Source organism: Homo sapiens, chromosome X (assembly GCF_000001405.40).
Source record: "Homo sapiens chromosome X, GRCh38.p14 Primary Assembly".
Lineage (NCBI taxonomy): Eukaryota > Metazoa > Chordata > Mammalia > Primates > Hominidae > Homo > Homo sapiens.
The window spans coordinates 88,437,288-88,725,645 of record NC_000023.11 but is presented as its reverse complement, the minus strand read 5'-3'; the positions used below and the strand labels follow the sequence as shown (position 1 = coordinate 88,725,645).

Here is a 288,358-nt window from a genome sequence, read left to right as displayed (position 1 = left end):
CTCTTATTTAAATAAACTGACCAGTCTCAGATATTTGATTATAGCAATGTGAGAACAAACTAATAACGGTGGTTTTGTTTTTTTCTGTGTACTTACTATTTCAGTCAGTTTTATACCTTAAGGTGATTATTTACTGCCCATTAACATCCTTTTCTTTCTGATTGAAGTACTCCCTTTAGCATTTCTTGTAGGACAGATCTGGTGTTAATGAAATCTCTTAGATTTTTGTGTGTGTGTTGGAAAGTCTGTATTTCTCCCTCATGTTTGAAGTACATTTTCACCAGATATACTTTTTCAGGATAAATGATTATTTTTTCCTTCAGCACTTCAATATGTAATGTCAACCTCTCCTGACCTGTAAGGTTTCCAATGAAAATTCTTCTGCCAGATGTATTAGATCTTCATTGTACTTTATTAGTTTCTTTTCTCTTGCTGCTTTTGGAGTCCTTTCTTTACACTTGATTTTTGGGAATTTGATTATTACATGCCTTGAGGTAATATTCTTTGGGTTCAATCTCCTTGTTATTCTTCTTGTACTTGGATGCTGATATCTTTGTCTGTTTGGGAAGCTCTGTTATTATCATTTTGAATAAATTTTGCACCCCTATCTCTATCTCTACCTCCTACTTAATGCCAGTAACTCTTAGATTTGCCCTTTTGAAGCTATTTTCTATGTCCTGTAGGCGTGCTTATTTTTTTATTCTTTGTTCTTTTGTCTCCTCTGACTGTGTGTTTTTAAAAAGACTGTCTTTAAGCTTATTAATTCTTTCTTCAACTTGATCAAATTTTCTCTTAAAAGACTCTAATTCTTTAGTATGTCAAATGCATTTTTCGGCCCCCACATTTCTTCTTGATTCAATTATTTCAAGATCTATGTTTAATTTATCTGATAAAATTATGAATGTCTTCCGTGCTATCTTGAATTTCTTTGAATATTCTCAACACAGCTATTTCAAATTCTTGGTCTGAAAGGTCACATATGTGTGCTTGTTCATGATAGGTCAATGGTGACTTATTAAGTTGATTTTGTGAGGTCATGTTTTCCTTGATGGCGTTGATGCTAGTAGATGTTTTTCAGCATCTAGGCATTGAAGAATTCAGTATTTATTGTGGTCTTCACAGTCTGGGCTTGTTTGTACCTATCCTCCCTGGGAAGGCTTTCCAGATATTTTAAAAAACTTGGATATTGTGATCTAAGCTGTGTCTGCTTTAAGGTGCACCCCAAGCCCAGTAACAACGTAGTTCTTGCAGACTCCTAGAGATATTGTCTTGATGGTCATGGACAAGGTACAGGAGAAACCTCTGAAATACCGAGCAGAGACTCTTGTTCTCTTCTCTTCCTTTCTTCCAAACAAATGGAGTCTCTATGTTCTGAGCCACCTAAAGCTGGTGTCACAAGCAACCCTGACATTCTGTGGCTACAGCCAATTATTGCTCAAACCCTGCAGCTCTACAATCAGAAGGTGGCAAAGTCAGCTAGGCCCGTGTCCCTTCCTTCAGAGCAGCAAGTTCGCCCAAGCCGTGGGTGGGTCCAGAGGTGCTGTTTTGGGAGACAGAGACTATAGTCGGAAACCTTAGAAGTCTACCAGTTATTCTGTTGTACTGTGCTAAGCTGGCATTGAAACTACAAGATGCAGTCTTTCCCACTCTTTCCTTTTTCCAAAGGCAGAGGAACCTCACCAAGTAGCTACTGCCAGTACAGGCCATGGAGATTGCTGTCAGACTACCACCAGTGTTCCTTAAAGCCCAAAGGCTCTTAAGTCAGCTTGTGGTGAATGCTGCCTGGACTAGGACTCGCCCGTCAGGGCAGTAGGCTCCCCTCTGTCTCAGGGAAGGTCCAGAGATGACATCCAAGAGTCAAGTCCTGGAATTGGAGACTCAAGAGCCTTCTTGATGCTCTACCCCTCTGTGGCCTTGCTGGTACCCAAAGTCAGCAAGTTTCAGTGTTTCACTCATGGTCTTAGACATAGTACCTGAGTACTGCTGCTGGTTATTCAAGACCTAAGGGCTCTTCAGTTAGCAGGTAAGGAAGTCTGGAAAGATTGGGTTCCTTCCTTCAAGGCAGCAGATTCCCTTCTGACCCAGGCTGTGTCTAGAATTGTTTGGGATGGGGTCCAGATGACTCTGACTAATGTTCTATCCTGCTACTGCTGAGCTCATTTCCAAGATGCAAGCAAAAGTCTTCTCCACTCTTCCCTTTCCTTCATAAAGTGGATGGAAGGGGTATGTTTTGGAGGTGTGAGGCATGCAGCCTTGGGTTAGGGAGAGGGCTGATGCCAGCACTTCCTAAGCCTCCCCATCTGGTGTCTCAGCAGGTCATGTGTCCCCCTAGTTCACTGTCTGTGGGCCTATTTTAGCACGAGGACTTGCCTAAGAGTTGCAGTCCTTCTAATCCAGACTGCCTTTCAAGTTTACTTAAGAGATCGAGTACACTTTAGCCCTTGGTGGCAAGATTTATGGCAGCTCAAGTTACAACCACTGGGATCCATTATTCCCCGCTAGCTAGAGTTGGTTTAAATGCTACCTCTATGGGCAGCCATCAGGTTAGGTGAGTTCAGTTTTCCCTTCTGCTCTAATAGAAAAGCGCTGAGTTCAATGTTGCACAATTGCTCTGCTCTCCCTACTCCAGCACCCAGAGATGCCCTCAGTACCACACTGCTGCTTTTGGGGGTGGCAGAGGGGTGGCATTCATGATTCAAGACTGTTTTTTTCTATCTCTTCAGTGCCATTTTCAGTGATATGATGTTACAGTCAGGTACTATGAAGGTTCACTTGATTTTTGGTACTTATAAAGTTTTTGTTTCTGTTTTTGTTTTTGTTTTTCTGTGTAGATAGTTGTTAAATTGGTGTCCATGTGAGGGGGATGATCAGTGGAGCCTTCTATTCTGTCATTTTCCTCTATCTCTTCCTTGAAAACACAATAAAATCAACATCCCTTCATGATAGAAACCATCAACAAATGAAGCAAAAAAGGAACAAGCCTCAAAATATAAAAAGCCATTAATGACAAACCCACAGCCAACGTTATAGAAAATAGGAAAAAGCTGGAAGTTTTCCTCTTGAAAACTGAAACAAGACAAGGATGCTCACTCTCACTACTACTCTTCAACATTCTGGAAGTTCTTCTGAAAAAGATCTGGAAGTTCTAGTCAGAGAAATCTGGCAAGATAAATAAATAAAAGGAATTCACATAACAAATATGTCAAATTATTTCTCTTCGCTAATGATACTATTCTATACCTAGAAAACCCAAAAGACTCAGCCAAAAGGCTCCTGGAACTGATAAACGACTTCAGTAAAGTCCCCGCATTAAAAAAGTCAATGTACAAAGATTAGTAACATTTCTATACACCAGTAACATTCAAGCTGAGATCAAAATTAGGAAAGCTATCCCATTTACATTTTCCCTAAAAAGTAAAATACCTGGGAATACATCTAACCAAGGAGATGAATTAATTCCATAAAGAGAACTACAACATACTGCTGAAAAAATTCACAGATAACAGAAAGAAATGGAAAAACATTTCATGCTCATAGATTGGAAGAATAAATATCATTAAAATGGCCATACCACCCAAAGCAATCTACAGATTCGACGCTATTCCGATCAAACTACCAAAGTCATTACTTTTCAATGAACTACAAAAACTAATTCCAAAATTTATATGGAACCAGTCACCTGTATGGCCAAGGAAATATGAAGCAAAAACAAACAAACAGAAAGCTGGAGTCATCACGTTACCTGACTTCAAACTATATTATAAGGCTAGAGCAATAAAATGGTACTATTACATGTATGGTACTATTACCAAAACAGACACTTAGATCAATGGAAAAAAATAGAGAACCCAGAAATAAAGCCAGAGACCTATAGCCATGTGATCTTCGACAAAGTCAACAACAATCAGCAACTGAAAAGGGGCTGCTTATTCAATAAGTGGTGCTAGGATGACTGGCTAGCCATATACACAATGAAACTGGATTTCTATCTTTCAACACATACAAAAATTAACTCAAGTTGGATTAATGAATTAATCCAACTATGAGTCCTACGAGAAAATAAAGAAAAACTATTCTGGACATTGGCCTTAGAAAAGAATTTATAAGTAAGTCCTCAAAAGCAATTGCAACAAAAACAAATATTCACAAGTAGAACCTAATTAAACTAAAGAGCTTCTGCACAGCTAAAGAAACAATCAAGAGAGTAAACAACCTACAGAATGGAGAAATTATTCACAAACTATGTGTGATGGTTAACACTAGATGTCAACTTTACTGGATTGAGGGATGTCTAGATGGCTGGTAAAGTAGTGTTTCTGGGTGTGTCTGTGCAGGTGTTGCCAGAGGAGACTGACATTTGTGTCAGAGGACTGGGAGAGGATGACCTACCCTGAATGTGGGTGGGGACCATCCAGTTGGCTGCCAGTGTGGCTAGAACAAAGCAGGCAGAAGAGGTTATAAGCTGGCTTGCTGCATCTTCTGGCTCTGTCTTTCTTCCTGTGCCAGATTCTTGCTTCTACTCCTCCTGACCTTGGACATCAGACTTCAGGTTCTTTGGCCTTTGGACTCTGGGACTTGTACCAGTGATTTCCTGGAGGCTCTTGGGCTTTGGCCGCAAACTGCAAACTGCACTGTCAACTTTCCTGGCTTTGAGGCTTTTAGACTTGGACTGAGCTACTAACAGCTTTTCTCTTTCCTCAGCTTGCAGACTGCCTGTTGTGTGATTTCGCCTGGTAATCATGTGAGCCAAATCTCCCTAATAAACTCCTATTGGTTATTTCCCTCTGGCATATCCTGGCTAATACCCTATGCCTCTAACAAACATATAATATCCAGTATCTATAAGAAACTTAAAGAATTCAATAAACAAAATACAAATAACCCCATTAGAAAGTGGGCAAAAGACATGAACAGGCACTTTCAAAAGAAGATACACAAGTGGCCAACAAACATAAGAAAAAATGTTCAGCATCACTAATCATCAGAGAAATGCAAATCAAAACCAAATGGGATGCCATCCAATACTAGTCAGAACGACTATTGTTGAAAAGTCAAAAAGCAAAAGATGCTGATGAGGCTGCAGAGATAAGGACACACTTATACACTGTTGGTGGGAATGCCAATTAGCTTAGCCACTGTGAAAAGCAGTATGGAGATTTCTCAAAGAGCTTAAAATAGAATTACCATTCAGCCCAGCAATCTTATTACTGGGTATATATCCAAAAGAAAACGAATTGTTCTACCAAAAAGACACATGCACTTGCATGTTGACATGGTACTATTCACAATAGCAAAGACATGGAATCCACCTGGATGCACATCAATGGTGGTTTGGATAAAGATACTGTGATACATATACACCATAGAATACTAAGCACCCATTAAAGAGAAGAAAATTATATCCTTTGCAACAACATGGATGCATCTGGAGGCCATTATCTGAAATGAATTAACACAGGAACAAAACCTAATACCATATGTTCTGACTTATAAGTGGGGGCTAAACATTGGGTGCTCATGGATGTAAAGATGGCAAAAATAGACACTGAGGACTACCAGACAGGAGAGGGCAAGAGTGGAGCAAGGTTTGAAATACTAACTATTGGACACTGTGCTCTGTTTCTGGGTGATGGGAACAATCATACATTGAACATCAGCATCATGTGGTATACCTATGTAACAAACCCGCACATATACCCTCCGAATATAAAAAAAAACTTGGAATTAAAAAAATTATAATTGTAGAATTTAACAAGACTTTCTCCACAATTAATGGGACATTCTGAAAAATATCATCGATATTAAAAAAAATAGTATGAACAATTTTAACCCAATTGGTATCTATAGAACATGGCATTCTAAAATTGCATAATACACATTTTTGAAGTGTACCTTATATGTTAATTAAGATAGACCTTAGTTTGTTCCATAAAACAAATCTCTATTCATGTATAAGGACTTAAATTGGAGAGACCGTTCTCTGTTAAAAACAGGAATGATTAGAACTGTATAATGTTGAGAGACAGTTATTCATGGAATAATTGCCTTTATTCTTTTCTTCTGAGCAAAGAAATTAACCATTTTTATTATTCTCTATCTTACTAAGGATGCCTACTTGCAAACAGCCTGTGCAAAAAGATAGTCATTACCTTCATGGTAGATGGAAGATTTATTTTCTGACTAGCAGAATTTAAAAATAAAAAAAAGGTATCACTCCAGGGTGAAGACTGGGCATCTTTTCTAGCCTTCACCTTACAAGGTTAGGGTTTCCTACACTCTGAGTTCTTCAGCTGTGAACATAAATTCACTACCTGCACAGCATCCAACTGGGTCTGCCACCACATTTCCTCTGTATGGTAGGGAGAACAAGGGGTGACTCTTGCAAACATGAGGGTCATGCTGCCTGCTCTGCCATTAGTAATCTATTCTTTTCTCTGACCTGGGATTCTTGTCTTCTCTCAGCATCTATTTTCTCTCTCAGCATCTATGAAACAAATTAATATGTGTGATTTTAGGTAGAGTAAAATCTAAAATCCTTCACAGTTTTTGATAGTTTTGGTAATGAAGATGGTATCTAAATGGTGACATGACTTTCTGCAAGAGAAAAGAACAACAGCTCTACATGTGCTAGATTCGCAAACATGAGAAATCTTCCTGGGATCAAGTAGCAAATGTTCTTGACAAGAGGTGAGTAAGTTAAAGGTAAAGGTATCTTGGTGTTCTACCTTTTAATGAGGCTGAGTTTGGATGGGTAGGATAAAGACAGGCTGCCTAAATTTTGTTTTTCACTGTTCTCCAGGCAGGAAGAGAAAGCTTCCATGTGTCTCTAATGCTGATATAGAGCTTTAGATTGATCAATAAAACAGAAGTTCATTTGCTTGCATTGTTAAGAGGTGAACAGGCTCCTGGAAAAAGAAAGTAAATTTGTGTTAATTACTGGTGCAATGTTGTTCTCTTTGTTCACGCCCTCTAATCTCTCATTCTTCCTCTACCACAACCTCAGTTTAAGAAAAACAACACCACCACCACCAAAAAAAAAAAAAAAAAAAAAAAAAAAAAAAAACGAGTATCCTGGAAACTTCAGAGAATGTGTAGACGAAAACTTTTGTGATTATGTTAGATTCAGGTGCCTCAGTCACCATCCTATCTGTGTCCATGGAGGATAGAAACATCCTAATTCAACAAGTGATCTTTGTGCAGTATTTATAGTAGGGGGAGAAAACTAACATAAACTTGTGGCTGAAGCCTTTTGACTAATTCAATGTGTTTCCTTCAGTTTCTTCTAAATCTGAATACATAGTAGAAATGAATATGTTTTATTATTGCACTTCTCTATTCATAAATGCCATAGAGGATTAACTTTTGGGGGTAACAGCTACAAATAGAGGAGTGCTAGGAAGACAAACTCCCCTTCTATTTCTGCCAGTTGAGTTTGTCAGTATTTAACATAAGTGTCTCTCACTTCTAATGTCCAACATTTTCAATATATAGAGAATATCCTGCCAATTAAGAAGACACAGTCTTAATAGCACTGACTGTGATATTATTTTACCTCTGCCAAAAGAATAATCTGATAGACCTTGTCAAGGACCTACTTGCCTAATATATTTTCTTGGGACAATGTGAGTGAATTCACAATACTCAATCCTTATCACATGCCTTAAAAAGGCTTTCTCTTCACTTCCTCTACCCTTCTACCAAAACGAATCCTAGCATCTTATTAAGCTTTTTGAGTCTTAGAAGCTGTACCCAAAAAGTCAAGGTTCTCCAGAGAAACAGAACCAGTAGTGTTGAGACAACTGTATAGCTGCATGTGAAAGAATGAAGTTGGCCCCTTACTTCACGCCACATACAAAATAAATAAATAAATAAATAAAAACAGAAAAAAACTCAAAATGAATCAAAAACCTAACTTAAATGTAAAAGTTAAAACTAAAAAAGAAAATTCCTTGCAAAAAACAGGGGTAGCAATGTTAGTTCCATATAATGCAATTAGTTGAGATATATTATAAGTCACTTAATTTATGGATAACTCTTGCTACTTCTTCCTGCCTTCACTCTTTTTTCTTTTTCTTTTTATTTTTTTTCTGTAGATTATCCCACAGTCTGAATTTTTGTGGTCTCAATATTCTAGTGCTATTATATAATATCTTATCCTGTAAATGTTTCTGGCAAATTTATGTCCTACATGAATAATCAGACTCAGAGATGGTTTTTGACTCTTAATTACTTCATAGGTGGTGTTGCATTCTTTTATTATTAAACACGTGAAGTCTAGTTGCTTTTTTGTGAACTTAGCAACCATTTATGATCAATGTCCAAGTAAATTAATTCATTAAAGGTCACAAAATTGTGGTACTATAATTATTTCAACAATAAATATAAATGTATTCCAGTTTCCTCTTGCTGAAACTGATTCATATATCTTAATTGTTAAGTTTGGTCATTGCTTTGTGAAATTGATAATTTTGGTACCTTTAGAATCATGTCCATTAGTTATTTTTTCACTTGTATTTATTCACTTTTTATTAGTTTAAATCATAGAATGGTACAGCATCATATGTTAAAAGACCCAAGGCCAAATGCAGTGGCTCATGCCTGTAATCCCAACGCTTTGGAAGGCCTAGGTGGGAGGATCAGCTGAGGTCAGAAGTTCAAAACCAGCCTGGCCAACATGGTGAAATCCCATCTCTGCTAAAAATACAAAAATTAGCTGGGCGTGGTGGTTGGCACCTGTAATCCCAGCTCCTGGGGAGGCTGAGGCAGGAGACTCGCTTGAACCCAGGAGGCGGAGGTTTCAGTGAGCCAAGATCGTGCCATTGCACTCCAGCCTGGGCAACAGAGCAAGACTCCATCTCAAAAAAAAAAAAAAAAAAAGAACCCAAGGAAAGAAGATAGGCAAAATGAGGACTAATAAAATCTTTTGCAAACTTATATAATGAATAACTTAATATAGAATATATAAAGAACTTTTATAATTGGGGATGGTTAATATGTTAAAAATATGTAGTTATAAAGAATGAATAAGACCTAGTATTTTATATACAGCAGAGTGGCTACAGTTAATAATAATTGAATTATATATTTTAAAATAACTAAAACTATATATAATTAGATTGTTTCTAATAAAAAGGATAAATGCTTAGCGGATAAATAACCCTTTTTCATAATGTGATTATTTCTCATTGCATGACTGTATCAAATTATTTCATGTACCTTATGAATATGTATACCTACTATGTACTCACAAAAATCAAATATATAAATATATGTATTAATTTTAAAAATAAAATTATAAAATGAAAAATAATAAAAAAAAAAGCTGAGAATGGAGTGTAAAGCCTGCAAACACAATTTTGGAGTTGAGGGGAATTACATGATCCCTACTTCATGTCTTCTTTAAATTTTCTGGTTTGTTTTGTGACCACAATTCTATTTTATTTACACTTATACATATCAGGTATTGTAGGAGAGAGGAATTGAGAAGAAAAACTGACTTTTTGTTGCTTAAAATTTTTAAAAAGAAATGGATTCAGGAAGGAGGTAGAATTGACAAACTCTTCAAAGCAGTGTGGGTTTCTCTAGTCATAGATATCACATTACTAAAATGCCAGGAGAAGGCATTGCTTATCATGTTTTCTACATTTATGCTCCCCTGCTCCCCTAACATGTGGTGTTTGGTTTTCTGTTCCTGTGTTAGTTTGCTGAGAGTGATGGTTTCCAGCTTCATCCATGTCCCTGCAAAGGACATGAACCCATTCTTTTTTATGGCTGCATAGTATTCTATGGTATATATGTGCCACATTTTCTTTATCCACTCTAACAATCATGGGCATTGGGGTTGGTTCCAAGTCTTTGCTATTGTGAATAGTGCTGCAAAAAACATACGTGTGCATGTGTCTTTATAGTAAAATGATTTATAATCCTTTGGGTATATACCCAGTAATGGGATTGCTGGGTCAAATGGTATTTCTACTTCTGGATCCTTGAGGAATCATGCACTGTCTTCCACAATGGTTGAACTAATTTACACTCCCACGAACAGTGTAAAAGCGTTTCTATTTCCCCATATCTGTTGCGTGAAGTCGGGGACTCTGAACAGAGGGACCGGCTGAAGCCATGGCAGAAGAACATAAATTGTGAAGATTTCATAGACATTTATTAGTTCCCCAAATTAATACTTTTATGATTTCTTACACCTGTCTTTACTGCAATCTCTGAAAATAAATTGTGAAGATTTCATAGGCATTTATCACTTCCGCAATCAATACTCTTGTGATTTCCTATGCCTGTCTTTACTTTAATCTCTTAATCCCCTCATCTTTGTAAGCTGAGGATGTATGTTGCCTCAGGACCCTGTGATAATTGCATTAACTGCACAAATTGTTTGTAGAGCATGTGTGTTTGAACAATATCAAATCTGGGCACCTTAAGAACAGGATAACAGCAATGTTCAGGGAACAAGGGAGATAACCTTAAAGTCTGGCTGCCTGTGGGTTGGGCGGAGCAACTAATGAAGTAAGAGGGAAGTAAAAAAGAGGATGATGTTCTGGAAGGCAAGGGAAGAAAAATGTCAAGAAGCGGTGACAGATCAACTACGTCAAGTGTTGTGAGAATAGGTAAGATAAAAACTTAAAGGTGACTCTCGTGTTTTGCCTTCTGGAAGCTTACATAATTGTTAGGAGAAAAGCGTAATGAATATAGTTGTGCCTCACCTAGAGGAAATAAATCAAAACTATATCTAGGCAAATATACTGGTCCATAGATTGATATGTATGGGATTATTTCAAGAAATATTCAAGATTAGTATTAGTAACATTATTTCATATTAATATAGTAGTATTAATATTTACCATTGACACTTGAATAGGAGTATATCTTAGATAGGTGGAAAAGAATGAAGAGATTCTTTCATGAAGGAAGGTAAGAATTAAGAAACAATATATAGAGGGATTGAGCCACAAGTTTAACTTTCACATTCTTTCTATAAGAAACGAAACAAGAAAATTTCACTGTAATACTACGGACTATAAACTCTCCAATTTATAATTTCTTTCTCATCATAATGCACTTTTCTACAGCAGCTCTCTAGAAAAAAAAAGAAAAAAAAAACCGGAACATTACTCTTATTTTTCCCAAGGCTAATCAGAAAAAAAGGGTACATCTAGTTAACAACCCAAAAACCTGTTAGCTATCTTATGCTGTATAAAGCAGTGCATTGTTTTATAAACATACCCAAATATTTAGTTGCTGTATGCTCAAATTTTTCACTGTGCAGAATATAACTCATTCAATTCCAAGCATACAACTCATCTGTTACTATAATATATGTTTGATTAAAATGCAGGCCATTGCAGCTCCTTTATCTTCACGAAGTGCCAAAAGAATTTATAAGCATGGAATTGGTATTCAAAACAGATTAACATTTATATTGGTTCTCATTCACCTCCTAGGTTTAATATCTTCATTTAAAATTGCCTCTGGTTAAAGATTATGCAGGCTCACACACTTTAAGGATGTAGAGCTTAAAGCCATAATGACTACTTCAAATTAGTGCTATTCATTATCAGTTCCTTATATTTACAGTAGTGAATTGTTTGACATATAACAAGGACAGATAAGAGTATCTGATTAAAACTATCAGGCAATGTTGTAAAACTTCCAAATTGAAGCTTATAAGGCAATATTGATCTTTTTTTTCTCCACCAGTATTTAAGAATTTGCTGATGCTAAAGATCAAAAGGATATTTTTCCCATAGGCTTTAAAAAGCAACCAATCTAAAAATAGAATATTTTAGATTGTATACATCATTGATGCCATGTTCCCCCAACTACATATAAATTTAGAAGATTGTCTTTTTAAAAGATTGTGTAAGAATTAACTTTATTAAACTAACCCATTGACATTGATCCTGAGGAAGTGATTCCTAAGTTAATTCTTTACACAGCAAGTTAGAAAAAAATCTCCTCTAAACCTCATTCTTAAAACACTTGCTACAAACCATATTAGACATTCTGTTTACTATAAATTGGTTTTAATGTCAGATTTTACTCTTGCCTGTTTGTTTTGTATAAGAAAATATTTAAGATTATGATATATACTTTTTCAAAATGAAGCTTATTTTACATCATGACAGAGATCTATCACAATAACCATGAAATGTCAATATAATTTGGATATCTGACCTAAAGGACATGAAAAACTTATATTAGGATTGTTTTAAAATATATTATGAATACATAGCTTTTATAGTGTGCTAATATGAAAAGGAGAATCGGCAAACATGCACATGCTAATTTATTATTATTTAAATTTACCTTTATATCCATTTTTGTTGTTGTTGTTGTTGTTTTGTTGTTGTTGTTTTTTGGGTTTTTTTTTTTTTTTGAGACAGAGTTTCGTTGTTGTTGCCCAGGCTGGAGTGCAATGTCGCAATTTTGGCTCACCGCAACCTCCACCACCTGGGTTCAAGCGATTCTCCTGCCTCAGCCTCCCGAGTAGCTGGCATTACAGGCATGCGCCACCACCCTGGCTAATTTTGTATTTGTAGTAGAAACGGGGTTTCACCATGTTAGTCAGGCTGGTCTTGAACTCCCCACCTCAGGTGATCCGCCCACCTGGGCCTCCCAAAATGTTGGGATTACTGGCGTGAGCCACCATGCCCAGCCCATTTGTTTTAATATTAAATAAACTTATATCATAGGAGTATATGTAGTAAACCCTGATTTGATAGTACTCTTAGTGACCTACTAATAAAAGTGAAAAACAAAAACATTGGCTACAGAAATCAATGACTTGAACATTGTTCTACAATATTTTCTTAGACGTTCAATGGTGGTTGAGGGAAAACATTTCACCATAAATGAAGGCAAGTGAGCAGTCTAAAACAGAGGTCATATTTTTACCTTTAAGAGAAAAGAAATTAACTGAAATAATGCATTGAATAAACCTGATGAGATGTCAAAATGTTCACTCATGCTGAAGTAGTATGAGAAAAAGTTATATACAACTATCGAGTATCAGTAATTACATTCTGAGTTTCAAGGAGCAATAATGAACCTAAGAAAGTGGTAAATATATAGTTATATGTAAACAAATATTTACATCTTGAAACACTAATAAATTTGCTTTTGAAGGATAAATTAAAAAATTCAGCAAATAAAACCTAAAATTTATTAATGAAGAGAGTAATTATTGTTCAAATGTTCTTAGGAACTTGTATTGGTTTTGCATTGAAGTTCACTATTTTGATTCTATATGCATGTTAAACTGTCAAGGACAACCATCAAAAGAGAAGAAAGAAAGATTATAACTTCCAAACAAGCAGAGAGACAAAAAATAAAATGAGAAAAAAGTGGGGAAAAAGGAGATTAAAAGAGATATAAATGGCAGGAAATTAAAATACAAAATTAAATGATTGAAATAAATAAAAATACTTCAGTAATTTAACTCACCTAAGTATGAAGACTTCAAGGCTAATTACAAAATAAAATCTCACTATAAGCTTTCTATAAGAAACTTTTTTTTTTTTTTTTTTGAGATGGTGTCTCTCTCTGTCACCCAGGCTGGAAGGCAGTGGTGTCATTTCGGCTCACTGCAACCTTCCTCTCACAGGTTCCAGAGATCCTCCTGCCTCACCCTCCCAAATAGCTGGGATGACTGGCATGTGCCACCACACCTGGCTAATTTTTATATTTTTTGTAGCGACAGAATTTCGCCATGTTGCCCAGGCTGTTCTCTAACTCCTGGACTCAAGTGATCTGCGCACCTCAGCCTTCCAGAGTGCTGGGATAAAAGGCATGAACCATCCCACTAGCCTTCCAGAAACATATCTAAATATAGGGTATATAAAAGTAAAGCATGAAAAAGTAAAAAAGAAAGCTTAGATACAACTCTTAATAGCACAGTGAAAAACAAATTAAACTCTTCAAGGAAGAATACACTGATAGAGATAAAGAGGGGCTCCACAACACACACACACACAAATTTTCAATTAATCAAGAATACATAGAGGATATATAATGCACACACATGTATCTGTATAGCTGGTGTACTGGAGTCTCCTGTTGTTGGCTTATAAGAGCTGATTGTTATCTTTTTCTCAGCTCAGCCTTAGTGACTTCAGCTTATATCTTGGGGAGATTATTTGTGCCACAGAAATGGATAAACACGATAAATCAGGGCATCTTTTTCCTTGAAGAGAGCTGAATTTCAAACATTTACCAGTACGCTCCTCATTTTATGCATCTAAAAATATACAGAGTGGAAATTGACACAACTAGAGCTACAAGGAAAAAATAAAGACATCAATGTAGTAGGGGATTCTAACACTTCTTCCTATAATTGATGTTTTAAACAAATAGAAAATCAGTAAGTATAAAAAGGATTTTAATGACACAACAATCTCACTGTAATAGATACATTCAAAACACTGCAGCAATAGTTGAAAATACATAATATTTAAAGCATATACTGTACATTTATGAAACCAACCACATACAAAACCACAGACTGAGTTCCAATAAATATCAAAGGCCTAGTATCATACATCCCACATTCTTGGATCATTATGCAATTAAGTTAGAAATCTAAAAAATAAAGATGACTTTAAAAATGTACATATATATGAAACTAATAAATGTACTTCTAAGTAACTTACTACGAAAGAAGAAATTATACTGTACATCAGAAAATATTTACAGCTGAAAACAGAAATACTACTTATAAAAATATGTCCAAAGCAAGTTTACCTTAGGAGGCAGGCTGAAAATCAATGAGTTTCAAAACACAAAAGGATCAAAACTATTAAGAAATAAGAAAGCCCAGGCATGGTGGCTCACGTCTGTAATCCCAGCACTTTGGGAGGCCGAGGCATGCAGATGACGAGATCAGGAGATTGAGACCATCCTGGCTAACACAGTGAAACCCTGTCTCTACTAAAAATACAAAAAAATTAGCCAGGCGTGGTAGTGGGCGCTTGTAGTCCCAGCTTCTCCGGAGGCTGAGGCAGGAGAATTGCGGGAACCCAAGAGACGGAGCTTGCAGTGAGCCGAGATCGCACCACTGCACTCCAGCCTGGGTGACAGAGCGAGACTCCATCTCAAAAATAAATAAATAAAATAAATAATAATAATAAATATTAGAAAATAAATTTATAAAACAGGAAACTAATATATAATAGAGAATATAACTTAATCCAAATATCTTCCATTTTAAAAGATAGATTGACAAATTTCTGCCAAGATGGATGCAGAATAAAAGAGAAAAAGAAAAAATAAGTATTTGTAGAAACAAGAACTAGAAAATAAAACTTATTCTGCATAAATATAAAAGAAGATGCAATGAAGAATATGGTAATAAATCTGAAAATCTATACGGACTACATTTCTAAAAAATATTTTCTCAGAAGAAAACACTCTCTATCATGTAAAGAGACTAGAATATCCTTGATATGAAATGATATAAATAGAACAAAAATTAAGCCATTACCAATATTTTATTAGGTATTATACAAGTTAGGGTAGTGATAGACTAAACCTTCAAGAGCAATGGGAACTGACTGCTTGACATGAAATGTCAAGGTATCAAGATCATTAAATATGAGTAGAATTACTTTAGAATCGTTTCATTACAATTATGACTTTATTCATTTTTAAAATTTTTGAATTAATTTAATTATTTTGTAATACATAAAATATTGCCTATAATCTCCAACTTAACATTTTATACTTGCTGAATTACATTTTGAAAATCATGTTCAAAATTACACTTTATTGAAATGCCTAAAGCAAGACCATTGTAGGACTAATGTAGTTAACTATAATTTATTGTATGTTTTTAAAAAGCTTGAAGAGAGGATTTTGAATGTTCACAAAACAAATAAATGATAAATGAGGTGATGGGTATGCTACTTATCCTGATTTGACTATTACACCTTGTATACACATATCAAAATATCACTATGTATCCCAAGAATACTTAAAATTATTACATGTCAACTAAAAATAAAATAAAATAATAGGTCTTGTTAAAATCATATACAATTTCATGATATATATGCATATGTATAAAATCATATATAAAGATATATAAAAATCATATAGAAATTATATATATAAAGAAAGAAATAAAGGGCATCCAAATAGGAAGAGAGGAAGTCAAACTATTTCTGTTTGCAGATGACATGATCCTATATTTAGAAAACCCCATAGTCTTGGCCCAAAAGTTCCTTAAGCTGATGAAGAACTTCAGTAAAGTCTCCAGACACAAAATTTATGTACAAAAATCAATAGCACTCCTATCCAACAACAAGAGTCAAGTTGAGTACCAAATCAAGAATGCAATTCCATTCACAATTGCCACAAAAAGAATAAAACACCTAGGAATAAAACTAACCAGGAAGGTAAAAAAAATCTCAGCAAGAATAACTGCAAAACATTGCTCAAATAAATCAGAGATGACACAAACAAATGGAAAAATGTGCCATGATCTTGGATAGGAAGAATCAATATGGTTAAAACGGCCATAATGCCCAAGGCCATTTATAAATTTAATGCTATTCCTATCAAACTACCAATTACATTCTTCACAAAACTAGAAAAAAAACACTATTTTAAAATTCATATGAAACTGGAAAAGAGCCTGAATAGTAAAGGCAATTCTAAGTGAAAGAATAGAGCTAGAGGCATCATGCTGCCTTACTTCAAAATATACTACAGGGCTACAGTAACCAAAACAACATGGTACTCGTACAGAAACAGACACATAGACCAATGTAACAGAATAGAAAGCCCAGAAATAAGACAGCACACATACAAGTATCTGATCTTTGACAAAGTCAACAAAAGCAAGTAATGGAGAAAGGATTCCTTATTCAACAAATGATGCTGAGATAATTGGCTAGCTATATGAAGAGAATTAAAACTGGCCTTTTTCCTTACACCAGATAAAAAAATTAACTCAGGTTGGATTAAAGACTTAAATGTAAAACCAAAAATTATAAAAACCCTGGAAGACAACCTAGGCAATACCATTCAGGACACAGGCAGGGGCAAAGATTTCATGATGAAGATGCTAAAAACAATTGTAACAAAAGTAAAAGTTAATACATGGAATCTAATTTAAGTAAAGAGCTTCTGCACAGCAAAATAGACTATCAACAGAGTAAACAGCCTACAGAATGGGAGAAAAAATTTGCAAACCATATATCCGACAAAGGTCGGTCTAATATCCAGCATCTGTAAGAAACTTAAAGAGACTTACAACAAAAAACCAAATAACTCCATTAAAATTGGGCAAAGGACATGAACACTTTACAAAAAAAAAAACATACATGTGGCCAACAATCATAAGAAAAGCTCAACATCACTGACTATTGAAGAAATGCAAATCAAAACCACAATGAGATATCATCTCACAGCAGTCAGGATGGTGATTATTAAAAAGTCAAAAAACAACAGATACTGACAAGGTTGTGGAGAAAAAGGAACACTTATACATTGTTGGTGGGAGTGTAAATTAGTTCAACCATCGTAGAAGAAAGTGTGGTGATTCTCCAAACACCTAAAGACAGAAATACCATTAGACCCATCAATCCCATTACTGAGTACATACCCAAAGGAATATAAATTATTCTTTTATAAAGACACATGCACATATATGTTGATTGTAGCACTACTGACAATAGTAAAGACATGGAATCAACCTAAATGCCTATCAATGATAGACTGGATAAATATCATACATATACACCATGGATTACTATGCAGGCATCAAAAAGAAAAAGATCATATCCTTTGCAGGGACATGGATACAATTGGAGGCCACTATCCTTAGCAAACTAACACAGGAACAGAAAACCAAATACAACATGTTCTCACTTATAAGTGGGAGTTAAATGATATGAACACATGGACACATAGAGGGGAACAACACACACTAGGGCCTATAAGAGGGTAGAAAGTGAGAGGAGGGAGAGGATCAGAAAAAATAACGAATGGATGGTAGTCTTAATAACTGGGTGATAAAATAATCTGTAAAGCAAACCCCCATGACACAAATTTACCTATGTAACAAACTCTATGTTCAAGTTTACCTATGTAACAAACCTATATACCCCTGAACTTAAAATAAGAGTTAACTTAAAATAAAATATTCATGATACAAAATCTTCAATTTTAATTTCATTTTGCCACTTTAATCTATATTTTATTTATTATTTATTTTTATTACTTTTTAATTTTTAACTTATATTTTAGGTTCAAGGGTACATGTGAAGTTTTGTTACATAGGTAAACTTGTGTCACAGAGGTTTGTTGTACAGATATTTCCTCACCCAGGTATTTAGCAGAGTACTCAATAGTTATCTTTTCCATTCTCCCTTCTTCTTCTCTTGACTCTGAAGTAGAGACAATGTCTGTTTCTTCTTCTTGTTCATGAGTTCTCATCATTTAGCATAAATCATTGCAACAAAAGTAAACTTATTAGTGAAGAAATGCAGTATTTGGTTTTCTGTTGCTGCATTAGTTTGCTAAGGATAATAGCCTCCATCTCCATCCATGTTCCTGAAAAACACGCCATCTTGTTCTTTCTTATGGCCACAAAGTGTTCCATGGTGTATATGCACCATTTTCTTCATACAGTCTGTCATAGATGGGCATGTAGGTTGATTCTATGTCTTTGCTATTGTGAATAGTGCTGCAATGAACATCCACGTGCATGTGTCTTTGTGGTAGAATGATTTATTGCATCTATTTTTCAATAAAATAATTTTAAATTATTGATAATCTAAACGAGATTCATCAGTTCATATAGTCACTCAAGGCAAAAATAGCCTAAGTATGATCAAATAATTTAGCATAAAAATAAATTTTTAAGAACAGTTTTCAATAGATGTTTATCTTAATAAAGTACTGATGTTTTCAGAAACCTGGCAATAATAATTTCCTTAAATTAAGTTCCCCATACTATGAGAAGTAAAACCTACAGTGAGGCTGATTAGATGAAAATCTGTTTCTCTCTTAAGAAGAAATCTGATAATCAGAAGAAATTGATTAGTTTTCAGATTAATAAAGGAACAAGAGTTACATACATGCAAAAATAACACAATAGAAAAGTTCTAATGATAAGCAGAGACATACATAAATTGGTATTTTGTATATTTTATTGGTATTTTGTATGGTTTGTTCATAGTTTTTGATATTTTATAAAGCACTTTAGAAATTGTGGCTAAATTGGATCATATTTAATTAATATTATTTCCTGAGGGTACTCTATACTCCTGTAGAAATTAACAATTATACTTTATGATCATTATGGTCATCTTCTTTTTCATCTTATTGTAGTGTTACAAACTGGAAGAAAACCTCCCAAAGTGAAGGTTTTCGTGTAGACAAAATTTCAATTTTTCCCTGGCAAATATTTAGGAGTGGACTGACGGGGCCATATTTTAGGTTATGTTTGAAATTGTTTTTTAAATTTCCATTTTTCAGAGTGGTTGCAACATTTTACATTTCTGCTAATAATGTATGAGAGTTTCAGTTGCTGTGCATTATTGTCAGCACTTTGTGTTGTCATTTATTTTTAATTTTAGCCATTTTAATAGATGTATGGTGGTATTACATTGTGTTTTCATTTTGCATTTTGCTGACAGTGGTATGTAACATCTTTTCACGTTTATTTTCCATCTATATATCAACTTGGGTTAAATGTCTGCTCAAGTCTTTTGCCCATTTTTATATAAACTTTTTATTTTGAGATTACAGACACACATGCAGTTGTAGGAAATAATACAGAGACATGCTCTATACCAAACATTCACTTTTCCCAGTGGTAACTTCTGGTATACTTATAGAATAATAACACAACCAGAAAAACAACATTGGTAAAATCAATTGACCTTATTCAGAGTTCTCATTTTATATGAACTCCTGTGTGTGTGCACACATGAGTGTGCACATGCACGTGCATTTAGATCCATGCACTTTTATTGAAAAACAATTTCAATAATTTTATTACAATGATTCCTCATGACACTCTATTGTAGCTTCAGACACCTCGCTTTCTTCCTCAAGACATCCTTGTGACCACTCGTCTCTTCTTCATCTCAGTAATTTTGTCATTTTGAGGATGTTATAAAATTGAACAATAAGTATGGAAACTTTTGAGATAGGCTTTTTCTCACTGAGGGTATTTCATTAAGATTTTTCTAAGTTATTGGGTAGGTCAATAGTTTGTTGTTTTATTGCTGAATATTGTTTTATGGTATGCATATATCACAGTTTGTGTATTTATTCACTCACCAAAGGGTAGGGCATGTGGCTTGCTTCCACTTTTTGGCTATTATGAATTAGTCTGCTATAAATATTCATGTAAAGGTTTTGCATCAACATAAATTTTCATTTCTTGGGTAATGCTCAGAACTATAATTGATGGGCATATGGGAAGCACATGCTTAATTTCTAAGAAACATGACATACAATTTGACATACAATTCTCCAGATTGGTGGCTTCACTTTACATTCCCACAGCAATGCATGAATGATGCAGTTTCTCTCCATCTCCACCAAGATATGGTATTGTCACTATGTTGTTTTTAAGCCATCTGATAGGAGTGTAAGGACATCTCATTGAGGTTCTAATTTTAATTTTCTTGTAACTAGTAATGCTGAATATCTTTCAAGAGTTTATTTGCCATTGCATATTTCTTTCAATAAAATGTCTGTTCATATGTTTTGCCTTTCTTATTAGAGGTTTTTTTAAGTTTCTTTTTTTTAACTCTTGAATTTTGAGAGCTCTTTAAAATTCTACTCACAAGTACTTTGTCATGTATGTAATTTGCAAAAAAAAATTTGTGTCAATCAGGAGCTTGTCTGTTCATCCTTTTAATAGGACCACTTCACAGCAAAAGCTTTTTAATTTGATGTAGTCTAATTTACAGATTTTTCCTTTTATGGCCCATGTCTTTAGTGCCAAGTGTAAGAATGATTTGCCCTGCTCCAGATTTTAAGCATTTTCTCAAATTATTTTTTCGAAATCTTTTGTTGTTTACACACTATGTTTAATCTGTGGTCTATTTTGAGTTAATTTTTATAAAAAGAGTAAGATTTATTGAATTATTTTCCCACATTGACAAAAGAAAATTGGCATCACTGTGTGGCTTTCTCATTTTTCTTTCTTTATTTCTTCTTCTAAAAAATAATGGGATACACATGCAGAATGTGCAAGTTTGTTACATATGTATACATGTGCCATGGTGGTTTGCTGCACCTATTGACCCATCCACTAAGTTCCCTCCCCTCAGCCCCCATCCCCTAACAGGTCCTGGTGTGTGTTGTTCCCCTCTCTGTGTCCATGTGCTCTCAATGTTCAACTCCCACTTATGAGTGAGAACATGCGGTGTTTGGTTTTCTGTTCCTATGTTAGTTTGCTGAGGATGATAGCTTCCAGATTCATCCATGTCCCTGTGAAGGACATGATCTCATTCCTTTTTATGGCTGCATAGTGTTCCATGGTGTATATGTACCATATTTGCTTTATCCAGTCTATCATTGATGGGCATTTGAGTTGGTTCCATGTCTTTGCTATTGTGAATAGTGCTGCAATAAACATACGTGTACATATGTCTTTATAGTAGAATGATGTATATTCCTTTGGGTATATACCCAGTAATGGGATTGCTGGATCACATGGTATTTCTGGCACTAGATCCTTGAGGAATGGCCACACTATCTTCCACGATGGTTGAACTAATTTACTTTCCTACCAACAGTGTAAGTGTCTCTATTTCTCCACAGCCTCACCAGTATCCATAATTAGCTAACTTTTTTATAACCGCCATTCTGACTGGCATGAGATGGTATCTCATTGTGGTTTTCATTGGCATTTCTCTGATGATCAGTGATGTTGAGCTTTTTTACATATGTTTGTTGGCCACGTAAATGTCTTCTTTTGAGAAGACATTTGCCCACTTTTTGATCCGGTTTTTTTTTTTTTTTTCTCGTAAATATGTTTAAGTTCCTTGTAAGTACTGGATATTAGACCTTTGTCAGATGGGTAGATTGCAAACATTTTCTCCCATTCTGTAGATTGCTTCTTCACTCTAATGATAGTATCTTTTGCTGTGCAGAAGCTTTTCAGTTTAATTAGATCCCATTTGTCAATTTTGGCTTTTGTTGCCATTGCTTTTGGTGTTTTAGTCATCAAGTCTTTGCCCATACCTATGTCCTGAATGGTATTGCATAAGTTTTCTTCTAGGATTTTTATCATTTTTGGTTTTACATTTAAGTATTTAATCCAACTTGAGTTAATTTTTATAAGGTGTAAGGAAGGGTCCAGTTTCAGTTTTCTGCATATGGCTAGCAAGTTTTCCCAGCACCATTTACTGAAGAGGAGATCCTTTCCCCATTGCTTGTTTTTATGGGGTTTGTCGAAGAACAGATTGTTGTAGATGTATGGTGTTATTTCTGAGTTCTCTGTTCTGCTCCATTGGTCTATATGTCTGTTTTGGTATCAGTACCATGATGTTTTGGTTACTGTAGCCTTGTAGTGTAGTTTTATGTCAGGTAGCATGATGCCTCCAGCTTTGTTCCTTTTGCTTAGGATTGTCTTCACTATACAGGCTCTTTTTTGATTCCATATGAAATGTAAAGTAGTTTTTTCTAATTCTAGGAAGAATGTCAATGGTAGTTTGATGGGAATACCATTGAATCTATAAATTACTTTGGACAGTATGTCCATTTTCACAATATTGATTTTTCCTATTCATGAGGACGAAATGTTTCTCCATTTGTTTGTGTTCTCTCTAATTTCCTTGAGCAGTAGTTTGTGGTTCTCCTTGAAGAGGTCCTTCACATCTCTTGTTAGTTTTATTCCTAGGTATTTTATTCTCTTTGTAGTTATTGTGAATGGGAGTTCATTCATGATTTGCTTCTCTGCTTCCCTATTGTGGGTGTAAAGGAATGCTTGTGATTTTTGCACATTGATTTTGTATCCTTAGATTTTGCTGAAGTTGCTTGTCAGTTCCAGAAATTTTTGGGCTGAGATAATGGGTTTTCTAAATATAAAATCATGTCATCTGCAAACAGAGACAACATGACTTCTTGCCTTCATATTTGAATACCCCTGGGCCTGAGCCCCTAGTGAGAGAGGTGGCCACAGTCTCTGTGGAGCACCAGACTGGTAATTCTGTGGAATCTGGGCAGCCAAGACAAATGAGTTTCCCCCCAACAAGGCACACCCTTTCTGCCAAGGGACCAAGTGCTTTGTTAAATGGGTTCTGTTCCCAATGCCATCCTACTGGGTGAGACTTTCCAACAGGTGTTGTCAGACACCCTATACAGGAGCGATCCTACTGGCTTCAGGTTGGTGCCCCTCAAGGTCAGAGGTCCCAGAAGAGGTAGCAGGCACCCATCTTTGCTGTTTTCCAGCCTCCTTGAGTGACATCTCCAGGCACATGAGAGAATCAGATGAATAGGGCCTGAAGTGAACCCCCAGAAAACTGCAGAAGCCCTACTGAAGAGAGACCTGACTATTGAAAGAAAAACAAACAAGCAGAAAGCAACAACGACAAAAAAGGCCCCCACAAAAACCCCATCCAAGAGTCAGCAGCCTCAAAGACCATAACTAGACAAACTCATGAAGATGAGAAGGAATCAATGAGAAAGTGCTGAAAATCGAAAAGGCCAGAATGCCTCTTCTCCTCCAAATGATCACAACGTCTCTCCATCAAGTGCACAGAACTGGACAGAGGATCAGATGGGTGAATTGACAGAAATAGGCTTCAGAAGATGGGTGAGAAAAACCTACGCTGAGCTAAAGGAGCATGTTCTAACCCAATGCAAAGAAGCTAAGAATCGTGATAAAAAGTTGGAGGAATTGCTAACTAGAATAATCAGTTTATAGAGGAACGTAAATGACCTGATAGAGCTGAAAAGCACAGCACAAGAACTTTGTGAAGCATACAAAAATATCAACAGCTGGCCAGGCGCTGTGGCTCACACCTGTAATCACAGCACTTTGGGAGGCCGAGGCCGGCGGATCACGAGGTCAGGAGATCGAGACCATCCTGGCTAACACGGTGAAACCCCGTCTCTACTAAAAATACAAAAAAAAAAATAGCCAGGTATGGTGGCAGGTGTCTATAGTCCCAGCTACACAGGAGGCTGAGGCAGGACAATGGCATGAACCCGGGAGGCGGAGCTTGCAGTGAGCCAAGATCGCGCCACTGCACTCCAGCCTGGGCAACAGAGCGAGACTCCGTCTCAAAAAAAAAAAAAAAAAAATCAACAGCTGAATCAACCAAGTGGAAGAAAGGATATCAGAGTTTGAAGACCACCTTATTGAAATAAGACATGCAGACAAGAATAGAGAAAAGAGAATGACAAGGAATAAACAAAGCCTCCAAGAAATATGGAACTTCATAAAAAGACTGAACCTGTGATTGATTGGAGTACCAGAAGGAGCTGGGGACAATGGAAACAAGCTCAAAAAACACACTTCAGGATATTATTCAGGAGAACTTCCCCAACCTAGCAAGACAGGCCAACATGCAAATTCAGGAAATACAGAGAACACCATGAAGATACTCCATGAGGAGGTCAATCTGAAGACACATAGTCATCAGATTCTCCAAGGTTGAAATGAAGGAAAAATTGTGAAGGGTAGCCAGAGAGGAAGGCCAGGTCACCTACAAAAGGAAGCCCATCAGACTAACAGCAGACCTCTCAGAAGAAACTCTACAAGCCAGAAGGGAGTGGGGGCCAATATTCAAAATTCTTAAAGAATTTTAAACCCAAAATTTCATATCCAGCCAAACTAAACTTCATAGTGAATGAGAAATAAAATCCTTTACAGACAAGCAAATGCTGAGGGATTTCATTACAATCAGGCCTTCTCTTTAAGTGCTCCTGAAAGAAGCACTAAATATGGAAAGGAAAAACCAGTACCAGCCACTGCAAAAACACACCAAAACATAAAAACCAATGACACTATGAAGAAACTGCATCAACTAGTGTGCAAAATAACCAAAATAGCATCATGATGACAGGATGAAAATTTACACATAACAATACCAACCTTAAATCTAAATGGGCTAAATACCCCAATTAGAAGACATAGACTGGCAAATTGGATAAGGAGTCAAGACCCATTGGTGTGCTGTATTCAGGAGACCCATCTTATGTGCAAAGACACACACAGGCTCAAAATAAAGAGATGGAGGAAAATTTACCAAGCAAATGGAATCCTAAAATAAAAGCAGGGGTTGCAATTCTAGTCTCTGAATAAAGACTTTAAACCAACAAAGATAAAAAAAGACAAAAAAAAAGGCATTATATAATGGTAAAGAGAACCACTCAACAAGAAGAGCTAACTATTCTAAATATATATGCGCCCAATACGGCAGCACCCAGATTCATAAAACAAGTTCTTAGAGTCCTACAAAGAGACTTAGATTCCCACACAATAATAGTGAGAGACTTTAACACCCCACTGTCATTTTTAGACAGATCAACAAGACAGAAATTAACAAGAATATTTAGGACTTGAACTCAGTTCGGGATCAAGTGGACCTAGTAGATGTCTACAGAACTCTCTACCCCAAATCAACAGTATATACATTTTTCTCAGTGCCACATGGCACTTATTCTAAAATCGACCACATAATTTTAAGTAAAACACTCCTCAGCAAGTGCAAAACAATGGAAATCATAAAAAACAGTCTCTCAGACCACAGTGCAATCAAATTAAAACTCAGGATTAAGAAACTCACCTAAAACCACACAATTTCATGGAAATTGTAGGACCTGCTCCTGAATGGCTCCTGGGTAAATAATGAAATTAAGGGAGAAATGAAGATGTTCTCTGAAACCAGTGAGAACAAAGAGAGAACATATCAGAATCTCTGGGACACAGCTAAAGCAGTGTTAAGATGGAAATTTATAGCACTAAATGCTGACATCAGAAATCTAGAAAGATCTCAAATTGACACCCTAACATCACAATTAAAAAAACTAGAGAGACAACCTAATCCAAAAGCTAGTAGAAGACAAGAAATAACTAAGATCAGAGAAGAATTGAAGGAGATAGAGACACAAAACCCCTCCAAAAAATCAACAAATCCAGGAGCTGTTGTTTCTGAAAAAATTAACAAAATAGACTACTGGCTAAACTAATGAAGAAGAAAGAGAAGACTCAAATAGACACAATAAAAAATGATAAAGGGGATATCACCACTGACCCCACAGAAATACAAACTACCATCAGAGAACACTATAAACACCTCTACACAAATAAACTAGAAAATCTAGAAGAAATGGATAAATTGCTTGATGCGTACACCCTCCCAAGACTAAACCAGGAAGAAGTCTGATCCCTGAACAGATCAATAACAAGTTCTGAAATTGAGGCAGTAATTAATAGCCTACCAACAAAAAAAGGGCCCAGGACCAGACAGATTCACAGCTGAATCCTACCAGAAATACAAAGAGGAACTGGAGCCATCCCTTCTGAAACTATTTCAAACAATTGAAAAGGAGGGACTCCTCCTTAACTCATTTTATGAAGCCAGCATCATCCTGATACTCACACCAAAAAGAGACAACAACAACAAAAACAAAACTTCAAGGCAATATCCCTGATGAACATCGATGCAAAAATCCTCAATAAAATACTGGCAAACTGAATCCAGCAGCACATCAAAAAACTTATCCACCATGATCAAATCACCTTCATTCCTGGGATGCAAAGCTGGTTCAACATACGTGAATCAATAAACATAATTCATCACATAAAAAGAACCAAAGACAAAAACCACATGGTTATCTCAATAGATGCAGAAAAGGCCTTTGATAAAATTTTTTTGCTTTGCTCTTATAGTTTCCAGTGGGAAATCTGTGATTATTCTTACATTTGTTTATATGTCAGGGGTCTCATAGCCATCCCCACACTTTCTGTTTCACTAGAATGACTCAGAGGAATCAGAGGCAGTTGTATTCATGAAACAATTTATTACAATGGTCAGCAAGAGAGAAATTTGGAGTCTAAATGTATCCAGACTCTACATGTATTTTTTTTTTTCCTCTTCTGAGGGGCCACACATAAGTGTGAGTTTTCTCCAGCAACAAAAATGCAGTAATATATGTGCAATGTTTCTGCCCTGGGAAGTCCTTCAGAAACTCAATGTCCCCAAATTTGAAAAGAAGCCAGTCATGAAGGCATTCTATACCAGCCACAGTTATCAAAACTTCAGACTCCAAAAAGTAAAATAAGTTTTTAGTGTTCGAGGAAGGCAAAACAAACTTATCAGTGTAAGGAACCTTCTGGCATTCAGGTTCACAGATTACAGCCAAAGTATAGCCATATAAGTAAACTCTTCAAAAGATCAACCCTGCTATGTTAATTCCTATTTGCACTTTGTCCAATATGTCCTTACTTGAAAACTATTATTAGAAGTGTTTCAGGTGGCAAGATAAGGCCAATCTGCAGTATTCATAATGGCCCTGAGTTTCACCAGATAAAACAGATCCTATTAATGATATGGATCTTTATTAGGAAACAGGTGGCCTTCTCATGTTTCTATATTAACATTTTCCCCTGTCCTAAAGCATTAATTTAGATACAGATAATATGCTAATAATTTATACAGATGTCAACTCAGCATGCAAGGCACATGTCTATGGCAAATTGTAATATCTATAACAATTCTGGTGAGTGAATTGATGTTGATTTGAAGACTTTTCAGAGCTAAGGTAATGGCATGGCCACTTAACGAAAGCCAGGGAACACACGCAGACTCATAATTCTGGAAGACACACATGATACCTCCAGCACAGGTATCCTTTGTAAATACTTTTTTATTGATATGTAAAACTTTTAAATATTTTTGGAAAGCATGTGATATTTTGATACCTTTATACAATGTGTAATGTTCAAATCAGGCTAGTTGGGATACTTATCACCTCAAATATTTATCTTTCTTTGTGTTGGGAGCATTGAAAATCTTCTCTTCTAGCTATTTTGAAAACTACAATACCACATTTTTTTTAATCCATTTATCCATTGACTAATTCTTAGGTTACTTTCATATCTTGGCTATTGTGAATAATGCTGGAATAAATACGAAAGTGCAAATATGTCTTGAATGTACTCATTTCCTTCTTTTGAATATATACCCAGCAGTAGGATTATTAGATAATTTATTATTAGATTATCCTACTGCTGGTAGTTCTTTTTTAAATTATACTTTAAGTTCTGGGATACTTGTGCAGAACCTGCATGTTTGTTACATAGGTATACACATGCCATGGTGGTTTGCAGCACTCATCAACCCATCATCTACATTAGGTATTTCTCCTAATGCTATCCCTCCCCTAGCCCCCAACCTGCCAACAGGCTCCAGTGTGTGATGTTCCCCTCCCTGTGTCCAGTTGTTCTCATTGGTCAACTCCCAATTATAAGTGAGAACATGTGGTGTTTGGTTTTCTGTTCTTGTGTTAGTTTGCTGAGAATCATGGTTTGCAGCTTCATCCATGTCCCTGCTTAGGATTGTCTTGGTTATGCGGGCCCATTATTGATTCCATATGAAATTTAAAGTAGTTTTTTCTAATTCTGTGAAGAAAGTCACTGGTAGCTTGATGGGGATAGCATTCAATCTATAAATTACTTTGGGCAGTATGGCCATTTTCATGATATTGACTCTTCCTATCCATGAGCATGGAATGTTTTTCCATTTGTTTGTGTCCTCTTTTATTTCCTTGAGCAGTGATTTGTAGTTCTCCTTGAAGAGGTCCTTCGCATCTCTTGTAAATTTTATTCGTAGGTATTTTATTCTCTTTGTAGCAATTGTGAATGGGAGTTCACTCATGATTTGGCTCTCTGTTTGTCTATTACTGATGTGTAGGAATGCTTGTGATTTTTGCACATTGATTTTGTATCCTGAGACTTTGCTGAAGTTGCTTATCAGCTTAAGGAGATTTGGGGCTGAGATGACGGGGTTTTCTAAATATACAATCATGTCATCTGCAAACAGAGACAATTTGACTTCCTCTCTTCCTATTTGAATACCCTTTATTTCTTTCTCTTGCCTGATTAGCCTGGCCAGAACTTCCAATATTTGTTGAATAGGAGTGGTGAGAGAGGGCATCCTTGTCTTGTGCCAGTTTTCTCTCAACATTTGCTTGACTGTAAAGGATTTTATATCTCCTTCACTTATGAAGCTTAATTTGGCTGAATATGAAATCCTGGGTTAAAAATTCTTTTCTTTAAGAATGTTGAATATTGGCCCCCACTCTCTTCTGGCTTGTAGGGTTTCCGCAGAGAGATCCACTGTTAGTCTGGTGGGCTTCCCTTTGTGGGTAACCCGACCTTTCTTTCTGGTTGCTCTTAACATTTTTTCTTCATTTCAACCTTGGTGAAGCTGACGATTGTGTGTCTTGGGGTTGCTCTTCTCAAGGAATATGTTTGTGGTGTTCTCTGTATTTCCTGATTTACATGTTGCCCTGTCTTGCTAGGTTGGGGAAGTTCTCCTAGATAATATCCTGAAAAGTGTTTCCCAACTTAGTTCCATTCTCCCCGTCACTTTCAGGTGCACCAATCAAACATAGGTTTGGTCTTTTCACATAGTCCCGTATTTCTTGGAGGCTTTGTTCATTCCTTTTCATTCTTTTTGTCTCTAATCTTGTCTTCACACTTTATTTCATCAAGTTGATCTTCAATCTCTGATATCCTTTCTTCTGCTTGGTCGATTCGGCTATTGATACTTGAGTATGCTTCACAAAGTTCTTGTACTGTGTTTTTCAGCTCCATCAGGTCATTTATGTTCTTCTCTAAACTGGTTATTCTAGTTAGCAATTCCTCCAACCTTCTTTCAAGGTTCTTAGCTTCATTGCATTGGGCTAGAATATGTTCCTTTAGCTTGGAGGAGTTTGTTATTACCCACCTTCTGAAGCCTACTACTGTCAATTTGTCAAACTCATTCTCCGTCCAGCTTTGTTCCCTTGCTGGTGAAGAGTTGTGATCCTTTGGAGGAGAAGAGGCATTCTGCTTTTTAGGATTTTCAGCCTTTTTGCGCTGGTTTTTCCTCATCTTCATGGATTTATCTACCTTTGGCCTTTGACGTTGGTGACCTTCAGATGTGGTTTTTGTGTGAACTTTTTTTGGTTGATGTTGATGGTATTCCTTTCTGTTTGTTAGTTTTCCTCCTAACTGTCAGGCCCCTCTGCTGCAGGTCTGCTGCAGGTCTGCTGCAGTTTGCTGGAGGTCCACTCCAGACCCTGTATGCCTGGGTATCACCAGCTGAGGCTGCAGAACAGCAAAGATTGCTGCCTGTTTCTTGCTCTGGAAGCTTCGTCCCAGAGGAGCACCTGCCAGATGCCACCAGGAGCTCTCCTGTATGAGGTGTCTGTTGACCCCTGCTGGGAGGTGTCTCCCAGTCAGGAGGCACAGGGGTCAGGGACCCACTTGAGGAGGCAGTCTGTCCCTTAGCAGAGCTCAAGCACTGTGCTGGGAGACCTGCTGCTCTCTTCAGAGCCAGCAGGCAGGAACATTTAAATCTGCTCAAGCTGCACCCACAGCTGCCCCTTCCCCTAGGTGCTCTGTCCCAGGGAGATGGGAGTTTTATCTATAAGCCCCTGACTGGAGCTGCTGCCTTTCTTTCACTGATGCCCTGCCCAGAGAGGAGGAATCTAGAGAGGCAGCCTGGCTACAGTGGCTTTGCTGAGTTGTGGTGGGCTCGGCCCAGTCTGAGCTTCCCAGAGACTTTGTTTACAGTGTGAAGGAAAAACTGCCTACTCAGGCCTCAGTAATGGTGAACACTCCTCCCCCAACAAAGCTTGGGCATCCCAGGTCGACTTCAGACTGCTGTGCTGGCAGTGAGAATTTCAAGCCAGTGGATCTTAGTTTGCTGGGTTCTGTTGGGGTGAGATCCACTGAGCTAGACTACTTGACTCCCTGGCTTCAGCCCCCTGTCTAGGGGATTTAACTATTCTGTCTCACTGGCATTCCAGGCGCCACTGGGGTATGAAAACAAACAAACAAACAAAAAAACTCCTGCAGCTAGCTCAGTGTTTACCCAAAAGGCCTCCCAGTTTTGCGCTGGAAACCCAGGGCCCTGGTGGTGTAGGCACCTGAGGGAATGTCCTGGTCTGCGGGTTGTGAAGACCATGGGAAAAACATATTATCTGGGCCAGAGTGCACCATTTTTCATGGCACAGTCTCTCACAGCTTCCCTTGGCTAGGGGAAGGAGTTCCCTGACCCCTTGTGCTTCCCAAGTGAGGTGATGCCCCACCCTGCTTTGGCTCACCCTCCGTGAGCTGCACCCACTGTCTAACCAGTCCCAATGAGATGAGCCAGGTACCTCAGTTGGAAATGCAGAAATCACATGCCTTCTGCTTTGATCTCACTGGGAGCTGCAGACCCGAGCTATTCCTATTTGGCCATCTTCTGGCTTTACTCTTACACTTTACCTTCCCACTAACAGTGTATGAATGTTTCCCTATTTAGGCATCCTCATCAGCACTTGTTATATTTTTGTCTTTCTAATAATAACCATTCTAAATTCTGTTAGACAATATCTCATTGTGGTTTTTGATTTGCATTTCCTTGATGATTAGTGATGTAGAGCTTTTTTTAATAAACCTGTTAGGTATTTGTGTGTCTTCTTCTGAGAAATGTCTATTTAGGCTTTTTGCACATTTTGTGAATTGGATTATTTCTTTTATGTTACTGAGTTGTGTGAGTTATTTTTATATTATAGTTATTAATCCCTTGTGGAATAGATCATTTATAATATTTTCTTCCATTCTGAAGGTTTTCCCTCACTTTGTTGACAGCTTCCTTTACTTTGCAGAAACTTTCAAGCTTGATGCAATCTCATTTGTCTATTTCTGATTTTGGATTTTGTTGTCTGTCCTTGTAGGCCTCACCCAAAACCTTTTGCCCAGCTCGATGTCCTGAAGTGTTTTCCCAAAATTTTCCTTAAGCAGTTTCTTAGTTCCAGGTGTTCCATTTAAGTTTTTGTTTGTTTGTTTGTTTGTTTTGAGATGGAGCCTTGCTCTGTGGCCCAGGCTGGAGTGCAGTGGCGCAATCTTGGCTCACTGCAACCTCCCCCTCCTGGGTTCAAGCAGTTCTGCCTCAACCTCTCAAGTAGCTGGGACTACAGGTGCAGGCCACCCTGCCTGGCTAAACATTTAAGTTGTTAATCCATTTTGACTTGATGTTTGTATATGGTAACAGATGAGAAATCCAGTTTTATTATTATGTATATGAATATCCAATCTTCCCAGCACTGTTTATTAAAGAGACTATCTTTTCCACAACGCACAGTTTTGGCACCTCTATTGAAAATTAGATAGTTGTAAAGGCATGGATCTGTATCTGTGTTACCTGTTCTATTACATCGTCCAATTCTATTCCATTGCTCATGCTTTTTCTTATGCTAGCACCATGCTGTTTCAGTTAACATAACTTTATTGTATAATATGAAATCAGGTTGTGTGATTCCTCTAGCTTTTGTCTCTAACCACTTTTGCTTTTTGGTCTCTGTGGTCACATACAAGTTTTACTATTTTTTTTTATGTGAAGAATGCCGTTGGCATTTTCATATGAATTGTATTGATTTTTTTTTTATTTCAAATTCAGGGGTACATGTACAAGTTTGTTACATTGATATATTCTGCAATGCTGAGGTTTGGGCTTCTCTTCAACCTGTCAAATAGTGAACATAGTAGCCAATAGGGACTTTTTCAACCCGGGCATCCCCTCCCTGTCTCCCATCTTTGAAGTCCCCAGTGTCTATTGTTTTCATCTTTATGTCCATGTGCACCCATTGTTTAGCTCCCACATCTAAGTAAGAACACGTGGTATTTAATTTTCTGTTTCTGTTTTAGTTCCCTTAAGATAATGAGCTCCAGCTGCATCTAAGTTGCTGCAAAGAACATGCTTTCATTATTATTTTTTGGCTGCATAGTATTCCATGGTGTACATGTACCACATTTTGTTAATTTGATTGAATGTTGATGGAACCTAGGTTGATTCCATGGCTTTGTTATTGTGAGCAGTGCTACAATAAACATACAAGTGCAGGTGTATTTTTGATAGAATATCTATTTTCTTGGATCTAAACCTAGTGATGGGACTGCTGGGTGGAATTGTGGTTCTATTTTTCGTTTATTGAGGAATCTCCAAACTGCTTTTCATAGGGGCAGAACTAATCTACCTTCCCACAAGTATTATTATTGAGAGGTGAAGCCGGCTGGGCTTCTGGGCAGGGTGGGGACTTGGAGAACTTTTCTGTCTAGCTAAAGGATTGTAAATGCACCAATCAGCACACCAATCAGTGATCTGTGTCTAGCTAAAGGTTTGTAAACGCACCAATCAGCACTCCGTAAAAATGCACCAATCAGCGCTCTGTGTCTAGCTAAAGGTTTGTAAATGCACCAATCAGCACTCTGTAAAAATGCACCAATCAGCGCTCTGTGTCTAGCTAAAGGTTTGTAAATGCACCAATCAGCACTCTGTAAAAACACACCAATCAGTGCTCTGTGTCTAGCTAAAGGTTTGTAAACACACCAATCAGCACTCTGTAAAAACGGGCCAATCAACACTCTGTAATATGGGCCAATCGGCAGGATATGGGTGGGGCCAAATAAGGGAATAAAAGCTGGCCACCTAAGCCAGCAGTGGCAACTTCCTGCTGTGGAAGCTTTGTTCTTTCAGTCTTCACAATAAATCTTGGTGCTGCTCACTCTGTGGGTCCACACTACCTTTATGAGCTGTAACGCTCACTGCGAAGGTCTGCGGCTTCACTCCTAAAGTCAGCAAGACCATGAACCCACCAGAAGGAAGAAACTCTGGACACATCTGAACATCTGAAGGAACACACTCTGGACACACCATCTTTAAGAACTGTAACACTCACTGCGAGGGTCCGCAGCTTCGTTCTTGTCAGCGAGACCAAGAACCAACCAGAAGGAATCAATTCCAGACACATTATGTGTTCCCTGCACCCTTGACAATATCTATTATTTTTTGACTTTTTAATAATCATTATTCTGACTGGCATGAGTTGGTATCTCATTGTGAGTTCAATTTCCATTTCTTTGATTATTAGTGATGTTGAACTTTTTTTTCAATATACTTATTAGCCACTTGTATGTTTTTTTTTTTTGAGAAGCATCTGCTCATATCCTTTGCTCACTTTTTGATGGGGCTACCTGTTTTGTTTCTTGTTATGTTTAAGATTCTTGTGAATTTAGGACATTAGTCCTTTGTTAAATGCATAGTTTGCAAATATTTTCTACCATTCTGTAGGCTATGTGTTGACTGTGTAGATAGTTTATTTTGCTATGCAGAAACTCTTTAGTTTAATTAGATACCATTTGTCAATTTTTGCTTTTATAGCAAAATATGGATCCAGTTTAATTTTCCTGCATGAAGCTAGCCAATTTCCCAGTACCACTTATTGAACGAGGTCTCCTATCCCCAGTGTTTATTTTTGTCATTCTTTTTGAAGATCAGTTGGGTGTAGGTATGTGGCTTTGTTTCTGGGTTCTCTATTCTGTTCCATTGGTCTATATGTCCATTTTGTAATAGTGCCATGCTTCATTTTGTTTTTGTTTTTGCTTTTGGTTCTCTGTAGGCTTATGATATGATTTGGCTGTGTCCCCACGGAAATCTCATCTTGAATTGTAGTTCCCATAATCCCCACATGGCTGTGTGTCATGGGAGGGACCTGGTGGGAGGTAATTGAATCATGGGGTGGTTACCTCCATGCTATTCTCGTGATAATGAGTGAGTTCTCACAAGAGCTGATGGTTTTATAAGTGGCTTTCGTCTTTTGCTTGGCAATTCACCTTCCTGCCACCATGTGAAGAATGGCATGTTTGCTTCCCTTTACTCCATGATGGTAAGTTTCCTAAGGCCTCCCCAGCCCTGCAGAACTGTGAGTCAACTAAACCTCTTTTCTTTATAAACTACCCAGTCTCAGGCAATTCTTTACAGCAGCATGAGAACAAACTAATACACATTTTAATAAAGTTTGAAGTCAGATTACATGATGTGTCTTGCTTTATTCTTTTGTGTAAGATTGCTTTGGCTATTTAGGCTCTTTTATTTGGTATCTTTTAAATTATATAATTATTTTTTAATTCTGTAAACATTATGTTGGTAATTTCATAGGAATAGTGTTGAATTTGTATATGTCTTTGGGTAGTATATGGATTTTGATGATATTGATTCTTTCAATTTATGAGCATAGAATTGTCTTCCTTCTGTTTGTGTCATCTGTAATTTCTTTCGTCTTTCTTTTGTAGTTGTCTTTATAGAAATCTATCAACTACTGGCCAGGTGGGGTGGCTCACGCCTGTAATCCCAGCACTTTGGGAGGCCGAGGCAGGTGGATCACAAGGTCAGGAGATCGAGACCATCCTGGCTAACATGGTGAAACCCTGTCTCTACTAAAAATACAAAACAAAAAAATTAGCTGGGTGTGGGGGCAGGCACCTGTAGTCCCAGCTACTCAGGAGGCTGAGGCAGGAGAATGGCGTGAACCCGAGAGGTGGAGCTTGCAGTGAGCCAAGATTGCGCCACAGCACCCCAGCCTGGGCAACAGAGCGAGACTCCACCTCAAAAAAAAAAAAAAAAAAAGAAAGAAAGAAAAAGAAATCTATCAACTACTTGGTTAGATATATTGGTAGGTTTTTTTGTCGTTTTTGTAAATGAAACTGCATTCTTGATATGGTTCTCACCTTGAATGTTATTAGTGTATAGAAATGCTACTGACTTGTGTACATTGATTTTGTATCCTGAAACTTTACTAAATTCATGTTTCTAATCTACGAGTCTTTTGGAGGAATCTTCAGGATTTTCTAGGTATAGAATCATAACCTTAGTGAACAGAGATAATTTACCTTTCTTTTTTCCGATTTAGATGCATTTTATTTCTTTATCTTGCCTTATTGTTCTGACTAGGACTTCCAGTACTATGTTGAATAGGAGTGGTGAGAGTGAATATCCTAGTCTTGTTCCAGTTTTTAGGGGCAATGCTTTCAACTTTTGCCTCCTCAGGATGATGTTGACATTGGATTTTCTCATAAATGGCTCTTAATATTTTGAGTTGTACTACTTCAACGCGTAGTTTTTTTTAGGGATTTTGTCATGAAGAGATATTTGATTTTATCAAATGCTTTTTCTGCATCTATTTAGGTTTTATACAGTTTTTTTATTAATTCAGTTTATTTGGTAAATCATGTTCATTGATTTGTGTATATTGAGTCATCTTTGTATTTCAGAAATAAAGCCCCCTCATTTTTTATGAATTATCTTTTTGATCTGCTGCTGGATGCTGTTTGTTAATTTTTTTAGGGGACTTTCATTTCTTTGTTCAGACAACAGCAAAGAAATAAAACGAGAAGATTATTGTCTTTGGTTTTAATTCCTTTATTGTGTCATTGACAGATTTTGTTATCAGGATGATACTGTTTTCATCAATTAGTCAGGGAGAAATGCTTCCTTGTCAATCTTTTGGAATAATTTCTGTATGATTGCTACCACCTCTTCTTTGTACATCTGGCAGAGATTGATTATTAATCCGTCTGGCCCAGGGCTTTTGTTGGTGGGTAGTTTTCTTATTACAAATTCTATTTCATAACTCATTATTGGTCTGTTTAGTGTTTCAATTTTTTCCTGGTTCAATATTGCAGGTTATGTGTTTCTAGGAATTTACCCATTTCATTTGGATTTTCTATTTTGCACATATAGAAGTGTTCATGAAAGTGTCTGAAAATCTGTTCTATTTCTGTAAGATGATGTATAATGCCATCTTTGTCATTTCTCATTTTACATATCTGGATTCTCTTTTATTTCTTTTACAATCTACCTGGTGGTCTATCAATGTTGTTTATTCTTTCGAAAAACTAGTTTTTGTTTTATTTATAATTTGTATGGCTTCTTTGGTCTGAATTTCATGTAGTTCTCCTCTGATCTTAACTCTTTTTTATGATAGTTTTGAATTTTGTTCATCTTTGATTTTCTAGTTCCTTTATGTGTGACATTGGTTTGTTAATTTGAGAATGTTCTAACTTCTTCATGTAGGCATTTAGCACTATAGATGTTCCTCTTAACTTTGTTTTGGCCATATCTCAGAGATTTTAGTTTATTGTGTGTCTATTTTTATTTGTTTCAAATAATTTTTTGATCTATGACTTAATTTCATTCTTTACCCAGAAACAATTAAGAGGCAAGTTGCTTAGTTTTCATGTATCTAAATATTCAGGTACTGGAATGTCAAAGGTCACCATTCATATTCAACCCAAATAACAATACCCCAATATATATTATAATAAACTCTCAAAGGTCAAAGACAATGCAATCCTGCAAGAAGTGAGAGAAAAGGAGAAAAAAACACATAAGGGAGATTCAATACTCCTAGAAGAAGACTTCTTAGCAGAAAACGTACAGGCCAGGAGGGAGAGGGGCAATATATTCATAGTACTGAAGAAAAAATATTGTAATAAAAAAATACTGAATCCAGACAAGCTGTCCTTTAGAAATGAAGGAGATATGACAACTTTCCCAGACAAACAAAAGCTGAGGGAATTTATTAATGCCAGACATGTCTCATCAGAAATGCTAAAGAAAGTTCTTCAAACGTAGAAGTATGTTAAAGTGATTGTTACCCAAATATTGTCATCATAGTGTGTAACCCATTTATATCTTCAGTAAGAAAATTAAAGAAAAAAACTATTAAAATAACAACTACAACAATTTATTTAGAGATAGACAATATAAAAATGTAAATTTTGACATCAAAAATTCAAAATGTGGGGGGCAAAGGAAGTTAATGTTTACAGGGTTTTTTGTTGGTTCATTTATTTTATTGTAATAAAAGTTAAGTTGCTATTAAGTTATAAATAACTTTTTATAGCTCTAGGATTTTTATAAGCTTCATGTAACCACAAGCGGAAAACCTGTAGCAGACACACTACAAATAAAAAATAAACAATGAATCAAAACATTCTACCAGACAAAATTACATAACCTCAAAGAAAGTTAGTAGAAAAGGAGTAATAAAAGAGAGGAGTTACAAAACAACTAAAAAACAAGTAACTAAATGACAGTAGTAATTGTTAACATTTAATAATAATATTGACTGTAAATGTACTAAATTATTGAATTAAAGACATAATGTGGCTGATTTTGATTAAAAAACAAGACCCGACAAGTTGCTTTCTACAAGAAAATCACTCCACCTATAAAGACACACATAAAATAAAAGTTAAGGGATGGAAAAGGATATGCCATCCAAATAGAAACCATTTAGGAGCAGGAGTAGCTTTGCTTGTGTAACATAAAATGGACTTGGTCTAAAACTGTAGCAAGAGACAAAGAAAGTCATTATATAATGATAAAGGTGTCAATTGAGAAAGAGAACATAACAATAGTAAATATATATGTACTCAACACTGGAGCACTAGAATATATAAAGGAAATATTGTTAGATCTAAATGAAGAGATACTGCAATGCAATAATAACAGAAGACTTCAACACCTTACTTTTAGCAATGGACAGATCATTTAGGCCGAAAATCAACAAAGAAACATCACAGTTAAACTACTCTATGATCTAGAGCAAATTGACCTAACAGAACACTTCAGAACACTTGATTCAACAGCTATAGCATACACATGTTTTTTTCGCATCGGCACATGAAATATTTCCCAGGATAGACCTTATGTTCAGTCACAAAAAAGTCTCAAAAATTCAAAAAATAAAAATCATATCAAGTAAGTTTTCTAACCACAACAGAATAAAACTATGAAATCTATAGCAAGTAGAGCTCCAGAAACTGTACAAATACATGGAACTTAATGTACTCCTGAATGACCAATGGGACAATGAAGAAATTAAAAATAAAAATTTAAAAGATTTTTAAACAAGTAAAATAGAAGCTCAACATACCAAAAGCTATGAGTTAAGTAAAAGCAGTACTAAAAGTGAAGTTTACAGCAAAAACAAAACCAAACAAACAAACAAACAAAAAACACCCACATCGAAACAATGGAAAGAAGTCAAATAAATAACCTGATTATGTACTTCAAGGAAATAGAAAGGCAAAAACAATCCAAACCCAACATTAGTGTAAACAAGTTTTTACAAAATTTTTGTATACCTTGTAGCAAATTTTTTTTGTAACTAGAGCATTGATTCATTTATATTTATTATTAAGATTATATATTATGACTTATTTTTGTCTTTTCTGTTTGTGCTATTTTTCTAATTTATTTATCTTTCTTAAATGTTTCTGGATCTACAGTTTTTCTATGCCTTATTACACATTTGTTTTTGGTAGTGTTCTTTTGGTGACTATTGGTATTATTTTAAAATGCATACTTAATATAGCAACATGAAAAATTAATGTACATCTTCAACATTTTCCAGTTCATATATGAAATGACTTCTTGAGTTTCAATCACTTATTTTAGGATGTATTGATAACCTTGTCCTCTACCCTGGGCAATACTGCCTCAACTACCATGGGGTTCCTTAGCCGTTGGGTTTGTAACCTGTAAAACTGTTTAAGATGTGCCTTTGGTTAGTTGACAAGCAGTTGATTATATACAGGAAAAATCATTGTAAAGAAAAAGTAATACATTAGTTATTATCTTTGATTAAGCTTTTTCTGTTTTGTTTTTATTCTCAGCATCCTAGTCCTTAATATCCTCTGATAACAGTATAAAAGAAGTATGAAATAATAATTGCAAATGCACCAATTACTTCCAAACCAGGATGAAAGTTGCTCAAAAGAACTTATTTTTAGCTACATTTCTTCTGGGAAAAAATGTATTCTGCAATTAGCATTTCTAAATGTATCTTTATATCGTGCCATGGTTACTAAAACATTTTACATAAAACATAATTTGAAGAAATAAAGAATGCCCTTTAAGATGGGAGGCTGAGAAAGGAGAATCGCTTGAACCTGGGAGGCCGAGGTTGCAGTGAGCCGAGATCTTGCCACTGCACTCCAGCCTAGGTGACAGAGTGAGACTATCTCAAAAAAAAAAGATATAGATTATTAAGTGCAGTCTTCTTGTTGTACAATAGATCTCTTGAATTTATTCCTCCTATATGATGACATTTTGTATTATTTGACCAATATTTTTCCACCTCATTCCCCTGGCCCCAGTTAACTACCATTCTACTCTCTACTTCTAGGAGTTTAACTATTTAAAATGCACGTGTAAGTGAGGTCCTATAGTATTAGTCTTTCTTTTCCTGGTTTATTTCACTTAATACAATGTCCTCTAGCTTCATTCATGTTGTCATAAATGGCAGAATTGTATTCTTTTTAAAGGCTAAATAATATTCCATTGTGTATATATGCCTCATTTTCTGTATTCTTCTGTTGATGGACAGTTAGGTTAGTTCTATATCCTTGAAATTGTGAACAATGCTGCAGTAACCATAGGCCTGCAGATATCTCTTCAGCATACTTATTTATGTGTTTTTGGAAAATCACTAAAAGAGTGATTTTAAGTGTTCTCACCACAAAAAAGTGTTCAACCTGTGAACTAATGCATAGGTTAATTAGCTTAATTTAGCCATTCCACAATGTATACATATTTCAAGCCATCTTATTGCACACGACAAATTTATACAAGTTTTGTCAACCAAAAAATTATTTTTTAAAAGAAAATAAAACATAAAATAGTCACACATATAGCAAAATTTGAGACATAAATCTAATCACATCAATAACTGCAACACATTCTAATGGACTATATCCACCAGTCAAAGAGGAGAGATGTTCCAACCAGATAAATAAATCAATGCAAAATACTATATTTTATATGATTCTATTAAAATTAAATATCCAGAAAAGACTTCTTTATAGAGACATAATGCAGATTGGTTGTGTGCGGCTGGAAGGATTAGTGACAATAGACTGCAAATGAGCATAGGGCAACTTTTTGAAGTGATGGAAATGTTCTAAAACTGATTTATGGTCATGGATGGCAGCATAACTCATTGATTTACTAAAAAAAATCATTGAACTGTACGCTCATAATTCTGTGGCATGTAAATTGTAATGAATAAAGCTATTAAAATATAATTCATTAAAGCATTACATGCAGTAATCAAAGAACATCACTGAAAATCAAGAGGGCAATTTTTAAATGGTCTCCCAGTCTGCCTTCCTCCCATCGGCAGGATTAACATTTAGGCCACAGATTACACATGAAATTCTTTGTATTATCAATTACTTCATTATTTTTAATTGAAAACTCATTCAAGGTACACATTTACCTTGATAATTATGTTGCCAGTAAAACTGATGATATACAAATGTGCTATAGTGGATCTAGTTCTGCAGTTGATAAGAGCATACAGCCTTTTGACTAATAGATAACTCTGCTCACTTACATATAAAATATAGTACTACGGGATAAATGTGTCTTTCAAAATTCATATGTTGAAACGTAACCACCAATGTGATAAGTTTGAAGTGGGGCCTTTAGGATGTTTTAAGTCACGAGGGCAGATGTTTATGAAATGACATGACGGAGTGGATTGATCCTTTTTGTTCCTTCTTCCATGTGAGATTGCAGTGTTTTTCCCTTCTGGAAGATACAACAAAATGATGCCATCTTTGAAGTAGGGACTCAAATGGAAACTCAATATACCAAGTTATGGGCTAAGCAAAAGCAGTATTAAGATTGCTGCTTTTGGCAGATACCCAATCTGCCAGCACATTCACCTTGGATTTCCAGAACTGTGAGAAATAAATTACCATTCTTTATAAATTACCCAGCCCTGGGTACTTTGCTACAGCAATACAAATGGACTAAGATGGAAAATTTTCTATATATGAACTCTAGTAAAAACATCACTTGGATATAAATATATTAAAACATTATTGCAAAAAGACTATAAAACTATTTCCCCCACATGTAGAAGAAAATGTGCCAGAAGGTCATGTTTAAAATTATATTCTTAATGGAAATTAATTACCCAGACACAGTTGCCTAGTTACCAACAATCCTAGTAGATAACCTGTTCATTAACTTGTAAAATTTTTATGACTTGTAAAACCTTCAGAAATATTCCATTCATATCTAATATAAGCCTTAATTTTACAAACAATCATAACTTTTGCAGGGTACCTTCAAATCCATATTTATGTAACCCACTTTGAATTATAACTTTGTAATGCTGAACTGTCCATATATCTTTATAATCAATTTATACCTAACAAGATACTAGATACTCTGCAAAACTTTGCTACTGCTGCTACTACTGCCATTACTGCTGCTACTACTATTATTACTGCTACTACTGTTATACTACCACTATTAATACTAATGGCTAATATTTGTTTTGCTCTTATTATATTCCAGACATTATGCTAAATGGCATAAAATATTATTCAATTTAATCCCTATCATGACTCATCTATGTAAGTGCAAAGTTACAACTACTATTTTATTTTATCCATATTGTGACTCATCTATCTAAGTAATCTTATTTCACCATTTTATAAATAATAAATCTGGGGCTTAGAGTAAATAAAGTGGATAAATAAAGTTTGCTACACCCAGATGATGGACTATTATTTAGAGCTAAAAATAAATGATGTATTAAGCCATGAAGGACATGGAAGTTAAAATGCCCACATATCACTCAGTAAAATAAGCCAATTTGAAAAAGTTACATACTATATGATTCTAGCTAGATGACATTCTAGAAAAGGCACAACAATGTTGGAATATTGGAGCCAATTAAAAATTCAGTTTGCCCAGGATTAGGGAAATGGAAAAGATGAGTAGGTGGAGGCAGAAGGATTTTCAGAGTAGTGAAGCTACACTGTATGATACTATAATGGTGGACATATGTCATTATGCATTTGTCCAAAACTCATAGAACGTACACAAAAAGTGAATCCTAGTGTAAACTATGGACTCTGAGTAATAATGATGTGTCAATTTAGGTTCATCAATTATAACAAATGTACCACTCTGATGGGGAATTTTGAGAATGGGGGAGGTTATGCATGTGTGGGAGTAGTGGGTATATGGAAAATCTCAATACCTTCAGCTCAATTTTGGTGTGATCCTAAAATTGCTCTAAATATTAAAGTCTATTAAAAATATCTGAAGAGAGCTAGAAAAAAATTGAAAATAATGATCAATGAAAGAAGACTAATTCTAACTGGTTATAAACAAATTTTGATTATTTTTATCACACACCACATTCAACATATCAGGAATTCTATCCACAATATAGTTAGAATCAGTCCTCTCTTTAGCTTTTCCACCTCTATCTTTTAATATGTTATTATATTAAGTGGAATACTGTAAAAATCCTTTAGATAGAATTCTTGATTCTGCTTTCGCCCTCTGAAAATTAGTTCTGCAATCATTAGCCACAGGAATTTTCCTGAAATAAACATGTCTTGTGATTTCTCATTTTCCAAACCCCAATGTCTTCCCATTGTGCTCAGAAAAAATACAGAGTTTCTTATTATTTTATCAGGTTCTATTCGCTGCCAACCTCTAAGACCTCACTGGTATTCACTCACCTTCATATGCATTATATTTTATTTACAGTGGTCTTTTATTTTTATTTTTCTTTGTTTTTCTTATTTATCAAACATACCAATATAACTCATGCCTTACCTTTATTCTTTCTGCCTGGAGCTCTCTGTCCCCATATCTTCAACAGGCTGGTCATTTCTTGTTATTCGAGTCTCAGCACAAATGTCACCTAATCTAACTTCCCCTGTCCCCTTACCGTGCTCTATCAGCTCACCCTGTCTTATTTGCTTTTCTACCTAAAATCTTTTGATTTATTGGATAATTTGTTGGCTTGTGCCCCTTACTATAATAAACGCACTCTAAGAGCAGACAGTCACCTTTCTTGTTATGTCTACTGCTGTATTCTTAGCTCATTTTATGGCTCTGTTACCTAAAACAGTTTAAACATACACAAAGATAAATAAACACACAATTTAGTTGTAAACTAGTTCAATTATTTTAAGGAACATTTTATGCTATATATGAAAACTTAAAATGAGCTCATTTTTTCACCAAGAAATCTGAGTGCTACATTTTTTTAGAAATATTCTTTTATATACGTACAAACAAATGTATAGAATGATGTTAATCACATAAATGTCTGTAATAGTAAAAACAAAACTGGAAACTATGTAACTAACAAAATACTAACAAAATAGTACTAGTACTAACATTAGCACTAACAAAATAATATTATTTTTACACAAGGGGGCATTATGCAGCTGTTTAAAAAACATGTCGCAATTCAATGGTATTGTATAGCTTCATATGATTCATCTATGTTGTTGCATGTATCAACACTTCATTCCTTTTTTATTACTGAGTTATATTTTATTTTATGGGTAAACCACCTGTTCATAAACATTTCAGTTTGTTCTACTTTTCAGCTACCACAAATAAAAATGTGTACCACTCTGCATGGATGCTTGCATAAATTTTGGACATATATATATATATATATCCTGGAATAATATACAAGAAAATGCTGAAAATGTTTATCTCTTTTCTACAGGGCTAGAAGCTGGAGTTGGAAAGAGAAATGCACACACATTTCCTTGTTTATATATGTTTATATTTTTGAACATACATGTATTTTATAGTCATAACCATTAAAATAACAAATCTATTACCTTGGGATATAAGCACTCAACTTTCAAAATTGAATGGATTGCTGATCATTTGGTTTTTGTTAGCTTTGGCTTTTTTTTATTATACTTTAAGTTTTAGGGTACATGTGCACCACGTGCAGGTTAGTTATATATGTATACATGTGCCATGTTGGTGTGCTGCACCCATTAACTCGTCATTTAACATTAGGTATATCTCCTAATGCTATCCCTCCCCCCTCCCCCTACCCCACAACAGGTCCCGGTGTGTGATGTTCCCCTTCCTGTGTCCATGTGTTCTCATTGTTCAATTCCCACCTATGAGTGAAAACATGCGGCGTTTGGTTGTTTTAATAACTTTTCTACTTTTCTTGAAACGCTCGAGGTTGTAAACAGGGCAGATGCTCTGAAATTAAACTATGATCAACATTTATCTTGATTTATAAGATTTATATTCTTTTGAATATCATCTCTTACCTGGTATGAATAAAAGTTGTTTCACTTTTTAAAATTATAAATGAAATTCAATGTAACCTACATATATGGTAATTAAAAAGCAAACATTTCCTCTATATATTGTGTAAAGACAAGTATGCATCTATGGTTACTGGTTAATTAATAATAAAATTGTGAGAAGTAAATTTATTCAATTAAGACTATGTTATATTAAAATCAAATTTCATGTATTTAGCATTATTAATAGTTTTTGTTAATAATAGGCTGTATATCATAAATTATATTAAAACATATTATTTATTAGTCAAGTACTCAATCTTTGCAACCTTTTTCATTTATTTATTTCAGATGATTTGAACCAAGGATAGATGAAGAAAATATTGCAGAGCAATCTTGTATGTGCTTCAGTACTTATAAGATATGATTAATGAGATTCCAAAATGTGATTTTAACTGGTTCAGGGTCCTTCTTATTCACAAAATTTAAAAGCATTAAGATATATTTTTTCTTTACAAGTTAGAATCACACCATTACAAATAATATAGAAATCTAATTGGCATTTTTGTTACAATACTTCAAGTTGAGTATTTGCTATATATGCATATTTATGTGATAAAAATTCTCTAATGTTCATTATACTATAGAAATGTATGACAGTAGGAGAAAAGCATAATAATGATTTTTATTTCATACAGTAGTAAAGATGCAGTAAACTTAAATTTACATGAAAATAAAAACTAAAGAGAGAAGCTATGTTAAGCTACAAAACAAAAGTTTTGGCATCTTTCACTGCTTATTTTAAAGTAGTTGTGCTGTTTTAAAGACTGTCTTTCTCATGTTTTTGAATTGTCAAAGTCACATTACTGAATCACTTTGCTTTAGGCCCATTGAAAAAGGACTTGGGTTAGATGAGTAGTGAATAATGTAATGTGACATTTTAATACTGATTAGACTTTTATAAAGATTTTCTCCTTTCTATGGAAGAAGATGTGCATGGGATAAATTTCAAAACTATTTTATCCATACTAAACTACTTAGTCCTAATATTTTCTAAGTTATACCTAAGGACTTATATTTTTGGAGAGCTATACTTAGTTGACAAAATAATTACAATTAAATACTTTGTTAACTGAGCTTTAAGTTGATTTGCTTGATCAAATCTATTATTATTTTACCTAATTAAGACACTTTAAACTCTTAATTAGAATGTTTATCCACATTTTGATATTCTCTTTCTCAACCCTTGAATAACCCCAATGCTTTCTACATAAAAATCTTAGGATGTCATATTTCTAAATAAATTTCATCATTGACCTCAATAGAAATATAACTGAAACATTATTTAATCACATTGATATATAAAGCAAGACGTTAGAGGTATGGCCTTACTAGGCTTTCTGATCACACTTTGCTCATCTGCAAATTGGAATGCAAAATAAAAATTGAATGACTAGTCAAGGGACTTGTATTTGTTTTCCATTGCTTTTGTGGCAAATCACCATGCAGTTAATGGTTTACAACAACATGGCTGTTTCCATGGATCAAGAATCCATGCCTCATATGGCTAGGTCCTTTGCTCAGGTTTCACCAGGCTGAAAACAAGGTATTGGCTGGGGCTGTGTTCTTACCTGAAGATTAGGGTTCTTTCCCAGTGGTTGTTGGCCCACATTAGTTGATTGTGGCTATTTTTTTTTTTTTTTTTTGGTAACTATTGGTCTTTTAGCTCTTAGAGGCCACTGCATTTTCTTGTCACATAATCCCTATAAGCCATGCTATTTACAACAATGCTGTTTACTTTCTTACTGGCTAGCAGAACAACATCTCTCTAACATTTTTTTCCTCTCTGATCTGCCAGAAAAGAGCCTCATATAATTGTAACCTACTTACAGGAGTGATCTTCAACCACCATTGACCACATAATTTAATCTAATCAAAAGACAGACTATCTTATCATAGTCACAGGTTTCACCCACATTCAAGTATAGGGAATTATACCTGGTGTGTACACCAGTGAGTGGAATTTTGAGAGCAATCTTAGAATTCTGCCTACCACAGGTTTAAATTAGTTTAGTTTCAATTAACTGGTTTGATTCTCTCCCTACTATGTGAATGCATTAACATGATATAATTACTTCTGTCATACTTCTAAATTTGCTAGGACACCTCATTTTAAGTAGGATTACCCCTAGATACACTTGTGAAGAATACATTGTCTTAAATATCTATTCTTTCAAACTTTTATAGGAAGTTCAACAACCACTCAAAACTTAAACTTTTAATGGTTTTTATTTTTAATTGACAAAATTTACGTCGGTCATGTATTCACTTTACATTTAAAGATGCAGTAGAATGATCATGGGCTATGGAGCCACATATACCCCAAGTACAGTTCTGGCTTGATCATTTAGTAAATTACCTTCTCCACAAGCTTCATTAATTTCCTATGAGACTCAGTTTCCTTACCAAAAACATGAAGAAATAATACTTTACTCTCAGATTTATTGTGAGAATAAAATGACAATGAGTGTGGATGTGTTTGGTAAACCCTTTTGCTTATCATAATATATGCACTCAATATATACATTCGGCAAGCCAGTATTTAATATCTTACTACTACTCTCAACTACCTAGAGGTTGGGTTGTTGATTGCTACTTATGGAGATTGCCTTTAAGCAATTATTTCCCATTTGCTCGACTTTATATGATGGCTGTACAGAGTAGATTTTTGCAGGAAGCTTCATCTGCTAATATGAAACCAAATTTCTATTAGTTTAGATTAGACTGTATCATCATTGCAATTTAACGTTTCAATTTAATGGTTTAATGTAAAGTAAATGGTGTGCATATATATTTATGCATCAGAAAACCATTAAGTGAATTCATATGATTTACAAAAATAATTAATTTGCTCTTCTGAAGAGAAAGGTTATATTGCATATCAGAGTGAAATAACTATAATTTTTCTATTCCTTTCCATTATTATCCAAATTATAGAACAAAGAAGTAAAAGCCATTTTATAGTAGGTCCCCAAGAAAAAGTAAACACACCTATAAAAATTATGCTGCTTTCCCTTAAAGATGCTTTGTTCTGAATTATGAAATACTGTTAATAATTTAAAAGAATAGAGATATTACTTTAATTTTTAATTATCTAAAAAATAAAAATCTCATTCCATTTTGCACTGTGTGCCATTGAGTATTGTAATAATTCGGTAGGTCAAATTATCACGTATTAAATGTAATTTTAATTTGGTTTCTTTTGTACTACAAATCTTCATGAGATTTGATTTCATTTTTTTATAATCTAATATTGGCATGTTATGACAAAAAAAACCTAAATAATATGTATTTTGAAAGTAAGATGATTCCTTAGGCCCACTGTTAATGGTTTATCTAGTGATAAGAGAAATGTTAACAATTTTACTTTGCCATTCTGTCTTGAATAAATAACGGAAATTCTACATATATCCATGTTTACATTAAAATATCTCATGTGATTTTCAATTCTATGTAACTTTTGTGGAGTGCAATAGGGTGTTTCTAGGTCACTGCAGCCTCAAACGCCTGGGATCAAGTGATCGTCCTACCTCAGCCTCCAGAGTAGCTAGGGCTACAGACACACACCACTAAACCCAGCATTAATTTCTTTTTAAGAGACGGGGTCTCGCTACATCCTGCCTCAGCATCCCAAAGCACTGAGATTTACAGGTACAAGCCACCGTGCCCAGCAATTTTCTGTAACATTTGATATGTATATCTTACCCATCTTTTTAATCTATTTCTTTAGAAATTTTTTGTGGCTTCTGTTCTCTCTCCATTGAATATGTCAATTCCACATTTGAAGTTGTAATATATAGGAGAAATATTGCAATAAAGCACGTGAAAAATTAACTTTCAGCATCTTTTCTCTGCACTGGCAAAAATGATTATGGAATTATGCTGCAGAAAATTTCAGTCTTTTGTCAGCTGATTGCAATATAGTCTCTTAAAATTTTGTTTGCTTTTCTTAATACAAATGATGATCACAGTACCTGTTTTATTTTCCAACTTTTTAAGTTATTTTAGTAGGATATTGTGGGCATTCTTCTATGTTAGTAGATCCGGTTTTTAATCATAATGATTCATAGCTGCTTTTTGTCGTATAGTTTGACTTTACCATAGTTTATTCTATTATAAATTCTTAGTGGTAGCTGTTTCAATCACTATAAGCAATATTGTGATGAACATTTTAGTACATATATCCTTGACTACTGTTTGTTCAAATTTTGTTTTGTTTTAAGCTGAACTGCAATGAAACTGCTTGGTCAAATGTATATGTATTTTTAATTTTACTAGATGTTTCCAAATTACTTTCTAGAGTGGGTCTAAAGGTGTACATTCCAAGCAGTACTCCATGAAAAACATGTTCCCTTGGTATTCATTATTATGAGCTCTTATTTCTTAAATGTTTTGCGATCTTTTTAGTGAAAAAGCATGGTATATGAATGTTTAAAATTACTTTTTTATACCATGGTAAGAGTACTTTTTGTTGCAAGAGATGTATATATCTAATTTAAATAGCCTGAAGAAATAAATGAGAATCAACTGAATCATATTATTGAAAAGTCCAGGAACAGATATTAAAGCAAGACAGGATGAAATAATATGACAAGAACCTGACTTCTTTTTTGCTCTCGGTTATATAGTTTTGTGAGTTAATCAGTGTCATGCAGGTTTTAAAATTATGCTTTACTGGTGCATTAACTTTCAAGAATAATGATTTCTATTTCTACATGTTTTATATCTACATTTTCAACAGTTATTTAGACCATTCTATATTTAACTGGTCTTAGTTCCCAGTGCCTGTTCCATTATGTCATGAGTGTGTCATTGTTTAAATTTTCAACTTTTATTTTAGATATAGGTGGTACATGCGCAGGTTTGTTACAGGGGTATATTTCATGATGCTAAGGTTTGGGGAACAGACTCCATCACCTAGGTAGTGAGCATAATACCCAGCAGGTGGTTTTTCAACTCACACCTTTCTACCTAACTCCATTTTCTAGTAATCCACAGTGTTTATTTTCCCCATATTTATGTCCATGTGTGCCCGATGTTTAGCCCTCAGTTATAAATGAGAAGACGTAGTACTTTGTTTTCTGTTCCTGAATTGATCTATTTATGATTATGGCCTGCAAATGCATCCAGATGGCTTTAAAGGAAATGATTTTATTCTTTTTATAGGTACATAGTATTCTATGGTGTGTATATGTCACATTTTCTTTATCCTGTTCACATTTGATGAGCACCCAGGTTGATTTTGTGTCTTTGCTGTTGTGATTAGCATGGCAATGAACATGTGAGTGCATGTGTCTTTTTGATAGACTGCTTTATTTTCCTATAGGTATATACCTAGTAATAGGGTTGTTGGGTCAAATGGTGGCTCTATTTTATTATTTATTGCATTTGTTTTCTTATTTAAAAATAATCTTCACTGACATTTGTCTAAATTTATTACATAAACTGTACTATGATCTACTTTTATTTTTAAAATTTAAACATGTTTGCCCTTATTATTGCTAATGGTATTTCTAGGTAGAGATATCTTCTCAGTAATTGTGCCTAGGATGTGATTAGTGCCCTACAAAACAAGCACTTTTCTCAACTCAAGAAATTATTATACTATTTATTTTTGTTAATTTTGCATCCTTTTAGAAGCAATATCTTTTTCAAAGCATATCGTATATCTGTAAATTAGCTATCTTCTCTCTGATCTTACCTATCTTTTCTTACATTATTTTCATCTCCATTTTCTTTCTCTCATTATTTTTATTTATTGGTCCTTTTTTAATTTGGAGAGTGTTCCTATATACATTTTAAACTATTACTTCAATTTTTGTTCTGATTTGTAGATGTTAATTCTGCTATTACAGTTTTGCTTTTTTTATAGCTTCTTTATAATGCCCTGTTACTTTTTATCTCAACTTATTCTCTTTTACATTCCTATGCTCTACTTTCAAATTCTATTTTTCTCTTAAATATTTTGAAAGAGAAAATATTTTTCTTAAAATTTTCTTTTGTATTCTACATAGATAATTATTTAAAGTATGCATTCCTGATCTTAAGTAATTTTCTTTATGTTGTGTTGTCATCTTATTTTCTCATTTATTTATTTGCATATACTCAAGATGACATCTTTCCAGGTTAAAATTTTTTGACAGAAAGTGTGGGTAAACCTTAGGTGGGTTCCCTCTTGTATTAGTTCATTTTCACAATGCTACAAAGACATATCCAAGTCTGGGTAATTTATAAAGGAGAGAGGTTTAATCACCTCACAGTTCTGCATGGCTGGGGAGATCTCAGGAAACTTACAATCATGGGGAAAGGCAAGAGAGAAGCAAAAGCATGTCCTACATGGTGGCCGGAGAGACAGAGCAAACAAACGAAGGGGAAGAGTATAAAACCATCAGATCTCATCAGAACTCACTCACTGTCATCATTATCATGAGAACAGTATTGGGGAACCACCCCCATGATCTAGTCACCCCCCCACCAGGTCCCACCCTTGACACGTGGGGATTATAGGGATTACAATTCCAGATGTGATTTGGGTGGAGACACCAAGCCAAACCATATCACCTCTCCAGTTGTTATGGGTAAACTTCATTCTTTTATCTAATGCTGTGGGTCAAGTTTTTGTGTAAAATTTTCAGTCAAGTTCCTAGAGTACATGTACAATACACTTCTCTGATATTTGAACTATAAAAATGTTTAATTCAAAGGAAGAGATAGCAAAGTAGCAAAGAGATCTCTTTTATTTATTTATTTTTTTTTTGAGACAGAGTTTCGCTCTTGTTGCCCAGACTGGCATGCAATGGCACAATCTCATCTCACCGCAACCTCCACCTCCTGGGTTCAAACGATTCTCCTGCCTCAGCCTCCTGAGTAGCTGAGATTGCAGGCATGTGACACCACACCCAGCTAATTTTGTATTTTTGGTAGAGACAGGGTTTCTCCATGTTGGTCAGGCTGGTCTCGAACTCCAGACCTCAGGTGATCCGCCTGCCTCGGCTTCCCAAAGTGCTGGGGTTACAGGTGTGAGCCACAGTGCCTGGCCTCTTTCTTTTTTTATTTGTACAAGAGCATTAATATGACTGCATCGAAAATTATCACCTATTAAGTACCCAATTTACTGCTAAGTACAAGTTTTGGGCCTCTAATTTAAGGAATAGAGAGTAACGTGTTACAAAGTGGCTTGCTGACTACATTCAGTTTGTGTTTCATTGCCAGAGAATATTAGATCATTCTTGGCATATTGTTTTGCTTGCTTTGCATTTGTTTTCTTATTTAAAAATAATCTTCATTGACATTTGTCTTTTTCTATGAGAAGAAATGCATTTTTTTAATTAATTTTAAACAAGCCTTAATTATCTATCTAGTTGTAAGTTTTTCTTTTCCCTAAGTCTTCATAGCAATTTTACTTGGAAGAAAACAGAGTCTGTGAAGAGGATTGTTCCTGTATGTCATAAAACTTATATGCTATTCTATGTCAAATAAAATTAATTATAGTCATGAGAGAAAAATTTAAAATACACCTTCTCAATAAATGGAGTTGAAAAATACTCACTATAAAGAGTTATTGTAAGTCAATTTTTGAAAAATAATTGGCAGGAATTTAACTCAATATGCATAACTCAAAAGGAACAATCTTTTCCTTGTTTGTATAGGGAATAATCTATCTTTGCCAATTGAATTATATTTATAGCAAGCATCTAGAAATAATAAAATAACCACAGTGAAATTAAAATTATTGATAGTTTAAAAATGACACTATTTTGAAGATGTGGCACTTGCATTGAATAAATGTCTACAACATATAAAAGTATAATTATTCCATTTTATATTTAATTGCTATATTAATTCTGAACTGTAGCATATGTTCATTACAAAAGTGTAATATATTTTGATAAGTATATTGTCAAAACCCTTTAATAATTCATTTTTATTAGCAGCATAGGACTATGCTGACATTTCCCCAGGGTACATTGGGTGAGGTTAAGCAGTCTAAATGTCACAGTTAGTAACGTCGTTAAGACAAAGCCCTTGTAGTAAAACTGCATGTTAGTTCCCTGTTTTATGGCCCTTAACAGTAACATTACAAATCGGCCTATGTTTGAAATCATGCATTGCATTTATAAGAATGAAATAATAGGGTACAAAACTGTGACTCTTAGATACACATACTCACTGTCGGATGAGAATATTTGAAAGAAGTAGTAATAATCAGTCATTGGAGGGCAGATATGCAAAAAAAAGAAGTAGCAATGATGGATATAAAATCAAATGATAAATTTCATTTACACTGTGCTTTCAGGAGAGAGAAAAGCACACATCACGGACATCTAATGCTATCTAGTTCAGACTAAGCAAATAAATTAGAAGATGGAGAACTTTTACATTTGAAATGTTCATTTCCTAAATTTCTGTGTGAAAGGGTCTTATGCTATAGCATGCACTTTCCTCACTCTTTACCTGTATGTGAATGTCTGTAAATAATACATTAATAATTTATCGTTTTAGCAAGTGAAATAACATTTTAAAAATAAAAATGTTAATATTAATTTTGCTTATTACTAAAATAATATCCTAGATCTGAGGTAGAGGTATCAAAGATTCACATCAGAACATATCAGTGCATCTAGTGGAATTAATGCAAAATTTGCATTAATTTGTTATAACTCAATACAATCATCGTGTTCTGAATTCATAAACAATAAGAGTAAATAAATACTATGTACAATTTTGAAACAATTTCAAGTTATATGATATTTTAATTTACTATTTTTACTCAGCCTACTTTGGATCTTCTCTCTTTTTTCTCTATTAGTCTAGCTTGTGGTCTATCAGTGTTATGAATTCCATCAAATAATTAAATTTGTTTGTGCTGATATTTTGTATGAAATTTGCCTGTCAGTTGCATTAGTTCAGCTTGATTTTGATTATTCATTTTCTTCTGCTGGCTTTGGGGGTGGTTTGCTCTTGTTTCTCTAGTTCCTCTAGGTATAATGTAAGTTGCTAATTTGAGATCTTTCCAAGTTTTGTATGTAGGTATTTAGCACTAAAATTTACCTCTTATTACTACTTTAGATGTGTCTCAGAAATTCTGGTATGTTGTATTTTTGTTTTTATTAGTTTCAAATAATTTATTGCATTCTGCCTTAATTTTATTCTTTACCCAAAGTCATTCAGGAGCAGGTTCTTTAATTTCCATGTAATTGTATGGCCTAGAAAGATCTTTTTGAAGTTGATTTCCACTTTTATATTGCTGTGGTCCAAGAGTGTGGTTGGTATAATTTTGGCATTTCTGACTTTGTTGAGAATTGTTTTATAGCCAACCATGGGGTTGATCTTAGAGTATGCGCAACGCGCAGATGTACAGAATGTATATCTTGCTGTTGTTGGGTGAAGTGTTATGTAAATGTCTGCTGGATCCATTTAATAAAATTTTGAGTTTAGGCCCTGAATATTTTTGTTAATTTCCTGCCTTAGAGACTGATAATGGGGTGTTAAAATCTCCTGCTAGTCTTGTATGGAAATAAAAGCGACTCCATAGGTCCCTAAGATTTTTTTTTTTAAATAAATCTGAGTTCTGTAGTGTTGGGGGTGCAGATATATTTAGAATATTAAAATGTTCTTGTTTAATTGAACTTATTATTATTATTTAATGCTCTTCTTTTTTGATCATTGTTGGTTTACATTCTGTTTGGTCTGAAATAAGAATAACTTCCCCTGCTAAATTTTGTTTTCCATTTGCTTGATCAATTTTTTATTTATCGCTTTACTTTGCACCAATGGGTTTTTTCTTGCATGTGAGATGGATCTTTTGAAGACAGCATATGGTTGGGTCCTGCTTACTTATTCATTTTGCCATGTGGTGCCTTTAAGTGGATGGTATAGTTTGGATATATGTCCTCACCAAATCTGATGTTCAAATATAATTCCCAATGTTGGAGATGGAACCTGATGGCTGGTGTTTCGGTCTTGGTAGTGTATCCCTCATGAATGGTTCAGCACCATACCCATGGTGCTATTCTTGTGGCATTGTGTTCTTGTGAGATATGGTTGTTTGAAGGTATGTGGCACCTCCCTCACTCTTGCTTCTGCTTTTGCCATATGACATGCCTGCTCCCACTTTACCTTCCACTATGAGTAATATTTCCCTGAGGCTTCTCCAGAACCTGAGCAGATGTCAGTGCCTTGCTTCTACAACCTGAAGAAACGTGAGCCAATTAAATTTCTTCTCTGTATAATTTACAAAGTCTCAGGTATCCCTTAATAGCAGTGCATACATGGCCTAATCCAGAAAATTGGTATTTTGGAGTAGGGCATTGCAATAATGATATCTGAATATGTGGAAATGACTTTGAAAGTGGGTAATGAGAAGACTTTAGAAGAGTTTGGAGGACTCAGAAGAAGACAGAAAGCTGAAGGAAAGTTTGGAAGTTCTTAGAGACTGCTTAAATGGTTGTGGCCAAAATGATAATAGTGATATGGAGAGTGAAGGCCAAGCATAGGAAGTCTCAGATGGAAATGAGTAACTTATTAGTAACTGGAGCAAAAGCCACCCTTGCTATGCTTCAGCAAAGAGCTTTGATGCCTTGTTTCTGTGCTCTAGGGATCTGTCTCAGTACGAACTTAAGAGCAACAACATAGGTTAGCTTATTGACAAATTTCTTAGCAACAAATTGCTCAAGAAGTAGCATGGCTGCTTCTCAAAGCATACACTTAGATTTGGGAACAAATAATGTACTTAAAGTTAAAACTTATATTTAAAAAGGAAGTAGAGCAGATACATTGGAAAAAATTGTAGGCTGACTTTGTAGCAGAGACGAAAAAAAGCATTATTAGTAGAGACATCCAAGTGGGTTGCAGAGCAACCACTTGCTAGAGATATTTGCATGACTAAAAAGAGTCATATGCTTATAGCTGAGGCAATACAAAAAAGGCCTCCAAGGCAATTCAGAAGACTTCCAGCTCACCCTTACTATCCAGCTCTCCTTTACTTCCAGCTCATCCTTACTATCATAGGCCGAGAGGTCTAGGAGAAAAGAATGGTTTCATGGGCCATGAACAGGAAACCACTGCCCTGTGCCACACCAGAAGATTGCTTCTCATATCTTGGCCTCCCTGGTTCTAACTACATCTCAGAAAGCCCTAGGGATGACTCAAGCTTCTGCTTCAGAGGGTGTAAGCTCTACGCTTTTGTGGCTTCCATGTTTTCTTAAGCCTGTAGGCATGCTGAGTGCAAGAGTAAAGGAGGTTTGACAGCTTCCACATAGATTTTAGAGGATGTATGAGAAAGCCTGCATTCCTAGTCAGAAGCCTACTACAGGGGCAGAGTTTTCATAGAGATACTTTACTAGGGCAGTGCCAAGTGGAAATGTGAGGTTGGAGCCCAAACACAAATTCTTAAATGGGGCACTCACTAGAGGAGCTGTGTGAAGAAAGCCACCGTCATCAACAATCCGGAATGGTACATCCACCTGCAGCTTGCACCTTGAACCTGGAAAGGCCACAGGCACTCAACTCTAACCTTTGAGAGAAGCTGCAGGTGCTGTACCCTGCAATGCCACAGAGGCAGAGCTTCCTAAGGCCTTGGGAACCCACTTCTTGCACCAGTGTGCCCTGGATGTGGATATAGAGACAAATAAGATTATTATGGAACTTTAAGGTTTGATGACTTCCCCACCGCATTTCAGACTTGTGTGTGGCCTGTAGCCATTTTTTTTTTTGTGGCTGATTTCTCCCTTTTGCTGTAGGAATGTATAGCCAGTGCCTATACCCCATTGTACCCTGGAAGTGAATACCTGTTTTTTCTTTTACAGGCTCATAAGTGGAAAGGACTTAGCTTGTCTCAGATGAGACTTTGGAGTTGGACTTAGGACTTTTGAGTTAAATGTGGAATGAGTTAAGACTTTTGGGATTATTGCAAAAGCATAATTGTATTTTGCAACATGATAAAGACATGAAATTTGTGGGGCCAGAGGTGGAATGATATAGTTTGGATGTATGTCCCCACCAAATCTCTTAATGAAATATAATCTCCAATACTGAAAGTATAATCTGATAGGAGATGTTTGCAACATTAAGGTATATCCCTCATAAATGGTTTAGTGCCATCCCCTTGGTGATTTCCTCAGGATAGTAAGTGAGTTCTCATGAGATCTGATTATTTGAAGATTTGTGGCACCTCCGCTCCCCCGACAACTTGCTGCTGTTTTTGCCATGTGATGTACCTGCTCCCACTTTGCCTTATTCCATGACTAAAAGCACCCTGAGGTCTCCCCATAAACCAAACAGATGCTGAAGCCATGGTTGTACATCCTGCAGAACCATAAGCCAATCATACCTCCTTTCTCTATAAACTACCCAGTCTCAGGCTTTCTTCTATAGCAATTCCAGAACAGTCTAACATATGCATTTAGCCCATTTATGTTCAAGGTTATTTTTTATATATGAGAACTTGGTTATATCATGATGTTGTTAGCTGGTTGTTATGTAGACTTGATTGCATAGTTTCTTTATGGTGTTAATGGTCTATGTACTTAAGTTTGTTTATGTGTTATCTGGTAATGGTCTTTCATTTTCATGTTTAGCACTCCCTTAAGTAGCTCTTTTAGGGCAGGTCTGGTAATAGCAAATCCCTTAGCATTTGCTTGTCTAAGAGGTGTTTTCTTCTCCTTTGCTTATGAAGCTTAGTTTGACTGAATACACAATTGTCATTTGGAATTTTGTTTTTTTGTTAAGGATGCTGAGTATGAGCCTGCAATATCTTCTGTCTTATAGGATGTCTGCTGAAAAGTCCACTGTTAGCCTGATGTGGTTCCCTTTGTAGGTGACCTGCCCCTTCTCTCTAGCTTCCTTTAATATTTTTTCTTTCACATCGACTTTAGAGAATCTGATGACTGTGTATCTTGGGGACTACCATCTTGTATAGTATCTCATAGAGGTTCTCTTAATGTCTGGAATTTAAATTGTTGATCTCTCCAATGAGGTTGGGGATATTTTAATGAACAATATCCTCAAATATATTTTCCAATTTGCTTTCTTTTCCTCCCTCTCTTTCAGGGAGGCTGAGTTATAGATTTGTTGTTTTTACATAATACCATATTTCTTAAGGTATTTTGTACATTCTTTTTATTTTTTTTCTTTATTTTATCTGACTGAGTTGATTTGAAGAACCTGTCTTCAAACTCTAAGATTTTTTTCTCAAGTTGTCTTTCGATTCTACCGTTAATACTTCTGATTGTATTATGAAACCTTGTGGTGATTTTTTTAGTTCTAGAAGATTAGGTTGGTTCTTTCTTAAAATATGTATTTCAACTGTCAGCTCTTATATTGTTTTACTGAATTACTTAGATTCCATGGATTGAATTTTAACTTTCCATTGAATCTCAATGAGCTTCATTGCCATCCAGATACTGAATTCTATGTCTGTTGTTTCAGCCATTCCAGCATTATTGAGAACTATTGGTGCAGAACTAGTGTGGAACTTTGGAAGTAAGAAGACCCTCTGGCTTTGTGAGTTGCCAGACATTTTGTGCTGGTTCTTTCCATCTGTGTGAGCTAATATTCCTTAAATCATTAAAGTTGTTATCCTTTGAATGGTGCTTTTGGCTTTTATATTCTTTGATGTTCTGGAGGGTTTGATTGTAGTGTTAGGTTCAGTCAACTGACATTATTTGTGGACAACTTCAGTGGACCAAGGTTCAGCTCAGCAGTCATGGGCTGCATGTTCTAACCCTATTTGGCTAGATCCAAGCCTGTGGCTTTGTTCTATGGCACCTCAGGGTTAAGCAACTCCTGTGCTGGAGGGAATAACGTGTTTCTTGTTTGCTGGGAACAAGACACCCATGTGGTGTGTTGTCAAATGTGCTTCATCAGGTCAGGGGAGGCAGAATCTGCATGTGTGTACTGGTGGTGTTGTGGCAACACAGTGGGGTATGTGTGTGTATGCTCACACCAGCAGTGGTGAGGTAGTGGAGTCTACATTTGCTATCATGCTGGCAGTGGCAGAGCAGTGATATCTGCTCATGAATGTGCTCTGGTGAGGGCAGGGTGGTGAGGTTCACATGTGTGCTTACCACAGCAAAGCAGTTGTAGGAGGCTACAGGTGAGTGTGCACCAGCAACGTCATGGGGGTAGGCTGTGAATGAGTGTGTGCCTGCAAAACAGTGGCAGGCAGCTGCAAGTAGGTGTGTGCCAGTGGGAACCCACCTGCAGAAACTCTTGTCTGTTAGTTGGAATCTGCCAGCCAAGGAGTTATGGTGGCAGCTACCAGGAAGCACCTATGTTGGGAATCCAAGGCTGTGTTGTAATTGGGCATGGCCAATCCGGGACCCCAGGAGTGGCTGGTAGACTGAGGGATACACAGATATGAGTGGCCCCATCCCACCGTTAAGAAAGTCCCTCTCTGTCCAAGTTCTACAGTCAAAAAAGGTCATAGCCACCTGGAGGAGTGTGGTGAGTCTTGGGGAATGGAAATCCCTGGTTTTGCTTCAGTGAAACCATTTTCAGACCAAGCCGTCTGGACTCCACACAGGCTGGATTCCTGTCCCTGTCAACTTTGCAGGCAGCTGTCCCTGACAGTTCAAATGTTCATGGGGGGCCTGGGTTCTCTTGCACCTGGGATTCCAGAGGTCCAAGGAGAGAGTGGGCCACACTATGCCAATTTACTTCACCACTTCCCCAGGAGCCACTCATCTCCAGGAGCAAGTCCTGGCACTCAGCAACTCTATACAGGGTTTCCAGATTCCTCCCCCTTCAGCCCAAGGTCTGTGTCTTCTCTCTGTCCACTCTCAATGCCTTCCTTCTGAAGATCTGCTCAGAATGTGCTGGTCTTCTTAATGGCCTTGTCTCTTAATGGGGCAAAACTCTTCCTGGCTGCATCTGGTTGGCCATCTTGGCTCTTATATGATAAAAACACTTAAGCAACTGGGAATATAAAAAAGTGCCTCAAAACAATAAAAGCCCTATATAAAAAATTCAAGTAAACATCATATACTCAATGATGATGGGCTAAATCTTTTAATTTAAATTTAGAAACAGAACATGCCACCTGATTTTGCCAATACTATTCCACATAGTATTAGAAGTTATATCCCGAGTAATTAGGAAGAAAAAAAAATTAAAGGCATCCAAACTAGAAAGGATGAAGTCAAATTGTTTCTGTTTGCACATGACAGGTACTTATACAAAGCAAATCCTAAATACTCCACCACAGCCTTAGAAATAATAGACAAATATTGTAGGATGCAAAATCAATGCACAAGAATTAGTTGCATTCCTTTACAATAACAATAAAAATTCTGAAAAGGAAATTCAGAAAACAGTTCAATTTGCAATACCATCGAAATGTATAAAATACTTAAGGATCACTTTAACTGTGTAGGTGAATGACCTATATACTAAAAACTACAAAGCATTGCTGAAGGAAATTAAGAAAGACACAATAAATGGAGAAACATCCTGAGTTAAGAAATTGAAACATTTAATATTATCAAGATGTCAATACTACCCAAAGAAATTTACAAATTCAATGCAATCAATATCAACATACAAGCAATGATTTTGAAGACATGCAAAAATTCAATCCCAAATTTATATGGACTCTCAAGGGACCTCAACTAGCAAAAAAAAAAAAAAAAAAAAAAAAAAAACCCTGGAAAATGAAGAAAAAAGTCAGAGGACTTACACTTCTTGATTTTACATCTTTTTACAATGTAACACTAAGCAAAGCATTGTGCTGGCATAAAGAGGCATATATACCAATGTAATAAAATAAAAACTCCATAGAAAAGCTTTTAAGTATATTGTCAAATGCTTTCCAACAAGTGTACCGAGATCTTTCAATGGGGAAGAGTGTTTTCAAGCAGTGCTTTTTGTAAAACTGAATATCCACATGCAAAAGAAAAAATTTGGACCTTTACCCTATAACATATAAAAATTAACTAAAAATAGGTCAAGGATCTAAATGTAATAGCTAAAATTATAAAATGCTTAGAAAAAAATATAAGAGGACTGCTTCATGACATTAGATTTGGAAATACTTCCTTGGACAAGACAGCAAATGCTCAGTTAACCAAAGAAAAAAAAATGAATAAATGGTTTCTTACCAAGTTAAAAACATCACTGCATCAAAGAACACTATGAAAACAATGCAAAAGCAACCAAAGAATGGGAGAAAATATTTGCAAATCATCTACCATGTAAATATAAAATATCCCTACAACTCAACAACAACAAATCAAACAACTCAATTTAAAAATGGGCTAAAGACTTGAATAGATTTTTTTCCCAAAGAAAGTATGCAAATTGCCAAGAAGCACATAGAAATATAATTATCATCACTAATCATTAGTAAACATAAAACATCAATGAGATTAAATGGCACATAAAGTAAAATTTGTTTTATAAAAAACAATCAACCAAAAACAGAAAATAACAAAATGTTGGTGAGGATGTGGAGAAATTTTTACTTTAGGCACCGCTGGTGGGATGAAAAATGCTGCAGCTACTGAGGAACTCAGTCTGGCCCTTCCTCATAAAGTTTAAAATTTAGCAATTTTACTCCTAGGTTTATACCCAAAACTATTGAAAGCAAACATTTGAACAGATATTTTTACACCCATTAACATAGTGGCATTTTTCATAAAGGCCAAAAAATGAAAACAACCCAAATTTCCATTTAAAGATAAATAGATAAGCAAAATGTGGTATACATTTTTGGTATACACAAAATAGAATATTATTGAATATTGTTCAGACTTAAAAAGATTGAAATTCTGATACATGCTTCGGCATGGGTGAATCTTACAGATGTTACACTAAGTAAAATTAACAGACACACAAAACAATAAATAGTGTATGATACTTCTTTTATAAGATGCATAGAGTGATCAAATTCATAGAAACATAATAGTATGGTGTTTGAAGAAACTGCAGTGATGTTAATTGGAGAGTTATTGTTTAATGGGTTACAAGTTTGTTTGTAAAAACAAAAAAATTATAGAGATGAATGGTGTTGATATTTTCTCAATAATGTTAATGTACTACATACCACTGACTGTACACCTAAAAATTGCTAAAATGGTAAATGTATGTTATATATATTTTACCACAATAAAAAAATCTACTTCAACGGATTTCAAATGTAGATTTTATATTTGCCTTATGTTTTCTGTGTGTATTAACATTTGCATGAATTCCTATTATTTACTTTCTGTTATCTACATTTCTTAATAGCATAATTTTTTCTGTTTTTAATTTTAATTCACTGTCTGTTTGGATTACTTAAGCAATGTGTTAGTGGATGGCTGCTTTACTAATTCATTGCATCTATGAAAATAGTTTCATTATCTTTGAACATGATTGATGCTTTCAGTAGACAATAGAGTATTACTGAGTAAAAAGTTATCGTCCTAAATATTACTCTCATTCTATTGATTGAATATATATGTATGTGTGTACATGTGTGCATGTGTGCATAATGGAAAGAAAAGGGTGTATACATTTTTAAAGAACAAGTAGTATTAATTTATTTATATGCATCTTATATATACCTCATAGACATAAATATAAACATAAAGGTAAATAAATACATAGAAAATAGAAGCTGTTAAGATACACGGAAAAGGTAAATATGATATTTCATTCATAATGATGTTTAGGTCTTCTGCATGTCCATTCTATGCTCAATAAATTGTAAACTGAACATGCAGAAACTATTTTATTTGATACATATTTTATAATTTCTATATATTTTTATATATACTTATGTAAACATAAGGATATATACTTTATAGTGTGCTATCTGCAAAAGTGGCACACCTGAAGAAAACTAAAGACGTATTTTCTCAATTATGAAATAATTTGGGAAACATTTAAACATGGATGCCAGAAGGATCATGAGACAAACCATGAGAAGGCTGGATTCTACTCTAGGTAGAAATTTTATAAAGTTTTTTTTTTATTATTTTTTAAAAATTTGTACCTTGTAGATAATGATCATCATCCCAGGTTTGTAATAATCAAATTAAATAAAGGGTATAAAAATACTTTGAAAATTATAAAAGAGTTCAGATATTTTATTGAACTTTAGCACTTCCAGAGACAAAACTGGCAAACTATGAACTTTATTTCACCTTTTGTCCCAAAATGTTCATATTTGGAAAAGTAGTATTTTAGCAGGTGCTTTTATTTTTTTATTAAATGTTTTTAAATTAACCATAATGATCTTTCTAGTCTTTGTTCTATCAATATGTCTTCTCAAAAAGGAACATTCTTTTAAAAATAACTCTTTTATTCCATGATTGCTAATATCTGTTAGCATCTGGGAATAAAAAATAGGACATTTAACTTACAGTATTACTTCTTCACATGTTAAAATTAGTGAAATTGTTTCCTGATTATCATGATTTAAGTTCTACATTCTTAAGAAGTTAGAATATAATTACATATATTATTACTGTGGCATGAAAAGCACAAATTGTTTACAAAATGTGAAAATAAGTATACATTAAAAAGGACAGAATAATTAACAGATAAACAATGGAAAATCCTTGAAGAGGAAATAAACAGTTACAAAACAACATAAGTAAGATATATGAGATACTCTATATGGAATCTTTATTACATTCTTACATTCATGAAAAATTCAAATGACAAATTAGGGTATTTAACTATTATTAAAGAATAGCGAAATTATGTATTTATATTTCCATCTAAATGGCCGCCATGAGGATTTTTAATACAATATAATGAGAAACATCATTTGGGAAAACAGACTTTACTCAAGATTACCATCCATAATATACATAGCTCTTCTTTTATAATGCAAAACAACCAGAGAAGAAAATTAAAATCAATAGTAATCAATGCTGATCAGCAGTCAGGACCCAAATTTGGACGCGAGCTTTTAAGATGTGAGCTAAAAGGAAGTGTCCCTGGAACCCTAGAAATAGATCAGAACATATAAGAATCTTGAATAAACAAGGTAACTTCAGAAAATCATTGGTAAAATACAAGCATGGGTTGAGGAGATATTATATCAACACATTATTAATTTAGATTAATATTAATTAAGACTCATTACTTAGAGGAAAACAGTGTATTTGAAACTTCTTCAAAGTAGTGTGAATTAGGTTTTTTTAGTCTGAGGAGCAATTTATGCCCTAGAATATTATTGAATAACACAGACCAATCAGCCAGTATTTTGGGGAGCTAAGCAGCTGGGTGTGATCTAAGAAAGAAACAGTTAAAGAGCCCAGCTGAAATCACTATTTTCCCAGACAGAATATGGGCCTACACAAGGCTGTGACCCTGAGGAGTAACATCAGACACAACACTATAGTTTTGGTGGGTGGGTTGATAAAGAGGGTATGTCAAGAGCTCAGCTGAGCCAGGAGAGAGTGAGACTGTTGAGTTGCCAGGTGTCCAAGTAGCAGATTAAAATAAACCAAAAATGAAACTAATAATTAAGCCTTTAATCACTTACTGTATGATAAGTAGGAGGCTAAAAGTAGAAAATATGCTGACTTCCCCTTCGTTCAGTTTTTTCACATAGAATGGCAAGCTAGTTCAGGGACCAGTCATTTCACTGTTAAGGAAGTTGAAAATAAAAGGATCTTGCATTTTTATGGATTCTGTGCCAGAAACGGGGATGATTGGAGTGGAAATTAATGACCACTGAGTCAGATTAGAGAAAAGTATCTTTAAGGTTTCTGTCTTTCCTCCCTGCCTCTAATATGGAGGCCTTGGTTGACACATCTGAAAACCTTAGCAGTAGGCTCCAGATAAAGAAACTCCTGGATAAATGGGCTTGAGCTAGCATGCAAATATGTGTAGAAGCAACGCTGCCCAGAAGGGTTTGAGTTGAGTATACGTCCTTCAGAGACTGCAATGCGCTGGCTGTGCACTGTTTGGTATGACATGGAAGGCACCTTTCTCCAGTGAGGCTTCCCAGTTAAACAATTCATGATTGCCTTTCATAGGGCTCAGAAAATTACACATAGGTTTTAACCAGCAACTGGACTCCTCAGACTTTACTAAAATAATCCAGAGTATCACTAAACAAATTAAGAAGCAAATAACAAAAACAAGCCCTGCTGTGGTAGGGACTGGTACCCAAAATTGCTACAATACATTCTCCAAAGTGTCCAGTTTCCAACAACAATAAAAAATTACAAGCCATGCAAGAAAAAGAAAAGTGTGACTCATTTCAAATGGAGGAGAGTAAATAGGAGAAACTTCCTGTAATTAGAAGCAAATGTCAGATTAAAGAAGCCTTATAGGTTGTCATTATAAATACTTTCAAATGAATAAAGAAAACTGTGATTATTGAAGTAAGGTTTTGATGACCATGTCATTCCAAATAGACAATATAAAAAAATTTTAAATTTTTTTATGTCTTTATTTTTCTGTTTTTCTTCCAAATTTTATTTTAGATGTGAGGGTACATGTGCCACCTTGTTATGTGAGTAATTGTGGTTTCTTTTGCTGGGTTGTTTTTTTTTTTTTTTTTTTTTGAGACGGAGTCTCGCTCTGTTGACCAGGCTGGAGTGCAGTGGCAAGATCTCTGCTCACTGCAAGCTCCGCCTCCCGGGTTCACGCCATTCTCCTGTCTCAGCCTCCCGAGTAGCTGGGACTACAGGTGCCCGCCACCACCCCCGGCTAATTTTTTGTATTTTTAGCAGAGACGGGGTTTCACCGTGTTAGCCAGGATGGTCTCAATCTCCTGACCTCGTGATCCGCCCGCCTCTGCCTCCCAAAGTGCTGAGATTACAGGAGTGAGCCACCGTGCCTGGCCGTTGCTGGGGTTTAGTGCACAAATGATTCCATCACCCAGGTAGTGAGCATAATACTGGATAGATAGTTTTCAATGCTCACTCTCCTACCACCTTCCACCAGTCAAGTAAGTCCCAGTGTCTATTATTCCCATCTTTGCTTCCAGGTATAATTAATGTTGCACTCCCACTTAAAAGTGAAAACGTGATATTTGGTTTATTGTTTTTGTGTGCATTTGCTTAGGACAATGGCCTCTAACTCCATTCATGTGGCTGCAAAGGACATTATTTCATCCTTTTATATAGCTGCTTATAACATGGTGTATATGTACCACATTTTCTTTATCCATTCTGCCATTGGTGGGCAACCAGGTCGATTCCTTGTCTTTGTTCTTGTGAAAAGTGCTTCAGTGACCATACACAAACATGCGTCTTTATGGAAGAATGATTTATATTCCTTTGGGTATATAGTCAGTTATGGGATTGATTGATTGAATTTTAATTCTGCTGTAATTTATTTGAGAAATTTCCAACCTGCTCTCCACAGTGGCTGGACTAATTGACATTCCAACCAGCAGTATATAAGTTAAGTCTTGCTTATTTATCCAACTTGCTACTCTGAGCCTTTTAAGTGAGACCTTTAGCCCATTTACGTTCAAGGTAATACTGATATGTGAGGATTTGATCCTAGCATCATGTTGTTTGTTGGTTGTTATGTAAACTTTGTTGTATAGTTGCTTTATGGAGTCAGTGGTCTACGTACTTGAATGTGTTTTTTTGGTGGCAGGTAATGATCTTTTGTTTCTATGTTTAGTACTCCCTTAAGGACCTCTTGTAAGGCATATATTGTGGTAATAAATTCCTTTAACTCTGCTGTTTTTCCGAAAAGCATTTTATTTCTCTTTATCTTATGAAGATTAGTTTGGTTGGATATGAAATTCTTTGTTGGAATTTCTTTCTTATAAGCATGCTAAATATAAATCTCTAATTCCTTTTGGCTTGGAATATTTTTGCTGAAAGCTCTGCTATTAGCCTGATGGGATTCCCCTTGTAAATGACCTTCCTCTTTTCTCTAGCCCCTTTATCATGTTTTCTTTTGCATTGACCTTGGAGAATCTGATGCCTATGTGTCTTGGAGATAGTTGTGTTGTGTAGTATCTCACAGGAGCTCTATTAATTTCTTAAATGTAAATGTCAACCTCTGTAGTGAGGTTGGGGAAAGTTTTGTGGACAATATCCTCTAATATGTTTTTCTAGTTGCTTGTTCCCTCTCCCCCTCTTTCTGGGATTCCAATTAGTCATAAGTTTGGTCTCTTTATATAATCCGATATATCTTGGAGGTTTTGTTCATATTTTAAAATCATATTTTCTTTATTTTTGTCTAAGTTGATTCAAAGAAAGAGTCTTTGAGCTTTGAGAATGCTTCCTCATCTTGGTCTGTCCTGCTGTTAATATTTCTGATTGTATTATGAAATTCTTGTAGTGAGTTTTTTAGTTCTAGAAGAACAGTTTGTTTCTTTCTTAAAATGGCTATTTCATCTTTTGTATTATTTCACTGGATCCTTAGATTCCTTAGGTTGGGTTTTAACCTTCTCCTAAATCTTGGTGGTCTTTGCTGCTATCCAAATTCTAAATTCTATATCTATCATTTTAGCCATTTCAGTCTGGTTAAGAATCATTGCTGAGAAACTAGTGCAGTTTTTGGATGTAAGAAGACACTCTAGTTTTTGAATTGCCAGATTTCTTGTACTGGTCCTTTCTTATCTCTGTGGGCTAATGTTTCTTTTCTCTTTAAGTGGCTGTCCTTTGGATAGGGCTCTTTGCTTTTATAATCTTTGATGCCTTAGGATTTGACTGTAGTGTGAGTTGGGTTTAGTTGATTGGCTCCAATTCTGGATAATTTCAGCAGGTCAATGCTCAACTCAGCACTCCTGGGATGCATTCTTTAATTCTAGTGGGCTCAGATAAGATGTATGCCTTTTTTTTTTCTGGATCCTTGAGGTTAAGCACCTGCTGCACCAGTAGGGCTGAGTTGTTCCCGGTCCAATAGCAACAATGCTCTGATGGGAGTTACCAGTAAATGCATTTTGGCAGGATGGTAGCAGGTCCTGTGCATGTGTTCACCAGTGGCAGTGTGGCAGTGGGATTAGCGCACACATGTGTCAGTGAAGCAACGAGGTGAGTCTGTGGTTGAGTTCAGCAGCAAAACAGCATGGAAGATTGTGGGCAGGTTCCCATCAGTAGAATTCTGCCTGCAGAAGCTTTCTACTTGTTAGGTGGACATGATGACCACTGGCAAGTGCCTAGGCTGGGTAGCTGAAGTCATGCTGCAATCAGGTGCAGCCAGGTAGGAAACCCTGGACAGGCCAGCAGACATGGGCATGGTCAGATAAGACTGGACTTTTCCCACAGTCAATATAGCCCTGCTCTGTCCAGGCATGATAGCCAACAAAGGCCCAAACCACCTAGAAGAGTATGGCAAGCCTTAGGGGATCGGTACCCATGGCCGTACTTCACTGCAGCCCTCCCTGCATCAAACCTTTGGGCTCCATGCATGCTTGAGTTCTGTCTCTATCAACTCTCTGGGCAGGTCTCCCTTGCAGCTTAAATGTCTGTGGGAGTCATGGGGTCTCCTGCAGCTAGCATTCTGGAGATCTATGGTGAGAATGGGCCACTCCATACCTCTTTCACTTCCCCAGGAGCTTCTCAGGGCCATAAAAACATCTCGGTGCTTGGCAACTCTATGGAAGCTTCCCAGCTTCCTCCCATTTCAGCGTGGGTTCTGTGTCCTCCTTCTATACACTCTCAATGCCTTCTTTCCAAAGTGTTTTTCAAAGCATGCCAGTCTTCTGGATGGTCTGGTCTCAGTGGGAGAAGCTCTTCCTGTCCAAGTATATTTGGCCATCTTGACACCACGTTTCCCAGATTCCAGCATGTCCTGGCATCATATTTATGAATATTTCCATACCCACGGGTCACAGGGTTATGTGACTATAGTCTCATACTTTATAGTTTGTCTCAAAGCCAGGTATTGTCGGTTGATTGTTGGTTCTACTGAAGTTTAAATATGTTCTTACTAACTGATTCTCTGCCTGCTGGATCTGTCAATTATTGAGAGAAGCGGTGAAGTATTTAAGTGTAAGAGTGGATTCATCTATTTCTCCGTGCATTTCTGTCTGATTTTGTGCTGTGTATTTCAACCCGTTGTTAGGCAGATTTCCATTAAAGCCTGTTATGTCTTTTTGAAGAATTTACCGTTGCATTATTATGTAATGCCCCCATTTGTCCCTGATACATTTCCTTGCTCTGAAATCTGCTCTGTCTATAGGACACAGCTCCTGCACATTTCTTTATTTTTTTTAACTGATAAACTATTTTTTAGAGCAGTTTTAGGTTCAAAGCAAAATTTTGTTAAAGTATAGTATGTTTCCATATACTCCTAGTCTAAAAACACATACAACCTCACCTACAACTGACATCCCATACTACCATGATACACGTTGGCACATCATTATCTCCCAAAGTCTGTAGTTTACTTTAGTGTTCACACTTGGTTTTGTATATTCTATGAATTTTAACAAATGTATGATGACATGTATTCAGAACTGTTGTATCGTACATATTTTCAGTGTCCTGAAAAATCTCTCTGCCCTGTCTATTCTTTCCTTCTTCCCAGCAAATTTGACTGTCTCCATGGTTTTGGCATTTCCAGAATAAATGTCCTATAGTTGGGAAAAATAAAGTAAGGAGAATTTTCAGATTGGCTTGTTTCATTTAGTAATATATATTTAAGTTTCCTCTATGTTTTCTTATGGCTTTATAGCTTATTTCTTTTTAGCACTGAATAATACTTTATTATCTGAATAATAGTTTACTTATCCAGTCACCTATTGAAAGACATCCTGGTCATTTCCAAGTGTTAACACTTATGAGTGAAGCTGCTATAAATATTGTTGTGCAATATTTATAGCATGAATAAATCTATAAATAAATAAATACTAAATTATTTATTATTAGTATTTATTAAAATTATAGATTTATTAAATAATAAATTTATTATTATTTAATAATAAATATTAAATCTATAAATAAATAAAAACATGAAAAAATCTCATGTTTTTTCATGAACATAAGATTTCAATTCATTTTTGTAAATAATAGGAAATAAGAGTGCTGCATGGTGTGGTAAGAGTATGTTTCTTCAGTTTTGTAAGAAACTACCAAAATGTGTTCTGAGGTGGTTGTACTGTATTACACTAGTAATAAATGATAGTTTCTTTTTATTCACATCCTCATCAACATTTGCAGTTATTAGTACTTTGAATTTTGGGTATTGTAGTAACTATACTGGTATCTCATTGTGGTAATAATTTGCAATTGCCTAATGACGTATGATGTTGATCACCATTTCATATGCTTATTTACCATCTCATCTGTTTTTGTGAGGTATTTGTTCAGGCCTTTAACCCATTTTTAATCAAGTTCTTTAATTTATTACTATTTAATTTTAAGTGTTCTTTGTATATTTTGCAGTTTTTTATCAGCTATGTCTTTTGGAAATATTTTCTCCTATTTAGTATCTTGTCTTCTCATCCTCTTGATATTGTCTTTCACAGAGCAGAGGTTTTTACTTTTAATAAAACACACTTTATCAACTATTTCTTTCATGGGCCATGCATTTTGAACTGCATCTAAAAAATCATTGCTATAACCAGGGTCACCTAGATTTTGTGTGTGTGTTATGTTCTAGGAGTTTTATAGTTTTGCACTTTGCATGTAAGACTATGATTCGTTTTTGAGTTAATTTTTTAGAAGTTAACTGTGTCTAGATTGATTTTTTTGCATATGGATGTCAATCTGTTTCCACATAATTTGTTTAAAAATATTTTCTCTATTGTATTGCTTTTGCTCCTTTGTCCAAGATCAATTTATATATTTATGCAGATCTATTTCTGGGTTCTCTACTCTCCTCCATTGGTATGTTTGTCTATTCTTTCACCCATATCATGCCATCTTGATTACTGTAGCTTTATAATATGTCTTAAAGTCAGGTAGTGTTAGTCGTCTGATTTTGTTCTTCTTCACTATTGACTTGACAATTCTGGGTCTTTTCCAGTTAATACCAATTAGCTGATACCCGCAAGATAATTTGTTGGCATTTGGTTGGGATTGTATTGAATCTGTAAATCAAATTGCATTGAATCTATAGAATCTATCGATAAGAACATTTCGGCATTGTTGAGTCTTTTTATTTATGAATATGTCATAGCTCTCCATTTTATTTTTAATATATTTCATCTAAACTTTTTAGTTCTCCTCATACAGATTTTGTACATATTTTGTTAGATTTTACCCAAGTATTTCATTTTAAGAAATTCGAATGCAAATGGTAATTTTTTTAAATTTTTACTTCCACTTCTTCCAGCTGGTGTTCAAAAGCAGTGGGAAAGGGGGCCAGCTATCTTTTGATTAGTGTTAACAGAATAATTCTTTCTCCATACATTTAAACTGTATGTGTCTTTATACTTAAAGTGAATTTCTTGTAGACAACATATAGTTGGGTACTGTTTCTTGGTCTACTTTGGCAATGACTGTGCCTTAATTGTTTAAAAACTTTATTAATATGGTTGGATAAATATCTACCATATTTGTTAATTATTCTATTTTTTGCCCTTGTTCTTTCTCTTGGTTTTTGTTTTGTCTTTCGCTGTTTCTTTTTTTTTTAATTTTTATTTTATTTGGTTTTAATTGAGCATTTTATATATATCCATTTTCTCTCCTTTCTTAGCATATTAATTATACTTCCAATTTTACTTAGCTAGCAAGTGATCTAGAGTGTGAAAGATACAATTATAATTAATTCATTTTCAAATAACACTCTACCACTTTATGGGCAGTGCAATGACCTTATAACTAAGTATTTCCAAAGTATTTTGGGTAAGATGTACCTTTGTATTTCCTTCCTTTTATTCTTTATATCATGCATTGCCATCATATGTTTTACTTATCCATAAACTATAAACATTAAATGTTGTTGCTATTATTAAACACACTATTATCTATTAGATTTAAAAATAAGAGTTTTATTATTCCTTCATTTACCTTCTGTAATGGTCTTTTTTCTTTATGTAGATGAGTTTCTAATCTATATCATTTTCTTTTCTCCTGAATAACTTCTTATAACATTTCTTGTATACAAGTCAAATGGCAGCAAATTTCTTCAATTTTTATTTGTTTGAGAGCATCTTTATTTCTTCTTCACTGTTGAATGATAATTTTTCAGGATACAGTATTCTAGATTGGTGGATTTTTTCTCTCAACACTTTAAATATTTCACTACCTTCTCTACTTCTTTACATGGTTGCTAAGGAGAATTCTGATGTAATTCTTATCTTTTCTTATTCTGATGTAATTTCTTATCCTTGTTCCTCTATAAGCAAGTTATTGCCCCCAAATCTGGTTTGTTTCAATATTTTATATTTGTCTTTTATTTTTTGAAGTTTAGGTATAATACACCTTAGTGTAGATTTCTTGTCATTCATATTGCTTAGTGTTGTCTGAGCCTCCTGAATTTGTGTTTTTATATCTGACATCAATTTTGGAGACTTCTCAGTTATTATTGCTTCAAATATTTCTCCTGTTCTCTTTTCTTCTGGTATTTCTATTCCATATGGTACTTTTTTCAGTTGTCCCACAGTTCTGGATATTCTGTTATTCTGTTAGTCTTTTTTCCTTTTCTTTTCAGCTTTGAAAGTTTTTACTGACATATCAGCAAGTTTTCTAATTCTTTTCTCAGCCATGCCAATTCTGCTAATGAGCTTTTCAAAGGAATCACACATTAATGTTATGGGTTTTTTTTTAAATTTCTGGCATTTGTGTTTTATTCTTTTTTAGAATTTCCATCTCTATGCTTATGTTACTCATCTGTTCTTACTTATCTACTTCTTCATTAGAACCTTTCACATGAAGGTTCCTAATTTAAGTTTGGAATTGAAATTGAATTTTAAATTGAATTTAAATTTCCAATGATAACTCTGACATTCTTGCTATATCTGAGTCTGCTGTTGATATGATTTGGCTCTGTCTCCCCACATAAATCTCACCTTGAATTGTAATAATTCCTACATGTCAGGGGCAGGACCAGGTAGAGAGAATTGAATCATGGCGGAAGTTTTCCCGTGCTGTTCTCATGATAGTGAGTGGGTTCTCATGAGATCTGATGGTTTTCAAGGGGGCCGCTCTCTTCACTCGGCACTCATTCTCTCTCCTGCCCTGTGAAGAGGTGCCTTCTGCCATGATTGTATGCTTCCTGAGGCCTCCCCAGCCATACAGAACAGTGAGTCAATTAAACCTCTTTACTTTATAAATTACCCAGTCTCGAGCTATTTCTTCATAGCAATGTGAGAATGGACTAATGCAGCTGTGATGTCTGGTCTCTCTTCAAATTGTGATTTGTTTCTTTGAATATGCCTTATAGATTATTGTTGACAGCTGACATGATGTACTGGGAAAAACAAGCAAACAAACGAACAAACAAAAAACTACAGTAAATAGGCTTTTAGTTATGTTATAGCAAGGAATGTGGGAAAGAAAAGTGTTCTAAAATCATATGATTAGGTGTAGGCTTTTTAGTGAGACTTTGTCCCTGATTTTTGTCGCTTACTAGTGCTTCTCAGGTTCCCCTTCCCATCCTTAGGAAAGGAAACCGATGGCTAGAGGGACACGTATGTGGGTTTTTCTCTGCCCCCATGTGGAGGGCTAGAGTGGGTCAGAGTTAGGTATTTTCCTTTCCCTAGTTCGGTTACGCTCTGATAAATCCCAGTAGGTTAGGGTCTGGTAAAATAGTTTATTTTCAGAAAAAGCCTTTAAAGATAAATTAAATGCACTGGGTCCATTTCAAAATGGCTTATTTTCCCTGCCTCCTACTGAAATCAAGAGGGGATTTTTCTTCAATAATCCCTTTAAGAATCTGGTAGGACTCAAGGAGATAATACTCACAAAAGTATGACCTTCTAAGTATGATGTTCTCTCTCTTCCCCTTACAAGTGGTCCTCCTGGGTTTTCTGATTATCAGACTTTTCCACAATTAGCCTCTAACAATTTGCCAATTATAAAATCACAGTTTAGAGTTGTCCTACCCTGCTTCTGGTTCCCCAGGTAAAATGCTAGTAATATGGAAAACTGAATGTCAGATATAAGGGATATTTTCTTTCTCTGTACTATCCTTGCATTTTCTCTGTGGATCTAAACTATTTTACAATTTTAAAAATTATTTAAAAAATACGTACTTTGAAATAGTAATTAAGTTTTTGGAAAAATGTCGGAAGATGAAATGTTTTAGGTTGACTGTTTCTCTTTGCCCAAAACAGTTCCAGATTTAACACTGAAAATTATCTTAGTAAACGCCAGTCCCAGGCAAACCATTGCAGTTGTTCACCTTAAATGTGCCCAGGAACTAATAATATTCCAGATAGCTAGGCCTCTGAGGGATTTTCTTGCCTAAGCTGAATTAATTTATAATTTCCATATGTGATTATTAGCCCTTGTATGTCTTGACACGTTGATGGTTTCTAGGCTTTTTCTAATAAAATATTTTATATGATTACCCTATAGCTCATGTTAGCAACTTACCACTATATCTACCATATTTAACGCTCACCGAAGTCAGTCAAAGGTTTGAAGTACATTTGCAGAGAGGTAGTTAGAAATTTATTACTAATATACTAAAAATCTTATGGTTTGTTACTACCATCTTCCAAAACTGTCCAGGTTTGGGTGCTTGTTCAGCATCCACGAAGGCACATGAACTATTGGCATATGTCAACATCTGACGCCACTATGAACAACAAAAAACATTCATCCTTTTAGTTTGTGTTTTATAATTTTTAATTATTCTTTCTTATAAACCACCACTTCTTAATGTGACTATTTTTTAAATAACATATTTTTATTCTAGAATAGAATGAGCCTCATGTAGCTTTGGAAACAGCAAATTATTCTTGAATTTATTTGTGTCATTGAATACAGTAGCCCACTATATACATATGGTAAAATAAATTAAGGAGGTTATTTCTCTGTTTACAAAAGGTTATTCAGAAATTGTGTGTGTATGTACATGTATGTGTTTCCCATTGACATCTAAAAATAGTAGCTATACCTAATAGGTGCTCTTAATCAATTGGCAAGTATATCATTACTGCTTATTTCTCCAATTTTGAAACTGTAACAATGAATATGGCTTTGAGTAATTACTTCTGTTTACATTAGATTTTCCTAAATGTGTCTGCACATTTAAACTAGTTGTACATCTTTCAAAAATTCCAAAGTCCAGGCCACATTCCAGACCTTCCTCTTTTGAGGTGTCACACACATATAAGTATTTTTTGAAGCTACTTGTGTGACTCCAGGGTGCAGGTAAATTTGAGAACCACTGAGTCACATGCTGAAATAGTTTTTAGGACAATTTAAATAATCAAATGTGTATAGATAAAGTGTGTGGAGGTAAGTTTCATACCTTTAAAATAACTTTTATTGACAGTCAAACATATCTTAACATTATTAGCTTGTGAAATATCATCTTATTAATCATCAAATGTCAGAATATGGATTTCCTACTATGGACAGTTTTCTATAATAAAGTAAAAAATATTGTATTTTAATGAACGCTAATATCCTCTTTACATTCTTATTCTCGGTTTTGTGAACATAGGCTAGAATTGTGTGCATATTCATAAGGCAATAATTTCCTAAAGCTAGTTCTTATGAGTTGAGAAATGATCTATATAACCAGTCTACATCCATTTACTATCTCAGAGATCAAAAACCATATCAGAGAAGCATCTATGAAATGATTGATAGTATATAATTTTGTGTTCTACAGTGTGGGAACCTGTTAGTTACAGGAAAAGAAATTAACCATTGAGTCATTTAGAAGTTTTTTACAATTAAAAGTTTTATTCCTGCAGGAACTACAAGACAATTAAATGAAATGCTAACAACAAATTAAATGCTTTATAGGTCAGTCATCCCATTAGGTCTCTTTAGGGAAGCTGTTCTCATATAAAGCATGCCATAACCTATTTGCATAATGATTCCATCTTAACTATGCCTTCTGCTTTTTTATGCCATGTTGTTTATCCTGATGCATGGCTGATATAGGAGAGATGTAAAAGTTGCTATTTACGGCAAATAAAATTTGCAGAATCTAAGCATAGTAAACTAAGCATATTAAACCTGATAGTGAGTCTTTAAAAACCATAGATGTGATCTGGTATAAAATACATTAAAGCTATGCCTTCACAGTCAAAGAAAATCAGATAATTGAAGTAATACTATAAGGTAGTTTGGGCCAAACAAACAAAACTTTCTATGAAAGAAAATAACATGTGAGTGCCTTACTCTTAAACATTGTTCATCTACACAGCCTGAACCAATTTTGGATTGTTCAACCCTTCATTTCACATTGCTTATGTGCACACAAGCAAAATGTAACACATAGATTTAGCAATATTTTGGTCCTGTAATTATAATGTATTTTATGGTGAAAAAAATATATATATATACATATTATATTTACTTATATAATTGACCTCTCTTGTTAAATTTATTTTAAAATGGGAGAAGAAATAATTAACTGAATATCGGCCCTGCTAACTTCACCGGCTTTCATTTTTTTTTGTTTCTAATCCTTATTTACTGAATGACGTGGGATGTACTGATCAGAAGAGAGATTAATCAAAATGGAAATCTCTTTTGTTGACATTTACAAACTTTTATATTTATTATGTATTTTTCATAGAAGAAATCATTTTAATTGAGATATATTTTGCTTTGTATTTCAGGTTTTATAATTTTATAGCACTTGGTGAAATTATGTTGCCTGGTGTACTTTTTTTGCAATAAACTCCATTGTTAGTTTTGCTAGTGAGCCAAGGTGATTTTCCAAACCAAAGAGATAAACTTCAGTATATATGTTTCATGCAAACTTTTAAATTTTAAGCAACAGAACCCCAATTCTTAAAAACACACATTTATTGCAGTCAGAATTTAAGTAATCTTTCCCTGGTAGATATACAGACATTGCCTTTGGCCAAAACACATGGGGCGGGGGGCATATGGCTAGCAAAAGGATTGTGATGGCTAATTTTATATGTCAACTTGACTACTCATGGGGTACCCTGATAATCGATGAAACATTATTCTGGGTGTCTTTGAGTATGTTTTTGAATAAGATGACCTCTGAGTTGGTAGATTGAGTGAAACAGATTGCCAACTCTACTATGAGTGGCCCTTATCTAATCAGTTGAAGTCATGAATAGAGCTAAAAGGCTGATTCTCCAAGATTAAAGGACAATTCCTCCTGCCTTACCATTTGAGCTGGGAAATAGGTCTTTTGTTTCTGTCTGTAGACTCAAACTGATACATCAGCTCTTCTTTGATCTTGAACCTGCTAGTTTTCAGATTGGAACTTACACCATCAGCTCTCCTGGGTCTCCAGCTGGCCAACTGCAGATCTTGGGACTTCTCAGTGCCCCTAACCATGTGAGACAATTCCTTATAATAAATCTGTCTCCTTCTCTCTCTCCATACACATGCACACACACACACACACACACACACCACACACACACACACACACACACACACACACACACACATTCTAACAGTTCTATTTCTCTGGAGAGCCCTGACTAATACAAAGAAAAAAAAACATTTTTGTGTGTAACATAGTTATAGAGTAAAATCTTTCTCTGGTTCACTTCCTCCGTGCTGCCACCTATATACCGTGAGTAGTAAAAAATATGATAGGTGTGATTGGATTACTTATACAATTTTCTTCCTGAAAAGAATGCCTATTTGTAAAATATTTTTGCCTTGTCCTGTTGTTCCTGTTTATCATCTACTTTCCTCTTCCACATTTTTTTTGTAGAAGAAACTGTTTTTTTAGTTACAAAAATGACCTTTGATCACTCCAACCGTATTCTAATAAGATTGCTAATAATAGTCCATTGCTTAGTTTCCATGTAATCCGGATCTTTCTTACCATAGTTTCCTATCTACCTGATCACAAAGCTTCATTTTCTTGTTTTATTGGTTAATCTAAAGGGCTGTGATGGAACTGAACATGGACCAATCAGATTCTTAGCTTATGATTTATATAATACAAATCTGAGAAAAAGGTTCTCGTTCCTCTTTACTCTCTGAGACCATTAATGTAGGAATGATGTGATCCTAGAGCAGATTGAGGTCATACCACACTTTACCAACATAACCTGCTACCTAAATTCCCTCGATTCTGTGAGCTATATCAGTATTCTCTTGATGAATGTCTTGCTTTATTTATAACAATATGAGTTAGATTTTGTTACTTGTAATCGAAATGTTTCTTACCAACACATCATCACTGATAAATTGGGAACATGTTGATCTCATAGATTATAGCAGGTGCCACAAATTAGTACTCCCTAATCCAAACCCAATCTATAGCAGTGTTGTACTGTAAACCATGTCTCTGGAAAATAAAGAATAAGAATTAAAAAAACAAGAAGAGTTGTATCATTTGCTTATTTCCATGGTGTAAATACTTTCACCATGGTTAATCTACAGCTACCCATGTAATGTCACTAAAGGTAGAGTTGGAAAAATGTGCACCATTAGTCATTAGTTCTCATAAGCAGACGTGCGTGTGTGTTTGTGTGTGTGTGTGTGTGTGTATGTGTGTAATCATTCTGGCTTCACTGATGCAGAGATATATTTAGGAGAATAGGGGAGTGATTTTGATCAAAATAGTGTTTGTTCACATTATCATCCACATGTACATTCACTGTTATTATGTTTAAAAAATTAGAAAAAAGGTTAACTTTCAAATTTTTTTCTCAAAATTACATTTGGCTGCATTCACAAATAAAGCATTTGCTGGAACTGCATGTCCTCCCCAGGGTTCTCACTAGCCCTATTAATGCCATAACAATAACACTAAGTGTCAGTTGCAATTTATATTCATATACATAATCCATATTTGCACTACATATTTAGCTTATAAAAGCATTTGAGCTTAGATTACTGCCCTACACGTATTGGTTGCATTAACAGTTTCTTAGATCAGGATCCAGAATTTCAAATGTTATTGGGTTTTCCAGTTTTGCTATTTATACATAGTTTAAAAATTAGTGAAATGTCTATTGAATTTCCTTTTTAGTTTTATTTAAAAAAATTCCTATAAAATGTGTAATAAATGTGTTAGGGCATAGAAGTTAAAATCTACATTATCTGTTCCTAACTGGCTTTGATCCCTAACAATGAATTTTAGATAGCAAAAAAAGTCTCTGGTATATGTCTAACATAATATTGCATCTTCTCTTTGGCCCATTGCTTTGTTCTTAGGTAAAGGTAGTAGTAATGTGATATTCCTATTGGTATCAGCTGTCTTGGAAAATATATTTAAATTCTAAATAGTATTAAATGATATGAAAGATTCTTCCATGTGAACAAAGTTTATCTGGGTATTTGCAGATAAACCCAACTATAAGAAAGTAAATTATTACATATTTGTTAACATTTAGTTTTGTTAAATTAAAATTTGGTGAGCTTACAATGTAATTGTTTTTCTCTGTAATACAATACACAGTAACATAATACCCTGAATTTGTTGTATTTTTTGTGTCAACCTCTAAATGACTTGAAAAGACTTGCAGTATACAATCATAAAGAAAAATGATCTCAAATAATTGCTGCTGGTATACTAAATCCCATTGAATATATATTTGCTCTGTTACATAAATGTTAAACCTGACATGAAGGTATAGTGTACACTTCTGGGGATTAGCAGAATTAGAGAATTCTGAATCCTAATTCTATAGCTCCTAATTACTAGTTAAGAAGTTTTGGACAAGCAGTAACTTATGCTCTTTACCTTAGTTGTTTCTTTTGCAAAAAGAATAACATGATAGAACCCAAACTGTTAGCTTTATATGAGGATTTCAAGATATAATATATTCAAACTTTGTATGATAGAACTTGGTTATAGTTATATCTCAACAATATTAACTATTATCAGTGTACACCATTATAACAACATTTATCAGATCAGCAGATGAATGCTTAATCACTTCTATGGCAACAACTTTACTTTTTCTACAGGAGGCTTCCTTTGTATTCTATGATAGTGGCCCTTCACCATGACTGTACATAGGAATCAAGTGAGAAGCTTAAGTATAAGCCCCACACCTCTTCTTGAGGGATCTTGATTTAATTTGTCTGAGGATGAGGCGAGACTCTAGTATTTTTTTCAATTCCCCAGGTAATTATAATATGCAGCTGATATTCAAAACCACTGCTCTAAGGAAACCAGAAGCCCCATATGTTATGAAACATCTGCTTATAAAAATTATTGATCATGAGACTTCAAGTGCATTTTGTTGATGAAATGTACAATCTCAATTTCATACGTATGGAATTATTAGAGCGGACTTTTCACAGTCACCAATTTAACATCACAGTTACACCTGCTTGCATTTAACTCTGAAAGCTCCATGACTGCCTCTAATGTGTTCAGGTGTTGGAGCATTAGTTGGATGGACTGGAAGGGAAAGCTTGTACGAAGAACTGAGACAATTACTGAGCTTAGCAATAGCATAGTATCTCCAATATGTCTGTGACAATAAGGCATTATTTTTCAACTTATATTTCTATATGTATAACCCTCAAGAAGATACACACACACACACACACACACGAGAGAGAGAGAGAGAGAGAGAGAGAGAGAAACCACACATAGTAAGCTTTTTGTGAGCTGTCACTTTATGTCATACTGTCCTTTAGATTTTAGATACGGTTACTCAAACATTTTTCTACATCTCAATGAAAAGCCTAGTGTTCTACCAAAAATTTTTGTGAATTCCTACTAATCTTACAGTCTCAGAATCACTTCAACTCTAACTTCTGGCCTCAAAATCTAACTCCCCGTTACATATCTTGGGGAAGAACCCATTACTTTGCTCTGGTGTTGACAGAAATGTGGAACTCATTCCTTCAATTTGAGGATTGAATTCTGTATTTTTTTATTTAAGGAAACAAAATATGATTTTTAAATCCTTTTCCTCAAAACAAAGAACAGTATCCAAAGATAAGTCCAAAAACTGCTGACAACTTTAAAATTAAAGGTTGTTCCAACTTCTAACCATTAATTTCCTAAAATTCTGAAAGTTCCAATATCAGGAAACTCTATTGGCATTCAAACCTCCATAGAACTTTTGTGGTCCTTTGAAAAGCACAATCATTTCTCAGAAGGTGTCTTTCTAGGCTCAAAGATGAGAAGACAGATTTTTCTATGAGTTCTCCCATTAGGAATAAATTATACTGATGAATCTGCTATTCTATTTTTTTCCATTTTAAATGAAAACATTATATAATCTTTTCCCATAATTAGATAAGAAAAAGTTTTCAACCAGTAACCCTTTTTTTTTTTAACTTAACAGGCTTTTTCAAATTCTAGAACAAGACTCAATCTCATTCTTGTAGCTCCTGTTATCACACTTAACTATCAAAACTTATATCTATCAGTGGTAATACAAGTTCTAGCGGTGGCAAACGAGTTACTTTTTTCCTTCAGTGTATCATACTTTGGTTACACATTGAGAGGAAATCTGCAAATCTTTAATCCACATACCAACCTCAAAGAAAATATCAGTGTAGAGTCAGTGTCCCCACCCAAACTAAAAATATGAGAGATAATTACTTAGTTAAGTATTAGACATGCACAAGTAATGCTACATGCTGCTTATACTGATTATTTAGGGACATAGAAACCTAAATGAAATGGTTAGTATTATCAGCATGTAGCGGTTATTACTGTCAGTGAGTAAATTCCCTGGATGTGGGAAAAGGAACATTTTCATTCTCTATAACTTGAACGTGCCATGTAGTTGACAAATCTCAGAGCATTTCCCTAGATTTGAGTGACAAAGAGAGAAATTCACTTACTGAGAAGTGTTTCTTCCATTACACTTGTGTAAACGTGTAATTCCTTCTGGTTTCTATGGAACAACCTTGGTCATAGCAATTAAAGTGATTATTACCATAAGTTTTTCCATTATCCCTTTTCAAAGGCAAGAAGTTTGTGTATAATACAGAGATGTGCTGTTTCAAACGGTTTCCAAGTGGATTGTCCAGATTAGCAATATTTTCCATTAACTGTGGTAGCAATACACTTCATATTTGATTTTCAAGATTGCTGATATCTTAGACAAAAAATAGATCTAGTATTTATTTCAGAACTATTCCCCATATTCTGTGGCCAGAGCCACATAAGGATATCAAAATCAGAAAATGGCCCTCTTGGGAAAAATCATTTGTATCTTTTGTCTTCACAAGGAGTCTTCACGTATATTTTTAAATCAGGTTTTGGTTTTGTGCATCTCTAGTCAAAATTCTGTGTTCCCTACAAAAGGCTCTTGTTCTTTCCTCAATTTTTTTTTTCATTTCCTTTGACTCCTTTGACTCCTCTACTCTCTGCTTGGTTATAGTGATTTAACCATGGGTAAGTACTTGACTACAACTATCTATGGTGGAAATATTATTAATTCCTACTATTATTTCTACAGAAGAATGTCCACAACTTGATTTTTCCAAATAGATTGACTGGTGATAGCTTATTGGATAAGCCTAAAAGAGAGAACATCAGAATCTTTATTGTTCATGAACTTGTAGCAAACATTCTTATTTCTGCTACTATCTTACCCACCATGACCCACTATGAGTGTAAACACACAGACGTGTGAATTGTTCTTAGTCCATATTTGAAAAGACAAACCTTACTTGATTTTATCTTTACTTTCCTACTTTCTAACCAAGAACTGTGAAATAGAGTAGATAACCTCAGTAACATACTTTCACTTACATAACCTGTAATTATCAGCTCCCATTTTAAAACCCTCTCATAGAATGTTTCCTAAACTTATTCAAGTTTAAATGGCTAGAAGGGGATTGGGATTGCTTTTTTATCTGCAAGTCATTCATCTGTCCCTTCTGTATTAAAATTCTTTCACTAAGAGGTTTTCAATCCCCAAATTTATTCATTTATTCATTTATTTGTAGTACCTATGCAATTGTATACTGTAAAATGAATCTTTCATGAACCAATGGAGAAATTTCATCTTGTAAAAAAATTTCTTTCACCAATATTTTCTTTCTAGTTTTCAGCATGTAAATATTGCACAAATGTTCCATTTCTCTAGGTATTTCATGTTAATACAATTTATATGATATTTTTATTTGAATTTTAAATGTTCATAATAATATATAAAAGTACTATTAAAATATGAATATTGACATTGTTCCCTGTGAAATTATTAAACTTAATAGGTTAAATAACTTTTGAATATTTAATTTTCTACACACTTGATAATATTGTCTAACTATAAAGACAGTTTTGTTTCTTCCTTTAAATTTTTTTTTAATCATTGTATAGGGAGGTATTGAATATAATGGTGCACATGAACAACCCTGCCTCATATCCATTCTCAGCAGGAAAGCATTTATTATTTTGCCAATAAGTATGATATTAAGTGTTTTGTGGAATCCTATCATCAAATATAGGAAGTTCCCTATAAGATTGTTGAGTTTTTATCATGAAATGATGTTTAATTTTGTCAACTACTTTTTCTTTATCTATTGAGATTGTTACATTATTTTTTAAATAGGTTGATGTTTGGTTCATTTAGGCTGCTATAACAGAATACCATAGCCTGGGTGACTTATAAGAAACAGAAATATATTTATCACAGTTCTGGAGACTTGGAAGTCCAAGATCAAAATGCCAAAAGATTCTACGTCTAGTATGAGCCTACTTCTTAGTTCAGAGACTGCATTTTTAACATACAAATTTTGGGAGGACAAAAAATGTTTAGTCTATAGCAGACAGGGAAAAAGAGAGAGACAGAGACAGTAATATAGAACTATCATGTGTTCATGATATAATGAATCAAAATGATTTCCAAATGTTTAACTGATGTTAAATTTGGGCGATAAGTTTCACTTGGCTATGATGTGTATCCTTTTCCAATATTGCTGAATTTAATTTGCTATAGTTATGTTAAAGATTTCTAGACTTTTTCATGAGGCATATTAGATTATAGGTATCTTTTCTTGTGTTATTTTTGTGTGGTTTTGGTGTCAAAGTGATGCTGGCCTTATAAAATGACTTGGAGAGGTTTTCTCCTGTTCTTTGTCCCAGCAGCAGCAGATCAATAAAGAAATGGAAAATCTGAACAAAATTATAAATCAACTAGCTCTAATAGACATATAAACACTTCATCCAGCAGCTTGCAGAATATACATTCTTCCTAAGTGCATATGGAACATTCTCTAAGATAGACTATATGTTAGACCATAAAATAAGCTTCAATTAATGTTAAAGTATTAATGTACAAAGAACATTCACCCTTCGCAATGGAGTAGAATTACAAATTAATAACAGAATAAATTTGGAAAATTCACAGAGTTTAATGGAATTAAACAATATACTATGAAACAAACAATGTTAAAAAACAAAGGGGAAATTATTATAAAACACTTTGAGATGAATGAAAATGAAGACAAAATATGCTAAAATTTATGGAATGCAGGGAAAGCAATTCTGATAGAGAAATGTATATCTGTAAATGCCCTTAGTTAAAAAGGAAGAAAGATTTCAAATCAACAACCGAACTTTCCAGATTAAAACACTGAAAAAATGGTAAACTAAGCCTAAATAAAGCAGAAGGGAAGAAATAATTAAATTAAGAATAGGAAAACAGTAAAAAAAATCAATAAAATCAAAAGTTTGATCTTTGAAAAGATTAATAAAATTGATAAGAGTTTTTCCTATATTGACAAAGACAGTAAGAGTAGGCTCAAGTTACTAAAAACAAAAATCCCAAAGGGGACATTATTGCCAACCTCAAAGAAATAAAAAGAATTGTATTTGAATACTATAAACAGCAATGTATGCAAACAAATTGAATAACTTAGGTGAAATGGACAAATTGCAGAGAGATACAAAATCAAGGTGACCCTAGAAATGCTTCTTTCTGGAGGCTCTGAGGGGAGAAACTGTCTCATTACTCTCTCTGAGTTTCTGGTGATTGACAGTAATCATGTCATTTCTTGCCCTGTAGATTCATCACTTCATTCTCTGCCTCCATCTTACATTGTCTTCTCCTTGTTTCTCTGTGTACTCTTCTGTTCTTATAAGAATACCAGTCATTGAATATAGGGTCCACCCTAAATCCAGTATGTTATCAGGTTGAAATCCTTAACTAATTACATTTATGAAGATATTACTTAGAAATAAGGTGACATTCTGAGGTTGCAGGTGAATAAATTGTCTTAATTTTTATTGTCTGAAAGAGTTTTAGATCTGGTTTCATATTTGGAAACATTTTCACTGGATACCAAATTTTAGGTTAATAATTGTTTTTCTTTCATTTCTTTAAAGATGGGCTATTGTCAGCAAAGACTTGGAACCAACCCAAATGTCCATCAATGATAGACTGGATTAAGAAAATGTGGCACATGTACACCATGGAATACTATACAGCAATAAAAAAGGATGAGTTCATGTCCTTTGTAGGGACGTGGATGAAGCTGGAAACCATCATTCTGAGCAAACTGTTGCAAGGACAGAAAACCAAACACCGCATGTTCTCACTCATAGGTGGGAATTGGACAATGAGAACACTTGGACACAGGGTGGGGAACATTACACACTGGGGCCTGTCGTGGGGTGGGGGGAGGGGGGAGGGATAGCACTAGGAGAAATACCTAATGTAAATGACGAGTTAATGGGTGCAGCACACCAACATGGCACATGTATACATATGTAAGAAACCTGCACGTTGTGCACATGTACCCTAGAACTTAAAGTATAGTAATAATAATAATAATAATTCAAACTTCTTTATCCAGAAAAAAAAATGGGCCATTGCCTTCTGGCTTTTGTAGTTTCTGACAAAAAGCCTGAGTTCATTCTTGTATTTGTTCTTTTATGCCTTTTATATCTTTCTATTTTGCTTGCTTTTCAACTTCTAAATGTTTAAATATATTGTTTATAGGCTTTTAATTTTACCCTTGACCCCAGCCTACAAATGTCAGGCATGGGTCTCCTTCATCAAATTATTGGATGGAGGCTGAAAGTTTTGTACTACATTCATCTTTTTAGTTCTGTATTTTATTCAGTAAGAATGCAAATAATTAGAATGAATAAGTTTTAAGCTCACTTTCATCTCTGTGACGATAAATATATGAGAGCAGAAGGAAAGTTTGGGGAGAGCAGGTAGTAACTACAAAATCCTGGGACACCTATAGAAAATAATCATGAAAAGGAAGAAGGGCAATAAAGACAAAAAAGATGTGTGATAATTGGACAAATTCATTCATTCTATGTATTTGCTTATTTCACTTATATTTTTAATATATGTACTAAGGTACTGCAGAAATAAGGCAAAATTGAAATGAATGAATAAAGCCAAACCTTTACTATCCCCAAATGTCATTTCTAAGGCCAGTTATAGAATAAACCACTAAGTATAAAATATTATTATGGATTAGCTTTCAATTATAATGGTGATACTTACAAAATGACCAAGATTGATTTATAGTCACATGGAGTGTGTGCTTTTTTGTAAGCAATACTGATCTATGTGCAAAAAAATAATGCCTGGTTTATTTCTGTAACATTTTTAAATAATCAAGAGCTAAGTATAAAAGTTTTGCCTAAGCACAGCATTCCCACATCAGTTCAAAAGTTAATTCTTTTACATATCAGAAGGGTGCCCTTTGAGGCACAGCTCAGAGCAGAGGATTTATTTTATAAAGCCCACATTCACTGGGCATGCATAGCAAATATTGTCATTAAGAATTTAGTGTTAAAGGAGCTACACTACTGTTCAAAAGGGGCACCGAGGTGAACATGATAATGAAAACAGGCAGTTAAGAGGTAGTCACTTCCAGCAATTTTTGGATTGTGCTTTTCCTCTTTTGTGCCTTAAAAAAAAAAAAAAATCAACTTGAGAAGGTTGCAGATAAGACTGGAAGAAAAGAAAGAACTGATATACAGGTCAAGAGCTCAGAGTTTAGAGGAGCCTGACCCAGAAAGCACAAGTTAATATTGCTACAGCTAACAAAGAAGTAGAGTGCTTGTTAAATAAAGCCAATGACAAAATCTAGAATGTAGCACTTTGGGGAAAGCTGATAATTAACCCTCCATAACCTCTATTATTTTTCTGTGTGTGGTTAGACTAAGTTGCCAATAACAGATGGAAAATTGATCAAAGCAATTGATCAAAATTATTGAGATGTAAATTGCAAACCAGATGTGGTATCTGAACGTGTGAAGGGGGAAATAAATCACCATCAAAAAATGTTAAAAGTAACAAAAATTGTAGAACATTTTAGCAACATATTTCCTGTGGTGGAGTGGCGTTAACCATTTCCTTTCTCCACATCCTGACCCAGCAGTATGAGAAAATTCCAACCAGCCTTAAGGAAAACTAATCCCGTCTTTATCCACTTGTAGCAAACTATGTACCAGGGAAAATAAATTTGCTAAAATAATTAAATGTCATGTATTGATTCTGTAGCAAGAGCTATTTAAAGTAAGTCTGGATTAAGTAGCATTGGAATGGGCACTGAAAATAATAAAAATAGCATATAGTTCTTGCACAAATAGGTTAGCTATGAAAAAGACTAAAGAAATATTTTGATTTAAATCCTGCCTATCTAACACACAACAAATATATTCTGAGCCTCTTTTCCTCATCCCTTGCCTAACTCTGACAAGCCATAATATATGCAGTTGGATTTTGTGCCAGTTTGTGTGTGCGTGTGTGTGTGCGTGCATATGGTTACATTAAGTGATGCACTTACGGATCAAATTTGTGATTATAAATATAAGTAAAAACTGTCTAAAACTCTGTTCACATGAGCTAGGAGCTGCATATCCATCTAGAGAGCTCCAAAAATTATTTAACTCATCAGGCTGTCCCTATTGACTTTATTTGGCTTAGGGTCAAACTGGCCTGGAAACATAGCCCCTGAAAGTGTCACTCTTACAATAACTCAGTAGGTTGACAGAATATTCGAGTCATCTGAGGGGTCTCTTGGTCATTTCCGTCAGTAAGATGTTCCCTTACCAGTCTTTCCTATCCTTTCTGTCCTTGAGAAACACAATTCTCACTTTTATTTTGCTAAGCAATTTGACTCTCCACATTTTATTTAGCTTTAGAATCAACTTTGCATATGAAAATAGTCATTATGGTGCAGCTAACCAGTGAGAGGAAGCTTAAAACATCCATTTCTTTCTCCCCAAACAGGAAAAATAATTATAGAAATATATTTCCTTTCCAAGGTGAAATATGCCAGTTTCCTTAGAATGCAGGCACAGTTACACCAACTCTAGTTTTGATGTCATTTTTGCTATTACGAATGCACATAGTTATATTCTATCATGTATTCATATGATATGCATAAGAAACAGTACAGTATGGCACATGAGAGCATGAACTCCCTTTGAACCTTGGCTCAGCCACTTCCTTGCTTTATGACCTTGGCAAACTATTTAATCTCTCTGAAGTACAGTCTCAGGTTCCTCATCTATAAGAAAAGAAAAATAATTCTGAGCTCATAGTGTTATGTTGAGGGGGTGCCTGGCATTCATAGTAAGCACTCAGTAACTGTTATTATCATTGTTTAATTTTTAATTTTTGTGATTACATAGTAGGTGTATATATTATGGGTAACATGAAATATTTTGATACTGGCATGCAATGTGTAACAATCACATCAGGGGAAAAGGGTATCTGTCACCTCAAGGACTTAACCTTTATATTTCACAGAATCCAATTATACTCTGTTACCTATTCTAAAGTATACAATTAAATTATTTTTTACTGTAGTCACCCTGTTGTGCTAGCAAATACTAGATCTTACTTATTATTTCAAAATATATTTTGTACACATTAATTATTCCTCTTTCCCCCCAACCCCTGAACTACTCTTCTCAGCCTCTGGTAAACATCTTTCTACTCATTAACTCCATGAATTTTATCGTTTTGATTTTTCGTTCCCAGAAATAAGTGAGAACATACAATGTTTGTCTTTGCATGCCTGGCTTATTTCACTTAATGTCCCCAAGTTCAATCCATGTGATTGCAAATGAGAGAATCTCATTTTTTTTTAATGGCTGAATAGTACGTCATTGTGTAAATGTACCACATTTCCTTTACCCATTGTATTAGTTCATTCTCACATTGCTATTAAGAAATGCCTGAGACTGGGTAATTTATAAATAAAAGAGGTTTAATAGGTCCACAATTCTGTAGGCTGCATGGGAAGGTTAGTGGCTTTGGCTTTTGGAGAAACCTCAAGAGGCTTCCAGTCATGGTAGACAGTGAACGGGGAGCAGGCATCTTACATGGCAGGAGCAGGAACAAGAGGGTGAGAGGGGAGGTGCCACACACTTTTAAATGACCAGATTTTGTGATAGCTCACTCACTTTGACAAGGACAGTACCAATGGGATGGCACTAAACCATTCATGAGAAAATTGAACACGATTCAATCACCTCCCACCAGGCCCCACCTCCAACCTTGCAAATTACAATTTGACATGAGATTTGGTGAAGACACAGATGCAAACGACGCCATCCATTTTTTTGTTGATAGACATTTAGGTTGCTTCTAAATCTTTTATTTTTTATTTTCCATTTCAAATGTATTTTGAGATTATAGCATATAAATTTACATTTAACTGTTGTGGATAGTGCTGCGATAAACATGCGAGTGCAGAGATGTATTCGATATACTAATTTCCTTCCTTTTTGGTATGTAGCCAGCAGTGGGATTGCTGGATCATATGGTACCTGTATATTTAGTTTTTTGATGAAACTCCAACTTTTCCATAGTGATTGTACTAGATTACATTCCCACCAACAGTACATGTATGAGGGTTCTCTTGTATCCAAATCCTCTCCAGCATTTGATTGCCTCTTTTTTGGATATAAGCTATTTTAACTGGGATGATATATTATCTCATTGTAGTTTTGATTCATATTTCTCTGATGATCAGTGATGTTGAGGACATTTTCATATGTCTATTGGCCATTTGTATGTCTTCTCTTAGGAAATGTCTCTTCAGATCTTTTAACTATTTTTTTATTGGATTAGCATAATTTTTTCTATAGAATTATTTGAGCTCCTTATGTATTCTGGTCATTAATCCTTGTCAGATGGGCAGCTTGCAAATATTTTCTCCCACTCTGTGTGTTGTCTCTTTGCTTTGCTGATTGTATCTTTTGCTGTGTAGAAGCTTTTTAACTTGAGGTGATCCCATTTGTCCATTTTTCCTTTGGTTGCCTGTGTCCGTGACACATTGCTCAAGAAGTCTTTGCCCATTCAGATGGCTTGGAGAGTTTCTCCAAAGTTTTCTTTTAGTAGTTTCACAGTTTGAAGTCTTAGATTTAGGTCTTTAATTCATTTTGATTTGATTTTTGTATATGGCAAGAGATAGGGGTCTAGGTTTTTTCTCAGGCTTATGGATATCCAGTTTTCCCAGCACTATTTATTGAAGAGACTGTCTTTCCCCAGTGTTTGTTCTTGGCACCTTTGGCAAAAATGAGTTCACCATAGGTGTGTGGATTTGCTTCTGGGTTCTCTATTCTGTTCCATTGGTCTATATGTCTGTTTTTATGCAATTACTATGTTGTTTTGGTTGCTATGACTCTGTAGTATAATTTGAAGTCAGGTAATGTGATTCCTTCAGTTTTGTTCTTTTGCTTAGGATAGTTTTTGTTCTTCTGTGTTTTTTGTGTTTCCATATAAATTTGAGGATTTTTTTTCTTTTCCTGTGAAAACTATCATTGATATTTTTATAGGGATTGCATTGAATCTGTATATTGCTTTGGTTGGTATGAACATTTTAACAATATTGATTCTTCCAATCCATGAATATGGAATAACTTTTCATTTTTGGGGTCCTTTTTAATTGCCGGCATCAATGTGTTACAGTCTTCATTGTATAGATCTTTCACTTTTTTGATTAAATTTATTCCTAGGTATTTTATTTTTTTGTAGTGATTGCTAATGGCATTACCTGCTTGATTTCCTTTTTTTGTTGTTTGCTGTTGGCATATAGAAATTCTACTAATTTTTGTATGGTGATATTTTTATCCTGCAACTTTACTGAATGTATTTATCACTTCTCATCAGTTTTTGGTGGAGCCATTAGGTTTCTCCAAATGTAAGATTATATCCTTTGCAAACAATGATAATTTGACACCCTCCATTCCAATTTGGAGGCCATTTATTTATTTCTCATGTCTGATTGCTCTAGATAGGATTTCCAGTACAATGTTAAAGAGCAGTGGTGACAGTGGGCATGCATGTTGTGTTCCAGATCTTAGAGAAAAGGCTTTCACATGATTTTCCCTATCTAGCATGATAGTAGCTGTGGTTATTTTGTATATGGCTTTCACTTTATTGAGGTATACGCTCCTTCTATGGCCAGTTTTTGAGGGTTTCTATTATAAAAAGATATAGAATTGTATCAAATGCCTTTTTAATATCAATTGAAATGATTATATTGATTTTGTCCTTCATTCTGCGGATATGATGTTCCACATTTATTGATTTGCATATGTTGAACCATCCACGCATCCCTGGGATAAATCCCAGTTGGTCATGATGAATGACCTTTTTAACATGTTGTTAAATTTGGTTTGCTAGTATTTGGCTATTTTCACATCAATATTCCTCAATGATATTGGACTGTAGTTTTCTTTTTTTGATATGTCTTTGTATGATTTTAGTATCAGGATAATAATGGCTTTGTAGAATATGTTTGAAAGTATTCTGCCTTCCTCCATTTTTTTGGAATAGTTTGAGTAAGATTGGTACAATTTGTTCTTAAATGTTTGGTAGAATTCAGCAGGGAAGCCATTGCTTCCTGGGCTTCTCTTTGCTGGAAGCTTTTTTATTATGGCTTTGATCTTGTTACTTGTTATTGATCTGTTCAGGTTTTGAATTTCTTCATGGTTCAATCTTGGTAGATTGTATGTGTCTAGGAATTTGTCCATTTCTTCTAGATTTTCCAATTTATTGTCATGTAGTTGCACATAGTAACCACTAATGATCCTTTAAATTTCTGTGGTATCAGTTATAATGTCTCTGTTTTATCTCTGATTTTATTTATTTGGATACTGTCTGCTTTTCTTCATCTCTCTAAAGGTTTGCTAATTTTGTTTAACATTTTTTAGAAAAAAAAGTTTCACTGATTTTTTTCTATTGTTTTCTTTATTTCAATTTTATTTTTCTCTGATCTTTATTAGTTTTTTCTTCTATTACTTTTTGGGTATGGTTTGTTCTCACTTTTCTAGTTCTTTAAGATGTTGGGTTGTTTATTTGAAGTTCTTCGTTTGTAGTGTAGTCACTTAGAGCTATAAATTTCTCTCAATACTGCTTTCACTTTATCCCATAGGTTTGGGTATGTTATACTGCCATTATCATTTGTTTCAAGAAAAGTTTCAGTTTCCTCCTTAATTTCTTTATTGAACCACTGTTCATTCAGGAACATATTTTTTAATTTCCATGTATTTGTATAGTTTTGAAATTCCTCTTTTATTGACTTTTAGTTTCATCTCATTGTGGTGAAAGAAGATATTTGATTCTTTTATTGTTTTAATACTTGTTTTGTGACCTCACAAATGGTCTCTTCTTGAGAATCATCCGTATGCTGAGCAAAAAAAAAAAAAAAAAAGTGTATTCTGCAGCCATTGGTTAAAATGTTATGTAACTATCTATTTGTTCTATAGTGCAGATTAAGTCTGACATTTCTTTGCTGATTTTCTATCTGGAAGATCTTTGTTGATTTTCTGTCTGGAAGATCTTTCCAAAGCTGAAAGTGGAGTGTTGAAGTTTTAAGCTATTATTGTATTTGGTTTATCTCTCTCTTTAGCTCTAACAATATTTGTTTTGTATATCTAGTTGCTTCAATGTTAGGTGCATATATATTTAAAATCATTATATGTCCTTGCTAAATTGTCCCCTTTATCATTATATAGTGGCCTTCTTAGTGTCTTCCTATAGTTTGTCTTGAAATCTACTTTTTCTGATATAAGTAGAGCTACTCTTGCTCTATTTTGGTTTTCCTTGAAATGGAATATCTCTTTCCATACCTTTATTTTAATCTGTATGTGTCTTTATAGGTGAAATGTGTTTCTTGTAGGCAACAAATTGTTGGGTCTTGTTATTTAATTCATTATGCCCCTGTATGTATTCTGATTGAAGAGCTTAGTCAATTTACATTTAATGTTGCTGTCGATTACTAAGTACTTAATCCTGCCATTTTGTTATTTGTTTTCTGGTCTTTTGTGATCATCTCTGAGGCTTGCACATACTATTTTATAACCCATTGTCAGCTGATAACATCTTAACACTGTTTGTATAAACAAATGAACAAGCAAAAATAAAAATAAAAAAATAAAAACTCTGGATCTTAAATTTATCCCCTGACTCTTTAACTCTTTTTTGTTTTTATTTATGTCTTATTGTATTGTCTATGTCTTGGAAAGTTGTTGTAGTTTTTATTTTTGATTGGTTCATTGTTTAGTCTTTCTACTCTAAGATATGAGTAATTTACATTACACAGTTGCAGTGTTATAATATTCTGTGTTTTTCTGTGTACTTACTAAGACCAGTGAGTTTTTCACCTTCCGATGATATCTTGTTGGGTATAGTTTGCTCTCAATTTTACAGTTCTTTAAGATGCATTGTTAGGTTGTTTATTTGAAGTTCTTCTTTTATAGTGTAGGCACATAGAGCTATAAACTTCCCTCAGTACTGCTTTCACTTTATCCCATAAGTTTAGGTATGTTATACTTTCATTATCATTTGTTTCAAGAAAATATGTTTCTTGAATTTGCTGATTGTTAACTCCCTTTTCTTTCTAGTTGACGTACTTTCTTTTAGGACAGGTCTAGTGTTGATAAAATCCCTCAGCTTTTGTTTGCTGGGAAAGTCTTTATTTCTCATTCATGTTTGAAGTATAGTTTTGCCAGATATACTATTCTAATGTAAACTTTTTTTTTTTCCTTCAGCACTTTAAATACGTCATGCCACTCTCTCCTGGTCTGTAAGGTTTCCAGTGAAAAGTCTGCTGCCAGACATATTGGAGCATCACTGTATGTTTTTCCTTCCTTTTTTCTAGCTACTTTTAGGATTCTTTATTTTTGACCTATGGGAGTTTCATTTGTAAATGCCTTGACATGGTATTTTTTTTTTTGCTAAATCATTTTGATGTTCTATAATTTACTTGTATTTGGATATTGATATATTTGCCTAGGTTTGGGAAGTTCTCTGTTATTATCACTTTGAATAATCTTTCTACTCCTATCTCTTCTACCTCCTCTTTCAGGCCAAAAACTCTTAGATTTGCACCTTTAGTGCTATCTTCCTAGATTCTGTTGGCATGCTTCACATTTTTATTCTTTTTTCTTTTGTGTCCTCCAACTATGAATTTTCTAAATAGCTTTCTTCAGGCTCACTTTTTTTTCTACATGATCAATTCTGCACATTAAAAGACTCTGGTACATTCTTTAGTATGTCAATTGCAATTTTCAGTTCAAGAATTTCTGCTTTATTTCTTTCAATCTTTTGTTAAATACACCTGATAGAATTTTGAATACCTTCTCTCTGTTATTTTGAATTTCCTTGTGTTTCCTCAACCGAACTATTTTGAATTACCTGTCATATATCTTTGTTTCTCCAGGATTGGTCCTTTTGCCTTATTTGGTTCATTTGGTGAGGTAATGCGTTCCTGCATGGTCTTTTTTTTTTCTTCAACTTTTAAGTTCAGGGGTACATGTGCATAATGTGCAGGTTTGTTATGTAGGTAAATGTATGCCATGGTCATTTGCTGGACAAATCATTCCATCACCTAGGTAGTAAAGCTAGCATCCATAAGCTATTCTTCCTTATGCTCTACCTCCCTCTACCCAACCCTGACAGACCCCAGTGTATGTCATTCCCCCCAGTGTGTCCACATGTTCTTTTCATTCAGCTCCCACTTATAAGCAAGAACATGCAGTGTTTGGTTTTCTGTTCCTGTATTAGTTTACTGAGAATAATGTCTTTCAACTCCATCCATGTTGCTGCAAAGGACATGATCACATTTCTTTTTATGGCTACATAGTATTCCATCATGGATATGTACCACATTTTCTTTGTCCAGTCTATCATTGATGAGCATTTAGGTTGATTCCATGTCTTTACGATTGTGAATAGTGCTGCAATGAACATACATGTGCATGTATCTTTATAATAGAATGATTTATATTCCCTCGGGTATATACCAAGTAATAGGATTGCTGGTCAAATCATATTTTTGCCTCTAGGTCTTCCAGGAATTGCCACAGTCTTCCACAATGGTTGAACAAATTTATACTTCCACCAACAGTATAAAAGCATTTCTTTTTTTTCCCCACAACTTCACTAACATCTGCTGTTTTTTGACTTTTTATTAATAGCCATTCTGACAGGCATGAGATAATATCCCATTGTGGTTTTGATTTGCATTTCTGTAATGATCAGTGATGTTGACCTTTTTTCCATATTCTTGTTGGCCTCATGTGTGTCTTCTTTTGAGAAGTGTCTGTTCATGGCGTTTGCTCATATTTTAATGGGGTTGTTTTTTGCTTGTAAATTTGCTTAAGTTTCTTGTAGACTCTGGATAATAGACCTTTGTCAGATGGATCAATTGTGAAATATTTCTTCCATTCTGTCAGTTGTCTGTTCACTCAGATGATAGTTTCTTTTGCTGTGCAGAAAGTCTTTTGTTTAATTAGATCCCACTTGTCAATTTTGGCTTTTGTTGCAATTGCTTTTGGCATTTTTGTCATAAAATCTTTGCCATGCCTATGCCCTGAATGGTATTGCCTAGATTTTCTTCTAGAGTTTTTATAGTTTTGGGTTTTACATTTGTCTTTACTCTATCTTGAGTTAATTTTTGTATATGGTGTAAGGAAGGGGCCCAGTTTCAATTTTCTGCATACGGCTGGCAAGTTCTCTTAACATTGTTTATTAAATAGAGAATCCTGTCCTCATTGCTTGTTTTTTTTTTCAGGTTTGTCAAAAAATAGATAGTTGTAGGGGTGTGGTCTCATTCCTGAGTTCTCTATTCTGTTCTATTAGTCTATGCATCTGTTCTTGTACCAGTACCATGCTGTTTTAGTTATTGTAGCCTTGTAGTATAGTTTGAAGCCAGGTAGTGTGATACTTCCAGTTTTGTTCTTTTTGTTTAGAACTACCTTGGCTATTGGGGCTCTCTTTTGGTTCCATGGGAATTTTAAAATAGTTTTTTTTCTAATTCTGTGAAGAATGTCAATGGTAGCTTAATGGGAATAGCATTGAATCTATAAATTTCTTTGGACAGTATGGCCATTTTCACTATATTGATTTTTTTCTATCCATGAGCATGAAATGTTTTTCCACTTGTTTGTGTCTTCTCTGATTTCTTTGAGCAGTGGTTTGTAGTTCTCCTTGAAGATGTCCCCCACTTCCCTTGTAAGCTGTATTTCTAGGTATTTTATCCTTTTTGTAGCAGTTGTGAATGGGGAGTTCATTAATGATTTTGCTCTCAGCTTGCCTGTTGTTGATGTGTAGGAATGCTAGAAAACTTGCACATTGATTTTGCATCCTGATACTTTGCTGAATTTGCTGATTATCTTTAGAAGCTTTGGGGCTGAGACAATGGGGTTTTCTAGGTATAGGATTATGTTATCTGCAAACAAAGATAATTTCTCTTCTGTTTTTCCTATTTGAACACCATTTATTTCTTTCTCTTGCCTGATTGCCCTGGCCAGAACTTCCAATACTATGTTGAATAGGAGTGGTGAGAGACGGCATCCTTGTCTTTTGATGGTTTTCAATGGAATGCTTTCAGCTTTTGCCCATTCAGTATTATATTGGTTGTGGGTTTGTCATAAATGGCTCTTATTATTTTGAGGTATGTGCCTTCAATTCCTAGTTTATTGAGAGTTTCTAACATGATGGCATGTTGAATTTTATTTAAGGTCTTCTTTGTATCTATTGAGATAATCATGTGGTTTTTGGTTTTGGTTCTGTTTATTTGATGAATCATGTTTATTTATTTGCATATGTTGAACCCATCTTGCCTCCTGAGGATGAAGCCAATTTAATTATTGTGGATAAGCTTTTGGATGTGCTGCTGGATTTGGTTTGCCATTATTTTGTTGAGGATTTTTGCATCAATGTTCATCAAGGTTACTGGTCTGCAGTTTTCTTTTTTTGTTATATCTTTGACAGGTTTTGGTATCAGGATGATCCTGGCCTCATAGAACAGGTTAGGAAGGAGTCTCTCCTTTTCAATTTTTTGGAATAGTTTCAGTAGAAATTGTACCTGATCTTTTTTGTACCTCTGGTAGAATTCAGCTGTTAATCCATCTGGTCCTGGATTTTTTCTTCTTGGTAGGCTACTTATTACTGTCTCAATTTCAGAACTCATTATTGGTTTACCCAAGAATTCAATTTCTTCTTGGTTCAACCTTAGGAGGGTATATGTGTCCTGGAATTTATTCATTTCTTCTGTATTTTTTAGTTTATGTGCATAGAGGTGTACATAATATTCTTTGATGGTTGTTTGTAATTCTGTGGTGTCAATGGTGGTATTCCCCTTATCATTTCGGATCACATTTATTTGATTCTTCTGTCTTTCTTTCTCTATGAGTCTAGCTAGCAGTCTATCTATGTTTTTTAATTTCTCCAAAAGACCAGATCATGGATTCATTGACTTTTTCAAAGGTTTTTCATGTTTTCTATCTCTTTCAGTTCAGCTCTAATTTTGGTCATTTTTTTGTCTTCTGCTAGCCCTGGGGTTCATTTGCTCTTAGTTCTCTAGTTCTTTTAATTGTGATGTTAGTTTATTAACTTTTGATCTTTCTAGCTTTTTGGTGTGGACATTTTTGTGCTATAAATTTCCCTGTTAACACTGCTTTAGCTGCATCTCAGAGATTCTGGTACAATGTCTCTTTGTTCTCATTTGTTTCAAAAAACTTCTTGATTTTTGCTTTAATTTCATCATTTACCCAAAAGTCATTCAGGAGAAGGTTACTCAATTTCCATGTAATTGTTTGGCTTTGAGTGAATTTCTTAATCTTGATTTCTTAGTCTTGAATTTGATTGTGCTGTGGTCCAAGAGACTCTTTGTTATGATTTTAGTTATTTTACATTTGTTAAGGAGTGTTTTACTTCTGATTATTTGATCAATTTTAGAGTAAGTGCCATGTAGTGATGAGAAGAATGTACATTCTGTTGTTTCAAGGTGGAGAGTTATGTAGATTCCTATCAGGTTCATTTGATCCTGTGCTGAGTTCAGGTTCTAAATATCTTTGTTAATTTTCTGCCTTGATGATCTGTCTAATGTTGTCAGTGGGGTGTTAAAGTTTCCCCCTCTTATTTTGTGGGAGTATAAGTCTCTTCGAAGATCTCTAAAAACTTGCTTTATAAATCTGGGTGCTCCCGTGTTGGGTGAATATATATTTAGGATAGTTTGTTCTTCTTGTTGAACATTTTACCATTATGTTACTATAATGCCCTTATTTGTCTTTTTTTGATCTTTGCTGGTTTGAAGTCTGTTTTATGAGAACCTAGGATTGAAACCCCTGCTTTTTTTTTCTGTTTTCCATTTCCTTGAGAGATTTTTGTTCATCCCTTTATTTTGAGTCTATGTGTGTCTTTGCTTGTGAGATAGGTCTCTTAAAGACAGCATAAAAATAGATCTTGGTTCTTTATCCATCTTGCCACTCTGTTTTTTGACCAGGGCATTTAGCTCATTTACATTTAAGGTTAGCATTGTTATATGTGAATTTGATCCTGTCATCATAATGCTAGCTGGTTATTTTGCAGACTTGTTTATGTGGTTGCCTCATAGTGTAACTTGTCTGTGTACTTCAGTGTGTTTTTGTTGTGGCTGGTAATAGTTTTTTCTTTCCATATTTAGCACTTCCTTCAAAGGCTCTTGCAAAGTAGGCCTGGTTGTGATGAATTTCCTCATCATTTGCTTGTCTGAAAAGGGTCTTATTTCTCATTCGCTTTTGAAGTTTAGTTTGGCCAGATATGAAATTAAGGGTTGGAAATTCATTTCTTTAATAATGTCAAATATTGGCCCCCAGTTTCTTCTGGCCTGTAGGGTTTCTGCTGAGAGGTCCACTGTTAGTCTGATGGAATTCCCTTTGTAGATGACCTGACCTTTCTCTCTGGTTGCCCTTAACATTTTTTCTTTCATTTTGACCTTGGATAATCTGATTATTACGTGTTTTGGGGTTGATCTTCTTGTTTAGTATATTACTGGTGTTCTCTGCAGTTTCTGAATTTGAATGTTGGCCCACTTTTCTAGGTTGAGGAAGTTTTCCTGGATGATAGCCTGAAGTATGTTTTCTAACTTGGTTCCATTCTCCCCATCTCTTTCAGGTACCCCAATCAGTCATAGGTTCAATCTCTTTACATAATCCCATATTTCTCAGAGGTTTTGCTCATTCCTTTTTATTTGTTTTTCTCTATTTTTGTATGCCTGTCTCATTTCAAATAGTTTTCAAGCTCTGAGAGTCTTTTCCCTGCTTGTTCTATTCTGCTACTGATACTTGTGATTGCATTGTGAAGTTCTCGTGTTATGTTTTTCAGCTTCTTCTGGTTAGTTATGTTCCTCTCCAAACTGGAAAATGCTATGGTTCTGGCAGGCTTGTAAAGGTGCTGTGCTGATGGTCTTAGACAAGATCTGGAATAATTATTTGGATTATCAGACAGAGATTCTCATTCTTTTTCTGTTACTTTCTCTCAAACAAATGGAGTCTCTCTCTCTCTGTGTTCTTAGCTGCCTGGAGTTGGCAGTGGAGTGACACAAGCACCCCTATGGCTACTGCCACTAGGGCGGCACTACATCAGATCTGAAGACAGCACAGTGCTGGGTCTCACCCATGGCCTGCTGCAACCACTCCTGGCTACTGCCTATATTTGCTCGAGGCACTGGTGTTCTGCAATCCACAGATGGTGAAGCCAGTCAGGACTGTGTCATTCCCTTCAGAGCGGCAAGTTTCCCCTGGCCTGAAGGGTCCAGAGGTGCTGTCTTGGTCCAGGGACTATAATCAAACAAACAAACAAACAAACAAAACCCTTAGAATTTGACATAGTGTTTTATAGTACTGCAGCTGAGCTGGCACTGAAATCACAAGACAGTTTTTTTTCCATTCTTTTCTCACCTTTTCAAGGGCAGAAGAACCTCACCCAATGGCCACCTCCACCACAGGCACACAGGGAGTATTACCAGGCTACCAGCAACGTCCATTTAAGGCCCAAGGTCTCTTCTATAAGCTCATGATGAATTATACAAGCCTTGGAACTTACCCTTCTGTGTGGTGAAATCCCTTCTCACCCAGGGCATGTCCAGAAATTCCACTCAAGTGGCAAAGCCTGAAATTGGGGACCCCGAGAACCCACCCACTGTGGCAGAGCTGGTACCTAAAGTGCAAGACAAAGTCCCCTTTACTTTTCCCTCTTCTTTTCTCAAGCAGAAGGAATCTCTCTTCATAGCCATGACAGCTGGGAATATGCTAATTCCCACCTGAAGCCAGAAAGTTTCAAAGTGTCACCTGAGGCCTACTATGTACTACCTGAGTATTGCCACTGGTTATTCAGGGACTAACGGCTCTTCAGATAGAAGATAATACATTCTGACAAGACTGACTCCTTCCCTTCAAGTTAAGGGGTTCCCATCTGGCCCAATGTGTGTCTAGAAATGTCATCTGAGCGCTAGGGCCTGAAATAGCATCCTTGTAACTCTGACTGGTGCCTTATCCTACTGTGGCTGAGCTGGTATCCAAGATGCTAGACAAATGTCATTGTTACACTTTCCTCTCCTCCCCTCGAGAGGAAGAAAGGGGTCTTTTTGAAGCCATGAGCTATTCAGCCTGGTGTTATTGGGGTGATGAAACCTGCACTCCTCTAGCCACACTGGCTTGTGTCTCAGTAGGTCATGTGCCCCACTTCCCACCCCAGTTTACTGGCTCTGGGCCCATTTCAGCACTAGGACTCTTCTAGGAGTAGTAATCCTTGTGGCCTGAACTGCCTTTCAAATTTATTTAGGGCCCAGGAGCACTCTAGCTCGAGGTGGCAAGGCTTGCAGGAACTCCAGTTTCGACTGCTGGGATGGGTGACTCCTCCCTGGCTGGGGCTGCTTTAAATACTCCCTCCGTGGGTGGGTGACAGCTGAGTTCAGTCCGGTTTTGTTTTCTGCTATAACAGGGCAGCACTAAGTTCGACGTACTATCTCTCAGTTGCTGCACTCTAATTTCCCACGTGCACAGATTCTCTTTGCATGCTGCATGAAAATTGGGAAGGAGTGGCATTGACAAATCAAGACTGTTTTCTCTACTTCTTCAGTGCTTTTTTCAGTGATATGAACTTCAAACCAGGTACTCTGAGTGCTCACCTAATATTTGGTTCTTCTGAAAGTCCTTTTTTGTGTAGACAGTTGTTAAATTGTTGCCCTTGCCAGGGGGACAATTGATGGAACGTTCTATTCTGCCATCTTTCTTGACCTGTCTCCTATTATTATTTTTGACATTGCAGTCTGTGTTCTTCAAGAACTCTAGGTTTGGGTGCCAGGCTGACAGATTAAAATATTGTTTCTTCCTTGAAGTTTATGTATGACTTTGGTTGATTTCTTAACCCCTTTGTCCCTGAGTCTCCTGTAAATAGGAATAACTGTAAATAGGAATAATAAATTGTTTTGTTTTCATCTAATAGATGTTGTGTATAACATATCAAATTGTTTTTCTAATTTTATATTTACTATTATAAACTTTATAACAAGATATGAGGTTCATTTCTAATGCATTTATGAACATTAATGATGAAATGTTTTAAAATGTCTGATTAATGGGTTTACTTTCCATCCTTACCCTTGATTTTATCTGAGTTTATTATTTAACTGCTACATATTATTATTTTTGTTTTTTGTTTTATTTTATGCATTTTTTTAAATACCATAATTCTACTTTTGAACACACAGAGGTATATATAAAGTTCAAATAAACCAAAAAATAAAAGATGGGTAGGCTTTAACAGGATATCTTTAAATAAAAGTTTGCTTTCTACTTTCTCTTGGAAATGACATAATGTATTTTTAATGAACAGGTGAGAACAAGGAGAAGAATAATTTTGGAGTGAAATCTAGTCTTTTCTTGTTTTCTCACAATGAAAATTAGTGAGTTGTACCCTCTTTTCACAAACCATGTTTTATTTTTACAAGAGTAGAGAAGCAACATAAAAGCAAGATAAATTCTAATTTATTAGACATATATTTAGTAATTTTTTCATATGTAATTTATTTCCACTATTTATGAGATAATTTAAACCATACCTGTTGTGTGTGGCTGACGTATGGCTCACTGGGGAGGTTATTTCTTCTTTTTTTATTTGAAACGGAGTCTTACTCTGTAGCCCAGGCTGGCTCCGGCTTCAAGCAATTCTCCTGTCTCAGCCTTCCGTGTAGTTGGGACTACAGGTGCACACCACCACGCCCTGCTAATTTTTATATTTTTAGTAGAAACGGGGTTTCACCATATTGGTTAGGCTGGTCTCGAACTCCTGACCTCAGGTGATCCACCCGCCTCGGCCTCCCGAAGTGCTGGGATTATAGGCATGAACCACGGCGCCCAGCCCTATTTCTTCTTAAAGATTACCTCGAGGTAATTAGAGATCTATTTAGAATAAGTAAAACTTATTTTTGCTGCATTTAAAACATTTTTTTCTAGAGTAGTGTTTCTTCTTTTTCCTTCTAACTCTCCTAGCAATGTTTAAGTTTAAATGGTGTTCGAAAATAACTCTTCGAAGATTAATTTTTTAAAAAGTGACTGAAAATATTATGGCATTTAAAAATTACTACTATAATAGACTCATTATATAAGTAGAACATGGCTGGGTGTAGTGGCTTATGTCTGTAATCCTAGCACTTTGGGAGGCCAACATGGGTAGATCATCTGAGATCAGGAGTTCAAGACCAGCCTGGCCAACATTGTGATACCCCGACTCTACTAAAAATACAAGAATTAGCTAGGCATGGTTGTGGGCGCCTGTAATCCCAGCTACTCGGGAGGCTGAGGCAGGAGAATCGCTTGAACCCAGGAGGTGGAGGTTGCAGTGAGCCTAGATTGTGCCACTGCACTCCAGCCTGGGCGACAAGAGTGAAACTGTCTCATAAATAAATAAATAAATAAAAGGTAGAACATTTCCAGGTGATTTTCCTCCTAATATTTTCCTATCTATAATTTTTTCTGAAATACATTAAAGGTTGAGCTGCCACTTGCTGGGGTAAAAGTCTTTAGTGCTCTGTCTCTAAGATCAATTCCTATATGTTACCACTTTTTATTTTAATATTTCTGTGCTGAATAATAGTAAATAATTTGTTTCTATATTATGGAATTTATGTACTAATGATGCTTTTCATTTTCCTAAGGTATAATTTAAAAACAATTCACTGATTTTTCTCTATAGTGTTATTTCATTCCTAATAATAATTGTTTTGAAAGCTATTTTCACATCTTTATTTCATACTGAATATGAATAATGAATAAAGCAATAAGAGGAAAATTAGAAGTGATTGATATTAACTTAGTGCAGAAATAAAGGCATAGCTTTTTTAAATAAAATTTTAAATTGAAATAAAATGTATGCAGCAAAAAGTACCATTTTAAAATTAAAATTTAGTAGTTTTTTAGTATACTCAAAATGTTGTGGAAACAGCCCCATTATCAGATCCCAAAACATTACCATCACTCCATAAAGAAACTCCACACATGTTAGAAATCAATCTCAATATGCATATTTCCCCTGTGTGCTGTCCTTATAGATTTGTCTATTCTGGACTTTTCATAAAAACAAAAGCATACAATACATGAAACTTTGTTTCTGACTCCTTTTATTTACCATAATGGTTAAAAGCTTCATTCACATTATAGAATAGATAAGTATTTAATAGATTTATTTTCATTGTGATAAAATACATATAACATAAAAGTTGCCATTTTAATCATTTTTAACTGTGAAATGGAGAGGCATTATTAACACTCACAATGCTGAGCAGCTGTCACCACTATCTATTTTCAGTCCTTAGTTTCATATCTCATTTTAGACGTTTGAGTCTACTCTCTTTTTGTAAGTCACTTTCCTAAAGGTTTATCAACTTTGCTGACGCTTTTGAAGAGCTCTTAGTTTCATTGATTTTTTCTATTGTTTTTCTATTCTCCATTTTATTTATCTACATTCTAATCTTTATTATTTTCTTACTTCTGTTAATGTTGGGTTTGGTTTGTTTGTTTTTTTTCTAATTGCTTAAGGTATATAATCAGATTACTAATTTAAGGATTTTTCTCTTTTTGTCTTTTTCTATAATTGGCACCTAATAATTGGTTGTATTTATGGGATATAGAGTGATAATTTAATAGATATATACAATGTGGAATAACCGAATCAGGATAATTAGTATATCTATCACCCACAACATTTATCATTTATCTGTGCTGTAAACATTCAAAATAATTTTTTAGCTCTTCGAAAAACTACAATTAATTATAATTAACTGTTGTCACTCTGCAGTGCCACCTAACATTAAAACTTATTCCTTCCATGTAGCTGTAATTTTCTATCTGTTAACTAAATATTCCCTATCCTCCCCTCCACTTCCCCTTCCTAGCCTGTAACAACCACAATTTTATACTCTCTATGAGAGTAAAATTGTACTTTCTCTCAACTTGTTTATTAGCTCCCGCATATGAGGAACGATATGTGGTATTTATCTTTATGTACCTGACTTATTTCACTTAACATAGTATACTCAAGGCTCATCTATGTTTCTGTGAATGACAGCATTTTATTCTTTTTTAACCCTGAACAAAAATGGATTGTGTATGTGTACTACCTTTATTTTATCTATTTATCTGTTGATTAATATTGAAGATAATTTTATATCTTGGCTATTGTGAATAATGCTGCAATAAACATGAGAGTGCACATATCTTTTTGATATACTGATTACCTTTTCTCTAGATAAACATCCACTAGTGGAATTGCTGGATTATATGGTAGTTGTATTTTTACAGTTTTGAGATACCTTCATACTGTTTTCCATAATGGCTATACTAATTTCTGATTATAACAACAATGTATAAAAGATCCATTTTCTCCACATAATCACCAGCATGTTATCTTTTCTCTGATTGAAAATAGGCATTTTAACTCTAGTGAAATATCTCATCATGGTTTTGAATTGTATTTTCATGATGATTAGTGATGTTGAGCATTTTTAAAACAATTTCATTTATTATTGTTACATAGTAGATGTGAATATTTTCAACATATATAATAATTTAATATTTATATAATTTATAGCGAGCAATGTAATTAGAATATTCATCAACTTAAATATTTGTCTTTTATTTATGCGAGAAACATTTAAATTATTATTTTCTAGCTATTTTTGAAATATACAATAGATTATTATAAACTATAATTACCTTACTGATTTATCAAACACTACGTATTATTTTTTCTATCAAACTATATAATTGTGCCCATTAATCAACCTCTTTTTGTTGTCCCATTCCTTTCCTTTCTCAGTCTCTGATAACCACAATCTACTCTGTGAGATTCACTTTTTTAGCTCCCACATGAGTGAGAACATGCAGTATTTGTCTTTCTGTGCCTGACTTATGTCACTTAACGTAATGACCTCTAGTTCCATCTATGTTCCTTCAAATGACAAAAATTCATTCTTTTCATGACTGAATAATATTTCACTGTGTATATCTATCCCATTTTTGTTCTCCATTCTGGACATTTAGGTTGATTCTATATTTTGGCTATTGTGCTGCAATAAACATGGAAATGCATATATCTATTTTCTATATTGATTTTTTTCTCTTGTATATACACCCAGTGGTGGAATTGCTGGATCATGTGGTAGTTCTATTTTTAGTTATTTTGGGGGGAAGCTCCATATGGTTTTCCATAGTGGATATGCTATTTTATATTTTCACCAACAGGGTGTAAGTGTTCCTCTTTCTTCACACCCTTGCCACCATCTTTAATTGCCTGTGGTTTTGACAACAGGCATTTTAACTGGGATGAGATGCCAGCTCACTGACTGTGATTTTGGTTAACATTTATATGATGATTACTGATGTTGAGCATTGTTTCATGTACTTATTGGCTATTCGTGTGTCTTCTTTTGAGAAATGTATATTCAGATCCTTTGTTCCGTTTTTTTTTTTGTTTTTTTTTTGAGATGGAGTCTAGCTCTATTGCCCAGGCTGGTGCGATCTTGGCTCACTGCAACCTCCTCCTCCAGGGTTCAAGCGATTATCCTGCCTCAGACTCCCGAGGAGCTGGGACTACAGGTGCGTGCCACCACGCCCAGCTAATGTTTTGTATTTTTAGTAGAGATGGGGTTTCATCGTGTTGGCCTGGATTGTCTCTATCTCCTGACCTCATGATCCACCTGCCTAGGCCTCCCAAAGTGCTGAGATTACAGGAGTGAGCCACCACACCCAGCCCCTTTGTTCATTTTTAATCCAATTATTTGGGTTTTAATTTTTGCTGTTGAGTTGTTTAAGCTCCTTATATGCTCTGATTATTAATCCGTTGTCAGATGAATAGTTTGCAAATATTTTCTCCTCTTCTCTTGGTCCTCTTTTCACTTTATTGATTATTTCTTTTGTTGTACAGTTTCTTTTTTAGCTTTATGTGATCCCCTTTGTCTATTTTAGCTTTGCTTGCCTGAGGTTTTGAAATCTTATAGTAAAAAATTTTGCCCAGAGCAATGTCCTATATTGTTTTCCTAATGTTTCCTTCTAGTAGTTTCATAGTTTCAGGTCTTACATGCAAGTCATTAATCCATATTAATTTGATTTTTGTGTATGATGAGAGATAGGGATCTAGTTTCATATTTTGCATATGAATATCCAATTTTCCCAGAACCATTTATTGAAGAGCCTGTTCTTTCACTATTGTATGTTTGTGGCACGTTTATCAAAAATGAGTTGGCTGTAAATACGTGGATTTATATGTGTGTCCTTTATTCAGTTTTATTGGTCTGTGTGTCTGTTTTTATGTGAGTACTATGCTGATTTGGTTATTATAGCTTTGAAGTGTGTTTTGAAGTCAGGTAGCATGATGTCTCCAGCTTTGTTCTTTTTGCTCATGATTGCTTTGGCTATCAGGGTCTTTTGTGGTCCCATATAAATTTTATGATTTTTTGTCTATTTCTGTGAAGAATGTCATGTAGATTATGTATCTATGTGATATACATAGGAAACAGGATGGTGTGGTACCTGAGAGCATGAACTCTCTTTGAGCCTCAGCTCAGCCACTTTCTTGCTTTATAACCTTGGCAAACTATTTAATCTCTCTGAGGTACATTCTCAATTTCCTCATCTATAAGAAAGAGAAAATAATTCAGATTATTTTTGTGGGACTATATATTTTGTGGTACCACATAAATTTTAATATTTTTTCTATTTCTATGAAGAATGTCATTAGTATTTTGATAGAGATTGCATTAGATCTGCAAATTGCTTTAAATAAAATTATAATTTTAACAATATGAATTCTTCAATTTCAAAATATGAAGTGTCTTTTTATGTTTTTATATCATTTTAAATTTCTTTCATTAGTGTTGTATAGTATTCCTGGTACACATATTTTACTTCTTTGGTTAAATGGATGCCTAGACATTTTATATTTCTTGTAGCTGTTGGAAATTGGATTGCTTTCTTGATATTTTTTTCAGATTTTTTGCTCTTGGCTCATATAAATGCTACTGATTTTGCATACTTTTGTATTCTTTAATTTTATTGATTTTATTTATCTACTTTAATAGTTATTTTGGTAGGCCGTGCATGGTGGCTCACGCTTGTAATCCTAGCACTTTGGGAGGCTGAGATGGGTGATCACTTGAGGCCAGAAGTTTGAGAACAGTCTGGCCATAATGGTGAAACTCCGTCTCTACTAAAAATACAAAAATTAACTGGGCATGGTGGCACATGCCTGTAGTCCCAGCTACACCTGGAAAGCTGAGGCATGAGAATCACTTGAACCCAGGATGTGTATGTTGCAGTGAGCCAAGATTGTGCCACTGGACTCCAGCCTGGGTGACAGAGACCCTTTCTCCAAAAAAAAAAAAAAAAAAGAAAAGAAAAAAAGAAAAAAAAGTTATTTTGTTGCAGTCTACAGGTTTTTCCAAGTGTTAGGATCCTGGCATCTGCAAACAAGACTAATTTGGCTTCTTTCTTTCCAATTTGAATGTCTTTCTTTATCTTGCCTTATTGCTCTAACCTGAATTTTCAGTTATAATGTTGAATGAAAGTGAGAGAAGTGGGCATATTTGACTTGTTCAAGATCTTAGAAAAATCTCTTTCAATTTTTTTCTGTTTTGTATGATGTTGGGTGTGGGTTTGCCATATCTGATTCTTGTTATTTTGAGGTTTTTTTTTTTTTTTAAGACTTAGTTCATTGAGGGTTTTAATCATAATAGAATGCTGAATTTCATTGAATAATTTTTGAGCATGTATTGAAATAATCATAGGGTTTTTTTCTTTAGTTCTATTAACATAATATATCCCATTTACTAATTTGCATGTGTTGAATCATCCTGAAGTCACTAGGATGAATCCTACTGGATCTTGGCAAATTATCTTTTTAATTTGTTGAATTTGGTTTGCTAGTATTTTGTTGAGGAATTATGCATATGTTCATCTCTTATGTCTTTCTCTGGTTATTGTATCAAGATAATGGTAGCCTTTTGGAATGAGTTTAGACCTTTTCCTTCTTCAAATTTTTGATGAGCTAGAGTAGAATTGTGACTATTTCTTCTTCAAAAGTTTTGGAGAATGTAAGAGTATAGCTGTCAATTCTTGGATCTTTAAACATTTTTGATGGGAGAATCTTTATTATGGCATCAACCCCATTACTCATTATTGGTTTGTTGAGGTTTTCATGGTTCAATCTTGGTAGGCTATAGGAGTCCAGGAATTTATCCATTCCTTCTAGGATTTTCAATTTGTTGGCATATAATTGTTTGTAATTGTCTCTAAAGTTTCTTTGTATTTCTGCGCTCCCAAATGTCATAGCTTCTTTTTTATTGGTGATTTTTATATGTTAGGTAGGGTCTTCCCTCTTTTTTCTAAGTCTAGCTAAAGGTTCATAGATTTTATCCTTAGAAAGCAACTTTTCATATCATTGATCTGTATTTTTTGTCAAAATTTTATTTCTGCTCTAATATTTATTATCTTTTTTTCTATTAATTTTGAGTTTGTTCTTACTTTTCTACTTCCTTGAGGTGCATCATTTGGTTGTTTATTTGAAGTCCTTCCACTTTTGTATATAAGCATTTATTGCCATAATCTTCCCTCTTCGTACTGCTTTTTCCATATCCCATAGATTTTGGTATGTGGTAGGCTTTTTTTTTTTCATTTCTTTCAAAAGATTTTCTTAAATTTCCTTCTTCATTTTTTTTTTTTTTACTGGCTCATTCATAAAGAGCATGTTGTTTAATTTTCATGTGTTTATGTATTTCTGAGTTTCCTCATTATTGATTTCTAGTTTTCTTCCACTATGATCAGAAAATACACTTGATTTAATTTCTACTTTTTTGAATTTGTCGAGACTTGTTTTGTGGCCTAAGATATGGTCTATTTTAGAGAATGTTCCATGTGCTGATGAAAACAATGTGTGTAATGCAGCAGCGAGGTGAAATGTTCTGAAACTATCTATGTCTATTTGGTTTAGTGTGTAGTTTAACTGATGTTTCTTTGTTAACTTTCTGTCTGGATAATTTGTCCATTCCTGAGATTGAGTTGTTGATGTCCCCTGCCATTATTGTATTGCAGACTATCTTTCCCTTTAAATCTATTAACGTTTGCTTTATATGCTTAAGTGTATAGATATTTACAATTGTTATATCCTCTCACTGAATTGGCTTCTTTATTATGTGGTGACCTTCTTTGTCTCTTTTTACAGTCTCGGATTTGTATCCTATTTTGTCTAAAATAAGTGTAGCTACTCCTGCTCTTTTTAAGTTTCTAGTTGCATAGAATATCTTTTAACACTCCATCACTTTCGGTCTATGTGCCTTTATAGATGAGGTGGATATTGGGTCTGATTTATCCATTCAGCCACTTTGTGCCTTTTAATTGAAAAATTGATTCAATTTACATTCAGTGACAGTATTGATAAGTAAGGACTTACTACTGCCATTTTGTTGCTTTATTTCTCTTTCTTTCATTCTTTTATTTTTAAAAGATGACAACTTGTCTTAGCTCACAAATAAAAAAAAGAAACAAACCAAGAAAACAACAACAAAAAAACAACTCTACACTTTAATTCCATTTTTCACATTTAGACTTAAGTTGTCTCAATTTTCATATTTTTATATTGCCTGTCTCTTAACAGGTTGCTGAGGTTATTATTGTTTTTGATAAATTTGTCCTTTGGGCTTTATAATAAAGTTATGAGTGGATCACACACCAAAATTACAGTATTAGAGTAGTCTGGGTTTATCCGTATACTTAGAATTGCCAGTGGGTTTTATACTTTCAAATGTTTTGTTTTTGCACATTAGTATCTTTTTCTTTCAGGATGAAAAACTCCTTTTAGCATTTCTTATAATACATGACAGGTGGTGGTGAATTATCTCAGCTTTTATCTGGGAAATACTTTATCTCTTCTTCATATTTGAAGACTAGCTGGCTGGGCGCTGTGGCTCACATCTGTAATCCCAGCATTTTGGGAGGCCAAGATGGGTAGATCACGAGGTCAGGAATTCAAGACCAGCCTGGCCAAGATGGTGAAACCCCATCTCTACTAAAAATATAAAAATTAGCTGGGCGTGATGGTGGAGGCCTGTAATCCCAGCTACTCGGGAGGCTGAGGCAGGGAATTGCTTGAATCCGGGAGGCAGAGGTTGCAGTGAGCTGAGATCGCGCCACTGCACTCCAGCCTGCTCACCAGAGCGAGACTCCATCTCAGAAAAAAAAAAAGAAAAGAAAAGAAAGAAAAAAAAGAAGAATAGCTTTCCTGGGTACAATATTGTTGGATGACAGTGGTTTTGTTTGTTTGTTTGTTGCAGTTTGAAAATGTCATCATACACCCTTCTGGCCTGAATGGTTTTTGTTAAGTCTGTTAGATGAATCGAAGCTCTTTTATATGTTATTTTCTTATTTTATATTGATGCTTATAGGATCCTCTCTTTGTGCTTGACATTTGAGAATTTGATTATTATATGCCTTGGAGTACTCTTATTTGACTTTAATTATTTTGGTGTTCTCTGACCTTCCCGTACCTAGATATTTATCTCTTTCTTAAGTTTTGGAAAATTTTATGCTATTATTTCTTCTGATAAGCTTTGTACCTTGCTCTTGCTTAGCTCCCCTTTGAACACCAATAATTCTTAGAGCTGGTTTTTTGAGATATTTTTCTATATTTTACTTTATCTTCATTTATTTTTATTTTTCTCCTGACTGTATTTTCAAATAGCCTGTCTTTGATCTCCCTGATTATTTTCTATGTTTGATCTATTCTGCTGTTGAAGGCCTCTAATAAATTTTTCAGTTAAGTGAATGTATATCTCAGTTCCACAGTTTATGCTTGATATTGTCTTATTATTTCATTTGCAAAGTTTCTATGATTAATTCCTGATTGATTTTTTATGTTATCTTGGAAAACACTATTTCTTTAAATTGCTATTTTAAATTCTTAGAGAGTTAACAAATCACCATCTCATTAGGGTCAGTCACTAGTTTCTTGCTTTGTACATATGAGAATGTCATAATTCCCTTTGCTGTTGTTTGTGTGGCAGTATGTCTATTTCTTTGCATTGAAATATTAATTATTTATTCCAGTTTTCTCTGCTTGGCTTGTTTTTGTTGTTGTTGTTAGATATGTTTGCTTAGAGATTTTTTATAATTTGCCTATTGATTTTTCTTCTTTTCTTTTCCTTTCTTTACTTTTCTTTTTTTTTTTTTTTCTGCTAGGTTGATGCCTTCATTAGGGCACTAGATGGAGCCTTAAGCCCAGGTTTGCTGCAGTTCTAGTAAACAGAATGTCTTTCATCCAGAATGAGGGATGTAACAGGAGAAATATCCCAGTAGTGTGGGAAAGCTAATTAGGGGTTTGTACCCATGGGAACTATGGGATAAAACTTCTAAAATGTGGTGATACTGAACAGTTGCTCTGAATTGATGTCTCCTTTGGGTGAGTTACAAAGCAGAGTTTTCAGGGCTAGGAATGGTTGTCCTTCCTTCTCCATTTGTCTCTCACTGTCTTCAGGAATATTTCTCCCTTCAGGCACTCCCAATGCTTCCCGTGGGTTGAGGCAGGAATGTGTTTTTTTGTCAGTGAAGCTGAGATCGTCAGGATGGTGGTGCCCCCTCTTGATCCCACTTTTTCCAGTGTAGAGACCATTAGTCCTAAGGAAGATTTTTATGTGTTTGGTGGTGGGAAGATTGGAGGAACGGTCATCACAGATGTGGAAGTCTGAATCTCTTACATATGCTCTAAGGTTTCTTGACTTTCCTGCCGTCCTGGGAACTGTCACATCTTCCTGTGTGAGGTCTGGGCTATTGCTGGAGAGAATCTTGGCACTATATGTTTGTTTTTAGTTTTCTATGGGGGTGGTGAGGCCAGCTTTCTGCTATGCTGCCATTTTGAAACTGAAAGTCAGTGTTGAAAATTTTTTTATGTACTTGGTCATTTGTATTTATTCTTTGAAAAATGTCTATTTGCCAAAATTTTGTAATAGATTTTTTTTTCTGTTCAGTTGTTTGAGTTCCTTATATATTCTGGACATTAACGCCTTGTGAATGAATAGTTTGCAAATATTTTCTCCTATTCTTCAGGTTGTCTCTTTCCACTGCTGATTGTTTCCTTTGCTGTTCAGGAGCTTTTTTGTTTGACATAATCTCATTTCTCTATTTTTCTTAATGCCTTCACTTTTGAAGTATTACTCATAAAATCTGTACCTAGAACAATGTTCTAAGGCATTTCCCCTATGTTTTATTCTTTTATAATTTGTGTCTTACATCTAAGTTTTTAATGCATTTTGAGTTGTTTATTATATATGGTAAAAGATGGAAATTTAGATTTATTCTTCTACATGTCGATATCCAGTTTGTCTAAAACTATTTACTGAAAAGAGTGGCATTTTCCTAATGTATGTTCTTGACTCCTTTTTTGAAAATCAGTTAGCTATAAATATGTGAATTTATAATTGGTTTCTCAATTCTGTTTCATTGACATATGTGTGTTTTATTACAATTCCATGCTTTTTACATTTTTGTTTCTTTTTTTATTGAAGTGAAAAATACATATATAATTTATTATTTTGCTGTTTTGAAATGCGAAGTTTAGTGGTAATATATGCTTATGTACTTATTATAAATATAAAATCTTCTTTGTTTCTTTCATTTCCGCCTTTGATAACCATTAATCTACTCTTCATTTTCATGAGATTCACTATTTTAGCTCCATCATATGAGTGAGAAAATGTGATATTTGTCTTTCTGTGCCTGACTTATTTCACTTAATATAGTGATCTCCAGTTCCATCTGTGTTCCTTAAAATGACAGGATTTCATTCTTTTTATGGCTGAATAATATTTTGTTATGCATATATGCCATATTGTCTTTATCCACTTATTCATTGGTGAGCATTTATGTTGATTCCATATTTTGAACTATTCTAAATAATGCAGCAATAACATGGAAATGCAGACATCTCTTTGATGTACTGATTTCCTTTCTTTTGAATATATACCCAGTAGTAGAATTGCTTAATATATGGTAGCACTTTTTTTTTTTCAGTGTCTTGCTCTGTTACCTGGGTTGGAGTACACTGGGGTGATCTTGACTCACTGCGACCTCTACCTTCTGGGCTCCAGTGATCCTCCCACCTCAGCCTCCCTAGTAGCTGGGACTATAGGTGCATGCCACCATGCTGGGCTAATTTTTTTAATTTTTTTGTGGAGATGGAGTTTCACCATATTGCCCAGGCTGATCTTGACATTGGGCTCAAACAATTCACCTATCTTGGCCTCTCAAAGTGTTGGGATTACAGGTGTCAACCACCATGCCTAGTGGTAGATCTATTTTTTCTTCTTTGAGAAACCTCCATAATGTTCTCCATAGTCACAGTATTAATTTATATTCTCAGCAACAATGTACAAGAGTTTTCCTTTCTCAATACTCTTGTGAGTTATTGCCTGTGTTTTTGATAAAAGCTATTTTAACTGGAGTGAGATGATGTCTCACTGTGATTTTGATTTGCATTTCTCTGATGATTTGTTATTTTTAGCATTTCTCATACACATGTTTGTCATTTATGTACTTCTGAGAAAAGTCTATTCAGATCTTTTGCTTTTTTTTTTTTTTGAGATGAAGTTTTGCTCTTGTCACCCGGGTTCAAGAGATTCTCATGCCTTAGCCTCCTGAGTAGCCGGGATTACAGGCCCCTGCCACCATGCCCAGTTAATTTTTGTATTTTCAGTAGAGATGGGGTTTCACCATGTTGGCCAGACTGGTCTTGAACTCCTGACCTCAGGTTATCCACCCGCCTCAGCCTCCCAAAGTACTGGGATTACAGGCATGAGCCACCAGACACGGCCTTTTGCTTATCTTTTAATTGAATTATTATTATTATTTTGCTCTTGAACTGTTTAAGCCACTTATATATTCTGGTTATTAATCCTTTGTCAGATCAATGGTTTGCAACTGTTTTCTTCAATTCTGTGGATTGTCTTCATTTTTTTGATTGTTTCATTTGTTGCGTGAAAGCTTTTTAGCTTGAGGTAATCTTATTTGTCTATTTTTGCTTTGGTACCCTGTGCCTTTCAGGTCTTACACACAAAAAAATTTGCCCAGACCAATTTCCTACAGTGTTTCCCCAATGTTTTCTTCTAGTAGTTTCCTAGTTTCAGGTAGTAGATTATAGTTTCTAATTTATTTTTATTTTATTTTTGTGTGTGGTGAAAGATGGCAGTCTAATTTTTTTTTTGGCATAGTTAATCGATTTTTCCAACACATTTATTGAAACAACTGTCCTTTTCCCATTGTGTGTGCTTGGCACCTGTGTCGAAGATGAGATTTTTTGCAGCTGGGGTAGTATATATCTGTGTTCTCTATTCTCTTCTTTTGCTCTGTGGGTCTGTTTTTATGCCAATATCATGGTGTCTTGGTTGCTATAGCTTTGATATATATATATATATATATGTATATCAATGATACTTCAAGTTCTGGGATACATGTGCAGAACAGGCAGGCTTGTTACATAAGTATAAATGTACCATGGTGGTTTGCTGGACCCATCAAACTGTCATCTACATTTGGTATTTCTCCTAATGCTATCCCTCCTCATGCCCCCCACCCCCCAACAGGCCCCAGTGTGAGATGTTCCCCTCCCTGTGCCCATATGTTTTTATTGTTCAACTCCCACTTATGAGTGAGAATATGTGGTATTTGATTTTCTGTTCCTGTGTTAGTTTGTTGAGAATGATGGTTTCCAGCTTCATCCATGTCCCTGCAAAGGACATGAACTCATCCTTTTTTATGGCTGCATAGTATCCCACAGTGTATATGTGCCACATTTTCTTTATCCAGTCTAACATTGATGGGCATTTGGGTTGGTTCCAAGTCTTTGCTATTGTGAATAGTGCTGCAATAAACATACGTGTGCATGTGTCTTTATAGTAGAATGATTTATAATCATTTGGGTATATACCCAGTAATGGGATTGGTGGGTCAAATGGCATTTCCAGTTCTGGATCTTTGAGGAATTGCCACACTGTCATCCACAATGATTGAACTAAGTTACACTCCCACCAACAGTGTAAAAGTGTTCCTATTTCTCTGCACCCTTTCCAGCATCGGTTGTTTCCTGACTTTTTAATGATTGCCATTGTAACTGGCCTGAGATGGTATCTCATTGTGGTTTTGACTTGCATTTCTCTAATGACCAGTGATGAGCTTTTTTTCATATGTTTGTTGGCCACATAAATGTCGTGTTTTGAAAAGTGTCTGTTCATATCCTTTGCCCACTTTTTGATGAGTTTTTTTTTTCTTGTACATTTCTTTAGGTTCCTTGTAGATTCTGGATATTAGCCCTTTGTCAGATGGATAGATTGTAAAAATTTTCTCCCATTCTGTAGGTTGCCTGTTCACTCTGATGATAGTTTCTTTTGATGTGCAGAAGCTCTTTAGTTTAATTAGATCCCATTTGTCAATTTTGGCTTTTGTTGCCATTGCTTTTAGTGTTTTAGTCATGAAGTCTTTGTCCATGACTGTGTCATGAATGGTATTGCCTAGGTTTTCTTATAGGGTTTTTATGGTTTCAGGTCTTACTTTTAAGTCTTTAATCCATTTTGAGTTAATTTTTGTATAAGGTATAAGGAAGGGGTCCAGTTTCAGTTTTCTGCATATGGCTAGCCAGTTTTCCCAACACCATTTATTAAATAGGGAATCTTTTCCCCACTGCTTGTTTTTGTCAGATTTGTCAAAGATAAGATGGTTGTAGATGTGCGGTGTTATTTCTGAGGCCTCTGTTCTTTTCCATTGGTCTATATATCTGTTTTGGTACCAGTAGCATGCTGTTTTGGTTACTGTAGCCTTGTAGTATAGCTTGAAGTCAGGTAGCATGATGCATTTGACTTTTGTATTGTTTGCTTCAAAAATTATTGTTTTGTCCAAGGTGGCAGTGGGTTCTTAAATTACCTGTAATTTTTTCCAAGTGGTGTCCTTTGCATAGACATTATTTTTTTTAAAAAAAGTCTGAGTTAAATGAGACAAAGGCAAACTCCTCATTTTAGTCCACCAAGAAACTTCCAGTTAGATCAAAACAGGCAAACACTATTTTCAAGAAACCAAATATGATCTGCTCCATAAACCAAAAATAAAATTTAAAGACCTCTAAGCAGGTGTTGGACCCTCCCCTCAGGTAAGGGAATTCCAAAGTTAACCTGTAAAGCTAGTTCAGGCCATGATGGAAAGAGTAGATTGCACATGGTTCATTATTTCCTCCTCCCTTTTGAAATTCAGGCACAGCTGTCCAGCATTAACGTTAAAACAGAACTTTAGACTGACAAAGCAGGCATTTTTTGTAGTGATAAGACATCTAATTCCAGCTTGACTCTAGTACGGCATCACATGACACATAGCTGGGCTTGAAAGAAGTTAAGGTATTTTACCCCAAATTAGATTTATTTGACATATTTTAAGATGGGCATGCAAAGCTGTCTCTTGTGAGGAAAATCTACATTATGTAGAGAATCCCTGTTCTTTTGCGGGTCTTTTCCCTGATTCAGGAGAGAATTAACAAATGTCTTGGAACTTTTCTTAGTCTGATAAGAATTCTGAAGCCTGCAACATAGAAGCTTCATCTGCATGATAAGCCCTTGGTCTCCACAACCTTTTATCTTAACCCAGATATACTCGTTGCTATTGATTCCAGGTCTTTAGATAGTAACTATTTCAACCAATTGCCAATTAGAAAATCTTTTAATCTGTCTATGACCTTGAAGCCTCCACTTACAGTTGTCTCACCTTTCTGGACTAAATTAACGTATATTTTACATGTATTTATCAATGTCTTTTATCTCCCTAAAATTTATAAAACCAAGCTGGAGCCTGACCAACTCAGGCCCATACTCTCAGGATTTCCTGATGGCTGTGTCATAGACCATCGTTCATGCATATTTGGCTCAGAATAAATCTCTTCAAATGTTTTACAGAGTTTGACTTTTTTATGAACAGCTCTCTCCTGCCTCTGGTGTGAAACCATACCAGAAACACAGTCAGTCATCTTTATACTGTCACCATATCTGTAAGAAGATTGGGGTAAGATTATATTAAATTGCCACAAAGCTCTAATGTGTTTCAGTAATATTTTTCTGTTTAAGCATTTGCTTGGCTGTTGTAAACCTCTGACTGTTAACCAGAGTTCTTATAATGTTGATTCCAACAATTTTTGATAGCTTTTTATTTTATTTTTTGGCGTTTCTGGTGACTGGTGAGTAAAGGTACGTAAAGTTTATTATTTTGCCAATTTTGCCTATGTCATTTCTTTTTACCTTTACTTTTCAGATATAGTTTTGCTTTATATAATATTCCAAATTGACTTTTTTCTTTTAGAACTTCGTAGATTTTATCCTACTGTCTTCTATTCTCCACTGTCATTGAGTGGAAAATCAGCTGTTACTTTCATGGGATTCCTTTGTATGATAATTTTTTTTCTCTTGCTGCTTTCAAGATTTTGTCTTAATCTTTCAGGATTTTTAATTAGATGCCTTTAGGTATGAATCTCTTTGTATTTATTCTACCTGGATTTCAATGAGTTTTTATGTGTACATTTGTTTTTCATAAAATATGGGAAGATTTCAGCAATTATTTCTTGAATGTGTTTTGTTTCTTTCCCTACAATTTCTCTCCTGACATTTCCATTAGATGTGTGCTAATATATGTACCAGTGTTCTGCAATAGTGAGATTCTGTTCAGTTTTCCCACACTTTTTTTCTCTTTGTATTTGAATTACATAATGTTTATCAATCCATCTTTGATTTCACAGATTCTTTCTTCTGTGTATTAAAACCAATTGTTGAATAACTTCAGTGAGTTTATCACTTCAATTATTGTACTTTCACCTACAAAATTTCATTTTTAAAAAATTTTTGTTTCTTTACTGATTTTTTTCTATTTGAGGAGTGTCAACAAAGAGTGTCAAACTCTGTAAAATATTTGAAAAGATCTCTTCTGAGCCAAATATGAATGACCATGGCCTATGACACAGCCCTCAGGAGATCCTGAGACCATGTGCCCAAGGTTATCAGGGTGCAGTTTGGTTTTATACATTTTAGGGACACATGCAACTTCAATCAAATACATTTAATAAATACATTGATTTGGTCCAGAAAGGCAGGACAACTTGAAGTGGGGGCTTCCAGTTGATTGGTACATTTGAAATTTTTCCAATTAGCAATTGGTTGAAAGAACTATCAATAGAAAGAATGTCTGGGTTGTGATAAGAGGTTGTGAAGACCAAAGTTTTATCATGCAGATGAAGCCTCTGGATAGCAGGCTTCAGAGAGAATAGACTATAAATGTTTCTTAACAGACCTAAGGTCTGTGTTGTTGTAAATTCCGGAGAGGTATAATGAGACATGTCAGATTCCCACTTCTCATCATGGCCTGAACCAGTCTTTCAGGTTAAATTTTAAAGCCCTGGCTTAAGAGGAGGTCCATTCAGATCGGTGAAGGGTATTAGAATTTTATTTTTAGTTTACAGGAGGCATTGCCATCATACCTTCCTAAAACATGGTTTCTCTTGGTTCTCTGAATGCATAAATATTTTTTGCTTTGAAATTTTTGTTAATTGCAACATCTGGACTCTCTTTCAAGTGGTCTTGTTACCTGTCTTTAAAAATTCTGTGTTTGTGTAAAAGTTACCTGTCTCTTTGTGTTTTGTGATTGTTTGTTAAAAATTTTGGACAATATTTTTGTAATAAATGTAGCAAATTTGAAAAATAATCCCCTCACCAACAAAACTTAAAAGGATTTTCTTAAAGAGCGCGCAGTGGAGGAGGCTAAACAAAGCATGGCCACGTGGTTACAGGTCATGCTTCAAAGGAGGTAAAACAAGATGGAGACCTGCAGCAAAGTTTGCTACTGACCATCCAGAAAGACACGCAAAGTACACCAGATTGGCTACAGCTTAACACCAACCTCACAAATCCTTTTTCATAATTAAAACTTTACAAAGACTATTAGCAATGATCCTTATTATTCCTGGGCTAGTAAAACATCTTTTAAAAAGAAAAAAAGCATCCCTTAAAAGTTAACTCCTGACCTGGTAGAGAAAAGAGAAAAAAAAAAGCTTAAAATTCAGGACTGTGTTAACTCCTGACAGGGTAGAGAAAAGGAAAAAAAAGTTTAAAGTGCAGGGTTGAGCCTGGGGGAAGAACCAATTATTCTTCCCCCCAAAATAAGAAAAAGGCCAACAACATTCTTGACCCCTGGGAGTAACAGGGTGGGGTAGGCGGCATAATTTCCTCTACCCTCAGAAGAAATCTGAGACCACAAAGGCTTAAAAGTGACAGGGAAAAAGATTTTTGGTTTGCGTGTTACTCACGCTTTCTCATGTCCCAATGTTTGGGCACCAAAATGTTGCAGAACTTTGATCTTTAGTTCAGCTAAAAGCAAGTTCTTGTCACACAACCAGAAAAAGACACACAGACACATTGAAAGGTTAGGGGAATTTATTGGATGAAAAGGAAAAAAAGGAAAAATAAAAACTCTCAGCAAAGCAAGAGGGGTTCGTGCTAACAGGCCCCCATCTCACAGATTGATTGCAGGCCACGCACACAGGAACTGAATAGGCCAGGCTTCTCCCGGCTGCAAACAGCGTGAACTTCCCATGGCTCCACTCCTTCCTCCAAGTGTGCAGGCTGGTCAGAGGTTCTCTGGGGACCTGCCCCCTTAACTTCCTCCTGCATATATCACAAGCTCTGGCCTTCCTGGCGTACTTGTTGACATTTCATCTACAAGCAAGCAAGCTGGAATGAGAATAATCACATGTCTTGTATTTACCTGCCACAGCTGATGACCCTTTGGCCATGCCTTCCTGGAATTTAGCTCCTGCAACACAGCTTGGGAGTGATGAGAAATGCAAGCACCCTATCCTGGGAAAGTAGCATAACACATAACTGGAGGCTGGAGGAAATAAAGCCCTGTATTTTTGGCCACAACCACCTTTATTAAAGTTTCTATCATGTTAACCATGTGGCAAGATAGTAGAAGGTAGATCTCTAACTCTACAAACTATAGACATTTTTTAAAACCCTCAACAAACAAGACATTGCACAAATATGCTTCAAAATAATAAGAGCTGTCTATGACAAACCCATAGTCAACATTGTACTGAATGAGCAAAAGCTGGAGTCATTCCCCTGGAATTCCAGAAGATAAGGATGCCCTCTCTCACCACTTTTATTCAACAGAGTACTGGAAGTCCTGGCCAGAGCGATCAGGCAATTGAAATAAAATAAAAGGCATCCAAAAAGGAATAGAGGAAGTCAAACTATTCCTGTTTTCAGAGCATGTAATTCTATACATAGAAATCCCATAGTCTCTGCCCAAAACCTACTTGATCTGATAAACAACTTGAACAAAGTTTCATCATACCAAACAATATGCAAAAATCAGTAAGACTCCTATACCCCAACAACATCTAAGCTGAGAGCCAAATCAAGAATGCAATCCCATTCACGATGGCCATAAAAAGAATAAAATACCTAAAAGTACTGCTAACCATGGAGGTGAAAGATCTCTACCAAAAGAATTACAAAACGCTGCTCAAAGAAATCAGAGATAACACAATCAAATGGAAAAGCATTTAAGGAAGAATCAATATTGTTAGGATGGGCATACTACCCAAAGCAATTTAGAGATTTAAAGTGATTCCTATCAAACTATCAATGACATTCTTCAGAGAATTAGTAAAAACTATTTCAAAATTCATATGGAACAACAACAACAAAAAATAGCCTGAATAGCTAAAGCAATTCTACACAAAAAGAATAGCGCTGAAGGCATCACTTTACCTGACCTCAAACTATACTTCAAAGGTACAGTAACCAAAAAAGGATACTGGTACAAAACAGGCACATAGACCAATTGAATAGAATAGAGAGCTCAGAAATGATACCACATACCTACAATCATCTGGAATTCATGGAGGTGGACAAAATCAAGCAATGGGGAAAGGACTCATTTAATAAATAGTGCTGGGATAACTGGCTAGCCATATGCAGAAGATTGAAACAGGACTGCTCCAATACATTACCCCAGTAGCCTGAGAACTGCTTCACAAACCCCACAGGGCATGCAGCTTGCCCTACACATGGAGAGTCAGAGTACAGAACTGCCTGATTCAGCCCCCACCTGACTGTGCCCCTCTACCTGCCCTGGTATATTAACACAAATGATAAAAACTTTGGGGAGCTTTATGGCTCTGTCCATCACCCAAGAAACCAGAATACCTTCCCTGGGCAACATAAAAACACGCTCAAATCCTACTGCTACTACTGCAGATGGTGCTCTTTTGCACGCGCCACCTTCTGGCTGGGGTCAAACTGACTCAGTCTGTTACAGCATCACTAGGTAGAATAACACTGCTCCCAGAAAGGAGAAAACCAGGGTGTGAACTCAGATATCACCATTGCCTCTAACACCCTGGCTAAGTAGAAGGTTCTGAGTCTGTCTACTTGGCCAGTTCACCATTATTATAATCAGCTTTTGAGAAAGCCAGCACACTAAGGCTACCTATAACTAAGAAAATACACAGAGTCTGTATCACTCTCCTATTATCCCCATCAGAGCTCATGCTGGTACCCACTGCTGGGAGATTTGAGAACAGGTCACATCACCAGATCCCTTGCATATTCCATAGCACCAGCTGGGTCGTGGCAGCCCTACTCGTGGCTAGATCCAGAAGAACAATAACAATCAGACAGAATGTCATCAAAGAAACAATGGACTTAAACTACACTCTAGAATAAACAGACTTAACAGCTATTTACAGAACATTCTACCCAACAACTGCAGAATATACGTTCTTCTCATCAGCACATGGAACATTCTCCAAGATAGACTATATGATAGGACAAAAACACAAGTCTCAATACATTTAAGAAAACTGAAACCATATTAAATATCTCCTCAGAACACAGTGGATTAAAACTAGAAATAAACATAAAAGGGAACCCTCAAAATTATGCAAATACATGGAAAATAAATAATCTACTTTGGAATGATTTCTGGGTTAGCAAGGAAATCAAGATGGAAATATAAATTTTTTAAAATGAATGATAATAGTGACACAAGTTATCAAAACCTCTGGAATACAGAAAAAGCTATGCAAAAAGGAAAGTTAATAGTTAAATGCCTATATCAAAAAGTCTGAAAAAGCACAAATTGACAACATAATGTACCACCTCAAGGAACCATAGAAACAGGAACAAACTAAACCCAAAGACAGCAGAAGAAAAGAAATAACAAATATCAGACAACTAAATAAAGTTGAAACAAAGAAAATACCAAATATAAATGAAACAAAAAGCTAGTTCTTTGAAAAGATTAGCAAAATTGTGAGACCATTAGTAAGACTGACCAAAAATGAAGAGAGAAGATAGATCCATCTAAGCTCAATTTGAAATGAAACTGGAGACATTACAACATATTCCCCAGAAATACAAAAGATCATTTGAGACTACTATGAACACCTTTATGCACACAAAATAGAAAACCTAGAGGGAATGAATAAATTCCTGAAAACATACAATCCTCCTAGACTCAATCAGAAAAATAAATAGAAATCCTGAAGAGACCAATAACAAGCAGCAAAATTGAATCAATAATTTAAAAAAGCCAACAAAAATCCCAAAACCAGATGAATTCATAGCTAAATTCTACCAGAAATTCAAAGAACGATTGTTGCAAATCTTACTGAAACTATTCCAAAAGATTGAGAAACACGGAATCCTTGTGAAATTATTCTTTGAAGCCAGTATCACCCTGACACCAAAAGCAGGAAAGAAAATAATAAAAAAAAACCATAGACCAATATCCCTGATAAACTTTGATGCAAAAATCCTCAACAAAATACTAGCTAACTGAATCCAACATCACATCAAAAATATAACACATCATGGCCAAGTGGGTTTTGTCCCAGGAGTGCAGAGATGGCTTAACATATTCAAGTCAATAAATGTTATAGATCACATACACAGAATTAGACTAAAGTATAGGATCATCTCAATAGATGCAAAGCATTTGATAAAATCCAGCATCTGTTTATGATAAAAATCCTCAATAAACTAGGCATAGAAGAGACTTACCTCAAAATAATAAAAGCCATATATGACATACCCACAGCAAACATCATACTAAAAGGAAAAAAGTTGAAAAATTTCACCCTGAAAACTTTAAGGAGAGAAGGATGCCCATTTTCACCACTTCTATTTAACATAGTACTAGAAGTCCTAGTCAGAGCAATCAGGCAAGAGAAAGAAATAAAGGACATCCAAATATAAAAAGAAAAAGTCATACTAGTACTGTTCACTGATAAGATTCTATACCTAGAAAACTCTAAAGGCTGTTTCAGAAGACTCCTAGATATGATAAATGAATTTAGTAAAATCTCAGGATGCAAAATCAATGTACACAAACCAGTAAAAATGATAAATACTAAAAATGTCCAAGCTGAGAATTAAATCAAGAACTCAATCTTGTTTACAGGAGCTAAAAAAAAATCTAGGAATATACTTAGACAAAGAGGTAAAGTATATTTACAAAGAAAACTACAAGACACTGCTGAAATAAATCATAGATGACACAAACAAATGGAAACTTATCCCATGCCTATGGGTGGGAAAAATTCGTATTGTAAAAATGATCATACTGCCCAAAGCAATCTACAGATTCAAAGCAATTTCCATAAGAACACCACCACCAGCCAGGCGCGGTGGCTCACGCCTGTAATCCCAACACTTTGGGAGGCTGAGGCAGGTGGATCATGAGGTCAGGAGATCGAGACCATCCTGGTTAGCACGGTGAAACCCAGTCTCTACTAAAAGTACAAAAAAATTAGCTGGGCATGGTGGCGGGCGCCTGTAGTCCCAGCTACTTAGGAGGCTGAGGCAGGAGAATGGCATGAACCCAGGAGGCAGAGCTTGCAGTGAGCCGAGATTGTGCCACTGCACTCCAGCTTGGGCGGCAGAGGGAGACTGCATCTCCAAAAAAAAAAAAAAAAAAAAAAAAAAAAAAAAACCACCACCACCATTTTTCACAGAAGTAGAAACAACAATTCTAAAATTCATATGGAACCAGAAAAGAGCCTGAATAGCCAAAGCACTACTAAGCAATAAGAAGAAATCTGGAAGCATTACATTACCAGAGTTCAAAATATACTACAAGGCTATAGTTACCAAAGCAGCATGGTACTGGTATAAAAATAGGCACTTAGACCAACAGAAAAGAATAGAGAACAGAGAATTAAAGCCAAATACTCACAGCCAACTGATCTTTGACAGAGCTTACAAAAATATAAATTGAGCAAAAAACTCCTGATGTATTTGGCTCTGTGTCCCCACTCAAATCTCATCTCAAACTGTAATCCCCATGTGTCAGGAGAGGAGCCTGGTGGAAGGTGATTGGATCATGGGGGCAGATTTCTCACTTGCTGTTCTCATGATAGTGAATGAGTTTTCATGAGTTCTCATTGTTTAAAAGTGTATGGCACCTCCCCATTCTCTCTCTGTCTCTCCTGCCACCATGGTAAGATGTGCTTTCTTCTCTTTTCTCTTCTGCCATGATTGTAAGTTTCCTTAGGCCTCCCAGTCATGCTTCCTGTTAAGCCTGCAAAACTGTGAGTCAATTAAACCTTTTTTCTTTACAGATTACCCAGTCTTGGGTAGTTCTTTATAGCACTGTGAGAATGGACTAATATGGAAAAATGGTACTAGGAGTGGGATACTGATATAAAGATACCTGAGAATGTGGAAGCAACTTTAAATCTGGGTAATGGGCATTGATTAGAACAGTTTTGAGTGCTCAGAAGATAGGAAGATGTGGGAAAGTTTGGAACTTCCTAGAGACTTGTTGAATGGTTTTGTTAAAAATGCTAATTGTGATATGGACAATGAAGTACAAGCTGAGGTGTTCTCAGATGGAGATGAGAACTGGTGTAAAGGACACTTTTGCTTTGCTCTAGCAAAGAGACTGGTAACATTCTGTCCCTGTCCTAGAGATATGTAGAACTTTTATCTTGAGAGACGTGATTTATGGTATCTGATGGAAGAAATGTCTAAGCATCAAAGCATTCAAGATGTGACCTGGTTGTTTCTAAAAGTGTATGCTCATATGTGTCAGAAAATAGATGGTCTAAAATTGGAACTTATATTAAAAAGAAAAGCAGAACATAAAAGTTTGGAAAACTTGCAGCCTGACCATGTGGTAGAAAAGAAAAACTCATTTTCTAGGGAGAAATTTAAGCCTGCTGCAGAAATTTGCATAAGTAAAGAGGAGCGGAATGTTAATAGCCAAGACATATCTCCAGAGCATGTCAGAGACCTTCACTTCAGTCCCTCCCATCACAAGCCTGGAGGCCTAGAAGGGAAAAATGGTTTCGTGGGCCAGGCCCAGGGCCCAGATGCTTTGTGCAGTCGTGGGACAAGGTGCCCTGTGTCCCAGCTGCTCAAGCTCCAGTCCTGGCTAAAAGGGCCAAGATACAGCTTAGGCCATTGCTTCAGAGTGAGCAAGCCCCAAGACTGGGCAGCTTCCATGTGGTGTCGTGCCTGCAGGTACACAGAAGGCAAGAGTTGTGGCTTTGGCAATTCCACCTAGATTATAGAGGATGTATGGAAATGCTTGGATGGCCAGGAGGAAGTCTGCTGCAGGAGCAGAGCCCTCATGGAGTACCTCTACTACAGAAGTGCAGAGGGGAAATGTGGGGTTGGAGCCCCCACACAGAATCCCCACTGGGCCACTGCCTAGTGGAGCTGCAAGAAGAGGGCCACCATCCTCCATAGTGCAAAATGGTAGATCCACTGACAGCTTGCACTATGTGCCTAGAAAAGCCACAGTCACTCAATGCAAGCCTATGAAAGCAGCTGTGGTGCTGTACCCTGCAGAGCCACAAAGGCAGAGCTGCTTAACGCCTTGGAAGCCCACCCCTTGCATCAGTGTGCTTTGGTTTTGAGACTTGGAGTCAAAGGAGATTATTTTATAGCTTTGAAATTTAATGACTGCCCTGTTCTATTTCAGACTTTCATGAGGCCTGTAGCTCCTTTGATTTGGCCAATTTCTCCCTTTTGGATTGGGAGCATTTACCCAATTCCTGTATCTTCATTTTATCTTGGAAGTAACTTGTTTTTTATTTTACAGTCTCATAGGTGGAAGGGACTTGCCTTGTCTCAGATGAGACTTTGAATGTGAACTTTTGAGTTAATGCTGGAATGAGTTAAGACTTTGGGTGGCTGTTGGGAAGGCATGATTGTCTTTTGAGATGTGAAAGCAACATGACATTTGAGAGGGGCCACAGCCAGAAAGATATGGTTTGGCCCTGTGTCCCCACCCAAATCTCATCTTGAATTTTAATGTCCACATGTTGGGGGAACAGCCTGTAGAAGGTTATTGGATCATGGGGGTGAATTTTCCCCTTGCTGTTCTCATAATATTGAATGAGTTCTTACAAGATCTGATTATCTAAAAGTATGAGGCACCTCCTCCTTCTCTCTCTGTCTCTCCTGCTGCCATGGTAAGATGTGCTTGCTTCCCCTTCACTTTCCCCCATGATTGTAAGTTTCTAGAGGCCTCCAATTCATGCTTCCTGTTAAGCCTGCAGAACTATGAGTCAATTAAACCTCTTTTCTTCATAAATTACCCAGTCTCAGCTCGTTCATTATAGCACTGTGAGAACACACTAATACAACACCTTATTCAATAAATGGTGCTGGGAAAACTGGCAAGCCATGGGTAGAAGCATGAAACTGGATCCTCATCTCACGTCTTATACAAAAATCAACTCCAGGTGAATCAAAGACCTAAATCTCAGATCTGAAACCACAAAATTCTAGATGAGCATAGATAAAACTATGGACATTGCCTAGGTAATGATTTTATGATAAAGACCCCCAAAACAATGAAAAAATAAATGAATAAGTTGGATATAATTAAACTAAAAAGTTTCTGCACAACAAAACAAATAATTGGCAGAGTAAACAGACAACCCACAGAATGGGAGAAAATATTTGCAAACTATGCATCTCACAAAGGACTAGTGTCCACAATCTACAAGAAACTCAAATCAGTCGGAAAAAAACCACAAATAATTCCATCACAAACTGTGCAAAGGACATGAATAGACATTTCTCAAGATATACAAATGGCCAACAAACATATGAAAAAATGCTCAACATCAGTAATAATCAGGAAAATGCAAAGTAAAAAGGGAACACTTTTACACTGTTGGTGTGAATGTAAATTAGTACAACCTCTATGGAAAACAATATGGAGATTCCTTAAAGGACTAAAATTTGATCTAGTATTTGATCCTGCAGTCCCACTATTGGGTATCTACTCGAGGAGAAGAAGTCTTGTATGAAAAAGCCATTTTCACATGCATGTTTGTAGCAGCACAATTCACAATTGCAAAGCTATGAACCCAAAGTGTCCATCAATTAACAAGTGGATAAAGAAATGTGGTATATATACACCATGGAATACTATTCAGTCATAAAAAGGAACAAAATAATGCTGTTTGCAGCAACTTGAAAGGTGTAGGAGGTTATTATTCTAAGTGAAGTAACTCAGGAATGGAAAACCAAATATTTTATGTTCTCACTTATAAGTGGGAACTAAGCTATTTAGATGCAAAGGCATAAGAATGATATAATAGACTTTGGAGACTCAGGGCAAAGGTTGGGAGGAGGATGAGGGATAAAAGACTATATATTGGGTAAAGTGTACAATATTTGGGTAACAGGTGCACCAAAATCTCAGAATTTACCAGTATAGAATTCATCCATGTAACCAAAAACTACCTGTTTCCCAAAATCTATTTAAAAAAAAATCAGACTACACAGCAAGCAAATGGAGGAAACTGAGACTATGCAGAGAATATGAAATAATTTTCATGTTGATAGCAATATTTTAAATTTGAATAAAACTTTATCTGTGGCCGGGTGTGGTGGCTCACACCTGTAATCCCAGCACTTTGAGAGGCCGAGGTGGTTGGATCAGGAGGTCAAGAGATGAAGACCATCCTGGCCAAAATGGTGAAACCCCGTCTCTACTAAAAATACAAAAATTAACTGGGTGTGGTGCTGTGTGCCTGTAGTCCCACCTACTCAGGAGGTTGAGACAGGAGAATCGTTTGAACCAGGGAGGCAGAGGTTGCAGTGAGCCAAGATCGTGCCACGGCCCTCCAGCCTGGTGACAGAGTGAGACTGCGTTTAAAAAAAAAAATTTATCTTTGCCAAAATAAATTTTGACATACACCAAAATTCTCAAAAATTATCAATTTACTTTTTAATAATTTGTTTTTTCTTATTTAAGTTTCATGAGAACAAGAACATTGCCTGCTTTTTCCTCACTGCTCAATCCCTAGTTTCTACAACAATGTGTAACACAGTAATTGATCAAATATGTATTTGTTGAAAAAAAGTTTAAATATCAAATTTATTTCTTATTTTATTCTGTGATACAGGAAAGTAGACATGATAAATATTATGATTTTTATTTTATGGATAAGTAAGTAATTAAAGTTCAGTGAGTAAACTTGTTTCCATGGAAAAATAGAATCGGATTAATCTCATCTTAAAAATATTATCTGATAATTGTTAAACATAATATTGTTGCATATAACTTTTAAATAAAAAAATGCCTTTTGTATAACCTCAAATTGCTTTACATATGCTTCTGACAACCTAGACCTCTTCTATATTTTAATTATTCTAATATAATGTGTTTTATTTATTTATTTATTTATTTTAGATTTATGGGTTATATGTGCCGGTTAGTTACATAAATATATTGTGTGATGTTGAGGTTTGGGCTTCTATAGAAACCATCACCCAAATAGTAAACATAGTATCCAATATGTAATTTTTAACCGTTCTCCCCATATCCCTCCAGTTTTTTGGAATCTTTAGTGTCTTTTGGTCCCATATTTATGTCCATGTGTATGCAATACTTAGCTCTGACTTATAAGTGAGAATGTGTGGTATTTGGTTTTCTGTTTCTGTGTTAATTCCTTTAGAATAATGATCTGCAACTGCATCGATATTGCTGCAAAGGACATGATTTTATTCTGTTTGTGGCTGCATAGTATTTCATGGTGTATATGTACAACATTCTTTATCCTATCCACCATTGATAGGCACCTAGGTTGATACAGTATCTTCACTATTATGAATACTGCTGCAATGAACATATAAGTGCAGATTATTTTTTGGTAAAACTATTTTCCTTTGTAAAAGGAAATTCAAAGAAAGAGATTGCTGGATCGGGTGACAGTTCTATTTTTAGATCTTTGAGAAATTTCCAAATTGCTTTCCCCAGAAGTTTAACTAAATTACATTCCTACCAACAGTGTATAAGCATTTCCTTTTCTCCGCAACCTCACCAATATCTTTGTCAATATGTTTGACATTTTAGCCGTAGCCACTCTGACTGGTGTGAGACATTATCTTATGTGTTCTCAATTTGCATTTCTTTGATGATTAATAATAGTGGGCATTTTTTTCATATGTTCGTTGGCTGTTTGTATGTCTTTAGAGAAGTGTCTGTCCATGACTTTTGCCCACTTTTTAATAAGATTTTTTTTCTCATTGTTTTGTTTAATTTCCTTATGGATTCTGGATATTAGTCCTTTGTTAGATGCATAGTTTGCAAATATTTTCTCACTTTCTGTAGCTTGTCTATTTACTGTGTGGATGGTTTATTTTGCTATACAGAAGCTGTTTAATTATGTCCCACTTGTATATTTTTTGGTTTTGTCATGTTTGCTTTTAAGAACTTAGTCAGAAATTCTTTTCTTAGACCAATGTGCACAAAAACTTTTCGTAGGTTTTCTTGTAGGATTTCAATAGCTTGAGGTTTTACATTTAAATATTAATCCATTATGAGTTAACTTTTATATGTGGTATGAGATAGTGGTCCAGTTTCATTCTTTTGTATATGGTTAGTCAGATATCTCAGCTCCATTTATTAAATAGGGTCTCCTTCCCCCATTTATTTTTCCAACTTTGTCAAAGCTTAGTTAACTGGTTGTAAGTGTGTGGCTTTATTTTGGTGTTCTGTCTTCTGTTCCACTCATCTCTGAGTCTGTTTTTTTACAAGTACTATGATCTTTTGGTTACTATAGTCTTGTAGTGTAGCTTGAAGTCAGGTAATGTGACACATTCAGCTTTGTTTTCCTCCTAGGATTGCCTTGGCTATTCAGGATGACTTTTGTTTTAATACAGATTTAAGAATTTTTTTTAATTCTGTAAAAAATGACATTGGCGGTTTGACAGAAATTGTGTTGAATCTATAGATTCCTTAGGGCTGTGTGGCCATTTTAGTGATGTTGATTCTTCCAATTTATGGACATAAAATATTTTTTCATTTGTCTGTGCTGTCTGTGATTTCTTTCCCACAGCAAACATTATATTGAATGGGCAAAAGCTGAAAACATTACCCTTAAGAACTAAAACAAGAAAAGGATGTCCAATCTCACTACTCCTATTCAAAATAACACTGGAAGTCCTAGTCAGATAAATCAGGCAAGAGAAAGAAACAAAAGGCATCCAAATAGGAAAATAGGAAGTCAATTTATTTCTCTTCACTGATGATGTTTCTATATCTAGAAAACTTAAGATTCCATCAAAAGACTCCTAGACCTAATAAACAACTTCACTACAGTTTCAGGATACAAAACCTATGTACAAAACTCAGTAGCATTTCTATACACCAATAATATTCAAGCTGAGAATCAAATCAATAACACAATTTCATTTATAGTAGTCACACAAAGAATGAAGTACCTAGAAATACTTCTAACCAGGGAGGTGAAAGATCTCTAAAATAGAACTACAAAACACTGATGAAACAAATAATAAAGTGTGTTTAGATCATGTTATCAATTTCAGATAACTTTTGGAAGTATACAGAAGAATAATATAAATCTTGTACTTACATTCAATCCCAGGAAACTTCCTGGTGTATTACTTCTCTAAGTGCAGGATAAACCTTAATTATTCTTGGACCCTTGATTGAGCCTTTGTGTCTAGTTTCTTTTCTCAGTATTAGCATGTGTTTGTATGTGGGGGTGGTACTGGGTGTTTATTTTATTTAAATGTGATCCTATGGTCATTTCAAACTTTTTACTGAGCAAACAAGGTGTCAGTAACATCATCCTACATTTGTGTTAATAAATATTAAATTGTAGAAGAGCATTAGATTTACAGAAAAATTACAAAATTACTACAGAAAGTTCTCATATGCTCCACACCTAGTTTCCCCTATTATTAATACCTAACATGAGTATGATACATTGTTAAAATTTACAAATCAATAAATCCAATTTGACACACTATTATTAATTAAACTCCATATTTTTTTTTATTTTTTAGTTTTAACCTAATGTCTTTTTTTCTATTTCAGTATCCTATCTAGGATATGTCTTTGAAATTAATCATTACGTTTTCTTATGCATCATATACTCTTTTGGCTGTGGCAATTTCTCAGATTCTCTTGGTGTTTGATGACCTTGACAGTTTTTGAGAGGTTCTGCTCAGGTATTTTGTAGAATGACCCTCTATTCCCTCTATTGGTATATGTCTGAGAGTTTTTTATGGTTAGACTCAGTTTACAAGTTTTGAGGAGGAAGACCACAAATCTAAACTGCCACTCTTATCCCATCATAACAAGAGTATGATGTAGATCTTAGTCATCAGTCTGAAGTAGTGTGTGCTAGTTTTATCCACTGTAAAGTTATTCCTCTTTCCTTTTTCATGTTGTGCACTTTGGAAGAAAGGCACAGGTAAAGCCCGGATGTAACAAGTTGTGGTTATGCTCTTGTTACTTCCTATATAAATTATTTGAAATTCTTTTCCACCAGAGATGTATCTATTCTCCTTTATTTATTTCCTTTTCAGCCATTTATTTTTATATCAGTATGGATTCTTGAAACTCTCAGTTAGTCACTATCCTTTACTGATTAAGGGTTCTTATTCTACTGAGAGGTATTTTCTTTTAAAAAGAGAGAGGATATTTGTTAACTAAAATCTCAAATTGGTGAATTTTTACACAGAAAGCTACATGTAGTAAATAAATTCTGATGTAGTGAGAAGAAATTTTTGGTGCATAGGGTCTACTCTTCCTGAGAATCTGCCGGTAGGACAAGTTCCTCTGATTCTCAGCATCTCTCCCTAGGAATTTTTATGTTCTTGACAAACTTACATTACACAGTACTTCTTTTCTTTATTTTTGTTATTTCAATAGCTTTAGTGGTACAAGTAGTTTTTGGTTACATGGCTGAAGTCTAGGATTTTACAGCATCACCTGAGCAGTGTATATTGTACCCAATAAGTAGTTTTTTGTCCCTCACTCCTCTCTCATTCTTCCCTCTTCTGAGTTTCCAGTGTCCATCCTACCACTATGTATACCTTTGTGTACTCACAGTTTTGCTCCAATTTGTAAATGAGAACATGTGGTATTTGGTTTTTAATTCCTGAATTACTTCATTTAGAATAATAGCCTCCAGTTCCTTCCAAGTTGCTGCAAAATACTTTATTTCATTTTTTATGACTGAGTAGTATTCCACTGTGTGTGTGTGTGTCTGTGTGTGTGTGTGTGTATGTGTGTGTGTCACATTTTCTTATCCACTCATCAGTTGGTGGGCACTTAATTTGATTACATATCTTTGCAGTTGTGAACTGTGCTGCAGTAAACATACGTTTGCGTGTGTCTTTTTGATATAGTGACTTTTTTTTTCCTTTGGGTAGATACCCAGTGGTGGGAATGCTGGATTAAATGATAGATCAATTTTTTGTTCTGTGAGAAACTTCCCTACTGTTTTCCATAAAAGTTGTACTAATTTGTATTGCCACCAGCAATGTATAAGGGTCCCTTTTTCACTACATCTATTCCACCTTCTTTTTTTTTTTTTAACTTTTTAATAATGGCCATTCTGGCTGAGGTAAGGTAATATGTCACTGTGGTTTTAATTTGCATTTCCCCGATGATTAGTGATGTTGAGCATTTTTCGTATGTGTATTGGTACTTTCTTAGTCTTAATTGATCTGAGAAATGATCATTTGTTCAAAACTATAATGGGAACAATGTATTTGATTATATGTGTTTATGTATATAACTCTCATAAAAATAAAATAATGAAATTTTATATCATTCAGTTTTTATATATAAGCTGTAGGAAGATGCCATAATTATATTCTCTCAGTTTCCCAGAAAATAAACCCCTCAAAATGAGAGAAAAGGTAAAAACTTATATCAATATTAAAATTAAAAATAATATTCTAGATACTGCCAGCATCTGGAATAAATGTTCACTCTCTACATTTACTATGAAGCTTGCAAAAGACAATTTTTGGGAGTGCTACCAGGCTTCCAAATTCTCTTTGTTTGGGTTTCTTGCACCTTTCATTCAGACAGTAGGTTACATAGGTTATGGTTGTACAATGCGACTCTGTTTCCTGGGCCGCAATTAATATTGATCCATAGTGGCCATTTGGTTTTTTCACTGTTTTATGGCCCTTTTAGCCATAAAGATATTTTACTTATATAACAGTATACAACTGTAAAATAAACAAATATTTCCATATTTTTCTTTTTATATATTTGTTTCTATGGTTAGAAAACCATTACCAAAACCCCAAATTTATGGCCTATTATTATTATTATTATTTTATTTTATTTTATTTATTTATTTATTTTTTTGAGACGGAGTCTCGCTCTGTCGCCCAGGCTGGAGTGCAGTGGCGCGATCTCGGCTCACCGCAAGCTCCGCCTCCCGAGTTCACGCCATTCTCCTGCCTCAGCCTCCTCAGTAGCTGGGACTACAGGCGCACACTGCCACACCCGGCTAATTTTTTGTATTTTTAGTAGAGACGGGGTTTCACCATGTTAGCCAGGATGGGCTTGATATCCTGACCTCGTGATCCACCCGCCTCTGCCTCCCAAAGTGCTGGGTTTGCAGGAGTGAGCCACGGCACCCGGCCTATTTTTTTTAATTTTTATTTAATCTCAGGGGTGCATGTGCACATTTGTTATATAGGCAAATTGTGTGTTCTGGTAGTTTTGTGTACACATTATTTCATCGCCCAGGTAATAAGCATGGTACTTGATAGGTAATTTTTTTTTTATTCTCACCTTTCTCCTACCCTCAGGCCTTGAGTAGGCCCTTGTGTCTATTGCTGTCTTCTTTGTGTCCATATGTATTCTACGTTTAGCTCCCACTTATAAGTAAGATATACGGTATTTGGTTTTCTGTTTCTGCATTAGTTTGTTTAAGATAATGGGCTCCATCTCCATCCATGTTTCTGCAAAGGACATGATCTTGTATTTTTATGGCTTTATATTATTCCCTCATGTATATGTACCACATTTTCTTTATACAGTATACCATTGATGAGCATCTTGACTGATTCCATGTCTTTGCTATTTTGAATAGTGCTGCAATTAAAATACACAGGCAGATGTCTTTATGGTACAACAATTTATATTCCTTTGAGTATATACCCAATAATGGGATTGCTGTGTTAAATAAGTTGTGTTTTAGTTCTTTGAGAAATTGCTAAACTGCTTTCTACAGTGGCTGAGCTAAGTCACATTTCCACCAGCACTGTACAAGCATTCCCTTCTCTCTGTCACTTTGTCAGCATCTGTTATTTTTTAAATTTGTAATAGCCTTTCTGGCTGGTGTGAGATTATATCTCATTGTTATTTTGATTTGTATTTCTCTAATAATTAGTGATACTGAGCATTTTTTTATATGCTTATTGGCCGCCTGTATGTCTTCTTTTGAAAAGTGTCTGTTTGTGCCAGGCGTGGACCACGCCTGTAATCCCATCACTTTGGGAGGCCAAAGTGGGAGGATCACGAGGTGAGGAGATGGAGACCATCCTGGCTAACATGGTGAAACCCCATCTCTACTAAAAATACAAAAATTAGCCAGGCATGGTGGCGGGCACCTGTAGTCCCAGCTACTCAGGAGGCTGATGCAGGAGAATGGTGTGAACCCGGGAGGTGGAGCTTGCAGTGAACCAAGATCACACCACTGCATTCCAGCCTGGGTGACAGAGTGAGACTCTGTTTCAAAAAAACAACACCAAAAAAAGGAGAACAGTGTCTGTTCATGTCTTTTGCCCACTTTTTCACAGAGTTGTTTTTTGCTTGTTGATTTAAGTTTCTTCTAGAGTCTGCATATTAGACCTTTGTCAGAAGCATAGTTTGCAAATATTTTCTCTGATTTTGTGTTTTCTGTTTACTCCATTGATAGTTTTTTGTTTCTTTCTTTGTTTTGCTGTGTTTGTTTTGCTGTGCAGAAGCACTGTAGTTTAATTAGGTTCCATTTGTCAATTTTTATTTTGTTTCAGTTGATTTTGGCATCTTCATCATAAAGTCTTTGCCAAGGTCTATAACCAGAATGGTATTTCCTAAGTTTTTATCAAAGATTTTTATAGTTTTATGTTTTATATTTAAGTCTTTAATCCATCGTGAATTGATTTTTGTATATGGTGAAAGAAAGGTCCCTGTTTCAATCTTCTGCATATTGCTAGCCAGTTACCTCAGCAACATTTATCAAATAGAGAGTATTTCCCCAATTGCTTATTTTGGTCAACTTTGTGGGGAATCAGATAGTTTTAAGTGTGCGGTTTTATTTCTAGGATCTCTAGTCTGTTAAATTGGTCTGTGTGTCTGTTTTTGTACTAGTACCATGCTCTTTGGGTTACTGTAGCCTCATAGTATATTTTGAAGTTAAATAATGTGATGCCTTCAGCTTTGCTCTTTTTGCTCAAGATTTTTTTTTTTGATATATTGGCAATTTTTATTTCAAATGAATTTTAGAAAAGTTTGTACTAATTTTGTGAAGAATGTCATTAGTAGTTTGATAGGAATCACATTTAATTTATAAATTGCTTTGGGCAGTATGTCCATTTTAACAATATTTATTCTTCCTATCCATGAGCATGGAATGTTTTTCCATTTGTTTATGTCATGTCTGATTTCTTTGTGCTGTGTTTTATAATTGTTGTAGAGATCTTCCACCTCTGTTGTTAACTGTATTTCTAGGTGTTTTATTTGTGTGTGTATGGCTATTGTGAATAGAACTGCATCCTTGATTTGGCACTCAGCTTGGACATTATTGTTGTATATATATGCTACTCATTTTTGTATATATATATTTTTTTTTTTGAAACAGAGTCTCACTCTGTCGCCCAGGCTGGAGTGCAGTGGCACAATTTTGGCTCACTGCAACTTCCACCTCTCGGGTTCAAGCGATTCTCCTGCCTCAGCCTCCAAAGTACCTGGGATTACAGGCACCTACCACCACACCTGGCTAATTTTTGTATTTTTAGTAGGAACAGGGTTTCATCATGTTGGCCAGGGTGGTCTCAAACTCCTGGCCTCAAGTGATCCACCCACCTTAGCCTCCCAAAGTGCTGGGACTACAGGCATGAGCCACAGCACCTGGCCCAAGTATGTTAGTTTCTGTATCTTGGAACTCTGCTGAAGTTGTCTATCAGATCAAGAAGATTTTGGTGGGAGATTTTGGGGTTTTCTAGGTATAGAATCATATAGTCTGCCAATAGTGATAGTTTTACTTCCTCTCTTCCTGTTTGGATGCCTTTTATTTCTTTCTTTTGCCTGACTGCTCTGGCAAAGGCCTTCAGTACTATGTTGAATACGAGTGGTGAGAATATGCATCCTTGTCATGTTCCTATTTTCAAGAAAAATTCTAGCTTTTGCCCATTCAGTATGATGTCTACTGTGTATTTTTTATAGATGATTCTTATTATTTTGAGATACATTAAATGCCTCATTTGTTGAGAGTTTTTAACATGAAGCAATGTTGAATTTTGTTGATATCCTTTTCTGCATTTATTCAGATCATCTTGTGGTTTTTAGTTTTAGTTCTCTTTATTTGAGGAATCAAATTTGTTAATTTGCATATGTTGAACCAACCTTGCATTCCAGTGATAAATCTGACATGACCATGGTGAATTAGCTCTTTGATATGCTGGATTCAGTTTAATAGTATTTTCTTGGGGATTTTAGCATCTATGGTCATCAAGGATTTTGGCCTGAAGTTTTGTGTTTGTGTTTCTGCCAGGTGTTGGTATCAGAATGATGCTGGTCACATAGAATAAGTTAGGAAGGAGCCCCTTCTTCTCAATTTCTTGGAATAGTTTTAGAATGAATGGTACCAGCTCTTCTTTATGCATCTGGTAAAATTTGGCCGTGAATGTATCTGCTCCTGGGAGTTTTGTTGGCAGCCTTTTTATTACTGATTTGATTTCTGAACTCATTATTGGTCTCTGTTCAGGATTTCCCTTTCTTCATAGGATATTACCACTGACCCAACAGAACTACAAAAAACTGCAGAGGCTATTATGAACACCTCTATGCAAACAAACCAGAAAACCTAAAAGAAATAGATAAGTTCCTGGAAGCATACGATCTTCTAAGATTGAAGCATGAAGAAGTCATTTTGGAGTAGGTTGTTTAATTTCCTTGTAATGGTATGGTTTTCAGTGATCTTTTTAGTATTTGTTTCTATTTTTATTACGCTGTGCCTCATGAGCATGGTTGGTATGTTTTGGCTTTTTATAATTTATTGAGAATTGTTTTACAGCTGATTGTGTGGTTGGTTTTAGAGTATGTGTTATGTGAAGATGAGAAGAACATATATTCTGATTTTTGGGGTAGAGAGTTTTGTAGGTGTTTGTTAGGTCCACTAGCTCAAGTGTCAAATTTCGGTCTTGAATATCTTTGCTAATTTTCTGCCTCAATAATCTAATATGGTCAGTAAGGTGTTGATGTCCCTGGCTATTATTGTGTGGTTATCTAAATCTCTTCAAAGGTCTCTAAGAACTTGTTTTATCAATCTTGATGCTCCTGCATTTGGAGCATATATATTTAGGATAGTTAGGTCTTCTTGTTTAATTGAGCCCTTTACCATTATGCAGTATTACTCGTTTCTTTTGTGATTATTGTTGGTTTAAAGTCTGTTAGGTCTGAAATTAGAATAATGGTCCCTGCTTTGTTGTTGTTGTTTTCCAATTGCATGGTAGATTTTTCTTCATCCCTTTTCTATGAGCCCAAGAGTGTCACTGCATGTGAGATTGGTCTCTTGAAGGCAGCATGGATATTGTTTCTTTATTCAACTTGCCATTCTGTGCCTTTTAATTGGGACATTTTAGCTTGTTTACACTCAAGGTTAATCTTGACATGTGGCAGATTTGATGATGTCATCATGTTGTTAGCTGGTTGTTATGCATAGTTGATTGTGTGCTTGCTTTCAGAGGGTCAATTGTCTATGCATTTAAGTTCATTTTTGTTGTGGGCAGTAATGGTCTTTTGTTTCCATATTTAGTACTACCTTAAGGACTTTTTGTTAGGCAGGTCTGGTGATAATGAATTCCCTTAACATTTGCTTGTCTGAATGGTACCTTATTTCTTCTTCATTTATGAATATTAGTTTTATAGGATATGGAATTCTTGATGGGAGATTGTTTTCTTTAAGAGTACTGAGTATTGGCTCTCAATCTCTTCTGTCTTGAAAAGTTCACTATTAGCCTAATAGGGTTCCCTTTGTAGATGATCTGCCCCTTCTTCCTAGCTGCCATTAGTATTTTTCTTTCATTTTGACCTTCTACAATCTGATGACTGTGTGTCTTGGGAATGGTCATCCTGTGTAGTATCTCAAAGAGGTTCTCTGCATTTTCTGAATTAGAATGTTGGCCTCTGTGGCGAGATAGGGAAAATTTTGGTAGACAATATCTTCAAATATGTTTTGCAACTTGTGTGCTTTCTCGCACTCTCTTTCAATGAATTATATGCTTGTCATTTCGACTAATTCAGCCTGGTTTAAGAAACATCACTGGGGAAGTAGTGCAGTCATTTGAAGGTTAGAAGACACTCTGGCTTTTTGAGTTGCCCAAGTTCTTGTGCTGATTCTTTCTCATCTTTGTGGGCTGATATTTCTTTTATCTTTGAAGGCACGGTCCTTTGGATGATTTTTTTTCTTTTTTGCTTTTATTTTCTTTGCTGTTCTTGGGGTTTTGATTGTGAAATAAGGTGTGTTCTGTGAACTGGCTTTCATTCTCAAAAGATCTCACAGGGCCAAGCCTGAGATCATCACTCTTGGGCTGCATGCTCAAACTCTGGAGGGATGGTGCCAAGTCTTGGCTTTGCTCTTTGGTCCTGTGATGTTAGAAGCCTATTGTTCTGGAGGGGCCAAGGTGTTCCTGGTTCTTTGGCCTCAACACCCTAATGACACATGTCAGCCAAGGCACTTCGTAAGGGTAGTGGCAGTGGGATTTTTGCTCACTTGTGTGTGCCAGCAGCCATGGCAGCACAACGGGGTACACATGTGTTGGCTGGGACAGGCCACTGGTGGGAGCCTTTGCCTTAATTTTCATAGTTGCTGTATGCTAGAAAAATATTTTGGTGTTGTATTTTGGGCTGTGATCCTGTAGGAGGGGCTTATGAATATTACCCAGCAGATCAGCTCTCACTCTACTGCACAGCTTTTTTGGGTTTTGGTGCAGTTGGCAGTAGTGCTCTGTGGTAGAGGGGGAAAGAGATGACTCCCTCACCTAGACCACTTCTTAGCCTTGGAGGAGCCCCCTCTGATTAGTGGCTTTGGGCCCACATTTCTTTTTTGGGGTGTTCTGTTCCACGAGGCTCCATCAGGCAGGGACAACTGTTTGCAGACCAGCCGTATCCTTGCAGTTGTCAGCCCTGTGGAGGCTGGCACTCCTCTCTCTACCACTGGCCTGTGAACCTGGGGATCTCAAGTCTCTCAGTGATCCAAGAGTGTGGGCCCATCCTTGCTTAAGCACCACACAAGACAGCAAGTCCCACTTGGCTAGGAGATTTGGGTGTGGCTGCGGTCACCTAATCTGTCCACATGCTTCCCAGGGGAACATGGGGTTGTGCCTGCCCACAGAGTTCAGGCAGAAACAGTACCACTGGACTGGAAGCTCTAGTGGATGTGGCCCGTCTGGTTATGAGAGGCAGACGTGAGTGTATAGTTTCTCACCCAGCCATCCAGGTGTTTCCAAGGATAACAGGGTGCTGTGACCCTTACAGAATTCAGGCAGAAGTAGGACTGCTGGGCTAGAAGCTCTATCAAGTATTGCCCACCTGGCTACAAGAGGCAGGGGTGGGTGGAGTTGCTCACGGTGACATCTGGGTGTTTCCCAGGATAGCAGGAGGATGTACTCACTGGCTGAGTTGAAACAGTAGCGGGACTACTGGGCTGAAAGCTGTAGCAGGTGTTACCCTCCTGGCTAACAGCAGCTGAGTGAGTGAGGTCACCTGCCCTTTTGTCTGTTTCCCAGAACAACAGGGTGGAGCTACTGGCTGAGTTTAGGCAGAAGTGGGACCACTGGGCTGGAAGCTAGTGCGGAGCCTTGTTTGGCAAGGGAGGGTGGAGTAATCTTACTGTCCCCAGGTGTCATGACTGTTGTGTCTATTGGGGCTATGGCACTGGTGCAGGTCTATTTCATGGTGCAAGACTTGTAGAGGTCTCCAAGGACTTGAGAGTTGCCTCTGCAAAACACCTGGGTGGCTCTCTGTACAGTTTGTAAGTGTGGAGGGGTTTGGGAAGGCGGGGGGATTCTCCAGTTCTCAGTCTTGCACAGGTCCCTGTGGAGAATGTGAATCTGCCAGCGGGGCTCTCACTTACTCACCCTTTCCCATGTTGGGGAGTTTCTCCTAGCTCCACATTGATTCCAAATAGGCTGTGCCCAGCTTTACTCCTTTCTGCTCCCTGTATCCCCTTGCTGCCTTTATTGATCCTGATTTGAATTCTTAGATGACTGGCATATAGGGTCAGTGTTCAGTAGCTTAAGTATTATATTTTTTCTATGAGAGTGGCACACATGAACTGCTTTTAGTCTGCCATCTTGACCCAACCCACCACACAGTAGTTCTTAGGACAATTATAATGGCTGTCATCATTGTGGGATACAGAGCAGTTTGGAAAAAGGTAATATGTTTCAAAGATTTATGTTTTATTTTATTCAGTTTTGCATCTCTAGCAAATGTCACACTGGTGTTCTGCAAGAAATAATGTTTGCTTTTTTTCCTATCACCTGCACGCCTACATACTGTGCTATGATTAACATGTCTACAAATTACTTCTGCTTAGAGAGGAAGCTTAGAATATTGGAAAATTCAATGATTTGAAACTAGAGAACTTAAACTGAAATCCTTGCTCTGTCACATTCAGTTAATTATTTAACCTCTCAGAACCTTAACTGTTTAAATAATAAAACAAGCAAAAATAAAACCGAGTTTTTAGTCTTCACGATGGCTGACTAGGGACATTACATGCCAGTTCTCCCTTGAAGAAAGATAAATATTAACAGTGAATGGACAAGTTTAGAGTGGAAAATGAGTAGAGGAGAGCCAGGATCTGTTGGAGCACCCATCTGAAGAAGCTTGGGCGCACAGAAAGGAAAAGCAGTAAAATTCTGGCTGGGATCAAACCCCAAGGAGCTCAGAGCTCAGCAGAAAGGGTAGATGGGAGTTCTTCTCTCCTCCTCTCATCCCTCTGTCAATCTGACTGCTGAGCTGTTGAGGACCCCCTCTTCCCCCATGACCCAGGCAACACTATCAGTTGTGAACAGAGATCTTTCAGGGAACAAAGAATCAGGGGGCCACCTTGCACAGACATGCCACACTTCCCCCTCAGACCCAGGTTGAGACAGTAGGTGCCATACCACAGTGCACACTTAGTGCCACTGCCCTGCTCAGGATCTTCCATCCTTCGGCTTCTGCCCTACCAAACCACGTGCAGACACACCCCACTCTGACTTTGGCAAACAGGGCACTCAAGGTTCCCCAGATAGTTGTGAGTTCCCTGGAGATATAACTCTTGGCCTGGAGTGTTCATGGGGAGGAGGAGCGAACAGCTCAACAAAGCCCACCACGGGTCAAAGACTTCAATTTCTTTTTCTTTTTCTTTTTTTTTTTTTTTTTTTTTTGAGACAGAATCTTGCTCTGTCGCCCAGGCTGGAGTGCAGTGGCATGATCTCGGCTCACTGCAAGCTCCGCCTCCCGGGTCCACACCATTCTTCTGCCTCAGCCTCCCGAGTAGCTGGGACTACAGGCGCCTGCCACCACGCCCGGCTAATTTTTTGTATTTTTAGTAGAGACGGGGTTTCACCGTGTTAGCCAGGATGGTCTCGATCTCCTGACCTTGTGATCCGCCCACCTCGGCCTCCCAAAGTGCTGGGATTACAGGGGTAAGCCACTGCGCCTGGCCAAAGGCTTCAATTTCTAAAGGAGGACACACCATAGCCCAGGGATGGTTGTGGAGATGGGGTCATTTTTCACCCACCCCTGCTCCTTAGGGAACTGTTGCAAATGCTGCAATGTCTCTTCCCATTGGAGCCCTACGAGCATGCACAGAAAGAGGCTACTTTTCATGCTTCTCTGGTTGCCTCATCCCCAATGAAGGCAAGCTCATATTGGGAGAGGGCATGTTTTGTGAGTCTCTGGTGTCTTCATTCATGCAGAGGATGAGTACATGCCGTGTAATAGCCTACCTGCCAGCTTTTACTCTTAAGCACCATATACTGGACTGCAGCCTGAATTACACCATAATAGAAAAATGCATTGCTACAACAAACAGCATCTGAGAAAGCCACTGCATGAACCTGTCTGCAACCAACAAACATATGGTTTGCCCTGTGAAAGCAACCAGAAATGAAGACAATCAGTTATACAAGACATTCGCCACAGTCACAACCTCAATGGAAAAATTGATAAAAAAATTAAAAAGCTCCATCTAAACAGCAAATTCAAAAAAAGAAACATCAGTTCCCTCAGATGAAAAGGAATCAGCACCATAGCTATGGCAATACAAAAAGCCACAATGTTTTGTTACCTCCAAATTATCACGTTAACTCTATGACAGGATGACATATCTCAAATGACAAATATACAATTAAGAATATGGATGGCAAGGAAACCCAATGATATCCAAGAGAAGGTTGAAATCCAATAGAAAGAAGGCAGAAAAGCAATCCAAGATATGAAAGATAGTATAGCCACATTAAAAAAGAACACAACAGAATTTCTGGAATTGAGAAATTAACTACAGAAATTTCGAAACACAATTTGAATACTTGAAAATAGACAACACCAAGTAGAAGAAAGAATTTAACAGCTCAAAAATTAGCTCTTCAACATAGATAAAAATAATAAAAATCTGAACAAAGACTTTGAGAAATACTGGATTATGTAAAGTGACCAAACCTATGACGTATTGGCATTCCTGAGAGAGAAAAGAAATTAAGAAAAGTGAAAAACATAGTTGATGACATAATTCCAGGAAATTTTCCCAATCTTGCTAGAGAGGCCAACATCCAGATACAAGAAATTCAGAGAAATCCTGTGAGATGCTATACAAGAAGATGATGCCCAAAGCACAGTCATCAGACTATCCACGGTTGACGCTAAAGGAAGAATGTGAAAGCAGCTAGAGAAAAGGGCCAAATTATCTATAAAATAACTCCCATTAGAGTAACAGGGGACTTCTGTGCAGAAACCTTAGAAATCAGAAGAATTGTGGGCCTACTTTTAGCCTTCTTAAAGAAAAGGAATGGCAGCCAATAATTTCGTATCCTGACAAAATGAGCTTCATAAACAAAGGAGAAAAAAAGACTCTCAGAAAAACAACTGCTAATGGAATTCATCAACACCAGATCAGTCCTACGAGAGACGCTTAGGGAGTAATTTTTTAAATATAATTTAAACTTTTATTTTATATTCAGAGGATACAGGTGCAGGTTTTTTACGTGAGTATATTATGTGAGATTGAGATTTGGGCTACAAATGATTCTGTCACACAGGTAGTGAGCATAGTACCCAATAGGTAGTTTTTCAGCCCCAGCCCCCTTACCCTCTCCCTCTTCTAGTAGTCCTCAGTGTTTTTTCTTTCCATTTTTCTTTCCATACATACACAATGTTTAGCTCCCATTCATAAGTAAAAAATGCAGTATTTGATTTTATGTGTTGGCATTATTTTTTATCAGAATGATGGCCTCCAAATGCATGCATGTTTCTGCAAATAGCATTTTTCAATTCTTTTTTATGGCTGCATAGTATTCCATGATGAATATGTAGTACATTTTCTTTATGCAAACCACCATTGATGGGCACCTAAGTTGATTCTGTATCTTTCCTATTGTGAATACTGCTGCAATGAGCATACAAGTGCAGGTGTCTCTTTGGTAGAACAATTTAATTTCTTTTGGGCATATACTGAATAATGAAATTACTGAGTTTAATGGTAATTGTGCTTTTACTTTTTTTGAGAAATTTCCAAACTGCTTTCCAAAGTGCTTTTCAAACTGCTTTCCAAAATTTACATTCCTACTAACAGTCCATAAATGTTCTCTTTTATCTGCAGCCTCACCAGCATCTGTTATTTTCTATAATTTTAATAATAGCCATTCTGGCTGGTGACAGATAGTATCTCATTTTTGTTTTGATTTGAATTTCTCTGATGACTAGTGATGTTGAGCATTTTTTATGTTTGTTGGCCACTTGTATGCCTTCTTTTGGGATATGTCTGTTCATGCCTTTGGCCTACTTTTCAATGGAGATATTTTTTCTTATTTTTGAGTTAAGTTCCATAGGGATTCCTGGATATTAGACTTTTGTCAGATGTGTGGTTTGCAAATAATTTCTCTAAGTCTGTGTGTTGTCTGTTTACTCTGTTGATAGTTTGTTTGGCTGTGCAAAATATCTGTAGTTTAATTAGATCACACTGGTCAATTTTTATTTTTGTTGTGTTTGGTTTTGAAGACTTAGTCAAAATTATTTGCCAAAGCCAATATTCAGAATGATATTTTCAAGGTTTCTTCTAGGACTTTTATACTTTGAAGTCTTTCATTTAAATATTTTATCCATCTGGAGTTAATTTTGTATATGGAGAAAGGTAGGGGGCCAGTTGTATTCTTCTCCATATAGCTAGCCAGTTATCCCAGCACCATTTATTAAACAGCGAGTCCTTTCCTCATTGCTTGTTTGTGTCAACTTTGTCAAAGATGAGATGTATGTATGTGTGCAGCTTCATTTATTTCTGGGTTTTATATTCTGTTCCATTGGTCTCTATGTCTGTTTTTGTACCAGTGCAATTCTGTTTTGGTTGCCATAGCCTTATAATAGAGTTTGAAGCTGGTTAACGTGATGTCTGCAGCTTGGTTCTTTTTGCTTAGGATTGATTTGGCTATTCAGGCTCTTCGTTGGTCCTATATGAATTTTAGAATATTTTTATCTACTTCTGTGAAAAATGATGTTGGTAGTTTGACAGGAGTAGTATTAAGTCTTTAGATTGCTTTAGGCAGAATGACCATTTTAATGATATTAATTATTCCAGTTTGTGATTATGGAAGGATTTTTCATTTGTTTGTGTCATTTCTGATTTCTTTCAGCAGTGTTTTGTAGTTCTCCATTTAGAGATCCTTCATTTCCTTTGTTAGATGTATTCTTACTATTTTATTCTTTTTGTGGCTATTTTAAATGGGATTGTGTTATTTGTTCCTCAGCTTGAACATTATTGGTGTATAGAAATGCTACTGATATTTTACATTGGAATTCTACCCTGAAATTCACTGTAGTTGTTTATCAGGTCTAGGGGATTTTGTCAGTCTTCAAGGTTTTCTAAGTATAGGATCATATCATCAGTGAAGATACATAATTTGGCTTCTTTTATTCCTATTTGAATGCCATTTATTTCTTTCTCTGGCCCGCTCTCTGACTAGGACTTCCAGTACTATGTTGGATAGGAGTGATGAGCGTCATCATCCTTGTCTTGTTCTGCTTCTCAAGGGGAATCCTTCTAGCTTTTGTCTATTCAGTATAATACAGGCTCTGGGTTTGTCACAGATGGCTCTTATTATTTTAAGATATGTTTCCTCAATACCTTGTATGTTTAGGGTGTTTATCATGAAGGAATGATGAATTTTATTGAAAACTTTCTCTGCACTTAATGAGATAATCATTTATTTTTTGTTTTTAATTATGTTTATGTAGGTGAATGACATTTATTGACTTGATTACTTTAAAAAAATTGTTTTATTTCCACAGGTGTTTTGAGGAACCAGTGGTATTTGGTTACATGAGTAAGTTCTTTAATGGTGATTTGTGAGATTTTGGTACACCCATCACCCAAGCATTACATACCGAATGCAATTTATAGTCTTTTATCCCTCATCTCCCTCCCGCCCTTTCCCCCGGGTCCCCAAAGTCCATTATATCATTGTTATGCCTTTGCATCCTCATAGCTTAGCTCCCATTTATGAGTGAAAACATATGACATTTGTGTTTCCATTCCTGAGTTACTTCACTTAGAATAATAGTCTCCAGTTCCATCCAGGTTGCTGTGAAAGCCAATAATTTGTTTCTTTTTATGGTTGAGTAGTATTCCATCATATATATATACATATATACACATATACATATCACATATATACACATATATATATCACATATATAATACACACACACACATACCACAATTTCTTTATCCACTCATTGATTGATGGACATTTGGACGGGTTCCATGTTTTTGCAATTGTGGATTGTGTTGCTATAAACATGTGTATACAGGTATCTTTTTCATATAATGACTTCTTTTCCTCTGGGTAGATACCAGTAGTGGGATTACTGGACCAAAAGGACTTCTAGTTCTTTAAGGAATCTCCACACTGTTTTTCATAGTGGCTGCACTGGTTTACATTCCCACCAGCAGTATAGACATGTTCCGTTTTCACTGCATTCTCGCTAACATCTATTATTATTTTTTGACTTTTTGATCATGGAAATTCTTGCAGGTGTAAGGTGGTATCACATTGTGATTTTGATTTGCATTTCCCTGATCATTACTGATCTTGAGCATTTTTTTTCGTCTGTTTGTTGGCCATTTGTATATCTTCTTTTGAGAACTGTCTATTTGAGAATTGTCTATTTATGTCCTTAGTCCATTTTTTGATGGGATTGTTTGTTTTTTCTTGCTAATTTGTTTGAATTCCTTGTAGATTCTGGATATTAGTCCTTTGTCAGATGTATAGACTGTAAAGATTTTCTCCCACTCTGTACATTGCCTGTTTACTCTACTGACTGTTCCTCTTGCTGTGCAGAAACGCCTTAGTTTAATTACGTCCCACCTATTTATCTTTGTTTTTGTTGCATTTGCTTTCCAAACCTAAACCCAGGAGAAGAAAAGAAATAACAAAGATCAGACCAGAACTAAATGAATTTGAAGTAAACAAACTAAACAATGCAAAAGATAAAGGAAACAAAAAGCTAGTTCTTTGAACCAAGAAAAGAAGATAGAAGATCCAAATAAGCTCAATTAAAAACGAAATGGGAGATATTACAACTAGCAACACAGAAATACAAAAGTTCATTCAAGGCTACTATGGACACCTTTATGCACATAAAATAGAAAACCTAGAGGAGATGGATAAATTCCTGGATATATACCCTTCTAGCTTAAATCAGAAAGAGTTAGAAATCCTGAACAGACTAATAACAAGCAGCGAGATTGAAATGGTAATAAAAAAATTACCAACAAAAAAAGTCCAGGGCTAGCCAGATTCTCAGCTGATTTCTATCAGACACTCAAAGAAGTATTGGTACCAATCCTATTGACACTATTCCACAAGATAGAGAAAGAGGGAATCTTCCCTAAATCATTCTATGAAGCCAGTATCATCCTAATACCAAAACCAGTAAAGGACACAGCAGCAACAACAAAAAAACTACAGACCAATATCCGTGATCAACATAGATGCAAAAATCCTTAGCAAAATACTAGCTAACCGAATTCAACAGATATCAAAAAAATAATTCACCATGATCAAGTGGGTTTCATACCAGGGATTCAGGGATGGTTTAACATATGCAAGTCAATAAATGTGATACCCGACATAAACAGAATTAGAAACAAAAATCACATGATCATCCCAAAAGATCCAGAAAAAGCATTGGACAAAATCCAGCATCCCTTTATGATTAAAACCCTCAGCAAAATCGGCATACAAGGCCTCAGTGTAATAAAAGCCATCTATTACAAACCCTCAGCCAATGTAATACTGAACAGGGAAAAGTTCTCTCTCAGAGAACTGAAACAAGACAAGGATGCCAGCTCTCACGACTTCTACTCACCATAATACTGGAAGTCCTAGCAAGAGCAATCAGAGAAGAGAAATAAAGACATCCAAATCAGTAAAGAGGAGGTCAAACTGTCGCTGTTTGCTGATGATATATGATCGTATACCTAGAAAACCCTAAAGACTCATCCAAAAAGCTCCTAGAACTGATAAATGAATTCAGCAAAGTTTCAGGATATAAAATTTACACAAATCAGTAGTTCTGCTATATACCAACGGCAACCAAGCTGAGAATCAAATCAAGAACTCAACCCCTTTTACAATAACTGCAAAAAATAAAAAAGAAAATACTTAGGAATATACCTAACCAGGGAGATGAAAACTTCTACAAGGAAAACTACAAAACACTGCTGAACGAAATCATAGATGACACAAACAAATGGAAATATGTCCCATGCTCATGGATGGGTAGAATCAATATTGTGAAAATGACCATATTGCCAAAAGCAATCTACACATTCAATCCAATTCCCATCAAAATACCATCATCATTCTTCACAGAACTAGCAAAAACAATCCTAAAATTCATATGGAACTAAAAAAGAGCCCGCAAGAGCCCACATAGCCAAAGCGAGACTAAGCAAAAAGAACAAATCTGGAGGCAACATATTACCTGACTTCAAACTATACTATAATGCCATAGTCACCAAAACAGCATGGTACTGATATGAAAATAGGCACATAGACCTATAGAACAGAATAGAGAACCCAGAAATAAACCTAAGTACTTACAACCAACTAATCTTCAACACAGCAAACGAAAACATAAAGTGGGGGAAACGACACCTTATTCAACAAATGGTGCTGGGATAATTGGCAAGCCACGTGTAGGAGAATGAAACTGGATCCTCATCTATTGACTTGATTCTTATGGGAGTTCTGAACACAGAAACAATACCTGTTGCCACAAAATCACATGTAAGTACATAGCCCAGGCACTCTATGAAGCAACTACACAGTTGACATTAAAATGCAACTCTGTGACAACATTATGATGGGAACAAAACCTCATATATCAGTATTAATCTTGAATATAAATGTCCTAAGTGCTTCCCCTAAAAGACCGGGAGAGGCAAATTGAATTAGGCAGTATGAACATATTAACAATATTGATTCTTCAAATCCATGAGCATGGACTATTTTTCCATTTGTTTGTGTCATTCTATGATTTCTTTCAGCAGTGTTTTGCAGTTATCCTTGTAGCTATTTTTCACTTCCTTGATTATAAGTGGTCTCCTAGGTGTTTTAATTGTTGTGGCTATTGTAAATGGAATTGCATTATTGATTTGGTTCTCAACTGAAATGCTATCAGTGTATAGAAATTCTGCTGGTTTTGCATGTTGATTTTGTACCATAAAACTTTACTGAAGTTATTAGGTCTAGGAGTCTTTTGGTAGAATCTTTATGTGTTTCTAGGTATAGAGTTATATCATCAGTGAAGAGAGAGATAAATTGACCTCCTGGTTTCCTATTTAAATGCCTTTTCTTTCTTCCCGTTGCCTTATTGCTCTGGCTAGAACTCCCAATACTTTGTTAAATAGTAGAGAGCGTGGAAACTCTTGTCTTGTCCACAGTTATAGAGGGAATACTTCCACCTTTTTCCTGTTCAGTATGATGTTGGTTTGGGGTTTATCATAGGTGGCTCTTACTACTTTGAAATATGTCCCTTCATTGCTTAGTTTGTAGAGGGTTTTTATCATCAAAGGCTGTTGGGTTTTATTGAATTTTGTTGCATCAACTGAGATAATTTTATATTTTTTGTTTTTGATTCTATTGAATAAATGTGTGAATCACATTTATTGATTTGTGTACATTGTACAATGCCTGCATCCCAGGAAGATATCCCAGTTGATCATGGTGAATTATCTTTTGGATGTGCTGACTTATGTTGTCTCTTTGTTTTCATTTCTTTCAAGCTTTTTTAAAATTTCTGCTTTAATTTTGTTGTTTACCCCAAAGTCGCTCAGGAGCAAGTTGTTTACTTTTCATTTTCTGTGTTGTTTTCTTTTCATTTTTTGTGTTGTTTTAAGAGTTCCAATTGGTATTGCTTTATAATTTTATTTCCCAGTACTCTGAGATGATGCTTGGTATGACTTTGATTTTTTTAATTTATTGAGACTACTTTTATGGCCAACCATGTGGCCAATCTTTGAGTATGTTCTGTCTGCAGATGATAATGTGTATTCTTTAGCTGTTGAGTGCAGTATTCTGTAGGTATCTATTAAGCCCAATTTGTCAGGTGTCCATCTAAATCTGGAATTTCTTTATTAGTGTTCTGCCTTGATGATCTGTCTAAGGCTGTCAGTGGGGTGTTGAAGTCCCTCATTATTTTTGTGTGGCTGTATCTCTTTGCTTAGCTCTAGTAGTAATTCCTTTATTAGTCTTGGTGTTCTGATATTGGGTGCACATACACATATTTGCAAACTGTGCATTTGTCAAGGGACAAATATCCAGAATCTATAAGAAACTTAAATCAACAGAAAAAAAATAACCCAATTCAAAGTGAGCAATGGTCAGGAACAGACATTCCTCAAAAGAAGATATACAAGTGGCCAGCAAACAGATTTTTAAAATGCTTAACATCATTAATCAAGAGAGAAATGTGAATCAAAACCACAATGAAATACCATCTCACACTAATCAGAGTGGCCATTATTAAAAAGTCAAAAAATAACAGATGTTGGCAAAATTGCAGAGAAAAGGGAATGCTTATATACTGTTGGTGAGAATGTAAATTAGTTCAACCCCTGTGAAATGCAGTTTGAGTGATTCTCAAAAAGTAAAAATAGAAGTACCATTTGACCCTGCAATTTCATTACTTGGTATACAAGCAAAGGAAAATTAAGTGCTCTACCAAAAAGACACCTACACTTGTATTTTTAGTGCAGCAGTATTCACAATAGCAAAGGCATGGAATCAGCCTAGGTGCCCATCAGTGGTGGTTTGGATAAAGAAAATGTGGTACATATACATCATGGAATACTATGCAGCCATAAAAAATAGCAAAATTATATCCATCAGAGCAACATGGATGTAGCTGGAGGCCATTATCATAAGTGAATTAACACAGAAACAGAACAATCAATGCTGCATTGTTTTCATTTATGAGTGAGAGGTAAACATTGATATGTATGAACTAAGCATCTTTATGTATAGACATAAAGATAAAAACAACAGACACTGGAGACACCAAAGCTGTGGAAGGAGGGCTGGAGTCAAGGGTTGGAAACTACCTATTGGGTACTATATTCACTATTTGGGTGACAGATTCAATAAAAGCCCATACATCACCATCTTGCAATAGATCTATTTAACTAACCTGCACATGTACCCCCAAATCAGAAAAAGGAAGCAAAACAAGCAGACAAAACAAAGCAAATAGTTTTTACCTTAAATGGATAAAATAATCCATTGAGAAAATATGTAATGTTTAGGACATTTTTGGACACATGTAAAATGCTCAATAAATTACAAAAGTTATTCATATAATTGTCATTATCACCATCACCATCGTCATCAAAAGATTCACTGTGCGTCCTTGGGCAAGTTGCTTTGTTTTATGTGCCTCAGTTATGTTTCTTCCAAAATGAGGAAAATCCTAATACCTACGCTATAGGATTGTTGTGTAAATTGAACCAAATAATAAATGCAAAATGTTTAGTATATGTTTAGCATTTATGGATGATACAAAATGAAGGCTCACTAAATGTTAACAATAGTAATAGTACAGTTGTTTTTTTTTTTTTTTTTTTTTTTTTGAGACGGAGTCTTGATCTGTCGCCATGGCTGGAGTGCAGTAGCGAGATCTCAGCTCACTGCAAGCTCCGCCTCCCGGGTTCACGCCATTCTCCTGCCTCAGCCTCCGGAGTAGCTGGGACTACAGGCGCCTGCCACTATGCCCGGCTAATCTTTTGTATTTTTTAGTAGAGACGGGGTTTCACTGTGTTAACCAGGATGGTCTCTATTTCCTGACCTCATGATCCACCCGCCTCATCCTCCCAAAGTGCTGGGATTACAGGCGTGAGCCACCGCGCCCGGCCAGTTGTAGTTATAACCATTATGAAGCTATGGAATGATAAAATTCAGTCAAGTTTCAATGCCAGAGTGAATGTGATCAGAGTAGTGACCTAGAGCTGGTTTGCGGTGTATTGTTTGATGAAAGAAAACTCAGGTAAGAAGAAACATTGGTAACATCTGGCACTGAGAATTATAGAACAAGGGCAGTTAAATGCAGTAGAGGTAACTGGGTGTGGGAAAACTGTTAACTATTAAGAGAGAGACTTGTCTAAGGCATGGGAAGGACCTCAGACCCTAGGAGCATGGTGGAACTTACCTTTCCAAAATACAATGAAGTAATTACTTCTCTGTTCATTTTTTAATTATCTGACATCTGTGTTTTTATGTTTATCTAGATTCTCCCTAAAGATAAGCATGAAGCTTAGAGCCCAGCCACCCTCAAAAAATTGATTAAATTGGACAGAACTCTGCTTTAAAATCAAACAGAGGTGAATCCAAATCTTGCATACTCCATCTATCATCTTTATATGCTTCGTAAGTTAATTAAATATACTTAGCTTCAGTTTCCTGTTCTTTCAAATGGACATGCAACTTAATTCACAGCAGTTTTAAGTATTATATAAGATTTGTTCATGAAGTCTCAGGTGACTGGCACACAGTTCAAGTCTTTTAAATGTCTATCTCTACAATACTATATATATGGTAAAATAATTGGTACCATGATACCCAAAGATGGACTGGTAATTTGTTTTAAAAAAGACTTGTTTGCAAATTTATCTAAATAATTTCATAGAACTGATGTATGTGTTGTCATATTATTACTTCAATGTATTTTCATTTTCAGACAGTCAGTTATTACAAGGCATGTATGTAATTATATTTTGAATCACAATTGATCTTTTCGATTTTTTTTCCTTCAATGTGTGTTTTCCTTCCGTCTGGGGAGCATTTGAAAATTAATTAGGTCAGGCAATACATATCACTGGTATAATTTTATAAAATCCAGTAAATAGCTTTATAAAACATTGTTATTTTTCTCATAAACATAATGTTCTGTTTGTACCCTCAGATTAATTTATTCATTCAGAATGACCTATAATGACTTTAATAATTTTAAAATCTCACTTGTCTTATACACCATGCATCTTCACTTTTCAAGTTTCCAGTCCTAGAAATGGAAATTGTTGAATATTAAAGTAGATATTTTGAGCTCATCTAAACATTTATAACCTTAAGATAACAGTTTCCTTTGTTTTTCTGATTTAATTATATTTACTTCAGTGATTCTCAAAGTGTGGTCTTCGGAGTAGCAGCATTAGCAACAAATGAGAAATTGTTAGAAATGTAAATTGGTGGGCTCCACCCCAGACTTGCTGAATCAGAAACTCTTGGAATTGGGACCAATAATCAGGATTTAGCAAACTTTTAAAGTGATTCTTATGCACACAAAAGTTGGAGAATGATGGTCCAGAGTATGTTTTTGACATATATTAGAGAGAGGGTGTGTGTGTGTGTGTGTGTGTGTGTGTGTGTGTGTGTGAAAGAGAGAGAGAAAGACAGAGACAAAGACAGATATGGTTACATGCAAAATACACATCTTGGTAATATGAAAGCTCACATCTATAATTTGAATTAGAGTATGAGAGCTTACATTTATAATTCTTACTCTCTTAATAGTATGTGTTACACAAATTGCAGTTTTTTAAACTCATTTTCTAAAATTTTTATGGTAGTGTAACATCTAAACAGAAAAATATACAAATCATAAATTTTTACAATATGAACATACCCATATAACAAATGACTTAGTTGCTTGAATAATTTTATGGACTGACAGTATAATAAGACCCATTGGGTCCAGGGCCAGGTGAAGTACAGTTGTTCTGGCTGATGGAGGAACTACCTGGGAAGGGAGACTCCCACTGGGTTGGAGGAACATAAACTGGCATAAGCAATGAAACTCACAGCTAGGCCTTTGGGGCCCTATGAGTGTCAAAGTTGTAAAGGCTGCATATGAAATTCTGTATTTTACAGTACAATTGACCCTTGATGCCTTGGCATCCATTTAGACCTCAGTGATGACTAAAACTAGACTAGAAAGAGGAGAAATGCCTCCCTAGGAAGTAAAGTAGGCATTTCACCAGAAGGAGATGGCCATGTGGTGAAGTGGTCACCAAAAACATGAACCTTAGAGGTGTTCCCAACTTTATGGCCAATGAAGGCAAATGAGGGAACTTTATGGCATTGGTGTAGGGATTGTATGTTCCCAGAAGGCTTGAACTCGGACTAATCGGTCACTGTGGAAATAGCGACACTAAACAGAGGATCTATTTATCCCTTTATAACTTAAATAAAAATTCCTTTAGGAGCCCATTATGCCTCTCAATTTAATGGGTTCTCTGGGTCCTATCAAGGAGATGAAAGTTCCATTGAATGTTTTTTTTCAAGAGCTAAGGACTATGTATTGTGAGAAGTGAAGCATGTGTCTTGGTCACTATCAGTAACATCTGCAACTCCAAATGAGGTAAGGAGAGACCTGATGAGGCATTTTATTATGGCCTTACCATATGTAGATACACCTGTACCTTTGGTTTACATTTTGGGCATCTGTGAGTCAAGATATTCCCCAGACTTATCTACTACAAAGGGAGTAAATCTTGGGAAATAGTCCAAGAGTTTGTAAAAATGCTTGGACGGATCTATTTGTTGGTCAGGGTATCCAGTGCTGAGATGAATGACTTAAGTTTGACCAATTGTGTTGATGCTAGGACCCTGCTCTTTATCAGGAACATCCTGATTAAGGGGATGGAAATGGCCACATTCTACTGGGCAACATCACTTATGATGGTGCTATTAATATAGTGCATGCCATCCATAAAGTGTATACCCTCCCTTGTTATCTACCCAGTTAATCCTAAGGGGCTCCCTGGGTAGCCAAGGGGTCTCGGGGAGGAATAAGCTCCTCTAGCACCATAGCACCTATCAAGGCACTTGAGGACAGGGGAGGCTACCCCGTACTGCAAGTAGAATATGTCAGAGGGCCCATATTTGCCTCCATATTGTAGCAAGCAGTCCTTGGTAGCAGTGTCAAGCTTGTGGGACACTACTTCATGACCCAGTGAATAATGGGTAGGAGGATATGTAGGGTAAGAGGTTCAAGGTCTATGAGAACCTCTATTTCCAGAAGAATATGTGGACAGCAGTTGCCACTCTAATGGTGTATAGTGCTGAGAAGGGCAGGTTCTTGTATCAGAAGCTCATGGGCCAACTGATGGCCTTGATAAGTGGTGCAAAGACTCCATGAGGCATAATAAAGGTTGCTGAAGCCACTGCAGTGACGTAGTCTCTGGTACCTGCTGATCTCAGTCTGGACTGATCATAGAGCCTTTTGTTGGAGGAAGATTTCTTTAAGGAGGGCCCATTTGTAAATAACAACATCAGTGAGATTAAGTAAAATTTTAAGTGAGGAAAATGTTGCCTCCAGAACCCAAAATGACTAAAGATGGTGGACTTATATATCCTTAGTGAGTGTGTCAAATAAATTTCTCCAGAGGGGGGTATCATTAATGTCATGCCATACCTCTGTTCCTGGAGAAAATTAGATGCAATGAAAAAGCTGCTGAAGTATCCCATGAGTAGTCTGGTAAAGTTGTACTTTGTCCCCTTAAAGGGGAAAGCAAACTGCAGCTAAAAGGGTACTGAATCAAACATATTAGCCAAATTTATAATTTTAAAATATTTATTAGTTGCTGATTGGATAGATTTAGTAATTTTAATAATATTGGATGTTGTTATGTGGATTTATTGGATTAGAGCAATAAATTTGAATTAATCTACTGTGAGGCACCACTCATTCTTTCTTTTGTCAGTTTAACAACAGTCAAAATTGGCCTGCTAAATGAAAAGAGCAGTAACGATAATTACTACTCCACTAATTAAAGTTTCATAGAATAAATTCCAATTATTGAAGGGTCTGTTTTAACTTATATTGGGGTCATATTAACAATTTTACCTGTGGGGTCCATTGGGTCTCATTATTTCAAGCCAATTTGTAAGTGCAAAATAATTAAGTCTAATATATTTATCATTCTATCAGAACATCTCTGTCCACCATAGGGTATTTTAGGGCAATGGATGCAATGACTATGGGAAATTTAGTCGAGTTAGTAGTTCTGATTGTTAAGGTAGGGCATATGTATTTAATTTCTATTTTATATTTAGTTAATCCTCTAAGACTATAGAGAGTATGAATATCATGCTTAAATTTAGTGGGACCAATTATGTTGATCTTTGGACCCTGCCCTTTATTGGGCACATCCTGATTAAGGGGATGGAAATGGCCACATTCTACTAAGCAAAATCACTCATGATGTTGCCATTAATGTAGTCTCTGGGTCTAACTAATTTTAGCCCCAACATTGATTAAGTTCATGAAGGTTTTCTATTTGGTGCATTTTGGCAAATTTTAAAGTTAATTCACACCTATGTGAAGATGCACAAAAGCTGATCAACACCCTTTCATATTATTTTGCTGTATAAGTTATTTTAGCAAGTTTTGGATTTCCAGTTGGGTCAAACTATAGACCTTTCATTCTAATTCTGTTGATTTCTTCTCCCTATGTTCTGGTTTCTTTCTTATCTTTATTTTTCTTCTTTCCTTTCTTTTTTTCTCACAGATATATCTGGGGGGAGGAGGTTTTTTTTTTTCCCTCTGCTTCTATTCATAAGTTTCTTCCACTAGAGAGCCTCAAATCAGTATCATCAGGACTAGAGACCTTTCCCATGACAATGGTTATATGGTTTAAGAATGCCTAACTAGTCAGTTTTGAATGAACCCTTTAACTGTGCTACAAGGATACCATAGGTGTTTTCCACAATGATCTTGAAAATTAGGACTTTTATTGCAAAAGAGCCATAAGTAGGGGACCGGTGCAGTTGAAGAGTTATAGGCCCACAATCCAGAGGCTGACAGATTAAAACCACCTTCTATTATGACTCCTGCCATTTTCTGCTGCACAGTCTTTCATCTTTTGGGTACCTAGCCATGTAGTTTCTGTCTCTATCTGATTATTCAAAAATCAGGTCTTCATTTGATCACTTATCATGCGTCTCTCTGAGTAGTTATAAGAAAAGAGGTGAGGGGGCAATAGAAAATTCTCCTACTCCTCTGAGAATGCCCCAGTCGATCTCTTCAGAAATCGGGTCCAGAGATAATAAAGCTATTTTGTCTATGGCTTAGATGAGGGCCACAAAGCCTTGTGATCACAAGATTAGCATTTTGTTTGCTGTTTTGCAGCAACATTGATCAAAGCCCAGGTGCACTGACCAGGAGTTTTACATTGGAGAACAGCTGAATAGCAAACTCTCCTCTACATGTTTTTTCTGATCAGTGTTGGAAAACACGATATTATGAATGTGTAACTTGATACCTTTGATGTTCAGGAGTGCACTCGTGAAAGCATCAAGGAAAGCAACAACAACACAGGAGGTGGGAAAGGACCCAACCTTTGCCTGAACAACAGTCACTCTTACAAGGAAATCAGAAAATCGTTCTTAATTCTTTTCTCATTGGTAACCAGGATTTTGCCTTTCTCAAGCACTTAGGAGGTAAGCACTGGGCTATGTGCATGTTTTGGGGAGGTATTTTCTCTACTAATGGATGGCCAGGTGATCACCCCAAATAATTTCTCATCAACAGCCTACATGCAATACACTGGAATCTTTATCCTTCAGGGCCTTGGCTTGATAGTCCACCAAGGGGGCAGCCAGTTCCAGACATGGTGTTCTTGTGGTCCCTACTACTAATGGCATATCAGCTTGCCATTGTCCATTATACAACCTTGTTGGTAGTCCCTCTGCCTTAGAATGAGTGGTGGAAGTCCCAGAGACCATCTGCCAGACACAGGCCCCACATGTTGTCATTTCATGCCAGCATACAACTAACAATAGCTATCTCCTCAGTAGTGAGAATGACGCTTTAGGTGGAAGGAGGTGCCAGTACTTGAGAGAAACCATAGAACACAATGCAAATCCAAAGTGCAAGCTGGCAGTTCCATCCCAGACAACCTTCACGGTATTAGGAACTTATTCTTTGGAAAAGAGCAGTTAATTAAATCTGTCCACATGTTCTTGGTCCTGACTGAGCCATTTGGTTTGTGAAATAAATTGTTCTGATCACCTACTGTTCACCCCATTGGTGAAAGAGGGATCCCATTCCCTAACAGTACAAGACTGTTGAACACAGACACCTGACACTAGACAGATGAGATAAACACCTGTTTATTAGTTACATCTGTTTACAATCTGTGGCAGTAGAAGACCACACACCATACAGAGCCACAAGGAGGGTGACACTGGGTAACAGAGTAAAAGAGAAGGCCTACAGAAAGCCTTCTTTCTAATAACAGGAGGACGGGGTGCTCCTTAGTCCCTGTGTAAAGATGTGATTGGCTTCTTTGAATAATTTTGCCGTTTGTCAAATAACTGAAACCTGTTAGGTCAAGGACTGAGTAGGGTGCAGCTGATTTGGCCAATGAGGAAACATTCCTGGTGGGAAACTTTCCCACTGTGTGGGGAGCCATATCAGGTTGGGAAAACACATGGCTAGGACTTTGGGACCCTGTGAAACTCAAAGATGTCAAAGTAGCACTTGAAATTATAGGACTGACAAAACAGAATGTCCTAATAAATTACCACGGACTTGGTGCTTAAAACAACAGAAATGTATTCTCTAACAGTTCCGGTGGCTTCATGTTCAACATCAGTATCACTGGGCAAAAATCAAGGTGTGGGCAGGATCACACTCTGGAGGCTCTAGAGGAGAATATTCCCTGTCCTGTCTACGTCTCGTGGCTGCCTGCATTCCTTTGCTTGTGGCTGCACTGCTCCAATTTCTGCCTTCACATTGCTTTCACCTATTCTGTGTGTGTGGTGGTTTAATCTCTCTCTGCATCTCTCTTATAAGGAAAGTTGTGATTGAATTAAAGGCCACACTGATAAACTAGGATAATCTCCCCTACTTCAAGATTCTTAACCTAATTACATCTGCAAAGGACCTTTCTCTTATAAAGTAACATTTAGAGATTCCAAGGATTCAAACCTGATATCTTTGGGTGGTCATTACTTATACTGCAAAAAATTTGGGTCATTTAAAAAATCTGTTCTAACAATCTCTGACTTTAAATTCCTGTGTGTAAACATTTACACTAATGTAATAATTGGTATGTTCAGATTTAGATATACCATTTTATTATTTGTTTTCTATTTGTTTCTTGTGATTTTTGTTGCAATATTTCCTTGTACTCTGTTTTTGGGGGTTATTTAAACATTTGTTCTTATTCCACTATAATTTATCTAATCTAATATAATTTTAACTGTATCACTTTGTATAATTTTCAGTGGTTCCTCTAAGGATTAAAAAATAAATACACACTTTTTACAGTATATTTAAAATCAATATTTTAAAACTGGAATTGGAACATTGATACTTTGTCATATTTAGGTCTTCTTAACCGTCCCCACTTTATGGTAAAATTTTTTGTAAACTTAGTTATCTTCTCTGATTGGCGTCATTAAAATAATAAGATTTTGAAACTTCTAATCTATAGATGATAAGCCCCTTACCATGGTCTTCTTTGATTTATCTCAAAAATGTTTTGTAGTTTTCAATGTAGCAAGCTTGCATATATTTCTTTAAATTTATTCAGAAATGTTTGATGTTTTATGATGCTATTATAAAAGGTGTCATATTCTTTTAAAATGTATGCTTTATTTAATTGTTACTCATATATTAAAAAACAATTTATTTATATTCACTTCTATGGAGCAAGCTTGCTAAATTTACCTGTGAATGCAAATAGTTTTCCTATAGAATCTCATGAATTATCTATGCACAGAAGTACATAATCTTCTAATAAAACCATTTAAAAGTCTTTGCCCTATTGTATTTTTATTCATTTTACTTATGTTTTCTCCTTGTTTTACTATGAATGATACAGTGGGCAAGTTTGTCCTTTTCTGGATCTCAAGAGATAATCTTTCAATATGTCTTCAACATATTACCTACTATTTTGTTTGTAGTAGTGCTTTACTGGGTTAAGAAAGCTTTCTTCCATTTCTTGTTCCCATAAAGTCATATATCATAAATGAGTGTTTCCTTTTATCTAATATTTTTGCATCTATTGAGATATGTATTTGGTTTTTCTGTTGTGGTTGTTGATGATGTAGTAAGGCATCCTTTTTTTAAATGTTAGACAACTTTATTATTTCTGAAAAAAATTATATTCATCATGATGCATGACCCAATTTATATATAACAAGTTTATATAGGTATTAGAGGAGCTAAATTTTATTTAGAATTTTGGCAACTATTTGAATAAAAAAGCTGATTTTCATACTTTGCTATATTCTAGTTGAGTTTTGTTATCAAACTTATTTTGACTTTATAAAAAGAGCTGATAAGCTTACCCTGAATTTTTTGGAAGAATTTATTTAAGATTGACATTTTTTTTAATATTTGGAAGTTGGAAGAATTCTCTGGTGAGTTCACTCTAGTCTATTTTGTTTATTGAAATTTTTTTGTAGTAGATTCAATTTCTTTCATGGGCATATGACCCTTCGCATTAATTTTTTTCTTGTATTAGCTACTGGAAGTTTTCTCTTGCCAGGTGTAGACTTTGTGAAATTAAATAATTCAAACTTAATGCTGTTAGAACTTTAAATTATCTGAGCTTTGAAGGAATGTGACTTAGTGGCCTGAGTCACCTAGCATGTAGTTGCAATTTCTGCTTCTCCGATTATGCATTAATTCCTCTCTTTATTCTTGTACTGTAGATGATTACAAAAAGCCAGAGCTAGATAGATCCACTTCAAGTCTATTACCCCTCTTTATGGAATGTTAAAGCAATCTTCCTTAGAATGCAGCAAACTGTAATCAATCAAATTTCTGTAATATATGTATTGGACTCCTGTGGATACTGTTGCAACCTTGTTAAATTCTTATATGTCTGCCTATATACGTAAAACCTTAACTTCTTCACTGACCCCATTTATTTGGATTCTGTGTTACCTGGGTTTTTATCCTCAAGCTTTGTGCTCAAATAAACTCTATCATATATATATACATAGCACAAGTGCAGATTTCTTACATGTATATGCTGCATAGTAGTGAAGCTTCTGGTGTACACATCATCGGAATAGTGAACATTGTATGCTACAGATAATTTTTCAACCCTCACCCACCTCTCATGCTCCCATCTTTTGTAGACTCCAGTGTCTATTTTTCTATTCCATATGTCCATGTATACAAATTGTTTGGCTCCCACTTATAAGTGAGAGCATACTGTGTTTAATTTTCTTTTTCTGGGTTTTTTCACTTAGGATAATGGTCTCCAATTCCATCCATGTTGCTGCAAAAGACACGATTTCATTTTTTTAATGGCTAAGTAGTATTCCATGGTATACATGTATAACGCATTTTCTTTTTCCGATCTTCCACTGATGGGCACTTAGGTTGGTTTTATATCTTCGCTATTGTGAATAGTGCTGCAATAAACCTAAGAGTGTGGGTGTCTTTTGATATAATGATTTATTTCGCTTTGGGTATAACCCCAGAACTGGGATTACTGAATCAAATGGCAGTTCTATTTTTATTTTGAGAAAACTCCATACTGTTTTCCATTAAGGTTATACTAATTTACCTTCCCACCAGCAGTGTATAAGCATTCCCTTTTATCTAAACTCTTGCCAACATTTGTTGTTTTCGGACATTTTAATTATTGCCATCTGAGTGATGGTATAAGATTGTATCTTATTATGGTTTTAATGTGCATTTCCTCAAGTTTTGTGCTCGAATAAACTCTGTACGTAATCATATTTTCTGAATCTAATTACGTTTGACAATTTCAACTAAATTTTTAAGTTTATTCACATAAATGTGTGAACAAATGAGTTTATAGTATCCTTTTAATATTTTTTTCTGTGTCTGTTGGATGCGTAGTGAGGTATATACATTTCTTTCTTCTCCATCAGTGTTGCTCAAAGTTTACCAATTTTATCCTCCTTAAAAAAAGCAGAGGCTCTGTTACTTATTTTATGTTTTAGGTTTTTTAAAAATTGTAGTTTTTGGACTTCAGGTGCAGATACATTTTTCTTTTCATTAATGCCTTTTCAGGCAGTCTCTTATTCAATTACTATTCCTTCCATAATTCAGTTGATTTAATCAAATATGCAAAGGACTTTAAAGGGAAACCTATCTTTTTTTCCTGCTGATAATTAACTTCTTAAATTACGTTTTAGTAGGTGTTATATGAATGTTGGTTTTATCGTGGTTATTAAAACTTATTATACCAAATGGTATAAAGTTTATAGTATAAGTTAAAGAAATATTAAATGTGTAACCTATTTTACAAGTATTATTGTTTTGTAATAATTAATTAATACCTTTATAGCACTGTTATTAGCTTACTTAAGAGTTTTCTTATGACTGAAATCACCACAGAGAAAAATCATAAATTTCTGATATTGAAATGTCAAAAATCTCTGTCAAATAGGATTTTTTCAGACCTCATGATTAAGAATCAAGGTTTGTAAATGAGACGTATGTCTGAAGTTAATATGCTATTTGCTTACAAAAGAAAATAAGTAGCAAATACTAACATTTAAACTTCAAAAGATAGAATATTAGGTTGTTTATGTGATAGCACTATATATTGGGATTCTATAACTCAATATCTTCTAGAAGCTGTTTTGTTCTATACTTAAGTAAAAGTAAATTTTAAAGCAATTTCAGTTTAATGAATGTAAGTGACAATACATAGAAAAATAATTTAACAATTTTTTTATTTAGAAATTAAGAATTTTTGAGATAATCTCATGCAATACAGTCACCTCAGAACATTAAGAAGCTAAAGGAGGCACTGTTCTTCAAGTTGCCCACTTGGATGTCTTCCAAGTGCACTTTCCTTTCTTTCCTGCTCTAAAGCTTTTTAATAAACTTCCACACCTGCTCTGAAAAAAAAAAAAAAAGCTAAGGGAGACAACTAGTCCAATTTCATTCATATAGTATACTTCTCATCAGCAAGTAGTCATTTATTCAACCACTATTTATTGGTTTTTTAATATGTGCCTGGCACTATGCTCAGCATTTTTATATATGGCATTTTATTTAATTTATTCCTCACATAAAATAGATTATAATGATTTGTGATGAAGAAAATGAGGCCAGAGGAGTTAACCAAATAGGATCACACCTTTGTTAAATCTCATAATTATTTCTACCAGCAAATATATTTTACTTTGCATTTTATCATACTCTGTGTGAATGTGTATAGATGATGATAATTAAATAGTATAAAACATTAATTAAATATTATTATTTAAGTCAATTGCATTGGTCAATCAATAATAAAACAGTAAATCTAAGCTGAGTTTCTGATGTTTCAAGACCACTTTTCTTAAGGACTGTGGTTTACAAATTGTAGACTGCTAAATGTAATTTAATTGACCGTTTCCTTCAAAGTGACCAAGTATTTACAATTGCCTGCTTTTTACCCTGTGCTTTGTCACCAACCTTTGATTAGGCTTCTCTTTCATCTTTAGGACCCTGAACTCTGCTAACTTGCAAGCCGGAACAAGCACAAAAACAAACAAACACAGTGGAATGTAACCTCTTTCCCTGGTTTTCCTGAGCATAGCAGGACAGTTTTTGTCAGAACGCATTGGTTATTTTCCCTTGTTTGTCCAACTTCTCCTCTAATGGTCGTGCTTATCTCTGCTTGTCTCCTTTTTACCCTATTAAGGAAAATCACTTTTCTGCTTGATTTTGAAATGTTCACAGAGTTTTTGAGATCTGGAGCAGTCTCCCATTGGAATAGTCTTTCTTTTTAACTGAAGTGTCCTCCTATCTAAGTACCTGTTTGTCTTTATCTGACAGAAGTGTAAAGAAGCCCTTGAAATTGTAAAGGGATTTTAAATGGCTTTAGTTTTGCTGTATTTATACTGTCTAGGGAATACAAACTATATTTTTCTAGGATAAACCGGAAGGGCAGATAGGAAAGAAATACTGGTACCAAAGTTGAAAAACAAAATTACAGCAAATGTAGTTATAGATCTAATTGGCTTTTGTTTGTGATTCACGAATAAAGGCAGCCTTTATTCTAAAAAAATAGAATGAGAGCTCTCAATGGACAATAGCAGAACACTGGATTCTTTAAATTGGGAGCAAGGAAACAGAACAAAGAAAAAGAAATCTAATTTGTTAACATCAGGTTACTTTTTTGTAATGAATAAAGCAGAGGAAATTTTCTTATTATTGACTGAGGTAAACTGGAATCTCTTTTCTTCAAGAAAAAAAAAAGGTCACTTTTGATATCCATTTGTTAGAGTAGGTAGCTAGTAAGGCATGAGCAGGGCAGGAGAGGGCCTATCCACAACCAAGAATGTCAGCAGACAATAAGGCGATGGTCAGGTGGTTGTTAATTGTCTCTCTGAAATAATAATTTGTCACAGCCAGTTCCAGGGAAAGGCAGTCACCCTATAGAAAAAAAAAAAAACTGAAATTGGTGATCAGCAGCTTCTGGATAAGATCTCAGGAGGTGAGCGAGTGGACTCAGACATGCGCATTAAGAGACAAAATGGCAGAGTTTAATGGTATATGATGTTTCAGGGGCATTCCACCAGCAAAGGGAAGAATGCCTTGGGAGAGCATGTGTACAAGTCCAGTAAACACACTGCACATACTCACCTCCCAAGTGCTAGCAGGCCACTACACATGCAGGTAGCTCACTTCAAGGGAAGAATGAAGGGAAAAGGGATGCAAGATGCTGGAAGTAAGCCAGCATATAAAACCCTAAGTCCAAAGTGAAATGGAGCACTTGTCCTCCAAGATGCCCACTTGGCCCTCTTCCAATAATACTTTATTTTAATTCCTGTTCTAAACCTTTTTCATAAACGTTCACTCCTGCTCTAAAACTTGCCTCAGTCTCTTTTATCTGCTGTATGCCCCTCAGTCAAAATCTTTTTTCTGAGGAGGCAAGAATTGAGGTTGCTGCATACCCATACAGATTCACCACCCGTAACTTGGATACCCTTCCCTGATAATACATCTGCTTCCTTAAAGTTTCAGTTTGACTAGTTTGCACTTAGCATGGGTCACTCCATTTTGGTTTGGTCTGGAATGTTGGTGCCTAGTGCAAGAGCTCAGCTCAAAACAATGGCCTCTCATAAGTTTTGTTTTACCTCAAATAGATAATTTCGAAGCTATGTGCTCATTTATTGAAGGTTTATGAGGTAAGAAATAGAAGATTCTCTTTTCTGAAAACAGCAAATGCTAATTTTATTTGCAGTTTCAGAAACACTTTTTTTTTTTTCTTTTGAGATGGGGTTTCGCTCTTGTTGCCCAGGCTGGAGTACAATGGCGCGATCTCAGCTCACGGCAACCTCCGCCTCCCGTGTTCAAGCAATCCTCCTGCCTCAGCCTCCCGAGTAGCTGGGATTACAGGCATGCGCCACCACACCCAGCTAATTTTGTATTTTTAGTAGAGACGGGGTTTCTCCATGTTGGTCAGGCTGGTCTCAATCTCCTGACCTCGTGATCCGCCTGCCTTGGCCTCCCAAAGTACTGGGATTACAGGAGTGAGCCACTGCGCCCGGCCCAGAAACACATTTTTAAAATCATTATAAATAACAATTATATGTGGCTACATAAAAATATGTCTACTATCAACCAAGAAATAAAATTAATTTCAAAACTTCATGTTACATGGGAGATTAGAATTTAAATTTTTTAAAAAAGCGAATATCTCCTTAATTACCTTTAACTATTGTTGTCCTGTATGTCAGTAAAAAGTAACTTTCTGAAAATATTTGAACAGATTTATTCTGAGCCAAATATGAGTGAGCGATGGCCTGTGACACTGCCCTCAGGAGATCCTGAGAACATGTGCTCAAAGTGGTCAGAGTACAACTTGGTTTTATACCTTTTAGGGAGACTGTGAGACATCAATCCATACATGTAAAACGTACATTGGTTTGGTCCAGAAAGGCAGGATAACTGGAAGTGGGGGCTTCCAAATCAAAGGCAGATTCACAGATTCTTGTCTTCTTGGAAGAAATAATTAAGTCAAGAGACATGCAGTAATAGATAAGCAGCAGCAAACTTACTTATTTAAAGGGACGGTACACTCTGAAAGCCAAGTCAGAGCAGGCTGCTCGAGAATGAGTGTCAACTGACACTGGGGAACCCTCTTTATATGAATCTTAAATAATTATTCATAGAAGTGGCATGACGTGGTGTTGCTAGCATGCATGTTTTGCGTGGCCCCCTGGGTGTGCATGTGCTATAACCATACATGCTAAGTGCATATGTCATATGTCTTATTAGCATGTTAAATCTCAACCAGGGTGTGTTTTAATTATTATAATGAAGAAAAGGTTACCTTTAAGGTGAGGCAAGTGGAAGTGCACATGCTCGCTACTGAGGAAAGTCCTCAGTATTTCCTACTGAAATTATTTACTACTAGGGCCAGGTAAGTTATTTCCTACTAGGCCTACTGAATTTTCCTACTGAAATTATTTCCTACTAGGGCCTGAAGTTATTTCCTACTAGGGCCAGGTAAGTAAGTCCCAGTTTAAGGCCAGATAATCCTAACCACAATTACATATGTGACTTTTTTTTTTTTCTGATTTTTTTAGTGGGGCACTGTTTGCTGGTGTGACAAAGTTTCCAGGGCTTCAGGTCTCCAGGGTTCCCTTTCATGCTCATGTCTACCTATCTGCCTGCTCTAGCAGATGTATTCTTACACATTTATCACTGGGGTTCCAATGAAAAATTAATGCCATGAATAAAGCATTGGTTGGAGAAAAAAATGACATGTTTTTAAAATAAGATTAAATGTGTTTCATAAAGTGTTAATTTTCTTATACGTGATTCTATATTATATATAAATTAGTTTGGTCTTTTTCTGGGAGTGAAAGGAATTCATATATTTTCTCTGTCAACACATTTTTAAAAATATATGACATGCACTGTTTATGCCCAAGTTATTTCATTATAAAAGTTTGAAACATGTTTTTAAAAAAATATCTTCATACTTTTTTCTTAGCATTGGTATTCTGAAGTAAGGGAAATAAAGTTTTGGGAAGATTATTAGTTTTAATCCACAGGATCGGCATGTATTTCTTAGAATAAAATTGTAAGATAGTATGATCAAAAAGCAAATACTTACAAAGCCTTATTTTTTCTTCTATATCCCAGTGTTTATGAGATCATGACCCAAATTCTCTTTTACCACTCATTATAGACCTAGTTAGTCCCATGTTGCTGGCATTCCAAGCTACAATCACAATAGCAGAAGGCGTGGCAGCATCTCAACTCTGAGAATAAAGACACAGGACCAAAATATCTATGGTTTTACCATTTTTTATATCAAAATATATGACTAACGCCAGAGGTCATACAAATTAAATATATTATTTTATTGTATCAAAACAGTGCATGACTAGAAACAAATCTACCGATTAGGAAAAAATATGGACTGGTATATCAGCTATAATTAATACAGTAATAATGAAAACGTGAATAATTAAAATAATAATAAAAACAAAAAGCAGAAGAAAATTGTATCTACATAGAAATTGAGTTTGTTAATACCTTTTATTAACATTGTTACATCCAATGAGAACACGTGAACACGGAGAGGAAAATCACACACGGGGGCCTGTTGCGGTGTGGGGGGCTAGGGGAGGGATAGCATTAGGAGAAATACCTAACGTAAATGACGGGTTGATGGGTGCAGCAAACCACCATGGCACGTGTATACCTATGTAACAAACCTGCACGTTCTGCACATGTATCCCAGAACTTAAAGTATAATAATAAAATAAAATCGATGAATTAAAAAAATCATTACAGCAAGGTAGAAGATGGTGAATGATATCAGAAGACAAAGCAGCAATGAACAAATGTAGGAACTATTTCAAAAATCCAAAGCTCCACTGCTTGATATTGGCACAGAATCTTCACAACAGTATAGAGTCAAATTAAAATAAGGCTTTATAGCAGCACTGATGTATATCTTGAAAGTGTATGTGTCGATCTAGCAGTAGTGATATATATCCTGAAAATGTACATGCCAATCTATGTTTAAAAGTACCTGTTAAAAACTAAGCTTCAAGAAGCCCTTAATTATCAAAGTGTCACAATTTAACATCCTGAACTTTGCACATACTCACAAGCATGCAGGTAAATGTGTACACACTCATACTTGTACAACAAACTTCAGCCCAGTATGACTATTAAACAGTATGCACACACACACACACACACACACACAAACATAGTACCTGACCACCTACAATTGCATACAACAAATTTTTTTTGATTGTGTTACCATTATAAGCAGCTACACATTTAAAGGATAATATTATCCAATGAACAGTCTGGATCTTCAGTGAGTGATTTCTTTATATCTGAAATGCATATTTTTACAATTGTTAGAAAATATACAATGACAAGAGAAGAAACAGGCAGGCACAAAGCCAGCAACAAAAAATTTTCATTGAAATTTATAACAAAGTCACTAATACGGCCCAATATATCTTAGAAACAAACAGGTTTAGTACTTTAATATAAATGCCAGGAGATTAAATAACTTTTTTGTTTAAAAGAATATACTAAATATTTTCAAGAGTAAAAAGTAGACCCTACTACTATAAATTTCAGCAAAATACAATGCCAAATTAAGATTGGGAACGAGATCTAAATTCTTGTTTAACACTAGTGACATGGCATGGTACACAAGTTTATTTTTTGGTTACTGAAAGAGGTTTGGCAAATGAAACAATGGCCTTGGTTTTTTAATTCATCAAGGACAATGCAGTGCATGTATATTTTGAAAACAAAAGGAAAAGGAAGTCCATAGAAATATGAGCTGTCTACAGAATTTTCCTTTAAAAGAGAATGTGATATTTCTTTTGGCACACAATATTAATTTATTTTATCACTGTATAACATGCTTTACTTAATTATTTAAAGATGCATTTCTCAAATGAGCACAAACTTCTTACGAACAAGAACTTCATAGACTGTTGGTGGGAATATAAATTAGTTGAGGCATTGTGGAGAGAAGCTTTCCAGTTTCTCAAAGAACTAAGAGTTAAACTACCATTCAACACAGCAATTCCATTTTTTGGTATATATGCGAAGGAAAATAAACTGTTCTACCAAAAAGACACATACACCAGCATGTTCATCACAGCACTCTTCACAGCAGCAAATACATGAAATCAGCCCATGTGCCATCAATGGTAGATGGGATAAAGAAAATATGGTATATATACACTGTGGAATACTACACAGCCGTAAAAAGAATGAAAACATGTCCTTTGCCAAAGCATGGATGTAGCTGAAGGCCATTATCGTAACCAAATTAGCAAAGAAACAGAAGACCAAATATTGCATATTCTCACTAGCAATGTGGAAGCTAAACATTGGGTATATGTCAACATAAAGACGGGAACAATAACACTACGATAGGAAAAAACAAAGTGGGGAGGGAAGGTGGGGGTAAAGGTTGAAAACTACCCATTGTGTACCATGCTCATTACCTGGGTCATGGATTCAGTCATACTCCAAACCTCAGCATCATGCAATATTCTTTTGTAACAAATCTGCACATGTATTCCTTGATTCTAAAATAAAAGTTAAAAACACAATAAAAGGACAATTGTATTTTTTAAAGTAGTGTTTTGGGGCCAAGATGGCTGACTAGAAGCAGCTGGTGTGTGCCACTCTCATGCAGAGGAGATACAGTGGTAAGTACAAACTAGTTCTTCATGTGAATTGTCCAGGAGGTCACATTGGCATTCATCAAGGAAGCATTGGTGACCTATGGAGAGCAGACAAGAGTGAGGCAGGACAGTCACCCACCAAGCACTGGCACAGAGGGAAGGGAGGCTCCCCATCATGGAGAGATGATCAGTGAGTGAGAGCTCCTGGAGACCCACATTTTGGCTATGGACTTTTGCAATACTGGGCACTTGAGAGTCCCCCCCTGACTCCCACCCCACCTGCCCCTCTCCCTCTGGGATCTCCAGAGTGACATAGAGAGCTGCATGGAATTTGGACAGACCTACCGCTTATGCCCCAGGAAATCCCAAGGGCCTCGGATTGCTGAGAACCCCATAACCAGCTGCCATAGCACCACCAACAAGGGAGGCCAGGCTATCTTGCATGCCTCCAGTACAGGAGAGGTATCCACAGTGCTAAGGAGTGGATAGACTGCAGGCCCTACCACCACTACACCTTGCCAGGCAAAGCCCACTGGCCTGAGACCCAAACACAACCACTCTACCCCTGCCTGAGGACTCCAGCAGGTCACAGCTCTCCAACTTTTCTGGGATAGAGCTCCCAGTGGTAACCTACAGGACCGCCTCAATTGCCACTGCCATGACCCCCATCCCGCAGGCTGGGGTGAGAACTACAAGCCCAAGAGCTGTCGTAGTCCGCCAGCATGCCACAGCTATGGAAAAGTGGCCAGGCAGTTTTCCACACAGGCCTCTGCCCCTGCTACCCTTCAATGGGCAGGGCCTCCTTACCTGCACCCCCAGTGCAGCTGCCATACAATCATCTAATCACTTCAGTCAGCAGTGGCTCTTTTATTTATCTGGGGTGGAATTCCCAGATACAACTGACAAGCCCTATGCCATTGCCACTGCAGCAGTACCTGTTCTTGCTTCCCTTTGGCTGGGGAGTGAACAAAGGCCCTGATTGCTTTACTCACGTCTACAACATGCTGCAGCTGCCATGCAAAGAGGAGGTCAATCTCTCTGAGACCCAACCTCCTGCTCTTCACCAGTCAGGACCCCTGGAATTTGGCCACAGCATGGCTTCCCCACCTCTGTGGGGTAGAGCTCACAGAGACAAGTGACAGACCCTTTGCCATTGCCACTGCCAAATTTCCCACCCCACTGCCCCCAAATTGAGGAGGGAAGAAATAGCCTGAACTTGCCCAAGGGCTGTGATATACAGGCTCAGAGGGCCAAGCCAAGATCTGTGGCCAGTACTTCAGTGGGAGAGGAGCCCATACTCTAGGACGGAGAGAGGGCATGGCTGAAATCATGAGGAAATAGAGGAGCCGGAGGGGGCTGAGTAGTAACTTATCTGATTGCCATTATTAAGCACAATCTGATGGGTCACAGCCCAAACTAGATAAAAAATACATGGCTAATATAATCCCTTATGAAACCAAGGGCAAGAATTCAGCCACAAAAATTACATATACTGCACAAAGCCTTGGCCCTCCAAAAACATCCAGAAATGAAGCCAAATGACAAGACTCAAATTATAACACAGGTAAAGGAACATTAGGCCACGAAGATGAGAAAGAACCAGCAAAAGAACTCTAGCAACTCTAAAAGCGAGAGTATCTTCTTATCTCCAAAGAACCACACTGTCTCCCTAGCAATGGTTCTTAATCAGACTGAAATGTCTTAAATGGGAGACATAGAATTCAGAATCTGGATGGCAATGAAAATCATCAAGATTCAGGAAAAATGTGAAACCCAATCCAAGGAATCCAAAGAATCCAGTAAAATCATTCAAGACCTGAAAGACAAAATAGCCATTTTAAGAAAAAAAAAAAGTGATCTTCTAGAGCTAAAAAATATACTATAAACATTTCATAATGTAATCATAAGTGTGATTATGAAATTATGAAATACACCAAGGTGAGGGAAGAAGCTCAGAGTTTTAAAACTGGTACTTCTACTCCACCCAGACAAAATAAAAACAAATTAGAAAGAATGTACAAAACATCATTACAATATGGGATTATGCAAAAAGACCAAACCCATGGCACACTTGCATCCCTGAAAGAGAAGGAAATGGAGCAAGTAAACTGGAAAACATATTACCCTGATACCAAATCCAGACAAAGCAACATCAAAAAAGAAAAAAAAAGGAAAGAAAAAACATTACAGGTCAATATCTCTTATGAATATTGTTGCAAAAATAAAAAAAAATCCTAGCAAACCAAATTCAACAATACATTAAAAATGTTATTCATCTTGACCAAGTGGGATTTATCCCTGAGATTCAAGGATGGTTTAATATATGCAAATCAATCAGTGTGATACATCATATCAACAGAATGAAGGATACAAACTGTATGATTATTTTAATTAATGCTGAAAAACGTTTGATACAATTCAACATCCCTTCATGAAAAAAACACTAAAAACCTGGAGATAGAAGAAACATTCCAATACATAACAAAAGCCATATATGACAGACCCATAGCTATTAATATTATTATACTGAATAGGGAAAAACTGAAAGCCTTTTCTATAAAATCTGGAATATGACAAGGATGCCCACTGCCACCAACCACTCTTATTTAACATAGCACTGGATATTCTAGCTAGAGAAATCAAAGAAGTGAAACATATAAAAGCCATCCAAATTAAAAAGAAGTCAAATTATTCTTGTTCGCAGATGATATGATCATTTATTTGGGAAAACCTAAAGACTCCACAAAAAAACAGAACTAATAAAATATTCAGTAAAGATTCGAGATTCAAAATCAACATAAAAAAGTGGCATTTCTATATGCAAACAGTAAACAATATGAAAAAGAAACCAAAAAGCAATCCCATTTACAATAGCCATACATAAAATTAAATTCCTAAAAATTAATGAAAGAACTGAAAGGTGTCTATATTAAAAACTGTAAAACACTGATGAAAGGAATTGAAGAGGACACCAAAAAAATAGATAAATAATCCATATTCATTGATTGGAAAAACAATATTGTTAAAATGTCCATACTACCTAAAGCAATCAACAGATTCAATGCAATCCTTATCAAAATACAAATGACATTCTTCACAGAGATAGAAAAAAAATCCTAAAATTTATAAAGAACCATAAAAGACACAGAATAGCCAAAACTATCCTAAGCAAAAAGAACAAAACTGGAGGAATCACCTCACCTGATTTCAAATTATACTACAGAGGGATTGTAATGGAAACAACATGGTATTGGCATAAAAACAGACACATAGATCAATGGAACAGAATAGACAAACCAGAATCAAATCCACTCATTTACAGTGAACTGATTTTCGAGAAAGGGGCTAAGAACATACACTAGGGAAAAGATAGTCTCTTTTTTTCTTCCCATCATTGGCTAAAAAAGACAGTCTCTTCAATAAACGGTGCTGGAAAAACTGGATATCAATATGCAAAAGAATTAAACTAGAGCAGTATCTCTCACCATATACAGAAATCAAATCAAAATGGATTAAAGACTTAAATCTAATACCTCGAATCCTGGAACTAATACAAGAATACTTTGGAAAAAAATCTCCAGGACACTGGTCTGTGCTTACATTTTTTGAGCACTACTCTAGAAGCACTGGAAGCCAAAGCCAAAATGGACAAATGGGATCACACCAAGTTGAAAAGCCTCTGCACAGCAAAGGATAAAATCAACAAAGTGATGGACAACACAAAGAATGGGAGAAAATACTTGCAAACTACCTATCTGACAATGAATTAATAACCAGAATATATAAGGAGTTCAAACAACTCAATAGGAAAAAATAATCCCATTAATACATGGGCAAAGATTTAAATAGACATTTCCCAAAAGAAGGCATACAAATGGCAAAGAAGCATATGAATAGTTGCTCAATATCATTGATCATCAGAGAAACTTAAATCAAATCTACAATGAGATATCATCTCACCCCAGTTAAAATGGCTTATATCCAAAAGACAGGGAATAACAAACGCTGGTGAGGATGTGGAGAAAAGGAAACCCTCGTACACTGTTGGTGGGAATGTAAATTAGTACAACCACTATGGAGAATAGTTTTGGGGAGGTTCCTCAAAAAGCTAAAAATCGATCTACCATATGATCCAGCAATCCCACTGCTGGGTGTATACTCAATGAAATGAAATCCATGTAGTGAAGAGATACCTGCACTTCTATGTTTGCTGCAGCTCCGTTTCCAATAGCTAAGATTTGGAACCAACCTAAGTGTCCCTCAACGGATGAATGGATAAAGAAAATGTGGTACATATAAACAATGAATTACTATTTAGCCATAAAAAAGAATGAGGTCCCGTCATTTGCAACAACATGGATGGAACTGGAGACCATTATGTTACGTGAAATAAGACAGGCACAGAAAGAAACAGCACATGTTCTCACTTATTTGTTGGATCCACAAAAAATCAAAACAATTTAACTTGTGATACTCCATTGAGTTGCAAACAGGCCAGTTACACTCTGGTTACCAGAGAATCCGAAGGGTAATGGGGGATGGTGAGGGAGGTGGCGATGGTTAACGGGAACAAAAAATATAGAAAGAATGAAAAAGACCTACTATTTGATAACATAATAGTGTGACTTTAGTCAATAATAACTAACTGTACATTTTAAAATGACTTAAAGACTGTAATTGGATTGTTTGCAACTCAATGAATAAATGCTTGAGGAAATGAATACTCCATTCTTCATGATGCACTTATTTCACATTTCATGCCTGTGTCAAAACATCTCATGTACCCTATAAATATACACACGTTATGTTCCCCTCCAAAAAATTTAAATTTAAATTTAATTTTTAAAAAATTATAAGAAAAAGTAATTTAATAAAAATCAATGTTTCTCATAAACATCCCTCAGAAAACTAAAAGTAGAAAAGAATATTGTGAAGCTGATAATCCTTACCAATAACATAAACTGTCATTTAACACATATTTTGTATGTTATATGCATTATATACTGTATTCTTACAATAACGTAAGCTAGATAAAAGAAAATGTTATTAAGAAAACCATAAAGAAGAAAAAATATATTTGCTATTCATTAAGTGGACATGTATCATCATTCATCATAAAGATCTTCATCCTCATTGTCTATGTTGAATAGGCGTAGGAGGAGGAGAAAAACGAAGGGTTGATCTAGGTGTCTCAAGGGTAGCAGAGGCAGAACAAAATCTATATATAAATGAACCTGTACAGTTAAAACCCATGATGTTCAAGGATCAGATGTATATGAACAACTGATTTTTGGCACAAGTACAGAGAAAATGCAATGTAAAACTGATATTCATTTTAACAAATGATGCTAAAATTCTTTTTATTATTATTATTATACTTTAAGTTTTAGGGTACATGTGCACAACATGCAGGTTTGTTACATATGTATACATGTGCCATGCTGGTGTGCTGCACCCATTAACTCGTCATTTAGCATTAGGTATATCTCCTAATGCTATCCCTCCCCCTCCCCCCACCCCACAACAGTCCCCAGAGTGTGATGTTCCCCTTCCTGTGTCCATGTGTTCTCATTGTTCAATTCCCGCCTATGAGTGAGAACATGCGGTGTTTGGTTTTTTGTCCTTGCGATAGTTTGCTGAGAATGATGGTTTCCAGCTTCATCCACGTCCCCACAAAGGGCATGAACTCATCCTTTTTTATGGCTGCATTGTATTCCATGGTGTATATGTGCCACATTTTCTTAATCCAGTCTATCACTGTTGGACATTTGGGTTAGTTCCAAGTCTTTGCTATTGTGAATAGTGCCGCAATAAACATACGTGTGCATGTGTCTTTATAGCAGCATGATTTATAATCCTTTGGGTATATACCCAGTAATGGGATGGCTGGGTCAAATGGTATTTCTAGTTCTAGATCCCTGAGGAATCGCCACACTGACTTCCACAATGGTTGAACTAGTTTACAGTCCCACCAACAGTGTAAAAGTGTTCCTATTTCTCCACATCCTCTCCAGCACCTGTTGTTTCCTGACTTTTTAATGATCGCCATTCTAACTGGTGTGAGATGGTATCTCATTGTGGTTTTGATTTGCATTTCTCTGATGGCCGGTGATGATGAGCATTTTTTCATGTGTGTTTTGGCTGCATAAATGTCTTCTTTTGAGAAGTGTCTGTTCATATCCTTCGCCCACTTTTTGATGGGGTTGTTTGTTTTTTTCTTGTAAATTTGTTTTGAGTTCTTTGTAGATTCTGGATATTAGCCCTTTGTCAGATGAGTAGGTTGCAAAAATTTTCTCCCATTCTGTAGGTTGCCTGTTCACTCTGATGGTGGTTTCTTTTGCTGTGCAGAAGCTTTTTAGTTTAATTAGATGCCATTTGTCAATTCTGGCTTTTGTTGCCATTGCTTTGGGTGTTTTAGTCATGAAGTCCTTGCCCATGCCTATGTCCTGAATGGTAATGCCTAGGTTTTCTTCTAGGGTTTTTATGGTTTTAGGTCTAACATGTAAGTCTTTAATCCATCTTGAATTAATTTTTGTATAAGGTGTAAGGAAGGGATCCAGTTTCAGCTTTCTACATATGGCTAGCCAGTTTTCCCAGTGCCATTTATTAAATAGGGAATCCTTTCCCCATTGCTTGTTTTTGTCAGGTTTATCAAAGATCAAATAGTTGTAGATATGCAGCATTATTTCTGAGGGCTCTGTTCTGTTCCATTGGTCTGTATATCTGTTTTTGTACCAGTACCATGCTGTTTTGGTTACTGTAGCCTTGTAGTATAGTTTGATTATAAAAAGCAAAACAGTTACAATTTACTAAAATTATTTGAAAAATGACAAAGTTGAAGAACTTACTTTGCCTAATTTCAAAATTTATTTAAAGGTACAATAATCACCCATGTGTGGTTACACATGCTTGTAGTTCCAGAAGCTCAGGAGGCTGAGATGAGTATATCCTGGGCACCATAGTGGGACTCCTTCTCTAAAAGTAAAAATAAAAATGCAATATCCCATATGTCATTTTAGTAGAAGGATAAATACATAAATAAATGGAAAGAGATAGTCTAGAAATAGATCTACTCATATATTATTAATTAATTTTAAATAAATGTATCTGGGTACTTAAAAGGGAAATAGAATATGTTTTCAAAAAATGGTGTTACATCAACTTGATAGCCACATGGAAAAAAAAACATAAACTTTACATCAACACCATTCCCAAAAATAATTTGAGATATGTCTGTACCTAAATTTAAAACTTAAAACTATGTAAACTGTGGAAGAAAACATAAGAAAAAAGAAGATTTTCTATCTTAGGATAGGCAACTATTTCTTTTCCACAACACAAACACACATGCACACAAACAAACATGAAACGTAAAAAAATTGTAAGTTAAACATCACCATAATTTCAAAGAATTTAAAATCAAAAGAAGAGAAAGATAATGAAAAGCCAAGGTGTTTAGACTGAAAGTAATTATTCACAACACTTCTAGCCAATATTTGTATCCAGAGTATATAAAGCACAATTACAACTAGGTAATAGCAAATGAAACAATCTAATTTAAAAATGGGCAATATATTTAATTAAACATGTTGCCGAACAGACATGAATGGCAAATAAGCATATGACAAGATGCTCACATTATTTGTCATAATGTACAAGGAAATTAAACCAAAAATATAATGCTTACACACACACACACACACACACACACACACACACACAAGTGATTCTAATTAAAATAACTGACAATTCTAAGTATTAAACAGGATATGGAGCAATTCGAAATCTCATATATTGCTCTTCACAATGCAAAATGACATAGACCCTTTCAACAGAACTTGGCAGTTTCTTACTAAGTTAAGCATCCACTTAACGTATTACCCTAAAATTTTGCTCCTAGGAATTTACCTGATAGAAATGATAATATGGTCGGTTGCAGTGGCTCACGCCTGTAATCCCAGCACTTTGGGAGACCAAGGCAGACAGATTACGAGGTCAGGAGATCGAGACCATCCTGGCCCGTATGGTGAAACCCCATCTCTACCAAAAATACAAAAATTAGCTGGGTGTGGTGGCACACGCCTGTTATCCCAGCTACTCGGGAGGCTGAGGCAGGAGAATCAATTGAACCAGGGAGTCGGAGGTTGCAGTGAGCCGAGATCGCAACACTGCATTCCAGCCTGGTGAAAGAGTGAGACTCCATCTCAAAAAAAAAAAAAAAAAAAAAAAAAAAAGACATAATAATATATGCCCTTCAAAAGGCATATACTCAAATGCTCAAATGTTCCTGATGGCTTTATTCATAATAGCCTGAACCTGAAACTAACCCAAATGAAAATGATGTAGAAAATAGATAACTAATTTGTGGCATGTCCATGAAGTGGTACATTACTCAGCAAGAAAAAAAAAAGGAACAAAAAATTCATACATGGAACAATGTGAATTAGTTAAAAAGCCTAAATAAATGAAACACTTAAAATGCATATTATGTCATTTCATTTTTTGAAATTCCTGAAAAGGCAAAACTATAGTTTCAGAAAGCAGATCAACTATTGCCAGAAACGAGAAGGGGAAGAGGTTGATGAGGGTTGATCACAAGGGATCTGGTTAATTTCATTTAGCATAATGTCCTCCAGGTTTATGCACAATGTCACATGTAGCAAAATTTCCTCATTTTTTAAGACTGAATAATATTCCATTATATGTATATACCACATTTTTTAACCTATTCATCTGTTGATGAACATTAAGTTTGTTTCCATACCTTGGCTGCTGTAAATACCACTGCAATAAACATAGGAGTACAGATAACTTTTAGGTGTTCTAACTATGATTATTTTAGAAATATACTCAGAAATGATTTTGCTGGATCATATGATAGTTCTATTTTTAATTTTTTGAGGAATCTCTATAACATTTTCCAAAGTGGCTGCACCATTTTACATTCCCAGCCACAGTGTACAAGGAAGGAAGCGTTCTAATTTATCCACAAGCCTACCAAAACTTTTATCCTTTGATTTTTTTATAACAGTCATTCTAACATGCCTGAGAATATCTCATTGTGATTTTGATTTGCATTTTCCTGATGGTTAGTGATGCTGTGTATCTTTCTGTATGCCTGTTCACCATTTGTATGTCTTCTTTGGAAAAATGTCTGTTCAAGTTTCTGTCCATTTTTTAAAAAGACAATATTTTCAGAGTTTTAAGTTCACAACAAAATTGAGAAGAAGGGACAAAGATATCCTATACAACTCTGTCACCACACATGCACAACCTCCCCAATCATCAATATGCCCCACCAGGGTGGTCAATTTTTTACAATTGAGGAGCTACATTGACACATGATATTACCAAGAGTCCATCAATTACATTCTTTCACTCTTGGTCTTATATATTTTGTAGTTTTAGACAAAATTATGACATATGTACACCATTATAATGTCATTCAGAGTATTTTTAAGGGTTTAAACATTCTTTGTGCTCTGCCTATTCATCCTTCCCTTGCCCCAACACTGACAACTACAAAAATTTGTATTGACTCTAGATTTTGACTTTTTCAGAAGTTATATAATTAAAATCATGTAGTATGTAGCCTTTTTAAATTGTCTTCTTTCACCCAGTAATATGAATTTCAGTTCCCTCTGTGTCTTCTTATGGCTTGATATCTCATTTTGTTTTAGTACTTAATAATATTCTATTGTCTGGATGTACCACAGATTATTTATTTATTTGCCTACTGTAGGACATATTGGTTGCTTCCAAGTTTTGGAAATTATGAATAAAGCTGCTGTAAATATCTGTGTGCAGGACTTTTTGTGGACTTAAGTTTTCAGCTCCTTTGGAAGTTGAGCATGCACACAGGACAGAGATTGCTGCATCACAAGGTAAAATTATATTTAGTTTTGTAAGATTCTACAAAACTGTCTTCAAAAGTGGCTGTACTAGTTTGCATTTTCACAATAATGAATGATAGTTTCTGTTACTCCACATTCTCACCAATATTATGTGTTGTCTGTGTTCTTGATTTTGGCCATTCTCATAGTTGTGTGGTGGTATTTCTTTGTTTTTATAAATTTGCATTTCCCTGATGACATATAATGTGGAGCATCTTTTTATATGCTGATTTTCATCTGTATATCTTTTTTGGCAAGGTGCCTATTAAGTCTTTGATCTATTTCTTAATCAAAATATTTTTGTTATTGACTTTTAGGAGTTCCTTATATACATTACATATTATCCACTTATCAGATATATGATTTGCAAATATAGGTTGCCTTTTCATTCAGTCAATTGTTTCTTTTGTTGTGCAGAAGCCTTTTAGATGGATGTATGTACACTTGTCTACTTCTGCTTGTTTCTTGTGCTTTTGATTGCATATCCAAGAAATTAGTGTCAAGACCAATGTCATAACACGTTGTCCCTAGGAGTTTTACATTCTCAGGTCTTATATTTCAAACTTTAATCTATTTTGAGTTTGATGTGTGTGTGCACGTGTGGTGTGTGTATGTGTGTGTGGTGTGAAGAAAAAGGGTCCAATTTCATTCTTCTTGCATGTGGATTTCCAGCACCATTACTTGAATAGATTGTCCTTTCTTTATTCAGTATTATTGACAAACTTGTTAAAGATCAGTTAACTGTATACAGTATTCATGGGTTTATTTCTGGGCTTTCTATTTATTTTTCAACTATACTGTAAGTTTTTTTTATACCAATATTGTGCAGTTTAAATCACTGTAGCTCTGTAATACATTTTAAAATCAGAAAGTATGGTGTCTTAAGCTTTGTTCTTTCTAAAGATTTCTTTGGACAATCAGGATCTTATATGGTCCCATTTTACAGATAAAATTGACAAACTGTTAGCTAGGCTAGTTATTAAAAACAAAAACAAAGAGACGACTCAAAAAGTATTATAAATGAATGAGGGGACATTAGAACTAAAGCCACAGAAATGAAAAGAATTATAAGAGAGTATGACGAATAATTATTTGCCAACAAATTAGTAAAGTAGAAGAAATGGATAAGTTCTTAAAAACATATAACCTTCTAAGACTGAATCATGAAGAAATAGAAAATGTGAACAGACCAATAACAGAAGTTTATTGAATTAGTAATCAAAAACCTCCCAACAAAGAAAAGCCCAGGACCAGATGGATACACTGATTTATTCTACTGCACATTTAAAGGATAATTAACACCAATCCTTCTCAAATTCTTTCAAAAAATTGAAAAGCAAAGAGCACTTCCATACTCATTTCATGAGACCAGGATTACACTGATGTCAAAGCCAAATAAAGATATTACTAGGGAAGTAAACTATAGCTCAGTATCCCTGATCAATTCCTATAAAAATATCCTCAACAAAACCCTAGCAAACTGAATTCAACAGCACATGAAAAGGATCATACTCCATGACCAAGTAGAGTTTACTCCCGGGATAAAAGCATTGTTCAACATATGCAGATGCATTGATGCAAAACATTGCATTAAGAGAATGAAGAAAAATTACATGATTATCTTAATAGATGCAGGAAAATCATTTGATAAAATTCAATAGCCTTTCATGACAAAAAATCTCACAAATGAGAATTCTTAAGTAGCAAAAGTGGTATTTATAAGTCTCTTTATTCCTTCTCCTCAATCACTTTAACAACCATAAAGCAAGCTTTATTTTTATACCTGTCTTCTTTCTTTTTTAAACAATTTCCTTTTTATTTATTTAATTTTTAAATTTATAATCTTGACACATAATATTTGTACATATTTTTTGGGTACAATGTGATATGCTAATGCATGTATACATAGTATAATGATCAAATCAGGGCAATTATCATATCCTTCCCTTTAAAAACTTTCTCATTATGAAATATAACATACACATATAATAATGCACAGAACAAATGTTCAGAGGTCCATAATTTATGTATAATGTAAACACCAGTGTCCCACCAAGCGTGTCGAGAATTAGAACATTGACAGCTCCCAAAAGCTTCCCTCACACTAGTTTTAAATCACTACCGTCTTCTTTCCCTGCAAAGATAACCAGTATGGTGCCTTTCATGGCAATCATTTATTTGCTTTTGCTTATAATTTTACTTCTTAACTGTGCTTCCCGAAACATTGCAGTAGTAGTAGTGGTAGTTTTTCTATTTTTTTAATTAATCACATGTGTATATATATGTGTTTGTCTGTGTGGATGTATATATATAATATACATCACAGTATATATGAGTTTTTAATATACATACACAAATATATACCTATCATATATATCTAGTGTATATCTACATGAATAATATATTGCATAAATCATTATATACATACAGTATGTATATATGTAATATATACAGTATATATTTATATATGTATGTAATATAACATGTAATATATGTAGTTTATGTATATAAGTATATAATACATACATTCATATATATCAGTATATAGGTATATAATACATATAGTGTATTATATTTTACAGATTGTATGTATATATGTTTATAATACGTATATGTATATATTACAGTATATATGTATAAAATACATACAGTGTATATTTTACATTATTTTATACTGTATATATGTATATATATAATCTGTGCCTTATAATTTTAAAATTTAGAACTCTTATAGTTCTATCTCCATTATCTAATTTGTTCTGTTGATTTTCATCAATATCTTTGCATCTCATATGCTCATATGTCTGGTCATTTCTTACTGCATGCTGCATCTTTCACTTGCAAAGTTGTTTGAAAAACCAATTTGATGTTTAGTCTGATGTGATCTACCTCATACTAAACAGATAGAATATACTTTTTCTTTTATCAGCTTCCAGAGATCACTAGACCTAAGAGACACTGCAAACATTAGCACTCCTGGATAGCTTTAATCCAATTAAAGAATTGAATTGGTCTAAAACTAGTATAAATTTTCTGGGAGGCTTCCTACTTTTTATTCACTTTTCAACATGGAAATCAGCACTTTTGAGTCTGAAAGCAAATGAATTGTGTTCACCGGGGCCACTGCGGCAGAGTCTCTAAAATGGTCTACTCTGACCCCTGCCCTTTGTGGAATGCCCTCGTGTAATTGTCTCCCCTTGAGTTTTAGCTAGAACTGGTGATTCACTTGTAATCATTAGAATATGGCAAAAGAGTTGGGATGTTGCCTCCTCGATTAGGTTCAGTTCCAAGAAGACTGTGACAACATTAGGCTCACCTCACTGAGCATCCAGATAGACAGATCAATAGATTGATAAATAGAGATAGATAGATAGATGACAGATTAGATAGATAGATAGATAGATAGATAGATAGATAGATGATAGATACAGAGGTATATATCTCAGCTTTTGTAGGTGTGCTCGGGGGAGGTTACTTAATTTGCTATTACCAGTTTGATTTTTATTTTTTATAAAATTAATTCATAGTTTATCTCCCTAATTAGAATTACCATTTTTGCAATCTGCTCTCCTTTGAAAATCAGAAATCTGACAGAATCATACCTATAATCTCATACATTTTAAATATATTGATCCACAAATTCAAATAATTCAAATTTATGTTTCTCTATTTTACTTCATAGTTTAATCCAAATAAAAACTGTAACCCTCTAAAACATTAAAATGAACAAATACTCCCTAAAACAAAAATTAGATAAATTGCAAAAGGGTTTTACTTTCGAGAGACTCATCATAGTAATACAATAAATATTTCAGAAATGAAAAAGCTCATGCTTTGTTCAAAGTAGAGTTTTCATTTGTACAACACCTGTCTGTGCTGCTTAGTCCTTTTTACATATTCACTCAACACAATATTCAAATTTAGAAAAAAAGTCAAGTAATTTTCTCGTGTGCAAATTTCCTACAAAGTGCATATTAGTCTCTACTTACTTCAATACCTACTTTGTAATTCAGAAATGAGTATACGCCATAAGTGGCTCCAATTCAGTGATTTTACTGAGCAAAGTTGAAGTCTTTTGAGACTGTCTACAGGTAGATATTACAATATAAATGCAAATAGAAAAATTCATTGATTCACAAATCTTGGGAAAAAGTCAAAGATTACATTAAATATTATTTTAAAAGTTATAGTCTGTTTTGATGTTTGTATTTTGAAGCTTAGCTTATATAATAAAAATAATCTGTTTTCAGGATCCATTTTTACACTACTTAATAAAATTTCTTTAAATATGTATTGCAAATTGTCTTCTATAAAAAGGCTAGAACAGAACATTGAGTATCTTCAAGTTTCTTAAAGTATAATCGTGAATTACTACCATCTTTTTTTTGGAATGTTTGATATATATAGCACGAAACTCCTAATTACACAGCTGTCATTTTAAGTCTCAGCGCACATCATTCAAGCTGATATATGCAGAAACAAACAAATAAAAATATTTGTATGCGTATATTAACAAATAACATTTTAAATCTAGAGTTAATTGAATCATTAATTTAAATTTAGTCACAGGGTACATTGTAGGTACATGAATATTCATTTACAATGTTGACAGACTATAATCTTGGTAGCTTTTACCCTTCCAACAAGCAAAATTACTAATATACTTATTGAGAACATGGAACTGATAATAGTACTTCATTTTATGAATGCAAATGTTATAGAACCCAATATTTATCTCTTGATTTCAAGCTTTTAATAAGACTGAATTTAAACTCTGTGAAGTGGAATTTCAAATCTAATTATATCTTTATTAATGGCATGCCTTTTTATACACATTAATCTAATTGTTATACAATTATATAAAGATGTCAGTATAATTACTGTTGAAGAGTCTTGATAGAAATGTAGTTAGGTCTTCCTAATGTTATTATTGTCCATTATTTATTCCCCATTGGATTTATATTTTGTTACTTATAATGTTAAAGATAGACAGCATTAATGTACCTCAAAAGCTGAAACACAGAGAAATATTGTTCCTTGCTCTAGATTCCACAATTTGTGAACTTACTAAATATCTAATAATAGACTGACAACACTTTATAATATGCATCAATTTTCACATTGAATGGTGTAGGATTTTTAGGACGCAAACCTGGATGAGCATGTAAACCATCTATTAAATAGCTTCTCAGGTCTAAGAAATTTATATGTTCTAATGACTAGACTCAGCTTATTATAAGTAAATGATAATCATTTATGGTAATTTTAGGTTGAGGCATATCTATTTGATTTAAAGCAAATGCATGAATAATGAACTAAATGTTAGCCACGTATTTCAGAATACCTTATAAACTTTCTTACAAAGAATTAAGAGAAACATAAAAATTATTATACACAATATCAAATATATACTTAAATTAGATATTTTAATTTTAAGCACGCTCTAGATTTCTAATCCTGCAGGAATAAAAATTTGGATAAAAGGTTTTCAAGTTTAGTTTAAAAAAATTCTAATCTATATTATGAAGAAGAATGTTTAGATACAATTATTTTTCTTATGTACAATTTAAGTAGCTCTTAAACTGGAGCTGACACAAGTAAAGATAACAGAGTTCAAGCACATGTTTTGTTTGTTCGTTTTACTTCTGAGCAGTTTTAGCTGGGGTACGTCAATGTGCTGTTTTTGATAGAAGTGCGAAAGGGACACAGCTTGATAATTTGGGGGAATATATTTCTTATAAACTTTCTCTACCATGAAGGAGAACATTCTTTATTGCCTACTTACCATATTAGTAATTCTCAAAATAATTTATATAAAATGCTAAACATTAAATGATAATTTGGACCATTAAGTTCACGTAATTTCTGATACCTAATTTTTCTCTTTATGATCTGTATGATATGCCACATTAGTTTTAAGATCTCGTATATGCTTGCAAATGTACAATGAGTGGTAAGGGACCTGATTTGTGACTCTGTACCTCATCCTTTCATGCCAGATGTTTATTCAATCTTCGGAGACCATCATGGTAAGTGAAACTGACTCAATAGTACCATAGATTAATGTTTTTGTTTGTTTGTTTTCTGAACACATAAATTAACTCTTCGGATCTTAAAACTTTTTTTTTTTTTTTTGAGACGGAGTCTCTCTCTGTCACCCAGGCTGGAGTGCAGTGGCACATCTCTGCTCACTGCAAGCTCCGCCTCCTGGGTTCATGCCATTCTCCTGCCTCAGCCTCCTGAGTAGCTGGGACTACAGGCGCCCGCCACCACGCCCGGCTAATTTTTTGTATTTTTTAGTAGATACGGGGTTTCACCGTGTTAGCCAGGATGGTCTCCATCTCCTGACCTCATGATCCGCCTGCCTCGGCCTCCCAAAGTGCTGGGATTACAGGCATGAACCACTGCGCCCGGCCAAAACTGTTTTATCTGAGTTCCTTCTTCAGGAAAGGATCCCCAGGCCTCTGAAGAAAAAAGTATCAAAGAACTGAAGATCATCAGATCACCACATCCAAACTATGAAATGCCAGACCCCTCATTCAATATGATTGCTTCCTTGCCCCTCCCTAGTTCCTGTTTTCTTAAACATTGCAACATTTCTTCTATGGTATATAAACCACTAGTTTTAGTTGGTCAGGGAGATAGATTTGAGACTGATCTCCCATCTTCTCAGCTATGGCACCTGGTTAAAACCTTCTGGATATTTCAGTATTTCTTGCTTCTTAGGATTTGACTAAAATTTAAGGTTACTAAGGATAAAAATTATAGTTAACATATAAGTCTGTATAAAATATACCAAAATACAAGAAGAGCCAACTATCCTATATATATGTGTACCCAATATAGGAGCACCCAGATTCATAAAGCAAGTCCTTAGAGACCTACAAAGAGACTTAGACTCCCACACAATAATAATGGGAGACTTTAACACCCCATTGTCAATATTAGACAGATCCATGAGACAGAAAGTTAACAAGATATCCAGGAATTGAACTCAGCTCTGCACCAAGTGGACCTAACAGACATGAACAGAGCTCTCCACCCCAAATCAACAGAATATACATTCTTCTTAGCACTACATCGCACTTATTCGAAAATTGACCACATAGTTGGAAGTAAAACACTCCTCAGCAAATGTAAAAGAACAGAAATTATAACAAACTGTCTCTCAGACCACAGTGCAATCAAACTAGAACTCAGGATTAAGAAACTCACTCAAAACTGCTCCACTACATGGAAACTGAACAACCTGCTCCTGAATGACTACTGGGTACATAATGAAACGAAGGCAGAAATAAAGATATTCTTTGAAACCAATGAGAACAAGGACACAACATACCAGAATCTCTGGGACACATTTAAAGCAGTGTGTAGAGGGAAATTTATAGCACTAAATGCCCACAAGAGAAAGCAGGAAAGATCTAAAATTGACACCCTAACGTCACAATTAAAAGAACCAGAGAAGCAAGAGCAAACACGTTCAAAAGCTAGCAGAAGGCAAGAAATAACTAAGATCAGAGTAGAACTGAAGGAGATAGAGACACAAAAAACCCTTCAGAAAATCAATGAATCCAGGAGCTAGTTTTTTGAAAAGATCAACAAAATTGATAGATCGCTAGCAAGACTAACAAAGAAGAAAAGAGAGAAGAATCAAATAGATGCAATAAAAAATGATAAAAGGGATATCACCACCAATCCCACAGAGATACAAACTACCATCAGAGAATCCTATAAACACTTCTATGCAAATAAACTAGAAAATCTAGGAGAAATGGATAAATTCCTCGACACACACACCCTCACAAGACTAAACCAAGAAGAAGTCGAATTCCTGCATAGACCAATAACAGGCTCTGAAATTGAGGCAATAATTAATAGCCTACCAACCAAAAAAAGTCCAGGACCAGACAGATTCACAGTTGAATTCTACCAGAGGCACAGAGAAGAGCTGGTACCATTCCTTCTGAAACTATTCCAATCAATAGAAAAAGAGGGAACCCTCCCTAACTCATTTTATGAGGCCAGCATCATCCTGATACCAAAGCCTGGCAAAGACACAACAAAAAAAGAGAATTTTAGACCAATATCCCTGATGAACATCGATGCAAAAATCCTCATTAAAACACTGGCAAACCTAATCCAGCTGCACATCAAAAAGCTTATTCACCATGATCAAGTGGGCTGCATCCCTGGTATGCAAGGCTGGTTCAACATATGCAAATCAATAAACATAATCCAGCATATAAACAGAACCAAGGACAAAAACCACATGATTATCTCAATACTTGCAGAAAAGGCCTTCAACAAAATTCAACAGCCCTTCATGCTTAAAACTCTCAATAAATTAGGTATTGATGGGACGTATCTCAAAATAATAAGAGCTATTTATAACAAACCCACAGCAAATATCATACTGAATGGACAAAAACTGGAAGCATTCCCTTTGAAAACTGGCACAAGACAGGGATGCCCTCTCTCACCACTCCTATTCAACATAGTGTTGGAAGTTCCGGCCAGGGCAATCAGGCAGGAGAAAGAAATAAAGGGTATTCAATTAGGAAAAGAGGAAGTCAAATTGTCCCTGTTTGCAGATGACATGATTGTATATTTAGAAAACCCCATCGTCTCGGCCCAAAATCTCCTTAAGCTGATAGGCAACTTCAACAAAGTCTCAGGATACAAAATCAATGTGCAAAAATCACAAGCATTCTTATACAACAATAACAGACAAACAGAGAGCCAAATCATGAGTGAACTCCCATTCACAATTGCTTCAAATAGAATAAAATACCTAGGAATCCAACTTATAAGGGATGTGAAGGAACTCTTCAAGGAGAATTACAAACCACTGCTCAATGAAATAAAAGAGGACACAAACGAATGGAAGAACATTCCATGCTCATGGATAGGAAGAATCAGTATCGTGAAAATGGCCATACTGCCCAAGGTAATTTATAGATGCAATGCCATCCCCATCAAGCTACCAATGACTTTCTTCACAGAACTGGAAAAAACTACTTTAAAGTTCATATGGAACCAAAAAACAGCCTGCATTGCCAAGACAATCCTAAGCCAAAAGAACAAAGCTGGAGGCATCACCCTACCTGACTTCAAACTATACTACAAGGCTACAGAAACCAAAACAGCATGGTACTGGTACAAAAACAGAGATATAGATCAATGGAACAGAACAGAGCCCTCAGAAATAATACCACACATCTACAACCATCTGATCTTTGACAAACCTGACAAAAACAAGAAATAGGGAAAGGATTCCCTATTTAATAAATGGTGCTGGGAAAACTGGCTAGCCATATGTAGAAAGCTGAAACTGGATCCCTTCCTTACACCTTATACAAAATTTAATTCAAGATGGATTAAAGACTTAAATGTTAGACCTAAAACCATAAAAACCCTAGAAGAAAACCTAGGCATTACCATTCAGGACATAGGCATGGGCAAGGACTTCATGTCTAAAACACCAAAAGCAATGGCAACAAAAGTCAAAACTGACAAATGGGATCTAATTAAACTAAAGAGCTTCTGCACAGCAAAAGCTCTACCATCAGAGTGAACAGGCAACCTACAGAATGAGAGAAAATTTTTGTAATCTACCCATTTGACAAAGGGCTAATATCCAGAATCTACAAAGAACTTAAACAAATTTACAAGAAAAAATCAAACAACCCCATCAAAAATTGGGCGAAGGATATGAACAGACACTTCTCACAAGAAGACATTTATGCAGCCAACAGTGACGTGAAAACATGCTCATCATCACTGGCCATCAGAGAAATGCAAATCAAAACCACAGTGAGATACCATCTCACACCAGTTAGAATGGCGATCATTAAAAAGTCAGGAAACAACAGGTGTTGGAGAGGATGTGGAGAAATAGGAACACTTTTACACTGTTGATGGGACTGGAAACTAGTTCAACCATTGTGGAAGACAGTGTGGCAATTCCTCAAGGATCTAGAACTAGAAATACCATTTGACCCAGCCATCCCATTGCTGGGTATATACCCAAAGGATTATAAATCATGCTGCTATAAAGACACATGCACACGTGTGTTTATTGTGACACTACTCACAATAGCAAAGATTTGGAACCAACCCAAATATCCATCAGTGATAGACTGGATTAAGAAAATGTGGCACATATACACCGTGGAATACAATGCAGCCATAAAAAAGGATGAGTTCATGTCCTTTGTAGGGACATGGATGAAGCTGGAAACCATCATTCTGAGCAAACTATCGCAATGACAGAAAACCAAACACCACATGTTCTCACTCATAGCTGGGAATTGAACAGTGAGAACACTTGGACACAGGGTGGGGAACATCACACACCGGGGCCTGTCGTGGGGTGGGGGGAGGGGGAGGGATTGCATTAGGAGATATACCTAATGTAAATGATGAGTGAATGGGTGCAGCACACCAACATGGCACATGTATACATATGTAACAAACCTGCACGTTGTGCACAATGACCCTAGAACTTAAAGTATAATTAAAAAATGAATATATACATATATATATATATACCGAAAGATGTGTTTTTAGTGAGAGAAAGAAAGCATTTGTCTAATTCAGAAGTTATCAAAAAGTTAATTCAAATTATGAACTTAAAAGTGTTATTTATGAAACATGGTAGTAAGGACCCAGTAAGTAAGTGAGACAGATTTGAAGAAAGTTATGAACATGAAGGTGTATTTTTGGTAAGGAGGGTTATAAAGAAGAGAATAATTTATACGAGAAAAGATCTTGTATGGTGAATTTTTGTCCTAAGGTAAAATGACTGTTTATTAAAAATAAATCTGGGATGAAACAAAGTCTAAGCATATTGTAGATGGTCTGTGTAAATCATATGTAGTTTTTCCTGTTTCTCTGTGTGTCTGTCTTCAGGTACATACAGAGAAAATAGGAAATTGAAAAAGTTTAGATAATAAAATATTTTTTAGACCTAATAGAAAAGTTGAGAAATTTGGCTAATTAACTGCTCATACCTAATGCCCTTACTCTTGATGAAGGCAAAATAATAAGTAATGTAAAAATACATTGGCAGTTTGGCAGTTTCTAAAAATATAGCTAAGCATGAAGCCAGATTTAGCACAGAGCCAAATTTCACATGCATTTTTGTATTGCTTCACACTGTATTTGAGATTCTGCATAGATAGTATGACCACTAGGGTACTTACTGGTCATGCACCTAAAGTGAATTTCTTAATTGCATCTTAATTGCACAAACTATGTAGTAGTGTTGGGGAACTTAAAGATGTTAAATTGTGTATCGGGAGTAAAATATTTACCACGTGATTTTTTTTTCTCTGTGGGTATCACTTCAACCTCCAAGATACACTACATAGGAGATAATTTAGGGATTGCTTTTCTGTTTATTTCCTGTTTTTGTTTCTAATTTTTTGATTTTATTTGTTGTTTGTTCTCCTTTGGGCTTTACTTGATAAGATTATTTATGTTTTTTAATTTCTAATGGAAGGCTTTTCTTTGGTTCCATGAATAGTCATTTTGATTTCTATGCATTTCTAACAAGACATCATTTGTTGAATTCATCTTATATTCCTAAGCTACATTTGCAAAGCCTGCAAAAATTGATAGAACACGCCAGCCACTTAAAATTTGGTTGCTTTTACTTACCTCTGATGATCTAGAGAGCTACAAGAGCTTTATACTTACTGGCCAAAAAAACAAAAAATAAAAGACTTATTTTTATATGTTCTGAACAGAAACAATACATTATACATTTTGTTATTTGAAAAAGAAGATGAGATTAGATATGTTTAAATAGTGTTTATTTCCAAGATAGTTCATTGAAATCAATAATTTGAGTTGATTTCCTCTTACTTTAATAAAAGAAAAAAACTGTGATATGGATATAAAGGTTTAGTGTTCAGAAAAGATTAGCTTTGTCCTTAAGGAAATTATATTGAGATTTTTCTCAAACTACTTTAGTTGTGTTTACCATTATTAAAATTAAGTAACATTACTTAGATTAAGTGGTAATAAAATATGAGACTTTCTAGTGATTTTTGATCCCAAGCTGTGTCTGGAATTGGTGGGTTCTTGGTCTCACTGACTTCAAAACCAGTTTTCATTGATGGGCAATCATGTGCGTACTTGAAAAAAAAATATGTACAAGTGTTGTACTGGCCTGAAGATTTTAGTGGTGAAAGTTATCTAATAAGTTGTCAGTAATGTATCCAGAAACAAGTCTTGGAAATGTGTGATGATGCTCTTTTAAATAGCTGAAAAAAATTACTGTGTGCTTGTTCTTACTTTGCTTGTGTTTTTTTTTTTTTTTTTTTTTTTTTTTTAGACAATGTCTTGCTCTGTCACCCAGGCTGGAGTCACTGGCGCAATCTCGGTCGCTGCAACCTCTACCTCCTGGGTGCAAGCAATTCTCCTGCCTCAGCCTCCCAACTAGCTGGGACAACAGGTGCACACCACCAAGCCTGGCTGATTTTTTGTATTTTAGTAGAGACGGGGTTTCACTGTGTTGCCCAGGCTGGTCCCGAACTCCTGAGCTCAGGCAATCCACCTGCCTCGGCCTCCAAAAGTGCTGGGATTACAGGTGTGAGCCGCTGCGCCTGGCCCATTCCTGTTTTATTGTATAATATTTAAGTGAAAGATATTTATTCTCATGTTGAGTTTTCTAAACTGATATTTGTATTTACCTTTTTTTGATGGAGAGAAAAGTTAGGTGTCTTTCCTCCATAAGTTTGGCATAGAACCCATCACTTTTTGATGCTTTTGGTCACAGTTCTATCACTAGAATACTAGCAATTAGACATATGCAAAGAATAACCTAACTAATATGATACAGTGGTTTGAAGGGCTGCAGGCATTAACTCCTAAACACCAAATCACATTGTTTTAATTTGTAACATGTAAGACAGTACGATAGGACTTTCTGTAGTATAAATATCCTATTATTAACTAATCCTTGTACTATTAAGTTACAGGGCTTTGAATCCTGGGTCTGAAGAAAGCAGCAACCCTTGATAAATTTTGTGCATTTACACCTGTCAAATCCCGTTTTCAGACGCTAGAGAAGGTGACAATCAAAATGAACTGCTTTTGTGAGACACAAGCCTAGAAACTGAAACTATTTAATTATTCTAGACCCAGGGACTATCACAGAAGAGGGGGTACATGAGATTGTTAGAAGCGATTAGTTCATTGTGTTTACATATTAAGCATTAATATCAACAGCACACTGATGCAAGGCCAGTGTCTGAGCCCTTGTGTCAGAATGACAGGGTTTTGTTTTTGGAGCATTGATGTGCATTTTCATAAAAAATTGCAAAAGGTTATAAAAAGTTTATGAGGCTGGGTATGGTGGTTCACGTCTATAATCCCAGCACTTTGGGAGGCTGAGGTGGGCGGATCACTTGAGGCCAGGAGTTCGAGACCAGCCTTGCCAACATGGTGAAACCCCATTTCTACTAAAAATACAAAAACAATTAGCCGGGTGTGTTGGCGTACGCCTGTAATCCCAGCTACTCTGGAGGTTGAGACATGAGAACCGCTTTAACCCGGGAGGCAGAGGTTGCAGTGAGTGAAGATCACAGCACTTCACTCCAGCCTCGGTGAGAAAGTGAGACTCTGTCTCAAAAAAAAAAAAAAAAAGTTTATGAAAATTTTACATTATGGTCAAACTGATAAAAATTATAAAACAGATTTGTTTACGAGGTTTTATTAAAATTCACTTTAACATTAACAATACCCCATACAAAGGTAAAATTTTGGTTTTCTCTTTTAGACAAAATGTTTGTGTAATTTTTTTTTGTCCTCATCATCTAGTTTATTTATTTATTTATTTTTTTATTATTATACTTTAAGTTTCAGGGTACATGTGCACAACGTGCAGGTTAGTTACATATGTATACATGTGCCATGCTGGTGTGCTGCACCCATTAACTCGTCATTTAGCATTAGGTATATCTCCTAATGCTATCCCTCCCCCCTCCCCCCACCCCACAACAGTCCCCAGAGTGTGATGTTCCCCTTCCTGTGTCCATGTGTTCTCATTGTTTGTGTAATATTAAGAAGAGAAAATATTTTGTTTACCTTTAGAACAAACTACAGGGGAAAAAAATGGAGGCGGGGAGAGACAGATTTAGTTGGTGTCATGCTATCTTTATTAGGTCTTATTGTTTGAGAAATTGAGTCTCCTTTCTATCAAAAGGTAAACATTTTTTGTTTTATCCCTTTTGCCAAATGAATGCCTATTTTATAGTTACCTGTGATCCTATTTTGTTATATCACGTGTCTTAAAACTTTGATATTTGGAAAACCTCCCAAGAGTGAAATTTCAACTTCTAAATTCAGGCTTTTTGATCTCAAACTAATTTTTTTAGATATTAGATTCACTGAAGTTCAAGGGAGACATATTAAATTTAATAGGTTTATTTGTTATGTTAGAATTATGCAGGAAGCATTATCACTCTGAGGTAGTGTTTAGCTTCCTTTGGGTTGTATTCATATTGATGTGTTGTTAATATGTGTTCCAGGATTGTATGAGATTCCTAAAATTCTGATATGTCTTAATATACATTATCAGTAACAAGAGTATTATGTTAACTTGCATGACACAGAAATAATCAAATTTCTTTGTCAACTGTGTCTTTAACTATGGATGTCTTAAGACTTTTGTCACCCACAATTGTTGTTTGCTTTGATCCTTCTCAAAAAGGGACTTATCACCAGCTACAGTCCAGAACTTGTTTCTTTGGGGAAGTTCATGAAAAGGACTCTTGAATGCAGGTTTCTGGTAAGTTTGGAGACTGTGCCATTGGATTAGAGAGAAAACTTCCAAGGCACTAATTGAAAGGCTGATGTGCTCAGAAAGATTGCTAACCCAATATAAGGCAGAGCAGAAGTTTATCACATGGGCTAAACTAATGAAGGTCTGAAATACATTTATGGCTTTGTTTGAAATATTGGTGGTTCTTTTTCTTTTGGATTTTAGAGTCTGAGGAATTTTATTTCTTTTGAGCTATTTATAGTCTTTAAGTATACTTTACAAATACTGAGTATACTTTTGTAAACAAAATTCGAGGCACATTTCTCTGTCTGCCTAATTTCTCCAGAATTTGTAATCTATTTGTGAATATTCTTAATTCATGGCAATGTGGCTTTTTTGCATATAGTTAACAAAAATGTTTTCTTTCATAATGAGACACAGTTGGAGGAATTGGTTATTTTCTCAGGGCTTTGACTGAAATGGCCTTGTGAGTGGTTCTAGCAAAGCCAATTTAGGATAGCCTATATGGATAATGATCCCTGTTACACTTTGTGTGGGTAATCAGGCCATGTATATTGGACTAAAGCGAATTTTGTAGGTATATTGGTTCTGCTGTGATTTGTCTTTGGTGGAAGTTGGGGGATGGAGGGAAAAATATTGTGTTTCAGAAAAAAATTATGGTATTAGATTAACCTTTGATTCCCAGGTGGCCATGAGGTCACCTATAGTATGGAGCTGCCCATGATGCTCCTCCTCAGCATGAAGCAGGCAGAAAGATTGATGACAAGATTCCCCATAAGTGAGGAACTGATAAATAGAAAGAGGGATCTGAAACATATCCACTAGTCCCATAGATAGATTTTTTTTTATAATCATAGAAATTGACCCTTCTGGTCTTAAAGTTTGAAACTTACATTTGTTTTATCTGAGTTCCTTCCTCAGGAAAGGATTCCCAGGCCTCCTGGGAATGTATCAAAGAACTGAAACTCACCAGATTACCACATCCAGACAATGAGATGCCAGACCCTTCATTCACCATGATTACTTCCTTGCCCCTCACTAGTTCCTGTTTTCTTAAACATCATTATATTTCTTCCATAGGGTAGAACTAAAACTAGGGGTATATAAATCCCTAGTTTTAGTTGTTCAGGTAGATGGAATTGAGACTGATCTCCCAGCTCTTTGGCTGCAGCACCTGATTAAAGTCTTCTTTCTTGGCACTAATTGTCTCAGTGATTGGTTTTGTATGTGGTGAGCAGAAAGACTTAGATTGAACCCCTGGTGTTTCAGTAACAAAAGCACTTAAAATCGTGAGGTTTGTAATATATTTCATAAGGTTGATGCATATGCACCTGGTATGTAAGCTTTGTAACAAAGTAACAATTATTTCTTTTTAGTAATTCTTCATATTTTACAATTACATAAATGCATACTATTGGTAGACATATGCACATATACAAGTATACTTATTTGTGTGTATATATATTCATGATATACATGTATATATATACATAGATATTTCTATATGTATATATATACATAGATATTTATATATGTATATATACATAGATATTTATGAAATACATATATGTATACAGACATACAATGTCTGAAATACATATATGTATACAGACATACAATGTCTGAAATACATTTATGGCTTTGTTGTTTGAAATATTGGTGATTCTTTTTGTTTTGGATTTTAGAGTGAGGAATTGTATTTCTTTTGAGCTATTTATAATCTTTAAGTATACTTTACATATGTTGAGTAGAGTATACTTTTGTAGACAAAAGTATAGATACATAGATATTTATCTATGTATATGTGTTTGTACATATATGTGTACACACATATATACATATATATGTGTGTGTGTATATATATATATATATATACACATATATATGTATGCCATGCATACTTAAGTTGGGAAATCTACAATTTTGTTACATAAACATGAAAAAAGTTCTTATTGTATATAAGCTTAAATAAATATGTTTCTTTTCCCAGTGAAATGAAACTCTTTTTAACATAATGTTTATATTTACCTGTTGTAAATTGTGTAAATATATATAATATGCTTATTATCTGTAGAGAAATCATCTTAGTTCAGAATTCAGTTGACAATTTAGATTGATTCATGCTGAAGGTAATTTATTTTTATTTGGACATGAATGGAAATAGCAGTCTACATAAAGAATTTTTCTAATTTAGCATTTGTCCTTTCTTTTCATGCTCCATTTATTGGTTATCTGAATCTTCCATTCGAGCTTTAAAATGTGAACCAAAATATTGACCTCACATTTTTTCCTAGGAGAACTAGAGGTATTGGTACAAATAATAAGCAGTCTTCACTTAAGGCCAATAATTATGATGGCATCATTTTTCCCCATTTAATTGTTTTCATTGTAACATTTCATTTTGAGGGAAAAGGCTAAATAAGTGAAACAATTCAAACTCGTTATTTTTATAATTCATTATACAAGCTAAATAGGACTTAGAGTTGCACACTTATAAATTGAGCCATTTTCTACACTAATCATCTGGTACATGGCTTTAGACTACCCCAGGAGGTTCAATTTTAAAGTCTTAGTTTTTCCTTTAAAATCTACTGGTCTTCAGACAGACAGAAGGTTAAATGAGACTTGAGTAGGAGCAGCTGGGTATTGTTAAATATATACCATTTAAAAGGATCCAAAAAATAGAAAGCATATTCAGTTTCTTATCAAGCTCTAGAAGCTATGTGAACTAAAGTCTTTAAGACTGATAAGGGATTTTCTCATCTTCAGTTGAAGTTTGGATTTGAACTTCTCTTAGATAAATATATGAAACTTTCTTACATTGCATTCTGGCATGTCTTTTTAAATTATAACAGACACAATATTTGTAGAACATTGCCAACATTTCTTTAACTAAGATAAGTAACATATTGTGAAATGTCTTTTCACATTAAGTGGAAAAAGCACAATCTGGTGATTTCATTCCTAACCAAAAAAAAAATGTAATTTGAAGATTACAATGTATTGAGGGGTTTATTCTTCTCCACTATGCTTTGTGTCTCAGAATCCCTATTAGTCTATTTATCAATTGTTCAGTAGTACTTTCATTCTTTTTTAAAAAAATAACAAGCACGGATAATGAATGAAAAATTACAACTTCAGGGTTGTTTGTAAACATTACTTGTGGTTCAAGTTTAATTCCACTATTTTTATTATCAAATAAGTATTCTACAAATGTCACTTCTGTTTGGCATTATTTGAACCTGCCTCAGAACAAAAGCAACACCAAAACAGATAAAGGATATGTGTCTTTGCAACATGCCATCAGATGTGTGAGTGTGTAAGGCAGAAAAAAAATATTTTTCTCGCTTGTATAATGGAGCTAAGAGGATAAAGCTACAATATATTACATCTGTAACAGAGAGAATAAACAAAATACACCAATTTGAATTTTAAAACATGTATGTTTGCACAGCATTTCAGATTAGTGATGTTTGCAGTGCATAGTCACTTATGTAATGACTAATGTGTTGTCAACATTTGTGCATGGGCTGGGAGTGAAAGACTGTCTTTACACATTATAAAGTAAACATGTGCTTATCAGTTAAATTATTAATGGTTTTAGCTTTCATTATTTATTCTTAATTGTTGTGATGTTAAAGAAACTCATTTGATGAAATCTTGTATTTCATTTTTGATTTCAAGCTTAAATTTTGTTTAACCCTTTTATTTAAGCATTTTTTATCATTCACAGTTTATTACATAACTAGTCTTTTATTTTTAAAATTATCTCTATAATCCTTTACCTTTTCTGTAAGTATTTTGTTTGAAATTTGGTGAAAATTTCCAGTTGAGGATTATTTTTTGTCAAAATGGCTTTGTTCATTACAATTGCAATAGGCAACTATTAGAAGCAACTGTTCAGGATTTAATTAATTAACTATATTGATGGAAAATTTATCAAATTAGGATTCCAAGGCAAAATACCTCTGAAAGTGGGTGAAGCCATAGAAAAAGCACTACCAAAGGAAAAAATCAGTCTCTGGTGGTTAGTCCCCATAGTGACTGCCATAATCCCCACCTCATGGTATCTATGCCATTGAGTAATGTTCTTTCCATAAGTGTGAGACCTGTCACTTGCTTCTGAGCAATAAAATACAAACAGTGATGGACTGTCACTCCTATGGTTATTTCATGGTATATAACTCTCTATCTTTCTATCTTTCTCCTTTCTGGGCTTTGAAAATGTAAGCTGCCATATTGTAAAAGGGCCTATGGAGAGAGACTCATAGCAAGAATCTGCAGGCAACCTCTCAGAACTGACAGAAGCACCCTACCTCATGCACATCAAGCAACAAACTACAAGCCTCCTGTCCTACAATCTCAAGAAAATAACCTGAGTGACTTTGGGAGTGGATCCATCTGTAGTTGAGCATTTAGCTGAGAACCCAATCGTAGCCAACATATTCATTGCAGCCTTGCAGAAGACACAACAAAATTGTGCCTTGACTCCTGACTCACAGAAACTGTGATTTAGTATGTGTGTGTGTTGTTTTAAGTTGGTAAATTTTTGGTAACTCCTTATGCAGAAATGAAAAACTAATAAATAAGGTGGAATTATTAAATAAAGTAAATTAGCATAGCCATTGCCATGCATACTTATTTTTGTATTGAGAACATGTAAAAACCACTCTTAGCAAATTTGAACTATATATTATTTTTAACTATGGTCATTATGTTCTGCAGTAGATTACTAAAACTTATATCTATGTCTAACAGAAACTTAGTACCCTTTGGCCAGTATTTCGCCTTTCCCCCATCCACTTTTCCTCAACCTCTAGCCTCTGGTAAGCACCATTCTACACTCTACTTATATGAGTTCAACTCTTTCAGATTTCGTTATTTCACTTTGTATACATATATCAAGACATCATATTATACTCCATAAATATATACCATTATTATGTATCAATTATCTTTAAAAAAACTAATGCACAATCATTGTTTAAGTCTGAGGTAAATAAAATTATTTAAAATAATAGATTAAAAGAAAATAGCAGTGACCTGACTAATATAATAATATTAGTCATATTCATAATGCAATATGAATTAAAATCACAATGTAAGACACATGTTAATCCCAATAATGTTCTGGGATAGGCTTATATGATGTAACATAAGAGAAAGTGAAAGAAACCTCCTATTTCATAGTAATTATCATACAGGATGTTTTCTTAAACATCAAAATTAACTCAAGCTTATGTCTGTAAAATGTGAGAGTATTGCCAGAGGAAATAAGAAAAAATAATTTACCCGTATGTATACTCTATTAGGAGAAACATAAAATATCTGGAAAGTAGGAAGTGTTCATGTTTTAAATTGTTTACTCTGCTTTGTCTCATAGAAAGGTAACATTAAACTGCATTTAAATTGTCTTGTTCAAATAATTTTATCTTTTACAATGTTACTCTCATATATATGCGAGCCCTTACAAAATCCATGTTAAGTCCTAATCATAGATAAATGCTATTTCTAAATGCTATTTCAGATCAATACATACTTTGCATTTATAATTTAATTATTAAGGCTACTAGTGTGTAGTCTAGTTAAAAAAATATATAGACAGGTGACATAACAGTATCTCACAGCTTAGTTTGTAAAATTTAGTACTTGCCAAATCAGGGTTGCGGTGCTGTCTTGGGCAGATTAACTGTAATTCACCCTAATAGGAATTGTGTATCATGGAGGTTTTCAAAGAATGACTTATAGAGAAAAAGCTTATGTGAATGACTAAAATTTCCTTATTTAAAAATATTATTGTGAAAATGTTAAGAACAGGACTAGCAAAAGTGTTCAATAAGGCCCATTACTCTTACTGGACTATATTAAATTTTCAATTTTGAGACAAATAAAGGCAGAAATTCAGCTGTAAATTAGGGAATAATTAGGTTATCTATATCAACCGATGTCAGCTTATCCTTGTGTATACAGCTAAAAATGTTTCAAGTTACCTAGCAGCTCATACATCCCAAGAAGACAAATGGGGACTCCCATGAATATCAGTTCTAGGTAACCTGACTCCCGAAGTGTGGTGGATTGCGTGCAGGAAGGCCTACTTCTAAATAATTAACTAAAATAATCCCTCTATCATTAATCTCTCCTTTTCCTGGCAGAAACTAATTTGGTTACTGACTCCTTGGCTTTTACTTGGTTTCAGAGGTCCAGATTCCCTGTTTTAAATCCAAAAGTTGTTATTTCAAATATGGCAGTACCTGTAACTGATTCAGTTTCTGAAGAGAGCCACAGTGAATATACTGGTACCCCGGCTGTTCAACTTCTTAGGAGGGTAGGCAGCTACCATGCATAAGCAGGAAAGCCACATGATGCTTGAAAGAAATTAAAATGTTTACCTAGGAGACTGTGTACAACCAATGTTCATGTAAGTGTAATTCTCTTTATGTGTCTTTTTAAAAAACGTTTTAGTTCAGTGATACATGCACAGGTGTGTTACATAGGTAAACTTGTGTCATGGGGGTTTATTGTACAAATTATTTCATCACCCAGGTATTAAGCCTAGAGCCCATTAGTTATTTTTCCTGATCTTCTCCCTCATACCACCCTGTACCATCCAATGGGCCCTAGTGTGTGTAGTTCCTCTCCATGTGTCCATATGTTCTCATCATGTAGCTTTGACTGATAAGTGAGAACATGTGATATTTGGTTTTCTGTTCCTGCATTAGCTTGGTAAGTATAATGGCTTCCAGCTCCATCCATGTTCCTGCAAAATACATGATCTCATTCATTTTTATGGCTGCATAGTATTCCATGGTATATATGTACCACATTTTCTTTATCCAGCCTATTATTAATGGGCACTTAGGTTGATTCCATGTCTTTGCGATTGTGAATAGTACTGCAATGAACATACACATGCTTGTGTCTTTATAATAAAACAATTTATATTCCTTTGGGTATATAGACAGTAATGGGAATGCTGGGTCAAATGGTGTATCTGTCTTTAGGACTTGGAGGAAATGCCACACTGTCTTCCACAATGTTTGAATTAATTTACATTCCCATCAACAGTGTATAAGTGTTTCTTTTCCTCCACAACTTCGCCAGCATCTGTCTTTTTTTCTTTTTTTGACTTTTTAATAATAGGCATTCTGCCTGGAGTGAGATGGTATCTCATTGTGGTTTTGATTTTCATTTCTCTAATGATCAATGATGTTGAGCTTTTTAAATATGATTGTTGGCTGCATGTATGTCTTCTTTTGGAAAGTGTCTACTCATGTTCTTTGTCCACTTTTTAATGTTTTTGTTTTTCTTGTTCATTTATTTATGTTCCTTGTAGATGCTGGATATCAGCCCTTTGTCAGATGCACGGTTTGCAAAAACTTTTTCCCATTGTGTAGGTTGTCTGTCTACTCTGTTGATGGTTTTTTTGTTGTTGTTGTTTTGTTTTGTTTTGTTTTTACTGTGCAGAAGCTCTTCAGCTTAATTAGATATCATTTGTCAATTTTTGCTCTTGTTGCAATTGCTTTTTTCATCTTTGTCATGAAATATTTTCCCGTGCCTACATCCTGAATGGTATTGCCTAGATTGTCTTACAGGGTTTTTGTAGTTTGGGGTTGAAAATTTAAGTCTTTGTTCCATCTTGGTTAATTTTTTAATATGGTGTACGGAAGGTGTATTAGTCCCTTCTCGCACTGGTATAAAGACATACCTGAGACTGGATAATTTAAAAAGAAAACGTACTTTTAATTGGCTTATGTTTTTGCAGGCTGTACAGACTTCAGCTTCTGGGGAGGCCTCAGAAAACTTAAAATCATGGCACAAGGGAAAGGGGAAGCAAGCACATTCTAAATGGTGGCATCAGGAGAAAGACAGAAAAGGGGGAGGTACTACACACTTTTAAACAACCAGATCTCATGAGAACTCTATCATGAGACAGCACTGAGTAGATGGTGCTAAAACATTAGAAACTACCCCCATGATCCAATAACCTCCCATCAGGCCCCACCTCCAACACTGGGGTTACAATTCAACATGAGATTTGGATAGGGGTACAGAGCCAAACCATATGAGAAGGGGTTCAGTTTCAATTTTCTGTATACGGCTTGCCAGTTATCCCAGCATCATTTATTGAATGGGGAGTCCTTTCTCCATTGTTGTTTTTGTCAGGTTTGTCCAAGATCACATAGTTGTATGTGTGAAGTCTTATTTCTGGGTTTCCTATTCTGTTCCATTGATCTATATGTCAGTTTTTGTATGAGTACAATGCTGTTTTGGTTACTGTAGCCCTATAGTATAATTAGAAGTTGGGTAGTGTGATGTCTCCAGGTTTGTTATTCTTGTTTGGGATTGCCTTGGCTATTCAGTCTCTTTCTTGGTTTTATATGAATTTTTAAATAGCTTTTCTCATTATGTGAAGAATCTCAATGGTATTTTAATAGCAATAGCATTGAATCTAAAAATTGCTTTTCACATTGTAGCTATTTTCATGATATTGATTCTTCTTCTCCATGAACTTGGAATGTTTTTCCATTTGTTTGTGTCCTCTCTGATTTCTTTAAGCAGTGGTTTGCAGTTCTCCTTGTAGAGATGTTTCACTTAGTTGTATTCCTAGGTATTTTATTATTTTTGTGACAATTGTGAATAGGAGTATATTCCTGATTTGACTCTTGGCTGGACTTTGTTGATGTATAAGAATGCTAGTAACTTTTGGGCAGTGCTTTTGTTTCCTGAGACTTTTCTGAAGTTGTTTATCAGCTTGAGACGCTTTTATGCTGAGATTATGGGGTTTTCTAAATATAGGATGATGTCATTTGCCAACATAGGTAGTTTGCCTTCCTCTCCTCCTGTTTGAATGCCCTTTCTTTCTCTTGCCTGCTTGCCCTGGCCAGGACTTTTAGTGCTATGCTGAATAGGAGTGGAGAGAGAGGGTATCCTTGTCTCATTCCAGTTTTCAAGGGGATTCTTTCAGCTCTTGCTCATGTATGAATATTGGCTGTGGGTTTGTCATACATGGCAGTTACTATTTTGAGGTATGTTTCTTCAATACCTAGTTTATTGAGAATTTTTCACATGAATGTTGAAGTTTATTAAAAGACTTTTCTGCATCTATTGAAGTAATCACGTGGTTTTTGTATTTAGTTCTGTTTATGTGATGAATCACATTTATTGATTTGCCTATGTCAAAACAACTTTGCTTCCCAGGAATAAAGCCTACTTGATCATGGTGGATAAGCTCTCTGATGTGCTGCTGAATTTGGTTTGCCGGTATTTTGTTAAGAATTTTTATATTTATGTTTATCAAAGATATTCACCTGAAGTGTTTTCTTTTTGGTTGTATCTCTGCCAGGTTTTGGTATCCCGATGATGCTGGCCTCATAGAATGAGTAAAGGAGGAGTCCTGTCTCATCAATTTTTTGCTATAGTTTCAGTAGGACTGGTACCAGCTCTTCTTTGTATATCTTTCATAATTCATCTGTGAATCCATCTGGTCCTGGGCTTTTATTGGTTGATAGGTTATATTTTATTGCCTCAATTACAGAGCTCATTATTAGTCTCTTCAGGGATTCAATTCAATTTTCTCTTTTCTTCTTTATTGGTCTAGCTAGTGGCCTATCTATTTTATTAGGTTTTTCAAAAACCGAGATCCTAGATTTGTTGATCTTTGAATGGTTTTTTGTGTCTCAATCTTCTTCATTTCAGCTCTAATTTTAGTTATTTTTCATCTTCTACTACCTTTGAAATTTGTTTGCTATTGGTTCTCAAGTTCTTTAGTTGTGATGTTATATTGTTAATATGAGTTCTTTCTTTTTGATGTGGGCATTTAGTGTTATAAATTTCTCTCTTAACACTGCCTTAGCTGTGTCCCAGAGATTCTGGTATGTTATATCTTTGGTCTCACCAGACCTGCCTTAAAAGAGTTCCTGAAGGAAGCAATAAATATGGGGGGAAAAAAGACCATTACCAGCCACTACAAAAACACACTGAAGTACACAGACCACAGTGACATTATAAAGCAACCACATAAACAAGTCGGCACAAGAACCAGCAAACATCATAATGACAGAATCAAATCCACACCTATCAATAGTAACTTTAAATATAAATGGGATAAATGCCCCAATGAAAAGACACAGAGTGGCAAGCTGGATAAAGAACCAACAGCCATTGTTATCCTGTCTTCAAGAGACCCATTTCAAATGCAATGACACACATAGGCTCAAAATGAAAGGAAGGAGAAAAATCTTCCAAGCAAATGGAATACAAAAAAAGCAGGGGTTGCAATCCTACTTTCTGACAAAACAGACTTTAAATGAACAAAGATTTTAAAAGGCAAATAAAGGCATGGCATAATGGCATCGAGTTCAATTTAACAACAACAACAAAAAAAACTAACTGTCTCAAATATATATGCACCCAACAGAGAAGCATCCAGATTCATAAAGCAAGTTATTAGAGACCTTCAAAGAAACACAGACTTCCACACAATAATAGTGGGACACTTTAACACCCCACTGGAGATATTAGACAGATTATCAAGACAGAAATTTAACAAGTATATTCAGGACCTGAATTCGCAGTAGAACATGTGAACCTGATTGATATCTACAGAACTCTTCACCACCAAACAACAAAATATACATTTTTCTCATTGCCACATGGCATATATTCTAAAATCAACCACATAATCAGAAGTGAAATACTCCTCAGCAAATGCAAAAGAACTGAAATAATAGCCATTAGTCTCTCAGAACACAGCACAATCAAATCAGAAAGCAAGACTAAGAAATTTACTCAAAACCATACAATTACATGGAAATGGAATAACTTGCTCCTGAATGAGTTTGGGGTAAATAATTAAATTAAGGCAGAAATCAAGAAGTTCTTTGAAACAGATAAGCGTAATTGACCAAAGAATTCCATAGCAATATCCCTGCACAGCTTGAAGAGATTAAAACCATTTTGTGTTTAAATTATTTTTTTCTTAATAATGCTCGAGGACATAATTGGTCCTGACCTTGTTTTGTTAGAGTAAATTATTTTATGTGAAATGAATCCTGGCATCTGTATTGGCTTTTACTTAATGAAAAGAAATTGTAGAGGATTGTGAAAGGAAAACAAATCTTGAGACCCCAAAATCACTGAGCTAACAGGAAAAGTCAAGCTGGGAACTGCTTAGGGCAAACCTGCCTCCCATTTTATTCAGTCATCCCTCTGCTCATTGGGATAAATGCATATCTGAATGCCTTCTTGGAAAAGCTAATTATAAACTCTAATCTGAAATCCCCCTCCCAACTTCAAGGTGTCCCACATTTGCTTCCAGTTGTCCTGCCTTTCCAGACCAAACCAATGTTTATCTTACATATATTGATAGATGTCTCATATCTCTCTAAAATGTGTAAAATCAAGTTGTGCCCCGACTACCCTGGGCACATGTCATCAGAACTTCCTGAGGCTGTGTCATGGGCATGAATCCTTAACTTTGGCAAAATAAACTTTCCAAATTGACTTGGACCTGTCTCAGATATTGTGGGTTCACAGGATTCTGATGCCTTACAATTATTCTAAAAAATATTTTTGGGAAAACTCACCCTTTCACTACTAAAATAATTCTGCGAATCAAAGTTGTTTGGTCCTCTGACAAGCCTCTGCCATGAAGGATGGAAGGTCTGCAGGGCCCTGAATCTAGTGTTAAGCAATCATCTCTTTTTCTTTTTTACTGCTAAATATTCATATGACTCACCTTCTTATGCTATTTCCATTTCCTCACACATATTCTACTTCTCGCAGAATGAGACTTCTATTTTACTATTTTACTAAAATGCCATTTTTGAAAGTCAACTTTCCTCTCCTTTTTGCCTCTGGAACACTTGTCACTTTCAAAAACTTCACTCTTATTAAAGTGCTCTGATCCTTTAGCTTCACGGACACGAGGACATATCTCATGTTTTCAGATAGTCCTCTTTTGATGGCCAACACACATACACGCACATTCATATGTACACACACATTCATATGTACACACACAACACACATACAAACACTCACAAGCATATATGTCATGTAACTTGGATGTCCATACAATACAATTTAAATTTTGTGGTTCACCTTCACTACTGTTTTGACCCACCAGTATTCCTGGTGGCTGAATACTGTTCTCTTGTGCATTTATATTCAGTTTAGAATTTCTACTCCTGTCCTTTTAGGTCACGTATATTTTTCTCCTTTATATTTTTGCTTCCATTCTAACTTCCGGAGCACCACATACAATTGTCTTTATTTTCTAGCATCCAGTGATTTGTTAAACATTGTAATACTTGCTACTTCTCAGGGTAAACAGATATAATGAGGGTGCCTTTAGTCTCTGTTGTCATATTTCTAAATTTCGTTATGGCTATTCTTCACTTAGGAGACTATTCCGTGGTGGGAACAAGACATAGATGCCCATTCTCAGAGATCTCATTATATATATTTCCCTTGTTTATTTTCTAACTTTTTCTTCTTCCTGCTCTTCTCAGAGGATCTTCGTAGATTTGTGAAAGGGAGGAATTGCAGCAGAGAAGTGATTCTGCTTGATTATATATTTTATCAAGTCTTCTTGGTTTATACTTGGAAAAGAAATGGAAACTTTGACATTTTAAAAACAGAAATATAAAAATGTAATGTCTTTACAAATCTGAATCTTCTGTGACAGCTTCCCAAAAGCAATGGATATCACTATTTCAAATTTCTGAAAAGTGAAGGCTCATGGAATGAACAAGTATATGGAAACAAATTTTATCTATATAATACTATATATTATGTATATAAACATATATGTAATCAGAGTGTTAGTCACATAGTATTTGTTCAACAAATACTTTAATAAAAATTTTGGTGCAGTTGCAAAGCATATTTTTTTTAGAAAATGGTTTAACCTGGATGTATTGTTGTTGCTCTTTCTATCAAAATATTTGGAATAATAATTGTATTTAGATTGCTTGAATATTCTATGTATAGGTCAAAACTTGCAGTAAATATTCTTTCATTTTTATTAACAAAAGCATAGTGTTTGAAAAATTATTTACAGAACATTTAGGCATTTTCATTGATATTCTGTCATTTTCTAATATAGAAATTCAAAGAAAAAATCAAACTCCTCTCCTGTGGAGGAATAGCTAGTACAAAAATCTAAAATATTCATTATTTTATTATAATAAAAAGTCACCTTTGAATTATTCTGATTTTTGCATGGCTTTCAAGCTGAACCTTGTAAATGAATAGTTTGACAGAACTCTTTAATGAAGGGTAATTACAAAAACAAAATATGGTTTCTAAATTGTAAAATTGAGCACTAGACTTAAATATAGTAATCTTATTCTAATCTCTTTAGAATTTTTTATATTTTATTGAACTAATTGATGTTCATAGTTATATAGATCAAATAAATATTATTTTCATGCATTTAAAATATTTTTTGAGCATCTAACATGTGATAAGAATTATTGTATTGATAGTAGATGCAGTAGTGGGCAAAGTGGTTATAATCCTCACAGGGTTTTCAGTTCAGTGAGAAAGATAAAATTTAATCAAACAATACTACAAATATATATTAAACCTATGACAAATGGGTGATATTTATTAAACAATTACTTCATTACTAGAACAATTTTTAAAGCAAAACCCCCACATAAGTTGCTAACATTGTTTATGGCTTTTTAAATATTTAGGAGATTATAAATATATGGTCCACCGTCACTCATAAAATGCAATTGTATCTTCCTATTTTATGGCATCATATATCTCACTGAATCCTCTCAATTCCTTTCCCCTAAAAAAACCCTTGTCTAATCCATACCTATCATACTTTGCTCCAACCTGTTCCCTTAAATGCCTTTTTTTGTTGTTACCACAGCAAATCATGTTATCCCACCATGCACATTCTCTTATGGGAGAGTTTCTTCATCTTGATCTATTTTTTTTAACCTTCTGGATAAAAAATGTGATTGACTTAAAAATTTATCAAATGGGGCCGGGTGCGGTGGCTCACGCCTGTAATCCCAGCACTTTGGGAGGCCGAGATGGGCGGATCACGAGGTCAGGAGATCGAGACCATCCTGGCTAACACGGTGAAACCCCGTCTCTACTAACAATACAAAAAATTAGCCAGGCATGGTGGCGCGCGCCTGTAGTCCCAGCTACACGGGAGGCTGAGGCAGGAGAATGGCGTGAACCCGGGAGGAGGAGCTTGCAGTGAGTCAAAATAGCGCCACTGCACTCCAGCCTGGGCGACAGAGCGAAACTCCGTCTCAAAAAAAAAAAAAAAAAAAAAATTATCAAATGGACACCATGTATTAGGTGAAATATTTTGTTATTGTTGATGAAGGAAAAGATGTGGGCGTTTGCAAAATACAATAAACTCCCAGCAATTAATACAGCTTTGATATCACAGTTTTCCCTTTGTTTCATAAGGAAAGCTCCATGCTTAAATGTACACCAAAACTCTAAATCCTAACCTGCTCCAACGCCATTTACTTCTAATTCTCCTTGGAGTGTATAAGAATCTTATTGGTGCCTCAGGAGGTAGTGTCGTGGAGAACTTGGCTAAGTACAGTACATCATAGAAAGCATTGGTTAAAGTAGGCACTATAAACCTCTCATATGAAGCATCACTAACTATCATTATTCCTTGGTTCATTCCATGCATAGTTAGACCTATGTAATTCTTTGGATGAATATGTATCTGATGATATTAGGCTTACTTACAGTAACATTGATAGAGGACACTTGCTGCTTGGTGGTCACTAAAGAGCAGTTATAAATGTACCATATGAATTCCAATTGCTGTCTACTGTATTGTTTACTTTTTCTAGGATGTAGAAGTCTCCAAGTGAAATTTATATTTGTGACTTTGGCACAAATCTCAGTTTATACCTTGTGAAATCTTACACAACTATTAGCATCTCTATGTCTTCATACATGTCCATCTTTGCATCATTTCTGTGATACTATCTCCAAGTTAAAATCTTTCCTCGTGTGTATAGCTTCCAAAATTATTGCTCATTCGTTGCCATTTACTGCCCAGGGTTAATTAAGATTTTAGTATCTTATTTAGACCTACCTAAGTAGAGTCAACACTTTTTAGGAAAAAGGAAGTGAGAATGAGTTGGTGCTAGTCCAAAGCTATTGTTAAGAAGCATACAGTGAATTGAGGGCTTGGCCAACAAACTCTCCACTTCCTCTATCTGCTTGCAAGCCACTCTTAGAAGAATACAAGGAAAGCACCTACTGGGCTTCAGAGGGGCAGACATTTTAAGAATAAATGAAATTAATTACTATTTCAATATCCCATAATGATCCCTATTAAAGAAAAGCAGATCAGAGAAATATATTAAAAAGTAGCTTAGAAAAAAACACAATTCTGGTTTTAAGAATAAAATACTCATTGCAAATTTGTTAATGCTAAGCCAGGGCTGTCATCCTTTGAGATATTAAGTTCTGAATAAAAATACAACAAAGAAAACTAAAGTATTGCATTCCAGAAGGATTTATATTGGGTTGAGTATCAATGTAGAATTAACAATAAAGAGTTATTTTTATCTAAAGTGGATGAAAAATAACATATGGAGAGGTGGAATATGAATGTGGCATAAGCATACATCATTTTCTTTCCCATTATTCTCTCATCTTCTTATAGTGATTTCTTAGCTAGATGGGAAATAATAGTAAACTTGCTACGTGATTAATGATATTTTTATACTCTCTTAAAGAAGAAAAAAGGAAATAAAGTCCTGTCTTTACTTTATAAGGTTAGCAGAAAACTTCCAGGTTGAAAAAATAAAACAAACTAGCTTATAAAAAAGAATTAAATTTTGGTCCTTTTAATCCCCAAATAAATCTTTTATATTCATCAGTAGTTGCTAAATAAGCAGACTTTTGAGTCACTAATGTTCAAGAACTACTTGACTACTATTAGAATGACATTAGAAATATTGAGCAATGTCTTTAAAAATGTGTTTATATTGATAATACTAACGCTGAGTAAAATTAGTCCTATAATATAGTAGGGGTTTTATTTTATTATTAAGTCCACAGAGAGTTTTACTGCTTTGGGACTCCCTAGCAGACAGTAACGCATGTATGGTAGAGAGACTTTGTTCCTCATTTCACCCCAGAACACTGTAAGGTTTTAGCTTCATCAGGGTTTCAGTAAATTAGTGTTAGTAACTGAATTTAGCATGGGCATTCCTGTTGCTACACAGCAAGTATAGTAGTAACCATAAAGAATATCAGCAAAAACAGAAAATGTGTAGTAGTCAATTGCAACTACATTGGCAGTTGGATCCAAAAGAGACGGTATTGCCCAAAACATATGTCATGGTAGTAAATTACACTTTACATAAGCAAATGTAAACTACTCCCTGGAAATGCCTAGACATATTTGTAGAGGGACTTTTCAGAGTGGTGTGGTCTTTCATTAGCATGTGGGGCAATATCCAGGGAAATATATTGAATCATGTTGATGATCCATTTTTAACTATGGAATGGGAGGTAATGCTTAGGTTATATCTATCTATCTATCTATCTATCTATCTATCTATCTATCTATCTATCTACCTACCTATGAGTCTTCAGGTTACAACCATCATCTATTTATGTATAGTTCCTCTTCTTTTCTTCTCCATTTTTATTCTTCTCCCTCTTCTCTTCTGAAAAATCCTGTCTTAGGTTTCCAAATTAGCTGACTTCTGTGAGGAATCAAGAAGAGATACAATCCAGATAGTGTGTCATCTAGGAAAAAGAAAGTGATATCTAGGACATTATTTGCCAGTCCAGAATATCCAAAACACTACCCATAATTTTACTACTAAACATTGTTAGCCATAAGTAAGCACACAGACATCTCTATACCAAATTTTAAAATTCCCATGGTGCACGTGAAGAAAAAATAAGCTTCTAATAAATTTTGAAAAAAATATCATTTAAATAACTTTGGGTATATAAACTTCTTAGTACTTACAGGGGAATTTGAAAAAATAATTTCTGTTAACTGTTTCTTAGGAAACAAGGATTCTCAAACCCCAGCTTTAATCCAGATAAAAAGCAGTGGCTTTGGGAGGCTTGAGTTTTTCTCTCCAATCATAACTTTACCATAGTTTAGATATCAGATTAAATCTGCCTGATTTTGTTTGTACATTGAATGATAATTTTTGTGTTAAGTTTGTAAACATTTGAATTAAAAATTATAATAATCATTCAGAACTTTCAAAATTGTGCAATTATTTGAATAGAAGACTATACATTATGGGTCATGAGTTAGATTAATTATTTATTTTACATTACACAAAAATAATTAGAAAATACTTGCATGTGTTCTGTCAACTAATGGCAAAAGGGAAAAAACTGTAATTTACTATGCCTTTAAATAGTATTTCCATTCAATAAGGAGACATCGGAATTGTATATAATATTTAAAGTGTATTCTAATAACTTTGAATGAACAATTTCTCAATATAAGCAGATAGTAGTGTCACAGTTAAGCCTTATAAACATAAAATTATGAAAGATTGTCAACGGTTAATACATAGCTCAGAGGAGTAGATTAAGAGAAATGCAGTTCAGTTGTGTTGGATTTATACTACAGTTTTGCTGACAGTTTATTGTCTCTGTTTTGTTGTGATAAAGAATTACAACAGTTGTGCAAGTTTACCCTCTGTATCTAGGCAATTTTTCATGAAAATGTCAATGTTGTCTACTACTTGCTTTTATTTCATGAATATACGTATTTTGTGGAAATATTTCAGGAAAGGCGGTATGAATCAATCATACAAAATTTTCTTGCTGCAAGCTTACATCTCGAAAGTTTCAAGTGTTTCTTATTTTACAGAAGAAAAAGAGAAAACATAAATTATTACAAAACCTGAACTTTGTGTGGGTCAATATAAAATTTAAGGCAACATCTACTCTAAGTCTGGAGGCCTCCAAGGACAAATCAGTGTTTCAGGCTGACCCATCATTCAGATACCCCATACAGTAAACATGGTTTCCAAGCCACCACTGCATGGGAAGAAAGATCTGGAGTGTCATGTACCTGGTCTTAAACCTGTGGTTCCCAGAAGTGACACATGCCATTTATACTCTCAGCCCATTGGCCATAACTAGTCACCTGACCCAGACTAGCAAATGTAGGTAAGGACGTAAATATTCCCTGAGTACTAGGACAGTACTCTTACAATGTAGCTTATATATGAATTACCAAATGATTTTGTTAAAATGCAGATGTTGTTGCAGTAGATCTGAGGTGTCAACTAAAATTCCACATTTTAACAACATCTTACGCAATGCTAATGCTTTTGGTGTAATCCACATTTTGAGTGGCAAGATTCCAGGTCATATATCTAGGAATTGAATTTTTGGGTCATGAAATGTGCACAAACAAACAATGTCAAATAATTTACGAAAGTCTTGGTACCAATTTATACACCTGAGGGTGATTTATAGATTTCTCATTGGTTCATATCCTCATTTAAAGTGTATTGTAATAACTTCGAATGAACAGTTTCCCTTGGTGATTTCAGACATCTTCATTTTACCAATTTAAATGATATAAAATCGAATCTAATTATAAACTTAATTTTTATTTCCCTGACCACTAAAATTTTGTTTCATTTCATATGTTGGTTTGCTGCTTGTGTTCTCTATTTAAAGTGAGAGTTTGTGTCGATCATAGATTTTAGCTCCCTGAACTAGAGAGGATTCACACAGTGGTATTTTATGAGGAAGTGTTTCTGTGGCACAATTATCAGTATAGCTGTGGGATGCTGAAGAGAGCAATGAACATTCATGCCACCACAATCAATTACTCCGTTAAGGGGTTCTGCTGGAACAATGCAGTTTCCCAGTTAATTTCTACTTCCCATTTAGATAAGCTAAACCAAACTATTCAAACTATTCAAACTTCCTCTATAAAAAGTCTCATATGTTGGCTCTTAGGAATGAAGGAATACCAGCAAATGTATGCACAAAAAACGACAAAGGGATATGAGAGGAAAGTGACATAATAAAACAAGGTTTCTTCTCCCATTTTCTATTCAATTGTTTATTTTGGATTTCTTGATTATGCAGATTGCGGATTGTGACTCTTTCTCTAATCTTTGTGTTTCAATGTCTTCTCAAAGATAGTAATTTGTGTTTTCACCTTTAGTAGACATTTTGATGAATTTCTTAATTTTCTTGCAGTCAAATTTATCAACATTTAAAAATGATTATTGCTTACTGTGTATTCTACAAGATGCACAATACTTATCAAGCAAAATACATAAAAGTAAGCTGTTCTTATGGAAAAAATAATACTTGGGACTGGCTCAGTTGTGGAGTGAGGAAACTAATATTCAAGTTTGAAAATTTTAAATTATGGAGTGTAATATATTTTGTAAAACTGTTGCTTACAATGTTTTGTAATGCACATCTTGTGCCTAGAGAGTCTGTAGCACTATGGGAAGTGAGTGAGAAGAATTGCTGTGCTTTGGCTAGTATATGCATTTTGCAAAGTATTCTTAGAAATAAATGAGCTCATATAAGATTTAGCTTATTTTCAAGTGTCCTGACAGGACTAGTAGACAGAACTCAGAGATCAGCGTCTCCATAGAAATAGGAAAGCCCATTGCTTTGAGGCCCTACATAGTAAAAGATAAGACTGAAGATTTTAAGGGACAATGGAATAGTAAGTTTACTCAATAAAAAAAAAATCATCTCTGCCATAAAGATCAAATTAAAAATGTGGCCTTTCCACGTATTATTTCTAATGGATTTATAGTTGTTAACAATAATGCGAGAGACAGAGGGGCATGCAGCCCAAGCCAAAAAAACAGATTGAACATGAAATTTATTTCAATAAAAAAATTTTGGATGAAGTTTCTGGTACATGAAATTGATAAGAAGAAAGTAGACATAAAGCCCACTATATTTAGAGATAAATATATTGCCAAAGACACCATGAACCTGTTCTAAACAACAACAACAACAACAACAAAAACTTGGGCTATTCAAGAATTCAAGACAAAAGCAACACTTAGGCTCCTAAACTTGCAACAGAAAGAAATAGTCCATGAAAGCTGCTCAACACCTGATTCAAACATGGCCATAAAAGGTAGATTGAAAATCCTACTAAAAGAAAAAAGCATTACTTTAAAAAAGCCTAATTTGACCAAAAGAAAAAATAGAATCATTTGTAATAAAAAGTACATTGAAACTAATGATTTGACAAACGATTAAACATAAATGCATACATAAGAAACCAGAATTAAGAGCTTAATAATTTTTACAGTGTGCAGTACACAAACAAAAATAAATATTTACAGTAGTTTTACTCTTATCTGTGGGGAATACATTCCAAGACCCCCAGTAAATGCACAAAACCACAGATAGTACTGAACACTGTATATACTATGTTTTTTAATACATGAATACCTATGATAAAGTTCAATTTACAAGTCACCATAAGAGAAAAACAAGAAAAAATAAAAAATATAATAGTTATAAAAATATACTAAATAAAAATAATGTGAATGTGGTCTCTCCTTACATACAATATATATAATAATTTATATGTAATTAATATATTATATGTGTATATATAATTGTATTGTTCTCACCTATTTTTGAACTGTGCTTGTCTGAGGGTAACTGAAACACCACAGAAAGCTAAATCACAAACAGGGGAGGGATGATTGTAACAAGAACAATTAAGAAATAAGTACAGGATGAAAAATTCAACAAATGTTGAATATACATTACAGCAAGAGGGGTCCCACAACTTTGGCAAATGAGGTATTTAAGTACAGAATGACTTCAGATGTTGACTAAATGTTACAGCAAGGGAGGCCACACAACTTTGACAAATTAGTGAGTTTTTAAATAGACACAGCCTGAGTAATTTGTACTGCTGATTGAATAAATACACAAATCCTCAAATTTAGGGAGTCCAAATATCCTACACTGGAATAGTATAAAGAAATCTATATTGATATTTCTTATAGTTTAACTAAAGAACGTTAGAAGAAAAAAATATTAAAAGCAAAAGCATGTGACAAAAAGAGGAATTTCTGACACTCCTTATCCATGCCCAGAGACACTGAGCAGGTGGGAGGGCAAGTAGATAAATTCCAATACAAAAAGCAATCACCTAAGGAAGCACACTTTTTTGTCCAAAGTGGAGGAGAGGCCCAGTTTTAATAACTACCTGGAAAGGGTAGCTTCTGACAAGCTTGAGATACCCTTGCCAGAGGAAAGACCCCCGATGGCACTTGGTTCTTTAAATGTATTTCATTTCCTGGTGATATTTTTATTGTAATCTTTGTTTCAAGATCATCATAATTTCTCATTCAAAAGTTTGAACAATTTTTTGATAACATACTTTTACTGGTAATTCTAACATCTGTGTCATCTCTTTATTGGTGTCTTTTAATTGTTTGCACTTATTGATAGCCTGAGTAATTTTAAATTGTAGCCTGGAGATTTTGAATATTATATTCTGAGACTTTAGGTCTTCTTTACATCCTATACAGAGGGCTAATATTTTGTTTTAACAGACAATTGACATATATTTGGTTCAGGCTGTGAGTTCTTATCCACATTCTATGGGCTGTGGTTCAAACGTCAATTTTGTTTTCAAAGCCATTGTATTGTTTATATGATCTGTCACATGTAATCATTGCCTAGTTGTCAGTCTCCACCTGAAAATAAGATCTATGTGTTAGTTCTCAAAAACTGTGGCAAGAAAATTGAGATTTTACCCATGAATTAGTCTTAGGCAAGTTCAGGATTTTAAAAACAGCTTTGTGGGCCTGCTTTCCCAAAGTCCTCCCTCTCCTTTACATTCAGGTTCTCTTGGTCTCCCAATTTTGGAACTCTGACCAAAAACCATCCACTTCTGATATTATGTTGCATTCAGGCCATGTGGCAAGATGGCAGGGAGGTACTAAAAATAATTCAATAAGGTTTGGCCCAGCCATCTTGTAGCCACTGAATCCCTTCTGCCCTGTCAGTGTTTTCTTAGTGTTTTGACTTCTGCACACATCCTTCATCAGCTATGGTAACCTCCCAAGGAGTACATGGAAACTGAGGAATGAGAATAACACAGGGTCTATTATTGAGAATGATGCATGTGCTGAGGAGAATAATGTTTATTCTGCAGCCATGGAATGAAATGTTCTGTAAATATCCATTAGGTCCCTTTGGTCTATAGTGCAAATTCATTGCAATGTTTCTTTGTTGATTTCCTGTCTGCATAATCTGTCCAGTGCTGAAAGTGGGGTATTAAAGTCTCCAGCTATTATTGTATTGGCATCTATCTTCTTTTTTAGCTCTAATAATATTTTGTTTGTATATCTGGGTGTTCCTGGACCAAACTGAGGGCTGGGCTGCTATTTCTCGTGGCCCAGTAATGAGATGCAGGTGAACTGGGGAGAAAAAGAGTAAGAAGAGTTTTTGTTTTCTGCAACTGGTTACAGGGAGAAGGCCTGGAAATTATCACCAGACCAACTCAAAATTACAAAGTTTTCCAGAGCTTATATACCTTCTAAGCTATATGCCTACATGTAAGTGTGCGTTCATCTAAAGACATAAGGGATTAATTTCTTTTAACCTGTAACTAAGGCCTGAGTCTTGAAGACCTTCTTCTGGAGGCTCAGTAAATTTACTTAATCTTAATGGGTCTAGGTGCTGGGGTGATTACCCTTATCTTATCTCCTCTAAATCATAAAGGTTTGAGGAGTTTCTTTAGACCCCAATAAACGTATTTGTGGAAGCCTGGGGAGTTTCTTCATACCCCCAATAAAACTTGTTTCATCCTAAAAGGGTCCTGTTAAGAATTCCTTCATTATCTTGTCATGCTTCAGGGCCCAGGAAAAGCCTAGGCAAAACTCTTCGTGGGCTCTTTGTTATACAGTCCAGGCTTTGTAGAAGGGCACTGGCTCAATCAGCTTTAAATGTTTAACTTAGTTACACAGTAAGTACTGGGACTATTGTAATGGAGGCCTGAATTAGTGAGACCTGGCTGGCCACAATGGTGCTCCATTGTTGAGTGAATATATATTTATAATTGTTATATCCTCTTTCTGAATTGCCTTCTTTATCATACATAATACCTACTTTTACTCTTGTTATAGTTTTTGTAATGAATTGTATTTTGTCTGACATAAGTATAGCTACTATTGTTCTTTGATGGTTTCTGTTGGCATGGAATTTTTTTTTCATCTCTTTAGTTTCAGACTACATGTGTCTTTAAAGTGTGTTTCTTGTAGGAAACAGATCATTAGGATTTTTTTTAATCCATTCATCTACTCTATGTCTTTTTATTGTTTAGTCCATTTACATTCAATGTTACTGTTGATAAGTAAAGACTTACTCCTACCATGTTGTTATTTGTTTTCTGGTCTTTTCTTCCTTCTTTCCTTCATTTCTGTCTTCCTTTATTAAAGGTAATTTTCTCCAGTCATATGTTTAATTTCTTCCATTTTATTTTTTGTGTATCCATTGTATTTTTTTTTTAATTTGAGGCTACAATGAGGCTTGCAAATAATATCTCATAACCTATTATTTCATACTTCTGTCATTTAACACTGATTTCATAAATAAACAAGCAATAAGAAAACTAATAAAAACTCGATGCTTCAACTTCATCTCCCCTACTTTTTTTGTTTCTATTCTTATATTATTATACTCTTTATGCCTTTTACATTTGCTTTAGTTATAATTTTTGATAAGTTTATCTTTTATTCTTTCAACTGAAGGATATGAGTAGTTGACACACCCCAATTACAGTGTTATAATATTCTGTGTTTTTCTGTGTACTTACTATTACCAGTGACTATTGTACCTTCAGATGATTACTTACTGCTCATTAACATCCTTTTCTTGCAGACTAAATAAATAAGACCCTTTAACATTTCTTTTAGGACAGGTTGGTGTTGATGAAATCCCTCAGCTTTTGTTCATCTGGGAAATAATTTCTCCTTCATGTTTGATGGATATTTTCACTGGATATACTATTCTTACATTTTTTTCCTTTTTTTTTTTTTTTTTTTTTGAGATGGAGTCTTGCTCTGTCACCAGGCTGGAGGGCAGTGGCGCAATCTCGGCTCACTTCAACTTCCGCCTCCTGGGTACAAGCCATTCTCCTGCCTCATCCTCCTGAGTAGCTGGGATTACAGGAGCGCCCCACCATGCCCAGCTAATTTTTGTATTTTTGGTAGAGACGGGGTTTCACCATGTTGGCCAAGATGGTCTCGATCTCTTGACCTCGTGATCTGCCCACCTTGGCCTTCCAAACTGCTGGGATTACAGGCGTGAGCCACCATCCCCGGCCCTTAGATTTTTTTTCTCTTTAGCACTTCAATATGTCATACCACTCTCTCCTGGTCTGTAAGATTTCCACTGAAAAGTCTGCTGATAGACATATTGGAGCATCATTGTATGTTATTTATTTATTTTCTCTTTCTGTTTTTGGAATCCTTTCTTTGCCTTTGACATTTGGATGGTTGATTATTAAATGTTTGGAAGTAGTCCTATTGGATTAAATCTCCTTGGTGTTCTGTAACCTCCTTGTGCTTTAATATTGATATGTTTCTCTAGGTTTGGAAAGTTCTCTGTTATTATCCCTTTGAATAAACTTTCTGCCTCTATTTCTCTCTCTACATCTTCTTTAAGACCAATAACTCTGACATTTGCCCTTTTGAGGCTATTTTCCAGATCCAGTGGGCACACTTTCTTCTTTTGGATTCTCTTTTCTTTTGGCTCCTCTGGGCATGTATTTTAAAATCGCCTGTCTTTTAGCTCACTAATTCTTTCTTCTGCTTGATCAGTTCTCCTTTTAAGAGACTCTGAAGCATTCTTCAACATAATTGAATTTTATAGCTTCAAAATTTCTGCTTTATTCTTTCTGTTTTAATATCTTTGTTAAATTTATATGATAGAATTCTGAATATCTTCTCTCTGTGTGTTATCTTGAATTTCATTGAGCTTCAGCAAAACAACTATTTTGAATATTTTGTTTGAAAGGTCACATATCTCTGTTTCTCCTGGATTGGTCATTGGTGTCTTCATGTTTGTGAATGTTTATCAATATCTGGGCATTGAAGTGTTAGGTATTTATGTAGTCTTCACAGTCTAAGCTTGTTTGTATCCATCCTTCTTGGGAGCAATTCCCAAGTATTCAAAGGGACTTGGATGTTGTGATCTAAGTCTATGATCAGTGAAGCTGTATTTGCATTAATAAGCACTCCAAGCCCAGTAACGCTGTGGCTCTTGTTGACTCAATGAGTACCACCTTAATGGTCTTAGGAAAGATGAGAGAGAATTCTCTGAACTACCAGGCAGAGTATATTGTTCATTTCCCTTACTTTCCTCCAAACAAATGGAGTCTCTCTCTCTCTGTCTGTGTGTGTGTGTGTGTGTGTGTGTGCACGTGCGTGTAGGTGTGTGGAGTTGGGGAAGGAGTGCCACAAGCAACACTGTGGCCACAACCACTGGGACTGTGCTGAGTCAGACCCAAAGCCAGCACAGCACTAGGTCTTTCACCAAGTCCACAGTGGTCACTGCCTGACTAACATTTACTTTCGATCAAGTCCCAAGGGCTCTACTATTAAGTGGTGAATTCCACCAGGTATGTCTCCTTCCTTTCTGGGCAGTGCATCTCCCCTAGACCCTGCTTGGGTTCAGAGATATCATCTAGGAATCAGAGCCTTGATTTGGGAATCTTAGGAATCGACTTAGTGCTCTATTCTACTGTGACTGACCTGGCACCCAAGCCACAAGACAAAGTTCTTCCCACTCTTCCCTCTTCTCTCCTAAAGCAGAGGAATCTCTCCCAATGGCCACCATCACCCCAGGCCTATGGCAAATACTGCCTGGCTATCACAGATGTACACTCAAGGACCAAGGACTCTTCCATCAGATTGTGGTGAATATTGCAAGGCCTGAGTATCCCCCTTCAGTAAAGCAGACTCTCCTGTGGCCCAGTGAGAGCCTGCAAATGCCATCTAGGAGCCAAGGCCTGGAATCAGGAGTTAGATTTTTTTGTGGCCCATCACGTTTCTAGATGTGTCATCCAGGAAATAGGTCTTTGTGACTGGTGCCCTACCCTATTGTGTCTGAGCCAGTATCAAGAGGCAAGACAAAATTCTCCCCACTTTTCTCTCTCCTCTCCTCAAGTGGGGGAAGGGATCTCTCAGAACCTCTTTGAAAATTGTTGTTGTACTTTCATTAATACATTCCTATATAGCACACATGATTCTTATAATTTCTGGCATAGCAATAAAAATAATTTGATATTTTGCCTAAAAGTATTAGTAACATTTAGAAACCTTGATGGAGTTTCCACATGAACAAAGGTTTCATTTTAAAAGTTCAATAAATTGGTTAAGATTTGAACCATCATAAAAACTCTACCAAATGTCACAATAGGTAACAGCATATACTTCACCTAATATCATGAATAATGATTTTGGTGTACAATTATGAATATACTTTTGGTGTATATATATCTTTGCCCTTAACATTTATGTAATGCATTCCTATAGTCTCTTTTTTTTTCCCTGTTGGTCCAATTTATAATTTTGTACTTGTGACAAACCAAGACTGTACCAGAAAATATAATACACTTTCCTCTACTAAAAAGTAATTTGTAGTTAGTGATATTCTACACTATACAGTATTCTACACTAACAATCAGTTAGTTATATTCTACACTATAATGTTAAAATAAAAAATATCAATAATGTTTTTGTCTCGTTTTGTTGTCAGGGCGCTTTGAGAAAGAATGTGAAAAACATGGCAAATCTGTGGAACGCTAAGGAATTCCCACTTAACAAAGCTGAAGGTCACCACATTTGACAAAACTAAGAAAAGATCTAATATATAAAGAGAAACTATCATGGCCCAGGATATAAACTCAAAGTGTACTTACGACACAAAGTATTTTTTGAATTTATTTTAATGTCAAGTGTGAAGCAAAATGTCTTATTTTGAAGCACAATGGCTATAGATACTAATAGGATAAGAGTGATGCTTTGGAGTTTTTCCAAATGTGATTTTTCCAGTTTTGTTCTTTTAACTCAGTATAACTGTGGCTATTTTATATTTTGTGGTTTCATTTAATTTTAGGATTTTGTTTTCTGTTTCTGTTAAGAATATCATTGATAATTTGATAAGGATTGCATTAAATCTATAGATTGCCTTGGGTAGTATGAACTTTTTAACAATACTGATTCTTCTAATCCATGATCATGAAACATCTTTCCATCAACAGAACACAATCCAAAAAAGAAACCAATTAGCTATAAATAAAATTAAAAACCTAGGAATTACTTTAACAAGAGAAGTAAAATATTTCTACAATAAAAACTATAAAACACTGATGAAGGAAATTGAAGGGATTATTCTGCCAATTATTTAGAACTTATGTGCCAGGCCCTTTGCCAAAATTTTGTACTTACTTGACTTTAACAAATAAGACAAAAACAAATTTTAAAGGCCTAATACCCTCAGTTAGTATGTAGTGTAAATTAGACCCTATCCTTGATAACTCTATCAGGCTTCTAACATGTACTTTAAATTTTTCAGTGGATATTTACACTCAAGCCCATATTCTTAAATTCAATCTCTAAAAATTTAAGTAGTTATCTTCCATTCAAAACCTATGTCCTCATCTGTCTCACCCAATTTAATCTATGATAATATAATTTGGTCAAGTACAAGGCTCACAAATTAAAGATGTATTTAAATTTTCTTCTCCTTTTACCTTATCTTCCACACATGTATAATCAACCACCAAGGTCCGTTGTTTCTTCTTTCAAAACATTTTTTCTTATTTTTATGTCTACATTGCAGTACTACTACGACAACTGTATTTTAAACTGTATTTTAAATCAACAGATCTAAAATGATCTCTAAGATAATATCTACCTCTCCCTGATAAAAGAGTTTTTGTTTGAGGTGGAGTTTGTGGGAGGAAATTTGGTCAGTGAGAAGGGAAATATCCTTGTATTTAAAAATTACATTTGGATATTTTAAACACTGTCCTCTAAACTGCAGGTTGTCTCTAACAAACTTGTAAAATTTTACAGCTATAAGAAACCCTAAAAATTATCTAGTCTAACACCCTAATTTCTCAAATGAGAAAACAATTATATAGCAGTTAAATGACCTGTGTGGGGTCTTTCAATTTGTACAAACTTATCTAAATTGTATCTAATTTTCTTTCTTCTGCCTATAGGTCTTATTGTTTGGTTTCATTTGCAAGCTATTTGTGATGTGTGTATGTAAATGTGTGTGTGTCTGTATGTCTTAACATTTTGGTTCTTCTCATACCTCAAATCTAACCATTAATCATGGCCTCAGAAACTTCAGTTCTGAGTAAAGTTTATGCTTGACACTACACATTTTATTCTGTTCATTATATATTCTTGTCTCTGAATTAAACCTTCCCAGATAAAGACAGATTTCTGTAATTTCTACTTAATATCTCAAGCCTATAATTGTATTTTAGAAAGCATTTAATATACCGAAATGTATTTTTTGAACATATGAATGTTAGTTAGAAACCCATAGTTTTCTAAGGGTTTGAAAAATTAATTATCATAATTTTCTAAGCCATAAAGCTTAAACATAGAAATGTAAAATTTCTAGACATTCACCTTTGCCAGTGCCCCTTTTCTAACATTCATGAATTTCTCCCATGCATCTACAAGTTCTTAGAGCTAGTAAGTAGTTACTCTACAATAACCTCACTCATTTTCGGCACCCTAGGAAGCAAGATATTAGGTCTTATGTATTTGAATACATCAGGAATATTCAAATTACTTTTTTAGTAGATCTTCATATAGACTACTGTACCAGCATATTAGATAAATCAGATTAGTAGCTTCCCACAGTAGCTATAAGTTATAGGAGAAGAAATACAATAATTCTTATTCTTTTTTTTTTTTTTTTTTTTTTTGAGACGGAGTCTTGCTCTGTCACCCAGGCTGGAGTGCAGTGGCGCACTCTTGGGTTAAGCTTTTCCTACTGAGTCAAAAAAAAAAGCAAAAAAAAAGCAGTACAATGAATTTCTGACTATTGGACTTTGATATTTCCTATGCCATCATTTAACACATCAAAAATGACTTAACTTTGTATTTTCTGAGGCCTTTATTAAGTTGGTTAACTGTTTTAAAAAATCCTTCATCTAAAGAAAAACCTATTTTTCTTTGGCTTTAAAGTGGTGAATTAAAAAACTAAGATCACTGTCAATATTACTTTATCATATCCTAATGTCTACCATGTCTATTTATACATTTTATACTCATAAAAATCATGGTAAACTCATCTTCATTTCTTTATATTTTAAGGATTATTTTTACTTTATCAAAGATTTTAATAAGTTTAAATATTTATTTAATCCAGTTGCCACCTCTGAACCATGATTTTATTGATATGTTACATATTGATCTGGTAATATACTTCAGCTTTATTCATTGTGATTTATTTGTTTAGTCACTTGGTATATTAAGAAGCTGATTCTGTTTTTTCTGATGTTTACTGCAATGTACATTTCTAAATTCTTAATAGAAATATATTAAACTGCTATTACTGAGAGCATTCTTGGACTCAATACACTTGTAAAATTCATATACAATTTGATATTTTTAACTTACATTAATCTTCAATCTTCCATTTTTAATACAAAAAAATTACAATTTTTTTTTTACTTTAAAAAAATAACACAGAAGAAATTAAAGCCAAAATGAGCAAGAAGTTGTTCATATGTCCAATTAACACCACAGGAGGGGGATGACAAGTTAATTACCACTGTATCTTATATTTTAATTACATAAAAGTAATGAGATGCTCTTAAAACTAATAGAAGGATCAGCATGTTAAAAATAAGTTCCTTCAAAATATTCATGGACTTATACTCCAAGTAAAGTAAAATCCAGCTTTTCTAGAAAAGAAGACAAAAGGTTTACTAAGTTTATGGAAGGTGATATTAACTAAACCAAGAAAGGATTGCATTGTTGAGAGAATGTGTGGCATTGATACTTTCAGAGCAAAATGCTGACATAAAAGGGCAAAAGTTAAACCCGTATGCAAAAGCTAGGTCCTTAATTGTATTTTGGATTTCACTTAGTATTAAAAGGGTATTTTTTCTCATAACCTTTAAAAGCATGAAGGCAACATATATAGAGACTTACCTTGGGGAGATTAAATTATTTTGCATTACAGGGTTTTTATAGCGGTACCCCAACCTTATTTTGAACATCTTAAGATTGCGTTATAATATACAGCATCCAATCATATAGGAGAATGTGACGAAATACTACGGCCCATAAACTTTCTCACACTATGTACTTCTACTGCATTTTAATATGATCTATCTACTTTATTACTAAATCTGACACACTAAATTTTATGGTCTTCAGCAGTGTTGTTAGGATGACTGCCCACTAAATATGAACCTTAAGTGGAGATGTCTACACCTTGATACTGCATTTTCTTTGCTTCAATTAACTTTAGTGCTTACTCTGTTTCAATTAACTGTGTAACATCTGTTAATCAAGTCCCATTATTAATGCAGGGAATTTTTTTCTAAGACATCAATACATGTTTTTTAATATATAGTCTTAATCCTAGCACTTTGGGAGGCCTAGGTGGGTGGATCCCTTGAGGCCAGAAGTTTGAGAGCAGCCTGGCCAGCATGGCAAAACCCCCCATCTCTTCAAAAATTAAAAACAAAACAAAACAAAACAAAAATAGCCGGATGTGGTGGTGCATGCCTGTAATCCCAGCTATTCTGGAGGCTGAGGCAGGAGAATCGCTTGAACCCGGGAGGCAGAGGCTGCAGTGAGACGAGATCACACCACTGCACTCCAGCCTGGGTAACAGAGCAAGACTCTGTCTCAAAAAATAGTAATAATAATATATATATAGTGTTAAGCATGTAGATTACCATACAATGACATTAAAGGTGACTAGACAGAGCAAGCATTAAAGGGCCTAATAAACAATACTAACAGTAAGAATCATTTTTTGTGTTTTCCCAATATTCATAACCATTTTCTCCTCTCTCTTTTACTGTTAGAAGCCAAATTTTGTATGGGACAACATTGTACCAGTCTTAAGCAATGGATCAGAATTTATCATCTAATTCTAGGGGCTGGGCACAGTGGCTCATGCTTGTAATCCCAGCACTTTGGGAGGCCAAGGAAGGCGGATCACCTGAGGTCAGGAGTTTGAGACCACTTGGCTGACATGGTGAAACTCTGTCTCTACTAAAAGCGCCAAAATTAGCTGGGCATTGTGGCGCGTGGCTGTAGTCCCAGCTACTCAGGTGGCTAAGGCAGGAGAATCATGTGAAACCGGGAGGCAAAGGTTGAATTGAGTCAAGATGGTTCCACTGGCCCTTCAGCCTGGGCGACAGAGTAAACCTCCATCTCAGGGGGGAAAAAAAAGAGAATTTTTCTAATTCTATAAGAGCAATGTGTTACCCTATTTCTTAGGCTACATTATAGATATGAGGGTTCATGTGATCCAGTTCTAGAAGAAGTCTGCCAGTTGCCTTTGGACAAGTTTTGTATTTCCCAATTAAATTTTTAAAAATGTAATTCTTTTTTTTTGAGATGGAGGCTCGCTCTGTTGCCCAGGCTGGAGTGCAGTGGCGCGATCTCCGCTCACTGCAAGCTCCGCCTCCCAGGTTCACGCCATTCTCCTGCCTCAGCCTCCCAAGTAGCTGGGACTACAGGCGCCTGCAACCACGCCCGGATAATTTTTTGTATTTTTAGTAGAGACGGGGTTTCACCGTTTTAGCCAAGACGATCTCGATCTCCTGACCTCGTGATCCGCCCGGCTGGGCCTCCCAAATTGCTGGGATTACAGGCGTGAACCACCGCGCCTGGCCAATGTTATTCTTTTTTATTCTCCAGTTCTTCTGCACTGAATGCTGACACAATATCTAGAACTACAGCAGCCATCTTGAGATAAATGAAGGAAACCTAAAAACACCAAGAGACGCATAATAAATGCCAACAGTAAGTACTTCCTGTATTACATTGTTTTGTCTGTGAAAAAAATAAACCAATGTTGACTAAGCAACAGCAGTTGTTTATATTGATATGATTATTATTTACAACAAAAGACACCTCAAATATATATCTTTTCTAAACATAATGTATTAGCCAGCCTTTGGTGCAGTAATAAGTAACTCACAAATCTCATGAATTGTAGTAAACACATATTTATCAGTACTGAGTCTTTGGGTTGGCTATGATTCTATTTAACTCTCTTAATGTTGACTTGGTTTAGATTCAGGCTGAACAGAGTGCTAAGGTTTGCATGATGTGTTTTCCTATCCTAGTACCGAGAATGAATTAATGTCTGTTATATAAAACATTTTATTCTGCAGGTATCTATCAGAACCTCATGAGAAGTGCCAATAATTAGCATTTATTGGACATTTGTATATCACATTTGTTCATATGCCATTGCACAAACAAGTCACATACCTAAGCCTAACATTAATAGGGCATGAAAATATATTCATCCCACAGTAAAAGGGAAGAAAGGGGAGTGAAGATATTTTTAACAATATGCCCTTTACAACAAACGATTTTGAGAATAATTATTATAATTAATAATTATTATGTTATGTTATTCATCTTTATTTTTGTAACTATCAAATCTAATATTCCAAAAGTAAGTATCGAAGTATAATGCTTTATGAAATATTTTACAGAAAAATCTCAGTAAGCATGGTGCTATATCAAGAAAGAATTATTATCAACACAAGGAAATTAATGGCTATAATTGAGGACTAGTGAGTTAATCAACAAATATCACTATGCATATGAATGAGTATATACAGATTGTGTATTTCCATAAAGCTGGAAGAGATTGAGGTTGTCAATTTAAATATCCAATTTTTGGGGAAAAAAGAAACTAAAGTGAGTCACCAGTTCTCACCTTAAAAAATAGATATAGATTATGTCAAGAAAATTTTGATCCAAATGTAGAAGCTGAAGACATGCAAAGTTCTTTTATTATTGATGCCACTGCTTATTCCTAATAAGTAAGGTTATTGTAAATCCCTAAACATATAACTTTATTATCAGAAATTAAAATGTATCCAAATAGCTTTCTCTCTCTCTCTGTCTTTGTATTTCTCTCTCCTCTGCCGATATATAGAGACGCAGATATATAAATACAGATGTTTATATTTTTACATTTACATTTTTGTAATTATTTCTGTATTTATATACAGAGGTATAAATATAGATAAATGACAGTTAATGCAAACATGCTAAGTTTTGAGTACCGGCTTTACTCTTTTAACTTATATTTCATAAAATTCGTAAGAAGTATGGAGATTTAGCTAATCATTTCCTAAAATTATTGAAAAACCAAAGAAGCATAATGATATTTAAATATTTAAAAATCATCAATGTGTGGGCATTGGTCAATCACAAAAGAGAAAATGGTTGGTAATATAACATAGCTGCGAACATCAGATGAGCATCTAACCTCACGATTATTAAAGCACCATTTTCCCACACTCTTATTAACATACACTAGTGAAACAGATACTTTAGATATAGGAGTGATGCAAGAACCTCAAATTTGTTCAATTTCACATTTATATTCAAGCATTTAAGAAGAATAATTAGGTTAGGAACTAGAAATGGGTTATAAAGAGTACCTTGTTTTTGTTAATTGGTGCAAATGATATTTCATAATCAGAAATTAGAAAGCTTGAGTAAGGAAATTTAGTTAAGTTTTTGAAGGTTTAGATTTTTCATCTCAAGGTTTTATAATGTTGACAGTTAAAGTAATTTGGGAAGCAGCAGAAAATTATTTTACCTTTGGAAAAGTAAAGATAAACATAGGAACATGCAAGTATTGCAAGAAGATTATAGTTAATAATATCGTAAGCCCAACTAACAAAAATATTTTCCACAGGCTTGTAGAAAGTAGAATTAAGGCTCATATACAACCAAGACTACTTTATCTGACAACACTGTGCTTCAAAAATGAAGGAGAAATAAAGAATACCCCAGAAGTGTTTACAAATGCTGAGAAAGTACATTACCACCAGATTTGCATTACAAGAAATGCTGAAGAGAGTTCGTCAAGATGAAAGAACACTAAAGAACATCATAAAAGCATAAGAAAGTGAAAGTTTATTGGTAATAACAAACATATACACAAATGCAGAATATTGCTATAACAGCACTGCACAAGTCAATTTTATTCTAATACAGAAGATGAGAAAAGTATAAAAATAACTATAACTTAGGCATAGGTTAATGGATACACAATAGAAGATGTAATTTGTGATGTCCATAACATAATTTGGGGGCAAAATAAAAGAGTAGGGTTTTTGTGTACAATTCAAGTTAAGTTGTTATCAGCTTTAAAAATATATATATATATGTTAGATGTTTTATGTAAGCCAAATGGTAACTGTTATAAAAATTAATGTTTGTGCCTCCCCCCAAATTCATGCTGAAGACCCAATATCATGGTATTTGGAAGTGGCGCTTTGGGGAGGTAATGAGATCAAGAATATGTAGCCTTTGTGAATAGGATTAGTGTTCTTATGAGAGAGATGAGAGACAAATAAGAGAGACGATTTTACTTTGTCTCATGAGGATATATCAGGAAGGCAACTGACTATAAATCAGAATGAGGGCCCTCAGCAAGAACCCAGCCATGGTGACACCCGATCTCAGATTTTTAGCCCTAGAATGGAGATAAATAAATATTTGTTGCTTAAGCTTCCCAGTCTATGATAGTTTACTATAACAGGTAAGACAGTAACATCAAAGAAAATACTGATAGAAGATGCATAAAAGAAAATGATAAAGGAATCAAAGCATGTCACTAAAAAAAAAAAAAAGGAAACACAAAAGACAAAAAGAGGAAAAAAACAAAAAAGCTACAAGACAGACAGAAAACAACAAAATGGCTATAGTAAGTCCCTCCCTGTCAGCAATTGCTTTAAGTGTAGATGGATAGAACCACCCAATGAAAAGAGGAACGCAATGAATTTTTAAAATCCAACGATACATTGCTTACAAGAGATTTACTTTAAAGACACATGTATTGAGAACATTTGTATGTAGAATGTAAAAAAAATAAGAACACACATAGACTGAAAGTGAAAGCGTAGAAGAAAGGTACAGTATGCAAATGGTAGCCAAAAGGGAGCAGGGGTGGCCATACTTATACCAGACTAAATGGACTATAAACTTTAAGTCAAAAACTCTCACAAGAAATAAAGAAGACATTTATGTATATATATTTACATATATGTGTGTATATATATACATATATACATATATATACATACACACACATACACATATACATATATATAAAAGGTTTATTCACCAGGAAGATAAATTATATATATATGTATATATATATGTGTGTGTGTGTGTGTGTGTGTGTGTGTCTGTGTACCCTATAAGAGAGCACCCAAATATATGGAAAAAACATTGACATAAATGAAGGGAAAAATAGACAGTGATAAAATAATAATAGGAGACTTTAATGCTCCATTTTCAATAATGGATGGAACATTTGTATAGACTATAAATAAACGGAGAACATGAACAATATATAGATCAAATGGACCTAACAGACATATACAGAACATTTCACCCAACAGCAATAGAATACACATTCTTCTCAAGTACACATGAAACATTTTTCAAGATAGAGCACATTTGAGGTTACAAAACAAGTCTTAAAAGATTCAGGAGATTTAAATTATACCACGTACTTTTCTAACCATAATAGAATGAAACTAGAAGTAAATAGCGGAAGAAAAATTGGAAGCTTCACAAATATTTGGTAATTAAACATTATTGAACGAGGAGTGATTCAAAGAAGGAATCAAAAGTGAAATTAGAAAACATTTTGAAGCAAATGAAAAAAAAAACTTGCCAAAATATATAGAATGCAGCAAAATCAGTATTAAAAGGGAAGTTCATAGTGTTAAATGCTTACTTCTTTAAAACGAAGAACTATCTCAAATAAACAACCTAACTTTGCACCTCAAGGAACTAGTAAAAGAAAAAGAAAGATAAACAATAACAGAAGAAAGGCAATAATAAAGATTAGAGTAGAATTAAATAAATAAATAGAAAACACTAGAAAAAAATTAAATCTAAGTGTTGTGTTTTGAAAATATCAGAGAAAATAGATACACTTTTAGCTAGAATAAAAAAAAATGAGGGCGAAGACTCGTAAAAAAAATCAGAAATGAAATAGGAGACAACCAATCCCACAAGGAAAAAAATGATCCTAAGAAACTACTGCAAAGCATTATACAACAACAAATTTGACAGCCTAGAAGAAATACATGTATCTCTAGAAATATACAAACCACAATGACTAAACCATGAAAACAGTCTGAACTAGAAGAAGATTGAATCATTCATCAGAACACTACCAACAAGAGCCGAGGACAATATGGCTTCACTGGTGAATTCAACCTAATATTTAAAGAATTAACAACAATTCTCTAGTTTACGATTCTTCCACAAATTTGAAAAAGATGGAAATCTTCTAAACTCAATTGTTAAAGTCAGTATTACCCTCATGCCAAAGACAAAGACACTATAAGAAAGAGGAACTACAAGCAAATATCCCTAATGAACATGGATATAAAAATTCTAGAAAACCAAATTCCACAGCATGTTAAAAGGATTCTACACCATGATCAAGCTAAATGTATCACTGGGATATAAAAATGTTTCAGCATATGAAAATCAAACAATGTAATACAACACATTAGAAGAAAGAAGGATGAAGATCACATGATCATTTTAATAGATACAGAAAAAGCATTTGATAAAACACAAAAGCCATTTAAGTTAAATGCTAACAATATGGAGAAAAAAGAAATTTTCTCAACACAGTAAAGGCTATTTATAAAAAATCCACAACTAATATTATACTTACTGGTGAAGGACTGAAAGTTTTTCCTTATGATCAGGAACAAAGGAATAGCAACCAAAGGATGTCCATATTTGTCACTTCAATTAAGCAGAATAATATGAAGTCTAGCTAGAGCAATTGGCAAGAAAAATAAATAAAGGCATTTACATCGAAATGAAAAAAGTAAAATTATCTCTGTTCAAAGATGACATGATCTTATATATATAAAATTCTAAAATTCCACATAAAACTTGTAAAAACTAATAAATTCAGAAACTGTGCAGAATATAAAATCAACCTACAAAAAGTAGTTACATTTATGTATACTAGCAACAAAAATAGGTAAATAAAATTAAGAAAACAATGCAATTTACACCAACACCAACAAGAATAAAAACCTAGAAATAAATTTAACCAAGGAGGTAAAAGATTTGTACAGTAAAAACTATGAAATATTGCTGAAGAAAACTAAAAAAGACACAAATGGATGAAAAGACATCCTATGTTCATGGGTTAGAAGAATTAATATTGTTAAAATGCCTTATACTACCAAAAGCAATTTACAGATTCAATGCAAATTCTATAAAAAACCTAATGTTTTTCAATAGGACTCATTTGTTTTTCACAAAAATACAAAAAAATAATAATTCATGTGGAACCACAAGGGATGCTAAATAACCAAAACAGTTTTGAGAAAGAAGACCATAGATGAGGGTTTCCAACTTTCTGATTAAAAGATATATTACAAATCAGTAGGAATCAAGCCCGTATGATGTTGGCATAAAGACAGACACTTGATAATTGAAGTAAAACAAAGAGCTCCAAACTAAATCCATGGATATACTGTAAAACGATCTTTAACAAGGGTGCCAAAACTACACGATGGTGAAATGATATCTCTTAAACCAATGGTGCTGGGATACCAGATAGCCACTTAAAAAAAAGTTGGACCAGCCGGGCACGGTGGCTCACGCCTGTAATCCCAGCACTTTGGGAGGCTGAGGCGGGCGGATCACCTGAGGTCAGGAGTTCGAGACGAGCCTCAACATGGAGAAACCCCGTCTCTACTAAAAATACAAAATTAGCCGGGCGTGGTGGTGCATGCCTGTAATCCCGGCTACTCGGGAGGCTGAGGCAGGAGAATCGCTTGAACCCGGGAGGCGGAGGTTGCGGTGAGCCGAGATCATGCCATTGCACTCCAGCCTGGGCAACAAGAGCAAAACTCCGTCTCAAAAAAGAAAAAAAAAAAAAAGTTGGACCATTATTATAATCTCTGAAATAAAAGCATAGATAAAAATCTTTATAATACTGGCCTTGACAATGAATTTCTTGGATCTAACACAAAAAGTACAGGCAGAAAAATTTTTTAAAAAGTGGGACTATATCAAACCACAAAGCTCCATATAGCATAAAAAATAAGCAGCAGAGTGAAAAGGCAATGGACAGAATGGGAGATAATATTTGCATATGATGTATTTGATAAAAGATTAATATGCAAAGTATAAAAGCTCCTAAAAATCAATAGCAAAATCCAAATAATCCCATTTAAAATGAGCAAAGTACTTGGATAGCTATTTCTTCAAAAAGAACATGTAAATGACCAAGTTTATAAAAAGATGCTAAACATTACTAATTCCTAGGGTCTGAATATTTATGTCTCCCTAAAGTTCATATGTTAAAATTCTCCCACCCAAATTGATGGTATTAGGAAGTGGGAAGTTTAGGAGGTGATTCAGTCACGGGGGGTGAAACCCTCATGAATGAGATTAGTGCCCTTATAAAAAGAGTCCTGAGAGAAACCACTCACCCCTTCTTCCTTGTAAAGACAGAGAGAAGTCAGTAGTCTATAACCCAAAAGAAAGCCATGACCAGGACCTGACCATGCTGGCACTTGGATCTCAAACTACAGTCTCTAGAACAATGAAGAATTAATTGATAATGTTTATAAGCTATCCAGTTTGTGATATTTTGTATACCAGTCCAAATGGACTGTGACCCTAATCACCAGGGAAATGCAAATCAAAATTGTAATAACTGGTAGAGCCACCAAATGCACACACTTGGTGAATGCCTACCTGCCAAGACCTAATATCTGGCCTTCCTGGAGCCCCCCACCCTCAGCAAAGCCACACCAGTGCCTCCACAAATACCCACAGTCTAAGCAATTGAGACACCTGTAGACACTGCTGACACTGGTTAAAGACAAAGAATTTACACAGAGACTACACTACTGTGCATACCCAGAATTAAAGCCAAAGCACCCTACCCAACTGACACTATAGAACAAATTTACAGGAAAATGTCTTTTCCTGTGAAAGTTACTCCATAAAATTGAAAGAGGCAAATGCTTCATCAAGTGTGCAGACACCAACATAGTTACAAAAGAAATATAAAAAAGTAAGAAAACATAATATCTCTAAAGAAATATAACCACTTTCCAGTAACAGACACTTCAAAACAAGGTACCTATAAAATACTTGAAAGGCAGTGCAAAATAATGATCTTAAGGCAACTCTGTGAGATACAAGAGAATACAAATAAACAATTCATTGAAACCAGGTAAATAATTCATGACATGAATGAGAATTTATGCAAAGAGATATAAATCATAAGAAAGACCCAACAGAAATCTTAAAGCTAAATAATTCAATAGATAAAAAATACAATAAAAAGCATGAATAGACTAGATAAAGCAGAAAAAAATAATGTCTGAATTTGAAACTATGTCTTTTGAAATATCCCAGTCAGATGAAAAATAAAGTAAAAAGAATGAAGAAAGCCTGTAAGACTCATGGGACAATATTAAGCAGACAAACCTAACCATGACACTCAAGGAAATACAAATGCAAGAACAGTCCAAACCCAAAACTAGTAAAAGGAAAGAAATATTGAATAAGAGAGTAGAAATAAATGAAATATAAATTTGAAAAATAAATACAAAATATAAATAAAACAGTTTTTAAATGGTAAATTTAACAAACCATTTGCTAAACTAAGTGAGAAAAAAGATAGAAAACCCAAATAATCTGGACCAAGTGGACCTGATAGACATCTACAGAACTCTCCACCCCTAATCAAGAAAATATACATTCTTCTCAGCACTGCATAGCACTTATTCTAAAATTGACCACATAATTGGAAGTAAAACACTTTTCAGCAAATGCAAAAGAGTGGATATCATAACAAACAGTCTCTCAGACCACAGCACAATCAAATTAGAATTCAGGATTAAGAAACTCACTCAGAACTGCACAACATGGAAACTGAACAACCTCCTCCTGAATGAATACTGAGTAAATAATGAAATAAAGGCAGAAATAAACTTCTTTGAAACCAATGAGAACAAAGACACAATGTACCAGAATCTCTGGGACGCAGCTAAAGCAGTGTTAAGAGGGGAACTTATAGCACTAAATGCCGATATCAGAAAGCAGGAAAGATCTGAAATCAACACCCTAACATCACAATTAAAAGAACTAGAGAAGCAAGAGCAAACAAATTCAAAAGCTAGCAGAAGACAAGAAAGAACTAAGATCAGAGCAGAACTGAAGAAAATAGAGACACAAAAAACATTTAAAAAAATCAATGAATCCAGGAGGTTGTTTTTTGAAGAGATTAACAAAATAGACCACTAGCTAGACTAATAAGAAAAGAGAGAAGAATCAAATAGACACAATAAAAAATGATAAAATGGATATCACCACTGATCCCATAGTAATACAAACTACCATCAGAGAATACTATAAACACTCTACATAAATAAACTAGAAAATGGAGAAGAAATGGATAAATTCCTGGATACATACATCATCCAAAGAATAAACCAGGAAGAAGTCCTCGAATAGACCAATAATAAATTCTGAAATTGAGGCAGTAATTTATAACCTGCAAACCAAAAAAAGCCCAGGACCAGATGGATTCACAGCCAAATTCTACCAGAAATACAAAGAGGAGCTGGTACCATTCCTTCTGAAACTATCCCAAACAACAGAAAAAGAGAGACTCCTCCCTAACTCGTTTTATGAAGCCAGCATCATCTGGATACCAAAACCTGGCAGAGACACAACAAAAAAAGAAAATTTCAGGCAAATATCCCTGATGAACATTGATATGAAAATCCTCAATAAAATACTGGCAAACCGAATCCAGCAGCACATCAAAAACTTATCCACCACAATCAAGTTGGCTTCATCCCTGGAATGCAAAGCTGGTTAAACATATGCAAATCAATAAACATAATCCATCACATACACAGAATCAATGACAAAAACTATATGATTATCTCAATAGATGCAGAAAAGGTCTTTGATAAAATTAAACATCCCTTCTTGCTAAAAACTCTCAATAAACACAGTGTTGATAGAACATATCTCAAAATAATAAGAGCTATTTATGACAAACCCATAGCCATTATCATACTGAATGGCAAAAGCTGGAAGCATTCCCTTTGAAAACCAGCACCAGACAAGGATGCCCTCTCTCACCACTCCTATTCAACATAGTATTGGAAGTTCTGGGCAGGGCAATCAGGCAAGAGAAGGAAATAAAGGGTATTAGGAATAGAGGAAGTCAAATTGTCTCTGTTTGCAAATGACTTGATCTTATATTTAGAAAACCCCATTGTTTCAGCCCCCAAAATACTTAAGCTGATAAGCAACTTCATGAAAGTCTCAGGGTACAAAATCAATGTGCAAAAATCACAAACGTTCCTATACACCAATAATAGACAAGCAGAGAGCCAAATCATGGGTGAACTCCCATTCACAATTGCTACAAAGACAATAAAATACGCCTGTAATCCCAGCACTTTGGGAGGCCGAGGCGGGTGGATCATGAGGTCAGGAGATCGAGACCATCCTGGCTAACAAGGTGAAACCCCATCTCTACTAAAAATACAAAAAATTAGCCGGGCGCGGTGGCGGGCGCCTGTAGTCCCAGCTACTCGGGAGGCTGAGGCAGGAGAATGGCGTGAACCCGGGAAGCGGAGCTTGCAGTGAGCCGAGATTGCGCCACTGCAGTCCGCAGTCCGGCCTGGGCGACAGAGCGAGACTCCGTCTCAAAAAAAAAAAAAAAGACAATAAAATACTTAGGAATACAACTTACAAGGGACATGAAGGACGTCTTCAACAAGAAGTATAAACAAATAGAAAAACATTCCAGGCTCATGGATAGGAAGAGTCAATATCATAAAATTGGCCATAGTATCCAAAGTAATTTATAAATTTAATGCTATTCACATCAAGCTGCCATTGACTTTATTCACAGAATTAGTAAAAACTACTTTAAATTTTATATGGAACCAAAAAAGAGCCCATATAGCCAAGACAATCCTAAGCAAAAAGAAAAAAGCTGGAAGCATCATGCTACCTGACTTCAAACTATACTACAAAGCTACAGTAACCAAAACAGCATGGTACTGGTACCAAAACAGACATATAGACCAACGGGAAAGAACAGAGACCTCAGAAATAACACCACACATCTACAACCATCTGATCTTTGACAAACCTGACAAAGACAAGCAATGGGGAAAAGATTCCCTATTTAATAGATGGTGCTGGGAAAACTGACTAGCCATATGCAGAAAACAGAAACTGGACCCTTCCTTATACTTTATACAAAAACTAACTCAAGATGGATTAAAGATTTAAATATAAAACCCAAAACCATAAAAACCCTAGAAGAAATCCTAGGCAATACTATTCATGACATAGGCACAGGCAAAGACTTCAGGACTAAAACACCAAAAGCAATTGCAATAAAAGCCAAAATTGACAAATGTGATCTAATTAAACTAAAGAGCTTCCGCACAGCGAATGAAACTATCATCAGAGTGAAGAGGCCATCTACAGAATGCAAGCAAATTTTTGCAATCTATCCATCTTACAAAGGTCTAACATCCAGAATCTAGAAAGAATTTAAACAAATATATAAGAAAAAAAAACATTGAAAAGTGTGCAAAGGATATGAACAGACACTTCTCAAAAGAAGACATTTATGCAGTCAACAAACATAAAAAAAGCTCATCCTCACTGGTCATTAGAGAAATGCAAATCAAAATTACAATGAAATACCATTTCGCACCAGTTAGAATGGTGATTATTAAAAGGTCAGGAAACAACAGATTCTAGTGAGGCTGTGGAGAAATAGAAAAGCTTTTACACTCTTGGTGGGAGTGTAAATTAGTTCAACCATTGTGGAAGACAGTGTGGCAATTCCTCAAGGATCTAGAACCAGAAATACCATTTGACACAGCAATCCCATTACTGGGTATATACCCAGAGGATTATAAATCCTTCTACTATAAAGACACATGCACACATATGTTTACTGCAGCACTATTTACAATAGCAAAGACTTGGAACCAACCTAAATGCCCATCAATGATAGACTGGATAAAGAAAATATGGCAAATACATACCATGGAATACTATGAAACCATAAAAAAGAATGAGTTCATGTCCTTTGCAGGGACGTGGATGAAGCTGGAAGCCATCATTCTCGGCAAACTAACACAGGAACAGAAAACCAAACACTGCATGTCGTCACTCATAAGTGGGAGTTGAACAATGAGAACACATGGACACAGGGAGGGAACATCACACATGGGGGCCCATCGTGGGGGAGTTTGGGGCAAGGGGAGAGAGAGCATTAGGACAAATACTTAATTCATGCAGGGCTTAAAACCTAGATGATGGGTTGATAGGTGCAGCAAACCACCATGGAACATGTCTACCTATGTAAGAAACCTGCACGCTCTGCACGTGTATCCCAGAACGTAAAGTAAAATTAAAAAAAAAAAAAAAAAGTTCTGAATAGGAAAAAAATTAACCCAAATAAAATCAGGAACAAAAAGGAGATATTATTTCTAATACCTTTGCATATAAATGCAAAGAATAAGGAAGGATTATTATTAACAACTATACATCAACAAATTGGAAAATCTAAATTTCTGTACAAATACAAGATACCTACATTGAACCATAAGGAAATTAAAAGACTGAACAAACCAAAACAAGTAATGAAGTAGAATGAGTAATAAAATTTCTACTAACAAAGAAAAGCCCAGGACTGATGGCTTTGCAGCTCAATTCTACCACATATTTAAAGAAAAACTAACACCAATTATTCTTAAATTATTCCAAAAAAAAATGAGGAGAAAATTCTTTCAAACTCATTCTATGAGGCCAGCCTGAACCTGATACCCAAACCAGATAAGGACACAACAACAACAACAACAACAACATAACTACAGGCCAATAACTTTGATAAAAATAGATGCAAAAATCCTCAACAAAACACTATCAAAACAAATCCAGCAGCACACTAAAAAGATGATACACTACGATCAAGTGAGATTTACCTCAAGCTTGCAAAGATGGTTTAACATACGCAAATCGATAAACATAATATATCACATCAACAGAATGAAGGGAAAAAAATAAGATTGTCTCAATAGACACAGAATAAGCAATTAATAAATGTCAACATTTTTCCATGATAAAAAATTCAACCAATTAGATATGCAAGGAATATTCCTCAATTCAATTAAGACCACATATGAGAAATCCACAACTAGTTTTATAATGAATAGGAAAAAGTTGAAAGCCCCTTCTATAAGAACTGAAACAAATGGCCAGGTGCAGTGGCTCTTGCCTGTAATCCTAGCACTTTGGGAGGCCGAGGTGGGCAGATCACGAGGTCAGGAGTTCAAGGCCAGCCTGGCAAGCATGGTGAAACCCCGTCTCTACTAAAAATACAAAAATTAGCCGGGCATGGTGGTGCACACCTGTAGTCCCAGCTACTCAGGAGACTGAGGCAGGAGAATTGCTAGAACCCGGGAGGCGGAGGTTGCAGTGAGCCAAGATCATGCCACTGCACTCCAGCCTGGGCAACAGAGCGAGTGTCTGTCTCAAAAAAAAAAAAAAAAAAAAAGAACTGAAACAAACAAGAATACCACTTTCACCACTCTTATTCAACATAGTACTAGAGGTCTTAGCCAATGCAATCAGGCAAGAGAAAAACACAGAATATAGAGCATCCAAATTGGAATAACAGGGAGTCAAATTTTTCCTGTTTGTAGATTCTGAATATTAGTCCTTTATTGGATGCATAGATTGTGAGTATTTTCTCCCAATCTGTGGGTTGTCTTTCCTCTGCTGATTATATCTTTTTCTGTGCAGAAGCTTTTCAGTTAAATTAAGTCCCCTCTGTTTATCTTTGTTTTTGCTGCATTTGTTTTTAGGTTCTTGGTCATGAACTCTTTGCCTTAGCCAACATCTAGAAGAGTTTTTCCAAGGTTATCTTCTAGAATTTTTATGGTTTCAGGTCTTAGATTTAAGTCTTTGATCCATTTTGAGTTCATTTTCTATAAAGTGAGAGATGACGATCCAGTTTCATTTTTCTGCGTGTGGCTTGCCAATAAACCAAGCACCATATGTCAAATAGGGTGGACTTTCTCCACTTTGTTTTTGTTTGCTTTGTTGAAGATCAGTTGGCTGTAAGTATTTGGATAAATAAAAGGTGGTATATCCTCACAGAGGGATACTATTTAGCAATAAAAAGGAATGAAATTCTAATAAATGCTGCAATGGCAATAAACCTTGTAAACATGTGAAAGAAAACAGTAACAAAAGGCTTCGTGTTGTATGATTCCGTATGCATGCAGTGTTCAAAACAGACAAGTTATGTAGAGACAGAAAGCAGATTAGTGGTTACCTAGGGCTAGGAGGGTTGGAAGAAGATGAGGAGGGACTTCCAATGGGTTTTTGGTTTGTTTAGGAGGTGGTGAAAATGTTCTGGAATTAGATATTGGTAATTGCTGTGCAACTTTGTGAATATCTTAAACAATGTTTGAATTCTACATTTTATTTTACTGTATTGTTATTTATTTATTTATTTATTTATTTTTGAGAGAGAGAGTCTCATTCTGTCACCCAAGCTGGAGTGCAGTGGCATGATCTCAGCTCACCACAACCTCTGCCTCCCTCTGCCTCCCGGGTTAAAGTGATTCTCGTGCCTCAGCCTCCCGAGTACCTGGGATTACAGGCATGCACCATCATGCCTGGATAATTTTTGTATTTTTTAGCAGAGACGGGATTTTGCCATGTTGGCCAGGCTGATCTCGAACTCCTGACCTCAGGTGCTCCACCTGCCTCGGCCTCCCAAAGTGCTGGGATCACAGGGGTGAGCCACCGCACCTGGCTGAATTGTAAATTTTAAATTGTTGGGTTATATGACATGTGAATTGTAAAAACTGGTAAAATAGCCAAAAAAAAAAAAAAAAGAAGAAGAAGAAGGAGTAAGTTTTAGGGCTCTATACCACTACAGAGTCACTATAGTTAACATTAATTTATTGTATATTTTGCAATAGCTAGAAAATAGGATTTTGAATGATCCTACCATGAAGAAATGATGTTTGAGATTATTGATATGCTAATCACTGATTTGATCACTACATATTGTATACATGTAACAAAATATTACACTGCATTCCACAAATATGTACAAAAATTGTCAATTAAAATACTCTTTCAGAAAACATAGAAAATAACGTGTTGGCAGGGTAGTGGAAAAATTGAAACACTTGTGCATTGCTGGTGGGAATGTACAATGGCAAAATCTTTCTTTTTTTTTTTTTTTTTTTTTGAGACCGAGCCTTGCTCTGTCACGCAGGCTGGAGTGCAGTGGTGCGATCTCAGTTCACTGCAACCTCCACATCCCGGGTTCAAGTGATTCTCCTGCCTCAGCCTCCCAAGTAGCTGGGACTACAGGTGCACGCCAATGGTACAATCTTTATGGAAAACATATGACAGCTCCTCAACAACTTAAACATAAAATTACCATATTTCAATTATGTTAAATTGCCATATGTTTAATTCTATTAAACATAGAATTACCATAAGCTTACATACAATATATTCCATCTATTCAACTGTAATTATGACAGCTCCTCTACAACTTAAAACATAGAATTACCATACTTTTAATTATATTAAATATGAAATTACCATGTTTAATTCTATTAAACACAGAATTACCATAAGCATACATACAATATATTCCATCTATTCAACTGTAATTTTGTCCAGATTTTACTTTTGTGTATATGCCAAAAAGAAAGCAGAGACTCAAAAAGATAGTATTTTTTCTCCCATGTTCAGAGCAGCTACATTCACAATACCAAAGTGTGGAAGCATTGCAAATATCCATGGAGAGATGAATTGATGAAGAAAATGTGGTATATAAATTCAATGGAGTATTATTCAGCCTTAAAAAAATGAAGACAATTATGACACATGTTACAACATGGGGTAACACTAATGGTGTTGCGGTAACTTAAATAAGCCAGTCAGAAAAAGACAAATACTCTATAATTTTACTTAGATTCGGTTCCTGGTATAGCCTAATTTGTGATGACAGAAAGTAGAACGGTTGTTGTAAGAACAAGGGTAAAGGGAGAATGGGCAATGTTTATGGGAATTAAGATTTGGTTTGTGAAGATGAAAAAAGTTCTGGACATGGATGGTGGTGATGGTTGCAGAATATTATAAATGTATTTGATTCTACTGAATCGAACAATTAAAAATGGTTAAAACGGTAAAACTCACATATATTCACCAGTATAAAAGTATAAACAAAATCCTCCAAAGTTGCAATGAAATATATCACCTTAAACCTGTTAGGATGGCCATTTTCACAAAAACAGAAAATTACAAGTGTTGATGAGGATGTAGGGAATTTGGACCCTTGTGCACTGCTGATGAAAACGTAAAGTGGAATATTCAGTATGGGAAATACTATGTAGTTTCCTCAAAAAATTAGAAATAGCACTACCATATAATCCAGTAATCCTAATACTGGATATTTATCTAAAATAATTCAAAGCTGGATCCCAGTGGTATTTACACTTTATGTTCATTATAGCCTTAATCAAAATAGCCAAGAGGTGGAAAGAACCTTAATTTTTATACACAGATAAATGTATAAGGAATATATGTATACACCCACACACACAATGGGATATTATTGAACCATATAAAAGGAAAAATTGTCATATGCTATAATATGGATGAACCTGGAGGGACATTATCCTAGGTGAAATAAGCTAGTCACAGACAAATATTATATGATTCTACTTGTTTGAGGGATCTTAAATATTCAAACTCATAGAAGCAGAAAGTAGAATGATGGTTGTCAGGGGCTGAGGGAAGTGGGAAATAGGCATTTTCTGTGTAGTGAGTAGAGTCTCAGTCCTCCAAAATGAAAATATTCTTGACATCGGTTGTAAAAAAAGTGCATATAGTTAATGATATTGTACTGTATGCTTAAAAATTTGCTAAAAGGGTAGATTTCATATGAGGTGTCTTTTACCATAATAAAAAATAATTAAAAAAAGAAACCTTATGATTCAAGTAATGGTATTACATGAACATCAACAATCAGGAGATACCTTATTTTATGTCATCTCAAGATATTTGGCTTTTAATCTTTATTTTAATTTTTCTCAATATTTGAGCTTTATTGGAATTTATTCTACATAAATTCCATTTACGTAGAAATTGTCAAGAGGGGGGCTTGTTTGGCACACAGGTCCCTGGGCCCCACTGCGCTTTTAATAATTCAGTCTTTGGTACTGGGAACTGAACAACCTGCATTTTAAAAAAGTGTCCAGTGTTCATAGCATATTTATTCACAATAGACAAAATGTGGAAGCAACACAAATATTCATGGAGAGATGAATGGATAAAGAAAATATGGTATATACATAAATTGGAATATAATTCCAAGGAATTCATACGTACAGTAAATTTGAGACCATTGGATGTGAGCAATAACAATTAATTTTGCTTTACATAAGAAAATAAAATAATCATAATTCAAGTTTAGAAAATATTACTCAAATATCAGTGTGGAGAATAGATTAAAGGAGAGCAAAACTGGAGTCCTGGACATCAATTTGAAAAACTTTGTAATGCCTTAGGCATGAGGTAATGACAGACCATGGTTAAGGAAAGAAGAAAGTAACGAATCATTTAGGAAATTCTAAGGAACTAAACTACAGAGAGTCTGATGCCTAGTTACATATTGACAATAAGGAAAATGGAGAAGGCCAATTTCTGACTTGAGTGACTAGATGGATAATTATAACATTTATCAATATACAAAATATAAAAGGAGCAACAAGTCTGATTTAGAGATCACTAATTCAAGATAGTATTTGTTAAATCTAAAATATGAAGTATTCAAATAGAGCTATCAATAAGCAGGCAGATATATTTATTAGGGAAGACGTGACAGCTGGAGAGGCAGTTCTGAGAGGTACCAGCATATTAGGTGGCATTTGAAACTATGGGGGCCCACGGCACCAAGCACAGAATGTGTATAGAGTAAGAACACACTGCATATCATAATAGACCTTAAAGGACACCAATATTTCAAGTGAAGGTAAAGAAAGAGCAGACTATGGAGAAGAAAAATATAGAATGTTCACAGATGTTAGCAGAATAAGGAAGTAATAATGCCCATGAAACCAAGGGAAAAAATAATTTAAATGAGGAATATCAACAATATAAAATGGCATACAAGATTAAGGTAAGGAAAAGAACAGGATGTGTTACTAGACCCTCATCAATAATTTGAGATAACTCAAAAAGAGAAGAATATGTATTTGAGATACAGTCATTTCAACACTATTTTCATTTTATGCTATTCTTCAGTAAATAGTGGGATTTGTATAATGTAATTTATCTTAAACTGAATTTCATGGGTTCTTATTTATAATTGTGCCAAAACTACCTTATAATAATTATAATCTTGCTTAACATAATTACGATACTACCTGGTTATGAATATCTGGTGTTAATTTTACACTTGGCTAAAAACGCAGAATGGCCATTTACATTTTGTATGGCTAAGCTTTATATAGTATAACACAAATACTAACATTATACAAGCTCTCATTTTTTTACTGTACATATGAAATTTCTTTCTGACCTTAAATGTAATACCCTATATTATATTGGAATTTTTATTTTCTTTTAGAAAGTCTCAGAGTAAATGTTCTCAACTAATTCAAATACAATCCATTTCATGTACAATATAATTGGCTGCCTCATTTTAGCATTATATGAGATGAAAATGTGAGAGAAGGTCACTTGGGTTTCAAGTAATTAATAATTAGAAGTTTTTATATTGTACAGCAGTCCCTTTACATTACTGGACCATTGATATAAGAAAATTATATATTTTCCAAATCTCTTACATTATGATTTATTTTTATTTTTTTAAATAATTTAAATCTAATAGGAAAAATAATATGTGTATTCAAATCACAATCTTGAACCTTGAAATTTTTTTACTTGGCATTTTCCCCACATTTCCTAATATTCACAATTTAGAGAAAGCACTCAATAACTGCATGCTGTATGAAATATGAGCAGAATATGATGAGATGAAATCAAATAATAATAAGATAATTTGTATAGGTTCTAATTATCTAAGTAAGGGTGTTGGTGATGCATTGTTCATTACAGCACATACGGCAGTTTCTCTGATTTCATTTGACAATATACTCAACAGAAGTAGAAATATGGTGATGTAGTTAACAAAAATGCAACCTTGAGCTGTATATCATCAAAGAGTATGCAGACTGGGATAAATGTCACTGCACTTTATTTTGTGCTGGAAAAACTATACCTCGAGATTATTTAGTTCTCGATACTAGGAATTTGAGAGCATGTACTAGAACATTTTTATATAACACACATATGATGGATAAGTTTAAAAAGCATATAATACATGCCCTGATTTCTTTTGATAGAGATATAATAGTAAATACAGCAAAATAAACTCTTAAAGTAGCCAGAGAGTCTAATAGTAGTGGGCGATATTACTTTATGTAACTTTGTACAACCACATTAAATTCAAGGGTTAAAATGCCTCAGCCTGAAAATTAACTTTCTTAATGAATGTAGCCTCCCTATTTACTCTTTCCTGTGGTCCCCTGTAGTTTTATCTCACACTGACCCTCCTCATTATTAAATTCAGATGTATCCATGGAGGAAAATAGGCAACAAAAATTCTCCAAGAGGGCAAAACCAGTGCCCATGGATTTCCATGGAAGAATATTTTTTCAGAAAACCCAGGAAAAGACTCCACACTTATGGCAGTTAGTCTTTATTATTCCTGTTCAGTAAAATATGTGCCATGAATCAGTGATTACTTTATGTTTTCCTTTCTCTACTGTACAGGATGAGGACTTTGGTAGTAGTTGTACTCTAAGTTCTTGACAGCTGTGTATACTGGGCTATTAATGGAAGATCACTTGTCTTTTAACTATGGTTCAGCATGTGAAAAAAAAATCTACACCTGATTCTGTTTTAAAGACCTTAATATAATATAGAGATGTTGAAAATTGAACTTAATGCCATAACCCACTCCAACTTTGGAGTTAGGCAAGTGGGTGAGTAAATAGAGATATGTGTGCTACCATTTGTAGAAATGTATATGTAATACAAGCAATCAGATTAAATATTGGGCATCAAAGGGCAGAATAAAGCAGAAACTGTTATTACCTACTAAATGTTTATTCCTTTCTTCATTCTTAACTGTATCCCAATTTATTTGTCAATTGGCATTGATCCATTTTAAAATATAAGATGTGTTTGCTTTAAGACAAAAGCTAGGTAAGAATTTAGTAAATGATAAATATGCTCTATAATAAAGTAAATTGGTCAAAAATTGTGCCATGACAATTGAAAAAACGGATTATGTTTTGCTCATTAAAGAATAATGGACTTTTTAGATTAACCATGCTGCATTCAAGTCTCAGTTTTTCTACTGGCAAGTTTTGTATTCTTAGGTCCTCTTGGGGCTTTAATTTATTCACTTTTAGAAGTTGTATAATAATATTATGTCCCATCTGTGTTGCCATAAAAATTAAATGGAATAGTAGACATAAAAATCCAACACAGTATTGCTTATTATATTAGACTTTTTTCCTTTCTCAATTGTCCATTCATCTCATGAAATGTCACGTCACTTGTCATCATTCTCAGAACATAAAAGACACTCATAAGTGCTTGTTCAATGAATGGATGAGTGCATGAATGAACTTAGTATGAGTAAAGGCTTCCTCTGAAGTTAAAGAAAAACAAAAAATATATGAGCAATGTATGAACTTAGGATAACTGATTATTTTCCAAGTCTAGGAGAGATAATCGCACCCTCCATTCTTATAGGAATCTAGTACCACAAATTCCTAAGTACTTCTTATTATTTTATTTAACAAATATTTATTGAGCACTTACTGTGTTCCAGAAACTACTGAGTACAGTGGAAACAAAGCAGTGAGAAGAGCAGACAAATATATCTACCTGCACAAAGCTTGCATTTTAATTGGTGAATATAAACATTAAACCATTTTTTAAATTCCAGATATGGTAGTAGGTGCCATGAAGAAAAATAAAGCAGAGAAGGAGGCAAGAAGTGGGATGGAGATTGCCATTTTATGTAGCAAAACCAGGGAAGGCTTCACTGGAAAGATGACATTGGAAAAAGGACCTTTTTTTTTTTCTTTTTTTTTTCAGGCTGGAGTGCGGTGGCACCATCTCGGCTCACTGCAACCTCCACCTTACACGTTCAACTGATTCTCCGGCATCAGCCTCCTGAGTAGCTAGGGTTACAGGCACACACCACCATGCCTGGCTAATTTTTGTATTTTTAGTACAGACAGGGTTTGACCATGTTGGCCAAGCTGGTCTTGAACTCCCAACCTCAAGTGATCCACCCGCCTTGGCCTCCCAAAGTGCTGGGATTACAGGCGAGAGCCACAGCGCCCAGCCTGGGAAAGTTTGTTTGTTTGTTTGTTTGTTTGTTTACAGAAGAGTCTCCCTCTGTTGTCCAGGCTGTAGTGCAATGGTGTGATCTCCGCTCACTGCAACCTCCGCCTCCCAGGTTCAAGCCATTCTCCTGCCTTAGCCTCCTGAGTAATTGAGGTTACAGACACGTGCCACCACACCTGGGTAGTTTTTGTATTTTTAGTAGAGACGGGATTTCACCATGTTGGCCAGGCTGGTCTCTAACTCTTGACCTCGTGATCCACCCACCTCGGACTCCCAAAGTGCTGGGATTACAGGCATGAGCCACTGGGCCCGGCTGGAAAAGGTATCTTAAGTGAAAATTATATATATGATTATCTTGGGGAAAGTGTCCAAAATAGAGAAAAGAACTAGTAAAAAAGAACTGAGCTAAGAGTATAACTGGTGTGTGTTTGAGGCACAATATGAAAGCCAATGTGGATAGAGTGAATGAACAAGGAGAATATAAGTTAGTGAAGAGATATAGGAAAAAAAAAAAAGGTGGTGATCAGATCTTGTAGCCATTGTAGGCCATGTTTTAAACATTGACTTGTATTGCTGATGAGATGGGAAGCTATTTAAAGTTTGTAATATAGTAGCGACTTGATCTTAGTAGTACTTTAAAAGAATTACTCCCACTGCTCTATTAAGAACTGATTAAGTGAAGCAAGGTTAGAAGAAAGGGATGAGAACTGAAACCTACATTGTTTCTCATCCGTGTGTTTAATAATTCTGAGAGAAAGCATAAGTTCTTTTGGCCTGTATGTTAAACAATATTGAGGTTCGTCAAACTATCTTAGTTTTTTGTTCCAAAAAATATCTGTTGCTTGTAGATAAGTCCGTGAATTAAGACTATAGCTTACTTAACTACTAAATCATCATTACTCACTATAATACTCCTGCCTTGCTGTGCCCACCAACATAAAGCTTGTAAGTTCTAATCTTTACCCAATATCAACTAATTTACCACCTAGAATGGCCTATCCTAATATTACCAAGCTGAGGCCTTTAAGCTAAGTTAATATCACCCGAGACTTCCCTCTTTTGAAACATATTACTAAGCCTATCAATGTGGTGTTCTCTCTTACTGCAATAAGTCTAATAAACTTATTTTACTTGATCAGTAGACTATTCTGGTAGTCTTTTGGGGAGTTGTTGACCAATAGGAAACTAGCTAAGAGGCTATTGCATTAATATAGGTAAGAGGTAAAACAATGATTTATGTGTGAGTGTAGTAGCAAAGGTTCTATGAAGTGTTTGGATTCTAAAAATATTTTGAAATAGTAACAGATAATTTTCAGGCAGATCAGATGAAGAATGAGAGAAAGAGATAGAAGCCCCCCAAAATTGAAGTTGTTAGCCTAAATAGCAGGAAGTTATTGTTACCATCCATTTGAAAATGAGGCAATATTTAACGTCATAGGGCTAGATGACACCACAAAAGAAGAGAATGTAAATACAACAGAGAGAGGTCCAAGAATAAACTCCAAGATACACCATTGCTTTCAGGTCAAGAGAATGAAGAAAAATCAGAAGAGGGGACTGAGAAGGAGTAGCAACGAGGAGAGAAAAGCCAGCAGAATTTGGTGTCCTGCAAGTCAAATATGTGTACTCCAATGTAAATGTCATTGCATCTTAGTTTTTCTAATTGCCTCATCAGGATTCAGCTTTCCAAAGGGATGCTAAAGCAGTTGCTACACATCCATTTGCCTTCTGGCTTCCAATGTAACTCTTCTGCTTTTCTCTTCATTATTGTAAATTTGTGTTTAAAAACACAATTTACAGTCATTTTATGACTGTTTTTTTTCTTTCTTTGCCTTCTGTATAAACATGTTATCCTAATTCCGAAGATACTACATTATTAGTATGTCTCTAAACATTCTCTCCTAATCTACTGTCACTGCCTCCTCTTTGACATCATCTTTTGCCTATGATGGTATAGCAGTTTACTAGTTTCTCTCTCTTTCCTCCACTCACCCTATTACTAATGAAATTTCCTCATAGTTGCCAGTGTGATCTTTCTAAAAGGAAAATTTGTTCACAACACTCTTCTACCTTAAAATTTTCAATGATCTTACACAGGATCTGGAATAAAGTCCACCCTCCATTTTATAGGTAAGTTCATTCACAAAGTGAACATTGTTTTCTTTTCCAGCTCTAGATATTCTTGAAATCAAATATCTTTCAATATACTTAACTATATATAATTCCTGGAAATAGCCATGATGGCTGTCACTTCAGGCTCTTTGCACATGCTTCTCCTTGTTCCCAGATTACAGCCTTTTCTTTTTCCATCTGATATAGTTTGTATATTTGTCCCCACCCAAATCTCATGTTACATTATAATGCCTAATGTTGGAGGTGTGGCCTGGTGGGAGGAATTTGTATTATGGGCTCAGATGAATGGCTTAGGCAATCCCCTTCGTGACAAGCAAATTCTCTCTCTGAGTTCACACAAGATCTGGTCATTTAAAAGTGTGTGGCAACTCTCCCCCCATTGTCTCTCTCTCTTGATCCCACTCTGGCCATGTGACATGCCTGCTCCCCCTTTGCCTTCCACCATGATTGTAAGCTTCCTGAGGCAATCTCTAGAAGCCAAGCAGGTACCAGCATGATGCTTCCTATAACACCTGAGAACTGTGAACCAATTTAACCTATTTTCTTTATAAATTACCCAGGCTTAGGTATTTTTCTGGAAGAGGGCAAGAATACAGTTAAATTTCATTACCTGAACAGCTGGGAAATCCCAAGCAAAAGGAAAAAAAGCACAAAGAATGCTAGGCTCTTCCCCTCTTCTTGACATTTTTATGTAGCTGACATTTGGTTGACAGGAATTTCTGAAGGAGTGAAATAAAGTTTACAGTATATGTAGAAAGACAGACATCTTTTAGGAGTTAGGAAATAATTAGATTAATGATATGCCCATGAGCTTCTGGTGATTTTTGAACATCTACTGGTGGAGCTAACCTACTCTTACATACTCTGGCCATTTTACAGCTCAATTACCAACATTGGATGATAGCAAAAGTTGTGAAAGCCTGCAGATAGCTTCCAGAATATATTTCCCTTCAATGCACTCTGAAGCATATTATTTTTTCTGATTAAATCTATCGCCCATGCATTTGTAATGTGTGAGAAAATAAGCCCTTGATTCTGATTACTACATCCTCAAATATCTAATAGGAACAGACATTAGGTTATACACTTTCAAATCAAACAAAAAGATTTGCATATGAGAAAACTAGCCAGGAAAGTCAATAGGAAGGAAAAAGACAGTAAAGTTTGTTTGTATATTTTGGTGTGTTTCCCTTTTTATGGTAAAATGTCCCACGTGAATCCCCTTTCTTGACATGCTGCCTTAGTCTGTACAGAAGACTAGAACTGCTTGTCAGAAACCAGAAGGAAATGTTGATTGTAAGGCTAAGTGGCAGCACTTGGCTAGCAAGTCATGAGGGTACTAAATAATAAGCTCAGATTTTAAAATAACTGCTTCAGAATTGTTTTAGGACTGGTACAAAGGGAAAGAAAAGGCTTTCAAGTATTACTATACATTTCTCTGACACTTCTTTCCCAGAATGGGGATGTTTATGTCATCTTAAACTGCTTAGTATCCTCCATTAAAAGTGGCACCTGTATATTGGACTAAATACAAGTGTTTCACAAATACAGTTAAAATTATAGTAATAATAGTAGTATGTGTATATTAGGTTGATTTTTCTGTGATGGTCTTAGGGACAAATTGGTTTTCTTAATGATAACTGATCATAGTTTTGATGTGTGTGTGCCAGACTCTGAGAAAATAAATTAAGGTTTCAATCCCCCAAAAAGGCTTACACAGTTAAAATACACCAAGTGTGAAATTAGTGGGTTTACTTGGGAAACACAAGCCCTTAGAGTAGTTCACATGTATTAAATTCTTACTTTGTACTAGATGCTATGTTAAAATTATTTGCTTATTTTATTTCATTTAATTTTTACTAAAGCACAATCTTTATACACATTTGTTAAATTCGGATACTGTGGATTAGTGAGGAAAAAGTCATTTAGAAGTGCTCACTCAAATAAAAAGTAGAATGTGTTATGATTTAAACCTTAATTACTTTGTTGCGTTAAGAACGTTTCATGCTGATGCCTGTGGCCTATGGAGAAACACATCAAATGTAGATAATAAAAATTCAATTGTAGGGATTAATGGAAAGACCACTTAGTCAAGCGAGTACACTCTTAATCTAGCTCATTCTTTAATCAATTTAATTTTAGGTGGTTTGGTTTATGGAGACCCTGGGTAAGGATCATACTCCAAACTCTTGGTGTTATCCTCCCAATCGTTATAATAATAGTCTCCCTGGTGCACTGTATTCTCTCAAGGATTTTAAATGTTTTCATGCAGCCATCTCTGGAATGTCAAATGGTATCTTTTCAACTGGAATGACAAAAGCTGGAAGAAATGTGAGACCATGAGGACACTGTAACCTCCTATGAATGACATGCTGAGACTGGAAACTTAAAATGATGGTAACTGAGAGTGGTGCTAAGGCCCTAAGTTTTTATCCCACTCTCACCTAAGTGAGAATCTGGCCCAAAAAGGGAAATTTTCTTTTAAACAAAATTATGGGAGGCCATTATTTTGGACTGAGCTCATGCACTAGGCCCCAACAAACCAAACCAAACTAAAATGGAGTCACTCGTGCTAAATGTAACATAATCAAGCTAAGGCTCTAAGAAAACACATAGATCCTAGAACAGACCAGGTTTTGTTCTTCTCTTGTAAACAGGATGTTCCAGCATGAGGAGGTACTCTCTACTCAGTCCTTATTCCCTCCTTGCAAAACCCACTGTTCTACTGTGGGTTTCAAAACCATATAAGTACATTTACAACAGTGACAGTAATATTAATGACTAAAGTTTTGATCAATCTCTCAAAATTGAGAAAATGACCCAAAGGGGAGAATTGTTAAAGCAAACTAAATATGTCCTGAGAAGGATTCCCTACTTCTATTATTTGCATCCTCGTGGATGAACTGTAACCTAGCTTAATAGTCAGACAAAGTTGAAAACCTAACTTTGTAGTATATGCACGTGTAACAATAGCTGAGTGTTGGCAAATCGCAACAGCCATACTTCAATCACTCAGACTGCTGAGTATTCAAACTGTGTTCTAATAAGTCAAACACTGAGCTGTAACCAATCTCACTGTTTCTGTACCTCACTTCCAATTCCTGTACATCACTTTACCCTTTTTCCTCTGTAAATTTGTTCTGACCACGAGGCTCCCCTGGAGTCTCTGTGAATCTGCTGTGATTATGGGGGCTTCCCAATTCGTGAATCATTTATTGCTAAATTAAACTCCTTTACATTTAATTCAGCTGAAGTTTTTCTTTTATCAATAGTTAAAGCAAACCTATATCTCACAAGCACTGGTTTAGAATCTCTTCATACATTTCTCATTTAATTTTTGCTATCATCTTTTGAGATAGGTATTATTATTATTTTTCAGGTGTGTTTTACTTTAAATATGAGCTCTTTATGGTGGCTAAAAGTCAATCTAAAAATTACCCAGAAGGATTTCAGCAAGATGTGAACTAGGAAGTTCCAGGCCCTCATACCCCAATGGAATCATTAAAAATATAATTAGATCCTGAATAAAATAACTTCAATGTAGCTCTGGAAAAATGATGAAATGTCTCCTGCAATCAAGCAAATGCCAAATCAAGAAAAAAGCCACATTTGAAGTGGTACAAATTCATAGCATTATTACTTATAAATTGGCAATTTATATCTGTATAAATGTATGGAGTATAAAGTGATGTGATGATTTATGAATATAATGTGAAATAATGAAGTCAAACTAGTTTACATGTTCATTACCTCAAATACTTCACATTTTTTTTTTGGTGAGAACCTTTGAAATTTACTCTTAAAAAATTAAAAATTTTTCAAATGTACAATATTCTATTATTATTATTATCTTTTATCTATTTATTTACTTATTTTTTGAGACGGAGTCTTTCTCTGTCACCCAGGCTGGAGTGCAGTGGCGGGATCTCGGCTCACTGCAAGCTCCGCCTCCTGGGTTCACGTTATTCTCCTGCCTCAGCTTCCCGAGTAGCTGGGACTACAGGCGCCCACCACCATGCCCGGCTAATTTTTTGCATTTTTTTAGTAGAGACGGGGTTTCACCGTGTTAGCCAGGATGATCTTGATCTCCTGACCTCGTGATCCACCTGCCTTGGCCTCCCAAAGTGCTGGGATTACAGGCGTGAGCCACTGCGCCCAGCCTCAATATTCTACTATTAACTATATTCACCACACTGTCCAATACAACTCAAAAAATGTATCCTAACAGATTTTGTACCTTTTGATTATTATCTCACCATTTTCCCCACCCTCCAGCCTCTATAATTACCATTCTACTCTCTATTTCTATGAGTTCAATTGTTTTATATTATTGTGAACCCTGAAAATTTGAGACAGCTATCAGTTAATTTACAAAGTTTATTTTGCCAAAGTTGAGGATCCGCCCGTGACACAGCCTCAGGAATTCCTGATGACATGTACCCAAGGTGGTTGGGGTACAGTTTGGTTTTAGACATTTTGGGGAGGCATAAGACATCAATCTAATCCATGTAAGAAGTACATTAGTTCTGTCCAGATAGGCTGCCTCAACTCAAACCAAGTCCCCACCACTGGGGGTTTCCGGGTCACAGGTAGGTGAGAGACAGATGGTTGCATTCTTTTGAGTTTCTGTAAGTCTTTCCCAAGGAGCCAATCAAAATATGCATCTATCTCTGTGGGCAGAGAGATGACTTTGAATAGAATGTGAGGCAGATTTGCCCTGAGAGGTTCCCAGCTTGAAAAAGTCCAAGATACTTTCCTTTCACATTTCCTCCCTTTAGTTTTTCGAAGTCTTCTGGAGAAAGCATTTTGCAAGAAAATGAGTCTCTAGTCTCAGGTTTCATCTGTCTCTCATGGCTAGGATGGTTTATTCCTAGACGGGTAGGTCCCGAAAGCTCATTTTTAGCAGGTTGTGAAGTCTCATGTCCTGTGAAGAGAAAACAGCGGGGAGGAAAGGAGAAATAACAACAACAAACAAAAGAACAATCCTAGAAAAATCAATATAAGCCACATTACTCTGAAGTCCATATATTAGTAGGCAGGTATGGAAGTGGCTTATGTATGTAAATATGTTAATGTTATTTTCTTCTGAAGTTTGTCTTTCTTCAGTTCACAGGGTTTTAAGAAAACACAGCTTAGTTTTCACTGACTGTAAATTAGGATAAATGAAAAAAAAAGGAAAAAAATTGAAATCATTATTTTGAAGACTTGTAACCAAGAAAAATTAGAATTGAGACTGAACTGTAGAAAATAATAAAAATTGGGGGAAAAAAATCCCATTAGGCAAGACTAGAATCTAACAACAAGTGTACAATAGATTTGAAACATAATTTTATTCTCTCTCCAGTTTCCCATTTTACTAAAAACAAATCATGGTAAAACCGGTTTGCTTATTATGCTTGGCCTAATTATTTGTATATAGTGCAGCAAGAATAATTATTTTTTACATAGGCTGTAAAATTGGCTTTGATGGAACTTTGTTCCATAGGAGGAATCTCAGATAATCCTTTTTTTTTTTTTTTTTTGAGATGGAGTCTCGTTCTGTTGCCCAGGCTGGAGTGCTGTGGCTCCATGTCAGCTCACTGTAACCTCCGCCTCCCGGGTCCGAATGATTCTCTTGCCTCAGCCTCCCAAGTAGCTGGGACTATAGGCGCCTGCCACCATGCCCAGCTAATTTGTTGTATTTTTAGTAGAGTCAGAGTTTTACCATGTGCGCCAGGATGGTCTCGATCTGCTGACCTTATGATCCGTCCGCCTCAGCCTCCCAAAGTGCTGGGATTACAAGTGTGAGCCACCGCGCCTGGCCCAGATAATACTTTTTTAAAGCTGAGCCCAGTCATTGATTTGTGCCATCAAATACCTATGATTTGGGTGAATTTCCTCTCTTCTTGAGGTTCCAGGATAAATCTGAGGCTTCTGTGCTTGTCAGAAAGTGACATTCTTTACTTACCACAGGTCAGAAACCCTGTACAGAGACTGTGTACACAAAATGTGAGGCCAGTTTTCCAAGGGCTTTTATTGGCTCCATAAGTCGTTTGATTCCTTAAAGGAAAGCACACTATTCCAAAGCCTTGGTAAAATAACCAGTTTCTCCAGTTGTTTCCTGTTATGAATGAAAACAGATTCTTATTGCACTTATTCAAATAACTGTATTGCCATAAGTTAAGAATTCTCACAGATAGTTTCCAAATTCTGGAAAAGCAGGTAGAGAGAAACAAATATGCTCCAAATTTTGTTGATAGGATTATACTAAATTGTTAAAAGCTGTCAATAGCTTAAAAAAAAGAAAGTTTTAAGACTCTGAAAAAGAAAACAATCAGCAAACATTTTAAGCAAAAAGTCAAAACAATTGGTTCAGTCCATGCAGTCAGTTAATTCCTGTTCCGCCTGATACTCATGAACATTTTACCTCTCTATGAATCCTGAAATATTTTTCTCTATTCTGATGTCATAATTTCCAAAGTTATCAGAAACCTGCATTTAAGAGCACCTGCTGGAGTTTTCTAGCTAATTATAAAGCCACCTTCTAAAGAGGACCAAAACAAGACAACAATTGTCTATGGATAAAAAAAAGTTTTAAGGCAGCCATACTCAAAAGACACAATTGACAAGGAAATGTTTTACCTCTGTGGCACGCAATAATTTTAACATAACAATTTTGATTATTCCTGATAATATACACTAAGTTATATCAGAATTACAGGAGTTTCCCATAATTGTGGAAAACATACCAATAACATATTTATACAAATACAGGCCAAAGAAGATCACCATTTCATATCTGACAATGCTTTCTGTATAATTTTTATACCTAATAAGCCAAATTACATCATTTTTTGGACTAGGAAACCTAATGTCTTAAAAGATTAATTAGGTTAGAAAAATACATAATTTATAATTTGATTTTGGAAAGTGTGTCAGATACAAAAGCTTTAAAACACTCGATATTACAAAATAGGATTACAGGTCATTGCAAAGTTATTTATTTAACCAAAGTGATAATTCAAGGATTTCAAAAAAAAAGCAAAAACTTTCATTCTTTGAGAGAGGAGACTTAATTTTCTAAACAAGGATCCCTAATAGAAACAGCATGAAGTCAATTACATTTTTTTAATTTTGTAAACAATCTATAAAATTTAATCTTCATTATAAAATATAACTTCCATAAGCCTTTTATAACCTTTATAACCTTTATAAAGAAGTTGGTTAATGCTTCAAGAAAACCTTGTTAATCTGACACAAGGGGCCATATATTGGTTTTGCATCAATGTGCGTTTGACACTAATAATTAACTTATAGAGAAACTGAATTTATTTTATCTTTCAAAATGGGCCTTGCAATCTTACACAACCACCTCTTGCGCGATAGTCCCTGGGCCTTGAAGAATGGAATAGCTTTAATTTCTTGCCCTGTGTCTCAGGGATGCAGTTTATTTTGATTGGCATCTTCTATGGGGCCTGAGGAAGAGGCTTTAATTGTTGTCAGTGTTTAAGATTTAGCAGGACTTGATGTCCTTTTTAGACCCCGGAGTTAAAGCCCTGTAACTCAATGTTACAAGGACTTTAAAGGCACATACAGAAGATACATGGATGTAATAATTTTAATTGATAAAGAAAATTATTGGGCCGGGCCTAGTAGCTCACACCTGTAATCCCAGCCCTTTGGCAGGCCAAGGTGGGTGGATCACTTGAGGTCAGGAGTTCAAGACCAGCCTGGCCAACATGGTAAAACTCCATCTCTACTAAAAATACAAAAATTAGCCGGGCCTGGTGGCATTCACCTATACTCCCAGCTACTTGGGAGGCTGAAGCACGTGAATCACTTGAACCCGGGAGGCAGAGGTTGCAGTGAGCGGAGATCCTGCCACTGCACTCCAGCCTCGGCAATAGAACGAGACTCAGTATCAAAAAAAAAAAAAAAAATTATCTCATTTTTTTTTCCTAAGCAAACCAAAACTTAATAATAATACAACCAGTTATTTGAGGGCTAAATTTGCCATACAAATTTTTTTCTTATATAAAAATTATTTCTCTTTAAGCTTTTTTATCTCAAAAAAATAATCTATTTCAATAATGTTCATAACATTTTTTTTAATTTCCTGGTTCCTTTTACCTTGTTTTATACATAACCTTTAAATAAGCTTTGAATTAGACAAAAGTTTTTTACCTTTCTTTTAAAAGGACACACTTCTCTCTTTTTTTATTTTTAGCAAGAATTTCTTCCTACAATATATATTTATTGGAAAATATCCAAATAATGAAATATTTATTATTTAATTAATATAACTTTATATTCTAAATTATATCCAGTTTGTCCACAAGTATTTGTCATATTACATTTACCTAATTATTTTATTTTAATTGTTCACTAGATTATTTATGAAAACTGTGATAGTCATGAATTTAAGTTATTAAACTGCCATTGTAAAATTATAACTGAGCCAGTAAGAGAAAAATTTGACCTAATTGATTTCTTCTTGCTCTTAACCTCCAAGCTGTCCTAGTTCATTCCTGGGCATAGGCGGAACTAACTTTGGAAGGAACTTAGTTTATACTTTAGTTTTGAAACAAAGACAGTAACAGTCCTTTCCCAAAACAAACCTTACTGTCTGTGGACTAAACTGCCTAAAACTACAGGATTAGAAGTGATGGTAATCTTAATAAATTCTAGATCCAGCTATTTTCATTAAACCCATATCAATGTCTTTTTTATTAAAAATTACACGAGCAAAGATCATTCTTTTTAGGGCTGGGTTTATAGTTTTGTAACCCTTGTGTCAAATATTGACACCTTATAGTATTTGGCAGGGATAAGTATGAAATTGCTTCATTAATAAATGCAAACCAAAGTGTATGCTGGCAATTCTTAAGATATTGTGAATATTACTTTACCAATAATTTTTATTTTATTTTATTTTATTTTATTTATTTATTTATTTATTTTGAGATGGAGTCTTCCTCTGTCACCCAGGCTGGAGTGCAATGGTGTGATCTCAGCTCACTACAACCTCTGCCTCCCGGGTTCAAGCAATTCTCCTGCCTCAGCTTCCTGACTAGCTGGGATTACAGGCACCCACCATCATGCCCGGCTAATCTTTGTATTCTTAGTAGAGACAGGGTTTCACCATGTTGGCCAGGCTGGTCTCCAACTCCTGACCCAGGGTGATCTGCCTGTGTTGGCCACCCAAAGTGCTGAGATTACAGGCATGAGCCACCGCGCCCGGCAATAACTTCAAAGCTAGCTTATTTATTAAAGATTTCACTTAAGTTACATAAACTTGAAAAAGGATTTAACTAGTCTTTTCTTTTTTAGAATCTGATTTAAGCGCTTTTATTTTTCTTTAAGCCAATTAATTAAAGCTCTGTTACATATTTTTAGTAGTGAAACATTGTGTACACAACACAAATACATAGATTAGGCATGCCCAAGGAAGTACATTGTATAGATTTATAAGGACCCCCCCTCCCCGTTTTTTTTACTGTCTGACATTTTCAGATTCTTGATAACCTGTTTTACAACTCTGCAGTTGTCAGCTAAATAACCTTAATTTGCATATTAAAAGAAACAACTCAGGTGAAAATCAAATAGCAAAATTTACATCCTAAAGTACAGAGAGAAAAAGCCTGCTGGTGCTAGAGGGAGATGCTTTTACACTGCACTTATTTTTTTTTTTTTTAACGAAGACATTTCTGAGTGTCTAAACTACATTCTTCCTTAAAAGCCCAAGAGTATCCTCTGTTGCAATAACTATTTAGGTCAAAAAATCAGGTGAAAACAGAATTCAGTCAACTGAGAAGAAAAAAAAAACTTTTGCTCAAAAACAAGACAAGGTCTTGGGAGAGAAAAAAAAGACAACAAAAACATGAAGGCCTTTTAAATACAAAAACATGCATACGTACACACACACACATCTTGGATGTTAGCCTTTCAATTAAGCTGACTTTTAACCATTGAGCTCCTTTAAGAACAACAACAAAATCTTTTTAAATTTATGCTGCTAAACTTAAAATGATCACACAAATTATACAACTTCTGAGCGCTCTAAGTGTAAATAGAAATTAACATCAGCTGGTTGTTAATGCTAACTTTAGTTGTTTAAAAAGAATTTGCAAGACAGAATCCCAAACCAGTTTCTTACCTGGTGATGGGTCTCAGGCTTTAGGCTGTTCTCTACCATCCTAGAAGCAGGAAAACAAAACAAAACAAAACAGACAAAAAAAACAACAACAAAAACTCCACTGTTGGAAGCAAGCTCAAACTCCGTAAAGTAGTTACCTGACTTGCCTTCATTGTGTTGGAAGCAAGTAAAACTCCAGAAAAAAATAAATAAATAAATACATAAGAGGAGTTGTATGGCAAAAGAAACTTTAGATCTCAACCAAATTTTGGGAGATCAGAGTTTCTCTGGAAGGGGGTGCTCTCAGCAAATTGTCCTATTGGTTTGAGCCATGAAGTTAGCTCATGCTGGTACCAAGCCCTGATAGGAGATTTGTCAAAGTTCAGGGGCATTTCCACTCAGAATCTCCCCATGGTTACAAAAGTGTGAACCCGAAAATTTGAGGCAGGTCTCAGTTTATTTAGAAAGTTTATTTTGCTAAGGTTGAGGATGCATTTGTGACGCAGCCTCAGGAAGTCCTGATGACATGTGCGCAAAGTGGTCAAGGCACTGCTTGGTTTTAGACATTTTAGGGAGGCATGAGACATCAATAAATATATGAAATAATTACATTAGTTTCATCCAGAAAGGTGTGACAACTCAAAGCAAGGCCTCCCCACTGGGAGCTTCCAGATCACAGGTAGGTGAGAGACAGATGGTTGCATTATTTTGAGTTTCTGATAAGACTTTCCAAAGGAGGCAATCAGAATATGCAACTATCTCTGTGAGCAGAGGGATGATTTTGAATAGAATGGGAGAAAGATTGGCCCTGAGCAGTTCCCAGCTTGAAGCGGTCCATGATATTTTCCTTTCACAATCTACATATAAATAAGAATATGTAGTAATTATCTTTCTGCGCCTCATTTACATAGTGGTCTTTAATCCTATCCATGTTGTCACAAATAACAGAATGTCCTTTTTGTTAAGATAGAATACTGTTTCATTGTATATGTGTACCACATATTCTATATTCATACATCTGTTGATGGTTGCTTAGTTCATATCTATATCTTGCCTACTGTGACTAGTGCCTCAATGAATATGGAATTGCACGCATCTTTTTGATAAACTGATTTCAAATCTTTTGGTTACATACTAAGAAGTAGGATTACTAGATCATATTTTGTTTTGTGGGGAACCTTCATTTTCCATACTGGCTGTATTAGTTTACATTCTGCTATGGTTTGGATGTTTGTTCCCTCAAAATCTTATGTTGAAATTGAATCTCCAATATTGAAGGTAGCCTAATGGCAGGTGTTTGGCTCCTGGAGATGGATTCTTTATGAATAGGTTAATGGACTCCCTTGGGGGTAATTGAGTTCTCATTCAGTTAATTCCTACCAGAACCGGTTGTTAAGAAGAGCTTGACACCTCCTTACTTTCTCTCTTGTTTCCTCTCATCATGTCATGTCTGTACAAGCCAAATCCCCTTCACTTTTTGCCATGGGTGGAGGAAACCTGAGGTTCTTACCAGGTACGGATGCCCAATCTTGAAGTTTTCCAATCATCAGAAGCACAAGCCAAATAAACCTTTTTAAATGTATTTTATGGTCTCAAGTATTTCTTTATAGCAACACAAAATGGACTAAGACTCATTCATACCAACAGTGCACAAGTGTTTCCTTTTCTCCCCATGCTTGCCAACTCTTATCTTTCACCTTTTTGATCCTAGCAATTTGGACAGGGGTGAGATGATACCTCATTGTGGCTTTAATTTATATTCTCAAACTATTAGCAATGTTGAGCATTCTCACATACCTATGGGCCATATAAAACTTTCTGTCATTTGCAGCAATATGGATGGAACTGGAGGTCATTATGTTAGGTGAAATAAGCCAAGCACAAAAAAAGCAAATATTTTTTGTCCTCATCCATATATGTGAGCTAAAAATGTGAATCTCATGAAGATAGAGAGTAGGTTGGTGATTACCAGAGGCCAGGAAGGCTGGGAAGGTAAAGAGAGGTCGATTAATGGGTATAAATGTATGGTTTGATATAAAAAAATAAGACCTAGTGTTTGATAGATGAGTAGGGTCGTATGTATAGTTCAAAATAATTAGAAGAATTTAAATGTTTCTAACATAAATAAAAGACAAATATTTAAAGTTATGAATATCCCAACACTTATTTGATATTTACAAATTATACAAATGTAATAAATTATTACATATACCCCAAAGCTATGTACATCTATTGTGTATCAATAAAAAATAAAATTTAAAAAAGAGAAATGTCTATTCAGAGCCCTTGCTCATTTTTTTAAATGGGTTATTTGAATTTTTTGTTGTTGAGTTGTTTTAATTCTTTATGCATTTTGTATATTAACCACCCTTATCAGATGTATGGCTTGTAAATATTTTCTGCCAATCTATTTACACTGCTAATTGTTTTCTTTGCAGTATGGCTTGTAAATATTTTCTGCCAACCTATTTACACTGCTAATTGTTTTCTTTACAGTCAAGAAGATTTTTAGTTTGTTGTAATCTCATGTATATATTCTTGCTTTTGTTACCTGAACTTTTGAGGTAAAATCCAAAAAATCATTACACAAACCAATGTTGTGTAGTTTTTCCCCTGTTTTCTTCTAGTGCTTTTATAGTTTCTGATTTTATGTTTAAGTCTTTAATCTATTTTGAGTTGAGTTCTTGTATATGATGTGAGAAAAGGGTCCAATTTTATTATTCTGAATGTAGATATCCAGTTTCCTCAACACCATATATTAAAGAGACTATCCTTTTCCCATTGTGTATTCTCAGTCCCTTTGTGGAAAAACAACTGGCTATATATGCACAGGTTCATTTCTCAGCTCTCTATTCTAGTCCATTGGTTGGTTGATGTGTCTAGTTTTCTCCAGTACCATGCTCTTTTAATTACTATAGCTTTGTAGTATAGTTTGAAATCAGGTAGATTGCTGTCTTCAGTTTTGTACTTTTTGATCCATATTGCCTTTTCAGAATTTTTGTGGTTCCTTATAAATTTTAGAAATTTTTTCTATTTCCCTGAAATTTGACACAGGAATTTTAATAGAGATTGCATTGAATTTGTAGATTGCTCTGCATAGTAGGGACATGGTAACAATGCTAATTCTTTCAATCCATGAAGTTCTAATATCTTTCCAGTTATTTGCATCTTCTTCAATATCTTCCATGAACATTCTATAGTTTTCATCACACAGGTCTTTTATCTCCTTGGTTAAATTTATTTCTATGTATTTTATTTATTTTTGTAGCTATTGTAAATGAAATTGTGCTTGATTTTTTTTTGAATAGTTCATCGTTAGTGCATAGAAATGCTACTAATTTCTGTATGTTGATTTTTTTCTTGCAAATATACTGTATTTATTTATGAGTTCTAATTGTTTTTTATGGAATCTGTAGGGTTTTCTGTATATAAGATCACGTTTTCATCAAACAGGACAATTTCTCTTGTCTCTTTCCTATTTGGATGGCTTTTATTTATTTCTCTTGCCTAAATTGCTCTGGCAAGGACTTCCAATATAATATTGAATAAAAATGCTGAGAGTGGACATCCTTGCATTTTTTCCAGATTTTAGAGAAAAAGCTTTCAATTTTTCACCATTGAATATAATATTAGCTATGAGATTCTCATATACAGCCATTGTTGTGTTGATGTACATTCCTTCTATTCTTAATTTGGTTCGAGTTATCATCATGAAAGAATGTTAAGTTTTGTAAAATTATGCAGAAAAATATTTGAAAAAATCAACAATGCTTTATAATTTAAAAAGCACTTAAACTAGGAACAGAAAGCAGCTACCTCAATATAATGAAGTCCACTTATGAAAAACCTACAACCAGCGTTTTATTCAATGATAAAAGACCAAATGTTTTTCCTCTAAGATCAAGGAAAATATAAGGCTACCTGCTTCTACCACATGTATCCAACATAGTATTGGCATTTTTAGTCAGAACAATTAGTCAAGAAAATGAAGTAAATTGCATCCAAGTTAAAATAGGAGGAAAAAAGAGGTAGGATGAGGAGTTTTAGCATTAGTGATCACTGTACACAACAGCAACAGTAATAAATAATGCTTATCTGATGCTTATTTTATATCCGGAGCTCTTCTAAGAAAGACACTTATTGTCTCCATTTGAAGGACAAAAAATAAAAATATAATAAAAAAATAAAAAATTAAAAGAAACTACAGTACCAAAACTTCAAGTACAGGCAGCCCTCTTTTGTATTGCTTTTATATACATGACTTTTAGTTACCATGTGTATTAGTCTGCTAGGACTATCATACAAAATACCATAGACTGGGAACACAGCCCCTTTCTGGAAGCCATGGGGAAGAGTCTCCTTCCGAAGTTATTTAGATTATTGCAAAGCTCCATGCTGTTGTAGGACTGTGATTTCCTTGCCGGCTATTGGCTGAAAGTCAGTCTCAATTTCCAAAGGACTCACAAAGTCTTTGGTTTGTGATCCTTTTCCTCTGCCTCCAAAGTCATCAATAATTGGTGGAGTCCTTCTCATGCTTTGATTTTTCTCTGCTGACCTCTCATTCTATCACATGCCTCTTCTGCTTTCAGTCATGAATTTTTTGGTTTCTTGTTTTTTTGTTTGCTTGTTTGTTTTGTCTATTTTTGGTTTAAGGGTGTATGTGACTAGATTGGGTCCATTGGGATAATCCAGGATAATCTCTTCATTCCAAGGATTTTAATCTTAATCACATTTGCCAAGTTCCTTTGCCATATAAGATAACATTCATAGGTTTCAGTGATTAGGATATAGGTATCTTGGCCAATTTCTACCTACCACATGCATCAGCATCAGGAGCCAATCACATAATTTTCTTCAGAGTTTGTGGGTGGTTGATCATTGCTTGTCTATTATGTATTGTATAGATAATAACATTTGTAGTCATATTGTTTTCTTGTCTTCAAGTAATAAATCTACATAACATTTTTCACAAATGGATAAGTGAAGTAGGGAAATGGTCAACAGAAACAAAAGTATATTTTAAAAAGTGGATAATATTTTTGTGTGTAGACCTTGTGCCCTTTCACTTTGCTAAATTCACTAATTACTTCCAAGAGCTAATTAGTTTTGTATATTCTTTCAGGATGGCTATAATATTGTTTTCTGTGAACATAGATAGTTGTATTTCTTCTTAATATATATTTTTCATTGTTTTTCTTGCCTTATTGAGCTACTGAGTGCTTTCAGTATAATGATACATAGGATCATTATAGTTAAGAACATCCATAGTTAAGGACATTCTTGCCTTTTTCTTAATCTTGAAGAGAAAGCATTAAATACTCCACCATTCTGTATTACATTAATTAGGTATTTTTTAGATGCCCTCTAGTAAGTTAAATAATTTATCTTATGTTCCTAGTTTGTTAAGACTTATTTTTCAATTCATAAATGGTCACTTTTAGCAAAGGTTTTTTGTTTGTTTGTTTGTTTTAACAGAGTTTCACTCTTCTTGCCCAGGGTAGAGTGTAATGGCGTGATCTCGGCTCACTGCAACCTCCGCCTCCCAGGTTCAAGCAATCCTCCTGGCTCAGCCTCCTGAGTAGCTGGGATTACAGGCATGCACCACCATGCCCAGCTAATTTTATATTTTTAGTAGAGACGGGGTTTGTCCATGTTGGTCAGGCTGGTTGCGAACTCCCAAACTCAGGTGATCCACCCGCCCTGGCCTTTCAAAATGCTGGGATTACAGATGTGAGCCACTGCACCTGGCCAGTAAAGGTTTTTTTTAAATATCTATTTAATTTATCATTTTTTCTTATTTGGTCTATGAATACGATACATTGCATTGATTGATTTTTGATTGTCATAACACTGGAACAAAGTGAATATAGACACATTATATATATGTATGGAGCCAGACTTCAATGGTTAATATTTTGGTGAGTGTGTTTGCTTCTTTGCTCATGAGGAATATTCATCCATATTATTCTTTTTTGTAATACCTTTGTCTCTCTTTGATATTAGTTTAAGGCTGGTATCATAAAACGCATTAGGAAGTGTTCCATCCTCTTCTAATTTCTGGTAGAGGTGGTATAGAATTTGTGTTATTTAGTATATAATTCATTTACTGTAACCTTAATTTTACAAAATGTTGGCTGCTACTTTATCATGTATTTCTTCTATCATGTTAACTCTTTATTCTTCTGGGTTTCCAGTTATGCGTATGTTAGAACATTTGACATTATTCTATAGCTCTGGATGTTCTATTCTTTCTTTCCCAACTCTTTTTTCTCTTTATGTTTCGTTTTAGACAATTTCTACTAAACTATACTAAAGAAAACTGATTTTCGCATCTGTGTTGATTTCACTTGAGCATTTCTATGGCATTCTTCATCTTTATTATTATTATTTCATTTCTAGCATTTCCATTATATTATTTCCAGTATTTTTTATCTCTCTACTAAACGTACTCATCATCTCTCATTATCTACATTTTCTGTGAGAGCTTTTATGACACTAATTATAGTAATTACAAATTCCTTACGGAATAGTTCTAATATCTTTTTTTTTTTTTTTTTTTTTTTTTTTTTGAGACGGAGTCTCGCTCTGTCACCCAGGCTGGAGTGCAGTGGCGCACGGTCTCTGCCCACTGCAAGCTCCGCCTCCCGGGTTCACACCATTCCCTTGCCTCAGCCTCCCGAGTAGATGGGACTACAGGAGCCTGACACCATGCCTGGCTAATTTTTTGTATTTTTAGTAGAGACGGGTTTTCACCGTGTTAGCCAGGATGGTCTCAATCTCCTGACCTCGTGATCCACGCACCTCGGCCTCCCAAAGTGCTGGGATTACAGGCGTGAGCCACTGCATCCAGCCAGTTCTAATATCTTTGTCCCATTTGAGTAAATAATGTCTGAAAATGAGCATGTCTTTATTTCTCCTAGGATTTTGTAGATTATATGTGGGTATAACATCTTTTGTTTTTATTGTAGTTTAGTCTTAGATATAATTGTGTCCTTGACTTTCAAGAGTGGCTGTAAGTAGGCCAATAATGGCTCCATCAATAGCAGGTCCTAGTCGCTGGGACATGGTATGTGGAAAAGGACCTTTGCAGATGCCATTAGTTAAGACCTTGAGATGGAGAAATTATTTTTAATTATCCTGATGGGCCTTTAATCATATCATTCTGATAAGACAGAAGCAGAGGAAAATTTGACGCAGAGAAGAGAAAGCAATGTGACTGTGGCAGGCCAGGTCTCACTATCGTAGGCCTCCATAACAACTGTTTCAGTGCTGGCTGAGTGGTTAAGTTAAATATTAAAAGCCAGTGCCCTTATACAAAGGCTGGGATGTAACAAAAGCCCACCAAGAGTATTGCCTAGGCCTTTCCTGGGCTTTAAAAGCATGACAAAACAAGGAATATATATTATTTTAAGTCACAGTATATTATTTTAGGTCACAAAGTTTGTGGTGATTTGTTACAGTATCCATGGAGAACTAATGTAGTAACCTTTTTGGTTCCCCTGCTCCTCTGTGATTGCAGTTGTGACCCTGGAACCTTGCAGTGTAATTCTTTCTTTTCCCAAGAACTAGTGTCTTCCCCAATGCCCTAGGATATTTCCTTCTAGTGGCAATGAATGTTTTCAAATGCACTAAGACCAGCAGTGTTGCCCTGTTCCCCACAGAATAAGAATTTATTTTTCCATACTACTGATAAAGAGGAAGGAACCTTCCAGAGTTTCTTGGTATCTTTTCTGTTCTTTCACAGATTTCCACAACAATGGATATTTCCTAGGAATCTTTCTAGTGGTTTCTGTGAAGACTTGGTAGGTTAGTTAAAAGAAAAAGAGCATTGAAAATGATGCATGCTCCCCAAAGTGTACATGACCACCTTTATCACACAGTTTTCTCCAGAAAAACAGAAATGATAGGGCATGTATGTGAATATAGAGAGATTCATTTTAAGGAAATGGCTCATGCAGTTGTGGAGTCTGGCAAGCCCAAAATTGGCAGTGTAAGCCAGCAATCTGGAGACCAAGGAAGGAGTTGACATTTAAGTTAAAATCTGAAAGCGATCTACAGACAGAATTTTCTCTTTCTTAGAAGAGTCGGTCTTTTTTTTTTTTTTCCTAAGGCCTTCAAGTGATAAGATGTGGCTCACTTACACTGCAAAAGGTGATCTGCTTAAAAGTTTGCTGATTTAAATGTTAATTTTTTTCTACAAAATATCTTCACAGCAACATGCAGACCAATGTTTGACTAAATATCTTGGTATTATGGCCTAGCCATATAGATATAAAATTAACTATCATACCTCCAGAATTTTCACACTGTCCCACCAGCAAGCACTAGCTAACCTTTGACAGTTTATCAACTGTACTAGTTTCCTAGGCCTGCTACAAGGTGGTACAGTGCTGGAGGTAGGCCAGAAGTAAAAATATCTAGTTTTCGTACTGCCATGCTCCTTACAAAGGCTCTCGGGGAGAATCCTCCCTTGCCTCTTCAAGATGCTGGTGAGTCCAGGTATTTCTTTGTTTGCAACTGCATTACGCCAGTCTATGCTTTTTTTCTTCATATAGCTTTTTCCTCTGTCTCCCTGATCTCCCTGTGTCCTTAACTCAATTACATTTGCAAAGACCTTTTTCCCAAATAAAGTCACATTTACAGGTTCGTATGGTTGAGATATAGACATATCTTACTGGGTTCACAATTCAACCTACTACAATCTGCTCTCTGGCCTCCAAATTTTATGTCCCTCCCACATGCAAAATACATTCACCATATTCCAAATTCTCTAACATCTTAATCTATTAGGACATCAACTTTAAATCTAAAATCTCATCTAAATAAAATCAGTTTAAAAGTCCCAAATCTTATCGTGTAAATCATCTAAATCAGGTATGGATGAAGCTCTCCATATGATCCATCCTGGGGCAAATTTTTTCTCCTTTGGTGGAAACTAAAATACAAGTTATATCTTTCCCCAAAACAATGGTGGGACAGGCAGAGAATACACATTCACATTCCAAAAGGAAGAAAATGGAAGAAACAAAGAGGCCAATTGTCCCAATCAAATTTTATATTCAGCAGGACAAATTTTATTAGTTTCAAGGTCTGAGAATAATCTTTTGTGAGTGGATGCTCTGTCATTTCAGTTCACAGTGAAATCAATGGCTCCACATCTCTGAATGGCGTGCTGTGGTTCTTTTGGCTTCTGCCATTTTTTAAATCTACTCCCAGGCCAATTCTATCAGCCTCTGCCTCTGCACCCACAGTGGCACAATCTAATTCTGCCTTTGTGTCCATGCCTCCAGCTGTCTCTCATTTTGCTCTATCTCTGTCCCATTAAATTCAAGTTGACAATGCTTCTGCGGATACAACATTCTTAAAAACCTGTGCATCTTCTGATTTATGTCATGCGGTTCCTTGCCAGTAGACAAAAGGGTTTTCCACACGACTTTCCTGGATAGCTTCATCTCTATTATTAGCTTCTTCTAAGATGGTTGAATGAATCTACGATTAACAAATCTGATCTATTCAGCATTAGTTTTGGTTTTCTCTCTGGAGCATGCTTTCCCAAAAGTGAATTTTATAATCTTAGCATCATTTGCAATTCTGATAAGCCGATAATCTTTTAAATTATCAAGTTTATGTTCCTTGTAGCGTAATAGTTTTTTCTTCAATTTATCTCTTTCTTCCCACATTTTGCTAGAAGCACCAAGGAGAAAGCATGCTGCATCTTCAAGACTATGCCTGAAATCTCCTCAGCTAAATATCCGTGGTCATTGCTTACAAGTACTGCATTCCATTTAACAGAAGTAAACAATCCAGGTAATTTTTCTGCCTCTTTATAATAAAGAGTGACTTTCCTACAATTTCTAATAACATCTTCCTCATTTCCTTATAAAATCTCACTAGAAGCATCTTTAGCATTCCTATTTCTACCTATTTTTTGTTTATGATTATATATGTATCCTCTATGAGCTTTCTCTACCGTGCTCCTCTTTCTCTCATGGGCCTTCCCCAGCAGTGCCTTTCAAGTTTATATTTCTACCAATAGTCTCATTAAGGCAATCCAGGATTTTTTTATACCTCTCAAAATTCTTCCACCCTCTGCACATTATCCAATTTTCAAGCCACTTCAGCATTTTTAGATATGTTATAGCAGCATCTGACTTCAAGTGCCAAAATCTGTATTAGGTTTCTAAGCCTGCTGTAATAAATTATCACAAACTAGGTGGCTAAAAGTATCAAATTTGTTCTCTTACAGTTTTGGAGTCTAAAATCAAGTTATTGACAGGGCCATGCTCCCTGCAAAGCCTGTAGGGAAAATTCTTCATTTCCTCTTTCAGCTTCTGATGGCTCTAGGCATTCCTTAGCCTGTAAGCATGTAACTCCAATCTCTGCTTCCTTCTTCACATGTCCTTCTGCTTTTTTTCTGTGTTTGTCTAGGTGTCTCTTATAATGACACCTGCCATTGGATTAAGAGCCCACCATGATAATACAAGTTGACAGCATCTCGTGATACTTAAAAACATCGGCAAAGATTCTTTCTCCAAGTAAATTCATATTCACACGTTCTAGGAGTTAGCATGTAGGCATATTTGGTGGGGAGTCCACCATTCATTTCACTACACCAGCCATTCTATCTGAGTCTTCTTATATGTGTCCTGTAGCATCTATGGAAGTGTATATTTGTTCACCATTTCTCCTTCCCAACAGGCACTCTCCTTCATTAGATACAGGCTCAGTTGTTTACTCTGCAACCCTTGCTTTCCAATGTATTTGAAAATATAGTATGTAATTTGAACTTATTCTACTTTTTATTTATTTTATTTTATTTTATTTTATTTTATTTTATTTTGTTATTATTATTTTGAGACGGAGTCTCGCTCTGTCACCCAGGCTGGAGTGCAGTGGCGCGATCTCGGCTCACTGCAAGCTCCGCCTCCCGGGTTCAGGCCATTCTCCTGTCTCAGCCTCCTGAGTAGCTGGGACTACAGGTGCCCGCCACCACGCCCAGCTAATTTTTTGTATTTTTAGTAGAGACAGGGTTTCACCATGTTAGCCAGGATGATCTCGATCTCTTGACCTTGTGATCCACCTGCCTTGGCCTCCCAAAGTGCTGGGATTACGGGCATGATCCACTGCGCCCGGCCTACTTTTTGTTTTAAGGGATTATGTCATGCTCCTTCTAGCTGTCTATATGCCACTCCAGAAGCCAGAAACCTGATAAGGCATTTTAATAGTAACATGTATCTAAATGGAGTTTTATTTATCAGTGAGATACTACTGTTCCTTGGTTACTCGAGGATGGAATCACCTTATACAGAGAATAATGTGAGATACTTAGACAGGATTTGTGTAACAGTTTGACAGTAGCTTTGATCATGCTAAGACCCCATAGAATGCATTTGCACAATTGCATGTACTCTTAATTATCCTAGTGCAATTCCATCTAGAAATCACTCTATTGATAAAATGACTTTTGGCTCTATGTTTTGAGCAAAGAATTTCCTTAATTGTTACTCTACTGGTTACTCATACTGATTTGATTTTTTCTTAGTTTAAAATTAGAGTTACTTATGTACAGCAGTTATGATAATTGGGGATGTTTATAATTCATCGCAATTCACAGAAGTTTCTATAATTTGATTTCGTAATAAGAATGTGGTAGTCTAGATAAATATATGAATATATGTAGTCAGAATGTAGCTTAATTATAAGTTTCTATAAAATAAATGGAAAAATGATTTCAATCTCAGTGTAATCACTATTCTTACTAGAGTTTTTGGGGGGCAGAATTTCCTTTTCATCTCGCTATTAACTTCCACATGAAGCTTTGTGAAGGCCATTCTCACACATAAGTGCATGAAAGCAAACAATGCTCGACTAAAAATTAGCATATATTTCTTCCCAATATAGCCTGTAGTCAAACATAAATTACTTGACCTGCTTGTGCTTCAGATTCAGCAAGTGTTATTATATTTTAGTGAGTTTTATCAGATTACTTCAACAACTCTTGAGAAACTCTTGGATTTTACTTTTCTAGTCTGAATGTTTAGTTTTAAAATACTTAATCCTCACATGCAAAGCTTACATAGGACATCTTTATATTACAAACGCATTATATTTTGTTGTAGCATATAAACAGCAATTGCTGGACCTATGTTGTATTTTTTTTCCTATTAATAATGCCTAAAGAGGCCGGGCGCGGTGGCTCACGCCTGTAATCCCAGCACTTTGGGAGGCTGAGGCAGGCGGATCATGAGGTCAGGAGATTGAGACCATCCTGGCTAACGTGGTGAAACCCCGTGTCTACAAAAAATACAAAAAGTTAGCCGGGCTTGGTGGTGGGCACCTGTAGTCCCAGCTACTTGGGAGGCTGAGGCAGAAGAATCGCTTGAACCCGGGAGGCGGAGCTTGCAGTGAGCCGAGATGGCACCACCTCACTCCAGCCTGGGAGACAGAGCGAGACTCCATCTCAAAAAAAAAAAAAAAAAAAAATGCCTAAAGAGTTTGAATGCATGACAAAAATGCAATATAGTTCACCTTCCATAAAAAAAAAAAACGCTAAAAAACGAAAACTTTTTTTCATGATTAAACACTAAACCTCTAATCTACTTAGTCCGTAAAGTTTTTATGAAATATACAGTTAATGAAGTTACCAATAACCTGAATACAGCGTAGATGGTACTTCTTTGTGGAGTCCTTAACTTTTCTTGTTTCTTTTAGGTCAAGCTTATTTTTTTTCAGGAATTTTATTCCTTCCTATATAATATATGTAGAAATATGTAATCCCCTTATATATTTTATACATATGTGCATTGTATATGAAGGAACCTACATATGTGAAGGTTACATTTTAAATATATGATTTGCTTTCTGTGCATCTAAAATGAAACACTTTCTTTCATATTAATTATATTCTTCTAGTAAACAGGTGGGCAGCTCATGAGCTTCCTAGCAAAGGAAGAGAGTAACAGACACATCATACATTTTTTCTTTCAGTACACAACGGGATCAGCAGTAATTAATGAACTGTGTTTTTAAGTAGCTCCTTATTCATCTAGGGAAAGTCGTTCCACAATATGTGCATCACTGGTTTTCATTTTAATTAGTTTTGATCAAAAGTTGTCAAACTTATCCAGTGGTCCAGCCAATAAATTTATGATTATCAATTTTCTATTCAAATGTCTTATTTCAGATAGAATAAAATAAAATCTTGCAAAGCATAAACCTCCGCATACTCTGAACCCTTGAGAGCCAAAAATTATTTTATTATTGAGTGATGTTTTTCCCTGTCCCACTCCCACGCAAATAATGAATAATTTTTATAATTTATTTAACAGTCACCTGTGTCAGGAGGAATTAGCAGTTAAAACAAGATCCAATCTTAGTAACATATAAGTAAAAGTTGCCTTTTCAAAATACATCTTAGTTTTTCTCATGTTCTGTTTGCAAGAAAACATTGAATTTCTTAGTGTTTATGTATTGTATTCTGTATTTTAAGTTTATTTTAAAAAGTAAAACCTTCTATCAAGTTTAGTATTTGAAATATATTTTATTTTTGTAAGAAAATTTCAGGCCGGGTGGGGTGGCTCACGCCTGTAATCCTAGCACTTTGGGAGGCCCAGGCGGGCAGATCACTTCAGGTCAGGAGTTTAAGACCAGCCTGGCCGACATGGTGAAACCCTGTCTCTACTAAAAATACAAAAATTGGCTGGGTGTGGTGACTTGCGCCTGTAGTCCTAGCTAGGAAGGAGGCTGAGGCAGGAGAATCCCTTGAACCCAGGAGGCGGAGGTTGCAGTGAGCCAAGATCGCGCCACTTCACTCCAGCCAGGGCCATAGAGTGAGACTCATCTCAAAACAAAACAAAAAAAAAAGGAAAGGAAACTTCAAATTCTAAACTTCATTATTTTCTGTTACTCAATAATACCTTAATATATTAGATGGATATAATATTTAACTGTATGAGAATTTAAGAAAAAAGTTTCATAACACAATACCCATCAAATTTCATTTGTAATGTCATTTCTCAGAGATAAAGTAGTTTGAAGTTCCTCATAGTAAAAGCTGAGTTAGAGTTGTTTTGCTAATTTACAATTTCAGATAGATGCATATGAAAGGAAAATTTGCGAGAAAATGTAATAAATTATTTAAAATATATTTTAAAATATAATTCCTTACATGTTTCATAACTCAGCCATTTACAATCACGATAACTATCATGATAATTATGTACTTCACCAGTTTTTATACGCTTTTGACTTTTTAAAAATTTAATATATGGTCGAGCACGGTGGCTCACATCTGTAATCCCAGCACTTTGGGAGGCCGAGGGGGGCAGATCACCTGAGGTTAGGAGCTCGAGAGTAGCCTGGCCAACATGGAGAAACCCCATCTCTACTAAAAATACCAAAAATTAGCTGGCTGTGGTGGCAGGTGCCTGTAATCCCAGCTACTCGGGAGGCTGAGGCAGGAGAATCGCTTGAACCCGGGAGGCGGAGGTTGCTGTGAGCCGACATCGCACCACTGCACTCCAGCCTGGATGACAGCAAGGCTCTGTCTTAAAAAAAAAAAAAAAAAAGTAATATGTAATCGCATTTAATTTTGTGACAATGCTACAATATGGACAATATTATCTTCACTTTACAGTTGAAAACATCGAGTCCCACAGAGGTGAAAAAATCTGCAATGTTAACACAACAGATGTCAGAGCTGTGATTGGACTCCTAGGCTGCCTGATAACAAGTACTCCTCTGTATTCTTTGCATTTAGAATTCATCAGATCCTCACTTAAATCCTGTGAGGGAGGGATTGTTCTCGCTCCTTATGTTTTGAAGGGAACCTGAGGTTGAGAGTTTCAGTTTTCTGCCTAAATATCACAGCTCCAATACCTGGCTGAAGTGATAGAATGCAGGTTTGTCTCACCTCAAGGGCTTTATTCTTTCCTCACCCTGCCCTGAATTCATTATTGGTAAAGGCTTTTAGTAGGGTATAGAGATGAAAACATAAATAACCATAGCACTCATTATATAATAGTGATAATTATTTTTTTCCTGCTGCCATGTACCTAAAAACCCAGACAACATTCAAATGAGTTCTCATTTTTATTTCTTTTTTATATCACACAGATAAAACAAATGTTAGCCTCAAGCCTGTGTGAGAGCCATTGTGTGGTTGTGAATTATCAGTGGAGAATTTATTTCCACCTATACAAAAAGCCAAGGCTGAAACAGGCAATCTTCCTAAATTTCTTCCTCTGTGAGATAGTATATCATTTCACTGAGGTCTGAGCTTTATGAATGGGTCCTGATCAAAGATACAATGTTTCCGTTATAAAGAAAGAAAAAATGGTAAGTATTTGAAGTGATACATATGTTAATTAGCTTGATTCAATAATTCCACCCTGTATACATATATCGTAGCATCACTTTGCACCCCATAAATATATACAATTGTAACTTGTCAATATCCAATAAATAAATAACAAATTCCCATATTGGGCAATCTTTGTTTTGCCGTATATACGGCCTATTAACATCTAAGGATGCAGACTATCAGAAATAGGCAAATAGGGCTGGGCACGGTGTCTCAATCCTGTAATTCTAGCATTTTGGGAGGCCAAGGAGGGTGGATCACCTGAGGTCAGGATTTCGAGATCAGCCCTGGCCAACATGATGAAATCTCATCTCTACTAAAAAAAAAAAAAAAAAAATTAGCTGGGCTTGGTGGCCGGCGCCTATGATCCCAGCTACTCAGGAGGCTGAGGCAGGAGAATCGCTTGAACCTGGCGGGCGGAGGTTTCAGAAAGCCGAGATCAACCCACTTCACTCCAGCCTGGGCAACAGAGGGAGACTCCATCTCAAAAAACAAAAGGAAAGAAATAGGTAAATAGTAGTAACTGAACTACTAGGCTCAGCTCTGTGTTGTCTTTCTAGATTTATATTTTCTAAACTTTTGTAGCTGTGTGGATTTTCATCACTTTCTTTGTCAGCTCAAATATGGATCTCTAAGCGTTTCAAGATATTCTGTAACATATATTTTATATTATCTAACTCATTGTATTTTGAGGCCTTTTCAGAAATCCCATTTCTGTTGTAAATCATGTATTAACTGTGTATATCCTCAACTACATGATATGTGACATTAAATTTTCAACAATTGTAACCTATCTTTTAATAGCCAGATGTGTATAGCCTAGACATACTTTGAGACAGTTCAGTAAGTCACTTTCATCTTGGTTTTTATAGACTAAATAGTAGCCATATATATATATATATATATATATATATATATATATATATATATATAAAATCACTGTCAAATTTATCATATTGCTCCTTAATGTTTTAATAATTTACTTTTTCTGCAAAAAAAGCAAACATATTATTTACTATCTTCACTTTCATCAGTAATATTAGCAAATGGCATAATTTTAGGTATAACTTTCTGTCATTATCATCTCTTTACTCTCATGATACATGTGAGATGAGGATATAAGCTAATAGGTTCACTAGTATACACCAGCTTCATGTTAACTATAATTCAAATTCGTATCTCCGTAAAATGACAAATGACTACATAGCTATGTGTTAAAGTTTTCAGGTTCACTTTCGAATTGATAGAACTGAAAATATGAAAATCACTACTGTCTATAATATATTGCCACATATGTTATTTTCAACATATACATGTCTACTATGCCCTAGTTAAACTGTTTTGATAGTATTTTGAAATTTTTAATACAAGGAAGAAGAAAATACTTGAGAGACTTAGAGTAAAGCAATTTAGTCTATGTTATAAATTCTGGCTACAGAAGAGAAGTGAGTATATTGTTTGTTTTGTCTGTACCCCATTAGAATGTCAGCCTCCTGAAGGCAGGGACTTTGATTTTTTTTTCTTTCTGTACTTGCTGCTATAGCCTTAAAACAGGAAGAATGCTTGGGACTTTGCAGGACCTCAACAATATTTGTTGAATAACCGATTGACTGCTGAATGAATGACTGTTTTACCCTTTGAGAATGGCCAATAATTGTTTAGAAACAAAAACGATTTTAATTATTACTCTTAGGAGTATCTTCACAATACAAATGCAATTAAGTTAAAAGCTAATTAAATATTTAATTAAAAGTTAATAAATAATATTTATTATGTCTACCGAGTTCCTGTTTGAACTAACAATACCAATCAAGACATTTAACAAATTTTTCTCCAATTACAGCTTGACCAAAAATAAATAAATAAAAATTTAAGAAAAACAAACAAACAAAAATAATAGTTTAACTAAATTAAGTGCCTCATTTGATGTCATGTAAACATAGCCCAAATATATTGTAATCTTTTGTTTATTAAACAGTTTAGACATTCTGTGTATTCATTGTGTGCAGGCTGATGACTTCAGTCATCATTCATTATGTAAAAATGATAATTTTATTATTTTGGAAATTTAAGGTCTGTTTTAGAAGAATATTCGTTGAAAAAACTAACTCCATTGTCATGTTTCTATTTAAGGTATTTAACATTACACCAATTTTATTAACACAGGTAGGTTATTGTATTATTGTACAAAATTATACACTTTTAATTGAGTAACTGATTTTTGTGTTTATGTAGATATCTAAGTTTGACTTCAATTTTGAAAATGTCAACAATTTATAGAGATAATTTGTGACCCATTTAACAGAGAATTCTATTAAATATCCTCACCTTTTACTGACATCTACACAAATGTCTAGTTCAAAGATTATGGTAAATACACTGTGGAAAATCAATCAAAATACATTATATTTGAATATTTTTGCAATATAACTTTAGAAACAGTTAAATATTTAAAGTATAATTAAAATATTACACCATTATTCTGTAAATATAGTTGCAAATACTTAACTTATACATTCATATATGAATGCACTATGTATGGACTTAGCTTACATGCCCCAACAGGGTGACTTATACTAGGTAATATCAGTATTAAGCACTGAATAATATCATCAAAGTATGACCCCACTCTTATCTCACTTGTAACATTTCCAGATACTTAATGCTTTCTTCACTGCTCTATACTCCCTCAACAAATTTCTCTGCTATAGCCCTTAATCTTCAACATCAAACTCCATTCTTGATAAATCATGTATTTTTTTTATGTCAGTGTTGCATAACTTTGCTAGAGAAAATTTTATCTCTGTGCAGATTTGGACCACTAAAATTAATGTTCTAACTTAGAATTACTACTATGTTTTCCTCATTGATTTAACTTGTTAACTTTTCCAAGCCATCTTCTGTGATTTCAAGCTACTAGTTATACATTAAAAAAACTCTTCTTTAATTACACACAGCATACATATATACAAATATACATGTATACACATAATTTATAATATGTAGTATAAAAACTTTGTGAAGTTCTTGAAGAGAAGCACATCCTCTCTTCAGGATATATCTGTCTCTATACTTATCATTTTATCCCTCTATATTTAGAAAAAGGGATGCTATTTCTCTTTAATTTTGTTTTAATTGACAATTGTATATATTTATGGGGTACTATGTAATGGTTTGATATATGTTTACATTGTGGAGTGACTAAATCAAACTAATTAACAAATCCATTACCTAACATACTTATCATTTTTTGTGGTTAAAACATTTAAAATGTATTCTTTTAGAAATTTTGAAATAGAGAAGGCCTCATTACTTATTATAATCATCATTCTGTGCAGTAGATCACTAGCACTTACTCCTTGTGTACCCTTTAATCAACATCTCCCCATTCCCTATCCATCCCCCACCCCAAGCCCCTGGTAACCACTATTTTTCTACTTTATTGGTTTTTCTTTTTTATATTTCACATAGAAGTGAGATTATGCCATATTTCTTTCTGTGCCAACTTATTTCACTTAGCATAATGTTCTCCAAGATGCCCTTTCTGAAGTGGCTCTTTTTTAACACATCTATGTAAATCTCCTCTGAGTTTTGATCACATACTCCTTCTATTCCTTCTATCTTTCCTATGCACTGAATCTTGAAAAACTCCCAAGCACTTGGGAAGGTAGAATAATGCCTCTCTGCTTCACCAAGTTGTTCACTTTCTAATTTCCAGAATTTGTGTATATGGTGCCTTCAAAGGCAAAATGGTATTTGCGGGTGTGAATAAAGTTAAAGATATTGAGATGCCAAGATTATCCTACATTGTCTGATGGGCCAGACATAATCACAGGGTCCTTATAAGTGAAATGTAATGGCAGGATAGAGTACTGTAGCAGGAGAAAGAATCAACTGTCCATGGTAACTTTCAGCTGTTAGAAGTGATGGTAATCCTTATGCAGAATATATTTTGAAGGTAGAATATTATGACTTGGAAGGTTGAAAAAAAAAAAAGAATCATGAATCATAAAGGACATATTGAACTTTAACCCAAACAATTGGTTGGAGTTGTCATTTATTCACATAACAAATACTATATAAAGACTATGTTTGGGAGAAGGAACTATGAGTTTTGTCTTTGACCTGCTTAATTTGACATGCTGTAGACATACAAAACAAGTAATTAGCTCATTAGCGGTAAGGCTGGTATTATAATTTCATTAGCATACCAATGATATTTGAATTAATAAAATTAAATAAGGTATCCTAGGAAATAGAAAAAAGGTGAAGAAGGACCAGTTTTGAGCTATGGGATACTCCAACATTTAGACATCAAACAGAGAGGAAGGAACTAGAATCAAAAGACTAAGATAGGCTGGCTACTGAGGTAGGAAGACAATTAGAACAATGTCATGTCACAGAAACCATGGAAATAATGTATTTTCAGAGACCATGTAAAGATTGAGTAAGATGAGAAAAGATAATTGATCATTGTGTTTGGCAACCTGACACTCATTCAATGGTTAAAAGCAAAAGCCCAAATGTGGCTGGATAAAAATGTAATGAAAATGAGGAAGTGGAGACAACATTTTTGAAAATCTTTAAAAATATTTTGCTGTGATAGAGAAGACAGACAAGGTATAGAAGCTGGAGGACAGGATGAAATCAACACCAGGCTTTTAAATATGGAAAAATGTTAATGACAATTTTTGTAAGCTACTGAGAATTGCCTAGCCAGTAGTGAGAAATTGATGACTATACAAGTAAAGACCTTTTGTAGGATAGAAAAGACAGGGTTAACATATAACTTTGTCATCAAGACTGGGAAACTATTAAGAGATAAATGAACAGGGTAAGCTTTTAATATTTAGGCAGGTAAAAGAGTGGTACATTTTTCCTAAGAATATAAGTAACCATGATGACCCTAGTCAAATGATATAAAATGCAAAATGGAAGTAGAGTGCCCTTAGATAGAAGCCGGGATATATATTTCATTGTAACAAGAGGGGAGGCTGAGTAATTGTAAAGAGATGCAATGCATTGGTGAGTATGGTAGGGAGATGTGTCAGTGCTCATCTGATTGCTTTAACTTTTCCTATAAATAATTAGATGAAATCATAAAATAAAGACACAGGGCCAAGCGCAGTGGCTCACACCTGTATCCCAGCACTTTGGGAGGCAGGTAGATCACTTGAGGTCAAGAGTTTGAGACCAGCCTGGCCAGCATGGCAAAACCCTGTCTCTATTAAAAATACAAAAATTAGCCTGGCACCGTGGCATGTGCCTGTAGTCCCAGCTACTCAGGAGGCTGAGGCAGGAGAATCGCTTGAACCCTGGAGGCAGAGGTTGCAGTGAGCAGAGATCATGCCATTGCACTCCAGCCTGGGCGACAGAGAGAGACTCTGTCTCAGAAAAATATATAAATGAATAAATAAAAGATTCAAATAGAAGAGAAAAAATGAGAAGTCACCGTCTTGCAGAGTGAGTTTTAGGAACCCATTTGAAACTTTTATTCATGAATGTAAAGTGAAACTAGTCACCATGATAGTTTGACTTTTATACAGCAAAAGCCAGTTATTCAGGTGTATCCATGAATTGTGTAAATAATTAAATTCAATGAGAGTTAAGGTTAAGTTGGATGAATAGGGTTAAGTTGGATGAATATGATCAAGAAATGAGAAGGAAGGGAGATTCTGCAAACAAGTGATAACAACACTGGAACATACAATCCAACCTACATAGGGAAGAAAGTAAGGGTGGTTCAGAGATAGATGAATATTAACACTGTGTTAGAATCAGTGAATTGGAGGCACCAATAGAGTCAAAGAACTGTAGGTGTGGGATATACTAAAGTAAGTAAGCTAATATCATAAAAAAGAACTAAATACTTGTCAAAGATATTTTTGAAAATGGTGGCTAGAGTGTGGGTGGAGAAAATAATCCTTGGAATTTAGGAAGCCAAGAACACTGAGAAGCCAGGGTATTGGCTGGATTATCTGCACGAAAGTTGAAATCACTATGAATGGTGATTGGAATAAGGGTAAAAAGGAAGACTATGATCCAGTTCCATTGAAGAAAAATGTCTAGGAGTTCAGGATGTAAAGAAAAGGAGTTTGGAACTAATATTGGGAAACAAGGAATTCACTGAGTCCACCTCCAGGCTCTGAGGTATGTGGAGTGAGAAAGGAAAATAGCACTCACTTAAGAAGCCTGTGGAGGGAGTAGGGTGTTTCTTCCAGTAACAGGTTTAACTAGCTTAGACAAAGGAGGAAAACAAATAAAGAAAAAATTGTGGCTTAATATGGGGAATGTTGATCAAAGCGTGTTCCAAAGTCACAGTAGAAAGGCATACATAGAAGGTTAAGAGTTGGGCTAATTTAGGAGATATACAGATAGAAGCATGTGGGGAGAGCTTGAGAGCATTTTGAAAAGCTTGGACTTTTGGTTGTGACTGAGATAAAAAACAATATGCAAAAGGATAATTTATTCCTTGTATATTTAAGGAAGGTAGGTAATCAGTTTAAATTATAGCCTGCACATTCTTTTCAACAGAAAGAATGGGGCCGCTCGGAAACTGTTCCTGTCATTGTTTCAAGCTGCATATCAGCCTGGGATTTGATACAGGGAGTTAACAAGGGATGAGTATCTTTAGAAGCTGGAAAAGCTATGACAATCTGGGGAAGGGATTATCAAAGAGCAAGCAGAGAGCCAGAAGACTTCTGGGGCTTCTGGACCCTTAGGATCATGAGTAACTTCTGACGTCCTCTAGGTCAGCTTGTTTCTTCTATGTGGAAACCACTATCTCACTGAAATATTGTCTTTATGAATGTATTATTTTGTGTTAGCAACTTATTTTTAAAATTAAGATGAAATTTGGAAGGGCAAATTTTTTTTTTTTGCTATACCTTAAAACAATTATCCATACCTTAGAAGAGTTTTTTTTTCTTTTACAACCAGAATGGAGGTTATCAGAGACTGGGAGGGTTTTTTATTACTTTATTTTTCAAATTACTGTACAGTAAATTTGAATATTTGTTTCGGTTGGTGTACACTCCTATGGATTTTAATAAATGGATAGATTTGTGCAACACCATAATCAGAATAGACAGTTCTGTCATCCCCAAAACTATCTCATCCTATCCCTTTACAGTGATACCCTCCTCCTTGCCCCTAATCTCTGGCAAACACTGATCTGTTCTCTGTCCCAATAGCTTTGGTTTTTGAGAATGCCATATAAGTAGAGTCCTGTAGTTTGTAACTTTTTGATACTGTCTTCTTTCACTCTGCATAATGTCTTTGAAGTTCATGCAAGTTGTTTCATGTATCAATTGTTCATTATTATATATTGCTTTATAGCATTCCATTGTACACATGTACTAGGTTACCCATTCACCCATTGAAGGACATTTGTTGTTTACAAGTTTTGGCATTAGTAATTAGAGCTGCTATAAGCATTCACAGATGGGTAGTATAAACATTAGTTTTCATTTCACTTCAGTATACGCTAATGATGGGATTGCTGGGTCACACAGCCAATGTACGTTTAACTATGAAAGAAATTGCCAAACCATTTCCAGAGTGGCTATTTCATTTTGCATTCCAACCAACAATGAGTGAGAATTCTTGTTGTTCTCCATCCTCACCAGCTTATGGTTCGATCATTTTGGGAGGAGATTCCAATAAGTCTGTAAAGGTAGCTCATCACAGCTCTCCATTTCCCCAATGGCTAATGAAGCTTAACATCATTTTATGTGCTTCTCAGTGGAGATTTGGTGGAATAATTTTCATGTATAGAAGGAAGATATGGGTGATATACAACAACAATGAAAATCTCAATATGAACAGCATAAGAATAATCATTCACCAGGGTTTAAAATAGTGAAGATCTGGGAGCTTGATTAGAAGCCAGAGAGGACAGGGTGAAGGACACCTCAATATAATTAGTGAACGTCACTTTTCAAATATAAATTTAATTTTTCTTGACTCTTCTCAGCCTTTATTTAAAAGAGTTATATGTTAATTTTTATATACCTCTTGCTTACTTGCCAAGAAATAAAACAGTAAATTTATGAATGTCCTTTCTTACATATTCTATTTTATCCCCTAAAAGTATTATTTCTACTATTGGTAAGTCTCATACTATTGAGTGGCAGAAATAATATGACAATCTAATTAATATTTTACTACCAGTAATAGAAATTGTGTTTTCTTTTTCGAATCTCTGACTTCTGGGACAAAAATAGAGATATTCTGAGAAAAGTTGAGAGCAACTTTAGAATGAAGAGTTAGTCATAGAACCAGTACAACTTGCTGCAAACATTGTCAAATGTTTCTGACAGAATAGGCAATCCTCTCTTTATTAAACATATGTTTGACATTATGGAAGAAATAAACTTCAGTGCTAGGAATCGTATGCATAGAATGAATCAAATGTTTTTCAGATTCTTAGAATTGCCATAGAATTCTAGTAACCAATAGTTTGCTGAACCACTGTCCTTTGCATAAAGACAATTAAGATATTTTAGCAGGTCAGTTTAAATTATTTCTGGAAGCAGAATTTAATTTTCACTGATTTATCCATTATTTGTATTGCTTATGTCTGCAGTGCCATGCAATTATCAGTAGCCATCTGCAACACACCTTACTGAAGCATGAAGAGACGTATGCAGCTGGTAAATGATGCACACCTAACTGGATCATATAGAAATTTAACTAAATCAAAGAATTTTAAGACCTAGTCCTAAGAAAGCACTTACTATATGCTGGGAAATGTTCTAAGCTGAATAAGCTTTAATATATTTAATCTTTGCAAAAACTCTATCTTACTATTATTTTTATCATCCCTATTTTACTGATGAGAAAAGCAAAGAATAAAGAAAAGGATGATAACAAGCTCAAATTAATTTATCCAGTAAATGGTATAGTCAAGATTTGAATACAGATAATTTCATACCAGTTTGAGCTTTTAAACCACTATGCTATTCTGCTTTCCCTGTACTCCATTATGTAATAACAGTCAATTTACCAGTTTTAACATATTGCAAATTTAAGTCATTCCAAGGCTTCCTGCCTTCAATCCACTAAATAGCATGTCTATTAATTTTTTAAATTAGATTAATTGAAAAAATGTAAAGTTTTAGTCAGTAAATGTTGGCTATTATTATATTTTATTAAGAAATGTGTAGAATTCATTAAGAAAGTACAAATAAGAAGTAAGCAGCACAGATAAACACAGATAAAATTAAACACAGATAAAATTAAGCAGAAAAATGTGTAAGCAATTTTATTTCTGAATATGTAGTACTAATAAACCTCTAAACTTTTCTATTTCCTTTATGTTCCTTACATAAAAGGAAATAAGCACTTTGGGAAACATTGCACTAACACTTTAGGAAAATAATTTACAAATGGTATTTTACTTCACAATGGACTCTTGATCATGCTTAGGTTTTCCTCATTGCAAAGTTGGAAAAACAGCTGTGTTGAGTGGGAACACAGGTTTGAACTTGCTGGGTAAATTCTCATTTGCTTTTAAGCCTCTAAGTCAATATTACTTCTCATTTGTACATTGAATCAAGAGATGACAAGATGTCAGTTTTACATTTTGTCCTCTGATGTGTGAATGTGGAAATAGTCACTGAAGATTGCAAAGAGGTTTATCCTATGTTCAAACACTGGTTATAGAACCACAGCAATAGAATGATGGGAAAAGGCTCCTGTGTATGTGTTCTTTCTGGCAGTGAGTTTACTGCTTAATTTTCTGTCCAGGTCTGATGGTTATAAATATCTTTTAAAACAAAAATGCACTCTCTCAATACCTCAAACTATATGCCAATGTCAGGTTCAAACTGAAGACTGGGCCAGGCTCAGTGGCTCATCCCTATAATCCCAGCACTTTGGGAGGCCGAGGCAGGTGGATCTCCTGAGGTCAGCAGTTCAAGACCAGCTTGACCAACATAGTGAAACTCTGTCTCTACTAAAAATACAAAAAATTTAGCCAGGCATGGTGGTGGGCGCCTGTAGTAGTCCCAGCTACTCAGGAGGCTGAGACAGGGGAATTGCTTGAGCCCAGGAGACGGAGGTTGCAGTTAGTCGACATCGCACCACTGCGCTTCAGCCTGGGTGACCAAGGAGACTCCATCTCAAAAAAACAAAAAACAAAAAAACTGAAGACTGGAGAGTTTCTTAAATAATATTTCTACCTGCTCTTAATAACAGCTGAAGGAAAATTAGTTGAAGAAATCTTATTTTAAAAATTTAATTGGAGGTATCAATATCAAGTACAATCACTAAAACAGTATTTATGACATTGAGATATTTAAGATCTAGTAATTTTTAAATATCTCACCCTTTTCTTTCAAACACAATAATGTAAATGTGGGAGCTTGTGTGAGATATCTCCAAACAGGGACTTGGGATTTTATAGAGTCAATTTTAATGTAGAAACAAAGTTCCAGTGTGCTAGATGAAATTATTATTTTTATGACTGTATTTAATAGAGAGGTACTTTCCAAACTTTATCTTTCTAAATAAAATATCTTTACTAAAAATCTGCATTCAAGTAAACCAGCAATTCCAAAAGACAATTTAATCTGGAGCTTGGAAATTATAAAGAATTTGGAAGAAATATGTAATATAGCTATATACTCCCAGGAAACAGTAGAGAAGATGTGTTTCTATTGAACAAAATAAAGCAAAAAATCCTCTTTCTACATAATAAGATATTCACAACCAGCAAAACATGTGATTCTCATGTAAAGGTGGTAGAGGTTTAATTTCCTTTTCCCTATTTTTGTTTAGCAAAGTCACCCTTTGGCCGATGTTGCATAAAAGAAGCTTTCATGCATGCTTTCTTGATCTCTTCTTCCTTTTAGAGTTCTCATGTCCCCTCTCAGAACCCCCAGATCCTGGCATACTATGACTACTTGTTGGTCACTCACAAAAGCCGGACATTATTTTGTGCTCTATTATTTCCACTAAATATTAAAGCAGGCAACTCTTTATGATACTGTCAGCAAATCATTTTCTGCAAGATCACATTACTAGCTAATGTAACTTGTTTTACTGTGGAGTCTCACTTAGGATATGAAAAGAAGCACTTTTACACATTTCTAAATCACTACTCTAAACCAAGCACCAATAAATTTCCCTTTACAATTTTGATCATACCTTTAGCAAATTTCATAATTTTACCAAATAATAATTGGTGACTGTCTCTGTGGAAATAAATAAAATCTACCTAAATGAGAACAAGCAAAGGCTTTGTCTTAGTCAGTTAGTGCTGCTATAACAAAATTGCATAAACTGGGTGACATATCAACCACAGAGATTATGTCTTCCAGAACTGGTGACAGGATGTCCATGACCATGGTGCCAACACGATCAAGTTCTGGTGACAGCCCTCTTCAAGGTGAAGATTACTGACTTCTCATTGTATCCTCACACAACAGAAAAGGCACAAGCTAGCTCTCTGGCCTTTTGTAATATGGGCACTAATCCCACTCATGAGAGCTTCACCCTCATGACCCAATGACTTCTCAAGGGCCCCACCTCCAAATTCTATCATTTTGGGGATTAGGTTTCAACATAAGAATTTGGGGAGGGGCACAAATATTTTATCTGTAATATGCTTAATATATAGAACTTGCTATAGCAACATGGACAGCTGCTAACACTTCTTTTGTTTGATAGAGACTCAAATACAGGTAGGAAAGTGGTAAAACTCAATAGTGGAAGTAAAATGATAGCTATAATTACGCCCTGATTGGAGACTGTAGGTGAGATAACTAGAAGAGGGGCCATCATATGTGACTGGTTAGGGGAACATATTTGGCTTTCTTCATTTGGTTCTAAAATGGAAGTAGGGCAAAAATTAGGAAAGCTGTCAGTTATTGATCAAGTCCTGGTCATTTGGGGCTGATTGCTACAGGAGTTGCTGTTGGCTTCTAGGACTGGTTGCTGCAGATAGTGGTTTGACTTTTTGGATTGGCTGTTGAAGGCAGTGAGGTGTTTTCCTGGACTGGCTGTTGCAAATTTCAGGTGAGAGTTTCCTTTTGGTTTATAAACTGGCCATTGTCCATTTATGTATTCAGTCTTTTACTGTGTCCAGAGCATTTTAAAAGGAGCTGGAGGAAAACAGACATGAATAATCCTGAACTCAATTACAAATCAGAAGAGTGAGGAAAACTTCATAAGGGAAGTTACATTTGAACAAAACCTTGAAAGAAGTAACAACATCAGCAAAAATAGCACAGACAGACAATGACCTAAGTGGATTATAGGAAGCAGAGATAGAGGTGAAAATTGAAAGCATAGGAATACAGATGGGATTCACAGCAGAGAAAAGAGAAAAATATAAAACAGTAGAGTATAAAATATGTCTTAGTCTGAGTTTTCACCCAAAAAACAGAGGCTAAGACA

General features: G+C 35.3%; 1 long non-coding RNA gene across 1 annotated transcript; it reads left to right on the top strand.

The window, feature by feature from the left end:
• Window positions 1-112,155: 112,155 nt before the first annotated feature.
• LOC107985713 (uncharacterized) lies at window positions 112,156-231,516 on the top strand. Its single transcript, XR_001755911.2, has 5 exons — window positions 112,156-112,298; window positions 153,480-153,618; window positions 158,527-158,691; window positions 227,487-227,591; window positions 229,516-231,516. It is a non-coding gene; the product is annotated as an uncharacterized LOC107985713 (long non-coding RNA).
• Window positions 231,517-288,358: the final 56,842 nt, after the last annotated feature.